Below are 252,229 nucleotides of genomic sequence, written 5' to 3'. Positions count from 1 at the left end.
GTGGCTGGAACGCCGAACAATAGACCACAGCACTATTTATTCCCTAAGCCTAACACGCAAGTCCCTCCCCTGTTTCTCCATTAGCTGGATACTCCAGAGGTTACAGCCTATCCAACAGGCCTAACTAACCATGCAAATTTAAAACAAGCAACCTACAAAACTTGAAACATTTGAAACAAGAAACATTTGAAACAAGTCTCCACCCCTGACTGTAACTGTTACCACCTTCTAAGGCACTGAACCACTCCTATGCTTGTGTAGCCTCTTTCCTTTGCTCCTTAACTGCAGAACCAGTTGGTAAGAAATTATGAGGCTATTTGAGGAGCCTCCACTCCTGAGTCTCCACCTTGCAGAGACAGTGGGCAGATAAACAGGAGGACCAGCCACTAAATACGGCTTGGTTCTTGGCTCTCGCCACCCCTGAGCTGCCCCGACCCAGTGTGAAAGCTAAACTTAACCTCTTCTCACAAATCTCCCCTTTATTTTAAACACTTTTTAGTTTTCACATTCAGTCTCTCAAACCTCGAAGAGCTTTCTCACATTCCTCATCATAGAGATCCTCCTCCTGATGGGGTACAGATTGTTTTGCTTCTATTGAACCAGCATTTGCTTGGTTAGGGCTGTCTCAATAAGTCTTTGAGTCAACCCCCCGGCACATGGGATGATGCAGCACCCGACTGCCATGAGTACTCCAGCTACATTGATAAGAGAGGTTAAGATGGACAACGCCACCCCTTTCCACCTTTCAAACCGGCTTCCAACCTCCCAGTGAGGGGTTATCAATACCTGAGTTCTCTCCTAATTCCTCAGATAAGGCCATCATGACCTTGTAAAGTTTTGGTGATGGTTCCATCAGGTGCTGTATTATTGGGGATGAATGTTGCAACAACTACTTCCAATCGTTACACGAACACCTCCTTTTTCAGCTAGCATCCTGTCTAGGGCTATTCTATTTTCCCAGGCCATTCAGCTAGTAGCATCTAGCTGCCTCTGATGCCCCTAACTGCATCCCTGGTATTATTGATAAATCTTTGTTGATTATAATATATGTAGTTAATGCAGTCCACATTACTAATCGTGACCCAACATAACAAGAATGACTCAAATCCTGCAGGTCCCTGATTTCTAGCCTTAAACTTGTTTGGGAATGCCTGTGAAACTTTTATACTGTCTAAATAGATTTGGTCATTGAAAGAACCAGGTAAGTTTCTTTTTCTTTCCCTTTCCTCCTGGGTTTTCACTTCCTCCCCTTTCTCAAATGCCAGGGTGAATGGGATGGCCGATTGAACCAGAGGACAGATCCCTTTGCACTTGTCAGGTAACACCGGTCAGAGGATGCCCTTTCCACAGCACCACCAAAGGTCTGCTTGGGGTGTGGTTAAACTGGAGAAGCTGCCAGTACTATCCTCAGTCACATTCCACACTTGGGTACACAAGGCCATGGTCCCGAGGTCCTGGAGCCCCTCTCCCCATCCACAGAGACGGGCAGAGTGGATTCCTGGACTGACGTGGGAAGCTGGTATGGCCTCGATGATTCCTCTCCTGACTGGAGGGAAAAGGGGGGACAACGTATTACACTTTTCACCAGGAGAAGCATTCTGAAAAAGGAGCACCATATACTTGAACTCCTTTTTGTGCTTTTTCATACCAAAGGGAAAGGGTACAATCTGAGCATTGGGTCAGCCTGTTGCACAAGTGAAGTGGTTGCTTTTGTTTAGGCTCTGGATCTTTATATTTAACCCATTCCACCCAGGCGTTTGCATCCCCACATCATGTTTCTATTTCTATGGTTTGCTCTAAGTTTTCTGCCTTGAGTATTCTAATTACCTTGGGATCATTCTGAACTGGGGAACTGGCCTCCAGCGAAGTTTCCTCAGGTGCCACTGAAGAGTTAACTGGAGAAGACATTGTTGGGGCGGTGGCTGATGTGGAGGGGAGGACCTGTATTCAGAACCTTCCCAGGGGGTCTTTTTCAGTGACATCTGCCCCCATTCCATATATTCTGTCAACTACTTGATCCCTGCTACTGCCCCTAGGGACTAGTCTATCTGCCTTTTTAATAGTTATTATTACTGGGTTGCACTGGAGGTTTTGGCAATCTGGTGGGATATTGCCTTTATAGAAGGTTATCTTACTCTGGAATAGAGTGTGCTGTCAGTCCATCCTGATATTGGGTAGTCCACCACACAAAGGACCAGGAGGGGCAAGGCCCATGTGCCCAAGGGGGGTATTGGGGATTACTTCCAGCTAGTTCTGGGCATAGATATTTATCTTCCCCTCTCAACCACTGCTGATGTTTGAAATTTCCACAGTTTATTACTTGGCAGTCATTGAACTGCACAGTTTCAGAGTCTAGGCCTAAGGTCACATTTACTATTAATGTAACAGGGTACCACACCTGTTGGGTGGCTTGTTGTACTATCGCCAATGCAATTAAGACTATTTCTAGGCTAAGCTTCAAACTGCCCATTTTTCAGTTTTCTAAGGCACTAGACCAGGTGGTTTGGAGACAAAGGGTTGATCCACCCCTCCCTTTTTCTGACATTCCCTCCCAGCTATGGTCTTTTTAGTAGTGATCCTTAAGGGGATCTGAGGTTGGTGATATTCTTCAGGATTTGGACGGAGTTGCTGGGTACTTATCATCCAGTTCAGGTACTGGTCCCTTTACTTGGATGTAGTGAGTACAGCCTTTTTCTGACGTCTGGACTGCAGTTTCAGTTGTCAACAAAACTTGATAACGTCCCTCCCAAGCCAGTTGAAGTTTAGATTCCTTCCACAACTTGATTAGGTCCCAACTGCTGGGTTGGTGTTGATGGACGGGAAATTCAAGAGGCAAAGTCTGGGTCAGCAAACCGTGATGCCTGAGGGATGACAGAGTAGAAGGCAAAGCCAGTACGTAATTCTTAAGGAAGAGGTCCTTTGAATCTAAGGAAGGGAGATCTCTAGTTTTCCTTGGAAAAGGTAATCCAAAGAGTATTTCAAAGGGGAGGTCCCTAGTTCTTTCCTAGGGGCAGTTCTAATTCTTAGCAGAGCTACAGGTAAATAGTTAGTCCAAGGTAACCTGGTTTCTAAGACCTGTTTGGAAAGATGTTTCTTTAAGGTTTGATTCAGTCTCTCCACTTTTCCTGAGGATGGCGGGTGCCAGGGGGTGTGGAAACCCCATGCAATACCCAAGCCTTGCATAACATTCTGCAGCATATGGGAGGTGAAGTGGCTACCATTGTCTGAATCTATAATTTCTACTAACCCTTAGGGGGGAATGATTTGTTCAAGGATAATTTTGGAAGTTCCTGATGCTGTAGCTGAGGTGAGAGGATACGTCTCCAGCCAACCTGTCAGATGGTCTACAAGAACCACAGGGAATTTCATCTGCTAACTTATTGCCTTTTAGCCGCCCCCACTGGGAGCATTTCAGTGTAATCAACTGGAATACTCTGAAATGGCCTGAGATCTGGTTCCCTTCCCCATTGTACTTGTTTCCTTAGGAGTTTCTTATTAACCCTTTGGCAAATTATGCATCATTCACATATTTGTTTAGCTACAGTATAAAGGCCCACACATCCAAACTGCTTAAGAACCAGATCACACATGGCCTATACTCCCCAATGACTCCCCTGGTGTAAAACTGCTAATACCTCCCTCATTATTTGTTTATTCAACATTTGTCTGCCATCCAGGAGGAGCCATCTCCCTTGATCATCTAGGGTCTCTCCTAACTGCTCCAGCTCTTTCATTTCTTTTGCAGGAATGTAGGGAACCCAAACTCTTCAGGAATGGAAGGTATCAGAGCCAATACCTTTAAAGGGGGACAGAGGGAGGCTTCCTCAGCTTTTTCATCTGCTAACTTATTGCTTTTTGCCTCAAAAGTATGACCTTTCTGTTTTCCATTTATATGCACCACTGATATCTCTCTAGATGAGGGTAGATTACTATCACTTGTTTTACCAATTTCCTGTGGACCAATTCTTTCCCTTTGCTGTTAATTAATCCCCTTTCTTCACAGATCTTTCCAAAGGTGTGGACTACCCAAAAGGCATACGTAGAGTCAGTATAAACTGTACCATCCTTTCCCTCTAACAATTTGAGGGCTTGACTTAATGCATCAACTCACAAGTTTGAGCTGAGCACTCATTGGGCAATCGGCTAGCTTCCCTTACTTCACAAGTTAGCCCATCCACAATTCAATAACCATTGTGCCTTTTTCCCTCAAGGACCCTAGAGGACCCATCTATGAACAATTTTTCCCCTGAATGCAAGGGAACATCCCCTAGATCATGCTGAACTTGCGTTTGACACTCAATTAAATCTAAACAATCATGTTTAGGAGTTCCTGCTTGGTCAGGGCCCTTTCCAAAGGAAGGAGGCTGTGTTTAAGCTATGATCTGTGGTTAAGACAAAGTTATCTTTTTCCCTTAGAATTGCCTGATACTTCAGGATTTGGGAATCAGTCAGCCATCTCCCTGCCCTTTGAGATAAAATAGTCCTGAGTTGATGAGGGGTGCTGACCACTAACTCCCCTCCAAAGGTTAATTTCCTACTTTCTTCCAACTGGAGAGAAGTCACCACAACAGCTTGAAAACACCCAAGCCATCCCCTAGAGACAGGGTCCAAACTTTTAGAAAGGAAGGCTACGGATCTCTTCTGGCCTCCCCAAGTTTGGGTCAGTACCCCTAAGGCTATTCCTTCATCCACTGTAACAAACAGGTGGAAAGGTTTCTCGAGGGAGGGGGGCTGGAACACGAGCTTGCACCAGTGCTCCTTTGAGCTCCTCTAAGGACATTACCTCCCCCCTCTTTTCATTCTAATTCATCTGGCTCCTCCTCCAACAGTTTCTGGTATAGCCTCTTAGCTCGAGATGCATAAGAGTCTATCCGTAATCTACAGTACCCCACCAATCCCAGGAATTTCTTTAGTTCCCTTTTTGTCCAGGGAAGAGGTAAGTCAATTACGGCCTGAAATCTTTCTGGATTGATCTTCCTTTTACCCTCACTGACGAGATGGCCTAAGTACCTGACTTCCTTTTCCACAAACTGCCGTTTACTTTTTGACACCCTTAGCCCTTGATCTCCAAAAAGTTTAATAGATTCTTTGTAACTTGGGCCACTGCCTGCTTTTCTTTACCCAATATTAACAGATCATCTACATACTGTAAAAGGGTGATTTCAAATGGGATTGAAATTTTTCCAGGACTTTTTCTAATTCCTGTTCAAAGTGGTTAGGGGATTCCATGAAGCTCTGGGGGAGGACAGTCCACTTGTATTGCCGACTCCACCCTTGAAGGGATTCTCCCACTCGAAGACAAACAGGTCTCTACTCTCTGGACCAAGGGGACAGGCCCAAAAGGCATCCTTCAGATCTACTACATTAAACCATTTATGATGTAGGGGATCTTACTGAGGAGAGTGTAAGGATTAGGAACCACAGGGTGTCGAACCCGGACAATTTGATTAATGGTCCTTAGTTCCTGTACCATCCTCCAACTACTGTCCAGTTTCTGGATGGGTAGGAGTATTGTAAGGGGACATACTGGTCTCCTTGATGATGGGTTGAAGTTCCTCTCTTCCCCTTTAGTGGGATGGGGTACTGTTTCTGACAAACAACTTCCCCTTCTTTCTTCAATTTGATTTTAATAGGGGGAACTCGCAACTCCCCCCATTTCCTTCCTTTACCCAGACTTCCTCCTTATGTCCCTTTCATCTTCTACAGTGAGTAGGACTAAAACAACCCCTATCTGCCCATCCCTTACTTCCAAATCCAGCCTCATGGGTATTATCAGATCTCTTCCCAGCAAATTACTCCCAGATTCTGGGATGTACAACAAGGGGGTCACAATTTGGTTATCCTCCCAACAAATACTAGTAGGCTCAAGAATGGGGACTTTAAATCCCTCCCATTTTACCCCTGAGACCATGAGGGAACCACCAGAGAGCTCGATCCCCTTTGGGAGATGGTTTACAGATTGAGCTGCTCTGGTGTCCACCCAAAGTGTCATTTCCTCTTGATATGCGCCCACCTTTAGATTTACTAAAGGCTTCTGGTGGGCTTTTGGGGTAAGGTGCCTCTGACACCCCTAGTTCTCAGAATTCATTGGTGGTATCACCCGACCTTCTTTCTTTGAACTCAGGCACTCCCTTTGGAAGTGACCAGGTTTCTCACGGTGATAACACCCTGCAGAGTTCTGTGCCCTCCTCCCCACGTCTTTCCAACTGGTCCCGACTACTTCTCTATCTTGTCTCTGCCTGTCTCCTCCCTGCCTCATCCTTAATCTTTTTTTGACCATGTGGTCACCCTTGCTCATTATGACATTGGCTTTCTGCTTCTGCTTTTCCTCTTCCCTTCTCACAAACACTTTCTGAGACTCAATAACTCCTTCAATCACTCACTTATCCAGCCATCTGTCCGTTTTCTGGGTCTTTTTCTGAATAGCAGGCCAAGATCCCTTTATGAAGCTGACTTTTAGCATTCCCTAGGCTACAGGATCACAAGGGTCCATTCCTGAGTATTTCCTCATCTGGTCCCTCAATGTTTGCAGGTAGGCTGAGGGGGTCTCATCTTTTTCCTGATTTACCTCAAAGGCCTTCTGGGATTTGGGTATGGCCAATTTTATTCCCAGTATATTGAGTTCTCTAAGATCTTTCATTTGTGTTCTATGCCCCTGATCATTATTATCCCAGTTGGGGTCCACATTGGGGAACTTTTGCTCTGCTGCCATTACCTCTTGTCCAGGCAGGTGCTGCCTCTCCCATTCTCTCATAGCCCCCTGCTCACCATTCCCCTTTCTTCTCCCATAAAGAGGATACTCAGTATGGACATAAGTTTGGACCAGGTGTATAAACTGGGGTCTAAGAATTGATCTAATTGTTCAGCTAGCCCCACTGGCTCTTCCGCTAATGATTTCATTACCCTTTTGAAATTTCTTACTTCTGTACTTGTCAATGGGGCATTTATATAACCAACTTCTCCTGGTCTAATAGTTACTTCTGTTAGAGGGTACAGAGACTCAGCAGGTTTATGTTCTCTCACCCTCCTTTCCTCAGGGGCCTCTGGAAATGGAAAATTCTGTATATCTTCCTTACGCTGTTCCAATTCTTTTCTCAATTGTTGGTGGGTTGTAACCAGTGGATCAGTTGGCACCAATTGATTCCCTGCCTGGGGGCTTGGACTGGTTCCATTGGATCTTTAGGGTCCAACATCCCAGCCCTGGGTTGGGGGGGGACAAAAGGTGGGGGAATACTTAAGGCATCCCAGGCTTTAGTTTCTAAAGATTCAGTCTCTGGGTCTGGAGTTTTAACTTTCATGGGGTAAAAACTGGTCTCTTTTCCCTTCAGCCAGCAAATGGCACAGTCAGATTCCTCCTTGGAAACAGGTTTCTTTTCATTAACATGAAGTACAAGGGTGGAAGCGAGACAATCCTTATCTGCCCTATATTTTGGCCAGAATACATCAGGTGGCAAAATGCTTTCTTTGGTCCAAATGTAACAGCAATATTTAATCATTTTCTTTTTGTCCTTTCCCTTGGTCCAATCACTAACAGCCTGATGTTTTAACATGTTCCCTAATGGACTATCCAGAGGAATGTCCCTGGGGGACCCCACAGGTACCTCCTTCCCTTTATCCCCAGCCTGTCAAATGCCTCTATTACCCATTCTGAGTCTTGTTTATGTTTCTCTACACACTCAACCTCAGACTCATCAGAATTTCCTAACCACCAAGGCAATACTTAATAGTCCATTTTTATACCTTGGTCTGTGCACAGAGTTGGCTGGTTGCTGTGAGGCAGGTTTTTTTTCTTCCCTTCCCCTTTTCTTGTCCACAAATGACAGACCTAAGCATTTGATTGCAGGTCTCACCAGCAGTCAGAAGCAGGCCCCCAGCAATGGAGTCCAAGACCATTCAAACATCACGGTGCCCTGTTTGGAACCACACTCAATGCCCCTTGGATGACTTCACATGTGCACAAGTCCTGTCAGAATTGTCCAACTTCAGGCTCCCTTTAATCCACCAGCAGTCACGGACCCACATTCAGTGATCCTTTGACAATCTCCTGCCTACAGAACCCCTTTCCCAACTATCCATCCTCAAGCAACCATTGATCAACCAGAAATCATGGACCCACACTCAATGCCCCTTGGAATATTTCTGGTGTACACAAGTACTGTCAGAACTGCCCACATTCAAGCTGATGCCAATCCACTGGCAACCTTAGACCTTCACTCAGTGTCCCTTGGACCACCTCATGCCCGTGGAACCCATGACCCAAATGCACAACTACAAGCCCCTTTTGATCAAACAGAAGTCATTGACCTAAACTCAATGCCCCTTGGATGACTTCCAGTGTGCCCCAGTCCTGTCATGACTGTCAGTCTTTGAGCCACCACCAATCACTGGCAGCCATGGACATGATCCCAGTGATGCTTCCACTGCCTCCCACCTGCAGAACCCCTGTCCCAACCATCCACATTCAACCCTCACTGATGGGCCAACAGTCACGAACCACACATACTGCCCCTTGGATGAACTCCAATTGACAAAACTCTTCTCAGAACTGCCCTCTTTCAAGACCCCACTGACATATGGAAGGCTGTGGACCATTGGACCACCACCTGCATGTGGAACCCCTGTCCCAACTGTCCAAATTCAGGCCCCCACTGATTAAAAAGTAGTCATGGATCCACATGCAATGCCCCTTGGATGACCTCCAGTGTGCACAAGTCTTGTCGCAATTCTCCACCTTTGAGCTCCTGCCAATCATCTAGCAGTCATGGACCTGCCCTCAGTGAACATTGCACCACTTCCCACCAGCAGAATCTGTCTCCCAAATACCCTCCTTCAAGCCCCCACTGATCCACCAGAATTCATGGAACAAAAACTATGCCACTTGGATGACCTCTGGTGTGCACAACTTTGGTTAGATCTGTCCACTTTCAAAGGTCAGCAGATACACCAGTGGCTGCAGACATGCATTTCCCGACCCTTCAACAACCTCTCGACTGCAGAACCCATTTCCCAGCCATCCACTTTCAAGCAACTGCCGATCAACCAGAATTCCTGGACCCACACTCAATGCCCCTTCGATGACTTCTGGTATGCACAAGTCCTCTCAAAGCTGTCCACCTTCAAGACCCTTCTGATTCACCTGCAGCCTTGGACCCACACTCAGTGACCCTTGGAGCACCTTATCCATGCAGAAGCTATGTCCTAGCCACACACCTATAAGTCCCCATTTATCAACAAGAAGTCGTGGACCTACACTCAATGCCCCTTGGATGACTTCCAGTGTGCAAAAGTTCTGTCAGGACTGTTCACTTTTGAGCCACCACTGATCAACTGGCAGCCACATACATGCACATGGGGATGCATTTACTGCCTCCCACCTGCAGAACCCCTGTCCCATCCATCCACATTCCAGCCTGTACTGCTTGACCAACACTGATGGAGCAACACATACTGCCCCTTGGATGCCCCTTGGATGATCACATCTCCTGTCAGAACTTTCCTTTTTCATGACCCAACGATACATGGTCAGCTGTGTACTTTGGACCACCACCTGCTTGTGGAACCCCTGACCCAACTATCCAAATTCATGCCCAGCTGATCAAAAAGAAATTGTGGATCCACACTCAATCCCCTTGGATGACCTGCAGTGTGCACAAGTCGTGTCAGGACTGTCCACCTTAGAGCCCCTGCCAATCATCTAACAGTCATGGACCTGCCCTCAGTGACCATTGCACCACCTCCCACCTGCAAAACCAGTCTCCCAGCCACCCTCCTTCAATCCCCCACTGATCCACCTGAAGTCATGGAACAAAACACTCTGCTGCTTGAATGACCTCGGTGTGCACAACTTTGGTTTGATCTGTCCACTTTCAAAGCCCTGCAGATCCACCAGCAGCTGTGGATACACATTCACTGACCCTTTGACAGCCTCCCATTTGTAGAACCCATTTCCCAGCCATCCTCTTCCAAGCCCCTGCTGATCAACCAGAAGTCCTGTACCCACACTCAATGCCCTTTGGATGACTTATGGTATGCACAAGTCCTGTCAAAACTGTCCACCTTCAAGCCCCTTCTGATCCACCAGCAGCCTTGGACCCATGCTCAGTGACCCTTGGAGAACCTCACCCCTGCAGAACCCATGTCCCAACTGCACACCAGAAGCCTTCGTTTATAAACCAGAAGTTGTGGACCTACACTCAATGCCCCTTGGGTGACATCCATTGTTCCAAAACCTGTGAGGGCTGTCCACCTTTGAGCCACTTCCAATCAGCTGGCCATCATGGACATGCACATGGTGATGCTTTGACCACCTCCCACCTGCAGAACCCCTGTCCCTACCATCCATGTTCAAGCCTGCACTGAGTGACCAACTGTCATGGAACACGTACTGCTCCTTGATGACCTCTGATTGACACAACTCCTGTCAGGACTGTGCTCTTTTGAGACCCCACTGATATATGTCCAGCTGTTGCCCCTTGGACCACCACCTGCATGTGGAACCCTTGTCCCAATGGTCCAAATTCAAGCCCCTGCTGATCAAGAAGTCATATACCCACACTCAGTGCCCCTTGGATGACCTCCAGTTTACACAAAGCATGTCAGAATGATCTACCTTTAAGCCCCTGCCAATGAACTGGCAGTCATGGACCTGTACTCAGTGAACATTGGACCACCTCCTGCCTGCAGAACCAGTCTCCCAAGCATCCTCCTTGAAGCCCCCTCTGATCCACCAGAAGTCATGGAACCAAACACTCGGCCACTTGGATGACCTCTGGTGTGCAAAACTTAGGTTAGATCTGTCCACTTTCAAAGCCCCGCAGATCCGCCAGCAGCCACAGACATGCATTGGCTGACCCTTTGACAACCTCCCACTGGCAGAACCCATTTTCCAGCCATCCACATTCAAGACCCTGCTGATCCATCAGAAGTCGTGGACCCAAACTCAATGATTCATGGATGACTTCTGGTGCGCACAGTCCTGTCAGAACTGTCCACCTTTGAGCCTACACTGATCCACCTGCAGCCATGGGCCCACAGTCTGCATTGTACCACCTCCCACCTGCCACAGCCCTGTCCCAACCATCCACCTTCCAGCCTGTGCTGATGTACCAGCAGTCATGGAACAACAGATACTGCTCCTTGGATGACCTCCAGTTTGTAAAACTACTGTCAGAGCTGTCCAGTTTTGAGATCCCACTGATCCACTGGCAACTGTGGAAACACTCTGCAACCCTTTGAACACCTCCTGCCAGTGGAACTCCTGTCACCTGTCCCAACCGTCCACCTTTATGACCCTGCTGAACAACCATAAGTTGTGGACTCACACTCAATGCCCCTTGAATGACCTGTGGTGTGTGCATGCAGCTCCTGTCAGAACTGTCCGTATTCCAGTCCTTGTTGATCTACTTGCACCCATGAACCTGCACTCAGAGTCATTTTGACCATATCCTGGCTGCAGTACCCCCATTCCATCCATCCACCTTCAAGGCCCCACTGATAAACCAGCAGCCGTGGAAAAAAAAACACACTGCCCCTTGGATGACCTCGAGTGTGCACAACTACAGTCAGAACTGTCCACTTTCAAGTCTGCCAATCCACCAGCAGCCATGTACCCAGAATTGGTGACCCTTGGACTTCCTCCAGCCGGCAGAACCCCTGTCCCAGCCGTGCAAGTTCAACCCCCCACGGATCAACCAGAAATCATGGACCCACACTCAGTGCCCCTTGAATGACCACTGGTGTGCCCAAGTAGTCTCAGAACTGTCCACCTTGGAGCCACTTCCAATACACCAGCAGTTGCAAACCCACACTCAGCGACCATTGGACCACCCCCTGCTTGCAGAACCCCTGTCCCAAGCATCCAATTTTGAGCCACCACTGATACACAATCAGTCGTTGACCCATATTCAATGCACTTTTGATGACCTCCCACCTGCAGGAGCCCAACTGTCCACCATCAATCCCCCACTGATCCAGTGGCAGCAACGGACCTGTACTTGGCAATCCTCTGACCACCTCCTGCCTGCAGAACCCCTGTCCCAACTGTCCACTTTCAAGCCCCCTGTTCTAGTTTGCTAATGCTGCAGAATGCAAAACACCAGAGATGGATAGGCTTTTATAAAATGGGGGTTTATTTCGCTACACAGTTACAGTCTTAAGGCCACAAAGCATCCAAGGTAACACCTCAGCAATTGGGTACCTTCACCGGAGGATGGCCAATGGTGTCCAGAAAACCTCTGTTAGCTGAGAAGGCAGCCAGTGTCTGCTCCAAAGCTACGGCCTCAAAACGGCTTTCTCCCAGGACGTTCCTCTCGAGCAAGCTTGCTCCTCTTCAAAACATCACTCCCAGCTGCAATCCATGAGTTCCCTCTCTCTGAGTCAGCTCATTTATATGGCTCCACTGATCAAGGCCCACCCTGAATGGGCGGGGCCATGCCTCCATGGGAATGTCTCATCAAAATCATCACCCACAGCTGAGTGGGGCACATTCCAAACAAATCTAACCAGCACCAAAAACTTCTGGCCCACAAGACCACAAAGATAATGGCATTTGGGGGACACAATACATTCAAACCGGCACACCCCCGCCGATCCACCAGCAGTTGTGCACCCACACTCGTTGCTCCTTGGATGACCTCCCATGAGCACAAATAAAAATTTTCCACTTTTGAACCCCCGCTGATCCACCAGCAGCTGCAGACCTGCACTTGGTGACCATTGGACCACCTCCTGCCTGCAGAACAGTTTTCCCAACCATCTACCTTCAAGCCCTTGCTGATCCACCAGGAGTCATGGGCCCACACTCACTGTGTCATTGATGACATTCAGTGTGCACAACTCCTGTCAGAACTGTCCACCATCAATCCCCCGCTGACCCACCAGCAGTCATGGACCCATGCTTGGCAACCCTTGGATCACTTCCTGCCTGAGGACCCTATGCACCAACTGTCCATTTTTGAGACCACACTTATTCACCGGCAGCTGCTCACCTGCACATGGTGAACTTGGACCACCTCCCACCTGCAGAACTCCTGCCTCAACCATTCATCTTAGAGCTCCCAGTGATCCACCAGCAGGTGTGGACCCACACTCGGAGACCCTTGGTTGACATCCCATGTGCAGAACACTTGTCCCAACTGTCCATCTTTGAGCCCCCGCTGATTAACCGGCAGCCTCAGACCCACATTCAGAGACCCTTGGACCACTTTCCACCTGCAGAACCCCTGCCCCAAGAGCCTTTGACCCACCAGCAGCCTTGGACCCACCCTCAATGGCCCCTGGACCCCCTCCTGCATGTGGAATCCCTATCTCAGCTGTCAACCTTCAAGCCCCCACTGATCCAACAGCAGTTATTGACCTACATTTCATGCCCCTTGGATGACCTCTCTCCAGCCCAACTCCTGTCACAACTGTCCACCTTTGAGCATGAAGCCTGTGGACTCTGAACAAGGCAGCCAGGATCCAAAACCCAAGTCCACACCGTCTCAACTGTGTGCCCGTGGGCAACTGACTCACCCTCTCTGCTTCTTCACGTATGAAAATGTATAATAATAATAATAAAATAATAAAATTTCTTCTGGTGTTATGGTGATTGAATGAATGTTTGCAAAGCTTTTGGTACCTGGTCAGTCACAGGGAAAGGGTGGTCTAAGTGTTAAGTCTGTTTCCAGAGTCAAATATCTCCTCCAAGGGGAAGCCGTGGCTCCTGGGGGAAGAGCCCTGTTGCAGCTGGTTGTTTTCCTAGCAACTCCATTTTTCAGCCTGCGTTTGAAAGGGCAAAGGAGGAGTTAGGGGCAGGGTGGCCCACACAGCCTGCATGGTGTCTCACGGCCACCGGCTGGATGGATGTGGCCCAGGACACAGGCGTGGCAGTGAGCCAGAACCAAAGGAGCCACTGGAGGCCTTTGAGGCAAAAATAGCCAGTGCAGCTGGACCGAGCTCGTGAGAGCTGTGCTGAGGAGAGATCTGTCTGCACTGGCCCATGGCCCTGCCTGCCATGCTGGCTGCCTCAGCCTTGAAGGCAAGCACCTGTTGTAGCCCTCCTCCCACTGGACACTGCTGTCTGCTGGTCCTCAGTGCCCCTCCTTGCTTCACTCCTTCTTCATTGCTCCAGTTCTTTGCTGACACCATGGTTTCCCCCTGTCCCCCAATGCTGTCTACACAGGCTTCCATTTCAGCCCTCCCACTCTGGGGTCTCCTTAGCAGTTATTCACATTTAAAGCTACATATGGTTTTCTGGGAGTACCGGGAAAATTGGAAATAAGTCATGTGATATAATTTTTACATCAAACAGAAAAATGTGGCCTTCAATCCACAGAACTGCAGGCTCCGGTTGTGGAAAAGGCCTTATGGGTCTGACCCTCCTGCCCCCGATGGTGTCTCAGCACCCGCAACCCCAGGCTGCTCACCACCTCCCTGGAAGATGGCACATTTGGCAACCATCCAAGAGCAGACCCCTGCCTCCCACAACTTCCACCCGGTCATCTTTGTTCTGCCCACTTTATTCTGGGTCACTCAAAATGAAGCTATATCTATATGTTTTTATTAGAGAACTTAAAAGATCACAGAGAAATCATGCAGGAAATACAAAGTTACTGTCCACCACTCTAGCACTGTTTTCCCTATTATCCACACTTTGCATTACTGTGGTATCTTTGCTACCACTGATGAAACAGTAACTTATGTTTATACTATCAACTCTAGGCCATTGTTTACATGAGGGTTTACTGTTTCTCTTGTACAGCCCAATGATATTTAAAACATTTTAATTCAAATAACCTGTCATTCAGTCTTTTTTAAAATTATGCTTCATAACTTTGGATGCTGAATGTTATGGATGAAAATTTGTGAAGGCTTTGGATAATATTCTCCTCATACCAAGGGGACAATGAGGGCAAAAGGGGTCTGGGTGGCCACAGCACCCACCCCAATTCCAACTTGGGAAACTGGGATTATCCCCTTAGTAAAGTCTAATAGTCGAGGGAGGGGGATTCTGTTGGGGAACTCACCTGGAAGCCCCAAAGGCCAGTCTCCCCTCCCTGCATCAGCCAGGAGCAGGCCTGTGGCTCTCTCACCTGCTTGGGACTCTCAGGGACTGAAGCCCTAGTTGGTCCCTCCAGGAGAGCAGGGTCGCCTCAGGGATTCTCCATCCAGGCAGCAATTGCAGACCATTCCCAGGGCTGGCCCCATCCTTCCCAGTCTTGCAAGACCCAGGCAATCTTCAGATGAGTTCCCCTTTACCAAGGTCAGCCAAGGTCATCTTTTCTGATCCCCCTGAGGCCCCCAAGTGAAACGGTACTGCTGAAAGAAGGAGACTTGCTTGTGTCACTGCAGGGCTATGTCCCGCCATCCTCCCCCAGCACACATGGATCAGACATCTCAGCCTGGGTCTGTCTACATACCAGATGCTTCCCCATATGGCCTGCATCACCGGTCCATGGACAGATGATTCCCAGGAATCCCAGCATCTCAGGACTCCTGCTTGGAAAGGCCTCCCCAGCCCCTGTGAACCCTGTGGACCACCCACCCCTCTCCATGCCAGTGAGTTTCCTTTCTCCTTCCCGCACTGCTCACCCCTGGTTGTTCACATCCTACAGCCTCCCGCACCCCTCCCTCAGCAATCACTGCCCAGGTGGGGGCACACCCCTCCCACACCCCAGACCACTGCTCTGCCTCCAGGCCCCCCAATGTCCTATCCCTCATTCCCTGATTCCCAGGCCCAACTGCCCTTGTCCCCGAGCCCACTCGCAGCATCTCCCACCTCACCTGGGCCAAGTGTTCATGGAACTCAAAGGATCTGTGGGAACCACCCAAGGGAGCCAATTCCCTGTTCCTGAAAGGGGAAGAGAAAAACTAGAGGAGCGATGACCTGGACAAGGGAAACCACCCCATGGGGCAGTTGCTGTCTGGTGTGTGCAGCTGCAAAGGCTGCTGGACCGGCTGTTCATACGGCACAGTGTGAATTCACAACCGCAGCATGGTGCTGTGCACAGCTGACTGTACACTGTGGATGATTGTACGGTATGTGAATACATCTCAATAAAACTAAATTTTATAAGAAGGATGACAAAGATTTCAGACTTCAATTAGAGACATGATTGAAATGGACTAGGTTGAAACTGAGGTAAATGAGAGTAAAGAGTAAAGGACGATATTCATTGTGTTTTAAAACTTCGACTTCTATGTGAGAACAAAGGAAGAGATATTGATTTGTTGCAAAATCTATATTTTCTGTAGCAGACTATATTATTTAACTTGTATTGTCAGCTTATTCAAACACCACAGCTATATGGAACCTTGAATAGGGGATGAGATCTGTTTGGTTTTTACAGGTTAGTGTGAAGCCCTGATAAATCCCAGAGTAATTTGGGCAGAGAATAAAATCCCCCTTGAGGGTCTGGGGGGAAACATGTTAATATTAAACTTCCCTGCCTGGGGAATTCCTGATATTCTTGGAAGCATTGGGGACCACTAGTTGGGTAGGCTGAGCCCTTGATTTTTGGGCTTGCCTTATGAAGCTTGTTACTGCAGAGGAGAGCCTAAGTCTATTTACAGTTAGGCCTAAGACACCCCCAGAAAACCTTTTTTCTTGCTCAGATGTGGCTTCTCTCTCTAAGCCAACTCTGCAGGTAAACTCACTGCCCCCACCCTGCCAAATGGGACAAGACTCCCAGGTGTGTAAATCTCTCTGGCAACATGGGACATGACTCCCAGGGTTGAGCCTGGCCCTGGCATCATCAGATTAAGAAAGCCTTCTGAACCAGTAGGGGGAAAAGAAATGAAACAAAACAGGGATTCCGTGGCTGCGAGATTTCAAATGGGGTTGAGAGGTCATTCTGGAGGTTATTCTTATGCATTATATAGATATCCCTTTTTAGATTTAGTGTAATAGAATAATTAGAAGGAAATACCTGAAACCATTGAACAGCAACCCAGTATCCTTGCTTCTTGAGTATGATTATATAACTATATAGCTTACATGATTTGACAACGTAAGGGGGCAGTGAGATCACCTGCCAAGGTGGCTTACTTAGAGAGCGAGGGCCACATCTGAGCAACAAAGAGGCATTCAGCAGGAGACTCTTAGGCACAATTATAGGCAGGCCTAGCCTCTCCTTTGCAGCAACAGTCTTCCCAAGGGCAAGTCCCCTGGTAGAGGGCTCAGCACATCAAGCCGTCAGTCCCCAATGTTTGTGAGAACATCAGCAATAATCGAGGTAAGGACGTCCAACCCCTCCACATTCTCACCCAGCTCCTCAGGGAGGCCCCCTAATATATATTTTTATTCCCCGCCTGTGTGTCCTTTTTAAGGAATTTAAGATATTCCAGCTATGTTTTCTTCTAAAAGTTTTACTATCTAACTTTTTACATTTAGCTTTATGATCTATCTCAAATTGATTTTTTGTTTAATGTGTGAGAAAGTAAGACAGCAAGGTTAATATATCCCCATACGCACATCCAAATTAGCCAGCACAATTTACTAAAAAGACCACTCTTTCCTCCATTGTATTACAGAAAAGCTTTGTGTGAGCCAGGTAAATGACTATGTATGTATTCCTGGATTTTATTCTATTCTGTTTGTCCAGTTCTCTATCTTTATGTTATTCCACCCTATCTTACTTATTGTAGCTTTATAGAAGTCTGTGTATCTGAGAGTGTAAGTTCTGCAGCTTTGGCCTTCAATTTTTTGGCTATTGCAGATGCCTTGTTTACTTGAGGTGGTTATAGTGGACATCTGTGCGGTCGTAGTTGACTCGTCTAGTGGGGGGGGGAGTGGCGGCCGGTTGCTAAATCCTAGGCTCTCAGGATTGCTCGGAAGGTACCGGCGGCGGGGGCTCTTTCCCGGAGGCGAGGGCGAGGCGGGGGACTGGGCCCGGTCCCCGGCGGAGGCGTGCAAAGTATGGAGGGCGGCGAGAAAGGAACAGGCGGGACACCTTTCTTTTAGGATGAAGAAGCCAAGAGAGTTTATTAGGGGAGAGTACAAGCTTATATCGAGCGGTTTAGAGGGCGGGGTAGCTGTAGGGGTTAAAGGCTTGGATTGGTTCTGAGAGGGCGTGGAGGTTGATTGAAAAGGTGCGGGAGTTGCTCCGGTAACGAGGAGGGTGGAGGGTGCGGGTAAGGCATGGGGGTGGGGTTTTTCTCCGGCAAGCCCTCCCCAACGATTGTACTTTGGGGTGAGGAAATGGGGCCTGCCTCCGGCCTCACTTTCTCAGGCCTGGGGGGCTGTGGAGGGCGCTGTCGCCCGTGCCCACCACCCTCCCCAGGGGCTGATCAGGTCCCCCAGCCCAGGCCCGCCAAGTTGAAGCACGTAATCAGTGTCCCGCACATCTGCATCTTGTTTTCAAAGTCATGTTCAATAGTTCATCATTAATTATGATATTACTTGTAGGGCTTGTTGCAGGTACGCATGACAGTAGTGGAATTAAACTAGAAATCGCAATAAGATATACTGGAAAAACAAACAAACAATAGTTTTGGAAATTAAGGAATACATTTTTTCCAATTTTATTGAGATGTATTCACATACCATGCAGTCATACAAAGCGTACATTCAGTTGTTCACAGTACCATTATATAATTGTGCATTCATCAACAAAGTTAATTTTTGAACATTTTCATTATCGCACACACAAAAATCATAAGAATGAAAATTAAAGTGTAAAAGAACAATTAAAGTAAAAAAGAATACCAGGTGCCTATTTTTTTTTTTGCCCCCATTTTTCTACTCATCCATCTCTACATTGGACAAAAGGGAAGGTGGCCTGTATGGCTTTCCCAATCCCCTTGTCACCCCTCATAAGCTACATTATTATACAACCATCCTCAAGATTCAAGGGTTCTATGTTGTAGTTTGATAGTTTCAGGTATTTACTGCTACTATTCCAAGTCATTAGAAACTAAAGAAGGTTGTCTATACTGTGTGTAAGAGTGCCCACCAGAGTGACCTCTTGGCTCCTTTTGGAATCTCTCTGCCACTGAAGCTTATTTCATTCCCTTTCACACCATCCTTTTGGTCAAGAAGATGTTCTACATCCTAGGAAGCCAGGTCTAGATTCCTCCCCGGGAGCATAGTCCACATTGTCAGGGAGATTTACTCCCCTGGGTATCAGATCCCATGTAGGGGGCAGGGCAGTGATTTCACCTGCCAAATTGGCTCACTAGAGAGAGAGGGCCACATATGAGCAACAGAGAGGCACTCAGGAGGAGGCTCTTAGGCACAATCATAGGCAGGCCTAGCCTGTCCTTTGCAGCCACAGTCTTCCCAAGGGCAAGTCCCATGGTAGAGGGCTCAGCCCATCAAACCACCACTGGTGCTGTTAACCAATTCATTTTTAAACAGAGCTGGGAATAGGGTGAGGCAACAAGGAGACTAAGGTGCAAAGTGCCATTTGTCCTTTTACTTTCACAGACCTGAGAGTGGGTTGCTCCTTCATTTTGTGTTTGAGAATCTTTGTTTTCCCTATTCTAGTCCTGTACCTGGTTATAAATAATCCATAGATCCCTATTTTGGAAATGAAAACATTTATGGAAATAAGTTAAAGCAGTTTTTTGAAATTTATTTTTTAATGCATATGTTTGAAATGAAGAAAGATGGACAAATCAAGTCACTGCTTTCCAGAAAAATATCTGATGATGGACATGTTCTGTATTTGAACTGTCCAATATAATAGCCACTAAACACGTGTGACTTGATCTCTTGTTCTGTGACTAGCGTGTTTTATGTATTGAGTTTTTAATTTAACTCTGATCTTCATTACCGAAGAATCCCAAATAAGTTATGTAGATTCGCTCCCCCTATGAGGTGGAATTTAACTCTCCTCCTCCCCTACTTCCAACCCCCCTCCATTACCTGAGTGTAGTTTTGGACTTAGGTACTTGCTTCCAATTAACAGTGGATGAAAAGGGGAAAATAACTTTACAGTGGAGAAACTTCTCACAGAATCCTTCAGCAGCTGTTCAAGGCTAACTCCCCAGTGATAAGTCAGGTTGAAAGCAGGTATCCCTGCTACGATGTGATGAGAAGGGCTCATCCCTTTTGTGGTTTTCCAAAAAACCCATAACCCTAGTGTGATGGTGAGAAAAACAGCAGAGAAACCCAAATTGAGGGACAATCTACAAAACACCTGATCATTAGTTATTCCTTAAAATTGCCAAGGTCATGAAAAACTAGGAGTCTGACAAACTGTTCAGAGACCTGAGGAAGCGAAGGGATGTGATGACTAAATGTGCTGTGGTACCTGGATGGAATTCTGGAACAAAGGACATTATTTGAAAAACCAGTGAAACCCAAGTAAAGACTAGAGTTTATTTCATAGTAAAATACAAACACTGGCAGTTACTGTTAGGCCTAAGGATGCCATTTCTCATGTATAAATTTTAGACATTCCATATGTCTTTAAATCTGTGATGTCTTAATTTTGACTATGAACAGAAATCCTCAAGCTCAGAGTATCAATCATGTTTAGCTGTTGTGGTCTTGATACCATTAGAAAACATGGTTCTAAATAGTCAGGCCCGCCTGAGCCCACATCAAATAGAGAAACAAGTCTCCTTGCTTTGGTGAGAAGGTGAATTTATTGAACATGCATCACCAGGCAACTGGAGGAAAAAAAATCTTTCCAAGACCAGTTCAGTGTGAGAAGAGTGTTCTGTGCTTTTAGAACCCAAAACAGACAAAGAAATGGCCAGAATCCAGAAGAAAGCAGAAGGTAAGAATCAAAGAGAGAAAGCTGTTTGTGATGAAACATCTTCTATTGTCTTTATGTCCTCCCCTCATTCAGGCTTGTTTTTCAAGAAAAAGGCAGCAGCCAGCAGACTAGCTGGTGATATCCCTTGCATTTTCCTGCAGGCGATTCTGGCAAAGTTCCTGGGAACAAAGAGTAAGGTTTTTGTTGTTGAGATTAGAGCAATAGCAAATTATTTTAAGTAGGGCTTTTTATGCTTAGAATAACTCAAGGCTGCTTGAGTGAAGTGATCTTAATAAACACTTTTTTCCCCTTTTATAGGAGATGCTCACAAGATACCATTTCATAAGAATAAGAAAATGTCTCATAAAAAGGGGGGATTTATTTGATAGCTGGACAAGAGAAAATATTCAATAGAATTCGTTAGCTGGAAAATGGTTAGTATAGTCTTCAATAGCCAATAGAAGAACAAAAGCTGTTTATTAAGATCACCTCACTCAAGCAGCTTGAAGTTACTCTGACCATGAAAAGCCCTTGTTAACTAACTTGCTGTTGCTCTAATCTCAACAACAAAAACTTCTTCTCTGCTCCCAGGAACGTTCCCAGCATTGCCTGCAGTAAGATATGAGGGATGTAACCATATCGTCTCATAATCAGGACCTAGAAAAACAAGCCTGAATGAGGGGAAACCTGAAGATAACAAGAAGATGCTGACCAAACAGCTTTCTCTCTTCTATTTTTTTTTTTTTCCTTTCTGCTTTCTTCTGGCTTCTGACCATTTATTTGTCTGCTTGAGTTTATAAAAGCCCAAATAAGTCTTCTCACTCTGAACTCGTCTTGGAAAGCTTTTCTTCCCCTCCAGTTCCTTGCTGATGGATCTTCAATAAACCCACGTTCTCACCAAAGCAAAGAGACTTGTTTCTCTGTTTCATGTGGGATCAGGTGGGCCTAAATATTTAGAACTGTGTTTTCTAATGGTAACAGTGTTAATTATGTTTTTAGGTTTCAACCACATCATGCTGGCAAGTACAGCTCTGGGAGGTATGTTCTTTGTACAGTTGATTTAGTGCAGCATCGTTGGTCCTCTGGGAACAGGTCGGTGGACTTCGGGGATCCATGGGACTGTCTCATGCGCCCTCCGGCACCAGGCAACAGAGCCCGCCTGGAGGCAGTGCCCACTGAAGGGCCAAAGTGACCGACTCTTTCCTGGCAGGCAGAGCAAAGGTGTCTGTAGTAAAAGGTGTTTTCCGGAACAGCACGTTCCCATCTGCTCCTGGAGCATGTCCATGTGATGTGGGTGACACCTTCATAGTTCTAGGGGCCACAGAAAAGGCTCTCGGCAGTAACTCCGACAGGGAGAGAGCAGGCAGGCACAGTACTAGGAGCCTGTGTAAACATGCAAGCTCTTCAATTACAACACAGGGCTGTTTCTTTCTTTACATTTTAATAGGGTTGTATTAGATAATGGGTACAACATAATTTATATACTTGCCTCTTTTAAAAAGTCTGTCTTTGTTATTGTTGAAGATGGAGCTCTGCCTTGTAGCTAACTGCAAGCACTTTCAGAGAAGTATCAGAGCAAAACAATGTAACTGAGAAGGAAATTTGGCTGTTTCTGTAACATATAACATTTTAAAAAACAAGTAAAACCATAACTAGCAGTACTATATTGTTGTTTACTCTTATGCAGATCAGTAACCAAAAGAAGATTAGAAAAATTTTAATTTTTATAATATTGTCTAATCATTTCTTGTGCAGCTTGTGATATTAACCATTTTTACCACTTCACTTTTTTTTCAAGGTGAAAGAACAAATTATTTGAACTGTTGAGAATAAAAAGATATTTTTTAGGGCTTGACCTTGAGAAAATAAAATGTTAAAAGTTGTTAGGTTTGAATCTGACCGTAATACCACAAATTTAGAAACTGATGAAGAAATAGCTCTTAAAAAACTCCCACATTTTTGGAAAATAATAAAATATGACCACATAACCATTGTGATAAAAGAGAAGCACTAGGGAAATTAGGGAATACATGGAATTGAATGATAATGAACATATTACAGTCAAAAATTGTGAAACAAAGCTAAATGAGTATGAAAGCCAAATTTTTAGCCTTAAACATATGGGAGGAGGTTATAAACAATGAGGTAAACTTCTAAAAAGTTGCAAAGAGTAGCAACAGAGCAAACCCACAGGATCAAGAATGAAGAAATTATAAAGAATAGGGAAAGTAGAAATGAAATCGAGAAGAAAATAGTTTTACAGAAGATTACCAAAAAAAAAAAGTTGGTACTTCACAAGATTATTAAGACAAACTTCTGGCAGAACTGGTCAATAAATTAAAGATGTCTAATCATTTCTTGTGCAGCTTGTGATATTAACCATTTTTACTTGTAAACACAAGACCTGCAAACTTCCCCCTTTCCCTATAAAGACCCAGGTAGTAACCATGTTAGGCTTTGAGTGCAGTGAGCCTAGTCTCTGTTGCAATCAACTCTGGTGATGTAGCAGGAAAGCAGCCAGAGACAATACCGCAGGGAACGGACAGGTCTGTGTTCCAACGAAAAAGTTACTTATGGATACAAATGTGACTTTCATGTCAATTTCACACCACCAAAATAACATTCTCCTTTTAACCTCCTCCTCCAACCACTTAAAATTAAAACCACCATTCTTAGCTAGCTGCAAGTTGTGCAAAACCAGGTGGGGGGATGGATTGGATTTGCTCCCAGATGCAAACTGAAGGGAGGGGGATCAAGGCCCAGATGCGTTGTCAAGCTCCATAACCGTGGAGCATGCACGACTGCTTTTTTGGAAAAGGTGAGACACCTGAGCTTATGAGAGTTGCATTCTAGGAAGGGAAACATATTCCTGGAGGGACCGAACCTCTGCTACCCAAGCCCTTCCAGAGACACCAGGTCTTGGCCACTCTCTCTGCTCCCCGCCGCTAGTCTGCGCAGCACCGGGTGGCCGCCAGGGGCGCCAGAGCGCGCACACACGGGTGACTAGCACCTGCCTCTGGAAGGCTCCTGGCGGGCAATCAGACCCCAGCGGGCTCCTGGAGGTGTTGGCAGCGCCCCAGGCCTGAGGAGGCTTCCTTGTCCTGGGCTTAGCCTGGGGCTAAACTCGGGCCTGGTGCCTTGGCCAAAAGGAACTGAGCACAAACCATGCGTCGCTTCTCAATTGTATGTATTTTTCACTTGGTGAAACGCCCTACAGCTTAGAAATCACTCATGCCAAGCAAGCAGAGCTGGCTCTTGGCTGTCCTGGGGGCTGCTGGTCAGCAGACAGCCCTTCCCTTTGGGAGTTTCTTCTCCTTCTCCGCCCTAAGCGAGTGCATGGACGCACACACAGGCACTACCACCCCCAAACCTTAGGGCCACATCACCAGCAGGACCAGCCTTAGCCCCATCTTTTTTCTTTAGGAATTTGCTCTGCTTTCAGGCGAGTGACCTGAACTTGGCCTTGAAGCTCTGAGGCAGGCCTGGGGCGGGGATGGTAGGAAGACACCCTTCCTCAACTAAAGAAAGGGCAGAATGGAAGTGCCGGCTCCCACCGCTGGCCAGGTCAGGAAGTGGGACTAAGCCAGCAGGGGCTCCGCATCCAAAGGGGTGCTTGGGTTTGGGGGCAGTGCCCTCACTTCTCCCCGGTAGCCCGCTCCCCGTTTGGCCCCGGGAAGCAGAGTGACCTCTGAGTCTTTGGCCCCAGGCGGGCTCCTCTCGCCCCGCGGTGATTCAAGCGAGGCGGGGCGTAGGGGAAGGCGCGGGGTTGGGGCGCGGGGAGCCGGCCGCCGCCCATTTGAGGCCCGCCTCAGGAGGAGGGAGAGCAGGGGTCGGGCGCGGGGCGGTGCCTCGGCGGGGCGGCCGCGCGGCTTCATCTGCCGCTGGGATCCCGCGCAACCAAGGAGCCGGCGGTTGCGAGGCCGACGGACGCACAGGCTGGAGGGAGCGCGCCGCAGTCCCCACTTGGCCTGGCTCCGGGGAGCACGGGCGGTGAGCGCGGAGGACGCAGCCAGGCTAGAGGCGCCGGGCAGGCGCGGGGGAGCGGCGGCGGCGGCAGGGAGTGGGCTCCGGGCACTCGTCGGGCGCCTGGACACGGCGCGGCGGGGAAGATGACCGCCGGCTCCTGCGCGCTCCTGCGGCTCTCGCTCTCCAGCTAGCTCCGGGTAAGTTGCGGCCCCCGGCCTCTTGGGAGTCGGGGCCAACGAGGGGCCGGCCCCGGAGCCTGTGGGGCGCGAATACGCGGTGCGAGAGTCTTCTCAGCTTCCCAGGCTGTGCCAGTAACCCCGCCGCGTGCTCCGTGGTACCCAGTCCGGCACCCGAGTTCTTCGAAGCTGCCAGCCGTGGGCAGGAGTGGGAGGGCCCCGGGTCGGCGTGGAGCGGCGGAGCGGGGCGAGAGTGTGGACGGGTGGCCGGGGTACGGTCGCAAGCCCAGCCGGGAGCGGGACCCGCCGGGCATCCCTCGCCGCCTGGTGCCCGCGGCAGCTACCCGGAGCTCGTGTCGCAGGCGCTGGCATAGGCTGCCTGCTGGCGGAGCCGGCGCGCCCTCCACTGCCCGGGAGCCGCGCGCCTCCGGAGTTATTAGCGCGCCAGCAGGGCTCAGGGCTGAGGGCTAGGGGATCCTTGCTGGGGCCGGCCGGGGTACAGGGGACCATCAGGTCCGGCCGCTTCTGCGCTTGGATTGGGGATCCGCGGTCCCAGCACCTCCCCGCTTTTGTTCCGGGTGTCGGCCAAGACCGTCTCTGCGACTGGGTGGCGGATGTGGACCGGGGGACACCCCTGCCGCGGAGCCCTGCCGCGGCGCGGGGTGCAGCAGGAGTCCTGGCGGGGCCCGCATGGCTGGGAGCGGGACGGGGTGGCGGGTTCCGGGTCCGCTCGGGCGGGGAGGGCGCTCTGGGGTCGCAAGCTGGACGCACGTTTCTTCCTGGGGAGACGCGCGGGCCTTCTCCCCAGCTTGTGCTCTGCATTTCGCAATGTGTAGTGCCTGGGTGGCGGGGGGAGGTTCTGAGAAGCTGGTGTTTGGGGTGTGGGGAGGTCTAGGTGAGGCCTGGGCGGAGGCAGAGGGGCCGCGGGAGTTGCAGGCATCCCCTTTCGTGACCCATAGGCCTCGCTGCCTCCTCCCGGACCGCGCTGTTGTAACCTTGGCAATAAACAAGTGCGAGCGGACAAGGCCGGCTCCGAGGCTGCAGGGCGGCCCAGGGTGTCCTTGGCGCATGACCCTGGATGGGGGGAAAGTTGCATGGACAAGTTTAGCCTTCTGCGGGGATGTGAGTGCTATTGGAGCTGCGTTCCGGAGGAACGGAGGGGTGACTTGGAGCTTTACCCCAGCAATGAGGGCCGGACCCTCTCTGCCTCCTTCTTGGGGCATTTGGGTGGAGGTGTGCCTGTGTCCCGTCCTGGGTGCCCCGGAGCTCCAGGCTTGGAAGCCTGGGCGTGCGGGTTTGGAGGCGGCGTTGGGCGGGGAGGCGAGTTGTGCTCTGGCAGCAGGGTGAAGCTGCAGGCTGCGCTCCGAGTTCCCTGTGCTCTTTCCCCTGTGGTGGGCTGGCTTCCCAATTACACAGGCAACTGCCTCTCCCTGCAGCCCTGAAGCCCCAGAGCTTGCCTGTGGCGCTTGTTCCCCGCAGCCAGGGAGGGGCCCTTTCACCCATCCCCATCCTCCTCTGTCCTCTAGGTGCCATGCAGACGTGAGTCCTCGTTGGGCAGGAAAGCTGAGCAAGTGTCCTAGGACAGGACGATGCCCACCCTTTCTGTCCTGGATGGGCTGGAGGTGGGGGCAAAGGACGAGGGGAGGGGAAGGAGCTGGGCCCCTCATCCACCCCCTCGGTGTACCCCGGCCTCCTCACAACCGCTTTCAGAGCTGGTTGCTTTGCCCAGTTCTTGGTTGATCCTCAGGACTCCTCTTTATTGGTTTCTCTCCCCCTCCTCACTTCTGGGTTGAACTTGCCCAGAGGAGACTTCAGGAGGTGGCTGATTCTCCTCCTCTAAAGCACAAAGCATGGGGCCCACAGGGAAAATGGCTCTGCAAAGGGCAGGCCTGGACTCTGCCTGCCCCCAGCTGCTGGCCCCACCTGGAGTCCCCCCTCTCTTCAGGGGCTTCCTTGGCTGACACTGGACTCCTGCTCTGCCCTGCGAACCCCACAGGGCCCCCAAACTTGCTGTCAGCTTGCCCTGCACTCCCTGTGGCACGCCCTCCCAGTTGCTTGGGAGAGAGGCTTCCAGTCCCCACCAGTGCTCCAGTAAATCCCCAGAGGCCAGAGAGGCAGGGACAGGCCAGCCCAGCCTGGAGGAGACAGGTCATCGGCATTTCTGTGGCAGTGGAGACCTTGCCCACAACAGATCCTCCATAAAACATCACATTAGATTTCTTTGGATTGCCTTTTTTTATTTTTGCAAAAAAAAGAAAAAATTATTTTCCTTTGAAATAAAATGTACAACCAAAAGAGCTCAGGGCGTGGGGCAGTAAGGAGGATTGGGGGGGGACAGCATTTTGGGGTAGGACTCCTGTGCTTCTCATCCCTCCACCCCATGCCTTTGCAAAAGGAGAAATTTCGGAAGGAAAGGGAAATACATGCTGTGCCGGGTGCTTTTTCTGGAGCACGTTATCCCTTGGGTACACCAAGTAACATCAGAACCATCAGATCGGCAGAGCCCTTGGAAATCATAGCCCACCCCCAACCCCTAATGTTCGCATGGGCACACGGACTCAAAAAGAATATGCCTGAGGGCACATACCAGATCAAAGACGTGAAGTTAGGACTAGGAACATCTGGGCCACCTGAGCACTGGACTCAGTGTTAGGCGAATGAGCCCATGTAGTGAAAAGGTTTTCTGCTGGCAGCCCCTGCTCAGTGGTCCCTGCCCTCAGCCTAAGAGGTGGCTCTGTAAGGACCAAGAAACCCGCGGTGGTTATGAACCTCAGGAGTATTTTTTAGCACCAGATTGGGGCGCTCTCCTGCCAACCCAGTTTCTTGGAGCCTCTCAGGCAGGGGCGATGCTGCTTGAAGGCCCCTGTAGCCATGTGGGAGGTGGGGAAAGAAGCCAGCAGGGCTGGGGAAAGCCTCGTCCTAGGGCTTTCCACTCCTCCCCTCCTCCCCGACTTCAGTGGGGCCCAGAGAGGACACGGTGGGGAAGGCCAGGGTGTCACCTTGTTTCTTGTTTCTGGGCAGGGCGCCACCTCCTCCCCAGCAGGAGAGAAGGTTCAGAATCGCTTTTCTCAGGCTGGGAGGTAATGAGCAGCTTCTTGCTCCCAAAATCCCACCAGGCTGCTGTGTGGAACGCGACGTTGGTCATGACGACGGTGCACTCCAGGATGGCCAAGATGGTGTTCACTCCAGCTTCACAGTACATGTTGTGCCGAAAGTAGACAGCCAGCGCCGTGAAGAAGGAGACGAAGTTGACGATGAAGAGCCTCTGTTTCCAGCTGTAGGACTTGCGATCTGTGAGTTTCTGGGTCAGTCTCCAGAGAATGCAGGTGAGGAGCACGTGACTGAGGGATGTGAGGTCCTCGGACGGGGAGACGTAGGTGAGCACTAGCAGCACAAGGTTCTCCACGACCTTGAGGCCGAAGTTGAGGCAGGAAAGTGGGCGGCAGCCAGGGCACGGGCATGGGCAGCTGAGGGAGTGGCTGCAGTAGGCAAAGGCCACCAAGAAGCGGGGCGCCGAGTGCAGGCCGATGCAGAAGCGCCACTCGTAGCACTGGGCACCTCCCCGCCGATGGCTGAGCTCACTGACGGCAGGCGATTGGGCACCTTTCAGTTTCGTTCCATCACCTCTTTCTTGGCCAGCGCAGGGTTTTCTTACAGGCTTCTGTGGGTCTTGATGCTCAGGACGGGGTGCGGCTAGCAAGCTTTTGTGAACATGCCCCAAATTGCTTGTCTTTAGAATGGAAGAAGGACAGTTGGAAAGGGTGCTGTGAGAATTAGGCAGAGTAGGAGTGTGTGTTCCTAGGATGCTCTGGATCCCCAAAGAAGTCCTCTCCCAGGCGGAGGTCCTGTGCCATCCTGGAGCCTTCCTTCTGTAAACAGCACACTGGTTTCAGAGGCTGGAGGGCTTGCTTCCTTCTGGGGTCAGTGTGTCCTGGCCGGCTGCCAATCCTTGGTTCCTTTGCTTTTCTGTCATGTGGAGATGTCTTCCCCTTTGGTTCCTTTTCTGAAATGTTTTTGCTTGAACCTTTCTGCTTTCTGTTCGTAGGCCCATATGGGGGATCTTCGGTCGAGACAGAACTGTAAGGCTGGGTTCTCAGGAGGAGTTTACACAGCATTAATCTCCGAAAATATTCTGGAAGGAGAAAAGCTACTCAAAGGTAGGGACAGGGGTGTGACAGGTGGAAGAGAATTAAAACCATGCTCTTGATTGGGGAGAACTTTTAGATTGAAAAGACAAGTTTTGGTTGCTCTTAGATCTGTGCTGTCAGCAAAACTATAGTTGTGAGTTCAGCAGTGACATGAAAGGCATTTGAATCACAGGGGGTGATTAAGAGTCCCTGCCATTTTTGAGTGAGGTGAATCATTTTCTTGGCAGCAAATTAGGATTTGGATGTAATGTCACTCAAACAATGCACAGAGAGACTTTCTTACCAAGTATTTTTATGTATGAGATTCTGTATTTTTAAATTATCTCAGCTCCAAAATGCATGATAAAGCAGATGATGTTTTTGGAAACATGGTAAATAAGCCCACAGCCATGACGTTAACAAACGTGGCATTCATTTTCATCACTGCCCCATTGACAACACAGAAACACACATGCAGGAGGGAATGACCAATTAGCTCCTATATTTTCCTTACACCAGAAAGAATCAGAGTAAGATTAAAAAATTAAAAGTATAAAAGAACAGCCAAATCATTCCCCCCCATCCTACCTTATTTTTCATTTAGTTTTTGTCCCCATTTTTATACTCATCTATCCATATGCTGGATAAAGGGAGTGCAATTCACAAGGTTTTCACAATCACTCCATCACCCCTTATAAGCTACATTGGTATACAATCATCTTCAAGAGGCTACTGGGCTGGAGTTTGGTAGTTTCAGGTATTTACTTCTAGCTATTGCAATACATTAAATCCTAAAAAGAGTTACTTATACAGTGGGTAACAATGTCCACCAGAGTGACCTGCTGACTCCTTTTGGAATCTCTCAGCCACTGAAACTATTTCATTTCATTTTGCATCCCCCTTTTCATCAAGAAGATGTTCTCAATCCCATGCTGCCGGGTCCAGATTCATTCCTGGGAGTCATATCCTGTGTTGCCAGGGAGATTTACACCCCTGGGAGTCAGGTTCCAAGTAGTGGGGAGGACAGTGAGTTCACCTGCCAAGAGAGAGGGCCACATCTTAGTAACATGTTGGTATTCAGGGGGAGATTCTTAAGCAGAATTACAAGAAGGGGCTGTGGCCCGGATCAGAACCCATATATGTGAGGTATAGACTGGTGGAAGTTGGGGCCCATCTTGAAAGCCATATACCTGTGGGCCCCAGATCAGAGCCCATTAGACCGCAGTGTAGATGGGTGGATGCTGATGCCCGGCTTTGAACCCATATGCCCACAGTGTAGAAAGTTGGAGGCCTGGGGCCAGCTTTGTGTCTAAATACCGGTGGTGTAGACAGAGGTTGAAGCCCAGTTTCAGCCTTTATAGCTATGGGGTATATATGTGGAGGCTGGGGACTGGCTCAGAGCCCAAATGCCCACAGTGTCTATGATTGGAGGCTGGGTCCCAAGTTGGATCCAGTATAGCTGTGGGGTAACAGGTGAGACAACAGCCCTTCTCGGAGCCCATATCCAGACACTTAGATGGGTGGAGGCTAGGGCCCAGCTTGCAGCCCATATACCTGAGGGGTAGATGAGTGGAGGTTTGGGCCCAACTCAGAACCCGTATCCTCAGAGTGTAGACAGGTCGAGACTGGGGCCTGTCTTGGAGCTCATGTCCCCACAGTGTAGACAGTTGGAGGCTGGGGCACGACTTGGATCCCATGTAACTCTGGAGTGGACAGGAGGAGCCTGGAGTTCCACTTAGTGCACATTTACCTCTGGGGGAGATGAGTGGGGGCTTGGGCAGAGCTCAGAGCCTGTCTGCCCACAGTGTATACAGGTGGAGGTGTGGGACCCAGCTTGGGGCCTATGAACCTGTGGGGTCCACCAGTGGAAGCTGGGGCCCGGCTCAGAGCCAAAAATATGTGGTATAGACAGGTGAAAGCCTGGGGACAAACTTGGAGCCCATATATCTGGGGGTAACTGGGTGGAGGCTGGGGTTGGGCTCAGAGCCAAGATACCTGTGGGGTAGATGGGTGGAAGATGGGGCATTGCTCAGAGCCCAAATGCCCACAAAGAAGAGGGGAGAAGGTTGGGGCCAAGCTTGGTGTCCACGTACCTATGGGGTAGACAGGTGGAGGTGACGGCCCGCCTCAGACCCCATATCCCCACAGTGTAAGTGGTTGGAGGCTAGGGCCCAGCTCAGAGCACATACCCCCACAGTGCAGGCGTGGGGCCCAGCTTGGAGCCCATATCCCCACAGTGTTTATGGGTGGAGGCTGGGCCTGGCTCCGAAGCTATATTCCCTCAAAGTAGACGAGTAGCAGGCTTGGGGCCCAGCTTGGAGTCTGTAAAACTGTGGTATAGACAGGTGGAGGCTTGGGCCCAACTCGGATCCCATATAGCTGTGCAGTAGATTGGTGGAGGTTTGGCTCCAACTCAGAGCTTATGTCCATACAGTGTAGACAGATGTAGGTTTGGGCCCATTTTGGAGCACATTTATCCAGGTGTAAGCAGGTGGACACTGTGGCTGAGCCTTGAACCCATGTTCCTGTGGGGTAGATAGGTGAAGGCTGTGGCCTGGGTCGGTGCTCATTTCCATTGAATGCAGACAAGGGGAAGTGTGGGGCTGTGCTTGCAGCCCATATACCTGGTGTGTAGACAGCTGAAGGCTGGGGCCCAACTAAGAACCCAAATCCCCACAGTGTAGACAGGTAGAAAATGGGGCCCAGCTTGGAGCCTATATACCATGGGTATATGGGTGGATGTTGGAGCCTGGCTCCAAGCCCCAATCCCCACCATGTAGACGGGGGTAAGACAGATCCCAGCTTGAAGCCCATATTACTACAGTATAGACTGGTAGAGGCTGGGGCCTGGCAGGATGCCCATATTCCCACAAGGTAGTTGGGTGAAGTTTGGGACCCAGCTTGGAGCCCATATACCGGTGGTATAGACAGTTGGATGCTGGGATCCAGCTTGGAGCCCATATTACCTGTGGGGTAGACAGGTGGAGGCAGGGGCCTGGCTTGGTTCCCATACCCTGAAAGTCATTATGGGTGGAGGCTGGAACTCCGCTTGGAGCCCATATCCCCACAGTGTAGATTGGTGTAGGCTGGAAAAGTTTGGAGCCCGTATAACTGGTGTCCAGAGGTCGAGGCTGGGGCCTGGCTCGGGGCCCAAATAACTGTGGTGTAGACCAGTGGAGGCTGAGACCCAGCAGGAGCCCATAAACCTGTGGAGTAGGTGGCTGAAGACTGGGCAAGGTTCAGAACCCATATTCCCACAGTGTAGATGGGTGCAGGCTGGTGCCTGTCTCAGAGTCCATATCCACACAGTGTAGACAGGTGGAGGTTTCAGGTGAAGCTTGGAACGCAAATAGCTGTGGTGTAGACAGATGCATGCTGAGGCCCAGCTTGGAGCCCATATACCTGTGGGGTAGATGGCTGGAAGCCGGGGCACAGCTCAGAGCCCATATTCGCACAATGTAGATGGTTGCAGGCTGGATCCTTGCTCGAGTCCGTATCCCGACTGTGAAGACGTGTGGAGGATCTGGCCCAGCTTTGAGTGCATATTCCCACAGAGTAGACGTGGAGGCATGGCTCGCCGCTTGGAACTCATATACCTGGGGTGTAGAGAGACGGAGGCTATGTCCTGCCTTGGAGCCCATATAGTCACAGTGTAGACAGCTAGACTAGGGCTCAACTTGGAGCCCATATCATATGACTGTTGGATAGAAAGTTGAGGCTGGGGTCCAGTTCTTGCTCATATTTCTGCACTGAAGATGGTTTGAGGCTGGTGCCCCCATTGTAACTCATATACCCGTGGGGCTAACAGGTGAAGGCTAGAGAGCAGCTAAGAACTTATATCCCCAGAGTGCAGATGGGGGAAGGTGTGGGGCCTGGCTTGGAGCCCATATGTGTGTGGTGTAGACAGGTAGAAGCTAGGGCTAAGCTTGGGGCCCAGATGACTATGGTGTAGACAGGTGGAGGCTGGGGACCAGCTCCGAGCCAGTATCCCAAGCATGTAGATAGTGGAGGCGTGGGGCCTTCCTGGAGCCATACACCTGTGATGTAGACAGGTGGAGGCTGGGCCCTGCACTGAGCCCATATCCATCTAGTTTAGCCTTGTTGTGGCATGGGGCTGAGCTTGGAGCCCATATAAATGTGGTGTAGACGAGAGGAGGCTGGGGCCTCGATCGGAGCCCATAACCCCACAGTGTAGACAGGTAGAGGCTTCAGCCCACGATCGAGCCCAGCTAACTGTGTGGTAGACAGGAGGAGGCTGTGCCCAGTAACAAGCCCATATCCCCACAGTGTAGATGGGTGTAGCTTGAGTCCAGCTTGGAGCCCATATCCCCATAGTGTACTTGATTGGAGGTGTGGGGCCCACCTTGGACAAGCCCATATACCTGTGGTGTAGACTGGTGGAAGTTAGGGCCTGGCTCAGAGCTCAAATGTCTGTGGTGTAGACAGGTATATGCTGGGTACCAGCTGGGAGTCCACATCCCCACAGTGTAGCCTGGTTGTGGCACGGGCTCTGAGCTGGGTCCCAGCCTGCACCTGCCTATACTGTGGGAATATGGGCTCTGAGCTGCGCCCCAGGCTTCAACCTGTTTAAAACACAGATACCTGGGCACTGAACCAGGAAGCCTCCATCTGTCTAGACCAGAGGTGTATGAATCCAAGCTCAGCCTCAGTCTACACCTGTCCTCTTAGTGGGAATGTGGGCTCCATTTCTGGCCCCAGCCTCTACTTGTCTACCCCATAGGTATATGGTCTTCAAGTTGGACCTCATGCTCCATGCGTCTACACTGTATGGATATGGGCTCTGAGCCAGGTCAAAGCTTCCACCCATCTCCACTGTGGGAATATGGGCCCCAAGCTTGGCCCTACCCTCCACCTATCTACCCCAAGGTATATGGGCTCTAAGTGGAACCCCAGGCTCCTCTTGTCTACACTACTGGTATATGGGCTCCATGCCAGGTACTGGCCTCCACCCATCTACTCTGTGGTGATACGGGCTCTGAGATTATCCCAAGCATCCACACATCTACCCCACAGGTATATGGGCTCCTAGTTGGGCCCCACACCTCCACCTGTCTATACAACATTTATTTGTGCCCCAAGGCGGGCTCCAGCCTTGACCTGTCTACACCCATATATAAAAGTTCCAAACTAGGCCCAACCTCCATCTCTCTACCCCTTAGGTATATGTGCTGCAAGCCGGACCCCAGCCTAAAACAATCTACAGTGTGGGCATAGGGAATCCAAACTGGGTCTGTTTTCCACCTGTCTACACCAGACTTATCTGGGCTCCAAGCTGGGCCCCACACGACCACCTGTCTACACCACAGTTATTTGGGCTCTGAGCCAGGCTGTAGCCTCAACCTGTCAACACCACAGCTATATGGGCTCTGAAACAATCCCCAGCCTCCACCTATTAATCCATCACTATATGGGTCCCAAGCTGAGCCCCAGCCTCAACACATCTACACTGTGGGAATATTGGCTCTGAGTCGGGCCCCAGCATCCACCAGTGTACCCTACAGGTATGTGTACTCCAAGCTGGGTCCCCCATCACCTGTGTACCCCACATTAATTTGGGCTCCTAGCCAGATCTAACCTCCACCTGTGTACTCCACAGCTATATGGGCACTGAGCTAGGCCACAGGTTTCCACCCATCTTCATTGTGGGGATATGGACTCCAAGCTGGGCATCATGCCTCCTCTGTCTATACCACAGTTATTTGGGCTCTGAGCCAGACCCCAGCCTCTACCTGTCAACACCACAGGTATATGGGCTCCAAGCTGGACCCAAGCCTCCATGTGTCTACACCGTAGGTATATGGGCTCCAAGCACTGCTTCATGCCTCCCCCCATCTACACTTTGAGGATATGTGCTCCAAGTTAGTCCACAGCCTCCACCTGCCTATATTAAGGTAATATGGGCTCCAATCCACACTGTAGCCTCCACCTCTATACCCCACAAGTCTATGGGCTCCAAGCTGGACCCCAGCCTCCATACATCTACACTGTGGGGATATGTGCTCCGACACAGGCCCTTGCCTCCATCTCTCTACCCAACAAGTATATGGGCTCCACCCCAGGATCCACGTGTCTTCACTGTGGGGCAATGGGCCGCGAGCCTCCATCTGTCTCCACTACAGGTGTGTGGGCTCCAAGCTGGGCTTCAGCCTCCACCTGTCTACCACACAGGAATACTGTTTCTGAGTCAGACCCCAGCCTCCACCTATCCACCCCACAGATGTATGGGCACCAAGATGGGCCCCAGCCTCCACCTGTGTGCGCAATAGGTATATGAGCTCCAAGCTGCACCTTAGCCTACACACATCTACACAGTCGGGATATGGGCTCCGAGCGGAGTTACAGCCTACGGCCATAAACACTGTGGGGATATGTGCCCCAAGCTGGGGACCCAGGCTACACCTGTCTACACCACAGGAAGTTGGGCTACAGGCTTGGCCCTAAGCCTCATTCCATCTACACTGTAGGGATATGGGTTCTGATCCAGGTCCCATCGTGCACTTGTCTACACCACATTTATATGGCTCCAAGCTGGGCCTCGTGCTACACTGTGAGGATGTGGGCTCCGAACCGGTCCTTAGCCTGAACCCATCCACAGTGTGGGAATATGGGCTCTGAGCTGGGCCCTGGCCTCCAGCCATCTACCCACGGGTATATAGGCTCCAGACTGGGCTCCAAGTCTTCACCATTTTACACTGTGGGGATCTGGGCTCCAAGCTGGGCCCCAGCCTATAGCAATCTGTGCTGTGGTGATGTGGGCTCTGAGCTGGGCCATAACCTCCACCAATCTACCCCACAGTTATATGGACTCCAAGCCTGGCCCCAGCATCCACCTGTCTTCATTGAGGAAACTGGGCCCCGAGCTGTCTACACCAGAGGTGTGTGGGCACCAAGCTGGGCTTCAACCTCCATCTGTGAATCCTACAGGTATATGGGCTCGAAGCTGGTCCCTACCTCTACTTGTCTATACCACAGGTATATGTGCCCTAAGTGGAACCCAAGGCTCTTCCTGTCTACTCCATAGGTCCATGGGCTCCGAGCCCGGCTCTAGGCTCCACCTGTCTGCACTGTGGGTATATGTGCTCTAAGCTGGCTCCAGCCTCCACATGTCTACCCCACAGGTTCATGGGCTCCAAACTGGGCCCCAGCCTCAAACAATCTACAAAGTGGTCCTAGGGGCTCTGCACCGGGCCTCCCTTCCACCTGTCTGCACCTTAGTTATATGGGCCCCAACCTTGGCCCTAGCCTTCTATGTCTACATTGCGGGACCATGGTCTCCAACCTGGGCCCCAACCTCCACCTGTCTGCACAATAGATATATGAGCTCAAAGCTGGGTCCCAGTGTATATATCCATCTACACTGTGGGGATATCGACTCTGTGCCAGGCCCAAGCCTCTACCCATCAACCCCACAAATGTTTGTACTCCAAGCTGGGCCCCATGCTTCCTGCTGTCTACACAGCAGTTATTTGGGCTCTGAGCCCGTCCCCAGCCTCCACATGTCTATACCATAGGTATATCTGGTCCAAAACAGGTCCCACGCCATCACTGGTCTACACTGTGGGGATAGGGACTCTGAGCCACACCCTAGCCTCCACATCTCTACCCCGCATGTATATGGGCCCAATGCTGGATCCTATCCTGCACTGGTCTTCAGTGCATGAAATGGGCTCCAAGCTGAAATCCAGACTATACCTGTCCACACCACAGGTATATGAGCTTGAAGATGGGCCCCAGCCAATGCCTGTCTACACTTTGGGGCTATGTTCTCTGAGCCAGGTCCCAGCCCCCACCCATCATCACTACATGTATTTGGGCCACAAGCTGGTCCCCAGCCTCCACAGGTATGTGGGCTCTGAGCCTTCATCTGTCTACACCACAGTTATATGGGTTCCGAGCTGTGTCCCATCCTCTACCGGCTACATTGTGGGAATATGGGCTCCATGCCAGCCCCATCCTCCACCCATCTATACTCTGGTGATAAGGACTCTGATCTGGACCCCAGCCTCTACCTGTCTACCCCACAGAGACATGGACTCCAAGCTGGACCTCAAACTCCACCTGTCCACACCAGAGGTTTATGGTTTCTGAGCCTGGCCCAGCCTCCACCATCTACACTGTGTGAATATGGGCACCCTGCTGTGCCCCAGTCTCCACCAGTCTACATTGTGGTGATATGGGCTTTAAGCTGTGCCCCGTTTTCCACCAGTCTACACAGTGGGGATTTGGACTCTGAATCGTGCCCCAGTCTTCACCTGTCTATACTCAAGTTATATGGGCATGAAGTGAAGCCCCATGCCACCACCTGTCAACATTGTGTGGATAAGGGCACTGAGCCAGGCCCCAGCCTTCACCTTTATAGGCCACAGGTACATGGGTGAAAGCTGATCTACAGTGTCCACATGTCTAGACCACATTTATATGGGGAATGAGCCCACCCCATTTCCCCATCCATCTACATTGTTTGGATAGGGGCTCCAAACTGTGCCCAGCCTCCACCTGTCTACCGTGTGAGCTTATGGGCTCCGAGCCAGGCTCCAGCCTCTACCTGTCTGTACTGTAGTTATGTGGGCTCTGAGCTGGGCACCTGGTTCCACCTCTCTGTCCCAGAGGGATAAGGGCTCCAATTTGGGTCTCAGGCTCCAACTGTCTACCCCACATGTAAATGGGTTCCCAGCTGACCCACATGCCTCCACTCATCTACAAAGTCTGAATTAGGATCAGAGCTGGGCCTGAGCTTGAACCATCTCCACTGTGGGAATATAAGCTCTGAGCTGGGCCCCAGTCTCAAGCCATCTACTGCACATGTATATGGGCTCCAATTTGGGCCCAGCCTCTACCTGTCTACACTGTGGGGGAGTGGATCCAAGCCTGGCCCCAGCCTCCACTTGTTTGTGCTCCAAGCTGGATCCCGGCCTCCCTCTCTCTACCCCACAGTTACGCAGGCTACAACACGGTCCCCAGCCTCCACCTGTCTAAGCACAGGTATAAGGGCTCCAAGACGGGCTCCCTGCAGGACAGGGGAGTTTCCCACATGGCCAGTGCAGCCCAGGGCGCTGCGCTCTCAGAGTCCTTTCCAGCCTGCAGCATGGGCTGGGGCCTCTCCCCCGCTGAACGACTCTGTCACCTTATGTGTCCTCTTTCAGGGTGACTCTGATGTGTCTCCACATTTCTACCAGAGCCGAAAACTCCAGCAAAAATCAAACAGCAGAGGACACGTGGGCTGCACATGTCTACTCCTGGCACCCTCTGTGGCATGGTCCTGTGGTCATCAGGAAACCCCATGGGGAGGGTGGTGTGTGCTGGGGAGTCGGCTGCACCCTTTGCAGAGGCCATGTTCCATTCTGTCCCTGGCAGCCACGCGTGGGCCTGTCCTCTTTGATGGTGAGGAGACCACAGGAGAGCAGGCAGGGCCAGGGTGAAACCCCAGCCTCTGTCTCGGGCAGGAGCAGCAGCTTGGGTGGGGTGTTCAGGGTGGGGCCTGCTGCCCGCTTGGAGGGTGTGCAGGGATCCTGTGCCAGCCCCTGTGCCCACATCTGCAAAGGCCTAGTTTAGTCTTGTTTTTCACCTTCTAAAGGTGTGTGTGTGGGTGTGTGTGTGGGTGTGATTGAGTGTAGTGTATACTGCTTGATGCCCCCACACACAGCCCCCAATGTTTAGGAGTACCCCCACGTGTGGACATGGGTGAGACAGTCTTGAAGCCCAGGGGGCCATTGTGAGCACCACCTGGATCAGGGAAGCTTCTGGCCATTGAGTTTTGCTGGACAGAAGCTGCCTCGTCGCAGGAAACAGAAGGAAAAGGCAGAGATTCAGGTGACTGTTCAGTGCCGAGCGTGGGAGGTAAAGGGGTTCCCCTGCTCTGTGCAGTCCCTTGGCCATGACTGGGTGGCCACGGAGCCCTTGACGTGTGGCACCTCCCAACTGAGGTGGGTGGAGAGTGTAAAACGTGTGGGGTTCCCAAGAGTTACTGTGAAAAAAACGAAACTAGAATGACATGGATGGGGAGAAACTCTGCCGTGAGTGGTCAGACCCAGGCTTTATCGGGGTGTCATCTGCTGACGTGGAATGTCTCAGCCCCACAGGAGCAGGGTCATGTAAGGTGGGGGGCAGGGACGTGCTTGAGCACCTGCCTGTGCTGCTGCCGTGCTCAGGAGCGGGGCCCAGAGAACCCAGATCAAGGCAGGGGGACTGTGTGCCCCTCATGGGGAAGGGCAGGCAGGAATCTGACGAGCACACACAGGCATCACTGCGGGGGTGATGAGGACAAAGAGGAGGAAGCCATGGGTGTGGGTCCCAGCGCTGGGGCCAGGGAGGTGACGACAGAGACACGAATGACAGCAGGACTGCCCAGGGGGTGGGAACACCCAGTTCCCACAACTGGAAACATGTCCCAGTGGCTGAAGAGGAGGGACCTTGGCAGGTGTGAGGGGCTGAGGAGCCCCTTCCTGGGAGCCCAGCGGCTCATCAGGGGGAGAGGCCAGCAGAGCTTTCCCTGGAACAGCAGTGATGGGGCTGCTGCTCCCTGTCAGACCTTCTGTGGAAACCCTGCAGAGCTCCTCTGCTAAGGGTTCAGTCACATGATCACCCCGAGGGGTCAGGGAGCCGGGGACGCCTTACTCCATTAGGCAGGACCTGTGGACCCCAGTGAACTGCTGTTGGGGGAAGCACTGAGATCCAGAGCCGCTTTCACACCCCCGAAGTGCTCCCGGCCTAGCCCAGGAGGGGCGAGGGGGACTGGCCCAGACATGCATTTCCTGAGCTCAAGGCCCTCCTGGTGTGGGAGCCTCCCCTGCACCCACCTCTCCCTAGGGTCTCCCCTCCCCTGCACTGGGGTCTCCCCTCCCCTGAAGTTCTCAGTCCACAGACCCAGTGTCAGAGCCCAAAGCTCCACCAGCAAAGGGAGTGGCTGCAGCACTGGCAGGTGAGGGGTGTGCACGTTCCCCTGGGGACCCCAGACCCACCTGCAGTGAGTTGGTCACGGCTTTGGGCCGGGGCAGGACTCTGGGCTAAACCGCACCATGTTCCTGGAAGTCGCCCTCACTGCCCCATCCCAGAGTCCTCCGGGTCCCTGAGGAAACGTGGTGGCAGCTCCCCAGGCTGCCCACAGTTAGTTCAGGGAAGGCCGAGTGCTGGTCACCACCCCCGACCCAATGGCCACATCCAGGACAGACTGAGGGAGGTGGGGGCTGCACGGAGGGAGGACGGTCGTGGGGAAGGTCCCCTGGGCAGGGAGTCAGCAGGGCACGACTAGGGGGCCGGTGGGGGGTGGAGGGTGGTGACGTCATGGGGGAGGGGAAGGTGACCTCACCGGGAGGGAAGGCGGTGATGTCACAAGAAGCAAGCTGAGTCCTGCCAGCTGATTGGTGGGTGGGTTTGGGGGTGGGGCCTGGATACCAGGCAGTTGCCAAGGTCTGAGGCTGAGCAGAAAGCCTGAGTGAGCCGAGATGGCGCCGCTGCTGCTGCTGCTGCTCCTTCTGGCCGACCTGCTCAGGTCAGGTGAGGGGTCCTCCCTCACACACACATCCCGTACCAGGAACCCCGTCCAAACAATGGGGTCTCCCTGGATTGCGTCCCGCGTCACTTCCTGTTGTGGGCCAGGGAATCCCTGGACCTGCACTCGACACCCGACATTCCCCCTCCTGCCTGGGGAAACCCGGTTCCTACCATCCACCGCTGAGTCCTCGATGATCCACCGACATCTGTGGACCCACAATCGAGGTCCCTGGGGAGACCAACCACCTGCACAACCCCTGACCCAACCGCCCGGCTTCCAGCCCCCGTGGATCCACCAGCAGTGCTGGGACAACACACACCGGTCCTCGGAAGACAGCCTGTGTGCACCACGGCTATCAATACTGTGCACTCTCAAGACGCCAATACATCGGCAGCTGCAGACCAACAATCGGCGAGGCTTGGACCACACACTCCCTGTGGAACCAATGTGTCAACCACACGACTTCAAGCCGCCACTGATCATCCTGAAGACATGGACTGACGATCAGTGTCCTTTGGGTGACTTTCACTGTGCTCAGGTTTTCTCACAATTTAACACCTTTCATCCACCACCAATCCACCGGCAGCCTCGCACCCGCACACGTCAACGCTTGGACGCCCTCCCACCTGAAGAACCTCTGGTCCAAGCCTCCATCCCCACCATGTCTGAGGACCCGTTGTCCACACCAGCCATCATCAAGACCCCGCAGATCAAGTGGCAGCTGCTGACCTGCATTTCACACCCAGTGGGCAATCTCCTGCCTCTGGACCCCTTGACCCAGGTTTCTGCCTTCCAGCCCCTGATAATCTACCATCAGGCACGGATCTCCACTCGATACCCCTTGTACCCCTTCCTGTGGTCAGAACCCCTGTCCCAAGCCTCCATCACTGAGCCCCAACAGATCCACCAGCAGCCGTTGTTCCACACCCAATTCCCCTTGGACCCCCTCCTCCTTCCAGAACCCCTGTCCCAAGAGTCCTTTGAGCCCACAGAGATCCACTGGCAGCCAGAGACCTGTGATCGATGCCCCATGGAACTCCTCCCACCTCTGGAACCCTCATCACAATCCTCCATCTTCCTGCCACTGCTGCTCCAATGGAAAAAGGATACCCAGATTTCTGGGGACACCTGCCTGCTGAAGAACCCAGGACAAGGTGACCTAGTTAATATTGATGGTTTAGGGACCAGGTTGGAGGCACTGGCAGTAGCCAGAAGTGTTCACAGTGCAGTTCTGCCTCTGAGTCACCCTGCACAGGGGATGGCATTCCCATGGCCAGAAGACCTTGGCCTGGGGACTGAGTCCAAGCTGCTGTCCTTGCCCTGGACCTTCTGCGGAGCCCTTTTATTCATCGGCGTTCTCTTGTCTAAAGCATGGAAAGGATGGCGAGGTCATGAACATCAGATGGACCTAGAGTTGCGAGAGATCTGCAAAACCAGAAAGCTTGTAGGAAAGTCATTGTTGGACTGTGAGGAAGCACTTGATCACCTGGAGTTGAACGCTAGAGTAACCATGAGCGTTATTGCCAATCTGTTGGAGGAAGTCTCTGAGTTAAATGATGCACTCAGAGTGTGTGAGCTGGAACACTTAAGGATTTAAAGGTCTCCCTCACTCAGCGTGACCATCCTCAAGCCCTGGGATTCCTCTGGAACTTGTTCCCAATTCTTACCACCTGCTAATGGGCTGAAGGAGAACTGCACCTCGAGGATGTTGTTTAAATCCTGTCCTTCCTGGGTCACCAAGCTGAGAAGGGAAATTGGCAGCAACCATTTGTTTTCTTGCTCACACACTCTGCATCTTTTAGCTCAGAGACCTCCTTCCAAAGATTGCTAGTAACACTCATGGTTCCTTTAGAATTTGTCTTTTTGTTTTCAAGTGCTTCCTCACAGTTAAAAATGACTGACGTACAAGCTTTCTGGTTTGGGATAACTCTTGCAACTCCAAGTCCATCTGCTTTTCATGAACTCACAATCCTTTATACTCTGAAGAAGACAACTGGGTCAGAGTATGGACTCTGCTCTGACAGTTCTGGGTATTCTTCGGGCCTCAAAACTGAGTGATAGACCATCAATGCCCCTTGTCCAGTGTCAACACCCTCAACCTTCATGGCCAAATCCAAATCTGGCCCTTCCATTGGAAGTTGCATTCCATCCTGAGCTAGTGGTTTGGATTTATCCTGTGTGGGCAGAAGAGAAAAGACCCATGGGGGAGGATTAAATTGTGTTATAACCATCTCTATGTTGTGACCACCATGAGAAGGATCATCATCAGGACCCTGAAAAACAAGCCTGAATGAGGGGGGAACCTGAAGATAACAAGAAGATGCTGACCAAACAGCTTTCTGTCTTCTATTTTTTTTTTTCCTTTCTGCTTTCTTCTGGCTTCTGGCCATTTATTTGTCTGCTTGAGTTTATAAAAGCCCAAATAAGTCTTCTCACTCTGAACTCGTCTTGGAAAGCTTTTTTTCTCCTCTGGTTGCTTGTTGGTGGATCTTCAATAAACCCACATTCTCAAGAAAGCAAAGAGACTTGTTTCTTTGTTTCATGTGGGATCAGGTGGGCCTAAGTATTGAGAACCGTGTTTTCTAATGGTAACAGTGTTAATTATGTTTTTAGGTTTCAACCACATCACTCTGGCAAGTACAGCTCTGGGAGGTATGTTCTTTGTACAGTTGATTTAGTGCAGCATCGTTGGTCCTCTGGGAACAGGTCGGTGGACTTCAGGGATCCATGGGACTGTCTCATGCGCCCTCCGGCACCAGGCAACAGAGCCCGTCTGGAGGCAGTGCCCGCTGAAGGGCCAAAGTCACCGAGTCTTTCCTGGCAGGCAGAGCAAAGGTGTCTGTAGTAAAAGGTGTTTTCCGGAACAGCACGTTCCCATCTGCTTCTGGAGCATGTCCATGTGATGTGGGTGACGCGTTTATAGTTCTAGGGGCCACAGAAAAGGGTCTTGGCAGTAACCTCGACGGGGAGAGAGCAGGCAGGCACAGTACTAGGAGCCTGTGTAAACATGCAAGCACTTCAATTACAACAGAGGGCTGTTTCTTTCTTTACATTTTAATAGGGTTGTATTAGATAATGGGTACAACATAATTCATATACTTGCTTTGCCTCTTTTAAAAAGTCTTTCTTTGTTGTTGTTGAAGATGGAGCTCTGACTTGTAGCTAACTGCAAGCACTTTCAGAGAAGTATCAGAGCAAAACAATGTAACCGAGAAGGAAACTTGGCTGTTTCTGTGACATAAAACATTTTGAAAAATAACTGAAACCATAGCTAGCAGCACTATGTTGTTGTTTACTCTTATGCAGATCAGTAACCAAAAGAAGTTTAGAAAACTTCTATAATGTTATAATATTTCCTAATCATTTCTTATGCACCTTATAACATATTAACCATCTTTACCACTTCATTTTTTTTTCAAATTTTTTTTCTCTGGCTTCCTTTCCTTTCAGTTCTCAATTCCCCACTGCCCTCCTGGTACTCTGTGGGATCACTACCAAATAAATTCTTTCAACTTGAATCTTTGTCTTAATGTTTGCTTCTGGGGGAGTCCAATCCAAGACATAGGTTAAGTCTCGTATACCTATATTCTAAGAAGTGTGAAAATATCTCTCCATTTCTCACTGAAACAAAGGCATTGCAAGACTTCAGGTTGGACATAATAGCTCGTATGCTTCTGGAGTGGCCCCCTTGCAGTTCTAGGGCCATTAGGGATATGGTGGTGTGTCTGATGCTAGCTCTCCCCTTAGATCTGTTTTGTTACAAACCTTCCCCAAATGTTCCCCGAGCCCTTCCAGACTTAGTCCTTTCCTGGTATTCAAAGAATCAGTAGGTGTCACTTAACTCAATCCCCAGAAACCAGGGATATTCCCATTTGTAACAAAGACCCCATAGATTTGACTCTTTTTCATTTGTTTTATTAGCATCAATATATACAAAGTGGAAAATGTCATAATTTCATTATTCTAGCTTAGAAAGTTTGCTTTGCTTTTTTTCTGTTTGGGGATAAAATGAAAATGAAAATTTCCCAAGAGAAAGCCTAGCTTTGGGGATCACTGAACACTTCCACAATCCCTGACCTCAGATGGCCCCATCACACCTTATTCAAGGGCGTAGAAAAGTCATAGCCTTTGGAATGATCCCAAGGAAAGGTCATTTTTGCCCAAGGCTCATGCCTCAGCCTAAATTGTCCCACATACTTGCCATATCACTTCCTCTTAAACAACCCCTCTGATTGTGTAGCTCCTTGCTTCCTTGGGTGCTATCGGTCAGTTACCAAAATTATGGGCCTGAAGTTCCCTAGGCTTTCCAAGGAGCTGCCTTCAAAAGATCATATTTAAAGCACATCTGTGGAACTAAGCAAGAATGGCCACCAAATAGCCATCAGAATAGTTATGTTGGCTAATAATTCTACCAAAAAAAAAAAAAAAAAAAGCAGAAGGGTGAGCCCCAAGCTGAAAAGGGTAGAGTGTGTGCAATTTTAAAGCACAGGGCAGTAGCTGACAGATACAGCTTATATGTATTAGCATGTAATACAGGGTATATCACATGCATTCTCTGAAGCTCACAATCTCTGTAAACATTATTTCCCTCCCCCAGTTTTAAAAACATAGAGTGGCTCATGTGAAGGTTGAGTCCATTCTCAAGTTTCTCAGGAGTGTATCCTGTTCAAAAATATTTAATCCCAATGGTTTTTTTTAATATTGATCTTATAAAAACAGACATAGATGAACTGAAATGAGATGCTTGGTACATTTTTTTTTTTGGCATGATTATTATTTTCTTTTACCTTAACATATTACAAACACACATTCAGATATTTCAAAAAGAAAAATAAGACATCAACCTGTCTTTTCAATCACACTACATTGTCAAGCGCACGTGGTCAATCCCTAGGCTAAAACAAACTTTCAAAACATCGCCGTGGTTACGGATGCTGTACTACTGAGACAGAACTAATTCATTGGTATCCTGAAAAAACAAACAAACAATCAACACCTTTTCTGTCCCTCTAATAGTCAATAAGACTTCCTGGTCCATAGCCTAGCCAACTTTAGGGAACAAGGTTAGAATAAAGATTTTACATTTTATACAAAAGGCAAATGTTTCATTTTCCCATAACCATAGTATGCAGTAAAGTCAAATATCATTAATAGAGATCTTCCTTCCTGATGACCCAGGACTAGGGTTAGAGTGAGACTCAAATAGAAATAAATGTAAGGACTGGATTCTTCCTTAAAAAAAAAAAGTTACATTATTTGATTTGTTGGTCTTTCTGCAAATATGACATGTTCATGTTCGTGGAATGCAACATTTCTCCTCTGATTCTTTTATAAAATGGGGTGGGCTTTGGGTGACTGGGAAGTAGCCTTAAGGAGCAAACATGCAGGACTCTCTTTCTGGCAGAAGGAAAATATCCCATACTCAGACCCCCAAGATCAAAGTCCGAGCTCCTGGTGGGGAGGACAGTACCCACGGAAAGTCAATTCCCTATTCTGCTTCAGAAGGTGTTTCTGAGACAGCTACCAAATCATGGACTCCTAGCCATGCTCCAAAGGGCACGGCAGTCAGAAAGTCCTTTTCTTGTTTGAAAACCGGTACATTTAAAGCAAATTGAGAAAGCACTGGAAGGTGCCAAAGAGGACCCCAAGATTTGCTAAGCCTGTGTGCCTCTCTGAGCCATTGGCTGTCTCCACGTGGTTCCAGGGTTCCACGACATACCTGCATTTTCTTTATACCTGTACTTAAGAGTCACACACTCACCAAACCTAATGGACCCTGGTAAGATACAAGGATGCTCCTGTGATGCAGTGTGGTTCTGTAAATTCCCTTCTGGCCTGAAATTGCTCTCTGTCTCCTCTTTGATGTTCAGATCACAGGATGCAGACTCCCATCTGCAGTTTCTCCTCTTCTCCAGGGCACTTCTCGGTCCCACTCTGCCGCCACCCAGCATTTGGACAGAGCTTCAGAGAACAGAAAACTTGTTTCTTCTCCTAGGGCCCTCCCACCCCTCAAAATACTTGATTACAAGTGCCTTCTGAATGTGATACCTTTTAGAGAAACAGTGCATGTGGAGCTCCCGTACTTTGAAGGCCAAGGCATCCCAGCACCCAGGAGAAAAACAGAGCTCACTCTTGGATTTCGGGATATGTCACGCCACTCCCTCAACACAAATCCTCCTAACTGTATGGGTGAGGCCACCCAGGCTCCCCAGGCCCATGGATTTATTACCACCGCTTGGGGGTGACCCGCTGAGCCAGGTGACCCGCTCTGACACGGGTAGCATACACGACCTGCTCTTCATTGTTGAAGGAGTGTCAAAGGCAGAAAGATTTTATTAACTCAATTTCCTCATCCAACTGCCCGCCTCACCCAGTTCTTCATTGGAACTCTCACATCTCTCATCCTCCCTGACAATTTTCCTTCATCATCTGTCACCTTTTTAGAAAGAAAACATTTCCATATTTTGCCAGCATTCAAGCGAGGCCAGGGTGGTAGAAGAAAATGTTTGTCTAACAACCTTCAAAAGGATGTGGCTAGACTTTTAGATGCTAGTATATTTGGGAGAGAGGACACAGAATTTGCTTTGGAGCAGACCTGTTTAAGTACCCATGCTAAATTCCAACCCAAGTAAATCCAACAAGAAACAGCCTTCCCAAATGAGTCTTGGGGTATAGATCTGTACTAAAAACACCACTGGCATAGATGCATGCAATTTGATGCAGCCTTAGCATGGCATTGCTGACTGGAGAAACTTAATCTGCTTTTTTTTTTTAATTCCTTCTTCATCTTTTTTCTGTTGCTTTGCTTGTCATTTTGCAACATCTTCCTCCTGTCCTCAGAATTGAGGCTGCAACATGAATTTGGCTGCAACCCCAATACAGCCTACCACGCCTATCTCAATTTTAAATATAATAAATACAATGAAGAAAACAGTAAATTTTCAATAAAGAGTCTAAAGAAAAGACAGTCGACACTCTGGGGTTTCAATTAAATGCCACATGGTCTCTGGATGAATTTCTTGAGGAGGTCATAGTTGAGTTCATCTCTGTAAGCTCCCTTTTCAAGTGCAACTCTCTTTAGATGGAAACTTCATATTCTCTGGTTTCCTGAAGAGAGAGAAACAGAGTTTTTTAAACCCTTGTGTGGCTCTGTTTTTTCACCCCTCCCTCTTTCTACATATTTGGCCCTGTGGTTTTGCTGTGCCTTCTGCACCAGCTCTTGCCAGTGTGCTTTTGCCAGTGGTTTCTAAGGAAATGTGTCACAATGGGGCTTCAAATGGGCTTGTGTGTCTCCACTTGTGTCCTGCCCTTGTGCCATCATCCTGAGCTGTTAGTCCAGCAGGAGGAGGGACACGGGGAACAGGTCTGAGTCACCCACCTGACAATCAGCCAATCCCAGATGTGTGAGTGAGTGCAGCCAAACCAGGATTACCACCCAGCTGAAACTAGCTTAGAACACCAAACCACAGACTGGTGAGCAAATTAACGTTTGTTGTTTTAAGCCATCGAGTTTTGGGATTGTTTGTTACTCAGCATTATTATAGCACTAGGTAGCTGATACATCTTACTTATAAGTATTAATAAGGTGCAGTCTCTAAAATGCTGTTCTTTATCAGCCTGACCTTCCTCCAGGATTTGGAAGCAAGCTACATAGAATGTAGAATAACAGACAACCTGTACTTACCAGTGCCATATCAAAAATGACTACAACAGGTGGGTAGCAACCAATTCAATTTCTCCACTATTCATGGAGTGTGTGTAATGTATTCCAGGCCCCAGGGGCAAGCAGAGAGAGATAAGAAGTCATAGGCCTCACCCTGGAAGACATCACTGTCACATGCTTTAATGAATGCCTGCAGTCCATGCTGGGCCAACACAGCAGAGATGCTCAGTCACTTCTAGGCTTCCCAGCAGCAGGGAGGTGTGGCAGGCAGACTCTAATATAGCCCATGAACCCCATGTCCTGGTGTTTGTGTCCTTGTGTAGACCATTCCCCTTAAGGGTAGACAGGACCAATGGCATGATTTGAAGCAACAGAATACAGCCAAGGTGACTGGACATCACTTCTGTGATTATGTAGCATGGGATTGTCATTTCCATCTTCTAGGGCACTCTCTCCCTTGCTGACACTGAAGACGCAAGCTGCCAGGTTGTGAGCTGCTCTGTGCAGAAGGCCACAGGGCAAGGAGCTGAGGTTGCCTCTAGAAGACAGTCAGCAAGAAACCGACACTGTACAAGGAACTGAATGCTGTCAGCAACCGCAGGAGCTTGGAAAAGGACCTTTCCCCGAGTCAAGCCCCAGATAGGACTGAAGCCTTGGCTGGCCCCGGCTAAGCCAGGCCAGACTCCTGACCCACAGAAACCATGAAATAATAAATGCGTATTGTTGTTTTTTTTTTTTAAACTTTATCAAAAAATTTAGAAAAATCATTTCAAACTAAACAAAACAAAGGAATAAGAAAAAAAAAACCTAAATTAACTACATTGCTTCCAACATGTTCCTACCCTACCTCAAGAAAATCAACAAACCATAGTCATTCCTGAGCATTCCCATATCATTAAGATGACCCTCAATAGCTTATCTGTTTTATTAGATTATCGTTCCCCCTTCACTAGTTGCTGTCTATCTCTAGGTCCCCTACATTCTACAATATAAGAAACTTATTTTACATTTTTCACAGAGTTCACATTAGTGGCAACATGCAATATCTCTCTTTTTGTGCCTGGCTTATTTCACTCAGCATTATGTCTTCAGGTTTCATCCATGCTGTCATATGTTTTGCGACCTCATTCCTTTTCACTGTCGTGTAGTATTCCATTGTGTGTATATACCACATTTTGTTTATCCACTCATCTGTTGAAGGACATTTGGATTGTTTACATCTCTTGGCAACTGTGAATAATGCCACTATGAGCATCAGTGTGAAAATATCTGTTTGTGTCACTGTTTTCAGTTCTTCTGGTTATACACCAAGTGAAATTGCTGGGTTGAAGCATAACTCTATATCTAGTTTTCTAAGGAACCACCATACTGTCCTCCAGAGTGGCTGTACCATTATACAGTCCCAGAGAAATGAATAAGAGTTCCAATTTCTCCACATCCTCTCCAGGATTTGTAGTTTCCTGTTTGTTTAATGGTAGCCATTCTTATTGGTGTGAGATGACGTCTCATTGTGGTCTTAATGTGCATTTCCCTAATGGCTAGTGAAGCTGAACATTTCTTCATGTGTTTTTTCTTCAGAGAAATGTCTTCTCATATCTTTTGCCCGTTTTATAATTGGGTTGTTTGTACTATTGTCCTTGATAACCGTGTATTGTTTTAAGCCCCTAAGTTTGCAGAGATCTCGTTGTGCAGTAATAGATAACTAAAACAGGAGGCTGGAGGAGGCGGAGGTGAGGGAGAGTTAGCAGGGATAAGGAACGAGTGGAGTCTCTGCTCTCCACACTCTGGGAGAGGACGGCACATCATCACACAGTGAATTTGCAGGGTTGCGGTTTTGCAAAATCGTGACCAGCCTTTTGGTTCTTCACCTGAGCCTCTGGACCTTTGCACGTGCTCTCCTTCTCCCTGGCCCACCCACCAGCTAACTACCACCCCCCATACCTGCCTCAGCTTCACTGTCACTTCCTCAGAGAGGCTGTGTCCAACCCTCTCCCAGGGATCCCCCAACAGGCACTCTGAGAGCACCTTGTCCAATTTCTTTCATAGCTCTTAAAAACTATGATTTATCATTATCAGGATATTCACCGGCACATTCGATTGCTTGAGGTTTGGTGAGAGGCAGCCTAGGATAGCGCTTAACAGCATCAGGTTGACTTTGCACACTGGCTTCATCATTTCTTAACTGTGTGACTTTGGCCAAAGTGTTCTGGCCTCTCTTTGAACCTCAGTGTCGTCATCGGTCAGTCGGAGATAACCAGAGTACGGTACGGATCAGAAAGAGTTGCAAGGATTCAAGGAGAATATGCACTGAGTGTGTCTGTCACATGGTATGGATTGTTATGACTAGTCTCTGACTCCTTGGCCAGACTGTAAGTTCCTCAACAGCAGGATCTGTATCTATTCAGTTCATAACTGTGTCCCAAGTGCCCAGCACGGGGTCTGCCATTCCAATGCGTAGGGCTGCTGCACCTTGCCACTTTGTAGGCATTTGATAAGGTGCATGGGAATGTGGCACTGTGCCCCCAGCCCCTGGCAGGCGCTGACCCTTCTCAGCTATCTCTTTGTGGCTTTTTGGTGCAGTCCCTTCTTTCCATGTGTGTCCCATCAAAAGTGAACAGCCTTGTAAGATCATCAGCAGCTGTCACCGCTTGCAAAGGGAGCATTGTTCTCCCGGCAGTTCTCTCTGACGGTCTATAGCGGGATGGAGGTAGGCCCATTGGCCTTAAGCAAAAGGAAATTAAGCCTCCAGTTTCATTGTGGGTTATTCGGGGCAGGCAAAGAGCCAGGCACTGGGGAAAGACCAACTCACCCCTGTCTCGTAGATGGGGTTGTCAAACTCGGTTTCCACGGTGATCTGGCTGTAGGGGTGGGAGTACATCAGGGGCAGGCGGAGATTGGAGTAATAGCGACATCTGGAAAAGAGACCAGAAAGGAGAGGGATGTCACCCCTCCCTGCCTAGGAGATTCTTGACAATACTGAAGGGGAACAGTTTGTGCCACTTCCTGAACTCTGCCACTCCACTAATGGCAATGAGGATGGGTGGAAACGGCCTGTTGCAGGTGAGAATCTGAGTGCGGTGGAAGCCAGAATCAATTGCTCTCAACTTCTAACCCAGTGAGTGATACTCAAAGCCCTGGTACCTCCCCTTATTGTGGAGGGGGTGGGGTGTGATTTGATTCCACCCAGAAGGTGATTCGAGTCCCTCTTTAATGCAAAGGGCAACCTCAACAACAATGAGCATTTACTGAGCACCTACTATATGCTGTGTCACCTCCACAGAGTAGTCCTCCGTGATTGCCCTATTCAAAGGTGGTTTCTCTGTTACACACCACAGCCTATCTATTTCACTGTGTTTATCCTTTCCTTGTGTTATAATTTGTGTTCTGACCCACTCCACCCCACCCCCATTAGACTATGCACTCCATGAGGGCAGAACAATTTATATTAGGAGCATCCCAGGCTCAGGGCCTTTGCATGTGCTACTCTGTGGCCTGGAACTCTCCTCTCCCAGGTATCTGCATGGTTTACTGATTTTTCACTTTGAAGTCCTTTGCTCAAATATCATCTCATAGTGGGGCCTCCTCTACCTATCCCATTTAAATGCAACTACCACCCCGGCCTCGGAGCTCTCTATGTCCCTTCACAGCTTTGTGTTTCTCCCTGCATTTATCACCTTCTAACAAACTCCACGATCTTCTTATACTTTGCTTATTTTCTATCCTCCTGCCTTAGAACCCGAGCCCCATGAGGACAGAGCCCCATAAGGACAGAGATTTCCGTTGTGTAAGAATTTGGCTAACCTTTGTCCCTGGTTCCTGGGAGAGCCCTCTAAAGCTCTGGAATTTCCTGTGATCTGAGTGCCCCTCCCACCACACCTGACAGTTCTTGTTAAGGAGATGACGCGGGTGGGGCAGCCAGCAGGTGATCTTAAACAGTGGGGGCTGGTCAGGGCAGGAAGCTCAACCCTGTGACTAGAGGCTTGGGCTTTGAGCCACATCCTTTTGGCCCTACTTCAGGGCAGGCTGGAGACTGAGTTTGACCACATGGGCATCGATTCAATCAACCATGCCTATGCAGTGAAACCCCATAATAACTCCGGACTGAAGCTCACGGGAGCTTCCCTGCTTGGTGATACAAATGGACATGCCAGGAAGGGGCTACTTCAGGACTCCATGGAGAGGACGCAGATGTTTTGTGTTTGAGACCCTCCTAGATCTTGCCCTACGGGTCCCTTCTTTTTGGCTGGTCCTGATCTGTATCCTTTTTGCTATAATAAAACCGTAATACATGTAGCACTCTCCTGAGTTCTGTGAGACGTTCTAGTGAATTATTGAACCTGGAGGGGTGCTGGGAACCCCGCAAGCTTTAGCTGGTTGTTCAGAAGCATGAGTGGCCTGGTAACCCCCAAACTTGTGGTCGGTGTCTGAAGTCAGGGTGGTCTTGTGGCAACTGTGCCCTTAACTTGCAGAGTCTGATTTCACTTCGGGTATTAGTGTCAGAATCGCATTAAAGTTGGTATCAGAAGTTATTGCAACTTCCCTCTGTTTTTTCAGTGATGCCCCCAGACCTCAGAAAAGTACCCGGCAAGTGTTCAAAAACTGTACATTTGAATGAATCGGTGACTATCCTAGGCACGGTTTAATATCTCCGTTCCTCATTAAATGCAAGATCTATGACCCTCAACACCTGGGACATTGGATCCATATTTGATTGTTTAAAAATTCTTGTTGGAAAAGGGGGGTGTGAAATGAAACAAAATAAAGTTTCAGTGGCTGAGAGATTCCAAATGGAGTCGAGAGGTCACTCTGGTGGACATTCTTACACACTATATAAATAACACTTTTTAGGTTTTAATGCATTGGAATAGCTAGAAATAAGTACCTGAAACTATCAAACTGCAACCCAGTAGCCTTGACTCTTGAAGATGATTGTACAGCAGTGCAGCTTACAAGGGGTGACAGTGTGATTGTGAAAACCTTGTGGATCACACTCCCTTTATCCAGTATACGGATGGATGAGTAGAAAAATGGGGACAAAAGCTAAATGAAAGATAGGGTGGGAGGGGGGGATGATTTGGGTGTTCTTTTTTACTTTTATTTTTTTATTCTTATTTTCACTTTTTCTGGTACAAGGAAAATGTTCAAAAAATAGATTGGGGTGATGAATGCACAACTATATGATGGTACTGTGAACAACTGATTGTATACTTTGGATGATTGTATGGTATGTGACTGTATGTCAATAAAACTGAATTTTTTAAAAAAAATTCATGTTGAATAAATGAATGCATGAGCAAGTGAATAGTGGAATGGATGAATCGGTGGGCATGGCAGTGGGCAACATCTCCCCCACTAAACTGTAAGCTCCTTGAGGTCAGGGACACGGTCGGTCTTGTCCATCATTGCATCCTCAGCCCTCTCACCATGGAGGCTCATTAGGGGCTGGGTATAAATATTTTTCTCACTGAGTTGAACGGAATCACACCATCCTGCCATCAAACCCATGCCCTATCCCCAAGCTAAAACGGACACCGTGAAGCTCCGAGAGGTGAAACGCCCAGTCCCCCAGCACAGGGGTGGCTGCATAGGTGGCAGCCCCCACCCCAGCGCCCCGATGCCCCTACCTGGTGATGTAAATGTAGGCTCCTCCCAGGAGTAAGGAGATGATGAGGACAGGGATGAAGACAGCCAGTGCCATGCTTCCCCCTTCCAGGGACGTCTCCGCTGCCGCTTCTGCTACTGAACACACCAGCCAGTGAGACCCTCATTTCTCCCACACTCAACCACGCAGGTACCTGGCTCACGGGGGGCACCTGGCACTGCTTCCAATTCTGACCCCACGCAGAGAGCTGACATTACAGAGTCTTAGGCATTGAACGACCATCTCCAGAGTGGAGAAGAGGCAGAGACCAGAGGAAACTATACTGGTCAGGTCCTTGGAAACCTTCGCAACGGAGCCCAGACCCAGCCTTGGGTGGGGTGGACATAGGGCTACCGAGAATCACCCCATTTTCACACTGATCATACTACACCTATTTTTTTTTTAAATACAGTTGAAATATTAAAATCAAATTCAAGGCCAGTCTTGGAGAAAATTCCAAATATAGTAACTGGGAAGGCAGGATTGCCGGACACTTTATTTGCCATTCTGGGGGGACAGGAGAGGAGGAATGGGTGTGGAACTGAGATGCCGGCATGGTGGGCAAGTATGGGCAGGTGTGTGTCGGAGAGTTGGATGGTGCTGGGGCCACGCTGTAGGGTTTCTAAGCAGGTGCCCCACACCTGCCTGCTCACCTGGGGAGGGTGGGAATTTGTTGCTTCAAGGCTCGTGGGCCCCTCCCAGGGTTACTCAACCAGAATCTCCAGGAAGGGGCTCTGGGCAGCTATCACATCCCCAGCGACAGCCCAACCGTGGGTCTCAACTGCAGTTCTCAGAGACCACCACTGCACGTTCTCACATAGCTGCCCCGAGTCTCACCTGGAGGTCCCACTCTCTCTCAATGTTTGTGGCAATTGCAAGAACTCTGAGAGCTGCTGTGGGGGGCAGTGGTGGTGTTCCAGGATGGCTTGAAGAGAGACCACAAGCGTCTTCCAGAACTTAACCTCCAGATTTCCTTTGCCATTCTTATGGCCACAACTAAAAGAGCTTGGCTGTATGCCAATCTATCATCCATTAACCACCACTCCACAGGGTCTGAAAAAATCAATCCTAACACCCACGATAAATGCATGAGCACAAAATGTGCTCATAATTTTCAAGCAACCCCAGACCTTTGAGATGTTCTCATGGTTCATTGGATGGCAAAAGGCAGAAGAGGGATGGCCTGAATAGAGAATAACTCCACACAATGCCCTCTATTTCCCAAATGGAGTGACTAATACAGGCTTCTCCCCCACACCTATATTTAAGCCGTGGCTTGAGGAATCAGGAACAAATGCAGAACAGTGACTAATAAAATGTAATTCACACAGCCCCAGATTCCGAGCAAACTAATTATTGTCAGATAGCTAAAGATGGCTCCATAAATAATAATAAAAACTGCTTAATTGATTGAAAGGGATTTTTTTTTTTTTTACTTTCTTGACTCCAGAGCCCAGGTGAGTGTTTTATACCAAATTTAATGGAAGTTACACAGAATGCAGAATGTTTTTATATATGAGAGGAGTTGGAAAGGGAAGGACCACCCCCCACCCCCCTGCCCCCGTCAAGTGGAAAAACAGAAACAAAATTATGGATAACTTTTAGCATTTTGCACATTAATAAATTTCCCTTGGGAATTCCTAATAAAAGGAGAACATAAACCAAGGGGCAGGGAGCAAGGATGGGTGTGTTGGAGAAGAAAAGACCAAGGGGAAACAGACCATTGAGCATCCCCAGGACAGATTTTCCCTCCCAAACCACTGAGATGCTCAGCATGGAAGACCGAGCCTCACTAGATTTCTTTCCCCAAAATCACACCACGTGGTTTAAAAAATTTTACAACCGGGTTATGCCCTTTGTAGACATACGGATTAGCAGATTTTCTTACCTCATTGCCAAGTACAGAATTTTCAGGTAAATTCATCCTAAATTGAAAATCTCCTTAATTTTTCTTTATAATACCATTTGTTTTGAAATGACTTTCAGCAGGGTGAAGGCAGTTTTTTTTTTTTTTTTAATTTTTTAAACAGTTGGATAAAGCTATCCAACTGTCTTCCCGTGTGTTCTACTATTAGCTTGATTTATTGGATTTGTTTTTCATTATGGAACTCACCTTCCAAAGCATGTTCAAAGCTGTCTTGATTAACTGAAAGAGAAATCAGGAAGCATTGGTCAATGTAAAATGAATTCACTCTGCTTGCATGAAATGAAACCGAAAGAAGTAAGAGCCAAAGGCCCATTCCATGCTTTTCTGAAGCTAGGGTTATGTTTTTATTTATCTCAGGCTGCTATCATCAATGGAAATGCCTGAATAGATCCCCTTCCTGAGTACCTAAAAATGAGATACATAAAAAACAGTAACAACAATAGCTAATATTTACTAACATTCATCATGTGTCAGATACTGTACCAAGAAATTTATTTGCTCATTTAACTCTCCCAATGCTGTTAAGTAGCTACCATTTTAACCTCATTTTATGGATGAGCAAAAAGAGGTTCAGAAGAGTGGAGTGACTTGTCTGAGATCACACAGCTTCTAAGTGTTGGAGGCAGGATTTAACCCAGGACTTTTCGACTTTCTCTAGCCTCTGCCCTTATCTACATGGTTATGGTAGTTTCATTGTTTTTATGTAGAACAAAGCACTGATGAATGGTGAGACTCAAGACTTTTATACAAAATCCAGCCAGAGGTGAAACTAAACAGCTTTCCTGCTTTGAAATACACATTTCTGTGAACCTTTCTCATTTCAATTTTATCTATATTCTTTTTTTTAAAACTAGAATTTGTATTCCTTGTGAAAACTATTTTCATTCACTTGTATCCCCTGCAAAAACGTCTTTGGAAGTTTGAAATGATGGGGGTTGGCATTGCCATGCTCTGGCATCACAGTCATCATGCTAACTGAGCACAAAAGTTCAGCAAGCAGGATGGGTGCTTCTTCCGAAGATGCAAAGTGCCAGCCAGGAGGCTTAGATGAAAAGATTTGCATCTCTAGGAGGTGGGAGGGTGATGGCTATCAACCTCGAGCTATATTTGCATTTTACCTAAACCCAAGCCTTCCTAATTTAGTGTCTTGGTCAAATTCACTCTCTGACAGAGGACCATGCAATGACAGCAAAACCAGTTGAAAAGCCAAATAAACTAATAAGTAAGTAAATAAACAAATAAATATAGATACTTCTGGGGCTTTGGCATCAGGAAAATGGGAACACGGAGACACGTTTCCCACTCTAGACATGAGTTGGACCTTGGGGCAGGGGCTGGGCGTCCATGAACTTTCACGGAATCTTAGACCTGAAGGGGAGCACTGGGCTTTGCGTGTCTCAGAGTGTGGTCAGCGGCCCCCTGGGGTGCATGTCGTGATGCAGATTCCTAGGCCCTGCTGGTCTCATAAACTCCCCAGTAATCCTGATGCAGCCGTTGGGTACACTGACTTCCTCTTTAGAAACACTGATCGGAACTAACCCAGTGATTTCTCAAAAAGGGAGACTCCAGTCAGAGAGGAAAAGTGGGTGAGGCCACGTCAGCCCGGAGCCCGGGGCCCCTGAGCCCCAACTCCAGACCACAAAGCCATAACCCCCCACATTTCTTTTGAAGAGGGGTGATTGATCATTTCCTCACAGAGTTGGGGGATCTCATGAGTGGAAATGGAAAGAGGAGGAAAGTGCAAAAGCCACTCAGGTGACTTTCCTGCTAGAAATGCTACCACACCGGTGGAAGAAAGGGGAGGCAGGGGAAGCTATTCACACGCTGGGGTTTCAAGGGCTGCTTAGATGGCATCGCTGCTTTCTTACTTTCCTCACCTCTTCAAAAGGACCTCTTGTCCATTTATTAAGAACTGCTTGTTATTCATAGGACAATTGCCTGCTTGATGACAGGTGAATGAAGCGTATTCCTTAGGGTTTCCCACACATGCCAGATATAAGAACCACCAGTGGTTAGTAACTAGTTAAACAGGTTTCCTGGGTCCTGCCCTCAACCCAGTGAATCAGAATCTCCAGGGAAGGGGACCAGGAATCTATTTACAACAGGTACCCCACATCTGGAAACCACTGCCTTAAGTGGTGCACAAATTTAACGTGCATTTGCACGACCAAGAGCTTGTTAAAAATGCTTATTCCAGGGCTCTGCCCAACAGCGACTCTGATTTAGTAACTCTGGGGTAGATGCAGCAATATATCTATAATAAACACCCCAGATGATTCTGATGCTGGAGTGATGGGTTGGTTGGGGGCGTTTTTAACAGCCCCGAACAGTCCTGAAGTTCACCCAATGGGCAGCAAGCTGTGGAAGTCAAACGTGGGTTCAAGTCCTAGCATTTTCTCTGACCAGCTGTGTGGCTTTGGGAAAGTCACTTGACTTCTCTGAATCTCTCGTTCCACATCTGTAGATAGGTAGCTGGCTGATCATTCTTAGAGTGTGGTCAGGAAGCTCGAATGAAGTGATTTGGGGAAAGTATCTTTTTTTACTGAGGTAAAATTCACATAATATAAAATTCACCATTTTAAAGGAAAAATTCACTGGCATTTAGTACATTCAAAATGTTGTGCAACAATCACCTTTACCTAGTTCCAAAACATTGTCGTCCGTCATCCTAGAAGAAAACCTGTACCCCATTCTTCCCTTTCGCAAGCCCCTGGCAACCAATTATCTCCTTTCTGTCTGGATTTACCTATTCTGGATATTTCATATATATGGAGTTGTACAATATGTGACCTTTTGTATCTGGCTTATTTCACCCAGCATAATGTCTTCAACGTTCATCCATGTTGTAGCACTTATCAGAACTTCATTCATTTTTATGTCCGAATAACCTCCCATTGTTTGGAAATACTGCGTTTAGTGTATACATACATCAGTTTGGGTTGTTTCCACCTTTTGGCTATCGTGAGTAATGCTGCTATGAACATTATGTGCTAGAATTTGAATACCTGTGCAATTGCAGGGTGGGGAAAGTATTTTTAAGCCTTAACACTGGGATTTACCAATAAGGCATTTGCGGATCCACTGAAGTTATGGAAATGCAGAGATCTAAAGCAGAAATGTAAAACTGCGTGCTTCCCCCCCACCCTTGTCCTGGAGAGAGAGTTTAGAGCTTTTTGTCTGATTCTCGATGCGGTATACAACTCCCCCAAAGGCTAAGATCCATTGGCCTAATGTATTGAACACATTTAGGATGTGTTAATGAACTGTATACCTCAAAGACCCAGATAAACGGATCCAAATCACACTTGGCATGTCACAACCTAATTTCAATGATGACTATTTCATTGATTCTAGGATGCACAGTTTCTCCCTTTTTATCAGCTCTGAGATGGGAGTCTCAAATCAATGGTTGTTATATTCACCGCCACTAGGGGGGCGCTCACGAATCCCCGTGCACAGACACGGAGAGTGGGAACATCTACATCGGCAGAATGGGTGCAGGTGCCTTGTGAGAACACCCCACAGCAGTGGTCAACTCTCAACCCTTGGGAACCAAGTGGTTTCGAGAAGGGGATGCAGGAGGTGGAGAGTATTTAAGACATAATGTCAAAGAAGAAGTCAAAAGCAAGGTGGTTCTCAGGACCAGCTAGGGCAATGAAGAAGTATCGGGGGCAAAATTTAAGGAGGCACACCTTAATTTAAGAAATATCTAAGAGCTTCTCCTTAAAATTTTCACCTCAGGCTCCTCTCTGGCTCCACACTTTTTGGGCCCTGCCTCTGGGATACTGCAAAAGTTCAGCATCCCAGACTTAGATCTTTTGTGGATTATCTCAGGGAATTCTGCTTCGCTGATGCTGTGATTGCCACAGGGGCAACTGAGTGGAAAAATAGGACACTGAAGACTCTGAGTCAAAAAAGAATTCAAAAGTGTCAGATTCTAAAGGTGGGGAAATTTAAGGGATAATGGGACCAGTTATTGTTTTTCTGGAACCAATTAATTTTGTTTATGTTTTCCTTTTACTGTTTTCTTAAGAGTGACGTATGATAAAAAATCTGTGTGTGACAGAACTCTTTGTAGTAAGTAAATCAAAATGGTAAACAATGAGAAAGCTTATCAGTTTAATTGCAGCATTTTTTTTTTCTTCTGCAGTGGTGCATAAAAATAACGGTGGCATCTTAGATTTAACAAAATGTGGTCAGCCCAGCTTTTTCGAGCACGTTCGGAATCCCCATAAGCCAATCCTGAGATCTCCCAGCCCCCGGTCCCTGAGTGGCCAGGAGGTTTCTTTACCTTTGCAAACGGGCAGCGGCCCGTTCCAGTGGGATGGCTGCCCCAGGATGCACCGAATGGTTACTTCTCCCATGAGCTCGAAGCCTTCGTAGCACATGAAGGTGAGAGACTCCCCAGGCAGGTACAGTCGCTTGTACAGGATTTGGTACCCGTTTTCAGGCAACCCTGGGTTGTCACATGCCAGGGACTCCTCCGCTGGAATGAAAGCCAAAAGGAGCTGCGATAAGATGATACTGATCCTTGGGTGCTGCTTCTCAGATCCCTGAGAGTCGCTACGGTGACACCCCAATGCTCGTGCCATCTGGCTTTGGCCAGTCTCTCCAGCATCCTCTCTCGCTTTTTGCACCTCATAGTGAATGGTTTCCCCTTCCTCAAACTCACCTTGTTCTCTCCCACTTCTGGGAATGGGTTACACCTGGGCATGGGTAGCATGAATTGGGCTGTGGAGACTAGTGTTTGGGGGTAAAACCAGGGTTCTGCTACTTATCAGCTGTGTGGCCTCCAGCAAGTGACACAACCTCTCTGAGCTTCAGTTTTCTCATCGGTAAAATGGGAATACTAGTAGTACCTACATCATGGAGATCTGGAGGATTAAATAAGATAATGGATATAAAATTAGCATGCTCTTGGCACATACAGGTTCAGTAAAAGGTGGTGGTGGTGTTAAATTATGAAATATTCTTCTCTCCTCACCTTTATACACCTCACCTGCCCACCCAACCTGTCTAGGTCTTATTTGTCTTTCAATACTCAGGCTTCAGTTCTCTTCCTCCTCCTCCAGGAAGCCTTCCCTGATACTCCTCACCCCCAACTGGGTCACCAGTCTTTTCAGTTCTTCCTCAACCCCAGTGCTGCACACATTATATTTAATTATTTAATACCTCTTTCCCTCACTGGAGATGAGCCCACTAAGGCAAGCTTGAAGCTCATGGGGTGGGATCCAGAAGGTGTCCCATAAATGACCCCAGTTAGTAAGTCCACACTGCCACCTGGTGACTGCTCTCCCCAGCTGCAGACACTAAGTCCCTGGTAGGCTAAGACTTACTGGAGAGCTGACTTTGCAGGTTTAACACATGCCAGGCCCACCACCTGACCCTGTTCCCTTCCAGCGCCTCCTGGGAATGGACAGCCAGCACCCACCACCTTGCACACAGGACGACAGCTCTTAAAATGATCTATCCTTTCCTTCTTGACCTTGCTTTTTTTTTTAAATCAAATTCAGTTTTCTTGCAATATATTCACATACCGTACAATCATCCACGGTGTACACATCAACTGTTCACAGTAGCATCATATAGTTTTGCGCTCATCACCCCAATCTATTTTTGAACACTTTCCTTACACCAGAAAGAATCAGAATAAGAACAAAAAATAAAAGTAAAAAGAACACTCAAATCATCCCACCCTATTTTTCATTTAGTTTTTGTCCCCATTTTCCCACCCATCCATCCATACACTAGATAAAGGGAGTGTGAGCCACAAGGTTTTCACAATCACACTGTCACCCCTTGTAAGCTACATTGCTATACAATTGTCATCAAGAGTCCAGGCTACTGGGTTGGAGTTTGATAGTTTCAGGTATTTACTTCTAGCTATTCCAATACACTAAAACCTAAAAGTGTTATCTATATAGTGTATAAGAATGACCTCCAGAGCAACCTCTCGACTCCATTTGGAATCTCTCAGCCACTGAAACTTTATTTCGTTTCATTTTGCTTCCCCCTTCTTGACCTTGCTTTTACTTAAGAAGATCCAACTCCTCAAACATCAAACCCTGTACCTGCCATCAGTGTTTCAGAGAAAAAAAGATGGAAAACGCTTCCCTCGATAGCTTCTGTTACTCAATTAGTGAAACTCTCCAACAAGATGAGATGCCGTTTCTTTTACCCAAAGTATCCCTATAATGTTTGAGTGATTTTTTGCAACTCACTAGTGTAATTCCTCAGCTCGTCATCTTCTATGAAATTCTGCAGCTTCTCAGTTCAGAACATGGAGCAGGTGGGCTGTTTCCAACTTACCTGATGATTTTGGTGAACTGGGAGGGGAGGCAGTTTCTCCATCTGTGGCTTTTGAGGCCCTGTCTTGCCTGGTTCCCGCCTCCTTCTCTGACCATTCCTTACCCTGTAGTGAGCTAGTTGCATTTTGCCAGACGGCTCACACTATTTCACCCGTGGGGTTCTTTGTCCTGCTTTTCCCTTTTCCTCCTGTGAATGGTGGAGTTGGGTGGTGATGCTGGAGAAACTCTAAAATGGCCCTTAATGCTCCCCTCCTCCTTGTAGGCATGGTTTTTGAGTATGGGCAGGACCGATACCTTGCTTCTAACCAATAGAGTGATGGGCTATCACTTCTTGGGTTATGTTACATAAGATTGTAATTTCCATCTTTTTGGCAGCCTCTCTCCCTTGTTGTCATTTTGTCAGCTGTCTGAAGGACAGGCTCATGTGGCAAAGACCCGAGGGTCACCTCTGGCTGGCAACCTGCAAAGCACTGAATATGCTGTCAACAACCACAGGGGCATGGAAGCGGGTCCTTCCCCACTCGAAACTTTAGATGAGACCCCAGCCTCAGAAGACATCTTGGGAGACCTCGAACCAGGGTACCCAGTTAAGCTGTGTGCAGACTCCAGGACCACAGAAACTGTGAGATAATAAATGTGTGTTGTTTTCAGCTTCTAAGAGGTAATTTATTATGCAGCAATAGATAACTAACATAGAGGGGCATCTTATTTTGCAGGACAAATCTTGAGACTCCCCAGAACAATCCAGGTCTTTCCCAAACAGCGTGGACCCTCCTGACCTTACAGCCCTCTTCTCTAATGTGCACAGACCTCCTTCATAACCTCAGACCCCGTTACGTCACTGTTTGCTTCTGCACAGCTCTCCCAGATAGGGAGCTTGGGTTATGTTTATGCCAGGAATCCCAAAGCCTGGGTCACAGGAAGCATTCATTCATTCAACAAATGTTTACTGAGCACCTATTATGTGCCAGCACATAGGCAAGCATGCAGAATCTTAGAAGCCCCAGCTGGGACCTCATTTTCAATTTGACCTACCCACAGCCTCTATTTAGCTCATGCAATATAAATTAAAATCTAGTTACTGAGCTTTCACAAATCAGGATATTCCATGAAATAATGTAGATTTCTGGCCCCTATAGTCACACGGCAATGTCTGGCTGGACTTGAGTTCCCCTTTGACCAGGAACGTGTTTCCCAGTTGACCACAACTCCTACCTAGGATCTGTCTGGCCCTGAGCTAGGTTTGGCTCTTACTCACTGGTTTATCATCTGCAGCCAGAACAGGGCCCAGCACACAGTAGGTATACAAGTAATGATGTAAGAGGTTTCAAAACCTTATAACAATTCAATAGAAGGAAGGTTGCAGAGTAGACGTGCTTAGGCTTGTGTGTCCTAGAACTGCCAAGGACTCAGATCCCACTTGTACATCTCCTAGCTTCAGTTTTCTCACCTGTAAAATGGGATGACCTCTAAGATCGTTTTGAGGATTATATGAGCTCATGCACGTAAGGTGACCAGCATATAACAGGCTCCCATTATGGTTTCGTTATTTTTATGACCTTTGCCATTTTTGTCATATTTTCTTACCAATGGTACTATATAATTCAGCCTCACTTAACTAATAATAATCCCATGACCACAGGTTTCAAATGTCAGTTTTATCTTTTCTGGTCCATGTGGGCACTGTCTAAAACCATGTTGGTACCATCAGTGCATATAATGCTCCTTAGGAAATGCAGCCCAGTGCACTGCACTTTACAGTTTATGAACTCCTGGTGTCCAGAATTTGCTCTCTGGCTCTTTTGAGTCCAGTGGACGTTTACTCTGCATCTCCTATATGGCAGGTCTGGGCTGGAAGCTGGGTACAGAGTGCTGAACAGGAGAAACGTGGCTTCTAGACTCCCCAAAGTCAGTTTGGTGAGGGAAAGAGAACAGCTCTCAGTAATCACCACCCTGTGCGCTAACAGCCAGCCACAATGGGGGCAGCACAGTGGGGAAATCTCACCTGACCCAGTCATGGGTGGGAAAGGTCAGAGAAGGTTTCCAGAGGACATGCCGCCTGGAAACCCAGGCTCTGGTGAAATGCTGATCTGATTGCTGCTGCTCCCTCTTTCCACTTGGGGCAGGGGATACTCCCTCTCGTCCATGCTGGTGGTTGGGGAGAGACCCTTAAGGGAACTCAAGTTGCAAGGGTATTACCTGCAGTGCACCAAAGTGACCAGCAGGTGGCAACAGCAACCCAGAAAGATTTCCCCAAAACCTTTTCCTGGAATTTTCTTTCATGAATGAACAGATTAATACAACAAATATTTCCTGAGCACCTTCTACGTGCCAGGAGCTGTCCTTGGCCCTGGAGAATACAATGATGGGTAAGATAAACATAGCCCCTGCCCTCATGTAATTTAACAATTTGTTCATGTTTTACATAAATATTTTCTGGGTGCCAATCCTGTTCCAAGAAATGTCCTGGCCCTGGGGAGACATGGAGTGGGCAAAGGATAAATTCTTAAGACCTGGAGGTAAAGGAGGATATTGACAGGTTTAGGAAGAGGTGAGGGAGAGGGGTCTCCAGCTGTTGTCACCCTGGCTATACGTTAGAATCACACTGGTTTATCCAGTGCCCTGGCTCTCTAACCCTATCAGCTATTTAAATTTAATTAGCCACCCAGAGTATTCATTTTAAATCTCCCCAGAGGATTCGAAAATTCAGCTAGGGCTCAGAATTGTTGGTTTGGTGTCTTAGCGTGGTTAAGAAATTAATTCATTATTTAATGAATTCATTTCAAAAGATATCTGAGCACCTATGCTGGACCAGATGATTTGCATATATTGTTTCTAACCTTCCCCAAATCCTGAAAGGTAGTAAGAAGAATGACCAGAATAGTCAATATTTACCGGGCGTACCCTATGTCCCATGCACTATTTTAAGAATTTCATATCTATTAACTCATGTAATTATCACAACAATCCCCCAAAACAGATTTTATCATCATCATCCCATCTTATATCTGAGGCAAACGAGGCACAGAAGTCATGGAAAGTGACTTGAATTTGAATCTGGAGACCTGCTGTGTGACCTTGGGCAAATCACTTTATGTCTCTGGACTTGATATTCCCTGCCTGTTAAGCAAATGGACTGGACCAAGACCCCATCCTTAACCACCTGATCAGTGGACACATGACTGGGCAATGACACACTGAGGATACAACCGTATTTTCAAGTAAGATCGTCTAAGGCAGGGTCTCCCAACCTCACCACTATGGACATTTCGGGCCAGAGCTTCTCTGCTGTGGGGTCATCTTGTGCATAGCAGGATATTCAGTGGCATCCTTGGCCTCTACCCACTAGATGCCAGTGCACAGCTCCCCCCTCCCCCTGTCTCATTGGGACACCCAAAAATGTCCCCAGACATTGCCACATGTCCCCTGGGGACAAAGTTCCCCCACTTGAGGACCACTGGTCTAAGGTTTTAAAGAATTCTGGGTGCAATTGACGTGATGCCCATCCCTTTTCCTCCAGGAGTGCATCACTCAGACTGATGGTCTTACACACATAACCATAAAGCGACTCACTTCTATTTTTGAGTCCCCCCCACCTCTTTAATTAGGAAAATTATGCTCAGTGATCAAATTCAGATTCCCTAGTTATTGCTGCAAATGCTAATTGAGCACATACTACATGCCAGACACACTGCTAATGAGCTTCTATAGTTACGATTGATATGACCATTTTTCTGGTTGCTTTGATGAGAAGCCGCTTTCCAAAGTCACACAGCCGGCAGGTGCAGAGCTGGCGCACAAACCCAGATCCATGAATTGAGTAGTCTGGCTATAATGCAGGGCCCTTTATGTGCCCCTATCCCCTGGGTTATCATGACTTTCTCTGAGACGTTGCTTTCTCAGCCACAGAAATTTCTAGATGCAGACAGGCGCCCAGCTAGAACCAGGCAGGCTGGTGGAGGCGAGGCCACTGGGCACAGCTCAAAAATGGAGGCTTTTCCTACGGCCACAGTCTGGCACACACACATTTGTGGGCTTTGAGCAGACCGGGAAATCTCCATGTGCCCCATCATATCCGAGGAGCTCCAGGGGCAGGGCGGGGAAGGGCCAGGACCTCTGGGGAATCACTGTCTCTTAGCCAGCTAAGCGCCTCCCTGGAGAGCCGCCCATAAAACCCTCGCTGGATTTTGTCAGCTCCTCATCACTTTTGGTGTGGTTTGTGTCTTGTAGCGGAGAACCTCAGGACTCATCTCCTATATGCTCCATCAAAGATGGAAAGGTACAAGAAAGCCACAAGGTATAGTAAAGACCGTATCAGTGTTGCCAACAGTGACTGTAATAGTAACAAATATTGCATTTGTTGAGCTGACCCAGCCAGGGGGGATAAAAGGATCGAATGGATGCAATCTTGGCAGGAGACTTACTTATTTGATTCTGTGAACATAAAGACACATCATTTTAATAAGCTACAGTAAGTGCTGTTGATAGATAGAACCGAAGGTGCCATGGGAGCTCAGAGGAGAGAAATACAGCCCAGCCCAGGGAGTCAGGGAGGACTTCCTGGAGGAGGTGATGTTCAAAATTAATTCTTTCCTTCATAGCTCTGTGTCTCCTCTCCCATCCCCGATAGACCCCAGACTCCATGAGAATGTGTACTGTGTCTGTTTATACATTGCCATACAAACAATATATAAACATTGTTTTTGGCCCACTTATGGCCTCGCATTAAGGTTCTCAAATGTTTATCAAGGCACTCTGGGGCATGACTGTGAACTCATAGGAATGCTGTGGGATATTTTAAAATTTTGAGGAAACACAGGGACATCTGTCAGTCCTGTGTGAACTACTAGCTCAAGGCAATTCTTTTCTGTGATGTCACATCTTTGCACAGCTCGGTTTTCAGTGGTTGGTGTGCTTAAAAGCAAGAGCTGTGACAAAATCAATGTGGACCAGGAAACCAGGGTGGCAGAATCCCACCTGATCTCACTGTTTGAGAAGTTTTTTGGTGTCCAACAGTCACACATATGCCTTTAGTAGTAACTGGCTGCTTAAGGATGAAACCAAATTTTTTTCTTTTAATTTATGTGCATTATTTTGTCAATGGGTACTAAGTTGCAAGGATATAATTACTTAAGTTGTTTGGATCTAACTACTTAATAAATGGGACTGTTGGGAATTTTGGCTTATGGGAGCCATGAAAAAAGACTCCCTGAGACACTAAACGTTCCATGAGTTGAGAAAGTTTGGGAACTTCTGGTCTAGCATGTATCTGCATATAGAAGGCATTTGTAGAATGAATGAATTAGTTTCTCCCAAGAACCCTGCCTGGTAGGGAACCCTGGAGTGTTAAGTTAGTCCCTTTTCACAGTTAGGGGCTCTGAGGCCCAGAGAGGGCAAGATACTTGCCCAAGGTCACCCAGTGTCTGCAAATTCTAGATCTTTCCTCTACCTTTGCTGCACCTGTCTTTCCTTGAAATGCCCTGGGGTAAAAAAATTAGGAGTGAAAAGACATGGCTTTGAGTCCTAGCTGAACCAAACTATGGCCTTGGGGGAAAGCAGCTATGAATAGAGGCTGCAGAAAACAATTTGCCCCATCTGCTTCATGAGCTTGGTGGAAGGTCCTTGTCAACAGGAAAGCATCATAACTTCACCCAGAACCTGGGACTGCAGAGGGGTGAGGTGGGGTCAATCAGGCTTAGATTGGAATCCTGGTTTTGCCTCTTCCCAGCTGTGTGACTTCAGGAAAGCTACTCCCTGTCTCTGGGCCTCCTCTGCCTACCTTTACTCAGACACATGACCACCCATGCAGTGTCCGAGGGTGTATTAGTTTCCTGTGGTGGCTGTAACACATTACTTCAAACTTGGTGGCTTAAAACAGCAGAAACTCATACTCTCACAGTTCTGGAGGCCAGACATCCAAAATCAAGGTGTTGGCAGGGCCATGCTCCCTCTTAAGGTTTAGGGAAGGATCCTTTCTTGCCTCTTCCAGCTTCCAGTGGTGCCAGGTGTCCTCAGCTTGTGGCCACTTCACTCTCATCTCTACCTCCGTCTTTGTATGACCTTCCCCTCTGGGTCTGATTGTGTCTCTTCTCTTCTTATAAGGATACAGACATTGGGTTTGGGGCCACCCTAATCCACTATTGTGCCGGTTTGGATGTATTATGTCCCCCCAAATGCCATGTTCTTTGATGCAATCTTTTGGGGGCAGATGTATTTGTGTTGATTAGGTTGGAACCTATTGATTGATTGTTTCCATGGAGATGAGACTCAATCAACTGTGGGTAAGATTTTGATTGGATAACTTACATGGAGGTGTTACCCCACTCATTCAGGGTGGGTCTGAATTAAATCACTGGAGTCATATAAAAGAGCTGACAAACAGAAGGAACTCAGAGCAGCTTAGAGAAGCATAATGAAGACGGCCGTTGAAAGCTGACACCGACATTTTGGAGAATGCCATTTGAAACACAACCTGGGAGCAAGCAGATGCCAGCCATGTGCCTTCCCAGCTAACAGGTTTTCTGGATGCCAATGGCCTTTCTCCACTAAAGGTACATGATTGTTGAAGCCTTACCTTGGACACTTTATGGCCTTAAGACTGTAACTTAGTAACCAAATAAACCCCCTTTATAAAAGCCAATCCATTTCTGGTGTTTTGCAAAATGGCAGCTTTAGCAAACCGGAACGACTACGATCTCATCTTAATTCAACTACATCTACAATGACCCTATTTCCAAATATGGCCACATTCACAGGTACTTGGGGTCAGGACTTCAACACATCTTTTTGGGGGACACGATTCCACGTGCTACAGAGGCTTTAATGCAACCTTGTTAGGGAAACGCTTGGCACCCCAAAGGGGCTCACCAAGTCGGAGATGTTCTCTCTACTCAGTAGATGGAACATTTTAAAGTTGTTTTATGTCCAACAACCTCATGCTTAAAGATACCCATGGGACCCTGACTGTGCTCCCTGTCTTGCTCCTGGAGACCCTCTTTTGATCCCCGTTGCTGGAACTTGACATCCTCTTGCCCCGTGCTCTCTCCTCGCCTGCCGGTAAAGGGTGCCGGAACCACAGGCTGGCTGCCTCTCCAGGCTCCTCCTGACACCCTGGTTGGCTTGTGAACTCATTAGCACGGGTGTCAGGGAAGCCATCTGCACTCAGCACTGCAGTCCCCGACGCTGAGATTTCAGGGAGAGGCAGCCCCAAAGGCAGGAGGGCGGGGTGGCCCGCTTCTCAGAAAACCAGCAGACGCCGCAGCTCGGAGGGTCTTCGGAGGCCGGGCCTCATTAGTGAAGTGCCTTCTTGTTTTTAATGATACCTCCACCTTTTGGGATTTTCAATGAGCTTTTATTTTTAGCTTTTCATCTCTGGGTCTCTGCAGCTTGACTGACTCAAGCCGCTTGTTGATCACTCATATAGCCGCTAGAAGGAAACCAAAGCAACTGGCGTGAACGTGGCCCAGAGCTTCTGGGGGCTGGGGAGAAGTGGTTGTGGTTCAGGGATTAGGGCCACGCACTAAAATTCCATGGGGTGGTGCCTGTGTGCGTTTGAACCCTGCCAATCGGGGTGAGAGAATGGAGGGCGCACGGCGGGAAGGGGGAGCACTGCACGAGAGATGGAGCCCTGAGTTGGAATCCTAGCTCTGTCCATGAAGAAGTGTTTTGACCTTAGATTGTATTTCCCTCTGAGCCTGTTTCCTGTGTGCATGTGTGTGTGTGTGATGTGTGTAGCCACACACATATATACCTTCACAAATACATATAATGTTCTTAGCAACACGCCTTACACACTCAAGAGGTCGTAGCCAGCGTTATCTATGGTGATCTGTGAAATGGGGCTGTTGTGTTCTATCTCTAAGCTATCCTTCAGTTCTATCTACAAGATTCCCTTCAGCTTGGGAATATGAAACAGAATACTTAAATCTCCCATTTTCAAAAGAGGAAATAGGAAGTCAGAAAAATAAATCTTCTTTTAATAAAGGAATCAGCTTTTAATTAATGGAAATCTATGAAGCAAGTGATGTGGATCTAGAGGTTTTCTTTATTTGGGCGTGTGGGCTGAATTTATGAACTAGCAAATGGAATCCAGGCCTTGGGTGACTCACAAATAAAGCAGAATGGAAGGTCCCTGTAAATTTGAACTTAGCTGTGCTGTATTTTCTAGCAGAAATGACAGGCTTTCCCATTTTATTTTCCTGCCTGGATGAAACGAATTCTTGTTTGTGACGTGATTGCAAGTGTCTGGCCACACAGTAAGTGCTCAATAAATGCCAGCTTATTCAACAGAAAAGGAAAAGGACTTCTTTGCTTTCCAACTGTTTTACTACAGTGACTGCTTTGCCCATCTAAATTACAAGGGTGTTGGCTTGTATAGTCATCAAGGTTTCTAAAACCTGTTTTTGACAGGTATGAGAAGTCAAAAAATGTAATTAGTGTAAGAGAGAGCAAACTCCATGCATTGTGTTCAGTGTTAATCGTATTTGATGTAAGTGAATGTGCAATAAACTTACTGGGCTTCTAGAAAAATGTGTTTTTTGGGCCTACAGTTAAACTTTTGGTTTACAAGCACTATTAAAGGCTAGTGCAACTTCTGGAGTTGGAGCTGGCTGAATGAATTTCTAACACTCTCATCTAACATATTCCTGCCGTCAACAGTTTCTGATCCCCAATAAATACTCTGTGAAGCTTTGTTTCTCCCGTATATCTTTGTACTCTCTTTGAGCAATGGGTCTCTTGGACACACATAAGATAACCTGGGGAGCACATGTGATAACTTGGGGATCTCTTAAAAATCCCAGTGCCCAGGCTGCACACCAGATTAGTTACACCAGAATCTGCAGGGGTGGTGCCACCCCCTGTCCCAGGTGATTCTGATGTGCAGCCAAGTCTGAAGCCTCCCGGGTCTCTGCTCTAGACCTCTCTGTCTGGTGAGAGCACTAACACCTCCATTTTCTGAGTGATCTTGGAAGCAATTTTGAATTTCTATGTTAAGGAAACCCAAAGTGTTTTTTAACTGAACATTTCCTTTGGTGGCTCCAGGTAAACGAGGCCAGAAAACCTATTCCCACCACGTTTATACCCTGTGCTCTGCTCAGTTTTGAGGCAGTTAAAGGGTCAGGAAGGTCTGGGCTTGGATCTGGGCTCCATTCCCCAAGCTGCCCAGCCACTCTTAAGAAAATTATTGTGGCAAAATATACACATAACAGAAAATTTGCCGTCTTAACCATTTATAAGTGTTCGATTTAGTGTCATTAATTACACTCTCCAGGTTGTGCACCTATCACCACTATCTTTTTCCAAAATGTTTCATCACGCTGAACAGAAACTCTGTCCCCATTAAGTAATAACTCCCCATTCCCCCCATCCCCAGCCTCTGGACACCTCTACTCTACTTTCTGTCTCTAAGAATATGCCTATTCTAGATATTTCATTCAAGTGGAATCATATATTTGTCCTTCTCTGTCTAGCTTATTTCACTTAACATAATGATTTCAAGATTGTTCTATGTGGTCGCATGTATCAGAACTTCATTCATTTTTATGGTCGAATAACATTCCACTGTATGGATAGACCACATTTTGTTTATCCATTCATCCAAGGATGGACACTTGGGTGCCTTCTACATTTTGGCTGCTGGGCGGCTCCATTATTAACCAGCTGTGTGATGTGGGGCAGTGATTTAACTTCTCTGAACCTTAACTTCTACATCTAAAAAATGGAGACAATAACACCATTCTCACAGGGCAACTTGAGGAAGTAAAGAGGAAAATTTGGTAAAGGACTTAGTGCAATGCCTGATATAGATCCCATAAATGTAATTGTACAAATGCCCTCGGTGAGTGTTAGCTATCGTTGTGCAGGGTAATAATAATAAAAGCTCCCGAAGGGTGGCGTGCTTCTCCCAGGCCAGCTCTCCCTTATGAGAAAGAGGCTCCCAACTTGGGGCCCCAGTTAATAAGCGAGACTCACAGACGCAGTGGGGCAGCCGGGACGTCCAGATGGGAGTGCCTGTTTCGCGGCTGTAGCAGGTCAGCAGAGAACTGCCTTCGAGCACAAACCCGGGGTTGCAGGTGTATTGGATGGTGGTGCCCACCAGCAAAACAGGGTCTGAGATCAGGCGGGTTGAGTGATCCACTTCTCCGGGGTCAGTGCAGTACATAACTACACAAGGCGGGAGACAAACCAAGTGGGCGTTAAAACTCTCGAAGGTCATGAAACACAAGTCAGAGGCGCAAAAACCAAAGTTTGACAAAGAGAAGTATGAGTCTCTGGGATTCAGGAAGACTTTATAGAGATAGTGTGCTGAGAATTACATAATTATCTGGAACATTACCCAACTTGGTTCTTTTCCATTTTGGACAATAAGGCATCTTGCTGCTTTCTTTGCAAAACAGAATAAAACAAGCATGCATTGCTTTTGAAATTAAAAAAAAAAAAAAAAATCCAACAAAAGTAGCTGGAGAATAGACCAGAAGGAAGGAAACTTGAGCTTAATTCCACTTCTAGGAATTTACCCAAAGATACTCTTGCACTGCGGCCCAAAGCACTTGGGTGAGATTGCATACCGCAGCATTATTTGTGATGGCGAAAATGATGGGAAACAATGCAAATCCGTTGAGGGAAGAGTTAGACAAGGTTAGATATTTCATTCCATGAAATCCTGAGGGGCCACTCAGAAGAACAAAGTGGGGAGGGGTGTTTGCTGCTTTCTTTGCAGAACAGAGTAAAACAAGCATGCATTGCTTTTGAAATTAAAAAAGAAAAATCCATACAGATAAAAGGAAAACAACAAACCAATTTAAAAAGAACAAAGTACATGATATGTGTGATATGAAAAAAATCCATATTTCTGAGTGAGAAAAAAAGCAGTTGTAGAGCACTATGTATAATTTGATCCCTTTATGGTAAAATATCTATATCTACAGATTTTTCTACATGTATATCTAAATATGTCTAAATATATACACACATATATACACATATGCATATATACGTAAAATATGTGACGTATGCATGCACACACGTGCATACACGGTGGTATCATTTCCAGAGAGTAAGCTCATAAGATTTTACACTTTCTACTTCATAGGGTTATTTTATTGCTTGGGTACTATATGTAAGCATTTGTTACTCTTGCAATTTTAAGATATGATAATATCCGTCTCTTAAAGTGAATGCTGCAATGTCACCAATGAAAGACATTAGCAATATCCAACGATTTTGGGGGGCATCATTCCAAGGGGTTCTGCTGACCTCCTTTTACCAGAAGAGGAAGCAGCCGAGGCAGTTTGGGGGCCCCCAGCTTGGCAACACGAACGTCCAGCCACAGAAGGAGCCAATTACAAATTTATGTGCTCTAATTTGGGCTTTTCTTGGCAAAAATTGAGGGGAAGATACTTTTCCATAGAGAATGAGTTTATCTTCCCTCCAAGCCTTCACACTGTTTTCAACAACGAGGCAGATCACATAAATGAATCGGTGATGGGTCTCTCCACTGCGTCACGCCTTGTGGTTTTTATTTTCTATCATGACGCACACGTAAACACAGATTGCTGTGGATCAGGCAGAACTGTCTTTGTAGCTGATTTCATGGCTCGTGGGCAATTTCTTTCATGTTTCCCACAATTATAATTCTTTTTCTTGGATGTTGAAATTTTTGTGATAGGAATTATATTGGAATCCTGATGCTCCTTCTCTGGCACCCCCTTTCTCTGCTCACACTTAATATCTCTTATTGTACACTTGGTGATTCAAGTCATGTTGAACAGGTCTGGCAAAGTGTCACCAAGGATTCCCAGCAAAAGGGTTGGGACTAGAGCTTTATGTAGGGAGTGGGAAGCAAATGGCTAGGAGGAGAGGTCACTTCCAAGTTTAGGTCCTTCCCTTACTACTAGAGCATCAGTGTAGAAACCAGAAGCACTTCCTTTTTTTTACCCCTTTCCAAGATACCACTTGGTTATCACTATTCGTACCTGACCTGATTCCTGAGGAGAGCAGCAGCAGGTGAGCAGGCAGGAGAAGGAATGGGGAGACTGGACAGATGCTCCCCAAGATGAAGTCAGCTACCTACTATATGGGTTAAGAACTGGGGCTCCCAGGGTCGACCTAGACTTGTTTGGGTTTACCTTGGCTACAGCTGATATGTTTAAAACCTCAATTTGAATGATGTTTTTATATAGGCTAGGTACATTTCCTTTTACCGCAGTCCGCACCACTCCCTATTGTCTCACACCCAGCCTATTTTACTCTGAAGGCATCTTAAGGCATCCGAGAGTCTCAGATCCTTGCCACAGGGCTATGAAGTGACATTTGCAAGCAATGCTAATGAGTTGGTAGAGTAGAGGAAAGAGGCCAGATTCTGCCTTAAACAAATTCCGTCGCATCCACACAAAAAATTCCCGACGGAGGGATTTACCGCACGCTGACCTTGAGGGGAAAAAAACAAGACTATTCTTACTTTTCTCACAAAATGGGGGGTCGCTGCTCCAGCTGAGGTCCCACTGGCAGGTGAGGGTGTCACTTCCCACGATGTCATAGCCGGGGTCACACTGGTAGGTGATTCTAGCTCCCCTCACCAGCTCCGTGTGAGAAGTGGTTTTCCAGCCATTCTGGATCTCAGGCAAATCTGAGCAGGAGTCATTCCTTGACACCTCTTTAAAACAAAAACACCATCCTCAGCTTGGGGAGGTGGCCATTTTGCGGGCTTCTCTTTATGAATGTCAGGGAAAAGAGCAAACAGAAGGAAAAGCATCCGGAAACAAGTAACACTTCCAAAACCCCTTTTGTAGTGAGACTTTATAATTAGCTGTTCCCACGGGCCACTAAACTTACCAAAAGTTCTCTCGGCTTGATAAAACTGGTTTAGGATTTACAGTTAGACAAGATCCTAGTTCTGCAACTTACTAGCAGTGAGACCTTGGGAAAATCACCTCTCTCTGTGCCTCAGTTTCCTTATCTTTCACGAGGGCATAATCAAGCCAGTTTCTAAGATGTGCCCCACTGATTCTCACCCTTGTGCAGTCACCACTCAAACTGGAAAGGGCTAACTTGTGTAAACAATAGCTTACTGCGGAAGTGGCCATCTCTCCTGGATCACCTGCTCTGGAGGAAGTAGCTGCCAGATTGTGAGGATACTCAAAGCAACCCTCCGGAGAGACCCATGTGGAGAGAACAGAGGTCTCCTGTCAACAGTTGGCATTGATTTGCCAGCCACATAGTGTGCCATCTTGGAGATGGACCCTATGGCCACTGGCAAGCCATTCGTTGACTCCAGCCCTGCTCAACTCACTTACTACAACCTCATGAAAGACCTTGGGTCAGAATCACCCAGCTAATGCTGCTCCTGGATTCCAGATCCACAGAAACCGAGGAGATCATAAATGCTTATTGTGTGTGTGTGGTGATGGTGCAATTTGTTACACAGCAACAGGCAACTAGTACATTCAGCCTATCTTAAGAATATCTGTAAATCCACAGGTCTGGAGAATTTGTAATATATATATATTTATTTGTAATACACATTAAAATAAATACTTAACTAGTAAGTAAAAATAATTGTTGGTATAGTCTTTAAACTATATTGCATATCATCAAGAACATTCCAGAAAATGTTACACACATTTTGTTATCAAACATGCAGTTTATTCTCACAAAGTCTTCCTCTGGAACAATTCTGTTTCCCTCCTACAAACCCTCATTACTAAGGTAGCAATCCAAAGGCCCACTATTACTATTCTTGCTTCCAAGTGCCCACAGTACAGATTTTGAGAAGAGAGCTAATTATGTCACATAATTAATTTGCAGTTCTTATGTGCTTCTGGGGAAAGCAAAGCACCTCCATTGTCTGCTGGAAAGTCATTCTGAGAAACAGGCAATGGCTTTTCCCGGGATTTTATCACGACTTTATTTGGGGAAGGGAGATCTCATGGGTGTCTGCGAGAAGAAGGGGATAGGGAAATGGCTTCTAGAATTGCTTGATGGGGAACAGGAGCTTCTATTTTTAGGACTTTGAAAAATCAGCCAAGCCTTGGATTTGGGTCACAGCTGCAAACGCTCAGACTGTGGATGGAACGGGGGAAAATGGGGGTAAACACTAGATGTATAATCTGCCTTGTGCCAAATGCTTTGACGGCGAGAAATATTTGCTTGTCTGGCTTTTTGGTATGAGCCGCCATGGTTACACACTCCGTGGGATCGACGGTCCCCTTTGTGACGTTCATCACCTTTGTAATTTCTCAGTTGCTGCCACCATGAGCAGAGTCTTGATTCAAATCTCAGCCCCACTGCTTATTAACTGGGTGTCCTTGGCTAAGCCCCTTAACTTTCCTGTTCTTCAGTTCCCAGACCCCATCCCTGGAGACCCTGATTCAGGAATCTGCATGCTCACCAAGCACCCTAGGTGGTTCTGGAATTATCTGTCACCACACCCCTGGGTCCTTGCTGGCTTTGATAAGAACTGGAAAACTGGTCTAGGAGTCAAAAGAGTTCAGTTCTAGTCCTCTTGCTTTCTTTAAGAAGCTGTGTGACTCCAGCATGTCAATGGAGTTTTTTTGGGCCTTAATGTCCTCATCTGTGGAGTGGGGATGATAATCATATCCCTATCAATCTCAAAGGGCAATGTAAAAGCGAATTAATAGGCTGGAAGGTGACAGTATTGTGTGAATACTAAGATCCAATATATGGTTATATTTATTTGTTTGACCAAGATTTTGTGAGCACCAACTACATGCCAGGCTCCAGAAATATAGGGATCCAAAGTCATGGTTCCAGCCTCACGGTCAACTTTAGCACCATGGTACAATTTCTGGGCAAAAGAAATGCCCCAAAGCCCTGGAGGCACAGCACCAGTCCCAGGGCTCATGCTTATGGCAGACATCACTGATCCATCACAGCACTCTCTTTCTTTGAACGAAGCTGAAACCCCCCAAGCCATCTCTGCCTAGCAGCCCAGAGAGCCAGCGTCACTTGATTGGAGTTGACCTGCGATATGGAGCCTTGTCACCGTACTAGGATTAGAGGAACAAACACACAAGTGGCCAACATCTCCTTGAAAAAACTGCTGACCTATCTCTCCCTTTTTCTTTCCTTTATCCCCTGCACTTGGCCACAGACGTTGGACAAAGAACAGGAAGTAGTAAGGAGAATGGGTCTTTGCTTCTCTCTCTGTGCTTCATGGAGTTCTGGGAGTTTGGAATCATGTAGGCTCAGACTAAAGGAGGGGCAGACAGTGACCAGGGCAGATAAGCCTTGACCACCTTACAGAGCTGGGTTGAGGCCTTTAAGTCAGAATTGAGCTTCAGAGTTCTCCAGGTGACCACAGAAACCCATCTGCTCCCTCCGCTGAATGGAAGTTGCATTGATGTCTGGTTCAGATCAGACCCAGGAGGCCAGATGGCTTGCCCGCATCCCTGGCAGACATCACTAATCAATCGCAGCACTCTTCCACTGACTTCAGGCTTGGCTTCCCCCGAGTTCTCTCCAACATGATCGGGGGCATAGGTAGGCAGGCACTGGCAACTGATTGGCATCTGGGATCCCTGAAATTAGCTCCGTGTTTATTTGACAGAAATAACAACAAACAGAAATGTTCTCTCTCTCTCTCTTTTTTTTTCTTTTTTTTGTTGCCCAGATTAGCTAGGCAGTGAAGCCCTGGGACGCATTCTCTAAAATCCTGTGCCTTCCACAGCGTCAGCATATAATCTTGACATTGTCTGTCAGTGGAACCACCCCTCCTATTTTCAGGAGTTGGCTCAAGAGCAGTAGTCCCTGTATTTCTGGAGGCTGACACATAATCTATTCATTTTCATGTCTCTGGTGCCTAGCATGGAGCTTTGTACTTAGGAGATGCCAAGAATTTGTGTGAACCCGGCTCTCTGAGAAAATGGACATAAAATCTTTGAAGGTGAAGTAAAATAATGTATGTAAAATTGCCTGCCAACTGTGAATTGCTACAAAAATCTAAATTTCAAAATCAATTAACAAGAACACCTTCTCTTCAAGACGTTGCCGAATTGAACATGGGCCAGACTTTCTGGCTAACCTTGATCAGCCTTGGATAGTGTCAGACTTTTGCCATCAATCTAAACGCAGTTTTAGAAGCCTGACTCAGGCGCTAGAGGAGACAAATGAGCAAAACTATGATCTCATCTTTCAGCGAGGTGGGAGGGGAAGTCTAAGGAGACAGACTAAAGCCAGAAAAGCAGCTAACTTTGGAGGGCATCTGGGCTGGTATCTGACATAAACCATCCCTACAACACACCAGGGTGCTGCCCACTAAAGAATGAGGAACCCATCGAAAGCAGTAGCAATAACAGTCAGAAAATATTTAGCAGCACAATCAAGGGGTAAAAAGGCCCCTGAGAAACATAAAAAAGAAAATCAATATTTGTGTTAGCCTCTCTAAGAGGAGATGCACAACAGACAGGGAAGAAAAATGCTCACTGGCTGGAAATAAAAGCAAGGGACTTATTTTAGCACGTATAAGGCTCCTCAGCACAGCCAATGGTCAGGGGAACGGCTTGTATTTTAGAGGCAGGTGGTGGCACAGAGGGGGCAAGTTGTATCAGAGAGGGGCAGTTCTAGCCAAGAAGAAGAAAGAACCAAAGAGAAGGACTCTTGCCCCAGTCAGAGGGTATTTGGTGGTGGTGGTTAGGGGCAAGGCATGGCTGAGTGAAGCTCCCCTTTTTCTGCTTCATCCTGGAAATCAGGATGTCAACCAAGTTCCCGGGAGGTGTAAGTACATCCCCTAATCGCTGGCTGAATCCTGACCCCTGAAATCCTCAGGGCACAGCCACCTGCCATTCTGGATGTCAGAAGAAGTTATGTCTTAACTACCAGCCTTTGTCTCCAGGTTCTCAGCTGCAGCCAAGCATCCAGGGTGGAGAAACCCAGAGCTGGAATGAGGAAGCCTGGGGGTGAGTCTCCGCTCTGCCCCCCATGAGCATGTCCCTTGACCTCATGGGTCTGGAGCTGCTTCTGTGACCCAACAGTATTGGATGAGATGCTCTGTCAGTTCAAGTCCTTCCACCGTCCCGACTGCTGTGTGAGGACAGCTCACAGGCGGGTTGGTGAGAATTGACATGGGGAGGCCAGCGAGGGGCCTGCTTTCTAGGAATTTGATGATGGCAGCTTGGACTAGGATGGTGGCCTTGGAAAGACAGTGGAGGGAAGTGCTTGCCTTCAAGATGTGGAAGTAGAGCTGGCAGGATGGACTGGATATGGAGACGGGGAAATAGCAAGTGGCAATGAGTGCTAGGATTCGGCCCAGGAACCATGAGCACTGTGGTTCTGTTTGCTGGGATGTGCAGAGAGCAGGAGAAGCAGTTTGGTGGTGCTGGTGGGATAGAGAGAGGCATGGTTCTGTCTGGGCCAGGTTAAATCTGAGGCGCCTATTAGATATACAGGAGGGTAGTTGGCAGGTGGCTGGTTATAGGATCTGGAGTTCAGGGGAGAGGCCAGGGTTGGAAGTAAAATCCAGGGGCCAATGGGATTCAGCTATTGTTTAGAACCATGGGACTGGATGAGGGCACTCGGGGGTGAGTGTAGACAAAGAGGGCAGCGTGCAGGATGGAGCCTGAGACCCTACAGGGTTTAGAGGTTGGGCAGAGGATGGTGGTGGCACCAGTAACAACTGAAGGGGAGTGAGGACGGAAAGGCATTGGTGGATGAAACCAACAAGGAGGGGTCAAGTGCGAACTGAACTTGACCTGAACAGGAGGTGAGTTTTCTTAAGATAGGACAGAGAGAAATGGTTTGGAGCCACGATGAGGATTGAGGAAGACCTCTCTTGCATCAATAGGTCCTCAAGTACGTGGTGTTGGAGAGAAAGAGCTGTCTCCCTGTCTCCCTCCATCCAACAGGGCTGTAGAGGAAGCAGGGTCCTCAGGGGAGAACTGGGTGAAGACTATGCTTCAAGAAGATGATGCAAACATAGGGGAGTGTGTTCATGATATAAAATCTCAGTAGACTACAGTTGAAATGTGATGAGGCATTATTTCACTAAATCCCGCTATCAGTCTTGTGGACAGGGATCATTAGTTCCATTTTACAATAACAGAAAGAAGGCCCAGAGAGGTTGAGTGATTTGCTCAAGGTCACACAGCTATTGATGACAAGACTTCAGGGCTCAAATCCTGGTCCTTCTGACCAGGGAGCCCAAAATCTTAAAAACGACACATATCTACTGTACTAATGTAGTAAAGGACCCGTGTAGCACAAAATCCCCAAACAGACATATCCAGAGGAAACCATCTTAACCTGTATTTAAACATAAAGGAAAAGTGGGCTGAATGAGACACCTACCTATGTAGTTCATGATAAATCCCTGTCCCTTCCCAAAGATGAGGCCGGCAGGGTCCGAGTGGAACTGGATGGTCAGGTCGGGCGTGGAGGAGTACAGCTTCTGGGGGCCACTGTTCCCCAGGTACTGGCCCAGGACGTGAGGCATAGCCTCGTCACCGTCGTAAACAGTCAGGATGTCACTACTGCTGAGGTTCAGGCTGGGAGGGCAGAAAGAAGAGGGGGAGTCTTGTGAGGCCAGAGGGTTAAGCGAAGTTACAGGCAATCACTAAGCCTTCCATTAGTTTTTCAGACAACACATATTTTCTGAAGACATGCTGTGGGTAAGGCCCAGGCTAGGAGCTGGAGGAGAAGTAGGCAGAGACTACAGATGGGATCAAAGCCCCTGGGTCCCCTCCTGCCAGCAGGGCACATGCAGATTTGTGGACGGATTGGGTTTCTGAAGACACGTTTATGAAATGATCTTTCCTGCTTGCTGGGACTCATTGCAAAATCAAATGATGCATGCAGGAAGAATTGTCTTCAACACCCCTATCGCTCCCAGCATCAACCACCATTTAATGAGTGACAGGCATGTGCCAGGCACTAGTCACCAGCTGGGGTCTGACATGGGCCTTTCATTCTTCTTTGATGGTGAACTTGCTAGTTGCTTGCTAATTATAACTTGCATTTACAAGTACGGTGAATCAATCTTTCCATTTATCATGTGGCAAAACCCTTAAAATCATTATGTTTTGGGGGGTGGGCAGTGAGAGCAGTGGGATGGAGGTACCTTATTCATCAAATATGTTCAGAACCTGCCATCACTATTCAGGATGACACCTTTTTCAAAGACGCAGAATGCAATACCTTGACACTAAATATTTGGGTGACAATGGATGGTTAATAATCCAGAAAACACTTCACCAGGCCATAGAAACTTGTGCCGTGTTAGTTGTGCTGGGTTTTAAAATTGATCTCTATTTGAAAGAGATCGCTATGCCAATAATTCAGCCTTGGCTGCATCAACCGTGAACAGATATTAACTCATGCCCCCTTCCTTTCCTTTCCCCTTCCTCCCCTTTCTCTTTCTTCCCTGCCTCTCTTGTGTCTTCCTCCTCTTCTTGTCCCCCTTTCCCTAATATTTTTTGAGGACTTTGAGCACAGGTACTTAGCTGTGCTCAGAGGGCAAATAAGACACAAGGAGTCACATGCCAATGGTGTATTTAGACCCATCAACCAGGGATCCCAATACAGTTGTGGTAGGAGCTATGGATCAAGGTAGTATGGAGGAGGGCATTGAACTCAGATTGGGGGCATCATGGAGGCCTCCCTGGAAGAGGTGATGCCCACTCTGAATCCTCAAGAGTAGGAAACGGTGAGGCAGAGTAGCAAGGGGTTGGGGAAAAGGCAAAGCTGGAGGCAGAGGGAAGAGGGGAGAGAGATCACGGCTCCTTTAGGAACTTGCCAGGTGGTCGATGTATCTGGGCATGAGAGGCTGAGGCTGGACAGTTCCACAGGGGCCAGGCCTCGAAGGGTGCAGAGAGGCCAACTAAGGCGTTTAGATGCCACCTTGCTGAGGATGGGGAGACATTGGTGGGTTTTAAGCAGGGCAGTGGCATGACTGAGCAATTCACTGCCAGAGGACAGACGTTCCCGGAAACAGCCCCGCGTGGACTTCCGGGAGCTGATGCAGGCAGACAACCACAGCTCTCCCACCAACAGCTTCGTCCCATGTCCTCGAGAGGTCCACTATCGTGCTCCTTCTCCCACCCACAACCCCAAAGCTGGTCTTTGCTGCCAGTCCCCCACTGGATGGGAGGTGGAAACTATCCCATGTTGGTGCTTCAAGCGGTAAGAATCAGAATGAAACAGAGCCGAAATGCAAAGGACACTGTTGAAGGTTTGCTTCTGGAGGGCAGGGATGTATTTCATTCATCAAAGTATCTCCTATGGCACCTCACATGGCTCCTTGTGTCAAGCTTCCCCAGGGGTTGCTTAGGGAGATTTTCATTGCCCCTATGATCTCCATCAGTTTTCCCCAAACTGTACCCCACTTCCTGCGCAACATCCTTTCTAAATAAAAGCTGTCTGCTTGGCTTGCACACCTGGTTCAGGACAAAACCCCTAGACTCCTCCCGCTCCTGCCAGTTTCCAACTCGACTGCAGCCCCTAAACCCCTACTATACTGAAATTTTGGAGTTACCACTTTCCCTTGCACATAGAAGGTGCTCAATAAATGTTATAGTATAAAGGAGGCCGTCTATTTGATAACAGGAAGAGTGGGCCGATGTCGGCTCTTGATCTATGGTAAGGAAAAGCCTCTTCAAATGTGAGTACCACAAAAACATCGATCGCTCATGAAAGTGGTGAATTAGGCTAGTGGGAGACACAGGAACGGCAGATATTTATTCCTTAAGCCGACTTCACAGCCGAGTCACTGGTGACAGTGGGCTCCAGACAGTGAACAACTTGGCTTCATTTAATCCTCCATTTCCATGATCTAAATGCAGTAGAAGCATCTTCAAGGGTGCAAATGGCTTCCATATTAAAAACCTAGCATTACTCGCTGTTCTCCGTAAAATAGGAAGGAGCAGCATGCTGGAAAGAGCACGGTGGCTTGGAGATTCTCAGCATTGCCACTTTCACGAAGAACGTGTGGGTTTTCTGAAGTTCTTTGCCTATGAATTGGGCTTCATATTTCCTGTCCAGGTCATGGGCATTGGGGATTAGGTAAGGGATGCAGAAGATCTAGGCTCAAATCCCAGGTCCACCTTTAGCATCCGAGCAAAGCTGCTTTAGTCATTTGAACACCATATTCCAATTTCTTTATCTGTAAAATGAGCACCACCATCACCATCATCATCGTCCCTCTCTCTTTGGATTGCTGTTTATGCCAAATAACATCAGATGACTACTTAAAGCAGTGGTTCTCAACCGGGGGCGATTTGCACCCCCCCCCCTTTCCCCAGGAGACATTTAGCAATGTCTGGAGATGTTTCCTGATGGTTGTAACTGGGGGGTGCTACTGACATCTAATGGGAGAGGTCAGGGATGCTACTAAATGCCCTAAAATGCACAGGACAGCCCCACCCCCATCCCAACAAATAATGTTCTGATCCAAAATGCCAGGAGTTGCCCAAGTTGAGAAGCCCTAACTTTTCTGAATGCACTTTGTAAACAGAGCATTAGAAACTATTAAATGCAACTCCTGTCGTCCTGAAGTTTCATCAGGGGCTGCCTAAGCTGAGAAGAAGATAAGAGGTGCTCGGCATTTCCACTTTCTAAAGGGAGATCCTTGAGCGCTGACTGCGAGTGGCTTCCCTAGAAGCAGAGTCTGAGCAGGGATGGGAGTGCAAGTGGCACCGGTGAGGGAGTGAGATAACGGAGGGAAGGAGCCACCGGAGGGGCCATCAGCGAGCAGGCTCCACGGTGGGCTCAGCCCTGTGGAAACTCGGAGATTCAGTGCAAAACACACCTCAGGGGAGAGGGAGCTGGGGCATTTACTCTCCAGCTCCCATCCTTCATTGACTCAGTACTGAACCTCCAGCACTGCTGGCCCAAATGGCCCCAGCCTTTGGTTGGAGACTCACAGGGCCATGCACAGTGGCACACAGTGGCGAGGGCCATGGGGGGTTGGAGAGGGCACCAATGTCATCTGCTCCACCCTCTCGATGCAGCTCTTCCGGTTTGAGGTCTTCCCCCACCTCCAGCTTATGTAAGAGAAGACAAAGGATTCCCTCGGCCATTGAAGGGGCTGATGGGAGGGCTGCCAGGGGGGAGCTAACACTGTGGGGGGAGTATTGTGGGAAGGGGGAAGGGGCATCACTCTCTCCCTAAGCCTGCGAGAGTGGCTTGGCAGGCGTCCGTTGGTGTTTGGGGAGCAGTGGCTGGATTCGATGCTCGCCAAGACAAGAAGAATGGTGGAAATTTTTGGAGCTGCCTGCCTGCCCAGAGGCAGAGCCTGGAGAGAAAAGAGGGTGTTGGGAGTGAGCTTCCCATCACCGAAGGATGCTTCCCAGGGTTTGGACGTGTACTCTGCAGAAAACCTCCAGCTCAGACGGTGCCTGAAAGGGTGGCAGGACCCCAGACAGTGGGAAGTAAAAAACAGCCAGGTTCAGGAGGCTTTGTCCATCACGTACCCCAAAGGAGAGTACAAGAAATCCACCTTTTCTATCTTCTAGAACACAACAGGGCTCTGAAGTTAGGCTTTCCTGTATCTTTTCTATGAGAAAGCAACAGCCCTTTTCCATTGCAGATTTTCCAGCCTGAGAAGCCCCTGCTGAGGGAGGGGTGAAGTTTTAATATGAATAAGGTTTAAAGTTATGTAGTAGTTAGAGCGAACTGGACTTGTTTTGACCGGAAGACCCATGAACACTAAGATCTCACCCCGAGAAGTGAAATAACAGAGAATGTGTGTGAAGGAGCAATGGGAGAAAGAAAAAAAGTTATTCTCTGCTGCGTCCTTCTGAATCCACCTTTTTGGACAGACTGGTTCCAAGCAGCTACACAAACGTTAGTGATTTAGTTTTGTCCTCCTCCAAATCAAAGACAGGCCTGCCTCTCTGTTTTGCTCCTGCAGGTGCATTTGCCATGCCCAGTGCACCCAGGGCCCCTGGGGCTGGGCTGTCCTCAACAACTGAGGGGGGAAGGGCAGGGAATTAACAGCAGGGAGACGGGCCACAGGGCAGAGCAGAGCTTTCTGCTGAGTCTGAAGCTAGATGTCAGCCAGATACAATCCAAGTTGGTTGGTATTGAGAAATCTCCAGGGCAAATGGGAGATGGAGAGATGATGGCAGGCAGGTGGGTTTGATCAGACTGGAAGTGGGGGTAGCTGGATCCCCCTTGGGGGAGAATCCCAGAGAAAAACAGAGCTTCCCAAGGCTGGCCCTTCTGAGTTGCTAGAGTAAAGGCTTCCATGTGCAAAGTCCTAACCCTAACCCTAAACCCTAACCCTAACCCAAACCCTAAACGCTAACCCTAAACCCTAAACCCTAACCCTAAACCCTAAACCCTAACCCCAAATCCTAAACCCTAACCCTAACCCCAAGACCTGGTGTCTTGAGCTCCCCACAGAAGACCTCAGCTCCTGGGCCTCCCTATACAGTCCACCCCTTTTTCCCTGGTCTGCTCTGGGGTCACCACGGCTGTCAGCTGGACTGCTGGGTCAGCCCCAACTGCCTTCCTGTTTGGCCTCAGTCCTTCCTCCCTGGGGCAGCCAGGTGAACCGTCCCCAAACATTAATTCCCTCCACTTCCTGGTCTCAGTTCATCTTGGTAAGGTGCAAGATTTTGAACCTGGCTTCACCGCCCTGCATATCTATCATCTGCTTGCCCTCCCACCCCCCTGCCCCATCCCTGCACCCTCAATTCTCACCACCCCTCCCATCCTGCTAGTCTCCACTCCAGCCTGATTGAATTACTTGTCCATCCCCCCAAAGTATGGGGCTCTTAGCAGCTTCCTTCCTCCTCTCTCTCTAGACCTCAGTAACTCCTGTCCACCCTTCCTTGATTCACTCATCCCCAAAGTCCCCATTGTCCCCTCCGAGTCTGGGCTGGGAGTGACCTCCGTCTCGTCCAGCACTCAGTGCCCCACTGGTGTGTGGACATGTGTGTGCTGGGTCAGGGGTGCCCTGAGGCCAGAGAACACGCCTGCCCGGCTCTCTGCCTTGTCCCCAGCACTCAGCACGGAGCTGGGCACGTGTCAGGTGAATGAGTGCCAGCTTGTGGCACAAACCCAGGTCTCCGCCTCAGTGTGGCCCTGGCCTTGTCCTCTGCCCAGAGTCCTGACCCTGACTGGACACTCACCTGCTCCAGCCTTGGGAGGGCAACTCCTCTTACCCGACCCCCTGGCTGCTTTCAGCACTGGAGGTGGCCCCAAGTGATTTCTGCCCTACCTGCCTCCTGGGCTCCTGTTGCCCACCCCCTCCATTCTTTGGGGTTTGCCAGGTCCCCAGAATCAAGCCTGAAGCCACCCGACACTCCTGCAGGCTCGAGAAGCCACTCCAAAGCTAACCTGTGGCCTTGTCCAGCTGGGTTCCAGCTGCTTCTCCCTCTCCACCTTGGCCCCACCGAGCAGCCATTTGCGGGCACACACCTACCCACCGCTTCCACTTCTGGCTTCCTTTTACACCCCTCTGTGTCTCAGGGTCCACCTGACATCTGAGGAAAGGGCTCTTCAGACCCTCCTTTAACCCCTGCATAACAACAACACTGCCTACTAAGTATTAAGCATTCAAACAACTCCACGAAATAAGACTAGCTATTGTCTCCGTTTCACAGCTAAGGAAGCTAGGATCCACCAGGAGAAGCCACTTGCTCAAGGTCACATAAGAATCGGACCCAGGACTCAAACCTACATCCCCTGCATGCCAAGCCCAGAACCACTATTATAAACCTCCCGTGAAAGCCGTGCATACAAATCTCCAAGAAGTGTGCCCACGTTCAGTGCTGTATTGGAAAACGTGAATAAAAAGCCTCAAGTAACATGTTCAGGATGAGGATGACCCACCTTATGCTTTCCAGATCCTGGTAGGTCTGCTATTGTCAGGACAACATTGTTAAATGTATTTCATTAGACCTGAGATTTCCAACTTTTTATTTCCTACCAAGGTGACATTCCTTCTCTCTGTGGACTCCCAGTTTTAAACAGATGTCTCTAAAATATTTTACATTTTACGTTCTCCTGGTAATGATGAAATTGATCATTTTTTTGGGGGAGGGGGTTGTTGATCATATATAGCAACATGTGACAAAATCATCGTTAAACTTGTTACTTATTCTGGATGGCTTTATTTTGGTAGATATTAGATTTCTGTTATCGTTGTTGAAATATTTAAAAAGAGTCATGGAAGGATACACGAGAGACCAGCTACAATGTACCAGCTACAGGGAGTACAAACTAGTCTATGGAAGGGAAATGGAATGGGGTGGGACTGTTTGTGGGGGAAAGGTGAGAAACTTAATTTTCACAGTATACCCTCTGTCCTTTTGAATGTTGAATCCTGTGAATGTATTACCTCTTCAAAAAAGGATAAAAACAGCCTGAGGGAACTTCATTATTGCTTTCACTGGGGTCTGGAGAGTGGGAGAAGTGAGGGTAGAATTCAAATTTGAATTTGACACTCTGCTGAGGTAGTTCTTCTCCTCGCCAGCAGAGGGCAGTGAAGACCGAAGCATGGCATGGGCTGTCCACCCCTGCAGCAGAAGCCCCCCCCCATCCTCACGCCAACCAATCAGGAGCCTGGATGGAGGGTGGGGGGATGGGGGGAGGTTTGGAACAGTTGAGATGGGGTTAATATTCCCAGAAGGCATGACAAGAAATGATTACCAAACCACCTTGCTTTTCTTCATTCCTTTCTAAATAAGCATTTGACCCTATCCCAGCCTTGCTTAGAACCTTTCCTTTAAAAGGTGTTCCCATGGGGTTCACAGGAAGATCTTAGGTAGACAAGCGTATTTTTAAATATTTAAGATTTATGTATTTCTTTAAATATGAATTAGAAAAATATATAAATATATGGTCTGCACATCAAACTTCTAATTTCATGGACATAATGTTCCTGAGAGGAAGCCAGGTGAAAAAAGGCAAACCAATTTATATGTGGTTTAGGGAGAAAATAAAGAAGTAGCTGGTAATAGAACTGGATCGTGGAAAGAGCAAAAATCAGTCCGGAGAAGAAAGTCCAGTTTCTTAGCCTGTCCACGGTCTGGCCCCTGCCCACCTCTGCTGCCTCGAAGATCCTGAACCCCAAATTCTTTGTAGCTTTTACACCTGCGGGTCCCTCTCCCAATGCCCTCTCCTCACTTCTCACCTTGAGGACATTTTGCTAATTCTTCAAGGCCTCTCTGTGCTCCCTACCCAACTCTGCATTGACATCACTAGCGGGGTGGGCTGAACAGTGTCCCCCTCCACCCTAATTCACATCCACTCAGAACCTCAGAACGTGACCTTATTTGCAAGTTGGGGTCTTTGCAGATATAAGTAGTTAAGGCTCTTGAGATGAAATCTTCCTGGATTTAGGGTGGGCCCTAAATCCAATAAATGAATGAATGGTGTCCTTATAAGAAGAAGAGAGGACATGGGGGGGGCACACACAGAGAAGGTGACGGAAAGCTGGAGGCAGAAGCTGGAGTGATGCATCGATAAGCCAAGAAACACCAAGGATGGCCAGCAGCCAGCAGAAGCTGGGAGAGAGGTGTGAGGTGGGTTCTCTCTCAAAGCCTCCAGAAGGAACCAGCCCTGCCAACATCTTGATTTCTGACTTCTAGCCTCCAGAACTGTGAGAGAATAAATTTCTGTGGTTTTAAGCCACCCAGTGTGTGGTCTTTTGTTATAGCAATTCTAGAAAACCACAGATATCTATCTGAACACTAGCCAAGATTGTCACGAGGCTTCCCGTAGGCAGGAGCTTTTCCATGCTCACATGGACCATTTGATTTTATTCTCAGACTAACCCTAACTTCTCACCCATTTCACAGATGCAGAAATGGAGGCACTGAGAAGTGAAGTAACATGCTTGAGGTCACACAGCTGGTCATATAGGAAACCCAGAATCCAAACTCTCGCAGGTGGAAGGCAGAACCTGAGCTCGGAGCCACTGTTGTCCACCTGTCTGTGCCGCTCCCGTGCTGGGCTGCGGTCTCCCACAAGGCACATGCCATTCACCCCTGCATTCCTGGAGCCCTGCATGGGGCCCGGCACAAGTGAAATAAATGTCTTTAAAATGAATGAATCATGGAAACATTGTCTCCATTTTCCTGAAGAGGAACTGGATGCTCAGAGGGTTTAAATGACTTCCCTGAGTTTGAGTTCCTCAAAGAGTTAAACATAGAATGACCATATGACCCAGCAACCCTCCCCCCCCAGTTATATAATCAAAAGGATTGAACACAGAGACTCGAACAGATACTTGTACACCCAATGTTCATAGTGGCATTATTCATAATTGTCAAAAAGAGGAGGCAACCCAAATGTCCATCAACAGATGGATGGATAAACAAAATGTGGTCTATCCACATAATGGAATATTATTCAGCTGTAAAAAGGGATGAAGTTCTGATCATGATGCAACATGGATGAACCTCGAAGACATTATACAAAGTGAAATAAACCAGACACAAAAGCCCAAATATTGTATGATTCCACTACATGAAATACCCAGAATAAGCAGATTTGTAGAGACAGGAAGTAAATTAGAGGTGACCAGGAGCTGGGGGGGAGGGGAAATGGGGAGTTATTGCTTAATGGGTACAGGGTTTCTGCTTTGGGTGATAAAAAATTTTGGTAATGGATGGTGGTGATGGTAGCACCACACTGTAAATGTAATTAATGCCACTGCATTGTTTAAAACAGGAAATTTTATGTTACATATATATGTATATGTGTGTGTGTGTGTGTGTGTGTGTGTATGTTACCACAATAGAAAAAAGGAGAGCAAAAAAACACAATTACTTTCCTAAACAAACACCATTTTGCACCTAAGGCAAGGACTCCCATGGGATAAACCAAATATGGTAAAGAGGATGACTAAATAAACCTTAGGATTTAAAGTAATGGGAGGGAGAAGAATCAAAACCTATAAATGCAGATGTGGATGCAGAAAAACTTCCGTATCTTCTATATTTTTATGTGGAAGGCTTTAAAAAAAGACCTGTTCAGAATTCCTTTATATCCATTCTCTTATTTGATCCCTGGTGAGGTAGACATAGAGTGTTATTATTCCCATTTTACAGAAGAGCAAACTGAGTCCAGGATGGTTTGCCTCTGCGGACACAGGGAACCATATTTAGGGCTGAGCAGGACCCAGATCCCAAGACCTCCCCCTTCTTTCCACCACACCACCCAGTGCACGCCAGACACTCCTTAGCTCTGTGGAATTGCCAAGGGGGGTATGTGGCCCAGTGCTGACTTGGTTTCAATTTAATTTCATAAAATGGCAGACAGGACAAGAAGCCATGCCAGCTCCAGGGAGGACTCGACAACCGTTCATTCTCTGTGGCTCCCTCGGAGGACACCTGACGCATAAAAACGAGCCGCTTTCTTGTATCCTCTTTGTCCTCTCCTTCTTCCTTCCCTCCCCCAAACTGTCAGCAAGAGCTTGTCCACGGCAGCCTCAGAACCTGGAGCTGACTCAGAGGTTCTCAGCCCTGGCTGCACATCGGGAGTCCTGGGGGAGATTTTAAAACTCCCGAAGCCCAGGTTGCAGCGGAGACCAATTGCATCAGAATGTCTGGGAGCCGGCCTGGGGCATCCGGGATTTTTAAAGCTCCCCAGGTGGTTCCCTCCAGCAGCCCTTGAGTTTTCAATTAGGGGAAACCCAGGCCCGACTTCAGAGGCGCTCTCAGTTCTCTGCCTTCTTTCTTCTTTTTCCCTTTTTCCCTTTGTTGTTTGTCCTCCACCTTTCTCCCTTTCTCAATCAATTCCCTTCTAATCCCCAAAGAGAAACAGATTCAGAAAGAGACTCCTGCAATGGAGGAGCCGTTTCCTCTGGGACCACCTCAAGGGCTGAGCTGCGGGGCTGCACAGGGGACGATACTTTGATCAGATCAAGGACAAGATATTTGACAGCCGGCACTGGGACCAGGGGAACTCCCACCAGCTCCCTGCTGCTCTGCCTAGCAAGAGGGGGCCATAGCAGCAACCACCTAGGGCTTTCCCTCCCTCTTGAGGCAGCCTCAGGAGGCTAGGCTCTGGGATCAAATCCCGCATGTGTTAGTTTTCAGCTGGGGGGCCTTGAGAAAGTGGCTTCCCCTCTCTGAGCCTCAGTTTTCCTCACCTGTAAAATGGGGATAATATTGACACCCATAGAGTTTTGTCGAGAGGTGTAAATGGCATAACGGGTGCCAGGAATTCAATTAAAAGAGCATCTTTTATCTTTTAAAAAACCTTTTATGTATGATGAACCACACACCCTCCTGAGGGGTGGGGGTGGGGTGGAGGTAGGGCGTGGCTCCTGCTGAAGACAGTGGCAGCAGAACCTGGGGGTCCGGGGACCCTGGTGACAGGCTCCACCTTTGCCTCCTTTCTGTGACTGTGGACAAATTGCTAGCCCAGTTCAGGCCTCAGTCTCCCCAGATGAAAATCCTAGAATCCACACATTGTATGAATGAATGAATGAATGAATGAATGAATAAATAAAGGCTGCTGCCAAACCACTTCAGGATTTTCTTCTATTCAGAAGGTTTTGGACCCTGCATTCCCCCTACATCTTCATTTAATATCAATGAAGGGATTGATTTGGGAGTACAAGGATTCAGGAATGAGTTGATTTAAGCCTGGGTTTCCCAGAGCCACAGGTGACCATAGAGAATCTGGGGCCCTTCCATGAATTTCTTAGGTGGCGATGTCCACAGCACTTCCCCTATCTGGGTAGAAGTTTCTCCAAATTTGTAAAATTAATGGGTGGCACCCAAGGCCTTCTACAGTCTATGACCTCTAAGTTGGGGTGCAAGAGCTAACCTTGAGAGAAGCATAATCAAAGGGAAAAGCCGGATTTGTGTGCGTGTGTGCAGTGTGTGTATGTATGTGTGTTGTGTGTGCGTGTGTGGTATGCATGGTGTGCGTGTGTGCAGTGTGTGTATGTGTGTGTGTGTTGTGTGTGCATGTGTGGTATGCATGGTGTGTGTGTGTGCAGCATATGTAGTGTGTGCACGTGTGTGTGTGTGTTCAAAGGGAGGTGGGTCCAAGGGGTCTGCATGGCTACAGATGTTCTAGATCTTTTCCCAGACAGTTGCTGGAATACGTTTCCCATTGCCCAAATCCCCGTCATGATGTATGCTCTTGAAGACATCACCTTGTAAAGCCTGTCCCAGGAAACACAGCCCAGGAGTCCACCCCACGTGGCTGCCAGGGAGCCCCGGCTCTGGGTGGGAATATCCTCCAGGAAAGACGGAACCCTTTAAAACCTTCAGGGCTTTCTCCAAGATCTCCCCAGGAGGCACCAAAGGAGGATCCCAGGGATTCCCCAGGCCCTGACCACCACGCGGACAGTGGTCAGGGCATCTGTCCCACCTCCCGCCTCCTGCCTTGCTTCCCGACTCCCCCACCCCACACTCTTTCTTCTTGCCGGAGTGCTCCGTCTAAACCGCAGAGCTGACTGTGCTACACATCTGTTGGGAATGCTCATGGGAGGCTGACTGCCCCGGGATAAATTCAGTTCTACTTTGTGAGGCAGGGTGGAGAGGTGATGGAGGCCCTGGGCTCGGCATCAGGCTGCCAGCATCCGAACCCTGGCACTTATGTCCACATGGTGAGCTGTGTGACCAACCCCTCTGGACATCAGTTTCCTCCTCTGTTGCATGGGGAAAATAATAGCGCAAATCCAATAGGGCAGTTTTGAGGATGTAGAGTGCTTAGAAGATAGTAAGGCTCCATTCCTGTGAGTTATGACCAATATTTCCAGAGCTCTGATAATCTAATGCAATATTAGCCTCACGGTCAGCCCTCAATAAATACTTGTTGAACAGTAAATGCACGAGGCTGGAGCATGTCAGGGGTTCATAAAACAAGCTGTCGTGGCTCCCTGAGATGTTGGATCTAATTGCATTTGAATGCCATCAGCTTGCAGGTATGCCCCGGCAGAGCAGTGTCCCAGCCGGAGATGGGAGCAGATCCTGCTCACCGCTGCTCGCCGCTGCTCCTGCACTCACCGAGGCTGGGAAGAACATGGCATGTTGGGGAAGGACATATCCTAGGGCTTCTATTCAAGTTACCATGGCAATCCCATACATGTTGGGCAGGGGGAGGTAATCGATCAGGTGGGACACCTGTTTAGTACCTGTGGATGAACCTTCTTCATTACTGACTTACACCCAAACCTCAAATGATGGCTCAGGGGCAATCCTCCTTCAGGGAGGGGTTGTTTAATGGAACTCAGTCTGTGCATCAGCTGTGGAGTGGGTTAAGCATTATTGTCATCCTAGCTGCTAATTAAATTACTGAATGCCAAGTGCTTCTGCACCCTGGGTCATCTCATCCTCTCAGGAACTCTAAAAGGTGACTACCATTATTATCCTAATTTTAAGAAGGGGAAATAGGATCAGAGAAGCCAAGTGGCTTATCCAAGCTCACATAGCTGATAAGTGGAAGAGCTGGGACTTGAACCCAAGATTTCCAACCATACGCAAAGGCCTTTTCTCTCCCTGAGTAAACGCAGGATCTTCCCACAGTGTTTCCCACATGCTGAAAGCATCAAATGGAAAAGGAACATTTTCTGAGCTTCCTATATACCAGGCACAAAACTCTAAGAAAGATTTAGGTGCAAATTCTGTCTCCTTCACTTCCCAGTTGTGGGACCTTAGGCAAATTACTTTATCTCTCTGAGCCTCGGTTTCCTCACCTATAAAATGGGGATAATGATCCCCACCTGAGCAGGTGCCATGAGAAGTAGCCTGAGCTAGCTGTTGCAGGAGGAGAGAAGCATGGAGTGGAGGTGAGACATCCCAGTTTAAGTCTGCCTAGACCAGGTGAAAACCAGCTCTCCTCCAAGTCCAGCAGGTACACCCACTCACCCTGTAACTGCCTATAGATATCTGAGTGAACCCAGGTAAGAGCAGAATGGTTTTGCTGACCTGTTGACTCATGAGCAATGATATGAGCTTGTTGTTTAATGACACTGAGTTGGGGGTCGTTTGTTATGCAGCAATAGCTGACTGATAGAGAGGTCTTGTGGCAATCTCTTCCCATCCCCAGGCCTCAGTTTCCCCATCTGTAACATGATGGAATTTGGGCTCCTTGAAGTTTACTGTTCCTTCCATGACTCCTTAGAACCTTTGGCTCCAGGCACATCCGTCTCCTGCTAATGGCTTGGAAGTTCTGGGTGCAGCCAGCTTTATTTTTATGGTACCCATTTCTCCCACGATTTCTGTTGGTGTCTGGAAATCTATCCTCCTGGGGCCGATGCTGCCGTCAACTGTTGACTCTCTCTTCTCCTCCGTCAGGCTCTCAGGCTGAATTCACGTAGCTGAAAGCAGCTATATCTCTGCTTGAAGGACTGAAGTGCCTTTGGACAAGGCACTTAATTTTTAGGGCCTGGAATTAACTTAGCACAGAACAGGTTGGCAGAAGCCAAAGAGAAATTTTCTGCAGATATCAATCATGCGGTTACTGGGGTTTGTTATTAGGTCCTTTTATTTCCTGGTTCAAGCACTATGTTGGGGCCCATAAACAGTGAGAGATATTGGGGATGAGCTCAGCTGTGGAGCCAAGGGAGGCAAGCTGGAGCTTGGTTGAAAGTTTTTCTTCCAGAAATATATGTACATAGGTAGTAAAGGACCCAGGAAATGGGGAACAGAGGGCCTCTCTGAGCCTCAGTTTCTTTTTCTGGAAGATGGGGCTAAGCATTTCTACTTCATAGACTGCCTCTCTGTCATTTACTTTGTGATTATAATACAAGCTTTGCCCCCAGAGACCTGGGTTCAAATCCAGACTTGGCTACTTCTTTGCTGTGTGTCCTTGGGCAAAAGACTTCATCTTTCTTAGTCTCAGTTTCTTCATCTGTTAAAAGGGGGCAGTCATAGTGATATCACTTGAGGTTCTTGGTGAGAGTTAAATGAGTTAATATAGGTCAAGCGCTCAGTGCCTGCACATAGTAAGCACTCAATGAATGTTAGACCTTGATTTTTATGATGATAATTATCATCAATGAGATAATGCATGCCAAGTACTTAGCACAATATCTGATATATAGTAGGGCTGAAAATAATATTAGTTATGGTTTTCATTTGCCTATTTTATGCCAGAAACTTTACCAGGAACTTTCTAAGTTATTGCATTCATTTACAGACTAAACCATATCTCTTTTCTATATTCAACAGATATTTATTGAGCACTTACTGTGTACTAGGCACTGGGGATGAAGTGGACAAAATACCCCATCGTGAAGCAGAGCACCATCTCCAAATCCTGCCCGAGGCCACAGAGACAGTGATCCATGGGGTCAGGAGTTAAAGGCGGCTCTTTTTGACTCTAGAAGCTTTTGTTGTTTCCTGTTATATCACGGTTGAGGTCCCTGTGCATGCTCCTGCAGCCACACCCAGGTTGTATTTCTGGTCCTAACTACTTGCTGTGTGATGCTAGGCAAGTTACCTACCCTCTCTGGGCCCTTCCCATGCTTCCATTCTGTGCTGCCTTCCCCAATAAGTCCTTAGTTCCCTTATTCTCCTTTCCACTCTATTCTGAGAGAGAAACACATGCATACACACTCACGCACACAGAGGGAGGGAGGGAGAAAGAAGATTTAAGAAAATTCTCCAGCATTTCAAAGTTCATGTTTAGCTATGTTTTTAGGGTAAGAGGCAGGTTCTGGACAAAACTGGGAGGCACACAACGGGCCGGGAACAGTCACTCAGGGCATGAAGGAGACTGAGCCTGGGAGCTCCTGACATTTCTAAATTATGGCCCCCTGCCCCTCCCAGCATCAGGCAGGCAAGCCAGAAGAACTATGCAATGCCGCAACTTTGGACACCTGTTGCATGCCTCGCAGCCACTGTTCGCATTGCTTGAGAACTTTCCTTTCCAGCAGTGCCCACCCCCATTGTGGTCAGACCAGCCTCCATTTATCCTCAAGATACTGCTTGGATGCCATCCTCTTCGGGACAATTCCACAACAGCCAGAGATAAGGCCAGGCCCTCTGCCCCACCATCCCCAAGCTGCAGCACTTTGCCGACATTGCACCAGGCTGTCTATGGTTCTATTTCTCCCCCTGAACTTTGGGTTCCTGGGGGCCTGGGAACCTCCTTACCTCATTGCTGATCCATAGAGCAGACCCTCAGAAAGGCTGTTCAAGCCAATGAAAGTGGAGGCCACGGGGTACACACAAATCCAGACTCTGTCTGCCCTTTACTAGCTGTGTGACCTGAGGCAGCCACTTAACCTCTCTGTGCCTCCATTTCCAAATTCATAAAGTGGAGACGATAATACCTGCCTGATGAGAGATTCCTGATCATCACAATCTCCATTCATGAAGCGCCAACCACGTGGCAGATACCACGTGATGCGCTTTGCATACATGATCCTACTTTGGGTAATTACCCCTCTGTAATTATCTCGACTCACATTAGCTCTAATTGAAGTAATTATTATCTCTACATAATAAGGTTTGCATTCGTCATTGCTGATGGATGTAAACTCCACAGCACAGGGCCCAGCACACAGTAGGGCTCTAACAAATAGTGACTCATTGCAGTTAATACCCTGGTGTCCAAATCATCCAACAGACCTGCCCAGTGGGCGAGAAGGGGGAACACGCCCCCACTCAGCTGGCACACGTAGCCTCTCTCATGTCCCGAGGACTCAGCAAGCACTTGCCCCAGCACCTGCTATGGACTACCTACTCAGTTCAGTCCGCAGCGTATATTTCTTCCCCTTCGCTGATGTGATAAATAACAATTGCAAACACTTAGGCAGTGCTGAGGGGCCCCGAGGATGGAATTATTTTTACTATCAAATCCAAATTGGTTTACTAAAACTGTCAGCGGAAACCAAGCAAGATAAATTAAACCCAGCAGCTCTTGGGCCTCACGTAACCCTGGCTGGTGAGATGTTATTTTCATTCCCTCTGTGGGAGGGAGGAGGTGCCAAATCCACATGTCATTGTGCCAAGCGAGTGCCAGAATTTGCCGGAGAGAGCCTGAGGCTGGTGACCGAAGACTCAGCTCCCTACTGCAAAGCCTTAATCCCTTTGACTGCTTAAAGCCCTTCTCCTGCTGCCCAGTGTGGACAAGTCCATCTCCCTAAAGCGACCACTGAGGTTCTGCTTGACATCCCCGCGGCCCGCCTGTCCCTGCATCACTGAGCCCCAGACACAGTCGTCCTCTGGCTCATTTCAAATGTTTTGGGAAGGGGGAGGATCTTAAGCCCTGGAGACAAGCAAGCGAGGTTCAAATCCCAACTTTGCCATTTCCTGGCCGTGTGATTGGAGCCACTTTTTATTTTTTATTTTTTTTTATTTTACCTCTCAGAGCTGCAATGTACTACTCGTCTGTATAATGGAGAATGGAGAGGAACTGGGAAGCTAATTTATATCGGGGTCAGAAGAGGTGTGATATGTGAGCTGAGACCCAGAGGGAGCAAGGTTGTGAGCTGTGCAGGGATTTAGGGCAGAATATTCCAGGTTGAAGAGGGAGAACCCATGCAAAGGCCCTGAGGTGTGTTTATGGAATAGCAAGGAGGCCAGAGTGCCACGTGGAGAGAGTCAGGAGAGAGCAGAAAGAAGTCACGTAGGAGACGTAATGGAGGCCAGGTCACAAAACCCTGTGGGCTTCTGTAAGAACTTTGGCTTTTACTCTGAATAAAACGTGGTGCTGTTGCAGAATTTGGAGCAGAGGATGATGCGATCGGACCTAGGTTTTGTTTTTTTTTAATTTAAATTCATAGATTTTAACAATTATACATAACTTGAACATAAAGATAGCGAAATTTCAAGGCTAAGGAAGCTATATATATGGCCTCTTCTATTCATTCTTCAGGATGGAAGGAAATTTCCAAGGGGTACAAAGTGTGAGGTTTAACACTGGAAAAACACGTATGAAACTCGTTTAACTGGCTCCACTTAGGACCAGGCACAACACAATAAATATAGAATTGCATCACCTTTTAAAAAGATTGTTGTGGATTTAACATCTTCTCACTAAAGAAATAGGATCAGGGTGACCTAATCTGAAATTCTGTAACATATAAGAGAAGGGACTGACTAAGGTTTTCACGAGATTACTCAGGTGCTGACAATAATCTAAAGGACGTGATCAGGGAGATCAGTGAGGGAGCGCTGTAATAAATCCTGGTAAGAGATGTTGGTGGCTTGGGCCATGTAGTATTGGTGGAGGGGTGAGAAGTGCTTGGCTTCTGAGTATGTCTCGAAAGTAGAAGCAACAGGATTTACTGAGGGTTTGGACATGGGGGTGTAAAAGAAAGAGAGAGATTCAGTTCTCAGATTGCATGCCGGAGCCAGCTCACATTGGTTGGCGAGAGCCGACTGTCAAATTTCCAGGAATTTTACAACCCTGTTGTGGTCATGTCAGTAGCTTGAAATTAGCCACGGGAAAAGTATTTGCACCATGGAAATTGGCAAATGCTACAGATCAAGGCGTGTTCTTCTCTCCCACTCACTGAACACACCCCCCTCCTCCCGAGAGAGCCAGTTGTTGAACATTCACCAGCACACCACTGGCCCAGAACGACTCCAAGCGGTTTTGCCCGAGCAGCTGGAAGACTGGCTTACTCCTTAATGAGGCCGAGAGGATGGGGTGAAACTGACTGAGGGAAGAAAAGCCAAGAGTTTAATCTTGAGTAAGTTTTTTTTTGAGGTACGTCTTAGACAGAAATGAAGACGTGAGAAGGCAGGTGGATATAAGTTGAATATAATAGTTGTATCTATTTTTGGATTACTCTGAGCAACAAATGAATGAATGGAAAGAACCCGGAAAATCCCAAGTGCTCAATAATGCAAATCGATTTTTCTTCTCTAGAATGAGAAAGGACCTTAAACTTGATATATACCAGAGGTTGCAAACTGGATGCCCTCCGTCTGAATCCAGCCAACAGGCACTGTTTCCATATCAGCTCACACCAGCCCAATTCCCAGTTTATGTTACTTGCTTGATCTGCAGAAGTTTGATTTTGCACCTGCCTAGGTACGAGACAATCTGTCATTTTGCAGAGGACGAATGTGAAGCCCAGAGAGGCTAGGTGATGGGTTCGGGGTTGCACAGGGATTCGTGGCAGTGCATGGAGGAGAGGAGCCAGGGGTCCTATCTCCCAACTGGTGCTTGCATCAGCATTGCCAAAACGATCGGGAGACAGAAACTCTTCCAAGGCCCCCACCCCACTCTTCCTGACGCTACTGCAGGTTGCCTGGCTTTGAGGAAGGATTTCTCCTTTAACCGCATGAGGCTCCCACACTGACCGCCCCATCATGTGCTTAGTGACAGAAATAAAATCCAATCCAGTGTCAGGCAGAAGGTTAATTGAATATTTGACATCTAGAGGGGGATGCAAGCAGGGTTTTCATTTTCATGTTTCCCCATCCAGGCCTCTGATACCAAGAGAAGATGTGGGTGAGTCTTATTTAAGCAAAGCCACCTGCCTGGAGGTTCCCTGGGAGCAGCAGGGAAGGGATCTGAGACAATTCTTTGGGGCCTGGGGCTGGGTAGGATGGATCCTCTGTAGAGGAGCCAGGAACCCAGGAGCTGATTTCATTTGGCTGAAGATGGAGGCAATTTTCCCAGTAACTTTTTGGGGGTGGGGGTGGGGGTGGGAGAGTAGTGGCTCATGAGCCAGAACCATAAATTTATATTTATCCCAAGGGGCAATGGGGAGCCACAGAAGGCTTCCTAGAGGAAGCAGCTTTAGAATGGAGCTTTCTATTTGAATCTTCAGCCAGGAAGACCTCAGAGACTTCTTTTGACCCTTTCTTCCTGTAACCCCCAACCAACCGCTATGCTCCAGCCACATAAATGTCCTTTAAGTCACTAAAGGGGCCCCATTTCTCTCATTTCCAGGCTTTGCACATGTCTGGGTCACTCTTCCTTTCCCCTCCTCACCTGCCTCCCTTCTCTTTCATTGTGTCTTAGGAGTCACTTCCTCCCAGAAGTCCTCCCTGATTTCACTCAGGCGGTCACGTCCTTCCTCAACATTCCTTCAGCTGCCTGTCCTACCCCATCACTGCTCCTATCAAACCAGTATCATTTCTTGTCTGCCCCACCATCTAGACAGCAAAGACAGAAGCTGTTTTGCTTTTCTCATGACTGTACTCCAGCACCTAGCTCAGGGCTGGCTCACAGTAGGTGCACAGCCGTTTTGTTTTCAGAGTGAAGAGAGATGATCCAGTCTAGTCTTTTCTAATATAAACTTTACTGCTGAAGGGAAAACGATCAGAACATTTCTAGTGTTTAAAACTGCTTGGCTTAAAGGAGGCACACAAAAAGATGTTTTGAAGGAAGGAATGAGCACTCTATTCTGGGAGAGAAGAGAACGGGGAAAAGGGCAAGGGCTCTAATCGAGGAGTGAGTGAGTGACACAGTGGGCAACAGGTACTTAACTCCAGGGGTGGTAAAGCCCTAACATTCCAAGACCCTCATTACAGAGGAGAAAAACCGAGGCCCAGAGAGAGGCCAACGTCACACAGCTGAGAAATGGCGGGGTTGGGATTCTGACTCAGGTTGGCCTGGCCCCAAGTTCACAAAGACCATCTTTTTAAGTTCTTCAAATCTTCAGCACAGCTGGAGTAGGATGTCCTGAGATAGCCTCTGAGGACGCGTCCAAGGCCTCCCAGGAACAACCTCCAAGGACTGTCACTAATAATTTTGCAAATAATTTCCCTCTTCTCTTGTAAAGTTCCTCTGAAGTGTCAGGCAGCCCTGAGCCCCACTTCCCAGCCTGCTGGGTTCCCATCTCATGCTCGAGGGTCTGCACCCAGAAAGGCTCTTTGGAACCTGGCAAGCCCCCCATATAGTCATGGTCTCTGGGTGTACAGGGAAGTTCTTTCCTCCAGCTTTCTCCAGGCACCACTGTCTTTGTCCACTTCCTACCACCGTCTCACATGGGGCAAAGCAAAGAGCAGGGCTGAGAAGCCACAAGTTGGATTCAAATTTCAGCCCTGCCACTCTCTAGCTGGCGGCTTCCCCAAGCCTCGGTTTCTCAGTTCTTCGGGAGCACCACCTGAGACACAATTTTTCTCAGCAATCGCTGTTGCATGTGACACAGACTAAGTACTTCCTGCTCCCTGGGAGTGCGACCCTCCTGGGAATTTAGGGCGGAAAGTTCTGGATGGAGCACCCAATAGTTTCACCCCCATTCTCACAAAGTACAGGCATCACAGCCACACAGCCCAGTCATTAAAGCGTTTCTTCATTCAACAACCATTTCCCGAGCACCTACTATGTGTCATGCTCCATGACAGACCCTGGAAACGGTCTGGTTGAGAGAGAGTCACCCAGAAGAATTAATTACAGCGGTACAGAGAGTACATGTAACAACGGCCTCTCAGCCCTCTGAAAATGAAACGCCTGCTCTCGCCACAGGGATTTGCATATTCTGTTCCCTTTGGATGCATTCCCTCCAACTCATCCTTTAGCTCTTAGCTTTAGTATCAAACCTCAGGGGAATCTTCTCTGACCTTCTTTATCTCCCATTGTAGCAACTCCTAGCACCATGTACCTTTCCCTGCATCATTTATCAAAGTTACAGTATTACAATTATTCGTGCATTTAACAACTATTTCCTTAGTAGAATGAATTTCCTGAGGCTAGGAACTGTGTGTATACATGCCCATGTGTATGTTTTTCTCCCCCCTCACTATTTTGTCCCAGGTACTTTCACAGTCCCTGACACATAGTAGATGCTTAATTAATATTGGTTGAAAGAATTTTAAAAAAAGGAGCAATTTCTTTCCCAACCTAACTAGATTGGGGATTCTCCCAGTCGTAAACACTCACAGCTGGATATCTAAGAAGATCCGTTTCTCCTCCCCGACATGGATCTTCCAGATGCAATCTTCACCTTCCACGTAGGGCTCTGGCCAGTTTGGAGACAGCACCACCCCGGCCACGGCAGAGAGCTCCCCACCACACATGGCTGTAAGAAACAAGGGCAGATTTTATTCGTAAGGAAGCTGATAGGGCAGGGTGGTTCAGAGCGGGGGCTGTGAAGTCAGGCAGCCACGGCTCACTGTGTATGAGGACAGGAGCCTTCACTGCAGGCAGGCAAACGTGCGTGTGAGTCAAACGTGCGTGTGAAATGGTTACACCAGGGCTGGCGACCTGCCTCCTTCTTTAGCGGAGCTTTGGCTAAGGGACAATAGTTCTTTCAGGACCAAGGACAAAGCCGGAGGATCCAAATGAATCCTCAACAGCCACACCCCTTGTGCAGGGTAAGAAGGAGCTAAGAGATGGTACACTCAGGTCAGATGGACCCGGGTTCAAATCTTGCCTCTGCTACCAACACCCTCTGTCTATGGACAAGGCATGTAACTTCTCGGTGCCTCAGTTCCCTTCCTCTATAAAGTGGAGGAATTACTACTACTGACCTCCTTGGGTTAATTGAGCTCATGGATGTCAAACTTACAGCACAGCACCTGACACATGGTAAGTGCTCAGTAATTCTCCTTTAATGTTATCATAAAAGGCCCCAGCCTTGAACTGGAAGCAGGGATGTGGCACCTGGCCCTTTAAATTCCACTCTGTGTTTATAGCTTTGGAAAGTCCTCGATGTGGCAGAGGCCAAAGCACCAATAAATTCTGCTCTGTTAAACCAGCACATTTAATATAGGGATCAATTCCTCACCAAGACGGGGCTGTGATTTCATGCTGACTGGCTTCCGGGCAGCGGCTGCCAGGAGCAGGGGCCCCTTCCTTCATTGTTCCACATGCCATCAGGAGAGCTTGGTTCAGGGGGGCTCAGTGGCCTTGGATGTGGGGAAGCAGAGAAGGCAGGGCACAGAGAGCATGTGTGGATGAGGGCTTTTGCACAGCCAATACTGCCTAGAGGGGCTCAGAGAACAGGACTCTGAAAATAGAGACACCTGTGTGCCAATCCCCCTCCTGCCAATTACCCTCATCATGCTCTTAGGCACATCATTTCATTGCCTCAGTTTCCTCATTTGTAAACAAAACCAATAATAATACATACTTCATAGAGTTGTAGTGAGGATTAAATTTGATAATATACATACTGCACTTAGTTACTGAATACTTCCTGGCAACTATTATTATCATTATCATCATTATTATTAATTAGACCCAGGGCTGCCATGTATTGTTGAGCAGGTTGTGCACTGCACAAGGGTGCATAGCAGAGGGGTAAGAGCTGAAGTTCATGCAGTGATCTGCTCACCAAATTATGTGCTGTGGAGGCTATGCACGGAGGAAGGGAAACCTCTAAAATAATTTATTCATTTTGTACTTTGCCAAGGTCCAGGAGCTACCCTGATCCAAAGGACAGTGAGCCCTGCAAAGGGTGCTAATCCTAAAATCGGTTACGTACATCTCGAAGCTGGAATGGCATGCCTCCAAGCTGGAGATGTGGTGTTCTCATTTGAGGGGCGGAGGTCCCTGGGGGTCTTGGGAGGAGGGCAGTGGGCCCGCTCACCTCTGCACAGGGGCTCCGTGTCATTCCAGTACGGGTCCCGGACATTGATGCACTCGATGATGGCCGGGCCCTGGTCTAGGGAGTGGCCGGGGTCACAGGTGAACTCCACTACGGTCCCGATGTTATAGGTCGGGTCGGACGTGGTGAAGTTGCCGTTCTGAATGTAGGGCTCATAGCAGTGACCTTTCTCAAAGGCTGGGGGGTGGAGGTTGATAAAAAAGAACAGCAGAGCCTTGAATGAGCCAGGGGACATCCCATGGTGGTACAACTCAGAAGATGGGCCCCCTCTTGTCTAGAGAAGCTCCAAGGAAACACAGGAACAGACCCGGCATTCCAGTCCCAGCTGAACTGCCGAGGGCCCTTGGACCATTCACTTGGCTTCTGGGGGCCTCGGTTTTCCTCATCTCTAAAGTAGGAATAAGAGCTGTGGTGTGCCCATTTCCTCTCCACATCAAAATGTACCCTTCCCATGTCCCATAACCTGATTTCTTGATTCCTCATTTCCTGATGCCATAACTTTTTCTATGAGAAGGGCCAACTCTTTATGGGGCAGCCAGAGCAGAAAATTCTCCCAAGGCACATGAAATACCCAGGAGCACCCTTTTTAAAGGGTCAGGGAGTTGAGCAGGAGAGGCCCTCAACAAATCTTTTGGGAGGAAGAGATGGCTGGGCCCTAAGAAGTTTCACTGGGTAGAGTACAGCAGAGCTCAGTGGAAGGGTCTCTGGGGCTGGACCTGAATCTTAGTTCCGTTCCTACTAGCTGGTGGCCTTGGGCAAGTGATCCAAGTCCTCTAAGCCTTGGTTTCTTCATTTAAAAGTGGAGATAATAACAGTTCTTGCCCTGCAGTGTGGATCATGCATGAAGGCACTTGGCACATAGTAAGTGCTCAATAAACAACAGGCACTGTTGTTGAGAAAGCCACGTCTGTCTCAGGTAGACCAAAGATCACTGTGGCCACTGGGTCTCACACATCACTACCGGTCCAGATTTCCATCTGGACCCCACCACAGACCCTCCATGGTTCCCTTGCCACCACCCCCAAGGAGAGGGGGTGGGCCCCAGGGCCCCTCACCCTCAAATCGGATGTTGAAGGTTGAGGCCGCTCGGCCTTGCTCTGACGTGAACTCGATGCAGATGGTGTTGTTATCACTCAGCACACCCTCGAAGGGGACGCTCTCGGTTTGAAGGGAGTCGTACAGGAGAGTTGAGGCGTTGGTTCGCCCGCTGTAGACTGTCATCCTGGTGGGTGGGAAAGGAGAGGAGGGGAATTGAGAGGTCTTGCTTGGATCAGTCACACACAGAGCAGCAGAGCAGAGACGCAACGAGGGCCACTTCTGGGTCATTCCTGGGTTCAAATCCTGCTTCTGCCCCTTCCTTGCCTGGACAAGTTGCTTCACCTTATTGAACCTCTTTCCGCTTCTGCAGAATGGGGTTAAACGGTGGCCCTGGATTTCTTCTGAGGTTGTACAGCAAGTGAGAGTGATGTGGACAATATGATGAGCTGGACTAATTAAACGATGCTGATTATTATTATTATTATTGAGAAGTTGGGATTAATGGGCTAATAGCACTCCTGAAACAGTGGTGTATATATAGTCAGATGAACCTGGGTTTGAGTCCCCACTCTGCAATTTCTGAGCTGCTTGACTTGGGCTAAGAACACATAACCTCTCTGTTTTTTCATTTATAAAATGGGTATAATCATACCTACATTAAAGTATGGAGATTAGAGACCATTTGCATAAAGAATCCAGCACAGGGTATGTACGTAAGTCAAATTTATTAAGCATTTAAGTCCAAACAGGCTCTGTCTCTGATTCTCATTTCTTAAGAGTGCTATGTGGGGAGTCAGGGGTCCTCATTTCCAGTCCCCAAGTCTCCTTTGACTGAGTTTATGTAAATCTCAAAGCATCTTTGGGTCTCAGTTTCCACAAGGGATTGTAACGTTTTCCTTACATATCTTACAGGCTGATTTTGAGAATATGACAAAGTTAAGTGCTCTGAAAGGTGAATGTGCTGACAAATGTTGGATATTCATTTTTATTGTTATTAAAGCCATTTGATACCTGGCTCTTTCCTGCCCCCAGTATTTTTAAAGAAATTATGCAAAAGAGGAGGGGAAAAAAAGAGTACACAAATTGGATAAGTTTCTTTTATGGGGTCATAAACAGGCACTTTTAATCCTTTGAGTTTTTTACTGTGATACATAAAAAGGGTTTATTTTCTATTGCCCAGATGAATTTCTAATGTCACCAAGACACTAAACTTCAGAGCCACAGTTTGTTCATTTCACCAACTGTCCAGCATAGTTGGATGGTGGGTGGGGGGCAGGATTGGGGGTAGAGGGGAAGTCCACCCCAGGATGGGGGGGACAGGCATCTCCACAGTCCTCTGATCCCTGCTCCGTCTGTTGGGGGCTGTGTGCCGGGACTCTTCTTTCAAGGAACTGAAGCCCTTGCCAAAGCAAGAGGACTCACTCCGGAGGAAAACATCAAGATCTCAAAATCTCTGTAGCCTATTAATCTTCTAAAATCAAAATTTTCTGGCTATGTTCCCCGCTGGAAAATCTGCAATAGTAATAAGTCTTATTTCAAATCTATATATAGTCTGTGTTCAAATGAGTTTGGGAAATTCTGGGCCAAACAAAAATTAAATGGGGTTTTCTCTGCAGGACTTGTCAGTGCCTTTGCTGCTTTAATGTACATTAGGGTCTTCCAAGATGGGGATAGGGTGTTCAGTGTCTCCCAAACAGGTTTGGCAAAATAATCCACCTTTAATGGTGACTATAAGGAGACTGGAGTTCATATAGACTTCATTTAGGGGGAAATCATCTTACAATTTTCCTTCATTCTGTCATTACTTTACTCTAAACCCTTTTGCGGTCCCCTATTTCCTATAGAAGCAGAGCCTGGCAATCAAAACCCTTCAGGATATGGCCCCAATTTACCTTTTCAGCTGTAATTTTTCCTGCTCCTCATGAGAACCTCTGCCTCAGCCTCCCAATGGGCTTGTTAATTCCTTCCTCTCTCTGTCCCCCTCCCCCATACCCCTCACACTGTATTTTTTGGTTCCCTTTTCCACTCTCTTCTCAAAGTTCAGATCAAAGCTTAATTTCTTATGTGGGATCTTTTCCAGGTCTGAGATCTTGTGACTGACATATTGTGGGTTTTAGCTGATTATTTTTCAAAGTGCGTGGGACAGATAAAATTAATTTATCCTTTCTTCTGAGCACGGCGAGTGTCTTCATTTGGTTTTTCATTGACTTTTCACCTTGACAAACTATTTTGCAAGTCTCTTTTCCTACTAACACACCTGAGAAATCATTTACTCTGGTGACTGTCAACTCATACCTTTCTTAGGCCTTCGAAGGACCTCTGGAACCCATCAGTGAGGATTGTGCCTGCTTGACCCATTTATTAGGATTTAAATAACCTCTGAGAAGTACCTATTTTGATGAACTGTTTTTCATGCTGCTCATTGCTGTCTGGCATAGATTTAAACTTGGTTCCTCCCCAGAACAATTCAGAAGAGGAAGGCCCAAGGAATAATTTCAGAAAGTTTCCTGCACCAAGGCTTGGCAGACCTGGCTGCTCAATCTGGATCTCTGGGAGGAAAGACTGGGAACTTGTTTTTTGAAAAACAAGTTTTCCAGGCCATTCTGATGCTCCCAAGAAGCCATGTTTTGGAACTCCTGGTCTATACCTCATATCTTAAAGCAGCAATGTATTGGTATGACGTTGTTCAGGATAAAGCTGGACAACTCAGATGGAAGTGGACTCAAGTTTTGGGTGAATGAGTCAATGCTCTGATGTCTTCTGTAATAATCCTTTCCCAACCTAAAGAGTTAATATTCTACATTTGAAGCTGCAAAGAAGCCAGGACACTCAAACTCTGTTAGATTCCAGAATTCTAAGATTCTGAGATTCCGGAAGTGTAGAGGCTGCTATGTGGGCACTCCCATATATCCTTGGCACTTGTGGTTCCCACATCTGCTCACGGTTTCCTATCCAAGCTCTGAGAATCTCTGCCTGGGGGCTTTCCCTGGCCAACATGGAAAGGACAGTGGAAAAGTCGAGGGAGTTAGGGTGTCCAGGAGCGGCCTTCATCCAATGTTGGATATCCCAGCTCCCAGGCATGTTCAACAGTCTTCCTGAGGTCCCCAGTGGGACTGAACCCCAGTTGCCCCTAGCAAGCAAGAGTTCCTCAATGTATCCTGTAATGATTTCCATCCCTTCTCTACCTCCCCTTTATCTGCCCACACCGATGCTCTCTAGGATCAGCTCCTAAATAAATGACTCGACCTCACATCCTTATCTCCACATCTGTTTCCAGAGGAACCCAACCTAAGTCAGAGAATCCGAGCATTTAGGTACAAGTTTTCTAGAATATTAAAGTTGTAAGATTCTGGATTCTATGTGTATTATTTAGAGTCCACAGACATGCTCTTGCTTGGATGTTGCCTTGTAACATCTCCCTGGTTCTTTCATGCACATAAGTCTATTTTTTCCATCTCAACTTTCTATTACATCAGCAATGCACTCTCCTCTCCTGTTCTCCACAGAGCCTCGTATGTGGCTGGGCAGAGAGAGGTACTCAATATGTACCTCCCTCTTTGTTCAACGGCTGTGCCGGTTTGAATGTATTATGTCCCCCCAAACGCCATTATCTTTGATGCAATCTTGTGGGGGCAGATGTATTAGAGTTGATTAGGTTGGAACCTTTTGATTGTTTCCATGGAGATGTGACCCACCCAACTGTGAGTGACGTCTTTGGTTAGGGTGTGACCTCTGACTGAATGTTTCCATGGAGATGTGGCCCCGCCCATTCAGCATGGGCCTTGATTAGTTCAGTGAAGGCCTATAAAAGCTCTGACAGCAGGAACTCATAGCTAGCTGCAGCTGAGAGACACATTTTGAAGATGGCCATTGGAAGCTCACACTGACATTTTGGAGAACGCCATTTTGAAACGCAACCTGGGAGCCAGCAGATGCCAGCCACGTGCCTTCCCAGCTAACAGAGGTTTATGGACACTATCGGCCATCCTTCGGTGAAGGTACCCTGTTGCCTTGGACTACTTTATGGCCTTAAGACTGTAACTTTGCAATCAAATAAACCCCTTTTATAAAAGCCAATCCATTTCTGGTGTTTTGCATTCCAGCAGCATTAGCAAACTGTAACAACGGCCAAAAGGGATGTGCTGGAGAGGGAGTGAGGCAATGCAGACAGGGCAACCTCAATTTCCTTTTTGCCTCTTCCCTTCCCTAATGTGTGACCCGGGGCAAGTCTGTGGGCTCCCAGCCTCCTCATCTGTAAAAAGGAGGAGACTGGAGCTGACGGTCTCTAAAATCCTTCCCGTCTTTCCCGGCTCTTCCTTTCTTGACTCCCATGAACCGAAGTTTCATTTGTTTCAAGACTAAATCTCCAGCCACATTTGAACTCTCTGGGCGGGAAGGGGGCTGGGCGGGGACCCGCTGAGGTTTACCTGTCCTTATCATTCAGCGACAGCCTCTCAAAGTGCAGATGTAGTTTCTGACCCTTGGGGGCTTCAATCGTCCACACGCAGAACTGGCTCCCGTTGCCGTTTCCAGGGTAACTCGGGGAGAGGACCCGGCCGATGGTGGCGTTGTGCACTGCTCCGCCGCAAGGCGCTGGGTCCAGGAAGTGGGGGTGAGTGGGTGATGACAGGGGAGCAAGAGAGACAGAGAGAGAGAGAGTAAGTGTTTCATCCTCCCTGATCCCCGCCCCTACACCTTAGCTAGGGTGAAACATCAGAGACCTGGTGCGGGTGAAAACAGGGTGGGGAGAGGGAGATGATGGAAGGGAGCTATTCTCCCGGGGAGGGGTTCTTCCTATTTGATGGGAAATCGCATCCATAAAAGAAACTGTCAACATGTGTGTTTCATGGTAGGGAATGACTGTGATTTAAGAACTCTCCTTGGTGCTGGCTGGACCTTGATTCTTACTTATGAAATGGTAATCGAAGAAGGACACATATAGGCAGTTCACCAAAGAAGAACTATACATACTTATTAAGCACTACAATTTCAGCCTTGCTGGTAATAAAAGAAATGCAAATCCAAATTATAGGCTATTTTCATCTACCTAACAGGTCAAGATGAAAAGCAACAATAAAATCCAGAGATGGAAGAGGTGATGGGAAGTGGCCACTCGCATTCATGATGAGTTAGAGCGCAAATCACTATGACCCTTCAGGAGGACAATTTAGTGAAAGTCTAGAAAATATGCTGAAACCCTTTGACTCAGTAATTACAGTTCTGGGAATTTATCCTGCAGAAAGATTTTGAGCTTCACCCAAAGATTGATGAATGTGGATGCTTACTGCAACACTGTCTCTAAAAGTGAAAAATGAGAAAATCACAAATGTCCACTCACAGGTGTTTGGTGAAATAAATTATGTTCCATCCATACAGTTATCAAAAAAACATGTTTTCAAAGAATACTTAAGAATAGAGGAAAATGCTCCCTATCTTCTAAGTGAAAAAAAAGCAAGTTAGAAAATGGTCTGCCAAACCTATATCAATGAGCTATTTGCAAGGATCAGCTGAGACCATGAATATAAAAGTGATTTGCTTCTATCTGTTACACTTCTGTATCTCTTGAATTATTTTTTACAAGAACCATATGTTGCTTTTATCATAAAAATCCAATAAAGAAATCTTAAGAAGTGATTTGTGAAGTGAGAAGAGTTATACAGATGTGAGGGGGTATTCTCATTATTATTCTCAGGAGATATTCAGTTCTTAGAAAATAGTTTTCTAGTACATTGTTTAGGAGAGTTATTCTGAATTTTCCAAACCAAGGAGAGCTGGTGGGCAGCAGGTGCCTCTCACAGAGCTTGGCTGCAAGTCTAGGAGGAGGGGATATAGAATTGAGTTCAAGGTCATGGTTAGGCAAAGCCCATATCAGAACCAGGATTGCAAGCCTGGGAGCCATCCACATTTCTTTAGACGATTAAAGAAGCCTGAAAAATTTTCCTTCAGGTCCCCGGACTCCTCTCCCATCTTTGGAGCAACAGAGGGGCAGGAAGCAAAAGTTCAACTGGCCAGTTGGAACAAGATCACAGGGAGCTAAAGAGCTTGAACCCTCCTTTGTGGACAACATGTCATTATCCTCCTGGCTCACTCTCTCCCCTCCATCACCATCATCATCTTGATTTCATTCAGTCTTTCTTCATAGTAGTACCACCAATTAGAAATAAAACATACATCTCTGTTTATTTGCTTTGGTATGTATTTCCCCCTCTGATGCAGTACGTGACTTCTCACTTATTAACACCATAATGTTAGCAGATATTACCTGTGTGTTCTATTACGAAAGCACAGGTAACAATTTGAAGGCATTTTGGCATTAAGATCTTCACCTTCCAAGCTTAAAACAGAAATAAAATGTTAAAGTTGGCTTATAAATTGTGTTGATAAGTTCATTTTCAACTTTAAAAATAGAATGTTAAAAAAAAAAATGGGCTCCACAAGGGCTGAGGCATTTTTATTTTTTGTTTTCTCTTCACCACCACCATCTAGAAGGGTTTTTGGTATGTAGCATTTGCTCAGTGAATATTTGTTGAATATTCCTCATTTTGCGGGAAAAAGAGGCAGTTCAGAGATGTTAAGCCACTTGTTCAAGGACACCCAGCTAACAAGTGGAGGAGCTGGGACTTGAGCTCAGGCCGCCCCCCTCTAAGGCCTGTTATTGCAGCCACTGCTCCATCCTGGCTGTACTTATTCATGATGACAGTCTTCTGACCCAGAAAGGTGCATGGAACACAGTAGATGCTTGATAAGTATTTGTTGAATGAAATATTTTTTTTCCATTTTGAACCTGTAGCACCAGCACAAGGCTTGACACCTAGTGAGTAGTCATTCATTAAGTGTTTGTTGAATGACTGTATGACTGAATGGGGTTTGTGGCAGGAGAAAAAGGAGAGTGGCCATTCCTTCTGCTGTGGTCAACTGCAAAGACATCGCCAAGGGGCTCTGTGCCTCTTTCAGGACCACGGACAAAGCACTGGGTTCCTTTTCCTCTCTCCTGGCTGCTCTCCTGTCCTGTAAGGGGGAGGCTGTTCTCTCAGTCCTCTCAAGGAAGCCAGACCTAGGTTCAAACCAGGGCCACTTACTTATCTGCTACGGATCTAAGACAAGTCACTTAAGCTCCCTGAACCTCAAGTTTGAGCATTGTAAAATGCAGATAATAATTCCACCCTCTTTTAGAGGATCGTGGTGAGCCATCAATGAGATGATGCGTGAATATGGCTTGGCACAGTGTCTGGTACAGAGTAGGTGCCCAAAACGTAGCCAAAGTTATTGCCCCGGGGCTCAGGAGCTGAGGAGACGGAGGACGCTCTCTCCGGTGGAGGGGCGCTGGCCATCTGTTCTCCCCAAGCTGCTGCTCGTTTGCTGCCTCTCTGCTCCTCTTCCTTGCCTTATTAAGCCGACTGATAGCTCTGTTGGCTTCAGTTTACCAGCCATGGCTCCCCATCCATCTTTCTTAGCACAAACTTGGGTTTAATTCCTGTCTGATTTCACACATAGATAAAAATTAACGTGTGAGAGGCGTGGAGACCAACTGTCTTATGGTTTGGGTTTTTTTTTTTCCCTTTATAAAGAAAAGAAAAGAAAAATTCCGAAGGGCCTTGGAGGAACATACTGTAACAAAACTAAATCTCAGAATTTATCATCAGTTCTTGTTTGCTTTTAGGATTCCACTTGACTGTGAACTCCTGGAGGGCAGAGACTGTGTCTTCTTATTCCCAGCATTCTCTTGTACATGGTTCATAGCCTCATAAAGAGCAGGTGCTCTGAAATTGGGCAGCCAACACCTCCCTAGTCACCACCAGGACTTTTAAGAATCTAATAGGATTTTGCTTTCCTGATGGCTGAAGATGGTCAAGGTTGTGCCAACTGGAGCTGGGAATTGCGGTATGGCCCTGTGCTTCTCAAACTATAATATGCACATGAATCAGGATAAAATGCAGATTCTGATTTAGTCGGTCTGGGGTGGGGCCCAGGATTGTATATTTCTAACAAGCTCTCTGGTCCGTGAACCATACTTTGAGCTGTGGGAATGTAGGGGAAGAGCTCAGAAGAGAGGGTTGAGATGATGCATTTTCTGTGTCAAACTGGAGAGGCTATGGTGTCCAGTTGTTTGGTCAAACACTGGCCTAGTTGTTACTCACAGGTATTACGTAGATGGAATGAGCATCTACAATCAGTTGCTCTTAAGTAAAGTAGATGACGCTTTATCCTAGAGTTGGGCCTCATCCGATCAGTTGGAAGGCTTAACAGCAAGAACTGAAGTGTTCAGAGATCAGAAGAGTTTCTACCACAAGATGTCAACATCAGCTCTTACCAGAATTTCCAGCCTGACAACTTCCCCTAAGGAATTTGGACTCAAGACATTAATGTTACCTTTCCTGGAATTCCCATCCTGCAGTCTGCCTTATGGAATGGAATTCAGACATGCCAGCCCCCACAACTGTGTGAGCTAATTCCTTATAATAAATCTCTTCACACACACACACATACATACACACACACACACATGTATATCCGTCTCCGGTTTGTTCCGTTTCTTTGGAGAACCCTGACTGATTCAAGCGTTTTGTACTCAGTCCTGTCACCATAAGCAAGCTACTTTCCCTCCTAAAGCCTTAATTCTCTTCGTCAGCGAAGGATTAATCCTACATGTTAGTTATGAACTCCCATGAAATAGTGGCTGCTGTCCTAATTGGTCTCCTTGGGTCCACTCTGACCACCCAATCATCTGTTTGCCGCATAGAAGGCAGAGTGATCTCCCTGAAGGCAGAGTGATCTCCCTGAAATGCAAATCTGAGCATGTTCACTCCTTGCAGATCCAGTAGATTCCCGTTATTCATGCTAGTTAAGTTCTATAAAGTTGCCATAAACTCTGAACCATTGCTCCCAGGGGAATACAGGGTTAGGTTCCTACAAGCCTCTGTTACAACATTTCTGTTCACCAATCAATGCATAGCTTGTTTTATGTGTGTTTCGGCTTAAAGACACCACAGAAGCACACATAAAACACGCTATGTATTGAACATATATTGAGCATATCGAACATATATTGTTGATTCATTAACATTGAACTTACAGTCACAAACAGCACTATATAACTCACTCCTCAATGAAGCTTATCTAACACATGCATAGTCTCCTTAAGGCACATCTCAGCCTTCGTACCCTTAGGAACACTAAACAGCCCTTCAGCACTATGTTGGGGGGGGGGCTGCATTTTAAACAGCAAAATCGTCACCAGAAAGCACAAAAATGCAAAAAACATGGTGTTAAATATGCCGTTGAAAGGGCACTTGTGTTTACAGTATCAGAGTTGAAACGAGAAGGCAGAGCATCGCCTCATTTGATCTCAGCTGGGGACAGATGCGCCTGGTAACTTGGCACAAGTCAGCGAATGACTGCAAAAGCACCACGACTACTGATGTGGGGGTTACAAATAAATTGTAGTGAGCAGGCAAATTCGCAAACACAGAGTATGTGAACAATAAGGAGGGACCACATCTCCTGCCTGGTCCACATATTTTCTCATGGCTTGGAGACCTCGAACAATTGGGTTGCTGACTGATACCCCAGCCTCAGACCCTGCAGTTTTCTCTGCACTTCAGCCAGATTGGTCCTTTTTCACTTCCTCAAACTCATCAATTTCATTCCCATGTCTGATTCTTTGCATAAGCTGGTTCCTCTGCCTGAACAATCCTCTTTCCACCTTCAGTCTACTTCTCTCCAATGCAACCTTCAGATACCAATTCAGGAGTCTTGCCCTCAGGAAATCCTTCCCTGACTCCTCTCCCAACTCCAGTCTCCCAGGTCAGCCTCCTTGTCTATTCCATCTTTGCTCTGCATCCTTTTTCTCCATTGCAACATCTCTCCTAACTATAATTAATGTACCTCTTCTCTCCCATTCACTCTGTATCACCCTACCTGTTGACTTCCATCCTCATCCTTAATACAGTCTTTCACCCTCTAGTTGGCTCATTTGTTTACCTGTTCACACTCTGCATCTTGCACTAGACTAGAAACTGTGAGGCAGGGATTGTGTCAGGGTCCCTGCAGTAGTCCCAGCACCAGGTACAGTGCCTTGCACACACATGGGGTACTCAGTGATGCTTGTCGTATGATTGCATAAATAGCACAGGCTCCTGATGGCATAAAGAACCATACCCATGGGCTTACATTCTTTCTGACCTTTATGTTTCAGATTCTATCTGCAGCCCTGGAAGGCCCAATTCCCCTTCCTAGAGGGAGTCAGACAGGATTAGCAGGCTGCCTTCAACAATTCCTGTCTGGTGACTTTGGGCAAGTGACTTCACCTCCACGAGCCTCAGTTTCCTCACCTGTAAAATAGGGATAGTGGCTCCCTCCATATAGGATTGCTGTGAGGATTAAATGCCTCCCCCAGTGTGGAGCTCTGGGCCTATTGACTGAGCTTGAAATATGGCAGCAGTCATACCAAAAGCACAAACAACACACAAAAAATTAACTGGACTTCATCAAAATGAAAAACTTCTGTGCCCAAAGGATACTATAAAGAAAGCAAAAAGACAATCCATAGAATCACAGAAAATATTTGCAAATCATGTATCTGATAAAGATCTAGTATCCAGAATATATAAAGAACTGCTGCAACTCAACAACAAAAAGACAAACAATTCAATCAAAAAATGGGCAAAGGGTTGAAAGACAAATACAAATGGACAATAAGCACATGAAAAGATGATCAACATCATTAGCCATTAGGGAAATGCAAATCAAAACCACAATAAGAAAACACCTCACACCCACAGGGAAAGTTGTAATAAAAAAAGAGGAAAATAATAAGCATTGGTAAGAATGTGGAGAAATTGGGATCCTCATACATTGCTGGTGGGAATGTAAAATGGTGCAGCCACTATGGAAAATAGTTTGGCTGTTACTCAGAAAGTTAAAAATAGAATTACTATATGACCAGGCAATTCTACTCCTGGGTATATTCCAAAAGAATTGAAAACAGGTGTTCAAGATATTTGCACACCGATGTTCATAGCGGCATTATCCACAATTGTCAAGAGATGTAAACAATCCAAATGTCCTTCAACAGATGAGTGGATAAACAAAATGTGGTACATACATGTTATGGAATCCTATTTGGTGGTAAGAAGGAATGAGGTTGTGAAACATATGACAACATGGATGAACCTTGAAGACATAATGCTGAGCAAAATAACCAGACACAAAAGGAGAGGTATTGTATGTTAACACTAATGTGAACTCTGTGAAAAATGTACAGTAAATGTTTTATCTTGTAGAATGTAGGGACATAGAGATAGACAGCAACTAGTGAAGGGAGAACAATCATCTGATAAGAACAGATAAGCTATTGAGGGTAATCTCAATGTTATAAGAATGCTCAGGAATGATAATGGTTTGTAAATTTTGTTGGATATGGTAGAAACATGCTGGAGGCAATGTATTCATTTTAAGTTATCTGTTTTTCTTATTCCTTTGTTTTGCTATGGTTTGTTAATTTTCTTGGGGTATGGTAGGAACATGTTAGAAACAATGTAGTTATTTTAGGTTGTTTTTCTTATTCCTTTGGTTTTGTTTGAAATTTTTTTTTTAATTTTTTGATAGATAAAGATAAAAAAAGAAAACAGGTGTTAAAAAAAAACAAAAATAAAAACAAAAACTTGCACATAAATGTGCATAGCAGCGTTATTCTACCAAAAGGTGAAACAATCCAAATGTCCATTAACTGATTAATGGATAAACAATATGTGGTCTATTCATACAGTGAAATATTATTTAGCCATAGAGAGGAATGAAGTAGTGATCCATGCTACAAGTGGATGAACACTGAAAACATTTTGCTAAGTGAAAGAAGCCAGGCACAGAACATCATATATCGTATGCGTCCACTCATTTGAAATATCCAGAACAAGCAAGTCCACAGAGACAGAAAGTAGATTGTATGTTGCCGGGGGCTAGAGTAAGGGGAATGGGAAGTCACTTCTTAATGGGGATGAGGTTTCCCTTCGAGGTGATGAAAATGTTCTGGAGCTAGACAGTGGCGATGGTCGCATAACATTGTGAATGTACTAGACATCGCTAATGGTAAATTTTATGTTATGTGTATTTTACCTCAACAAAAAATAAAAAATTTAAAAAAATGGCAGCAGTCAACTGTATTTGGAGCAATCTCTTCCCCTGGGCTGAGAGCCATTCCTGAGGTGACCCCTTATGCCTGGGGAGTTTGGTCTCTTGGTCTCTCCCCTCTGAGTGTGGCCATCTGGGTTTGGCCAGGCTGAGGCTGGAGCATACCTGAGCAGATGGGCTCCTGGCTGCTCCAGTGGGGCTTGGAGGCATTGATGCAGGTTAGTGTCTTGGCGCCCTGGAGCTCGTAGCCCAGGTGGCAGTGGAAGTGGGCCACCCCACCCGAGTGCAGGTCCATCACCGTGACATCCCCAAAGTCTGGCCGGCGGGGAAAGTTGCAGCTCAGCATGAAGGCTGCAAAGAAATGCAAAGGCAGACACAGTCACCCCCCAGAGGGCGAGATAAAGAACGTGATGCACATCCTGGGAGCTGATGTGGGGAGGAAAAGCAACAAGGACCCTGGGGACTATGGAGTCACCAGAGGTGGGTATTTTTGTGACTTTTTTTTGATCATCTAGTGCTGAGAGTGCCAGATTAGCACTTTCCCTAGGACAAAAACTCCTTGTCCTGCCTAACTACAGATAGCAGGTTTGGAATAAAAATGAGGTTCCTATATATCATTTGAGTCTCTTTCCACGTGGACACAGAATAGCCTTCTCCTTGGGTACCGGAAGGGCAGTATCACCCAGGTAAGGTTATTCTCACCTGTTGCACATCTTAGGTGTTTGTTAAGAATGCAAACTCTTTGACCAGAATTAGAACAGCCAGCTTTTCAGAAAATGCCAAAGGATAAGAAAGCTTGGAAACTGGCCTGGGAGTTAAGGGCTTGGACTTGGGTGGGAGTCCAGTATGAGTTTATGTCCCGCTGTGCGACTTTGGTGAAGGGGCTTAGCACCCTGAACTGATTCAATTCCCTCATCTTCCCAGTGGAGTTGGTAAGAGTTCAGACCCCACAGGTGGTGGCAAGGATTCAATGAGATAATGCAGAGAGAGAGCCTCCTTAGAACAGTGCCTGGCACATAGTTAGCACTCACTAGATCGGAACACGAAAGAATGCACACGGCTATGCTCAGCTCCTCAGTTTTCACATGAGTGTGCAGAATCCATCCTAGCTCCTGCGTCACACACATGTATTCCCTTCCACAACATCCCCAGTACCAATTTAGAGGAAATATTTCAAGTTTGTGTCTCAAAAAGCTATTTTTTTCCTTTTTTAATTAACAAAGACACAAAGGGTAGCCTCAATATTGAGAAATTTGTAAGGAAATGGACAATCCCATTAATAGTTGACAAACTGTTTCAGAAACATGAAGGGAAAAGTTACAAATGAATCGTTTTTCCAGGTGTCTGGTCAATTTACATACAAGCGAATGGTCCTCAATTCCCAGATGTGGGGTAAACGACTCCATGATCCATGTTTTGTGCAGCAGGGAAGCTCCTGGTTAAGGAAAGGAAGACCTGATGTCATGGAATTCCTCAGGAGTTAGGGAAATGTCTAATGAAGGAGAGGGTAGGGGGGAAGGAAGGAAAATAAGAAAGGAGAGAAAGAAGGAAGAAGTGAGGATGGAGGGTGAGAAAGAGAGGGAAGGGAGGCAAGAAGAAATAAAAGAAGCAAGAAAAGTGGGAGATAAAGAGGAGGAAAGAGAAAGGAAGAAAGGAGAGAAGAGAGTGGTGAACTGAAAGCAAGAGAGGAGCCTTAGAAACAGAAAAAAAGAAAAAAAAATTGTAGAGGAAGGAAAAAGAGAGTGAGAACCCTGAAGCAAGGGGCCCTTTACCAGGAATCCCTGGCTCTTAAGGAGTCCATGCATCGAATTCAGGGGACCGTGAACTTGGATGGGAAAACGTGGCTCGCTTATTTTCATTAACTCTCGCTAAACTGTGGTGTTTCCTTCAACCACAAATGGAAGCAACAAACTGCAGTGTATTGGTAGAACCCATGACTTCATCACCAAAAGAAATTACAGATATTGTCATACCATAATGGTTATCTTGACATATTTTTATGTTCCCCAGTACTTTGAAATCACAGTAATTATCAGATCCTCCACCAGATCTTATTATTTAATACGCTAATAAAGAAATACACAATTAGCATATCATAGATTAAAATATTTTGACAACTGCAATTCAATATAACCAGTTTCCTTTTTTATTGAATATATTCTATTTTATGCTTTTAAAAACATTAATCTGAGATGGAGTCCATAGGTTTTATCAAAACTGCCAGAGGGATCCCTGGCACAAAAAGTTTGAGAACTGAGGGAAACTGAGGTAAAAGTCTGCATGTCGTCGGCCCTGCCCTGACCCTACCCTGGTAGTGCAGCTGGAAGGTGCCAAGGCCGTCGTCCTGGAAGGTCCGGAAGTAGACGGAGATGGTATTGGTGGGGCTGCGGATCACCTGCCCCTCCACCAGGAGCGTCTGGTTGGCCAGGACGGTCAGGGTGGGGCCGTCCACCCCACGGATGGACAGCAGCTCCCCCTCGGATAGGTTCACGCTCTTCACCTGGGGACAGGCAGGGGCAGACAGAGGATGTGAGTCATGTTTCAGACAGCCCCTCACCCAGCCTGGGAGGGTGCCCATGCAGCAACCCCAACCAGCTCCAGGCATTGCCAGTGGGGCACCCCCAAACTGGTCCAAGTAATCTTATTGCCACACCTCCAATGGTTTTCCAGCAATGGGACACACAGCACCCAACCCCAGCCCAAAGGAGCTCCAGGAACTTATGGGTCCCTCTTCTCTCCTCAAAGACTGAAGGAACAGACTGAAACCAAGCTGCAGGGTCAGAGGCATTTCAAAAGGCCTGAGCTCTGTGAGACCCACAGAGTGGGACCCCGTATCTCCCGTTGGCTGAGATACATTCTCCTGCAGCTGGTGGGTGCGGGCAGCTTGTGCTTGAGGTCCCAACTCCAGGCAGACAGGAGAAGGCATTCCACCAGGATGAGGGTAGGGATTTTCCCATGTTCAGTGTTCCTAGCACCTAGAACAGTGCCTGGCACTACTTTTTAGAATAATTTGATAGAATAATTGAATACATTCTTCCTTCTCCTGCATGAACCAGAGAGGAGGCAGGGGGGTTCTCCTTTATAGGGCATTCTCAGGCCCACTCTCCTATGTTCCCAAATGATGACCCCCAACTCCATAGCACTCAACCCTTTCCTCAAAGAACTGCATGCTTGCTTTGCCAGGTCCACTTTCCAGGCTTGGAGGAGACAGATGGGACTGTGAATAAACGGAGGGGGTGCTTTAGATGGTTCCCAGTGCCCATTTTGAAAAGATGACCCCAGGCTCTCTGTCCCTCATCTAAGCAGGGCAGGCCTCACCCACAAGTCCTTTCTTCTTCTGGCCATACGCCTTAGGCTCTTTTCTCTTTGGTGAACTCCTATTCATTCGCCAAAGTCCAACTCAAATGGCCCCCCTCTGTGAAATCTTCCCTGACTGCCAAGGAGTTTGCCCATCCCTCCACTGTGATTCCACAACGTCCCCTATAAACATCTACTAGAGTCCTTAACACACAGCATTCTAATGTCCTCTATATACGTCTTTTTCAATCCAAGACCATGAACTCCTCTAGGGCAGGCACCGCATCAGTTCTGTTCATCACGATATCCCCCCGTGTCCACAGCTGTGCCTGGCACATATCAGGAACCTGATGGAAAGCTCCATTCAGTACTAGACACACAGTGCTGTGGGAGAAAGGGTCCATCAGGCTGCAGAATCAGATGGGCCCCAACTCTTCTCCGGTTTATTTTAATCCCACAAACATTTATTAAGCACCTATTCTGTGCCACATACTGTGCAAAGCTCTGGGGCTGCAAAGAGGGGCTTACCTTTTATCCTTCCTGTACAAGTCAGAAACATCTTCCTAAAGTAAAGGTCTGATAAGTTCATGGAACCAACCCAGCTCAAAAACTTTCAATGGCTTTTTATTGCCCGTCAGAGAAAGGAAAATATGCAGAACTCTAACCTTGGCTAGAGGGCCTGCCTCTATGTCGTACCAGCCTCTTTTTTTAGTTTCACCACCCCCACCAACTTTTCCCCTATGGGATAGTAAACTGGACAGCTCACCACTCCCAGACAGCTCTCCTTGGTCCACTTTCAAAAGGGCTTCTAAAGATCGGGCAGGCCATTGGGCAAGGCCTGGCACTAGGGTGGTTAGCATGCTGAAGATAATTGCTGACATGCACAGAGCTCTCTCTCCTGGGCACTTGCCAACAACTCTATGCATTGCTGCATTCACTCCTCCCCCAAAACTCTGCAAAGTACCATCATTATTATCCCTATTTTACTGATGGGTAAACTGAGGCTCAGAGGAGTGAAGTCCCCCAAAGTCATACAGCTTTAACTGGCAGAGGTGAGATTTAAAACCGGATGTCTATCCCAGAACTCAAGCTCCAAAGCACTGCATCACCTTACCTCCCCATTCTTAGTTTACAGGCCAATGGTTAAGAATCAAATGAATCAGGCAGGGCTTCCCTGAGTGTGTGTGCACATGTGCGGGTGCTTGTATGTTTGATAAGCAGGGCATCAGGGGACAGTGCTGACAATTTATCAACACATCCCCTCCATCTGCTTCCAGCAGTTGCAGTTGGGCACTAGACAGAAACAGATTGGTTAGAAGCATAACAGTGAGTCTGACTCAGACAATCTTCCGGAGGCTTCCTGCTGGACAACATGGCCAGGGCAGGTCACCTTCTGGGTTACCTGGAGCTCCACCCCGTAGCCAGTGTAGACTGTTACATTGTATGTGCACTCCAGGAAGTTGTTCAGGGGCAGAGGTGGGAAGTCGCTGGAGTCGATGTACCCCTCGGGGTCGGAGAAGCTCACGCTGCAGAAAGCTGGAGGAAAACACTTTAATTAGGGGGACCAAGGAGAGCTCAAATGTGAGTTCTCTGATGGACCATGGGGGGAACCTGGCCTCTGGAGACACCTCCGTTCTCCTGTCCTGTCCCTGTGCAAACACCCCCCCACCCCCACCCCATACACACACACTGCTATTAACTCTCCTTTGGCTCCAGAATCAACATGAAAATAAAAGTAACAACATGTGCTAACCCGTCCACAGGGGTAACCCCATTTCATCCTCCTAGGGGCCAAGATTTCACCCCCATTTTAGAGATGAGGAAACTAAAGCCCAGAGAGGGGCAGTGCCTGGGCCAAACTCGCACAGCATGCAGGTTGCGGAGCCAGGATTCAAACCCAGCGCTCTCGCTTCTTAATGACTGGCTACATTAGGTTTGTCCAAAATTGATGTATGGTTGACACTTCCCCGTTCGAAGACGGAAGAGAAGATAGCTGAAGGAAGACTGAACGCTGCAAGTGCATTTTATAATCAGGTCTGGGAAAGGCTGGGGATGATTCAGGTAAACATGCTTTGAAGAGGCCAGCACCCTCTAGACATGTTAACAATTCTGGTTCCAGAATGAAAAGGTTTTAAACCCAGCTAGTATTAGCTTGATGACCTTGAGCAGGTCCCTTGAAGTCTCAGGGTCTCTGCCGCCTCTTCTTTAAAACGGGGATAGCAATTGTGAGCTTGCAAAATCAAGCTCCCAGGCAGTGTTCAATCGGTGGTGACTGACTTCTGGGTCTGGGACTTCCTGGTCTGGGGTCCCCTGGAACCCCCCTCCCTGGGGCCCTGCAAACATGAGCCCCTCACCTGGGGCCTGCTCCGTGGTGATGATGGTGGTGGTGATAATGGTGGACGTCGTGGTCTCCTGGCTCTCCTCGGAGGCTGACCCAGTCAGCTCGTTCTCTCCTCCCTTGTCCATCAGGGTCAGGGGACTGGCCTCCTCAGGGGGAGCCTCAGGGGCCTCCTCCAGCGCAGGGGTCTCCCCGGGACCCGGCCTCTGCGGGAGCGTGAGGGCCACATAGGGCTGCGAGGTGAAGGGGGCGATCTGCAGGGGCGCGGGCGTCGTGGGGGCTGCGCCTTCCTGCAGGTCCGGCCAGCTGGGCATCTCCGACGGCGGACGGCGGGTCTCGGCCGAGGGCACCAGGTCCGGGTCGCCTGGAGAGCGGGGGCGCTTCTCCGCGGACGGGAAGCCACCCAGGCCCGAGGAGGCTGCAGGGGACGCCACCTCCTGCAGGGCCGCCGCCGGGGTCGCCTTGGGCCTCAGCTGCCTCCGGGCCGAGTTCACCTGCTGGAGCGAAGGCAGCGTCTTCCTGGGCGGGAGGGTGTGCTTGGCGCCCCCCGTCCCCGGGAGCGGCACCGACGGGGCGGGCGCGCCGGGATGCGCGGAGGGCGCTGTGCCCGCGAGCTCCAGCTCCAGAAACCCTTCCTCCAAGCGGGCTGGACTCGCAGGGGCCGTTGTCACTCTCTCCTCCCGGCTCTCTCTGCTCAGACTGCTGCTCCCCAGTGCTCCTGAGGGCAGAGGGTAAGTAGCCGAGGGGCTAGCATCTGGGGGAGAGGAGAACAGACTCCAGTCAGCTTGGGGTGAAGGGGGTTCAGGTATTCTACCCTCTTATGTGTCAGACAGTGAGGGTGAGCCTCCTAAAGTGGGACCCGAGGCTTACCCGGAAGCTGGCACGGCTTGATGGACAGACATCTAGTGCTGCTCTCTAAATCACTACTTTCCCTTTCTTTCCTTCCTTCCTCTCTTCCCGTTTACCTCTTTCCCTCTTCCTCCTTCCTTTCCCTTTCTTCTTCCTCCCTCCCTCCCTCTCTTCCTTTTCCTGGCCATGGAGACTTGTGGTTGACAGTGCCTTGGCTATAGAAGCAAAGGGCACAAATGTCTCAAATCTAGTGTATATGTTCTGGGAGGGGAAGGGAGGTAGATAGGAAAGTGGAAATAATTATATTTGATGTGATAAATGTTTAATAAGACAGAAACTTTGCATATGCCCAGGACAGAGAATGAGGGGCCCCTAATCCAGTTTCTGGGGCAGGACTGCCATGTATAGTTGGGCAGGTTGTTCACTGCACAAGGGTTCCTGGCTGAGAGAACAAATGGGGCTGAAAACCAGCTTGCACTCTCTCCAAGCTGCACGCTCTGGTTCAGGGCTGTATCTTTCTGGGCTTAGGGGATATCTTTTACCAATTCATTTAAAAGCAAGACCTTGAAGGAGACACAGAAAGCTTTGAGGATTCAGAATCTGAGGCTGTTTCAGAACAGGGGAATGGGTGAACTCATGTGCAGGGCTAGCCAAGGCAGGAAAAAGAATTGCAAGGAGCAGGGGGCAAAGGTGGAGGACAGTTAGGGATAAAGCTTATGAGGTAGGGGATAGGGGCTGGGCCCTGGCAGGTTCTATGCACCCTACTAAGTCACTGTGATTTATTTTTGTCTTGAAAGTGAAATTGAAGAATTTTAAATAAGGGCTTGACCCAGACAGCTGTCTGGCAGAATTGTGCCTGAAATTAGCTTCGTTTAACTTATTTAAGAACCAGTGTGCCAAATGCAAGCTGGCAAATGCTTTTACCTCTCCAAACCTCAGTTCCCTCAGCTGTAAAATGGGATGTCTATTTGCTATTTCTTTGGGTTGCTATTCAGTAAGCCGAGGTATCCAGTGCCTCCCACATAGTAAATACTTCATAAATGCCAGCTGCTGCCTTTGTATTTACTATTGTCACAGTAAGTAGAACCCTTCAGCAGGAAGTTGATGGGGTTCTGGAAGCTGGTGGGGTGATCTCCAGATGGAGAGGAATTACATCATGGGGACAGAAGACCCATGGATTGATAGCTATCGTTGTCGATTTTCTGCAGAGAGACACTCAGTCAGCCACAGTCTCTGAGCCTTTCAGTGCTGTCACTTAAATTTATTTCAGCAGCCGTCAGAAAGGCTCATTTATTTTCATGAAGTCGGCGGCAGTAGCTTAATCTATATAGACTGCAATGGTTTGCAAGTGGTACCAACAAATGTTCCTGTTGTATAACATTGATTACCAGCCCATGTGCATTCCAGAGTGCTGGGAGCAACGGGGCAGAAGGAAGCTAGCTGGGCATCGGGTAGGAGAGGAGGCCCGGGCATATGTGGATGACCTGAGGGCAAGTCAAGATCGTTTAGGGGTCATGCTGGTTTCCTGATCCAAGGTGAGAAGCATTGAGGCTTTGGAGTTAGCCCTGGGTTCAAATCCCGCCTCTTATAATTCCTCGTTATATGAGTCTGGACACGTCAGTTAACCTGTCTGAAGCTCAGCAATCTTCTTTTGTAGGAAAGAGACACTCCCATCCACCTCAAAAGCTTTTATGCTCAGTGTTGCTTTTATTGAGTGATTGATATTGACCATTTTTGTAGAGTGAGAAGAGGGTGAGGGGACAGAAAAGAATACGGGGAAGCGGTCATGACGGACACCCAGCTCCTGAGACTCAGCTGTGGTTCGATCCAAAGACCTTGGCCCAGGAGTTGGGAGACGTGGATGGAGGTCCCGGCTCTCACTCACTAGCTTAGCTTTGCCTGGGTTTCCTCTTTTCTCCATCTTCTCCCCCTAGCTGTCGAATGGGCATCCAGACTAGATGACGTCTAAGGGCCTTCCAATCTGACATTGTTGGCTTTTGAAAAGATCACGTAATTGACAATTATATGTAGAGACAATTTTTTAAGGACCAAGTGACAGTCTTGACATAGACACTGGCCTGTGAGTTCCGTCGGATTCTCTGACTACATTAGTCCCAGGCAGCTCCTTCACAAACGTGTCTTCTTGATTATTGCAAGGGGTGATGAGAGAGAAAGAATGATTTGGAAAACAGATTTTCTCATCTTCACACCAGGAGGGTGACAAACAGATTACAAATGACCTAAAGCATATCAATGCATCTTGGCCATAATAGTAGTGATATTAATAACATTGTATCTTTGATTGTTTTATTGAGTGCTAAATATGTGCAAGGCATGTGCTAAACTCTTTGTCTGCATTATTTCATTTAATTCTTACTCAACTTTATTAGGTAGGAATTATCATTCTGATTTTACAGATGAGGAAACTGAGGCTTAGGGATATTAAGTAAACTTCCAGGGTCACACAGCAAAACCGGGTCTCAAGCCTAGGTTTTTCTGACCCCAAAGCACATGGTATTAGCACTCTTAAAAAATAGGAGGTGTCATTATCACTTGGCATCCTGTTCCTCAGATTGAAACAGCCTCTCCCCCCTCTTCTCCCCCTTTTCTCTTGACTCCTATTTTTATGTGTTACAACTGGGTGGGCTTGAGTGTTTTTTAAATCTCCTTAATAGCAACCCCCTCTGTGTTCCTTGTTAAAATACAAATTATTGGCCCCCTTTCAGGCCCCTGGAATCTGAATCTCCAGGGGTGGGGTTTGGACAGCTGCAGATTCAAAAGCTCCAGAATGCTTCTCATTATCAGGGTTATCGGAGATGTTCAGGAACCTGAGACCTAGTTTGACTTCCTACATGTTCCTCATTAATTTTGCCTTCTGGGTGCCTGTAGTTGCAGGTGACGGGAAACAAGGTGTATCTGCAGCAGGAGTGACCCTTTCCAAGGCCTGTGACCCCACCCCCCCGGTGACCCCAGTCCATCAAGACTCAAATTCATCCAACATGAGCATATGGACACACAAGAGAAAGGATTCTGTAACATAGCTTTCTCCTTCAACTGCCGCTCCTGCTGCTCTGGTTGCCTAACCCCAGAAGCCGTGAAGCATTTCAGGGAGTAAATCCACCTGGCCCAGGAGTGAGTCTTTTCCCATGAAATACCTGGCACCAAGGAGCATTAGTCCCCACCATGTAAATGCACCTCCCTGCCCCCAAAAGAGCACGCACACACTCTGGGACCTTGCTGGCTCCAAACTGAAGGCCCTGTTTAAGAGAGATGAGCTGCTCAAAACCAAGTCCCACTGGGAACTGGTCAAAATTGGATTCCTGGGCCTCAGAGATCTGGTGGTATGGGTTGAATTGTGGGGAGAAGGCCACGTGGCGATGGATGCAGCGATCCGAGAGATGCTGCTGCAAACCAAGGACTGCTGGTCACTGCCGGAAGCCAGGAGAGAGGCAGAACAGATCCTTCCCTACAGCCTTAAAGGGAGCCCCTGATTTTGGACTTTTGACCTCCATCACTGTGAGACAATGAATTTCTGTTGTTCGCAGTCACCTAGTTTGTGATACTTTCTTTAAATTTTATCAAAAAATTAAAACAAACAAACAACAACAACAAAACACAACATTTCCAACAAAACAAAGCAAAGGATTAAGGAAAACAAATAGTCAAAAATAACTACTTTGCTTCCAACACATTCCTACCATACCCCAAGAAAATTAATAAACCATATCCAAGCAAAGGAATAAGAAAAGCCAATAATTTAAAATAACTATATTGTTTCCAACATGTTCCTACCATACCCCAAGAAAATTAACAAACCGTAATCAAACAAAGGTATAAGAAAAAACAAATAACCTAAAATAACTACATTGAAGCTAATTTTTTTAATGCAATAGCTTTTTTCACTTTATCAAAAACTTAAAAACACACCATTCAAACAAAACAAAATGAAGGAATAAGAAAAACAAATACCCTAAAATAATTACATTGCTTCCAACATGATCCTACCATATCCAAGAAAGTTTGCAGACCATAATCATTCCTGAGCATTCCCGTAACACTGAGATTACCCTCAGTAGCTTATCTGTTCTTATCAGATGATCGTTCCCCCTTCACTGTCAATCTCTATGTCCCTTACATTCTACAATACAAAATATTTATTTTACATTTTTTACAGAGTTATGATACTTTGTGAACGCTACGCTAAGAAACTAAGACAGCAATGACTTAATAACTTGCTCTAATAGGCTGGCTTTTCCAGGGGCTCCAATGACCACAAGTTAAATTAACTCCTTATTCTCAGAGCACATCACAATCTCAACCATAGTAGTTCTATTTGGCTGAAACGTCCTTCTCTATCATGGGTATTCAGTGCCCCACTCACATGCTGTCAGTCAATGAATGAATGAATGAAAGTGCTGAGTGCCTTCTGTCTTTTCTGGGTGACATTAAGCATGAAGGAATCAATGCCCTAAGATGTGGCTCCTGCGGTCAAAGAGTTAGGGAGACAGACACCCACCGACAGCCAAGGGCAGAGGCCAAACAGAAGAGAAGGAGGTTTAATTACACACGTACGGATGTTGCTGTTCTCCATAGGGAGAGTCAAGCAACCTAGAAGGCAACTGAGCAACCATCCTGCCATCCAGACTGGGGAGGGAGATCATCTGTCTCTCCCTCTCTTTTTCTAACTTTGAAGGGGAGATGGGAGCATAGGCTGGAAAGCATCACATTAAAGAGGAAAAAGCACAAGTTCTGAAGCTGAAGGTTTTCACCTTAAATGCCTGGCCACAGGGAATGGGCTAGGAAAGGCATGGAATTCCGGGCCACAGCATATCGTCACGCAGACACAAAGGGAAGTGAGTGGAGAAACAAGGGCTGGGAAATGCTTCTATCGTGTTCAGTGAAAAGAGCAAGATACAAAATTCTATGCAGTGCACGAAAACTACTAGAAACAGCTAAGTAAAAGAGATTGCAATGCAGAGTAGTTTTTTGACTCGGAAGGAATGACTCCAAAATTGCAGTCCTGGTTGCCTCTGGGTGGTGGCACTGCCAGTGATGTGTTTCCTTCCTTCTATTTTTGGTATTTTCCAAAATGTGTATAATAAGCATTTAATACTTTATGAAATGAAAAATAATATTTACAAAAAGAGCTGGGGTTAAATGCTGGCTTTAGCATTTAGCAGTCAAAAGGACTTCAGAAGGCAGATATATTTGTAATTAAGATAGGGTTTCATTCCCTAACTCACTAAACCTCGCTGGAATGGTTTCCTGGTGGCGACGATAAGGATTCCTCCCTTCTAGCACTGTTCACACAGTGGATCCCTTTAGGAAGTAGAATTGGCGGGTGGATCTGGTGAGATATTTTTTGTAAAGATACTCTAAGAATATTAGTCTCTATTCTAATCATCATTATTAATACATTGATACAGTGGTTTCTTGTACTTTGAGAATCCACAATGAGGACTCGCCCAACCTGTCCTAGTTAGTTTGTTTGGCTGCAAGAGGGACAAAACCAAAAAGCAAAGATTGCATCTTAAAGAACCACAGGCTCTTCAAGATCATGGTTACAACTTGGCCAGATAAAGAACCTGAGGTGCAGAAAGGTAAAATGGGCTGCCCAGTACCACACAGCAAGTTAGCAGCAGTAACAAAATAAAGCTATTTGAGGCTTGAGAAAACACACCAAAACAAATCACCATAAATAAAACCAGAAACATCTAGTGAGTATTTTGGGGACCATCTGGAGATGTCTGTTAATTCTCCTATGCCATCTACACTGGGCTGGATAATTCTTTGTTGGGGGGCAGGGGGCTGTTCTGTGCATGGTAAGATGTTGGGCAGCACCCCTGGCCTCTACTCATTAGATGCCAGTAACAGTCCCCTTCCCCCAGTTGTAACAATCAAACGTGTCTCCAGACACTGCCACATGTCTCCTGGCGGGGGGGGGGGGGGCGCAAATCATCTGCCAGTTGAGAACTACTGGGTTAACCCAGACAACAAAACACAGACAAGCTGGCTCTGCCCTCGAGAACTAAGCAGACCGTCCCCTTTCATTCCTGGAGCTCTGATGAGCTTTTTTCTTTTTGCTTCAATCACTGAATTTTACGGTTGGAGAAAATCTTTAGCATCAATCTCCGTTTTGTAGATAAGGAAGTTGGATTGAGTGATGTCTGAGTTTCCTTTTGCATTCACATTTGATGATTGCTTCATTCATTTGCTCATTCATTCATTCATTCAGTGAGCACCTACTACATAACAGCCACCGAGCCAGGAATTCTGCCTAGGATAGAGAACGACTGGAGCCAATCAACACAATCCACTCCTTTCAACCAGAGAGGACCCGGCTCCCTGGTGGATTCCTGGTGCTGATCCATCTGAACTTGGAGAAGACTTTCCAGGGCCAAGGTCAGAAGTCAAAGGACAGGGTGGGCTCGGGGGCCATGGGGCTCTAACCTACTCACCCCAGCCCTCCACCAGAATGCCCACGCTAATACTACTGATACGGAGATGGTGACTTACAATCTGTAAAGTGCTTCCCCAGCCTTGGCCTCACGAGAGCCTCCCAATACCACCATGAGGCTGGCGTTTGGTTTTTCCCATTTTATAGATGAAAAAAAAATCAAGGCTCAGAGAAGTGAGATGGCTTTGCCCAAGAACATAGAGCAAATTGGGATAGACCTGGACATTTTCTGACACTATTTCCGTGTTTTTCCCCACACCTTCAAATATATATATTTTTCCTATAAGATAGCTAATTTGGAAAAGGCAAGAATATCCAAAAGGTATGAAATTGAAAGTATGAGCCCTGCCCCCAGCCCTGCTCACCAATCCTGCCTTTTAAAGGGAATCACTGTTAAACAGGATATTGCTTAAACTCCAAATAAGAGAGGGTGACAGCATTTAGGAGCGTGCAATTGGGAGTCAGAATTGCTTGTGTTCATGTCTAGTGAGATTCTGGGGCAGATCCGTCCCTTCTCTGGGCCTCACTATTCTCATATGTAATGTGGGCTTACACCAGCCTTTTCTCTTAGAGCTGTCAGACAGTAAAATGAAATAACGTCTGTAAAGCCCAGCACCAGCAACCCTTCAGCCATCACGAGGGCCATGGTTATTTTCTGTCTATCTGAACATTCACAAATACATCACATTTTATGTATATTGTTCTCCCACTTTTTAAGAACTTTATTTTGACACATTTCAGTCATTCAAAAAGAGTTAAAGACTAAGAGAACAAATACTCCCGTCTTCAGTCTAAGAAATGGAATATAAGCAATGCATTTGGAGCCCCTGCGGGTTTTGACTATATTCTCTTCTTCCTCCCCATTCAACCCCACCTACTGCCCTGAATTTGGTGTTTAGTGTCCTTATGCATTTACTCATTGCACATGTCTTTATCCCTGAACAACTGTGTCATTTTAAAAAATTTTATAGAAATGCCCTCATCCTGTATGAATCCTCCAGCAATTTGCTTTTTCATTCTTGCTCAACAATTTGTGGAATTCATCCACCTTGATAAGTGTAGCACTGATGGATTCACTTTTCACTGCCGTATAGTATTCCACTACCTTAGTGTTCCACCACCAAATGTTTATTTAACATCCATCATGGCTATCATGGATATCTTTTCATGTTAGATATCTTTGTTAGATGTATTACTTACTTTGCAAGTAATTCTTTAGGAGGCTGTCCCAGAAGTTGCATTGCTTGGACAAAAGATTTACATCTTTAAAATATTGATTGACACTGAAAGATCACCCTTTCCACAATAATCCCTACCTATTTACCCTCCCACCAACTCTATATGAGAGGGCTACTCCCCTCCAGCTTTGTCAACACTTCACTTCTGGTGACTCGTAACTAGACTGTCTATATTGAAATCGGGGACAGTCAGACTCAAGCATAGTGTGTTTCTAAAAAGCTCCCCAGGTGATTCTGAGGTGCTCTCTGCCTTTTCTCGAGTCACTGCTTCCTACCTGAAGCTGTGGCACAGTAAGTGCCAACCTGTCACCTGCATCACCACATTTTTACTCAAGACCAGCCAGAGAGTCAGGGCATATTAGGATGCTTTGCAAGTCCACCCTGCATCAGCCAGTTATGTACAGAGCAGGTCAGCAATCTGAGGCCGTTGAGGGCTAGGAAAACAGTGTGGATGTAATAGCCCAAGAGCAAAAGAGACCCCATTTACACAGCAGTAGGTTTCTAGGCAAATGCACTGATTAGTCGTGGCCCATCTACAGCCCTCAGTATCCACAAACATGTTACAAAATGTTCAAAGTACTAAGTATTGTTTATATAAGTGAAGATCTGGAAACAACTTACATGTCCATCTATAGGGCATGGTCCAATGACTGTAGAAACACACAATGGAACACATACAGTGTTTAAAGGAATGAGACAAGGTAAATAATAGGAAGAATGACATGGCAATAAATTTCAACATTACAAGACTACCCCCTCTTTGGCTCAGCAAGTCCACTTCTGGGAATTTGTCCTGCAGAGATGTTTGCACATGTGCAAAATCACAAACATGCAAGGTTAAGCCATACAGGAAATGCTAGTGACAAACCCAGTATCCATCAATAATGTGAAATCAATTATGGAGCACCCACACTGGAATGCTGTGCTGCTGTAAGGAAAGAATGATGAAGCTCTCCAGGGACCCAAGCGGAAAGATGGTTAAAATTTCCTTTTAAGTCAAAAAGTAAGGTGCAGAATGGTTTGCAGAGCTTGGTACCTTTTGGGTAAAAAAAAAAGAGAGAGAGCAAATAAGATATATATGCTTGCATTTGCTTATATGTGCATAAAGAAACTTTGAAAGGAAACAAAGAAATAATTATGCTGGTTACAGAGGTGATGGGTGATTGGAAATAGGAGAATGGGGGAAAAGAGGTGAGAGGGAGACTTTTCACCTTAAACCGTTTCACATATACACATATATGGTGTGTGTGTACATAATATCACCTATTCAAAAGTATGCCATGATTTAAAATTTTTTTTAAAAATGACAGCTATGTGCCAACACAATTCAGTATTGAGTGAAGAAATCAAGGCAAAGTGCTCTCATGTGTGTAAAGGGGATACATTTGAACACAGTAATGGGGTTGCCTTAGCAGAGCAGCACTGAGGTTTGGGTGGGAGGGAGCCTCACTTTTCATTGTGTATCTTTTTATATGGTTTGATTATTTTGGCATGTGCATGTCACCATAATTTCAGAGCAGGGCAGCAAACAAACCCCAGAAGAAGTGGCCTTTCTCAGGGTGTCTAACTGTTCTCACATTTCCATGGGAAGAGGGAAATTCTGCTCCTCTCTGGCTGGGAGTCACCAGGAAATCGACACTTCTGCTCCATCTTTCCATTTTCCCATGCTCTTCTGGGGAGAGGAGGAATTATCTCATTGAAAGTATTAGGGACTCGCTGGTATCTAACCACTGCTGGCATCTAACAACTGGCTCCTGTTTCCAGGGCTGGGCCACTGTGTTGAAAAGCTGCCCAAGTGGCACTTTCTCTTTCTTTCTGCTCAGGCTTTCCTGCATGTGCCCAGCTATCCAAGTTGTAGTCACTTGAAGTGGACACTGTGTGGGAAAGCCCAGTTGGTCCTCAGGTCTGCAGCCCAGCTTGACTAGTGATAAAGGTGATCCCACCTGGCTTCTTGTGTCTGTTTTCCAGTTGGTAAGGTGAGTTACGACTTCCTCAACCCCTTTGCTCACCAGTTAGTGCTCAGAGTCTCCAGAGAACCTTCTACTGCCTCTCATTCATTGTCTTGTTTCTTATACTTAGGTTAAGCATAAGGAGCCTTGTTCCATCTAACATACCATTCAATTCCAGGGTAAATTATTGGCTTTGCAGTTATCAAATGACCCCAGTGGTCCTCTACCTTCTGCAAGACAGATGGGAATATTCATATGTAGGTAGGCCATCAGACACTGCAGATTTCCCACCCGATCTCAGAAACCGATCTCCAATCAGGATTTTACAAGGTGAGTGCTTGGAAATGATCAAATGATCATATCCTATATTTTAAGTTGGGTAAAAAAATCATCAGAAGTGGTAGTCCTTTTCTGACATAAAAAGATCATACGACCTCCTTGCTTCAAACCCAGCAGTGGCTTCCCATCACATTGAGAATAAGATCAAAATTCCTTTTCATGTCCTACAAAGCCTTTTGCTTTCTATCCTTGGGCCTCCCTCTCTTCAGCATGGCCACACTCAGGTTTTTTTTTCTGCTCCTTAAACCTTCCAAATTCATTCTGCACCCTGGGGCCTTTGCACATATGGTTGCCTCTTCCTTTCCATCTTTGCTTGGCTGCCTCTGCCTTCTCATTCAGCTCTCACCTCACCTTCTTCAAGATCTCCCTTATCACAATCTTTCTCATCCCCCAGTTAAATTTCCTTCACAGTGCTTATTGCAATCTGAGTTTGTTTTCTTGTTCATTGTCTGTCTCCATGAGATGATTCACACCCACACAGTGTTGCCTCTCCTGACCCCAGCGCAGTGTCTGGGACATTCAGAAGCTGTCTGGGAACCACAGGACCCCTGTCTGCTCTCGTCCTGCATGCTGGGTTGTGGTCTGCCCTTCATCCTTTCTTAAAGTTAAGTTAACTTAGATGTTCTGGGTGAAAAATAGAAAGTAAATGCAGACAAACTTTCTTTGTTTTGTTTACCATTATATCCCCCACCATCTACAACAGTATCTTCCATGTATAAGAAATCCAATTTGTTAGAAGGAAGGAAATCAGAAGAGCCAGAAGATGGGGAAAGGATGGGGAGAGATGGGAGGAAGGAAGGGAAGGGGACTCGCCATTTGTCTTTTAGATTTTCCACAATGCCCAGACATTCAATGACTGTTAAGGGAGAAGGAAGAGGAAAGGGTGCTATAGGATTTTAGCAAATGCTTAGAAGCCAGTGAGGGTTCTTTCTAATCCAGAAATTCTAGAATCCTGGATGTGTATGTGCATGGGTGGCAGGGAGCAGGATGTCAACATCACATGGTTGTGAAAGCCGCTACCATCTTGACCTCAGGCTTCTCATGGGTCAATTGTTTTAACTTCCTCCCTTTTCACTCAATTTACATTCCACCGTCTCCATCCACTGCCGGGAGATGAGTTACTTGGCAGGGAAATGGGTGTCAGAAAAGAAGAGGGGAGGAGGCTGGGATCGTTGATTGATATCTATGATTCAACTCCAGCATCGCGAGGGCATAGGAAAAGCCCACGGCTCCCAGCCTTCCCCCCACTCTCAGGAGCAGCGACTGCAAAGGAAACTGTGGCCCCAAGTAAAGCTCATCGCATTCTCCCGCAGGCAGTTCACCTTCTGTGGGAAGAGAGACAGGAAGCTCCCCTCAATACAGGGTCAGCCTCAACCAGAACATCCAGCGATCATCTCCACTAGGCTCCGTTGCTCTGAACCAAACTGTCAAAGGTGATTATTTATGGTGACATCGTCGTGCAGTCACAGACATCACAGGGAATGTCCAGGGCAGGCCAGGCTCCTTGGGAAGTTGAGGACCAGGTTCTATTTGACACTGTGCAGGGAGTTGGATGAACTCGACTTTTCATTTTCTCAAAGGACTTGGTCCCACCAGAGAGAGGCAAAGTGAGCAAGTTTTATCTTAAAAAGACATTTTTAGACCTTCTGTTATTCCCATAGCAATTGTTTTGAAAACTCTGCTGCTTGCCTAGTCTTCAGTCTGTAACTCCCTGCTGACGGTTCTGATCTGACCTGTAGCAGCCTCCTCACTGGCCTCGCTGCCTCCACTCTTGCCCCCACAGTCCACTCCACCCCCAGCAGCCAGAGAGAGCTATCTAAACCACTGTCCTTCAGTGGCCAGTGGTCCTTTCTGGGTAGAGTCCTAACTCCTAACCTTTCTCCGAAAGGCTCCTGGGGATCTGCCCCAGTGATCTTTCCCATCCTAGTTTCTTGCTGTCTGCCACATTGCAACCAAATCATTTCAGGTCTCCTAAGTGTGTCCACTCAATCCATCTCAGTCCCTTTCCCTCCCCTCTAATATCTCCAACATTGTGCACATGCTCTTTCCTCCACCTGGATCTCACTTCTCTTCTCCTAACTCCTAACACCACCAAAGAGATAAGTCACGGCACTGATCACACTGTCTTATAATTGTCTGGTTTCTGCGCTGTCTTTCCTACTAGAAATGTTTCCTGAAGGCAAGGATCTTGTCTGTCCTTTTCATCACAGAACCCATCCCATGGCCATGGGCTTGAAACATAGTAGCCCCCTCATAAATATGTATTTAAGGAATTATGAATATATCTGTACTCATCAAGAGCAAGACTCGGTGTATTGGACGAAGTCAACCCTTTAAATAAGAATTGTAGGCTAGTAGGCGGCTTATGCTACTGGTCATCATACAGGTTAATCTTTGGTAAAGCTTAATCCTAGATAAACATGCTTTGGTTTATGATATCATGGATGGAGAGATACCTTAGGTGAAGATGCAAACCCACTTGTTCTAATGGCGCAACTTAACTGCATCACGGTGCAAGCAGAGAGCACAAAGGCAGCCCATCCACAAACATTGCATGGTTTGCTTTGGCATCAGGAAAACAAACGGAAGCTCAGTTGGTGAATTTGCTAGCTGGTCTCTAGTTTTCTGGCACCCTGCAACATGCCACCGTCATGTGGGTGGAGGGGAAGTTTCAGTATGATGCACGCAACGCCCAAAGCAGCCCACCCAATTGCACACGTGAGCTTACCCCCAGACCCCCTTCCAAGGCTGCTGCAGAAACCCAGGGGACCCGCTCTGGGCTTGTAGCAGGTGTTAAGTGGGCAAGCTTGTACAGGCGAAAAAAGACTCTCTCAGTGTCTCAGCTACAAGAGTAATTATGCGATAATTGTCCTCTGTGAGTTGGCTTCTCCCCCACGAACGGGCCTCCTTTGTCATTCATGTTGAGTTCAGAAAGCCTTGAACATTCTTTTATACCCAGTTACGTCTCATCAGAGCGGCGGCTGGGCGGCACATCCATCTTCCCCACGAATGAGCCCAGATAGCTGTTGGCACCGGGGTGTGCTCTTGCCCTTGTAGCTTTAACAATCTGATTAACTGTGGCTGACATCAGTGCCAGCTGATTAGCATTTAAACACCCCTCTCCCTTCCCACCTCCATCTCCACCACCCCCCGCCCACCTCCACTCCATTCATATCTGACGATGTGACTTTGTGACTTCTTGCCGGTAGTGGTAGCGAGGGGGAGAGGAACACAGTGTGATTTGTGTACACAGAATTCAGTGAGTCATTGAGGGAGGGCTGGAGAGGGAGATACCAGAAGCTCAGGAGAAGGAGCCCAGGATGGGAAATCTATCTAGATTAAATTACCTGTATACTCATGTAGACAACGAGAATGCTTGGGGAGGAGAGAGTTTAAAAGACATCAGTAGTTAATTTATCTTCTATTTGCTGAGATTCACAGACAAGAAGAAAGAGCAGACCAGCATCCCAGAATGCTTGTAAGGACGTGCTCAGAAATGGAGAAAATCCAGGAAACCAGGAGACCTGGGTTTGAGTCCTGACTTTGCCAACAAACTGCCATATGACTTTGCGCAAACTGCATTTCTTGAAGTCTCGGTTTCCTGCTTTGTAAAGTTAGGACAGCAATCTTTGCCTGCTCAAATTCAGAGCCACAAATATTGAGGCCAAGGGTGGGAGGGTTATATGTATGACTGTGTTTTAAGATGTTCAAAACAGTTTTACAAATGCAAGGCTTAATTTGTTTCCTTTGAGACGAGAGCAGTCCTCTCTTCAAACATTAAATGGATAACAGTGGCTTTATTTGCTGTGGACATACAGCTTATTCTCATACCTTACCTGAAGACATTGAGATGTTTTGTTTTGTTTTTCTGAGAAGCAGTTATTTTTAACCTCATTTTAATGATGAGAAAACCGAGGTTCAGAGAGGACCCACAGTGGGTAAGTGACAAAGTCAGGATCTGAACCCAGGGCTGTCAGACCCCCAAACCCTAACCCCAACGAGATGAGGGAATGGACTATATTTGCTCCCTGTTTCTCTCCAGCTGGCTCTGGAAGCCTGGCCTGTCTGCTTCTGTGCCATCTACTGCAAACAGCGCGCAGGACCTGCCCAGGTAAAATGTCCCCCAAGACCCCCTTGGGGCAGAAACCCTGGGGATGAAGGCAAATATTTGATGCATCCAAAGATTAGCAGAGAACCAGATGCTCCTCACCGGGACTGGACTGCAGAGAAAAGCAAGGAAACACCAGCTTCTACAAAGGCAGAGCGCAAAGGCACCCTAGAGTGGGGGGAGCTGGCCCAGCACCCTTATTTTATAAAGTGAGGCCTGTGGTGAGAAGGAGACAGCTCTGGGTTAAGATAGCAGGATGCCTCATTAACTCACCCTGTGGCCTTTGGTAAAAGTCTACTCTCATCTCTTGGACTCAATTTTACCACCTGTATAATGGAATAGTTTCTTCAAATAAAACTCTAAGAGGAATGACATCTATAATCAGTTAAAATCAGAACCACATGGAGTCAGGGCAGGAGTCTGAGAATTGTACCCTAAGTTTTCCCCTTACCTAAGTCACTTTGGATGATCATAATGGTGATGATGATGATGATGATGATGGAGAAGATGGTGATGATGATGATGGAGAAGATGGTGATGATGGTGGCTAATGGTGATAAGTGCTTACTATATCCAGGTCCCGTAGCAAATTATTATTATCCCTATTTCATAGATGAGGAAACAGAGGCTCAGAGAAGTTTAGTCATTTGCTCCAAGACACACAGCCAGTAAGTGGTGGGGCTGAGCTTTGAACATAATTTGAAAAACACTAGACAAGATGGACTCTAATATCCCTTCCAGATCTTATATATTATGGATAGGTGATTCTAAGAGACAATTCTTTTGGGGTGATGGTTGAGAATTCTGGGTCTTGGGGGCAGATGTAATTTCTGCTGATCCCCACCTCTCCCCTGTTGTCTCAGGGACTTTGTCCATGTCAAGTCTACACCTTTCACCTTCTATGTCAACTTCGAGGGTTATTTGGGCCCCAAGTAGGAGAAGTAAAAGTCCTGAGTCATTACATTCCACCCTATCTCATTCTACCTCATCCCAGCCCATCCCATCTGATCCCATTCTATCCCACCCATCTCATCTCATTCCATCCCATCCCATTTGACACCGTCCTACCCCATCCCATCCTATTCCATTCCATCCTATTCTATCCCACCCCATCCCATCTCATTCCATCCCACCCCATTCCATCCCATCCCATTCTACACCATCCTACCCCATCCCATCCCATTCCATGCCACCCAATCCCATTCTATCCCACCATCTCATCTCATTCCACCCCATCCCATTCCATCCCACCTGATCCCATTCTGTCCTACCCATCTCATCCCCTTCCATCCCACCCCATTCCATTCATCCCATTCTATACCATCCTACCCCATCCCATCCCATCCCTTCCGACCCTATCCTATCCTATCCCATTCCATCCCACCTGATCCAATTCTATCCCCTCTCATTCCACCCTATCCCAGTCCATTCCATCCCATCCACCCCATTCCACCCAACCCTATTCCACCCTATTCCATTCCATAACCCTGTATTGAGTTCCCACTGTGCTGGGGGTGGGGGTGGGGGTGCATGGATGTATAACACACCGTCTCTCCTCCCAGCCTCCATAGTCAGGGTTCTCAATAGGCAGATGAGCCCTGGTGCATGCTGGGTAGTGGGCTGGCACCGTCTAATGCCAAGCCCCAAGCTCCACCATTCTCTGACTCCTGGGCCTCCTGGAGTCCAGCCAGCATCTCCCCAGAGCCTAGTGAGCTCTCCCAGCCAACAAGAACAACACCTCGGATGTGTGTGGGCCTGAGGCCAAGGCGATGCACAGAGCCTCCCTTCACTGGGGCCTGGCCTGTGGGGCGGGCAGGTGGTGGGTGTGGGACTGGGGGAAGCTCTGGAGGGACAGATTTAACAGTCCTCAGAGCGGCCATTGTCAGCCCCTTGACCCAGCAGGGACTACACAGAAAGCCTCAGTGCCCTGGCACCCACCTGGCTCCCTTCAGAAGCACTGGGCCATCTCCCTGGAATGGGGGAAGGATGTCAGGGTTGACCCAGAACACAGGGGGGTGGGTCTTGTTGCACAGGCAGAGAAAGACAGAGAGACAGAGGGATGGAAAAGAAATGACACGGTCTCCCTTTCTCACACATTACCATAGTTTCATTCACAATGCTAATAATTTTTAAAAGAATGACAAAGGCTGCCATGTTTTAAACCTTATTGCAAAGTGTTTTACATGCAGTGTCTCCTTTAATCCTCAGAGCTACCCTGTGATGTAGAAAGTGTTACTTTCCCCATTTTGTAGCTGAGGAAACTGAGGCTCGGAGAAGGAAATGCACTAAAAACACACTGGGAGAAGGTGATAGAGCTGGGGTTCAAACCCAGGTCTGTCTGATATATTGTTAACCACTAGCTCTACTCCATCTCAGGTGTTGTTCAAAGCACTCTGAAGACTATCTCATTTAGTCTTCACAACTGCAATTCATTCATTCATCCATCTATACCCTCATACAGTCATTCAACAAACACCTACTGAGTATATACCTCCTGAGTGCCAGGCACTGGGCTAAGCAATGTGGTATGAGGTTTAAAACATATTGGAGACAGTCCCTGTTCCAGAGGGAGGGAGGTGAAGGGGAAGCGAGCTAACTCCAGGGCTCCTCCTTTTCCCACCAGGCAATGCTGCCTCTAAGGTCCCTATGCCCGTCCAAGAACTGGGAGCAAGAGCGCCCTGAGGTTTGTCCTTCACCCCTGCCTGGATAGTCTTGGGTTTTCCACTTGCCATTAGATAACCAGATCTGACCAAGTGAAAAGAGCACTGGGTGAGAACATGAGTCTCCTGGGTCCAATACCCAAAGTGAGGCACCTGTTGAAGACCATATTTAAAGTCTCTTGGTCCCAAACATGCCTTTTAAGGTTGTCCATAAACTTTTATTGAAGGGTAATGTACACATACAAACATATACTCAATTCTAAGAGTATCTCTTGATGCACTTTCCCAAACAGGACACTCCTGGATGACTGGCAATCAGATCAAGAAGCAAACCATTACCAGCATACATTCCATCTTCCACTCACACCCTCCTCCAAGGGGAACCCTTATTTTGCTTCTCTGACTCAGGACTAGTTTTGCCTGCTCATGAATTCATTGGATAACTGGAAATATACAATTTTTGCATGTGGCTTCTTTCACTTAACATTATGTTGGTGAAACTGAACCATGTTATGTGTAGTAGTAGTTCATTATTTTTTTTTATTGTTGCATGGCATTCCTCTTTATGATAATACCACCATTTATTTTACTCATTCTACTGCTGATGCACATTTGAGTTGCTTCTGCTTTTTGGCTATTAGGTCTAATACAACTGTAAACATTCTATTACATGTTTTTGGTGCATGTGTATACCCATTTCTGTTGTATATATTCCAAACACACTGCTGGTTTCAGGGTATTGGAGTGTTCATTTATAGTAGATATTTTCAAAGATTCAGTAAAATCTTCCAATTTCAATGAAAACTCTAGCCAGCTGCATTCTGTGATGCAATAACTAACAAACCAACAGAAACCAAAGGCTGTTTATATAAATACTAATAGTAATTCTTATTTTTCATTGCTGCTCCATGGTGCTTGTCCTCCAGGGACATGGGGGTGAAGGCACATGCTACGTGCCAACATCCAAACATTATTCCAACACAAATGTCCATTTTCCAAGGGTCGGCTGGCCACGCTTCATCCTCATTTTTGGCATTGGAATCATTAGTGGACACCTCATTACGTCCTTGAATGGGGATTGCTTCTCGCAGCAACCTCTCTAACTAAGCATGAAATGAACCCAGGGGCTAGACTCGCCGAGATGAGGTTTCAAGGTGGCCGCCCACCTACGGGGGAGGAAGGCAAACAGACGGGGCGTCCAGGCAGGGGGAGGGAAGGCAAGGGTCCCAGGATATACCAGGAAGGGCTTTCCCACGGGAGCCAGCCTCGGGCAACCATGCTTTAAGCTGGAGGCAACGCATGCACCACCCCAACCTCCTCCTGGATGAGGAAGAGATGAAGGAAGGGAATAAAGATGAAATGGGCAATTCTGGGATGGTCCAGAATTACATCTCCAAGAGATCTGAAACCACACCTCTCTCTGCAGTTGCTCCTATGTTGCCAAAATGCCTTTTCGCTTTTTTGCCACCATGTGTTTCCTTAGGCTGTTTTTTTAATTAGGGGTACTTAACTCCCTGAACACACATACACACACACACACACACACACACACACACACACACACACACACACACACACACACACCACAGCTATCAGCACCAGCATCTCTTATGTCCAAAATCTTTGATGATTCTGTTATTACAACTTGAACCCTCTTGCTTTTTTTTTTTTCTTTTTTTTTAAGAGACGCAAAGGAATTCTCATTTTACAATTGGGGAAATTGAAGCTCAAGGAGGGAAAATGACTTTTCCAATGTCACCCAGGAAGATGACAACTAAACAGCAAAAACAAGAATAATACTGCATTTAGTGTGCCCTTACTGTGTACCAGGAAGTAAGCTAAGGGCTCTACCATACATCATGGTATTTAATTCTTACAGTGATCTTCTGTGTCAATGCTGATTGTTTGCCCACTTTGTAGATAGGAAAGCAGAGGCTCAGAACAATGAAATTATTATCTTAAAGCTTCTGAGAGCAGATTGAGTGCTGTCACAATGTTGGTCCAACACCGGGGCACGTGTGCTTAAACATTTTTTCTGTCTTTGGTCCACCATTCTTCTCTTTCCCTCTTGGCCAGCTTCTTTTCCCTCTTTTTTCCCTGTCTGCTCACTTTGTGCTCTAGGCTTGTAACACAAGAATGGCAATTCCTTGGCTACAGCTGGAACGACAGTGGTGGGCGAGATAATACAATATTGATCTCCCGTGGCAGACTCTATTCCTTGTAGCAGAGTGGAAGGGAGAGTAATTCAGGGTTCTGGCTTCTGGGCAAACAGCATCTGTGAAACGGCTTCTGTGACAGGCAGGATAACATGCTTTATTAGCTTCATGACAAGACAATGTTTTACCATAATTTTTGATCAGAGACTGGGGGATGTTAGCAACAAAATATGTTTGGGAGGCGGTCACATTGCATAAGTAGCAAATGAGAAATAAAGACAATGGTGGTTGCTGGCAGGTTGGAGATTGGGGTTAGCCTCAATTTTCCAAATGTACACAGAAAATGCAACGATGCTCGGATCCCCAAACAATGAGGCCGGGTTCCAGTGTTGACTCTGGGACAGCATTGGTGATACCCTTTCCTTTCCATGTGCAAAGTTTATGCATCTATTTTTAAGTTCCAGATCCTCTGGCAGATAGACAGGGGGTGTGCAAGAGCAGAATCTGGGGAATTCAGACCTTCCCCCAGACCAGTGTTTCTCAGAAGACCATTTATAAAATGCAGATTCCTGGGCTCCATTCCAGACCCACTGAATTAGAATTTCTGGTGGGGGGGTGGGGTGGGACAAGGAATCTGCATTTTTGCCAAGTATCCCAGGTGACATATACACCCATTGATGTTTGACAACCATTGCCTTGGGGAATTCTGGGATTGAAGAAAATTATGTCCCATAATATCTCCATAACCATACTATTATACCAATAAAGTTGCATTGAACTGCATATAATTACGTAATATTTTTATAGCACTTTTTCAGGCACAGTGTACAGTAATAACCTTTTCCCTATTTGATCCTGGAATAAACAATCCTATGGACAAGAAATTACCCTTCCTTCTCATCTTCTAGATCAGGAAACTGAGGCTCAGAGAGGGAAAGGACCCTTGCTTTTAAAGCCCTCACATCCAGTAAGCAAAACAGCCAGCATTTATTCCTCAACCTTCTTTCAAATGCATCTTGCTCCCCAGGCCTTTCCCCAGGTCAGTGGTTCTCAACTGGGGACAATTTTACCCCCCAGAGGACATCTGGCAATGTCTGGAGGCGTTTTGGGTTGTCACAACTGGCTCCTGGTGGGTCGAGATCAGAGATGCTGGTCAACATCCAACAATGCACAGCACAGCCTTCTCCCCTCAAAGAAATATCCAGCCCAAATAGTGCTGAGATTGAGACAGCCAGTGCTAGGTGCACCCTGCTCCACCCCACCCAGATTTTATTTTTAAGTTTAATGGGTGACTCTGGAGAGATTTTAGCACAAGGGATGATAGGATCAGGTAAAGGCATTGGATGCCTCTGGCTGCTGAATCGAGAATGGACTGTGCAATGCAAAAAGAGTCAAAGCAGGGAGACCCATCCAGGAAACTAATTTAATGCTGTGTGACCTTGGGCACCCCTCCTTCTGGAGCCTCAGTTTCCTCTTACGTAAAACAGGGTGGAGGGATTAGGCTAAACGAGGTTCCTGCCATTGCTAACATTTTTTCTATGATCTAATTCGATCTAATTTTCTGTTAACAGTGGGTGACCTCCTTTGGAAGGGGAGACGAGATCTGAGAGGCTGGCCCTGGTGGAAAGCAAAGTCATTGTGCATTTTGGCTGATCCATCTTCCTGCCTCATCAGCCAGATTTGCTCCATGTTAAAAGGAACTCCCAAGGCAGAGAAAGCTTTGGAAGGAAATTGGATTGGAATTTAATTGATGGCCTGGGCGATATGCCACCGTCATTAAATTGCCCTGAAAAGCCAGCCCATTGTTCTGTACAGAAGCAACAAGGCTTTGTTTGGATAATACTGTGTGTCTGAATTCAGCTTCTCCCCCACTGGGCCCGCCATGAGTAGAAGCCTCTGTTTGATGCCAATGGGCCAGATGCAAGCCAGCTCCGCCAATGACCTTCACACGCATCCTGGCAGGGAGGGCCTTGAATTCAGCAGAGCCTGCAAACTCTAACTCCTGCCTCTTAGTCTCTCCAGCCCACCATCTATCCTGCAGTCATGTGACCCCTCTTTTCTACCTTAACACCCCTCCCTGGCTCTCCATCATCTGTGCCAGCAATCCCCAAACCCACTATTCCATGGGCTTTTGAGAGGAGGGCCACAAAAGGAAGTTTAAAGATGCTTTCTCCTCTTCTTGGACAATTGCAGTGCCCACCTTCATGGTAAAGGCTGTGACAAGTCCTGCAGCAAAAAGAAAATGTGTTCAATTTGTTTTAAAGTGTTTCCCTAATCATTTGCACATGAGTTCCCTTCTCTTTTCCCCTTGTCCCAAATCTCACACATTTACATCTTGGAAAACAAGGTTCCAAAGAATTCCAGCTTGGGAAACACTGACCTATCAATGAAAGTACAAAATCTTTAGCCTGGTATTCAAGGTTCTCTATGGAAAAGTCCTTGTCTACACCATGGTCTCATGTCCGATCTTCTAGAACTCCCTTACAGCCATATCAAATTTCTTGACATTTTCCAGTCCCTAAGTTTTGGCAGCCAGGCAATAAATTCCAGTGGTTAAAAATGAGCCTGGACAGTTTGATGTGCCCTCCATCATGGGACTTGTCCTTATGAAGCTTGTTACTGCAAAGGAGAGGCTAAACTTGCATATAATTGTGCCTAAGAGTCTCCCCCTGAGTACCTCTTTGTTGCTCAGATGTGGCTCTCTCTCTCTCTCTCTAACTGAGCCACCTAAACAGGTGAACTCACTGCCCTCCCCACTACGTGGGACCCGACTCCCAGGGGTGTAAATCTCCCTGGCAATGCAGAATATGACTCCCGGGGATGAATCTGGACCTGGCATTGTGGGACTGAGAGTATCTTCTTGACCAAAAGGGGGATGCAAAATGAGATGAAATAGTTTCAGTGGCTGACAGATTTCAAATGGAGTCAAGAGGTCACTCTGGTGGACATTCTTATGCACTATATAGATAACACGTCTTAGGTTTTAATGTATTGGAATAGCTAGAAGTAAATATCTGAAACTATCAAACTCCAACCCAGTAGTCTGGACTCCTGAAGACAATTATATAATAATGCAGATTACAAGGGGTGACAGTGTGATTGTGAAGATCTTGTGGATCACACCCCTTTATCTAGTGTATGGATGAGTAGAAAAATGGGGATTAAAACTAAAGGACAAATGGGGTGGGATGGGGGGATGATTTGGGTGTTCTTTTTTCACTTTTATTTTTTATTCTTGTTCTGGTTCTTTCTGATGTAAGGAAAATGTTCAGAGATAGATTGTGGTGATGAACGCATAACTATGTTATCATACTGTGGACAGTGGATTGTACACCATGGATGATTGTATGGTGTGTGAATGTATTTCAATAAAACTGAATTTAATAAATAAATAAATAAATAAATAAATAAAATGAGCCTGGAGTCACTGAATCACTGAATCACACTTTTGCCACTTCCTAGCGATATGAGCCTGGGAGTTAACCTCCAGGACCTCAGTCTCCTCATCTGTGAAATGGGCATAAGAGCACCACTCCTTAGGGTTGTTGAGAATTAAATGAGCAGATGCATATAAAGAGCCTAGCACGCAGTAAATCCTCACTAAATGTTAGTTCTTGTTTTAATTACACAACTATGACTTTGCATATACTATTTCCTCTACTGGCGATACCTTCCCTTTTGTTGGCCATTTGGTAAACCTCTACTCATCCTAATGTCCCCACCGTGATATCATCTCTCTGTAGCGCTTTCTTCACATGCCTTGGGCAGAGATAGGTACTACCTTCCCTGTGCTCCTGAGGTACCTTGCAGTCATTCATTCATTCATTCATTCATTAGTTCCCTCCTTTATACACTCAATTTTTAATGAGTCTCCTCTCTGTGCCTGCCACTCTTCTAGGTATTGGGGAACGCAGTGGGAATAGCAGTGACCTGGTCTCACCCTCCTGGGGCTGGCAGTCTAGAAGGGGAGGCAGACGTGAAACAAAGTATGACACAGATAATTAACTGCAACTGCAATGAGAGTTATGGGAACCCTTACTGGGGGCCCTGGTTTCTATTCTTGCTCTGAGTATGCTGCATTTAATGACTTGTTTTCAGACATATCTCCCCAGCCAGACTGGAAGCCCCTTCAGGGAGTCAGAGTGAGTGCTAGGGGCCTAGAAGATGCACATGAAACATTTACCCAACAGGGGAAGGGGAAGGCCCTGGGAGCAGCAAAGGCTGGGAAGGACCCACGTCCCTCTGGCACCTTTACCCAGACAGAACCAGCCAGCTTCTGAGACCTCAAGGACAGTGCCCGCCACTTGCCACCAATTGCAAACCCAAGCCCTTCAAGAGAAGCAGAGAGAATGATCTGGTTTATTCTATTTGAAGAACTCAGAGTCCCCAGTGCCCTAGGTGCCTCTCAAAGCTCCATTTTTATTTCTTAAAGAAAAAAGAACAAACCAGATTAGCACTAAAGGAGATGAAAAGGAATGGAGGCAGGCTAACTGGCAGTCTGCAGCTCTCAGAGGTGCTTTCCTTGTCAGTTCCAGCAAGATGGAGAGAGAAAAGACACGATTCTTCAAATAGCTCTTCTCTTTTTGTGGGGGTGGAGTATGTAATTGTCTCAATTAAAACACAGACCAGAATATTTAATGGCACGGAAATTGATTTTGATGCTATTTAAATAATTTCCCCCTAGAGAAAATGGGTATTACTTGGCCTAATTTGGTGGAAACATTCATTTCCTTTCCAGCTCAGAACTTGCAGGCATGAAGTTCTGTTCACGCAAGGAAGACTGGAATTCATAACAGGCTTAGAGGACTCTTGCAGGTTACTGGAAGGAAAAGGGGCCTAAGTTCGAGAGATGCATATAGTGGTTTAAGGAAATGTGCCCCAGTTACCCTGTCCTCACTTCATTTCAGGATAAATTTCTGCAAGGCCCAGTCATGTGGAGGAGCTTTTAGGGGATGGGAATTTGGGGCCCTGTGGCTTTGTCCACAATGTCATTGAGAGTGAGGCTAAGACAGAGAGAGGGTCACTGATGGGTGATCCTGCTTATACGTTCCCTCTGTTCCTAAAACACATCTGGTGCAATTTGAACACAGATGATTGGCAGGATATCTATACATCAGTTCTCTCTAACTTGCCTTTCTTGGAAGAGAAGATATGAAGAAGGAAAGTGATGAACATGTATTTGCTGCTAGCCAGGCACCACGCTAGGCACTTGCAGCTCTTCTATGAGAATTCCACATCAGAAACATTTCCCCTTCATTGTGACAAAGGTTTAAAGCAGGAGTTGGCAAACTGTAGTCTACGAGCCAAATCTGGCCCTTCACCTGCTTTTGTAAATAAAGTTTTATTGGCACACAGCCATGCTCTTTATTTTATGTGGCCCTACAATGGCCATGATGAATGGTTGCAACAGAGACAGTATGGCCTGCAAAGTCTAAAATATCTACTATATGCCCCTTTATAGAAAAAGTTTGCCAACTCCTGTTTGGAAGTGTAAACATATGAAATTACCATTTCAATAGGTTAAAAAAAGTATCTGGAATTTCACATGGTTCAATCTAATGCCCCATTTTGGTGTTAAGCCCTATAGTTTGTACAGCTCATTTCATCGATCGTTCTCATTTGTATAGTGAACAGAATTGAGGCTCAGAGAGGTTAAGTGACTTACCTGATGTCACACAGCTGGGAAGTAGCAGGCTCAGGGCAAAACTCAGGGGCCTGACTCCAAGGTAACTGTTCCTCCTGCTCCCTGCAAGCCTTGACAAAGGCTGTGCTCTATTATCAACCCCTGTGCCCTCACAGTCACCAAATATTAACATCCTCCCCTGCAGTACTTGCCTTACTATGCAAATGAAGCTTCAGAGTGTGCCAAGAATCCAGGATTGGAACGACCCCAAGTTTATTCTTTGTGTTCCTAGCACTACATTTTGGGATTGGAATCCTTGATCTGAGAGATGACCGAAGGTCACCTCAGCAGCCCACATTGAAAAGTTCAGACATTAGCCTAAGAGCAATGGGGTATCACTGACGCATTTTAAGCATGGAAGTGAAGGTGACATACCAGATTAGCAAAGATCACTCTGCTTTCTGGCTGGACCTCCCAGGGGTGGAAGCTAAAGACCAGTCCAGGTGAGAGATGAGGAGGCTTGGCCAGGAGTGGAGACTGAAAGGTGAATAAAATTTAGCAGAGATCTGTTTAGAGTCAGGAAGTCTTGGGATTGTATCAGAAATGTTTCAGGGGAGTGGCTGAAAGAGAAGTTGTCAAGGATGACAGCCAGGTTTCTGCATGAGCAACCATGTGGAGAGTGATGACTTTCCTGAGAAGGGAAATGCAGAGCACAGATCAATTTTGGGAGGAAGAAAAGATGTGTCATGCAGGTCACTGCAGAAAGGGAAAACTGTCTATCTCAGATGGTTGTTGGGAAGATTAAATGAGATCATGTTTGTGCAAAGCTGGGCATATTGTCTGTGTTTCTTGAAGGCATGGCGCAAAACCATGAAAGGCTATCGACCAAGCCATTGTGGTAGGATGGAAAGAACTTGGACTCTGGAGTCAGAGAGGCTTGAGTTCAAATCCAGTATCTGTCACTAATTGATCACATGACCTTGGATACCTTATTTCATCTATCTGGGTCTTGGTTCCTCATCTGGAGATGTGAAGATGGATTGAGCTGGCACTGTGATCCAGGTAGTATGCTAAGTGATTGACATGACTGTCTGCAGTAACCCTCACACCCATACTGAGAGCTACCACTACCAGCCCAGTTTTATAGATGAGACTCAGATTAGTGAATATACCTGTCCTAGCTTAGACAGTAAGCAAAGCAGTGGAATCTAGGACTGTGAGGCTGCAGAACTCCAAGTCCTCCACCTCCATGCTAGACTGCCACTATGGCGATGGTGGCATTGGGGTAAAAACATCTGCCTCATGGGTGGTGTGGGAATGAGAGCTGTGGGAAGGCAATGTGATATCTAAAGCCCAGTACTGTGTGGTACAACAGTCCTTCCCATAGGAGTTCAGAGGAAGAAGAGCTGAGTGCTCAGGGAGGTTCCTTGGAGCTGGTGGCACTAGAACTGGTTCTGAATGGTAGTCAACCTACCTGGCAAGTCCATGGGAAGACTCAGACAGATATGTGTACACCAATGTTCATAGCAGCACTGTTCACAAAAGCCAAATGGGGGAAGTAACCCAAATGTCCATCAGCAGATGAATGGATAAGTGGATATACATACAGTGTAATATTATTCAACCATAACAAGGAATGAAGCTCTACTACAGGGATGAACCTTGAAGACATCAGGTTGAGTGAAATAAGTCAGACACCAGGGGATATATATTGTATGGTTCCACTTATGGAATAGCTAGAACATGCGAATTTACGGAGACAGAAAGAAGAGTACAGGTTACAGGGGGCAAGGAGTGGGGAGCTAATATGTAATGGGTAAAGTGTTTTTGTTTGGGGTGATGGGAAAAAGTTCTGGTGATGGATGGTGGTGAGGGTAGTATAATGTGAAAGTGATTAAGCCCTCTGAATGGTAGGCTTGGAAGTGGCTGAGATAGGAAAATTTATGTTGTATATATGTGTGCTGGTTTGGATGTATTATGTCCCCCAAAACGTCATGCTCTTTGATGCAGTCTTGTAGGGGTAGATGTATTAAGTGTTGATTAGATTGGAATTCTTTGATTGAGTGTTTCCATGGGATGTGACTCAATCAACTGTGAGTGAAATGCTGATTGGATAATTTCCATGGAGGTGTTACCCCAGCCATTCAGGGTAGGTGTTAATTGGATCACAACAATCGTATAAAGGAATTTACAGACAGAAGGACCAGAGAGCAAATGAGAGTGACATTTTGGAAGAGCTGCAGCTAAGAGAGGACAAAACACCCCAAGAGCAACATTTTGGAGAATGCCGTTTTGAAACGCAACCTGGGAGCAAGCAGATGCCAGCCACGTGCCTTCCCAGCTAACAGAGGTTTTCCAGACGCTAATGGTCATCCTCCAGTGAAGTTACCCTATTGATGCCTTACCTTGGACACTTTATGGCCTTAAGACTGAAACTTTGTAATGAAATAAACCCTCTTTTATAAAAGCCAATCCATTTCTGTTATTTTGCATTAAGGCAGCATTAGCAAACCTGAAAAATATGATTCCATAGTTTTTAAAAAAAGAGCAAAAAAATTCAACACTTACTTGAAAGACAAAAAACAAAATATAGGAAGACAGGAAGGTGGATATGGCAACTCTAAAATATGAGACTAGTCATTTTGTGGATTGAAATGGAATCAAAGTTCTCAAACTATTCCCTCTTCCTTTTGATTTGAGATTCTAGAGACCTCACGCTGGTCTCTCTTTGAACCCTTAGCTCTCTCATGAGAAAACATTAGGGCTTCATGTCAGGCTTTTCACAGTCCCCTATCAACCTATTCACATGCTGCTCCTTTCTGTCTCCACTGCTTGCCATTTATTGCTTAGATTTTCAGGCTCTCTGCTTACACATCACTTCTGCAGCTTTCTAAACTATGATAGTTTCCCATTACCTGCTTCCTGAGCTACCTGTGATTCTAATTCCCTGCTCAACACCTGTCCTTCCCACTAGGAAGTAATCCTGAGCATGGGAACAACATCTGTTTTTACAAAACTTTTACCAGCAGCTCTGTGATGGGCACAGCCTTGAGGTTAGCTCTGAGAAGACGCTCAATAAATATTTGAATGAATAAATGAATGAATTAATGAGTCTTTACATATTGCATCATGGTTCCTTACCATGTCTGGTTAATTTCTTCCTCCTCCTTCCCTGAGGGATCTCTGTAGATTGACATGAGGAGATGTGTGCCTGGGTTTCACACCTACCACACATGTCCCTCCCCTCACACAGAAGGAGCTGTGAATTTCTCTTTTTTTCCAGTTCCCCATTCTGTCCCTGGCACAAGATCACTGTTCCTAGAATTTCTCTTTCATCTTAGTACAACTCACCTTCCCACCCTGGAAACAAGAGAAAACCCAAATGGTTTCACTTGGCTTTCAAGACCCTCCAGGACTGTAGCAAACAAACCTCCCCAACGTTATTTCCTCTGATTCCTAATTCATCCAGGATCCTCTCTTCCCCATCCCTGAAACATTTACCTGACTCTTGCTCCATGGTTCCCTCTTCTCCTGTTTGATCAATCCCACCTCCTCTTCAAACCCATCTCCAGTCATTCCAGTCCAAATCACCTTCTCTGAAATCCCTGCATCCTTTTCGTCTGAGCCATTCTTTTTGTTTTATCCCTGTTCTATTTGTGCCCTACTCCACCCTCCCAAATATACTGCTTTATAGCAGAGACCTTATCTGGGCAAACTTTGTATGCTTACAGAACCTGTGTCTTAGGCTTAATAGGTACACACTACTTATCATTGTAACTACTTGTTCAATGCCTGTCCTCCCTATTAGTTTGTAAGTTTCATGAAGGCAGGGACAATGACTCATTTCCACACCCCCGCCTCCCAATTCCTTGCAGTATAGTAAGTGTCTGATAAATGTTGGATGAACGCACCAAATACATGACTCAAACTAATGTTTGCCTTTGAACTGTCTATATTTTATTCCCCCATTAGATCCCCAAGAACTTTAAGCATGCCAAATCAGGACATTGGGGTGGGGTGGGATAGGTTCCCTACCCAAAACCATGTCAAATCAAGGTATGAGGGGATGAGATCCCCATCCAAGTTCCCAGAGGGGAAGAAAGCATTATGTAATTGTTGGAAACATAATCAAATGTTCATAAAATTAGATATCTACACACAAATAGGTCAAGGCCCAGTTTTTTTTTCCTCATTAGCACAGAAATCACAAACTTTTCATCAAGAAATTAAAAATAACTATGAGCACTGGGAGAGATATGACAGAGGTGATCAACATTCAGGATTAGAAGAAGACATTGTATGGGAGCATAATAATATTTCAGGACAACGGACAGCAGCCTACATGGGTACTTCTTCCACAAACTTGAGTATTCCTGTGATAGATACTGTCCCAAAAGGGATTGTGCCGTTAAGAGCTCCTACATCTGTGGTAAGACCTTGGGGGCATCTTTCCAAGTTAAAGCTCCTCCTTGCCCTCCTGACTCTTATTCTGCGATGCTCTCTCTGGCTATCTCCTTACTCTGTTCTCAGGTTTTACCTCTTCCTGATCCCTTTGGGTCTCAGATTTCCCTCTTTCCCAGCAGGCTTTCCCAGTTGAATTAAGAAGAAAGGTTACTTAGAGCAGAGTAAGTCTTGCAGCTGTGCACCCTTGTGATCCTCACCTCTACCTGCTCCTCAGATTGTCCTTCAAGGCAAAGCTGTAGTTTGACCTCCATTACTATATGAACAGGATATTTGTCCCCCACTTCTTTCCAATATTGTCAGGGATGGATGGAGATATCAACAGTTAGTTCCCTACCTCCCTTGGTGCAAACCATTTCATCCTCACACTCCAGCCCTAACCCTAACCCAAACCTCTTTATATTCTCTCATTTGGAATGAAAAAAATATTTTTCTTCTCACTTCAGCTATTGTGGTAGTGCTATAAGAAACCAGAAATCTGGACTTCTTCCATTTCCTCTCCCTCTATATCCAGGCAATCACAAAGTCTTGCTCATTCTCTCAAATACACAACTTCCTCCCTTCCCACTAGTCAAGCCACCAACATCTCCTGCCTGGATGACTCCATCAGCCTCCTCACCAGTTGCCCTGGCTCCAAAAACTCCCTCCAAAAGATCCTCCATCCATGGACATTTTTCTGCAATTCATATATGATCAATTTATTCCCCCACTTATAACCCTCAGGATAAGGTCTGACTCCTTCAAACATTGGGTATAAGGTCCTTCAGTCCTGGCCCAGCCTGCATTTGTAGCCTCAACTCCCCCCACTCCTCTCCTTACCCCATACGCATTATAACTCAATTATCCAATTACATAGAATTATCAATAACTTTCCAAATAGATGTAGTACAAGCATAGTGGTTAGAAATGTGAGTTCAATAGTAAACTACCTGGGTTGGAATCTAGTTCTGCAATTTACTAGCTGTATATAATATCTTTGTACCCAAATGCCCTCATTTAAAAATAGGAAAAACAACATAGTCTACTTCAGAAGGTTGTTGGAGTGCAAAGGAGATAATCCAATAAAGGTATTAACACAGCACCTATTTTATTATCATTCAATCTGCCTGGTTATCTGTGTTTTGGTTCATGCTGATGCTTGGGCCCTCTCTTCTCTGCCTGGCTTGTTCACTGCTAACTCCTCACTTTCAATTCTCGATTCAGGTATCACCTCTTCCAGGAAGCCTCCTTGGACTCTTGGGCTGGGTTAATGATGCTCTGCTCCCTGCTTACTTCTCACACTGCACATGTCTGACACATCAGATTGGAGCCCATGTGAGGGGTCTGCGTCTTTTCTTTTCCCTTCCTCAGTGCCCAGCCCAGTGCCTGGCATAGGGAGCTAGACTCAGCTTGCATCTGTTGAATGAATGGATATATAAGAATCTTACTCTCTTATGAACATGGGTACCTTTCGAAGGCAGAGGCTGTGCCTTAATTCCTGTCCCCCCAGAGCTCTCCACCCACATTTGTGCAGAATCAATGCTCACGAAAGACTTTTTAGCTCAACTGAATTGGAAATGACAGTCTTGTTCCAGGAGTCCTTGCGTGGCCATTTTGATGGGGTAGAGAGCGGCTGGCTGGCAGGAGCACACAGATAAAGCAGGTCAGAGTTAGTATAAGCCATTTATTCTCCTGAAAGAACTAAAGCTAATCTTTCACGAGCAGTCTGGTCGGATTCTTGTTTCTAATACAGATGCTATCAGGGTCTTAGATGTGATAAACTCCCTGGGGTTTCTATAAGACTCTGAATGCCGGCTGGAGTTAAATGTCTCTTCTCCCACAAGCTCCTGCAACTCCCTCCAGATCAGCAAGTGACAGACACCTGACTGCAGGGAAATGCCATATTCTCCTTGCAGGCTGGAGTAACTTGAAATGGGGGAACCTCTGCACCCCCTACTCCTTCCCATGGTTGACACCCCTCACTCTTCAGAGCTCAGCATAAATGTCACATCTTCAGCAGGGCCTTCTGTGGCCAACTTACATTAAGAAGTCTTTATGATGTTATCCATGTCCTGGTTTACTCTGAGCTCATGGGGACAGGACTCATCCCTCTCCAATCCACCAGGTGCATCTTTCCTTCGTGTCATCATAGTGTTTGGCACACAGTACATCCTCAGGAAATACTTAGGGAATGAATGAATGCACAGGAATTGGGAGTTCTGCAGAAACCTAGCAAATCCTTTCCTTTCTCTGACCTGTTTCCTCTCCTATAAAGTGAGGGAGTTTAATGGGATTTTGTAGCATTCCTTCCCCAGCTCAATTGTCTATGAACTTACAGCATTTCGTATCAGTTTCTTCTCTTCTAGGCCCTAGAAACTTGCTAGATGAATTCCTCAAATCAGGGTTTCTCGACCTCAGCACCACTGGAATTTTGGATTGGGTGATTCTTTATGGTCCTGTTCATTGTAGGATGTTTAGCAGCATCCCTGGCCTCTACCCAGCCCCCATCCCAGTTGTGACAACCAAAGATGTCTCTAGACATTGACAAATGTCACCTGGGGAGCAAATTCATCCCTGTTAATCATGGTGGCCCTGATAATCATGTTGAGGAGTCTGGGCTTTGCCCCAATGGCAGTGAACACTTTGTCCTTCTTTGCATCCAGCCTGCACCTGCCCTGGTGAAACGGGAGTATATCTCCTCTTGAAGGACTCAAGGGAAGAAGGAGAGAGGCTGCTCAGATGACAACTTCCCTCCAGGGCAGTGGATCTCAGTCCTCATCCCTCAGATGGCCGGGCCCGCCCCTAGAGTCTTCTGTTTCAGCAGGTTTGGGGAGGGGTCCAAGAATTTGCATTTCTAATAAGATTCCAGGTGATGTTGAAGCTGCTGGCCCAGGGACCCCACTTTGAGAACCAGTGCCCTGGAGCAGTGGTTCTCAGCTCTGGTAGCAGCACATGAGCGTCTCCTGGGTGGGGGTGAGGGTGGGCGGCTTTCACCAGCCCTTGTGTCCAGGCCACTCCATCGGCATCTCTGGGGGTGGCACCGAGGCCCCTGCATTTTTATTTATGCCCCCCAAGTGATTCCAGTGTTTCAGACCAGGCTGAGAACCTCTATCCTATGGTACGGAGTGAGCCATGAGCATCCTCCTCTGCGTTTTCTACGTTCTGTCGATTCAAAAATGGCCCTCTGGCCGTTGTGGCCACCGGGAAGTGCCGAAATGGGGGAAACCTGCTTTTCATTCATGTATTGGGGTCCTCCTTCCCCAGGTGACCGCTTAGCCACTTGCTTTCTTCACCTGATAGCTCATATCCGTTCCCCACTCCCCTCTTCAAGTTTATTCCTTCACACGCACCTCCCTTTCATCAATACCCCATCTGCTTATCTATCTCTCACTCTTCACCTAGTTGCTTATTCCTTTCCTCCTTTCTCCATCTGTTTGCCCTTTCTCCTCCCTATTTTGATCTCTGATCATTTATTTCCCTGTCTTCTTTGTGAGCAGGGCGGGTGGCAGAAGGCTAAGACAACAGGCCTTTGCACATGCAACTCTCTCCCCTCTCCCCCTGCCTTCCTTCCACCTCTCCCGTCCTCTCACTCCCCTCCTAATCCTTTAGACTTCAGCTTAATCATGACTTCCTTATCTCCCAGACTAGTTCAAACGTGTGCTCTTGTAATGCTACAGATCTCACCAGTGCAACTTTCCAACAGTTTTTAAAACGGCATGATTACTATTTGCGTGTCCCACTTGACTGTGTGCCCCCCAAAGGGCAGGGGCTGTGTCTATTTGGCCCACGTTGGCTGCTCAGTGTCCAGTGTAGGTGCTGATGACGTATGCGGTGGCTGAGCACCACGTGGGTGCCTGGGTGCCTACTGCAGATCCCCTCCCCTGACTGTCTCTGGCAAAGACCTTTGAGCTGGGGAGTGGTGGATGTGGAGGCCACAGCCCCACACTCATTTCCCCCAGTTACTGTGGGCTCAGATGGGTTAGGAGTTTACCTAGAAAAGACAGGGACAGACCAATCCCTGATATCTTGGCAAACATGATCCTCAGTGGTCAAGAGAGATTTCCCAGGCTTGCCTCAACTGCTGGCACTTTGTCTGAGATCTCTGTACTCCACTGAAGGTCCTTCTCTTCAATGTATTGGGGAACCTGAGTTTTGTGTTTGCCATCTTTTTTGGGGGTGTGGCTCAGACTTTGAAAGCTCCCTTTGTCTAACATTTACACATCAGAGGGGATTTACATCTCCCCAGGGGAAAGCTATGGAAGATTAGCAGAGACCTCCCACGAGCATTATGCAAGTTTTTAAATGCAGATGCCTGGGCCTTCCAAAGCGAATGCCTTGAGATGCTGTCACATCCCTAGGCCAGAGGAAAATGGGCACTGGAAAGAATTCAAAAGTGCCCATATCTGTCTGCACCATGCACCTCCGGTGGACCCCATCGGAGGCCTCTCTCACCAACACAAGTTAACTTGAGAAACTGAACACTGGCTTCCTCACTGGCAATGAACTAGAACTAGGTAATAGAATTCGGAGGATGGGAAACAGCCCTCAAATTCATGCCTGGAGACATCCGCCCACTGATAAAGAGATCGGGGTCAGAATGACCCCCTGACTCAGTAGCTGTCTGCTATTCTAACTTGTTGCGGTTGCATTCCAGGCCTTATACCCAATTTGACCCCTGGGCCTTCGGTCTAAGGTCTCCAGACAGAACTGATGCTCAATTCTCCAGACCTTACGCTATTTGTGGGGTGGTGCGGTAGTTAATGGGGACCCTACTGTCTCTGGAGCAGTTATTATGTGCTCAGCACTCTGCTTTACAGAAGTGAATTTTATTGGACAACCCCCCTCCCTCTCCTTCTTCCTTCCTTCGTCTTCTCCTTTTTTCTCCCCCAATTAGCTACAGCTAATGAGCAGCTTTATGCACAGGCCTTTTGCTACCACTGAATCAAATACCCTGGAACAAAATTCTTCGGTCAAAGGCCATGAACATTTTCACCGCTCTAGCCAAACAAAATTGCCATAGTGCTTTCCTAAGGGGTCTTTCAAATTACAAAACACCTGAGTTTACCAATGTTCCAATAACCTTGCCAGCTCTGGCTGTTATTGGTTTAAATATTTTAATCTAATTTAGTAGCAGTAAGTGGTCCCTGCGGGGCACTTTAAGGTGCATTTATTTGACCTCTATGAAGGATGAACATTCCCCGCGAGTTCTCCACTTGTGTCTCTTCCTTGGTGAATTATTTAATTACACACTCGATTTGACTTTTGTGGTCTGGATTTTAAAAATTATAACTTTGAATGAATTACACCATACGGCAGTGCTTATAAACCTTTTCTCTTTCATTATAACCCATTCCCCAGAAGCCTTTATAGATATTTTTACCATGAAAATTTAATACCGCAGAAATACTCTCTGTTTATGTACTGTGTAGACAAGAAGACAAGAATCAATTTCTGTCCCCTTGGGGGCAATAGTGCTCTCGTTGAGACTGTATCCAATAAAGTCAACTAAATAATAATTTAGTCAACTAAATTATAATATTCAATAATATAATGAATTAAATAATAACTCGACTGAATAAATACGCTAAATTTAACGAACATGTCCTGGGCACAAGAGGTGAGCTAGTCACTGTGGATTCCAAAATGAAGATGTCAAGGGCCCGGATATCTTGTCCTCTGCCACTTAAATGCAAATGGATGAACAAGTAGAAAAAGGTCATTGCCAAGTGGGAGGGAGGGAGATCAGCCTGGGGAGCCGTCCAGAGATGGTCAAAACCAACAAACGACAGCTACGACAAAGCAGGGTGAGAGTTTTGTGTGCAGATGTATTTCACCCTGGAGCTGAGAGTTGCAGCCAAGGACTGTACTTTAGATGTTCTCCTGGTACTTCAGGATGGGCAGCTTCCTGGTCAAAAAGGGACCCAGGCACCAGAAAGACTTGGTTCAAAGCCCAGCTTGTAATTTACTTGCCATGCAATTTAGATGCAATTTACCTGGGCTAGTCGCTTGACTTCAGATTCCAGATCTATAAAATAGGGAGAATAATAACATCCACCCCTCCAGGCAGGTGGGAGGTCAAATGAGGTCAAGCTTCCTAAGCTTTCAGCACAGCACCTGGTCCAGAGTTGGGGCTCAGAGTCTGTTCAAACCAGCCAGGCATTTGGGGGTGAGGGAGGGTTCTGCCAAATGTTCTCTTCTCCAAGGGTCTCAGAGAGAGTGTGATTTTCAGATGTGAAACCAAAATAAGCACATACATAATTTAAAAACTTACATTACCCCTTTCCCAGGGGACTTTTCTCCTGCACCAAACCGTTTCCTTTTTCATGCGCGCTAGCCCAGGGCTTCTCAAATGTCATTGTAAACACGAGTGATCTGGGATCTCGTTAAAATGAAGATTCTGATTCAGTACATCTGGGATAAGGTCCAAGATTTTGCATTTCTAACCAGCTCCCGGGAGACACTGCTCCTGGGCTGCAGACCACCCTTGGAGCTGTGGATTTAGATGGGGTGGGGATAATATCGTGACTCTAAAGCATCCAGGGAGATGACTGGGGAGTGGAAGCAGATCCCCAATTACTGCCAGGGCATGAGTGGCCACACACAGACCTGTCCTCTGCTTTAACAGGCAAGTTCTGAATGTATGTTTGGAGCCAGATGTCTGCCCCAGCTGAGGTCCAGGTCCTGGGGTGTGGCTTTTGATTCCACAAACATCATCGAGCCACCCTTGAAATTATAGCCACTATTCGGGGAGCCCCTGCTACATGCCAGGCATTTTGCTGCCTTGGTGCTGCTCCATCCAGCAGCCCTGAGATGTGTTGGCAGTTGTCATAACCCCCGTTCTACAATGGAGGGAACTGAGGCTTAGGAAGATGAAAAATGTGGACCCAAAGTCTAACTGTAAGAGGAGGCAGAGATGAGATTTTAAAGTAGAGCTGACTCCAAGCCTCCCTTTCCCAACCTCCAACATTCAACCCCTCACCCCCACCCCACCCCCATACCTAATCCCTTTCTAGACTTCCCAGGCCTTGAGTTAGTCTCTGGGGACACAGAGCTGAATGAGCAAAGCATGGGCTGCAGGCTGAATTCACAACCCACTAGGGAGGGAGCCTTGCATAGCCACTTCCGCCACCAGGCAGCTTGTGCCAAGTCTGGGGCAGAATCCACCACGTGGGGTTCTTGGCTCTGGGGCCAGATTCCTTTCCCACTTGCCCCCCAGTGCCAAGAAAATGGGGTTGGTGTTTTATGCCATAGCAACCTAACCTTTGGTTTCCCACTCTGACCATCCCTCCATCCCACCTCCAGCCCTAACCACCCCATTTCCTTGCTAGGAGCGGGAGGCAAGTTGCTTCTCCAGAGAGAGCCGAAGACACATGAAGTCAGAACCAGAAATCTGCACCCAAGTCCTGGATCAACTGCTGGATGGCTGTGCAACCTTACTCAAGTTACTTTACCTCTCTGCACCTCAGTTTCTCACTGTGAAAAACAGGCATAGTAGTTCCCATGAATTTAGTACATATATGCAAGGCATTGTTTTTGCTTAGTTAATCCTTATCACAAATTATGCGGTAGGCATGTCATCATTCCCACTTACAGATGAGGGTGTTGTGGCCTAGGGAGGTGGTAACAGTTACTTAGACACTGGACAGCATCCCGAGTATTCAGTGCAACAGTGGGTACGAAGTGCCGGGCACACAGTAGGTCTAACTGCTAGGCGGCCACCAGGGCCTCTGTGCAGCCACTGCAGTTTCACTCTTTCTCTCTCCTGCGACCCCCCAAATGCGCAGTGAACTCTTTGTCCAGGGTGGCGCTCCACGATGGAGTTCTGGCTGCTTGGTCAGTCACCCACTCCCCTGGGGTCGATAGAGGTGGGCAGGGACGTCGATGAGAGATGCCCGAGTCAGCCTGGAACCTGCCCCAATGACGGCTCAAGGCGTGAGCCTCTCAGACCCCTGTGTGCCTGCACTTTTCTAAGAGCTTTGCATGGATCATCTCACGGAATCCTCTGGACCTGTGTGAGGTTTGGAGTATATCGTCCCCATTTTATAGGAAACCGAGGTCAAAAGAGGAGAAGTGACTTGTCCAAGGAAGTGGCAAAGTGCAGAGTTAAACTTTCTGTGAAACCCAAGTCTCTGTTCTGAGCTATTTCCCTGAATCTCTCCACCTCACAAATGTCCCTTGTTTACTTAGACCTCATGCAATGCCTGATTTAGGCCAAAAGACCAGCTGGGCAGTCAATTTACACCATGAGGAGAGAATCTGGGGTCTTCCTAACAGGAATGTCAGAAAAATCCCTACCTCTGCATCAGACAACAACCAAAACCCATTCCCCATGCTTGCGAGACCCTTCAGGGTCTGCAAAGTGCATTGACGCAGCACTGGGTGAACAGCCCCCCAACAATTTCACGTGGTTCACATCGTCACCCCCATTTCTCTGAAGCGGAAATTGAGACCCAGATGGCATCACGAGGAAATGCATTTGAAAGTGGATTGGAAGTTCCTGAGCACTGTTCTAATGAAGGGAGTTATTAATAACCCTAATTAAGAAAAGCAACAACAACGCTAATAGTCGCTCCCCATTACGGATTCAATTCTGTGCAATAAACACTTCCAGGCGTGGTGCTAAGTGCTCAACAAATATTATCTCATTTAATTCAATTAACGGCGGCAACCCAAGAGAAATGTGGTGGGATTAATGGACTTTGCTAGCGGGTTTGAAACCTGGGCAGATACTCTCAAATCTTAGAAATGTGGCTTTTTTTTTCCTTTCATTCCTTTGGGGGTTAGTGAGAAAAAGAGAAAAGAGGGGTTGGAGGGTGAAAATAGCTTTTCCACTGATAGGGATCAGAAAGCGTCTGCTTTTACCTTCTTTTCCAGATTAAACAGCTGATGGGCATTGAGTTCAGAAAGCAAGATGTCCCACACTCCTCTCTTCCCTCTCTACTCCATCCATCCCCACCTCCCTTCTAGCCTTTCCTTTCTAACCTTTCTTCCTTCCAGCATGTCTTCTACATGCTAAATACTCTGGTGGGCCTGGGTTAGGTACACAGTGGTGAGCTAGACCTGGTGCAGGTGAATACACGTCCCTACAGGAGGCGGGGCCTTGTGTCATAAGGACCTGAACTTGGGACCCTCAATAGAATTTAGGGCCATCTAGGACAGAAACAAACATGCACCTCAGACCTAATGTGGGAACCTTGGGAAAGGAGATTTGGGTCAATTCTTAAGATGGCAATCAATAGACACTTAAGGATTAGCTTGCCCGATAAGTCTCAACAGCCACAGGCCATCCTATCTTGACATCTGTATAATATGATATTTAATTTCCATGAACTCTTTTCATATAACTATGTCTCAAAAAGGGGAGGATGTTGTATTGCATTGTCTGGTTTGGTGTAATCGTTTCGCATTATTGACTAAGTGGAATATTTACAGGATTCACCATCTTTGGCCTTTGCAGCAGCCAACAAAAGTATAATAGATGGAATAATAACAGTCACATCAATAGCAATAATAAATCCAACGACAATGGTGGCAATGGAAGCAGCAATAACAATGATAATCAGGCAGAGTCCCAGGTGAGTTTAGGGATGGGGCCAGCACCCTACATGGCAGGTAAGGCCAGAGAGAAGGAGAAGGCAAGGGACTCTCCCAAGGTCACACCCAGTCAGTTGTCCATCTGAGAGGAGGACCCGGATGTCCCGATGGCCAGGCCAACATTCTCTAATAACAATGCCAAAGACAGCAATATCTACTGGCATTTTGACCTGTTCTCCCTGCACCTGGCATTCTGCAGGGAGCTTTGCATACATAGTTTGGAGTCATCACAATGACCTTGAAAGGAGGCACTGTTAGCCCATTTTCCAGATAGCCTAAACCAACACGGTGTAGGATGTGAGCCAAAGGAAAAGGAAAAGGACAGGCTTGGGAGAGGAGTGGGAGCTACCGGGAAGGATGGGTAGCTTTCAGCAGGAGGAGTTGTTGAGGGGTGCTGGGTGGGGTGGTGCAGAGTGGGATAGGGGAGTTGCAAGGACCAGCTGGGACCCTGCATCCTGTTTCTAGCAGAGTGGCTTCGTCTCTCCCCTCTCTCCCTCTCCCCTTTGAATTCTACCGCATCCTATTCTTTCTAAAGGCAGGCTTTCAGCTGCCAGGGATGCCTGCTTCAAGGTCCACAGAAATGGTGCTTGGGGAATTTGCATAGCTACCTTGGCTACAGGCAAGCAACAGTTGCCATGGAAACCCTTCATCCCTTCCCAGACTTGCAGCCTGTTCCCTCTCCCCTGATACCCACCCCCACCTCCCCACCGCACAGGGGCAGGGGAGACCAGAGAGCCCCAGGAAAAGGCACGGTGCATTGCAGCTCTGCTCTTGGGTGCAAACTCACTTCCCCACTTCTGGTCTCCATCAAATCCATCCTGTGCATGCTGGCCGATGACTTATCTCATGTCCAGCTCAAATCATGTCATTCCCCTGCTCAATACCCTCCATGGCTCCTCACTGTCTGAAGCAGCAAGCATAAATTTCCTGTCTTGGTATTTAAATTCCTCTCCCCTCAATAATCTAGCTGCACATAAGCATTAAAATCCCTCTTGTCAGTGGGATCCAAGAGGGACCAGACTGAATTGTTCATCATTGCCTCCCCGTTGCCTAGCTCCTGGCTCACAGTAGGAAGGAACAAAAGGCAGGGAGGAATGAAAAGTGCCAACTTCTCCTACCCTCTGAATTGGAGTTCAACATCCTTCCTCAAGGTTCTTCCTCCAAGCCTAGCCACGTATCTACCCCTCCCAACTCCTCCTGCCAAAATCCTACCCATGCTTAGTAGGACCACCTCAAATACCACCTCCTCCAGGAAGCCTGACCAGATGCTTCATTTAGAACAAATGCCTCTCGATTCTAGAGCTCGCTGTGGCTGAGCCTTCTGTGCACAGAGCATTTTTGCAAGTCCTTTGAGTTTAGGAAGCATGCACTCATCATTCCTGGGGCGTCAGCAGCTAGAACGTAACACCTGGAGGTGCTTAGGAGACAAACGTGTTTTGAAATCATTTGCATCAAAGGCCCTTGCGATTCTCCATCATTCCAGGGCTTCTTAATTGGGCTCATCCTATCTCAAGGTTCACAGCTTCAACACACATGCAAATTGAACGATCCGTAAGCCCTTTGATTTTTCTTCTCTAGGGGTTTATAATAGGTTAATCTGAATCACCAGTTAGGAGCTCATCAAGCCATTTGATGAACTGGTCCCTTCCGGGTGCCCTGCTTCCGTCCTTGGTCCCTTTACAATCTGTTCTCCACGCATCAGCTGGAGTGATCCTTTTAAAAGGTCAACCACAACAAGGTCATTCTATAGCTCAAGACCCTCCAATGGCCCCCCCTTTGGTTCAGAGTATGAGCTGGAGCCCTTGGTCTCTAAGATGACAGGATTGCCCAGCTCACCGATTTCATTTGATCCTTCCCCTCACACGCTTTGCTCCGGCCTCCTTGTTGCCCCTCAAACACCCCAGCACTGTTCTGCCTCAGGACCTTTGTACTTGCTGATCTCGCAACCTGAGTGCTGTCCCCACGTTTATCTGCATGGCTCGTGGCCTCATTCATTCCGGTTTCCCTGCTCAGTACCACCTCCTTACAGAATCCTTTCCCACTCATCCATTGCTTGATGTCCTCCTTTCCAGCTTTAATTTTCTACACGGCACCTACCACCCTCTGACATATTGTATATGTGTTTCTTCTATCTCTTGCACTAGAATATCAATTCCATGAGGACAGAGACCAGTTGTTTTGTCCCCTGCTGCATCCCTAGCACACTTGCACCAGTGTCTGGTAGGAATAGCATTCTATCAGGATATTTTTTAGAGGAATGAGTGGATTCCTTTTGCAAGCCTTCACTGAGAACCTAAGAAGTGCCCAGCACTGTGCTAAGCCCTGAAGACATTTCACATTAGCCTGAGACTGTGTCCCCAGCATCTCCTCCAAGAAGCAACCAACCCCAGGATAACAGTCATGATTCCTAAAGCTCTTTTCCAGTCCCTCAAACACTTTCAGTCCATGATGGTGCAGGGACCTCATTAACAAGTCTGAGCTGAACTTACTATCATTACCCTAATTTTCTAAACCAGGACGTGAAGGCTCAGAGAGGTGAAGGAATTTGCCCAAGATCGCCCAGCTGTAGAGAGGCTTGAACTCAGGGCAATCCACAAAATGAGACAGATCCCAGGCCCTGGAGGAGATCAGTGGAGGAAGCAGCACGGTGTCAGCATTAGGACGTCATTATTAAGTGCCTACTGTGTGCAGTCACTTGTGATGCTTGGGCAGGGCAAATGGTACCAGCAGCCAGCTTACAGCAGCACATCCAAACGTCAGCTTCAGGAGAGCTGTGGGGCTGGGGCAAGTGGCTCCCCCTCTCTGAGTCCCGGGGACACCTGTGAAGGTGTCTGCCCCCCACCCTTCCACCACAAAGTCATTCTTCCACAGCCTGGGTAGGATAGTTCTCATCTGCATTGGCCAAATCCCTCCACATACAATTAACCGCAGCATATCCCCCAGGAAGCCTAGTCACCCTCCAGTCCTCCCTCGTTCAAGCATTCAGGCCTGCAGCATCCACGGAAAGCAACGCCCACGTGGGGCGTGAGTCTATGCAAAGGGACTCCTCTTAAAATAAAATAGGAGACCGAAAAGCCCAAAAGCTATTTTTAAGGGACTTCTAGAAGTGTTTGTTTTTAAAGTATCATGAAATGGTTATTACCAACTTTTTTATTCCCCACTGCCTTCTTCCCAAACAGGTGCAGTGAGATTAGTGGTAATTTAAAAAGCAGGATTGCCTCTGTGTCAATTTCCTGCTAATGAGCAAAACACGCCATGTAATTGCTATGTATTGAAGGAGGCAACAATACATTTTCGGCGGCTGTTTAATATGCCGGGGCTTGGTTTAGCAGATGTTCTGAGACTCCCTTTCTAGGATGCAGGAGGCAAACCCAGACCAAGACGGCGATGCTGCTCCTACGTTTGCCTCTGTCCAGTGCTGGGCCCCTCGGAAAGCTTTAGGCAAAGCATGAGAAACAATCGGTGCTGGATTCCTGGAGGCAGAGCTGATGGAGGCCTGGCCACTGGTGGTCTCTACCGCCTGAGGCACCAACCCCCCGGATTATAACAAAGACTTGTATTTTACCTGGACTTGCAAGCAGCTAGGGCTGTCCCTTGCTGGCTCTGGGACCCTCGCACATGACTTTCACCCAGTCCCAGCTTCATCATCTCTAGAATGGGGTCAGTAACACCCAACACATCTCATGAGGATGAATGAATGAATGAATGAATGAATGAACAAGTTGTACCCCTGCTTGGATGCTCTTCTCTAAACTGTCCACATGGCTCACTCCCCCTCCATTTTCAAGTCTTTGCTCCAACATCACTATCTTAATCAGGCCTTCCCTGAGCACCTTGTGGCCAGCTCTCTCCCTTAACATGCTCCGTGTTTTCCCATAACACCTAAGGAAACATTCCAACATTCTTGGTAATTTACTTATTTTTTATATTTATCATCTGTGCCCGTTTGAATATATTGTCCCCCAAATGCCATTATCTTTGATGTAATCTTGTGTGGGGAGACATTATCAGTGTTGATTAGATTGTAATTCTTTGAGTGTTTCTTTGGAATGTGCCCCACCCAGCTGTGGGTGATGACTCTGATTGGATAATTTCCATGGAGGTGTTGCTCCGCCCATTCAGGGTGGGTCTAAGTTGATCAGTGGAGCCACATAAATGAGCTGACATAATGGAAGGAACTCAGTGCAGCTGAAAGTGAACATTTGAAGAGGAGCTACAGCCAAGAGGGACACTTTGAAGAAAGCACAGGAGCTGCAGATGAGAGACAGTTTGAAGATGGCCGTTGAAAGCAGACTCTTGCTCCAGAGAAGCTGAGAGAGGACAAATATCCCAAGTGCAACTAAGAGTGACAGTTTTGAGGAACTGCAGCCGAGAGAGGAACGTCTTGGGAGAAAGCCATTATGAAACCAGAACTTTGGAGCAGATGCCAGCCATGTGCCTTCCCAGCTAACAGAGGTTTTCTGGACACCATTGGCCATCCTCCAGTGAAGGTACCCGATTGCTGATGTGTTACCTTGGACACTTTATGGCCTTAAGACTGTAACTTTGTAACCAAATAAACCCCTTTTATAAAAGCCAATCCATTGCTGGTGTTTTGCATTCTGACAGCATTAGCAAACTAGAACATCATCTGTGTCTCCTTATTAGAATGGGAGCTCCATGAGGGCAAGAATTTTATGGCCTTTTTTTTTTTGCTTTCACTGATGATCCCAAGTGCTTAGAACAGAGTTTGGCACACAGTAAGTGCTCAATTAATGTTGAATGAATGATGCATGTGAAACTTTTAGCCCAGTGGCCACAGCCCAGCAGTGGCTCAATAAATGATAACGTATTAGTTATTACTGAAATTGTCCCAAGCAAAACATTTTCCCATTGAATTAGTTTTCTGTCTTCTAGGCATGGGGCCAGAGGCTTTTAAATGAATTACCTTTTCAGCCCTTCCAGCAATCAAATGAGGTAGGGACTATTGTCCTTTGCTGACTGGGGCAAACGAGGTGACTTGCCCACATCCACATGGCTGACAAGAGGCGGGCTGGTTCCATGTCACCTCTGCCTGAGTTCCAAGGCCCCTCTTCCCAGCCAGCTCTGTCCACTTGGTGCTGACAGGCAGAAGGCATTTGATGAAAGGGACTTCTCTTCCAACCAGGACAAGGTGTCATTAGGTTTGAGTCTTTGCCAGAGAGAGTCAAACTTGAGAGAAGAGGAGAAAGGCACAGGCAGAGGGAACAGAGAGCCAAGGTGAGGGGCTCAGCCAGGAACGTGTTTCTTGTGCATATACTTTGTGCCCAGTTCAAGCAAGGCGAGGTGCAATGGAGAATACACACAAGGAGCCCCATCTCTACCTGAGGGAGAAACAGCACCCACGAAACACCAGTGAACAATGAAAGAAGGAGGAAAATGAATTCCATGATTGAATGAATATTTGCAGCTCAAGAAGCCCCAGACCCAGGCTGGTTGGGGAACCTGAACTCCTTGAATTAAGCAGAGATGGGGTTTGGGGGATTGTCAAGAGGGTGATAAATGAAATGAATGGCTTCCTGCTTGGGTCCCCACCCAGCAGCTCAAGGTCACGCCAGCAGGTTCAGGGTGCATTTTTTCCAGCATGGAAAGGGAAAGGAGAGGATGCTTTACAACTCCAGTGGATCTGGAAGCTGAAAACCCAGAATGTTCTATGTTGATAAGGCACCAGAGCAAGATAAATTGCCCCTCGGAGTCTGAGGAAAAGGCAGCATGTGGAACTGGAAGGATTTGGAGTCTGGGGTCACATCTTGAATCAGTCCCCTGGGTGGCTCCAAGGCCAACAGGGAAGGACTTGAACTTGGCATCCTGGAAGAGTCCTGGGTTCAAGTCTGAACTCCGCCTCTCCCCATCTTCAGAATGGAATTGCCCTAATTCCGTTTCATGGGCTTGATGGATAAAATGATATTTTGTGAATGGCATTAAAGAAGGAGGCCAAAATCCTACCTGAGGGTGCTTGGAAGGGCTTCAAAAGACCTTGTTGGCCAATTCGTAGGTGCTTATTGACCACCTACTATGTGCAAGATGCTAAGATGCATGCAAGGGATGGGAGCTTTACAGTCATGGCCAACGGCCCCACTCACCCTCAGCTGGGTGGGTGCTCCCACTTCTAGGAGTCCCACTGGGCTTCCTGTTGATCCTATTTAGAAGTTAAAACTTAGTGTTCCAGCTAGCTTGAGAGGCAGGGTGGCTTAGTGGTTACCAGCAGGAGTCTGGGGCAGATCAAATAGGTCTGAATCTTGGCTCTGTTCCCAAAAGCTCCTGAACCTCAGTCAAAAGATTAACCCTTTTTGGGTCTCAGGCTCGCCATCTGCAAGCCGAGGGTAAAAATAAGACTGGTCTCTTTGAGCTATTGTGAGAATTAAATGAAATAACTTATGGGAAGCCTGGCTCACCGTCAGGGCTCAATAAACAGCAGGTATTACTATTTTTTTATATTGTTGTTGTTCTTCTTACTTTCTTTATCTTGCCTCTTACATGGCGGCCTCCTGGAAAGCACAGCCTACATTTTACTCTTGTTTGGCATCAGCAAGTGATCAGAAGCACGCCTGGCTCATGGTAAGTGCTAATAAACAGTTGTGAAGCAAATGAAGGAGTGATTGAATGAATGCCATCTTGTCATGGGGCCATCTTGGTAAACACAATTCCCCAACTTTTAGCTTCTTCCAGAAGGAACTCGGAGGTTTAGCTCTTCCACTCCCCTCTGTGCTCCCCCTCCTGAGTGCTCTGCCCAATGGAAGCTCATAGTAGATGCTCATGAAACTCCAACTGCGTGCCTGGGTGTGGTTTCAGGCTAAATTGTGTTAAGCATGCAACTCTGACCTCAACAGCATGGAGCTCGGAGCCACTCTTTAGCCACCTTAGTCCCGCCTGCCTCCCCGACCAATGTCCTGCTTCCTGAATTGATATGGTGACCTGATCTGCTCACAGCCCCACTTCTGTCCGTCTACTGCTCTGAGATACCAGTGTCCAAGACAAGCCCTCCCTGTAGCTGATCCTGGGCAGGGCCGAGTTGGAAGACCCCTATCCCCTTCCTCCTCCTCCTCCCAGGCACTCCTCCACTGAGAACAATCCAGAGCCACAGGCCTGATGGTGGAAAATGAATATTCTAGTGGCTTTTCAATTTCCAGATTGATTGGGGACAAACGGGAACTTGGCCCCCTCAACCAATCATCCAAGGCAGTCAGCTATAACCAGGTATACACTTAAACAGCCGGTGTGTGAAATAGGCGCCCCTCCTCTACTGATTAAAAAAAATACAAACGACAAAACCCCAATCATTTTTCCTAACAGTCACGGGCTTGGGGGCCTAGGGGAGGGGAGTGGGGGGCTGGGGCGGAAGGGCTGCCTCAGTAGCCACAACCATTTCATCATCCATAGCCCCCTCACCCACAAGCACTGCACATTGAAATGTGCTCTGTCTACCACACTGCCTTGGCAAAGTAATAAATAATTCAGTTCTATTAATCCATTAGAGTCACACCGAAGTAGTGTTTACTCTGTGCCAATTGCCTTGTGTATTGGCTCATTTCATCTTCCCGACAACCTGCAAGGTAGGCACTCTCATGGTTTCCATTTTACAGATGGGGAAACTGAGTCTCAGAGCGGTGATGTCACACTTTGAGTAAGTGGCAGAGCTGGGATTTGAGCCCAGGGCTGTGTGACTGAAGCGCTCACTACCTAAATGGCCCCTGGGAGCACAAGTCAGGGGGCAGCCAGCCCAGCGTGGATGGTCCTTGGAGGCTTCTGGGAGGGTGTGTGCCAAGCTGAGTCCTGCGTTAGGCAGAAGACGAAATGGGGCACAGAGAAGGGCTCTGGGTAGGAGGAGAGGGTTTCGCCTGGATGTCCAAGAGGCTGGTGTGTGGGGAAGGCTTCCACACAGCCAGAGGAGAGTGGATGGGGGAGCTGGAAAGAAAAGTGGGTCCAGCAAGTGCTCAGAGACTGGCAGTGGCCATACACACTGGGCTTCGGGGGCCAAGAGTTAGGATGTCAACCTGTAAGCAGAATGAAGCCATTGGCACATTTTAAGCTAGAAAAACCTGACCTTTTAGCTAGTGCATTCAGCCTTAGCTTTGCTAAATATAGAAAACTCATTCAGGTTTTCAAAACCCTTAGCTAGCTCTAGGACCCTCCCCTATTACTCCCTTCATGGATCATTAGGAAACCCCGGATTGGATCATTAGGAAACCCCGGATTGGGAACTGAAGGGTTAGCTCATAACTACCTTCCTGATGGGCCCTTTTGAAATAAATGTCACTACCAGAATTAAGCTCATGGGCTCAAAAGGTTGTGACCACCTGTCACTCCCATTCCTTAAAATTTAATGAATTTCCTTTCTCAAGCAGACCAACCAAATACATAAATAAATGGAACAAAACATAAAAAGTCATTGATTTGGAGAGCCCTTGGCAACCCCTGAGCCCTACCATGAGGATAATACATCACTCAGATGTAGGGAACTTTCAGTGACACCCAAGTCCTGAAGCAGTAAAAGGGTCGGCCCCTCTCCATTCAGCTCAGAGAACCTAATGGACTGGCAGTTCCCTCTTTCTGGAGGTGAGCTGCATGCTGAACCCCAGTCTGTCTTCAAACTCCAAACATAACCAGGGGCTCAGTGACAGTTGTAGCCGGATGTCAACCTGCAGGGGCTGTGGCTGCTGGGAAACAGCTGGACGGGAAGCAGGCTTTTGTGGAAGGTGGCAGGGATGAGACAGAGAAGGAGCTGCCCACAAACGGGGCGAGACCTCATCCACAATGGGAACCTGGAGGGTAGAGCTGAGCAGGTCCAGGCCTCTGGGCTGCCTCAAGCCAAGAAGTCATCTTCCCAGGCCGCAGCCCATGGACTCACTCATGCAGCTTCATTGAACCTCTCTGCTCCTCTGCTGCAAGAGAGTTTCTTTTACTTAAATATGATCACGTCCCTACTTTCCCAACTTTAAGACCACCAATGGCTCCCCCGTGGTCCTCAGGATAAAGCACAGACTGTCCTTGATGACATGCAAAGCAAGCCTTCTGGGCACTCCTGAGAGATATATGCTACAGGCAGCCAGAATTGCTTGTACTCCCCCAAAAGGGCAGGCTCGTTCAAGCCTCCAGGCCTTTGCTTCGTGTGCTAGTTTGGATGTATTGTGTCCCCCAAAACACCATGTTCTTTGAAGCAATCTTGCGGGGGCAGACGCATTAGTGTTGATTAGGTTGGAATCCTTTGATTGAGTGTTTCCATGGAGATGTGACTCAATCAACAGTGGGCAAGGCCTTTGACTGGATAATTTCCATGGAGGTGCTGCCCCACCGATTCAGCGTGGGTCTAAATTGAATCACTCGAGTCCTATAAAAGTGGTCACAGACAGAAGGAGGTGCTGTGGCCAAGAGAGACACTTTGGAGAATGCACAGGAGTTGAGAGTGGAGCTGGAACACAACCTGGAATCAGCAGATGCCAGCCACGTGCCTTCCCAGCTAACAGAGGTTTTCTAGATGCCATTGGCCTTCCTTTGATGAAAGTATATTTGTGTTGATGCCTTCATTTGGACATTTTCATGGCCTTCAGACTGTATCTTTGTAACCAAACAACCCCCCTTTATAAAAGCCAATCCATTTCTGGTATTTTGCATAAGGGCAGCATTAGCAAACCAGAACACTTGGCTTAGAGTGTCTTTCACCCTTTCACCTGGCCCATTTCCATGTATCTTTAAAAGTCAGTATAGATGCCATCTCCTCCAGGAAGCCTTCCTGAATTCTATCCATCTATTAACTGCCCCTTCTTGCCCCTACAGCCCCTGTGCTTTCTCCCTTTAGTCTGGGACCTCCCTGAGGACAGGAGCCATGGCTGCACCTTCTCTGTGTTCCCAATGTCCAGCAAGGAGCCTGGCCCTGGGTGAGCATTCGGTAAATGTCTGTCAAATGTGAGAATGAACAGTAAAATGAATGAAGGAATGAATACATGGATATTCTCAACAACAGTTCTCAACCGGGTGTGATTTTGCCCCCAGGAGACATTTGACAATTTCTGGAAACCTGTTTGATTGTCATGACTGTGGGGTGCATCTCATGGGTAGAGTCCAGGAATGCTGCAGAACACCCTACCATGCACAGGACATTTCCCCCAAAGAATTATCCAGCTTAAAATATCAATAGTGCTGAAGTTGAGAAACTGTGACTATGTCCTGTGTTCAGTGCTGTAGGGGATAGAAGAGCAGGGAAAGGCAAAATTCCTCCACTCAAGCTTATATTCTAGCAAAGCACCCAAGAGTAACATCTGAGAAACCACTAGAAAACAGAATAGGACACTAATATTGTTTGAGACCCCCATTACTAGGTGCTGGGGATACCTCTTCCCTGTTGAACTTCTACTCACCCTTCAAGACCCAGCTTAAACATCACCTCCTCCAGGTAGCCTTCCCTGATCTCCATCCCAGGGTCAGTCTCCCCTTCTCTGCTGCTGCTGCAATTTCCATCACACTGCCCTGTGATTATTTGTATATGTGACTGTCTCCCCTCCAGTCTGAGGACAGAGGCTGTGTCTTCTTTGCCTCTGTTTCTCCAGTGCCTGGAGAATAGTAAGTGGTTTACTAAATGTTTTGGTGAAATGAACACCAGAAATGGGCCTCTTGTGGTCGTTAAGCTGACAGTTGGGTTCTCCCTCCTTCCGGAACCTGGGGAACACCTGTATAAGGACCACCGCTGCTGAGAGATGCCCAGGGATGAAGCTGAGCTCCCGCCCCCATCGTGACCAGAGAAATGCTGCTCTGGGCTGTCAGTACTTTGTCATTGACTTTGCTGCCAAGCCGGAGAGCAAGAAGTTCTACCAATGAGCCCGTCATCTAATGAGCTATAAATTAAAAAGGAAAAAAAAAAGGTCTGCTAATTCTGACCCACTCTATTTTTTACTTGCAGCTGCTTGCAAGGGAATGCACTGTGACTTTCAGATGGAACATTTCCTTGGCTTAAGTTCCCCTCTCTCTGCTGGCCGGGTCACTTCATTTCCCTCCTCTAGGGTCTAGCTTGGTTGGAGCAGAGGGAGCATGGGTTTGGGGGTCAGAGACCCGGCTTCAAATCCTTAAGTCTGCCTTTCTGAGCCTCAGTTTCCTCACCTGTAAAATCCCACCTTCTGAGCAGTTTGGGGAAGCACTCTGGCCTTCAGCATGAAAGAGGATCCCCAAAAAAGGAGAAGTGGGCTTCTCACCCTTGGCAAAGAGCTGCCTCATCTTCTTTCCCCCAGTCCCCAATTCTTTTCCCTCAATGCAGCCTCCAGTGAATATTAATGCTTGAACCTGTCCAAAATAAAGGGTCCTCAGACATCACTTAGCCATGGAACTCCCACTGCACACATAAGGAAACTGAGGCCCAGAGAGGGGAAGAGTCCTCTGCTGGGTGCAGAGACCCGGGGCCTCCGGCTCCTTGTTTAGCGTGCTGCATTTTCTCCTTCATAGTAATGACAACGGGATTTGCCATTTAGTAAGTGCTCACTAATGTGCCAGGCACAGAGTTATCTTAACATTCCATGAGGCATAAAAGGAAAAATTGATAAACTGGACTTCATTAAAATTAACAACTTCTGCTCTTTGAAAGATGCTGTTAAGAAAATGAAAAGACAAGCCAAAGATTGGGAGAAAATATTTGCCAATCACATATCTGATCGATCTGTTTATTTATCTGCCTATCTATCTATCTATCTATCATCTATCTGATGTAAATTCAATGAGAAAAGAAGCAACCCCCAAAATGGAAAAAGTATTTGAACAGATACTGCACCCAAATGATATATGGATGGCAAATAGGCACGTGAAAAAAAAATGCTCAACATCATTAGTCATTAGGGAAATGCAAATTAAACCACAGTGGGATAGCCTGCCACACCTATCAGAATGGCTAAAGTTAAAAAGACAGACAATAGCAAGTGTTGGCAGAGATGAGAACAAAGTGGAGCTGTCGTACATTTCTGGTAAGAATGTAAAACAGTACAGCCGCTTTGGAAAACAATTTGAAAAATGTTAAACCTATATCCATCATATGACCCAGTCATTGCCTCACTAGGTATTTACCCAGAAGGAAAGATTGCACATGTCCATAAGAAGGCTTTTACCCAAATGCTCATTGCAGCTTTATTTGTAGTAGCCCACAAACTGGAAACAACCCAGTGCCAATCAATATGTGAATGGATAAACAAATTGTGGTGCATCCATGCAATGGGATACTACTCAGCAATGAAGCAGAATGAGCCAAGATACCCACGACAACAGGGATGAATCTCAAAACCATTATGCTGAGTGAAACAAGCCAGAACAAAAAAGATCATACTTTTATATGATAAAAGATCAAATTTTATGTGATTTCATTTATAGAAAATTGTAGAAAATGCAAACTAATCTACATTGACAGTTGCAGATCAGCAGTAGCCTGGGGCTGATGGGGCAGTAAGAAGGGTGAAAGGAAGGGATTACAAATTGGCATGAAAACTTTTCAGGGTGATGGATATGTTCATTACCTTGACTGTGGGGATGGTTTCATGGGTGTATATCTAAATCTATATCTATCTATCTATCTATCTATCTATCTATCTATCTATCTATCTATCTATCATCTACTCTATCTCAAAACTTATCAAGTTGTACATTTTAGAAATGTGCTGTATATTGAATGCCAATTTTATTTTGACCAAGCTGCTTTAAAACCCTATGAGGTTACTCCTCTTTTACAGAAGGATAAACTGAGGCTCAGGAAGGTCAGTCACTTGCACAGGGCCATGGAGCGAGTAAATGGTGGAAGTGGGATTCCAACCCAGGAGGTGGTGATCACTAAGCTCTGCCTCTCAATTGGTGGGCTACTCTGCCCCCAGCTCCCCAACGTTCGATGCTACCCGTCATCATCTGTAAGGCCTGCTTCAGTGTGAGAGAGGGAGAGAGAGAGACAGAGAGAAGGGGAGAGAGAAGGAGAGAAGGAGAGAGAGGAAGAGGGAGAAAGGGCGAAAGGAAGGGAGGGAGGGAGTAAAATTGAGAGAGGGAAGGAGGAAAGGAGGGGGAGAGAGAGAGAGAGTATCTGACTTGGACTCATCTGCAGCCCAAGGTGACAGGGTAGACTGTTCTCTGACATTCCCTGCTCCCTGCCCCCCTCCTGCCACCACTCCTGAGTCCTCTCTATGCCACCCACTCTTCTCAGTGCTTCCTTCCAAGGCACGGCTGCTAGAAGCCTTCGCCTCTCTCCTAGCTGATGAGTGAGGAGCAGAGCTTCCCAGCGCCTAGGCTGATGGATATGAAGGCTGACCTCCCTAAGCTCCCCAGGGCACTCAGAACACCATCCACCTCTGCTAAGACCCTCAAGTGCCTCCCGGGGCCAGTAAGTCCCGGATGACCTGACCCCCCGCCCTCCCGTCCCACCTCCTCTCTCTCCACCGTTCCCCACCCTCCCTCACTACCACCAACCTGCCTTTCCTCGGTGCTTCCCAAGCTGCAGAAGGGAACTAGCCTGATGCTTTCTGGGTTCTTCCCTGCTCCCACTCTCACATCCCGACACTCCAGTCTGCACAAAGCAGCCTGAGGGGTCCCCTAAAATGTCAAGTGGCTCATGCATGTCCCTCCCTTCCCCCAAACTTTCTTGTGGCTTCTAGTTGCATTGAGAATCAGATCCAACTCCTTGCCTGGGCCTACAGAGCCCTGGGGGGGGGGGGTCTGACCCCCTCAGCAGCCCCCAGCCTTGCCCCCTGCACCCCAGTCTTCGTTCCTAATGTCCAGCGACAGCTGCCAGGTAAGTCTGTTCCTCCCACAGATGCTCCCCTTGCCTGGAACCCTTTTATCCTAGATCTTCATGTGCCCACCCCTTCCCACTGCCCAGGTCTCAGCTCCAATGTCACCTCCTAACAGGGACCCCGGACCACCTTGCCAAAGAATCACATCCACTCTGCACCCTGACACCCCCTTGCCCAGCTCTGTCACAGCCTGAAATGACCTCACTTACTATGGGTTCACTTGTTTGCCATCCATATCCCATATTTAAATCAGAGCCTGGTATGTACTAAACACTCAAGCATGTAGAACGAGGGACTGGGTGTCTGGACACCTGATGGGGCACATCCATGCCGAGCTTCAGCGGCAGGGGCTGGAGAAAGGCTGGCTGGTCTTGCTCCAAGCACTTAGCGTCTCTGAGCCTCAGCTTTCTCATCTGTAAAATGGGCATAAAAGACTTCCCTACCTTGGGGCCATCGTAAGGATTAAAGAGAATGATAAATGTTTGCTAAATGTTTGGTGTGCACCCTTCATCCACGAGAACCTCCTTTACCAGTTATCACCTCTTCTTTGGATGTAAAGATTTAGAGAGGGGACTCAGCAAGCTCCTACAGAGCCCTCTCAGCCCCCTACCTGGACACACAGCTACCTGGGGTCTGCAGAGGTGTGCCGGGGAAAGCCACTCAACCCAACACACGGCTTTCCATTGGGAAGCTGCCAGAAGAGGCCCCGCATGAGGCGAGAGAGCCCACAGCCCCGACGAGGCCCTGTGAGAGGCGAGGGAGGCTTCAGACAACAGCTAATTTGTATTCTCTAAGCGATGCAAAAGGACATCGCATCTCTGGAAAAAGAAGCAGTCGGAGATTAGGGAAGATTGCTGTGAGAGAAAACCTTGTTTAAATCTATTACCCAACAAAAATGGTCTGTGCGTTTTGAATGGAAAATTTGTGTTTCTACCCGGCTCCTGTCTTAACCGCGGCAGAGTGCGCCTGGGTACACAAGGGGACGTGGGGGCAGTCTGTTGATGATTATGCAGTGTTTCTAAAACCGGTGCTGAATGCTTACTTGCAGGATCCCTCCGAAGCCCTGGAGCAGTCTCTGAGGGGGGCACTGTGGCTGTCCCCATCTTACAAATAAGACTGAGGCTCAGAGAGGTTAAGTAGCTTGTACAGAGTCACACAGCTGGGTGGGTGGGGGTAAGTTTGAGATTTGAACTCATGTCCTGTTTCCAGAATCCTTGCTCTTAGCATATGCTTGTGTGCATGTGACTTGATGAATTTTCAGGGCTGGGGGGAACCTCAGAGGTCAGCTCATATGGCCACTTCCTTTCATAGATGGGGAAACTGAGGCTCAGTTGGGAAAAGGCAATTTCCTGGGGCCATACCTAACTGCAACTAGAAGGAGAAAGAGAATTCCAATTTAATGAGCTCTTACCAGGTGTCAGGCTCTGTGCTAAGCCTTCACACTTGCCTCCTCACTTAATCAGTACCTATACCGGAGGCACCTTAAACCCCACTTCATAGCTGAGGAAAGTGAGGCTCAGAGAGGCTAAGTAATTTCACAGGGTAGCAGAGCAAGTAGGTGGTAGAGCTGGGATTTGAAAGGTCTGTCAAGGTGGCTTTGGGGAGCCCCTGGCACGTAGCCTTTCTCTCCTCCCTTGCACATTCTGAGGTGCCCCATAGCCCCCATGTCATGGGACCACCAACCCCTCTGGCTCACCAGGGCTTCTGTCTCCCCCGCAGTCACCCCTCCAGCCTCTGCCCAGGCGAGGGCTAAGGTTGGAATTGAGTCTTAGCAGCGGCCACTGGCTTCACCAGGAACGGTTTCTCTCTCTGCCAAGATGCAGAGCGAGATGCCGAGCCAATGCATCTCCTGAGCCTCCACAAGGAGGCTTTAGTATTCAGGCAGCATTGGAGAGTGAATTGGGGGCAACAAGTTTATTTCCAGGGGACTTCTTTAGTGGAGCAGAAACTGTGTCCCCACCTGGACAACGAGTCCTGGTCTCTCTAGAGTCCAAATAGATGGATCCCTGAAAAACATAATTTCCTGCCAAGGCTTCCTTTAATGCAGAGAAAAATGCCATCTCCTACCTTGTCTTGCAAGGATAGCCCTGGGCTCTCACCCTGCTGCCTTGTCCATGACTTCTCTCTCCCTGGCTCACTGAGCTGTAGCTGTGCTGGCCGCCTTCTGGTTCCTTGAACAGACACCGTCTGTTCTACTTTGCTAATGCTGCCGGGATGCAAAACACCAGAAATGGATCGGCTTTTATAAAGGGGGTTTATTTGGTTACACAGTTACAGTCTTAAGGCCATAAAGTGTCCAAGGTAACACATCAGCAATTGGGTACCTTTGCTGGAGGATGGCCAATGGTGTCCGGAAACCTCTGTTAGCTGGGAAGGCACGTGGCTGGTGTCTGCTCCGAAATTCTGGCTTGAAAATGGCTTTCTCCCAGGAAGCTCCTCCCTAGGCTGTAGTTCTTCAAAAATGTCACTCTCAGTTGCTCTTGGGACATTTGTCCTCTCTTAGCTTCTCTGGAGCAAGTCTGCTTTCAATGGCTGTCTTCAAACTGTCTCTCATCTGCAGCTCCTCTCTCAGCTCCTGGATGTTCTTCAAAGTGTCCCTCTTGGCTGTAGCTCCTCTTCAGAATGTCACTCTCAGCTGCACCGAGTTCCTTCTGTTTGTCAGCTCACTTATATGGCTCCACTGATCAAGGCCCACCCTGAATGGGTGGGGCCACACCTCCATGGAAATATCTCATCAGAGTCATCACCCACAGCTGGGTGGGGTGCATCTCCACAGACACACTCAAAGAATTACAATCTAATCAACACTGATAGGTCTGCCCACACAAGATTACATCAAAGATAATGGCGTTTGGGGGGACATAATACATTCAGACTGGCACATCATCCCTCTTCAGGACCTTTGCATGTGCATTTCCCTTCCCTGGAACATCCTCCCCAATTCCTCCCATGTCCCCTCCTTCCCTTGACTCGGGTCTCTGCTTAATGTCCCCTTAAGTGCTGGGTCACTGCATTTCCTCTTCATCCCACTCCCCTGAAGGATTGTCTTCTAAGTCCTCGTCTCTGGCTGCATCATCTAGGCCTCTAGCTGTGTATTTCACATTTCTTATATGAGTTGTCCCATTTAGAGTTCAAGGACCGCAAGGACTTTGCTCATTGCCGGAATCCCTGCCCTCGGCCCTGTGCCGAGCACAGAGTTGGTGCTCCATCAGTATTTGTTGAATAAATGAACAACCTTCCCAATATCCCACAGCACATGCGTGGTGGTGCAATCAAGGTGGGCTGCCTGTGGGAGAAGTCCTTTGCTGTCTCTTCTACCTTTATGATCCAGACATAGAACCCACCAGTGGTTACCTTTCTCCTCCCTCAGTTTCTCCAATTGGAAAGCAGGGGTTTGATGGGGGCTTGTCTCATGGTCCTGCCAGCTCTGACTCTATATTCAATGGAACAACAGCAGACCCCCTTATCTCTGTCATCCTTGGCTCTGCAGCTCATGAGCAGAGCTGGAGGATGGCTTGTTTGGGGGATGCTGATGTCAGGGCCACAGCTATGCCTAACTCCCACATGGCAGAGGGCTTCATGGCAGCCGGGGTACTGCACCCAGCAATCATTGCCAAATGCAATGCCGTGTACATTAAGAACAATTTCAGGAGAGAAAGAGAGGGCTTGAATTAGCAAGAGTGTTTGGGCATTTGTCTTCTGGAACATCTGTGGGGCCTGACTTGCCTCCCCTGGCTGAGCAGGGGCCATTTGTTACCATCTGCACCTGGCTGGGCGCAGCCCCCTCCCAGAGTGGCTGAAAGGGCTTTTTAATAGCTCGGTGGTTGTCAAACCTGGCTGCACATATGAATCACCTGGGGGAACTTAAAACAAAAAATACCTGTTTCCCAGCCCCATTTCCAGACAGTCGGTTTCAACAGATCTAGGGTGGCAACCAGACATACATATTTTTAAAAAGATCCCCAGATGATGACAAGATGCAGCTAGGGTTAAGAGCCACAGGTAACATAACAGGGCCAACTGACTTGGAATCACCTGGAGGATGTTTGCTAAATCACAGGTAACTGGGCCCCACTCCAGACTTGCTGGATCAAAATCTCTATGGCAAGTGGGTGGGGTCCAAGACGACAAACCTTGAAGCCTGGGTGATTTTTATGCACATTAACTTTTTGCTAGCTTTTCAAAAAAATGGCTTTCTTGACATATAATAAACAACACAGATTTAAAGAGTACAATTTGATAAGGTTTGACATATGCTCATCCAATGAACCATTAGCACAATCAAGATAGTGGGCATATCCAGCACCCCCAAAGTCTCCTTGTGTGCACGTGAAACTTTGAGCCTCCCTGGCTGAGAATCAAAGCTCAAATCGGTGAGCACAGTAATGGTGTCTCCCAGACTTTGAAGTCAGGAAGACTTGGGCCCCATATACTGGCTTTGGAACTCTGGGGAAGTTGCTTCACCACTTTGAGCCTCAGTTTCATCATCTGTACACTGGGGATAAGGATCTTGAACTCATAATGTTATCAGGAGCATTAAATAAGATATTTGGAAAGCACCTGGTTCAAAGAAAGCCCCCAGCCAGTGGCAACTGCTCTTCTCAGGGGATTCACCATCATCCCCACCCTATCATGGCTGGCTGAGAGGAGCTTGCAGACTGGGACAGACAGGGATGCTTGGGAAGCGTGAGGAGGTGCCAAGAGTTGGGTGGCCTTGCCTTCTTCCCCACCAGTTACCTGCTGCCCAGCATCACACTGAGAGCACTCGGCTTTCAGCAAAAATATGTGGAATGACGTAAGAGTCTCCCCCTGAGTGCCTCTTTGTTGCTCAGATGTGGCCCTCTCTCTCTAGCTAAGCCAACTTGGCAGGTGATCTCATTGCCCTCCTCCCTATGTGGGACCTGACTCCCAGGGGTGTAAATCTCCCCAGCAATGCAGGATATAACTCCTGGGGATGAATCTGGACCCAGCATCATGGGATTGAGAACATCTTCTTGACCAAAAGGGGGATGCAAAATGAAACAAAATAAAGTTTCAGTGGCTGAGAGATTCCAAATGGAGTCGAGAGGTTACTCAAGTGGACATTCTTATGCACTATATAGATAACCCTTTTTAGGTTATAATGTACTGAAATAGCTAGAAGTAAATACTTGAAACTATCAAACTCCAACCCAGTAGCCTTGACTCTTGAAGACGATTGTATAACAATGTAGCTTACAAGGGATGACGGTGTGATTGTGAAAACCTTGTGGCTCACACTCCCTTTATCCAGTGTATGGATGAATGAGTAGAAAAATGGGGACAAAAACTGAATGAAAAATAGGGTAGGATGGAGGGGATGATTTGGGTGTTGTTTTTTACTTTTATTTTTTATTCTGATTCTGATTCTTTCTGATGTAAGGAAAATGTTCAAAAATAGATTGGGGTGATGAATGCACAACTATATGATGGTACTGTGAACAGCTGATTGTACACCATGGATGATTGTATGGTATGTGAAAATATTTCAATAAAACTGAATTTAATTAAAAAAAAAGAAAGTTGGGATGGGAGAAATAAATTAACAATGTCTATTACTGAGAAAAAAAAATACGTGGAGTGACAAATGGCATTTTTGCCCAGCACATACAGGACACAGGGCAGAGGTGACTGATGTAAAAGCCTTCTCTTCCCACCCTGACCCCCACCCGCCTCCTTGGCCATCTCTCCTGGCCATGGTCCCTCCTCCGATTAGGGTTACGAGCTAACTGCTCAGCCCTCCATTCTCCCAGACTGTCCATTTTTCAGAGCACGGGTATTTCTCAGTAACACCTCTGTTTATTTTCTCCCTCATTCATTTCTCTTCAGAAGTTCATTTGTTCGCACATTTGCCCATTTATTCCATTGTTAGGGTGGGCAAATGTAGTCACTGAATCGTTTATGGCTGTCCGTCGGAGTGCACCCATGTTATCCTAGCACCAGCCCCCAGGTAGGTGAACTGGGAAGTGTGCTCGTTAGTTAGCAAGCGGGAGGGAAGCTGACTCCCTGTCTCTGTGCTGTCCACGGGACAACTTCATCCGAACCCACAATTCCACCCTTTTATCCGCTCCCACTGAGAGCTGGGGTCTACGTGCCTCCTTTGACGATTAGCACATTTTGACTGAAAAGCACTCTGAGTTTTCTCTGCACGTGTGCACATCCTCTCACCCACTAAACTGCCTCATCCTGGAGGGGAGAGGTCACTCTGCAGACCTTTGACCCCTGAGTGACTAGGGTAGAGCCTTGTACAGAGTCTGTGCTCTGAGTGGCAGTTGGAGGTGACAGGGCCAATCACTCATGATGAGACCCACAGCTACCATTTCCTAAAATTCTAGTCAAGGTCTGGTATTTTCCTTGTATCACATCATTAGACCCTCAGAATAACCCCCTGAGGATGATATTGTCAGCCTGTTTTTACGGTCAAGGAAACTGGGCTCAGAGAGGTTGAGGCCACACCGCCACAAGGGATAGACTTGGTGCTCCCTCCATCCACTCATTCAACAGATGTTTACTGAGCACATACTATGTTCCAGGCACTATGCTGGGATGCTGTGGGGAGCAAAAACTAGACAGGCCTGCACCCCTGTGTCACTTGTTATCAGAACTTAGCTCAACTGCGAGTAAAAGAAAACCCAATCCCTGGGAAAGTAAGAGGTCAGTGGTAAATGGACCAGGACACAGCCACACAACAGCGGCAACAACAACTCAGCTCCTTCCCTTCTGCTCTGCCTTCCTTACTGTCTACTGTTCTTCGTGGTTGAGAGATGGCCGCCGCACAGATCCAAATTCCAGTACGGAATAAGGGGAAGGTGCAAAAGAGATCTAAATCAAGTCTGTCCTCTTTTGAAAATCTTTCCTAGAAGCCTCACCAGCCCCTGCTGCTGACGTCTCATTGGCCAGGCAGTGTCACATACATTCCTAGCTGCAAGGAAGGCTGGGAAACTCAACAAGAGTAGAGAAAAGCTAGAGAGGGAGGGAGTGGGTAGGGAGTTCATTTAACCCACCCACCGTTTCAGCCTTAGAGCCCACGGGGGGATAGATTTTCACCAAATAATCACACGAAGAATGAAGGCATGATTACGAATGGAGGAAAGGATTCTGAAAAGAAGGAACATGATTTTCTGAGGATAGTTAAGCATCTGATCTCAAATGCAATGGAGGGTGTGGGCAAAGGAGACCTCCTCTGCATAACTGATGCTTGAGCTGGAATTTAAGGGATGACTAAGAGTGAACTTGGTGAGGGTTGGAGGGACGTATGTTCTGGGCAGATGGAACAGCTCAAGCAGTGGTAAGAGGTGGGCAGAGGACCAGACTGTGCTGGGAATGGTGGATCACAGGAAGGCTTTTGGTCTTTATCCCAAGAGCCATGGAGAGTGACAGGAGGGCTTTGAAACGGGGAAGTGGTGTTGGCAGACCTGTGTTTTGGAAAGATCACTGTGGCAGCAGTGTGGAGAAGGGATTAAAAGGAGGTGAAGTTGGAAGCCAGTTGTCTGGTAAGAGATGATGGAGGCTTAGAGTATGGCGTTAGCAGCAGAGAAGGAGAAAAGCGAGCCACTCTGAGAAATATTTAGGAGGAAAATTGAACGGGACTCAGAGATGGATTGCAGATGGGGGGTGAGGGAGAGCAAGGGGTGATGGACGACACCCAGGTTTGTGTCCTGCTGAAACTGCACATATGGTGGCACTGTTCACCAAGCCAGCTCTGGACGGGGTCTGCGGCATGGGGGGATTCATGAGTTGAGGAGTGCGAGTCAAGTGGCGGTTTGCTGCTATGTGGAATCAGAAGCCATCCTTTCTTTGCAAAGCCCTTGACCTCCCAGACACAGACAGCCACAGACAGCCCCATGTGTTCCTAAATGCAACTGCTTCACCTCCTGTCCAGATTGCAAATTGCCATTTGGGATGGCACCAGTTTTCCTCAAACACCTCTCTAATCTCTCTTTCCCCACAGGAGACCCGATGCATTGTTCCAATGTGGCTAAAAGTGCTGCTTTGTTGTCTATCTTCTTTCTTTCAGCCAGGAAATTGACACTGGGCTAGGGACACTGTTTATTTTCCCTCTGTGTGTTTGGATTGTCCTTGAGAAGACCCTCATCCTCCTCCTCAAAGTCAGCCAGCCCCGAAGTCTAATCGCTTCTGACAGGCTGAGTGATCCCGCTGCTTGAAACTAGTAATGGAGGAGCAGGGACTGGCTTGGCAGCGATTGTAATTCTTAGTGTTATGTAGAGGCATCAATTAGGGGGAAGCAAGCCAATCTCTCTGAGTCGGTTTCCTGACCAGTGATGGGCCTGTCCTGTGTTTGGCATGACAAGCACTATGCCCAAAACGGTTCCTGTTAGCTGCCCAAATGAACCAGTAAACTGAAATTGCTTGAGCCTGGGAGACATCAGAGACCTCCCCACACACACCACCTCTCTTGAGTTGCAGGATGGTTGGGGCAAAGTTTTCAAGTGGCTTTAGAATCCTATCTCCGTAGATTCTTCAAAGTATTGATTTTTTTCCCCTTTGCTTTAGAGTAGCTTATTTTCTAATAACTTTTTTAAAAGATACTAAAGTAAAACATATTCACTGTAGAGCTTTTGTAATAATAGATAATGACAGGTCTAAAACAGACTTCTTAATTTGAACCCAGCTGAATCACAGATGACCGCAGATGCATACAGGTGCCGTTAGAAGTCCCTGAGTTGGGGGCGTGGTTGTTATACAGCATTATCATGGAAATAGCTGACTGATGCAGGAATTAATATCTACCTAGCTCTTCAGCCCCTAACCTCGGGGAGGCATCCTGGATTGCCTCTTTTCTCCCTTGACCTCCACATCCAATCCATCAGCATCTCTTACTAACTTGACCTCCAAAATCATCCTGAATCTGCTGTACTTTTCTCTACCCCCGCTGCCACTACCCTAGTTCATGCCTCCTTAAACTTTCAGCCAGACAACTTCAATAGCTTCCTACTGGTCTCCAATGCTTTCTTCAGTCTATTCTCCAGACAGTGGCTGGAATGATTTTTAAGCAATTTAAAGATTAAATCACCCCTTGCTCTAAACCCAACAGTGATTTCCCATCATGCTTTGAATAACTCAAGCTCTTTGCCATGGTCTCAAAGGCACTATATGATCTTGTTACAGGCAATAGAAACTGGGCCAGGGTCTGCCATGTTGACTTCCAAATCAATTCTCCTTCTGCTACATAGCAAGACCCCATCCTTGGGGTAACACATGCCCTCAAATCTCCCTCACTCCTTGGTTACAGAATCACCCATTTAGAAACCTCGGAGACAGCCACGAGGAGTTGAATTCTTCCTCATTTCTCCCCCCACCTTAGTTTCTGCTCCAAAGCTGTCTCATGATTTAAAGCCTCCTCAGATTAATTGTCAACAGCCCCCAGTGTTTAGTAGGGATTTTTCAATTGGATCCAGGATGGTGCATTAATTCAGCTTTTTTTTTTCTTAAGGCATTTTACTCAATGATGATAACCCACTGAGTCTGCCACGGATCCCTTGATGCTTAATAACAAGGCCACTTTAATAGTAATTAATTCCAATATTGAATATATTTTCATTAAAAGCCAAAATGACAGATGAGATTTAGCGAGCTATGAATTACCAGTCCTGGACCATAACTGCTTTGCTTTACAAATGCCAACCACTCCCCAAGCTCTCAATTTCCTACCTTCTTCCTTTCCTGGAGCCTTAACTACGACAACTATGACTGTGATAATTATTTTTATGATTGCCAATATTCATTGTACATTCATGTATGAATTCATTCATTCATTCCACATACTAGGCACTAAGCATTATCTGAGTTAAAGCTCACAATAATCCCTGTGGGTGGATTCCATTATTATCCCCATGTTACAGATGAGGAAACTGAGTCCCAGAGAAATGAATGGGCTTTCCCACGGTCATGCAGTCAAAAATCAGCAGAGCCAAGTTTCCCACCCAGGCTGATACACAAAAATCTGCATTCTTAACCCCCCAAGCACTACGGCCTCCCACCAACGGGGAGACTGAGAAACAGATATTCTCCATCACAGGTTATGCTTGACAGTAAACTTGGGGAACTCAGTGTACTGTACAATGTAATTATCAATAGGTTTCCATTCTAGGGAATTTACTGGCTTCTGTTGCAAAATCTTGGTTTATAGAGGTTTCACAGTGCATGTGAAATGTTAACTTTGGAATCAGACCAGGATTTGAAGTATAACTCTATCTCTCAGCAGGTGCCCAATATCTTATAAAAGACTTTGTCCATGTATAACCTATTCTCGCTTCTCCCACCCAGATCCCACACCACCCTATTGTACCCATTTGCAGCTGGAAGATGGGTAAGCCAAGGGGAGGGTCATGTGACTATCCTGGCTGCTTACACTGCCTCGTAGTGGTGGAGATGGCTCCATGAGATGTTGCAACAAAATTAAGAGCTTAAACATCTCAACTTTGGCCCTTACTGACAGTTTGGGCCAGAAAATTCTCTGTTTCAGTGTCTTTCCTGTGCATGGTAGGATATTTAACAGCATCCCTGGCCTCTCCACCCCAGTTATGACAACCGAAAATATCTCCAGACATTGCCAGATGACTCCTGGGGGGTAAAATCAACCCTAGAAGAGAACCACTGCTGTAGATAAAATCCTAAAAGCTATCATAAGTCATGGGCCAGTGGTTTATTTCCTATGGGCTCCGGTGTACACTGAACTCTGTTTATATTAAATTACATTCATAGTAAACAATTTCAAGATCATTTTCACCACATGTATGATGAAAGGGCTCCCCCCCAATTTTTCCCTGTGATATTAGGATTTATCTTATATACCACCAGGATTTGTTTTTCAGCAAATAGGATGTTTTATTTTCTCCAATGCTCAACTTCCTCCACTAGAATGGTGGGTATCAGAATAGCCAGCCCTTAGGATTTCTGGAAGGTGCTATGTCAAGGGCCTAGTACACAGTAAATGGTCAAAAGTGCTGATCTCCTTTTTCCCTTTGTAGAGCAATCAAAGATTCTCTTCAGAGGAAGAGGTAAGGGGTGCAACGGAGAAAACCAAGCAGGGCAGTGAGGCTGGGTCCTTTGGTCTGTGTCCCAGCCCTGTCAATGCCTTTCTGTGTGACCTTGTACAAGTCACTTACCTTCTCTGGGCCTTACTTGTCCTGCCTGTAAAGTGAGAAAGTTGGACAAGAAACTCTCAAAGGCCTGCCGGGTAGCGCTCTAGGTTTCTGCAAGACTACGTTGGTAGCCCTTCCCTGACTGTGTGTGTACCAGAATCACCCAAAGAGCTGATTAAAATGCAGATCCCCATGCTCCAACCTCTGGAGTTTCTGATTCAGTAAGCCTCGGCTGTATCTCAGGGATCTTAATTATTAACTGGCGCCTCTGCCCCTCACGATGACTCTGATGCAGGGAATCCTGGGCCCATGTCCTGGAGATGTCACCATTACCTATTGCTCCCAGCAGAGAAACAGGATTGGAAGTCCCATGAGCTAGTCAAGGACGATGCACCCAGATCACTATTTCATTTTTTTCTGGTCCCCTGCAATGAACCCGTTTCTGAAAAGTTGGCCTGAATAAAACCTCTAGCAAATTGAATGTTACCTAACACAGATCTTTAGAAATGAAACTTGCTGGGCTTGGGTCCAAGCAGGCACCAACCAATAAGCAGTGTGTGTGTGTGTGTGTGTGTGTGTATGTGTGTGTATGTGTGTGTATGCCAGGAAGGAGAGCCGGTGTCTGTCTCTGAGAACTTTGCAATGTTTTTGGGTAGAAGACATTTGCAGGTCAAAGAGCAACAACAAAGACAGTGCAGCAACGAATAGTGAGCAAGCATAGGTGCCGGGTCCCCCACGAATTCTCACAAGCAGTCTTCTAACACCTCCGTGGAATATTGACTATATCTCAGTTTCACACATGGGGCAACTGAGGCTCTGGGAGTGGGGAGTAAGTTCCTTGAGTCACTCTTTTAGTAAGTGGCAGAGCCCAAATCCCCCCAGCCAGTCTTGCTCCCACAGAGCTGTGATTTTAACCACTCCCCGATGCTAACAAGTGCTTTGGTTGGTCTCAATTAGGGGAAGTGAGAGTGAGTAACCACGATGCTAATTGGCAATTAGGCAATAGGAAGCCTACAAGTTTAGAAACAAGACCACAGTCTCTGTGGGCTGGAACAGATAGCAGAGGTAAGATTTAATTGAGCTTTGAAGGATGAGGGGAGAGTCAGATGGGCACGGGTAGGGAGTAGCTGTGGGAGCCAAAGAAGGGATGTAAGTTGCATTTTGTTCTCTACTTGTTCAACATTTATTGGCTTTTTCAAAGGAAGTTTGCCTAGTCCTCCTTCTCTCCAATCCTCCTTTCTTCTCTCTCTTTTTCCATGTCTCCTTTTATCCATCCTTTCATCCATCCATCCATTGATCCAACCACCCTCCCATTCATTCATCCATTTAGTTACCCATCCATCCATCCATCCAATATTTACTGTGTGACATAATCCAGACATTTTGCCTCCTTCTTCCATCCTTCCTTTCTTCCCTCCCCCTCTCTCTCTTCCTTCTTTCCTAATTCATTTATTCTTTAATTCGACATGTATACCCAGAGTGCTTCCTGAGTGCTGAATCCTGTGCTAAACTCACAGTCTAACAGGGGAGCAATAGTGGATAATGGGACCATATGGCAATTGCCATGACAGTTTCTGCAGACACTGCATGTGTTGGCTTCCTGGGAAAGAGTTCCACAGTGAGGACAGAGCCTGTGCAGTACCTGCCTCCTGGTCTCACCTGGTAATAAGATCAGGTTCACCCAAGGCAGCTGAAAGAAGAAAGAGCCCAGAGTCAGTAGCCCTGGAACTTTACGCTGGGTGTGCTCCTGGGTCCCAGTCTCTTCATCTGTCCCATGGGCATCCAACAGCCATTCTGCCAGCCTCAGAGGGATGCAGGGGCATTGAGGAGGAGAGGGTTGGTGATGTGTTAATTATTATCACTGCTGCTGTCAGTATTCCGTGCAAATGTCAGCTCCACTGGGTGGACGTCACCTGGCTCCAGGGTCTAGAACAGTGCCCGGCACATAGCAAGTTCTCAGTAAATAAGTGTTGAGTGCATGAATGCATGGATGATTTGATTTTGCAGGTTTGGCTTCTGACGCCCTGAAAGATGGAGCCACTTGCCCATGGTCCCACAGTGAGCAGGCAGCTATTGGACTCCAGCCTCCCTGCTCTTTCCATCTCTGGTGCAGCTTAAGTCCACCATCAGAGCTCACCAGCACCATCTTCACCTACCTGGCACGTTGCTCTCTTTATTCTAACTGCCATCACCAGACACTGCACATCCCTTGGCTGAGGCCAAGTTTGTCCCACTCACACTGCCAAAAGTTCTAGTGACTCCTCCCTGTTCTTACTGGTTGTCCTCATGGCATGAGATTAAGAAAAATGCCCTTAGAAAGTGGTGAATTTACTGGCGTAAGTAGATTCCGTAGACTCCAAAGATAGATTCACATCAAAAAAAGGTTCTCCGAGTCGGAGACAAGAGTCCATAAGGAAAATAAAGCAGTGAGTCATTTGCTCAATGACAACTTCTAAATTTATTCATTCTTCCAAACAGTCCAGATGTCAAATGGATTTTGTAAAAAAGGCACAGAGGGCTCAGCCTTAGCTGATCTTGTTTATGTTTCCATTGTGGAGACTGGTTTCTGCAGAGGGATTCGCATCCTACCTGCTTTCCTACGGATGTTTGCCAGGTAGAGGGGAAAAACTTGTGTTTCTTGAGCCTCTTCAAAGGAAAGGAATCAGGAATGTCCACAGGATTTGTTTAATAAACATTAAACCCACGCTGTGAGGAAGACAATGCTAACTCTACCAGCTGAGGGAACAGAGGCTTAGAAAAATCACAAGTTAAATAGGGTCACAGGTAGGATTTCAACCCAGGACATTCCAAGCTCACAAGCACACTGCCTACTTCAACACACAGGTGAGAAGGCTGCCTGTGGCCGGGGGAAGAGCCAAGCCCCCGACTCTTCATGGGAACTGGGTGCATACTTCACCTCCTTAAGCCTCATCTGTCGCATCTGTGAAATGGGGATATTACTAGCACTTTGGAGGGCTCTGATTGAGGATGAAAAGGATAATAAAATTATTTATAAAGTGCTTGGCCCTGGCCTAGCACATGATATGCCATCAATAAATGGCAGACATTTGAGTGATGGTTATTAACTTTCTTGCTGTCCGCCTTACGGCTATTTACAGGGTATATCTGTTTACTGTCTTGATTGGTGTGCAAGTCAAAAGGCAGGGAGTAGGTCCAATTTATCTCTGCTCCCCAGCACCCAGGACAGAGCAGGGCCCTCAGGAACTGTTTGCTGAAGGAGTGAAAGTCTATGCTCCTTTCCTGGCACCAGCCTCAAAAGTGCCTTCTGTGTTAAGAATTCAGTTCACCCCTTAGGAGGGAAAGCCAGGCTCCTCACCTTCCATCTCAGAGCATGTGCAAGGCAAGGGGATTCTGGAACCTGTTCTGCCACAGACCATGCGGCATCTGCCGTCCTGGAAGAGCCCCTGGAGTCTTTTCATTCATTTTATAGATTAAGGGAGTGAGGCCGGAAGAGGGAAGAGGACCTGCTCATGGCCACACAGATAGGATGTTGCTGAGCAGGGACTTAAATAAGTACATAATTAAATAATCACATGGTTACCATGAAATCACAAATGGATGGATACCCCAGAGGAAGGGATAGCTCTTCTGTGAGAGGCACCTGTGGAAATGCCAGGTAGGCTAAGATCTGAAGGACAAGTAGAAGTTAACTGGGATAAAGGATCTATGCAGAGGATGTATGGGAAGAGGAAACAGCAGGTGCAAAGGCCCTGTGGTGAGGGGCTGCAAGAAGGGCCAGTGTGGCTGAAGCAAGGACAATGAAGGGGATATGTTAGGGATACAGAGAAGTAGGCAGGGGCCACAACATGCACATCTTGTAGGCCCCAAGGTGGAGTATGGGTTTGGTTTTAAGAGTGGGAGGGTTTTAGCAGGGGGCTGATGATCAGGCTGGGGTTTGGAATATCACTGGGGTGGCTGGGAAGGGAAGGATGGGGAGTTTTGGAGTCCCAGCTCTGCTCCTTGTCCGCAGGGTGACAAGGGTGGGTCATCAACCAGTTCATAAGCCTGTTGAGCAGAGTAAATGAGAATTAATGAGTTACTATTGTCCTCATTAGTCAAAAGAGCACGGGCTAAGAGTCAGAAGTCCTGGGTTCAAATCCCAGTTCTGCCTCTTTACTGCTCTGGGGAGGGAGGAGAGCCTAGCAGTTAAGAGCTCTGGCTCTGACACCGGACATGTGGGAGCCAGGCCACACTCTACCACTTACCTCCCCACCTCAGCTATGTGGATTTGAGCAAGTGACTCTTCCTCTCTAAGCCTCAGTTTCCCCCATTTGCAAACTGGGGACAATAATGGGATCGACCTCATGAAGTAGTTGTTTGGATTGAATGAGAATCAAGAGCATGTCATCCAATAAATTATGGCCACTATTGGTATTACTCTTATGGCCAAACTGGTTTCATCCACTCTAAGGACAATGTCTACCTGCTGGATGATTTCTTAGAGCAATAAACCAAACATCCACACCCTTGGTGTGCTGGTTCGAATCTGTTTGGTACCCCAGAAAAGCTTATGTTCTTTTAACCCATCCCTGTGGGTGCAGATCTGTTGTTGGGTGAGGTCTTTGGATTAGGTTGCTTCCATGAAGATGTGACCCCGCCCACTCAAGGTGGGTCTTAATCCCCTTGCTGGAGTCCTCTCTGAGAGGATAAAAGACAGATGAAACTCAGAGAGCTCAGAGAAGCTAAGAGAGAAGCTCAGAGACATTTTGGAGAAAGCCATTGAAACCAGAACCCAGGAAAGAAGGACCAGCAGATGTTGCCATGTGCCTTCCCATGTGACAGAGGAATCCCGGATGCCAGCAGCCTTTCCTCAAAGAAAGTATCTACCCCTTGATGCCTTAATTTGGACATTTTCATGGCCTTAGAACCACAAATTTGCAAACTAAAAAATCCCCATTGGAAAAGCCAACCCATTTCTGGTATATTGCATTCCGGTAGCTTTAGCAAACTGAAACACTTGGGAACCCATCAGCTGACCCTCAGGGGTAGAAAAAAATTCTAAGCAACCTAATAGAAAGACAGACATGGCAGAAAGAACTGGATTCCATTTCCAATCCCTCCACCAACTGACCATGCGGCCTGGGGCAGGCATCAGCTGTCTCTGGTTCTCTGTTTCCTCCTCTCTGGGCCTTCCTCTCGATAGGAGCTGTCCCTTTAAGCTCACTGGATGATCAAAATGCTCTAGGCTGGGGGCAGGGAGAGAGGAGGACAGCAATCACTCAAATCCAATTTCCGTGGCTTCACCAAGTGCGCCTGTCACGATAAGGAGCGGCCGGGACCTCCGCTTTGCTTCCATCAGCGAGAAGTCAGGATGGTCCAGTGCTTTGCAAAGCTCGCTCATCGCATTAGGCTATTAACTCTGCTCTGAAGATAAGGCCCCCTAATCAGATGCCCTGCACCATTCCTGGGATCCCAGCTCACTGGCACCTGAACAGCCCTTCTTTCCAGAGGTGAACGTGTTTGAAATGATCCCTGACAAGTAACAGGAATTGAAAATTTATTCTGAAACCTACTCCAGGCTGCTGGGGGCACAGTCTTCAAGCTATGACATGGAGGCCCAAGGAATTCTTTTTATTCATTCATTTCTCTCTTGCTCCTTTTTTCTCCCTACGTCTCATGGCTTTGGACTCCAATCTCCCTGTGGATCATGTATCTTCTTCTCTTCCTTTCTTTCATTCCTTCCCGTGTCTCCATTAGGGATCATTTTCCCTTTTATTTTTTTTTAATTTTCCTTTGAATTATTTTTTTAATTCAGTTTTATTGAGATATATTCACATACCATGCAATCATCCGTGGTGTACAATCAACTGTTCACAGTACCATCATAGAGCTGTGCATTTATCACCCCAATCTATTTTTGAACATTTTCCTTTCAACAGAAAGAATCAGAATAAGAATAAAAAATAAAAATAAAAAAGAACACCCAAATCACCCCCCCATCTCACCCTATTTTTCATTTAAGTTTTGTCCCCATTTTTCTACCCATCCATCCATACACTGGATAAAGGGAGTGCAATCCACAAGGTTTTAACAATCACACTGTCACCCCTTGTAAGTTACATTGTTTTACAATCAACTTCAAGAATCAAGGCTACTGGGTTGGAGTTTGTAGTTTCAGGTATTTACTTCTAGATATTCCAATATATTAAAACTTAAAAAGTGTTATCTATATAGTGTGTAAGAATGTCCACCAGAGTGACCTCTCGACTCCATTTGAAATCTCTCAGCCACTGAAACTTTATTTCATTTCATTTTGCATCCCCCTCTTGATCAAGAAGATGCTCTCAATCCCGTGATGCCGGGTCCAGATTCATCCCTGGGAGTCATATCCTGCGTTGCCAGGGATCATTTTCTTTTGAATGTAAGAGGACTTAGCCATTTGGGTTGCACATTCCAATATGGTGCCCTGGGGCTGGGTGTGAGGTCACCGAGATGATGGGGAGTAATCCATCCAGAAAGTTCTCTCAGACACTGGGGCAAATATGTCCAGTCACCAAGCGAAGGAAGAGAAAAACCAGGGCCTCACCAAAGGAACTTAAAATTATAGCTTAGGCCAAAGTGAGCTGCACAATTATCATCTCATTTATCATCATAATTTTAAAAATCAGTTACTAAAGATATTTTATTACGCCCCATGTAATAACCAAATACAACCCATGTGAAAAATGATGGCAGTTCTGAGAAACATTTTTCTTGAACCATTTTGCTCTCTTCCTTTAAAAAACATGTGCCGCCTTCTGACCATTTCTTTAGTTCAAGAAACATTTATTAAGTACCCGCCCTGTTAATACCCAGTAACTAACATTTATGGAGCCCTTGTTATATTCCAGGCACTCTAAATACATTATCTCTTTTAGTCACCAACACCTTCTCTGAAGCAGGCATTACTGTGTTTCCTTGATTCTCAGATACCCATTGATTTACACTTTAATGTCTCTGAAATTTGGTTGTACCTTACAATTGACAATGAGTCATGGTATAATTGGCAGCACCATTTTCTTCCTTAGTGGCCCATAAAATACAAGGGCATCTTATATTCAGTGGTGTCTTAGAGCTGAAATATTTTACAGGTGAGGAAACTGAGGCTCAGAGGGTGAAGCCACTTGCCCAACACCACGCAGCCAGCAAGTGGCATGGCCAGGATTTGGGTGTAGGTCCTCTTACTGGAGAGCCCGGGCTCATAGCCACTCTCTCCGTCATCCCTCTACTCAGTGCTCATCCACAGGACATGGGAGTCAACTGACAGCCCTGTCCAGATTGTTCAATCTATAGGAATCTAACAAAGGAAACTTGTAGGTGATCTAACATAAACTCTTTCTCTTCCAACTGAGGCCCAGAGAGGGATATGACTGATCAAAAGTCACACAGCAATGGACTGAGCGAAAACAGGAACCAGGGCCCAGGCTTCCAGGCATATGTTTTGGTTCATCAATGTCAAAAGTTCTTTTACTCCCCATTCCTCCCCCCAAAAAAACTGTGTATTCCCCAAATCATAATTCTATGTTCTACTTTTTTGTCTCCTTTCAGTCTCTTTCTAGCTGTTGAAACTGCTCACTTTTTTCCTCCCTCCTTTCCAAATCTGTATCACTTAGCTCCAAATTTCTTTTGTTAAGGCTTGTTAAAAACACAAGGTGTTGCTATATGTTCACACCTTTCTTCTGCGCAAGCAGCCTTCTTCCTGAAATTCTGCATGAGCTTCGGCCAGCAAATTCTCATATATAATACTCGACAAAATAGTTCTGCTTTGTATAGTTCTGGCTCCTGCAGGACTTTAAAATTTTTATTCCCCTCTTCTTCTCCATCAGGGAATCTACAACCTTTAAACCACAATCCTGGGGAAATGGGTGTAGAATGTGAATCGCTAAGAATAAGTCACATTTATTGGTCCATTACCATGTGCCAGGTAAGTATATCACATGCATCAGCCCATTTGGTCTTTACAATGGTGTGGTGGATTGAAGCTGGATGTGCCTCAGAAAGGGATGATCTTAAATTTAATCCATTCCTGTGGGTGTGGACCTGTTGTAAGTAGGATCTTTTGATGAGGCTACTTCAGTTAAGGTGTGACCCACTCCATTCAGGATGGGTCTTAAAACTCTTACTGGAGTCTTTTATAAATGGAATGAATACAGAGGGAGAGAGAGAAAGCCATGGAAGCAAGAATCTGAAAGCAACAAAACCCAGAAGAGAAGGAAAAGACCAGTGGATGCCGCCATGTCCCTTAGCCAAGTGGCAAAGGACCCAAAGATTGCCGGCAGCCAGTCTTGGGGAAGAAAGCATCTCCTTGATGATGCTCTAATTTGAACATTTTTCTCAGCCTCAAAACTATAAGCTAATAAGTCCCCATTTTTGAGCCAACCCATTTCGTGGTATCTGCTTTCAGCACCCTAGGAAACTAAAACTAAGAGCTCTGTGAGGTTGGTGCCTTCTCTATTTCTAGATAGCCCAGAAGAAACTGGGTTCAGAGAGGTGAAGTGACCTCCCCAAGGCCACACAGCTAGGTTTAAAACAAAGTTTACTCCAAAACTTCATTTTTCACCACCAGACTTTACAACTTCTCCTCCCCTAGATAATCTAAGTGGTCAATGGACCTCGAGAGGCATTTGTTTCTCTTGTGGGGGTAGACCTCTTTTAGGCCTCAAAATACTGCTGTGATCTCAACTGCATTACAAGCAATTTGGGGCACAGACCATCCTGGAGCCCCGTGTAATGCTTTTGTGCATTGCAAAATGCTGGGCTTGTCCGATGGGGCCAATTCATGCTTGTTGTCAAAGTAATTCTATTCTCCTCCAATTCAGGAACTTGACTGAGTCCAGTGCTGCTGGGGGTGGGGGAGTGAGGGTAGCGGGTGCTAGGGAGAGAAGAGAAATTCAAGCCTTTGCCCTCAAGGAATAAAATACATTAAAAAAATAAGCAGGGGTTTTTATCCTGGAATGCAGGGATAGGTTTTGGGGATGTGGTCTCTGCCCAATGGTGCTTTGGGGCATTTGGGGGCAATAGCATCCACTGCTTTCCATTGGTTAAGAGACACCAAACAGATATGGGCTATGACAGCTCCCAGGGTAGAGGTGACGTTCAAGACAAAGTGGGAGGCATCCCTGTTTCCTCTCTACAGACTGGAAAACCCAGTGTGGTAAAGGGACGTGCCCAAGGTCATTGAGAGCTGGTCTCTGCAGCTAAGAACTGAATCCATTTCCTTGCTGCCTTGTGTTAGGTTTCTGATGCTCTCGTTTGGAATTGTAATATTCCAGTGATAAGTGAAAGATGATTTCCCCCACAATGAAGCAGCTGTTTTGCCTAAGGAAAAAAACTGGGGGTCAGGGAGAAGGTTATGTGGATAAATGACTCCTCATCTCAGCCAGCCATCTAATTCATTAGGAGAAATTCTGGCTCTTGGTGGGAGGGATTGAAGGAGACTCAACCTACCAACCCTCTGGGATTAGGACCCCGCCCTCTTGCTGCTCAAGTGCCTTTGACCTTGGGCTTCAATTCTGATAACTGGGTTTCTGCCTCAGTCCCGAGTCTCAGTTTATGCCTTGTTAATTCTACTTTATTCTTGCCAATCCTCGTCTCAAGGCCTGGAGTGCTGACCCCAAGCCTGAGGTCTGGCTTTTTGCTTTAATCCCACCCTGATGCTTGGATGCCATTTACAGTCTTACCCTAAGTACCATATTCTGCCTCTCCTCTCATCTTCTGCTGCTGGTTTTGTTCCTTGCCTGCCACCTCTCCTTCTCCAGGGACAGGGTATGTTTTAAGGCCCTTTGTCTTCTCCATCTGTGTTGGGATGTGGTCCACTCTGGACCTCAGTTTCCTCATCTTTAAAAGCAGTGGGCTGGAGCACTGGTTTTCTGTTTTCAGACACAGGGTCCTTTATTTCAAAAAGGACATATCAGAAATCTCAGCATAAAAAGAAAACAAAATTGGAGTTTTCTGACTGACTCCAGGGAGCTATAAAACCTTTACATTTTTCTTAGGATAAAGACCAGGTCCCATCTCATGATCTACAAGGCTCTGCGTGGCCTGAAACCTCCCCCATTTCCCTGTCTTATCTCAGCCCACTGACCTGCTTCCAATTCCTGAAATTCCCCCACGTTCCCTCCTATCTCGGAGCTCTTAAATCTGCTGTCCTCTTTCTCTGGGGCACTTTCTACCTGCTCCTCCCAGTCACCTAATTAGTTTCCTCTTGTCCTTCAGAGTTTTTCACTTCACAGGGATGTCTTTCCCAGCCACCCAAACTAGGTTGAAATCCTTGTTATACAAATACATGGCCCCATGACCCTCTCCTGTCATTTGACCTCCTTTATAAGGTCATCCATTGCCTGCCTCTCACAAACCGGGCTATTGAGAAATATTTGGTGAATGCCTGAACAGGATGAGAGGCCCAGATGCCCCCCCCTGGACTGACCATCTATTTCCCCGGTTCCCCTGATGGAAAACCACCCAACTGAGTCACTTGTAAGGTTTCTTTTAAGTCTAAAGTTCTATGGAACTATGGCTGCAGCTCCAGTGCATGTAAAATGAGAAGGAGTAGGATGGGCAGGTGGGAAGAGGTGGGTCTAGCTGCTTCTTGACTTTTTCTTCTCGGCTCAGGCTCTGGGGGTTGGGTTACATTCTTGTCCACGACCTTTTCTCCAGCTGACATTGCTTTTTGGTGAAATGACAAGGAGTTTGGCCAACACCATTAGCAGCCCAATCTCATTCCAACAGACTCTATAGACCAATTGCCTTGGCAGGACTAAAAGTCACCTGTTGCAAAACCTCTTGCAAGAAAGGTATCTTGAACTTGTCCTTGCTTCCTTGGAGTGGAAATTTCCATTGCAACACTACAGGTGGGAATATTCGGACCTGGTTGGGTTCCATGGTTCTTCTCCAAGAAATGAAGCAATACAGCAGGTCTATGGAGTAGACCAAGACTTAGGGGATTGCAAGGCTTAGGGGCAGGGTTGGCAAGCTCAGATGCACACAGAGGCTTGCAGGAAATGCAAATGAGTGAGGTGGACCAGGTGGGGCCAGGGCATTTTAGAAGACCCTTGTTCCAGCGAAGGGGCACGCTACTGCTGTTCGACCCCAGCCACCTGTTGTAGTGCAATGCGTCCCTTGTTTCTAACGCTTCCACTTTTTTGAGGGATGCCTGAAATTGGGGTTTCCATGCAAAATCCCCAATTTTAAATGTTGGACTAACTCGTTTGAAATGTTGTAAAATATTTCCAGGACAATCCCAAAATAAATGTGCAGACTCGATTTGGCTTGTGAATGCTCTCCTCTGATTAGGAGTTTGGAGAAACTTCCGACTTCTTTTGTCTCCTCAGGAGTCCTTTGGATTGGAATCCGAAAACCAAGCATGGAGATGGAAGAGAGGAAATGCACTTGAGGGTGGCGGATTGTGCCTGAGTGCAGGGGCCCTCAGTCCTTCAGGCAAAACACAAAGGAAACTGCCTCCAGGTCAGCTGACCAGCCCATCAAGGCAAGTTACTGACATCGGAATTACATCAAATTATCCCCACACGAGTGCCTTCCACTGTTGTTATTTGTGTTCCAAAATGTCCCAATGAATTCTAAAAGCAGCGTTATGTTCCCTTAAAGAGAAAAACATAATGTTCTGTCCTTTATCAAAAGGCACTCAGGAAAATGAGCTCTCTGGGCACGAGCCCTCCCTCCTCCTCTCTGGGGACAGAGAGGGCAACACAAGAATTGATTAAGGCTTTTGATTAGCTCACTGAAAAGTTTTCTTTTGCTTTTCATTGTTGCTTCGTCTTTCCTCCAACAGAAATTGGCGTGGTAGTTCTCGGTGTGGTGTGTGTGTTGGGGTGGAGGGTAGAAGGTTTATGTCTATTGAGATGCTTGCCACGTGGGAGTAAATGTCATCCTCCTAGTTTTTCACCTTGGATAACAGACAAATGGTATCTTTTGCTAACGTAAGTGTGTGGTAATTGCAGCTTCACAGAACATGTTTTTCTATTGACTCACATCCTTCCTTCCTGCAACATCATCATCATCAACATCATCATCATCCATCCATCCAAACATCTATCCATCCATCCATTCCTTTATTCAGTAAACATTTACTGAGCATCATTTACCTGCCAGGCAGAATGGATAAGGTGCACCTAATTGGCTCATGTCGGATGCATATTTAAATTTACATGAATTCATCTACATAAGCTCAAAAAAAAAAGTTAAGTGATTTGGGCAATTAGGTTCAACATGGTGAGTATTTACCAAGAGTTAGCATGCAATAGGCAATGAATATCTGTTGCCTTCTCAGTCAGTCCCAGTCCCCTCATACTCTTCAAAAGTGTGAGCATCTTGCCCCACTGAGTGGTTTTAGATCACAACATAGCCCACCAAAGCCCATTTCATTTTCCTCCTGGGCACAAAACTAGACTACATCTCCCTGCCTCCCTTACAGTGAGCTATGGCCGGGTACCTGTGTTCTGTCTATGGATTGAGGATTGACATAGTTGTGCCATCTCCAGGCCTGGTCCATTAAAAACTCTTATGTGATCTTCCACATTCTCTCTTTCCTTGTCCACCAGCTGGATGCAGAGAACCCAGCAAAGGACTCCAACGCCCAAGAGATGGTGGAGCCTCAAGACAGAAGGAATCTGCCTGCTGGAATGACCAGGAGGAAGGTTTTCTGCTGACTTGAAATGTTTGCAAAAGACTTTTTATAAGCAAGAGATAAATTTACTGACCTGAGTCACTGAAGTTTGGGGGTTAGTTGTCATAGCACCTACCATTACTTACTCTAACTAGTATATCAGCTATTTCATCAAATGAAGAAGTGATAATCTGACATAAGGCTGGATGAAAAACTGGCCATGCTGGATTGATAGGAAGTGTGTATTTCTCCAGTATGGCTCCATGCTATGTGATATGTGTTGGAAAATTCCACTCCAAATGCAGGCTATCACAAACAGCACATTAGACAAGCCTTTAGTGCTAAACTTCCTGGTAGCCAGAATAACATACTGCAGCCACTGCATCCTGCTCCAAACCCCCTTCCCCAGCTATATACAGTCTGATCCTTGAAGGGCACAAAGCCCACTACTCACTTACTCATTGGCTCCATGCCATTCCTTCTTAAATTCCCACCCCAGCAGACCCCCAGGCCCAGTCACCACTTGGCTCATCAGCTAATCCCCCGTCCATCTTGATCAACTGACTACCCCCAAAAGCAAAGCATAAATACAGCTCCCCCTTTGTCTCAGGCAAGCTGAAGCTTTACTTCAGACACCCCGCCATGCTGACATGCAAATAAAACGTTCCTGCCTGAAATCGATTAGTCTCCGTGCTCTCTGTGACTGTGTGCTGAAATTTCTAACAATATGTACCTTATGAGCCAACTTTAGTGTCTCAACCATGGATCTAAGATGTGACTTGTCCATATGGAACATCCTCCTGTGGTTCTCCATAGATAAGGCAATTCGGACTAAGGCGATAATTCGGTCAATTAAGGAAAGAACACTTCACTTCCCTCCCTCCCCAACACATATGATCCACGACAATTTCAGTCACCTGGGCTATTTCTGTATAAGTGGGATGTTTGCTTGGCCTTTACTGACCAAGTAAGGACCATATCACGGAATGCCTAAGCACTGCTTTGGAACCCACTCAGTCCTGTCGTGGAACAAGCTGGAACTCAGTGCACCCACATTTCCAAACCAGGTGGTTTTCCTAATCTTTAAATCAAGACAAAAATACCAACCTCAAAGACTGTTGATTTTAAATGAGCCCCTCCCCCAACACATAAAACCTGCTTCTGTGCCTGATGCATAGTAGTACCCTTTTTAAAATCCCATAAAACCTGATTCAGTTTCCAAGAATGCTTCTTAAAAGACCAGATGTTAGAAACCTTTCAAAAATGCAATAATTTGATGATGATGGATGGCTGAATTAGACCCAATCATCCCACGGATAATAGTTATAAACTCTGAAGGCATTGGAAGGTGAACGAAAATAGTTAGACTCTATAAAGGACTCAAAACTTGGAAATGAATTAATTGTTTATGTGGCTTTTACCTTGAGATCAGATGGTAAATCAGGGCTTCTCAGGGCAGCTAAAACTCCAAGAAAAATTTATAGTCTTTCTGGAGTGAAGAACCAGAATATAGAGTTTGAGGCAACCATAGCCGATGGAAAGAGAGGGTGGAATCCCCAAATAGAGATAGTTAGACCAAAAGCCTCAATACTCTCCATAGGAATATAAGAAAATTCAATGTTTCCACAGCATCTATAATCTGTGGATGTCAAGAACCCAAAATCTCTTGACATACGAAGAACTAGGAAAATGTGACACAAGCTCAGGAAAAAGACAATTAAATGAGACCTAGCTTCAGATGTTGAAATTAGAAGACAAGGATTTCAAGGAAGCTATTATAACTAAAGTCGATAAAGTAAAAGAAATATGCTTGAAATCAATGAAAAGATAGGAAACATCAGTAAAGGAACAGAAAATATTTTTTTAAAAATGAATGGAAATTTTAGAATAGAAAAATTTATCTGAAATTAAAAATTCAATGCATGACTTTTTTTTTAATGCATGACTTTTAAAAGCAGAATGGAGATGACAGAGGAAAGAGTCAGTAAGCTTGAAGATAGATCAACAGAAATTATCCACTATGAAAAGAAGAAAGAAAAAAAGATTTTAAAATAATAGCACCTCAGGGATTTGTGGGTCAATATCAAAGAGTCTAATAAACATGTAGTTGTAGTCACAGAATTAGAGAGCAGAGAGAATGAGGCAGAAAATGTGAAATATGATAACTAAAAATCCCCAAATTTGGTGAAAAACATAAATTTACAGATTCAAGGAGCTCAGCAAACTCCAAACAGGATAAATATGAAAAAAATTATGCCTAGGCACATCACAGCCAAACTGCTGAAAATCAAAGATAACGAGAAAATTTTGAAAGCATCTGAAGAAAACAAATACATCATGCACAGAAATACAATAATTTGAATTTTCATGGATTTCTCATCATAAACTATGGAAGCCGAATGATAATGGGCCGATATCTTTAAAATGCTATAAAACAAAAGCCTTCCAACCCAGAATTCTATATCCAGCTAAAATATCCCTCAAGAAAGAAGGTGAAATAGTTCTTCAGCCTGAAGGAAAATGACATCAGATTTAAACTCAGATTTTCAGGAAGAAATCAACAGCATTATAAACATTCAATATCTGAATAAATATAAACAACTAGCATTTTTCTCTTTAAAACATATACGAATATTTCAAGCAAAAATGATAACATTGTCTGGTGGGTTTTATGTAGATGCATGCCACCTGACAACAATAGCACAAAGGATGGTGGTTTCAAAGTTTCTATATTTTATGTGAAGTGGTACAATATGAACTCTCAGTAGACTGTGAAAAGTTAAGGATGTACATCATAATCACTAGAACAATCACCCCAAAAATGCGAAGAGGTATAGCTAAAAAGCCAACAGATAGACTAAAATGTAATTCTAAAAAAATTCAAATAATTCAAAGAAGGCTGGAAAGAAGGAACAGAGGAACAAAAATCATAGGGACAAACAGGGAAAATAATATGGAAGATTTGAATTCAACCATAGCAATAAATACACTAAATGTTAATACGATGATAGCTAGCATTTAATGAAGATCTACTATGTTCCAGGTCCTCTACCTGCATTATTTCATCTGATACTGATAACAAACTTGCAAGATAAATATTTAAATTCCATTTTATTGATGAATGAATGTTAAGTGTCTTACCTAAGGTGATGAAGGTAATTGCTAAACCAAGATTTAGATCTGACTACAAAGCTAATAATAATTCTATAGCATCCTACCTCTAAAGTGGTTACCAAGTTTTGTGATATCAGAGCAAAAAGAATATGGCAGTGCTGTGCCCCCTCCTTCCCACTATTTCAGAACAGTTATGGTAGGTGGGAATGAAATGAGAAAACAACAGACAAGAGCACCATAAGAGAAAAATACCTGTCCCAGGGTCTACCTTTGGCAAATGTGATTTCATTCACCAACCCCTAGTAGAGTCAATATTGAAGTGTATGCTTTTGGCTTTAAACAAAAATTTAGATGAATCAAGAAGGAAATAAAGACTGTCAGGGTTCAAAAGACCCTAGATTATTCCAAAGATGCCTTTTAGGAATAAATGATCCCTGGAGCTTTCAAAGTAAATTACCGAGGCTTCATCAGGCATAGAAGATTAGCTTTAAGTCCAATGCTTCAATGCCATTTTCAATTTTCTGTTGGAAAAAAAAAAAAAAAAAGATGGCTCAGTTCCTCTGGGTTCTTTCATCTTCCTCTGAATATTTAATTTGAAACGAGTTTCTCTAGATTTTGTTACAGTGCCTCAAATGGCTGCTGTAGCCTATTTTCTAGAATACTCTTATTGTCCCCATTCACCCCAGAGAGGATGCAATTTGCAGTCAAATGTTCTACCCCTGAGCTACATTCCCAGAGTCTCACTGTTTTGACATAGACAAGGGTCAGTCTGTGCTCTCTGGGTGTTTGAGATTTTGCAAGTTATTGGTCACAGGCTAGTGTTAGATGGCTGTGAGTTTCAATCTCGTTTCCTCATCTTATTACCTGCATAATTTTGGACAAGTGACTTTCCCTTTCTGGGTTTTAGTTTCCTAATTTTCAAAACAGGGATAATAATAGTATCCACTACATAGGATTTTCTGGAAAGTTAAGTAAGATAATGTATGTAAAGGACATAATAAAGTAGCAGGCATATAGTAAACACTCAAATGTTTAAAAAATTATATAGTATGCAGAACTCTGGGACCACAGAGGAAGAAGCAACCATCTCTGCCCTGGGGTAGGAATAAGGGAGTAAAGGAGGCAGTTCTGGTCAATTTGGGCAGGATTCTAATGGGTGAATAGGAGTTTTATACTAAGGAGGAAGGAGGCAATGAGATTATTCCAGATGGTAGTAATGGCATTTGCAAAGACTTACATGGTGGAGCCTTGGCTGGAGTGGTGAGAATAAGGTTGGAAATTTAAGACACGTCTAGGTTGTAAGGAGTCATATTTATGGAGTGGAGGGATTTGAGCATTCATTCTATAGGAGAAGTCACAGAGGTTTTGAAGACAGAGAATGACATATCTGTGTTATTTTGGGGAAAGAACACTCTTGCAGGAGGGTGGAGGATGGATTCTAGAAACAGACGTTGGAGGCCTGAAGGAGTTATGGGGTTACGGTTCCCATGAGTGTGGATGGTGGCCTGGAGAGGGTACTGGTTGTGGGGGTTTAGCAGAGGGTGCTAGCCAGTCACCAGGAAATGCTTGAGAAGGAAGCAAGCTTGACTCATTCTCTTGAGGAAGAAAAGATTCTGCTAAATTGAGTCTCCAAAGGACTTTGAAGAGATTTAAAAGTAATTCAGGAAATAAGCAATTTTCTTAGATGCCAGTGTGATTTGGATTGGAGGAGTTGCTAAAAGGCCAGTCCCGGGTTCCTCTCACCCAGAGGTTCTCGTGCAGAGAGTCTAGGATGGGGAACCAGATTTTCAACAGGTTCCCTGGGAGATTCTGACGCAAGCGGTCCAGGAGTCACACTTCGAGAACCAGTTGCTTAGGGAACAAAGACTTGCAGACATGGTATAGTTAGAAGGCCATGCAAGACTGAACTGAAGCAAGGGCTTTGTAGGATGAACCTTGTCAGAAAGAAGGTCAGGTGTGAGTTAAATCCTAAAGGATGAGAAGAGGAGCGGGGAGCACGTTTCAGTTTGAGAAGTTCAGCAAAGGCAGTGAATGATGTCTGTTCACTGGCAACGAGACCACCCTGGTGCAGGGAAGTCATGGAAGATAACCTTGGAGAGCACAAAGAAACCAGACTTGAAAGGGCCTCGAATGCCAGGTAAGAGGTGGGGGTGGGGTGGTGTTTAAGTTGATGGGATGTGCCAAAGTGAGCAGCACATACATCTGAACAAAGAGGCAGGGAAATACCCCAAATAATTGGCATTCCACCTCCCTTAGATCTGACTTTGATATTTCTTCGCCACATGCATCTATGAAAAGAAATAATCAGGAGAGAAACAAGGGTGAAAGGGGACCTGGAGTGATAGCTCAGATATTTCTTGGTGAAAAATTTTGGTTTAGATATGATATGGGTCTGTTCCCTTGGCATAGTGGGGTGCTGGCTGTCACATGTCATGTTGGTCTGAAATGAGGCTTGTGCCAGTTTGGATATATTATGTTCCCCAGAAAAGCCATATTCTTTAATGCAATCTTGTGGGGGGGGCAGACTGATTAGTTTGTTGATTAGGGTGGAAGCTTTGATTGAATTATTTCCATGGAGGTTTGGACCCCACCCATTCAGGGTGAGTCTTGATTAGCTCACTGGAGTATTTAAGAGAGAAACTAAGAGCTGATACAGACCCAGATGCTGACACTGATGCTTAGACATGCTTAGGGATGCTTGGTGTTGTGGACAGAAGGACATTGGGAGATGCTAAGCTAAGGACGCACAGGAGGTGAGAGAGGAGCTGAAACACAACCCAGAACCAGCGGACACCAGACACATGCCTTCCCAGCTGACAGGTATTCTGGATGTCATCGACCTTTCTTCAGTGAAGGTATCCTCTTGTTGATGCCTTAGTTTGGACATTTTTATGGCTGTAGAACTGTAACCAAATAAACCCCCTTTTAAGCCAATCCATTTCTGGTATTTTATTTAATGGCAACATTAGCAAACCAGAACAAGGCCCTTCACCAGATAATGAGAGACTGAGCTGGGCACAGGGAGTACACAGAGCCATAGCGCATGTATCTGTGGAATTTCTCCAAATAGCTGTCAGAAGGTCCAGAAAATGGATCCAGAAGCTAGGATTCTGGAGCCACAGCTCATTAGAACATCTCCGTTCCAGTCTCTGGCAAACTTAATGAGTCTAACCTGCCTGGAGGCTTCTCACATACCATTCCCTCTGGCAGAATGTTTGTCCCCCTGCTCCCTGCCTAGTAAACTCCTTCACATCCTTCCACTCTCAGCAAAAACACACTTCCTAAGTGGAACCTTTCTCAATCCCCAGCCCAGATTAGATGCATTCTAGATGTTCTCAAAGCAATAGATCTTGGTGCTTAAGAACACGGCTTTCTGGAGCCAGGGTACTTGGACTTGGTTATACCATTTAGCCCCTGTGCAACCTCATGGAAAGTGCTTAACCTCCCTGAAGCCTCAGTTTCCCCATCTGTAAAATGGGGATATATTAATAGCATCTCCTTTGTAACTCAATGTGATTGTTAACTGAGTTAATGCATGGAAAGAACTCAGAAGAGTGATTAGCACATAGGAAGCACCGTATTTGTGCAACTGTTATTATTAGACCCTGCTGTGCTTTTCTTCCTATCACAATGGCAACTTATTATTATGTGGGTGATCATCTGTGTCAGTGATGACTCCCCATGTAGACTTGAAGTCCCAAGAGGGACTATGTCTGTATCAGTCTCTGCTGCAACTCCAGTATCTGACACATTGTAGACCCCTAATAAATATATGTTGAATGACTGTATCTAATCAAATCCTCATGTTATAGATGGGAAAACAATGAGCTGTATGGGCAGAAAGGCAGTTTACCAAGGCCATACAGGGAATGGGTACTAGGATCACAGAATTAAGGTGTCTTAAGATTTGAAACACTCAGGGAGGTACTCTGAAATTTTTTAATTTCCCCATTAAAATCCATAGCAGCATCACTCCTCTCCTCCTCATAAGACACAGGGTAGTAAGTGATCAGAAAGAGAAGGTGAAGCATTGACTTATACTCTGTACTCCTACTCCCTGTCACCTCCTCGGGTGTCTTTATCGTGCAGGATGCTTTAGGGTAACCCAGTCTGACACTCCCTGGGTGGTAGGCAGGTGATTGTGCAGGTCTGGAAGTCTTGAGCTCTTTGAGTGCAACACACCTGAGTTCCAATCCTGGCTACCTGTGGGAATTGGGCAAGTTCCCACACCTCTCGGAACCTCAGTTTCCTCATTGCAACACGGGGTAGGAAAGTGCCTGTATCCTAGAGTTGTTACAAGCTTTAGGTGACAAAGTGGTGTTTGCCATATGGTACGTGCTCAGCAACTGTCCTTGCAGTTATTGCACCTTCATTTTACATAGGGAGATTAGTCCTTGAGAGGAAAGGGAGGTGACAAAGGACATGACTCATTCACTCAAGAAGTTTGTACCAACACCTCCTATTTGCCAGTCCTAGTGCTTGTTAAAGAGATGGACAAGAAGCAGCCCTGACCTCGGGGGGCTTAGAGACTAGCGGTAGAGAGAGAGATGTAAATTAGCAATCACAACATGTATAGCTGCTGCTATGCATGGAGAGAAATATCTGGGATTGAGGGAGCTCAAAGGTTGCCCCTAACCCAATCTAGAATGTGCCAGGGAAGTCTTCACAGAGGAAATGTAAGGACTGGCCAGCCTGGTGGAGGTAAGATGTCTGCAAGGACTTTCCAGGCAAAGGTCAGAGCATGGAGATGACAATGAGGAAGTGGTAACTGCCAGCTTCATTTCTTCTTTCAACAAATATCTATGGTAGGATACTGATGTACCCCACAGTGTTCTAGAACCTAGACAGGGGCACAAAAGGTCTCACCCATTTCCAGACACAGACACCCTGACTAGTCATTAAAAAACAAAACAAAACAAAATCTCAAGGATGGAGACTACAAGTTGCAGACACAGATCTGCACTTGAGCATCTCATCTGGGCAACTCTAGAAATTGCTCCACCAGGGGGCGCTGCAGGGATCATCTGTCCACAGCTCTGGTTGCAAACACTGAAGTGGTAGGTAAAGAAACTTTATTACAAACTTGGAATTTAAATAATGCTGCATCAAGTATTACAATTAAGGAAAATTATTGCAGCATGGTGTGAATTTTTTTTTACTATTTCTATTAAGCTTTAGTTAATGATGATTAACGATGTGTCACATGCAAGCTCTATAGTACCGTTAGTGGAGAATATTCTAAATCATCCAGGATCTCGTCATTTTTTCTAAAGGTCTGCTCCATTTTTGTGTGATTGAATAGCAGATCGGCCCTGCCGCCCACATCATTACACCCTCCTCCTCTGACGCCGTTAACCTCACCCAAAAAGAGTATGACGGAAACTTGATGAACTGTTTACTGGGAGAAGAATGTCACAGTTGACCCCTGTCAGCTCCCTGTCCCTCTAGTTCAGAATTCAAGGGAGAGTTTGGGGGAGGAGGCTGAGCGGCCTTTTCATCCATCATCCTCAAAGGTTAGGGCCATTCCTTAGACAGGAATGTGCCTCCTTCCCTGTCCGTTGGAGAAGGTGCTGTCACGAATTCCTGGAAATGGGTGAGGACTTTCGTGTCCCTTCGGCTGCACCCTACTGTGGGTAAGGCAGTTGGGGAAGTGAACTTTCCTTTTTCTTATTGGGCTTATCTAGCAGTAGATTCTGCTTTTACGTGAACCAGAAATTTAACTATTTGTTTGAAAGGGCACATATAGAACTGGAAAGGCTGTGACAGGCACAGAGGGGGAAAGAAAGTCTGACTCCCCAGCTTTTGTCTTCTTTTCAGACATAATAATAAAGACGATGATGGCAGTGGTGGTGGTGGTTGTAGCAGTTACTATTTATTGAGCTCCGACTCTGGGCCAGACAGAGCTGGGGAAATGCTGTGGATGTATTAGCTCATGTAATCATTGCCAACAAACCTGCAACTCAGATATTGTTAACTTAATTTTAAAGATGAGGAAACTGAGCTCAGAGATGAAGATCTATTTTGTGAACTTTTACTGAGTGTCTGGTGCACGCCAGGCACGCTGCCAGGGGCTTGGGCTTGGAGTTGTACAAAGCACGCTGTCGTCTTGGGAAGAGCTTACAGTTGAGCAAAGAGAAAAGACACCCCAAACAAGAGGTGAAAAGAGGTGCAAGGTTACATGGAGCTTCAAGAAGGAGGCCCCCCACCCTGTTGGGACATAAGAAGGGGCCTGGAAGTATTTAAATTGGGCCAGGGGTTCTGGGTGGGGTTTGGACGAAAGAAGTAGGCCAGGCTGAGGGTAACTTGCAAAAGGCTGAGAGGTAGGAAACGCGTTTGGGAGACAGTGAGCCATTCAGCTGGATTCATGCAGAGTGGTTGTAAGAAAGCCTTCTCCATCTGTGTCCAAAGGCTGGGTGTGCCTCTGGCGCAATGCTCCCTTCCTTATCTCCTGCCCTTCTCAGATAGAAGGCATGCGATTCTCCAGACACAATGAGATCGTGGCTGAGGATGGTGACACTGGGAACGCAATGGCCAGCAGGGAGTCCGAGTCCATGTGACCCAGCTACTTATCTAATGGAACCAGAGGAAGAGGGAGGACTGCTTGTTAGCATGAGCCCCAAGAAGGCAGGAGCTTGCTGTCCACTGTATCTCAAGCACCCAGCGCTGGGCTTGGCACATAATCAGTGCTCAAAGAAAATAATTGAAAGGATGACTAGTACACATACTCACACATACACACCCACAGGGATAGATATATACATGCATACACATCCCCACATCCCTGCACATGTGTACACACATATATGCGTGGACACTCACACATACGCACACCCATATCTCCCCTGCACACACATGCACACATTCCAAAGAAAGTAGGGTTCTTAAAAGGAATCAGGTATGTTAGGAGGATGAGTTGTTTTGAGGCAGATGGAAGGAAGGAAGGAGAGGGACTCAGGAAGTCTTGGCAATCAGCTGCATTCCAATCCCAGCTCCATCATTTCCCAACAGTCTGATGTTAGCTAAGTAATTTGATCTCTGAGTCTCAGTTCCTCATCTGAAAAATGGAAACAATAATAGTACCAACTTCTCAGGGCTGCTGGGTGATTTAAAGGCATCAATCCATGGGGAGTGCTTGGCCCTGCACCTGGCTCACGATGGGCACAGATTAAATGTGGCAAAATATGTGAAGTGGCAACTCCATCTGGAATGTGGTAGATGCTTTATAGACGTTGCGCCCATTTCATTCTCTTCATATGTTTAGTTAGGTCCGAAGGCAGGTGGGGCTGAAGCTAAAACAATTTCCAACATTGGCCTGCTGAAAGAAGAGTCTACCCATTTGCTCAGAGTACATGTTAGCAGAAGGGAGTTCACCAAACTGCTAAAAAGCTGCTTTGACAGTCTGGAATTAATCCTTGCCTCAGGCCCTGGATGTACCTCTCTGTGCTTAAGTTTTGCCGCATAAATATGTTTTGGAAACATCCAGAGGAAACGTAACTTCACATATGAGAGAATCAATTAAATTAACTTCCCCAAAATGCTTCAGGTAGACAAATCTAACCAATGTAATTAAAGAGACTGCTTTTGCCTCTCCTTCAAGTTATCATTTTGTATAAAGCAGCTCCTGATGTCACCAAACTGTGGGTTTCCTCTCAGAAGAATAGACAGGAAGTTAAATCAGTTTCCAAGTATCTCCCTCCCTCCCAGGCTCCAAGCTTCTAGATTTTCTATTCTGGAGAGAGTATTTTGAGATTAGCCTACAGAGTGGACAATAGCTAGGAGTGAGAGCTCAGTACCTTCTGGGCCCCAGGCCCTGGGCTCCTGGAGAGCTGGATGTGCTGCTTCCACATCTTCATTTTTGCATCACAGACCCTAACCATGCCTGGGGCTAAAGGTAAGTCAGGGATTGTCTATGGGCTGCTTTTCTCCATTGCTAATTTGCAAGAGACCTTGGGCCACTCTTTCCATTCTCTGGGCCTCAATTTCACCATCTTCCCAATGGTAGAAGAGCTATTAGCTCAAAGGACATGCTCAGAGCTGATAATTTCTAATTGGTTTTTGGTAGTCCAGACTTGCCCTGAAATTCCCAGTAACTTTCTGATCAACCCATTGTCACACCAATTTCTTAAGAATAGCTCTCCTGGGACCCGTGAAGGTTTTAATTGCTCCCAATTGCCTTTCTCCCCTTCTTCCTTTAATAACAAAATCTCCACATTTTAGCTGGAGACATCACCACCTAGAATAGACTACCATTACCAGCCTCTCATGCGGTTATGTAGGGCCATGTGGCTATGTCTGGCTAGTGGGAAGTGAGTGGGAGTGATGGGTATGATTCCCAGTAAGTGCCTACCACTTTTTCCTTACCCATTTTGGAAGGTGGGTGTGATGGCTGGAGCTGGGACAGCCATCTTTGAGGATGTGAAGGAACCTGCATACTAAGGACAGCACAGCCAAGAGTTGGAAGGAGTCTGGATCCCTGATGATTCGAGATCTGCCTTCCTAGCTCTGGACTGCTTACACTGACATGACAGATAAACAGACATATTTTGGTATGCCACAATTATATTTTGATCTCTCTGTCACAGCAGTTGACCTAAAATTCTAACTAATACAACCTGCAAAGTGAGTCTTGCTTTGCAAAATAGATAAGATACTGGGAAAGTATGAGTAATGAAATTATGGTATCTCAAGTCACATTTTCAATGTGCCTCGTGAAGCGGTATCTTGGGATAGTTAAGAGTAGGACTTTTGGTGTTAGAATCAAGTCCCAGTTGTACTACTTGCTGTGTAGCCTTGGACAAGTTACTTGGTGTCTCTGTGTCTTCATTTTCTTCAGTTGTAAAGTGGAAGTGATTGCACTTATCTCATAGGATTCCTGTGAATATTAATTGAGACTGTGAATGTAAAGTCCAAGCACTATCTATCCATATTGGGTGGGATCATCTGGGAAGTAAAAAATAAAAAAGCCCCAGTTCTACCATCAGAGAATCTGATTCCCTGCTATGGGGCAGGGGGAGCAGGGATCTGGGCATCCATGTACTTTAAAGCTTTCCTGGTTCCTTGAGTAGTTGAGAACTACTGAAGTAAGGGAATCTAGTGGGAGGGCTTTCTGTAAATCACCCCCTGATTTACCTCTAATGTAAATCAGGTTTAAATTCACAATCATACCTTCCAGATGAGTTGTCCTAACCTTGTGGTCCCTTCCAGTTTTTATTTGATTTCCCCCCATTATCTTTTATACATATGTACACCTGCCACCACTGTCCATCCTCTGAGCTTCTGGGGGGAACCCCTGAATCAAAGTCACACTCTTGGCATAATTCTAATGGCAACCAGTATCTTATAGCTCAATGGACTTTATGAAGCACTTTCATATATATTATCCTACTGGATCTTGGCCACAGGCCTGCAAAGCACTTAAGACTGGTTTTATCATCATCAGCAGCAGCAGCAGCAGTAATTATTATCACCTCCATTTTACAGACAAGGAAACTGAGGCTCAGAGTGGTTATATAATTTGCCTGAGAGATGCTGAAATTTGAACTAAGTTTTATCTGATTTCAAAACTCATGATCCATCCCTGAAACCCTCTGCTTCTCTAATAGCACACTGTGATTGCTTAATGAGTCATTTATTCAATTCATGCATATAGTCCCAAAGGCCAAAGAAATGGATAATTGCATGAGCTTAAGAAACCTTGGGCAGGCCAGTAGCTTCTCCCCATTTCCCCAAATCCAGTGTAATTTTGGTCAAATTCTTAGGAAGAGCTGATGCCTAGAGAATCCACAGAGGGAGACTGGAGAAGATTGCCCTTCAACCCCTCTCCCTAAATTCGTCCCTTAGTGGATGGAGCCATCCTCTTTGGTCATGTCCACTTGAAGACCACCCCATGACCACTCTCACGTCTAAGTCACTCAAGTCAACTTGAAGATCAGAAACATCAAGGTGAAAACCCCTGTCACTTAGGAAGCCCGTATTTCATTCGGAAAATAAAAAAGTGTTTCTCTTACATATTATATAACTCTGGGGAGCCCGTTGCTTAGCAACTGAGCCCTGATGGCTGGGCTGGGAGTGGATATTAACTCTTCCTGCCATCAGTCCACATAGTGGAGTCTTCCTGAAAGGTCACCAACCACCCCTTGTCCATATGAGAAAACTCACTCCTTTCCTTCTTCCCTGCAGCACACCCCTCCTGGCTCTCTCCTGGCCGGAACTGCAACACTCTCCGCCTAGTAAGGAGGAAAGCACCCGGGGTGGTGAGAGAAGCTCAGTCTACCAGGGAGAAAGAAAATAAGCAACAAATGAATACATAATTGCAAATACGGACAAGTTCTAGGAGACGTCAACCAGGTTACTGGGAGTAGGAGGAGACGTCTATTGCGCTGGTAGTCAGGGAGGGCTTCCTGGAGGAGGTGACCTCTTCACCATGGAGAGAGCCTATTGAGAATACATTTGGCCATCCTGGTGATAAGAAACAGAACACCTCTCAAGCAATGGAAGTTAAGTGCACACATGGGCATGTCAACATATATACTTTTGTTTTCACCAGGAATTTACGAAGCACCCACTAGGTGCCAGGCCCCTGTGCCTGGGGATCAAGGGTATACATGAGTCAGTGGCACCTGCCCTCACGGACCTTACTTTCTAGTGTGAGAGAAAGATGATACCTACGAAAAGAAATAAGATAATTCTGCTTGCCATAAGTATTTTGAAGGAAGTAAAATAATGTAAGGCAATAGAAAGGAACTGTATGTATCTGCCAGAAGGGGTATCTATATCTAGAGCCTATATGGACCTCTGTAAATACTTCCATATGCAAGATGTGTCCATATGCTGTACATGCTGTGTTGCTGCAGATAAATATTTTCCATTCCATCAACTGCAAGCGTCCTAGAGTTGAACCTGTTCAATCTTAAAGTCTTTCCCATCCCAGCAACTGTCCCACAAGTAGTAACCTAAGAGACACCTTGGTTCTGTTTTCTCCCTTTCCCTCACATTTTATCCATCAGCAAGTCTATTGACTTTACCTTCAAAATAGACCTTGAACCTGGCACATCTCTCTACATCCATAGCTACAGTTCAAGTCCAAGCTGCTGGGCTGACCGTAATAGATTCCCAAATGGCCTTTCCTTGCTCTTCGTCCTCTACAGAGCAATGTGAGCTTTCAAAATGTAACTCAGACCCCGCCACTCACTCCTCTGCTTAACATCCCTAGGTGGCTTCCTTTCCACTATCTTAGGTTACCTCCACACACTGACTCAAGCCACAGTAGCCTTGGTTCTCACTCAAACAAGATAAGCTCACTCCTTCCCACCAACATCAGGGCCTTTGCATATGCTGTTTCCTTTGCTCTTGGCCTGATGAACCCCTATTCATCCATCAAATCTTAGTTTAAAGGTCACCTCCTCCAGGAGGCCCTCCCTGACTATCAGCTCAACAGAAGTCTCCTCCGACTCCCAGCAACCTGTTGATGTCTCCTAGAACTTGTCCCTATTTGCAATGAAGTATTTCTTTTTTGTTTATTTTCTTTCTCTGCTGATAGACTGAGCTTCACAAAGTCAGGGGCCATGTCTATTAGTCAATTTCATTTGTAACTTCTTCAATATCTATCCCATGGTCTGGCACATAAAGACACTGTTTGGACATTTTTTTTTTTTTTTCCTGCTAAATAAATGAATAAATATAACATAATAAAATAGCTAGAATTTATTGAGTGCTTTCGACTTCCCAGGCACAGTACCAAACACTTTTACATATTATGATCCTGTTTAATCCTTGTGATAATGCAATGAGGCAGGTATTATTTTTCCCATTTTACAAATGAGTAAACTGAGGTTCAGAGAGAGGAAGTGATAAGACCAAGGTCAAATAGCTAGGCAGTGGCTGGGCTGAAACTGGAACTAAGTTTAATCTGACTGTTGAACCGGTGCTTTCAGCCATTCTACTTCCAATACCATGAAGAGTTTTACAGGACTTTTGTTAGCCCCTGTGTGCTGGGAAGTTCACTCCTTTCTTTACCGTAAAAGGAATATTCCACTCGTAGGCAGCAGGCAGCATCAAAGACAGCCTGAGCATTTCTGGTGCAACTCCAGGGTTGCTCACTCTGGCTGCTCTTGCAAAGTCAGGCAAAATCCAGTTATCTGCACAACCAGAGCAAAAGCAGACAAAGAGTAGACCAAAATAACTCCCCATACTGAGTCATTGCCGATTGTGCCTGGGAGGCTTTCCAGGGCATGTGGGGATGCTCTGCAGTAGAGAGTCTCCCTCTCTCTTTATGTCCAGCACAAACCATTATTAAATGGAATATATCAGTGGAGGAAGCTGGCCCCAAACAATTCTGGAGGCTGAGGGAGATTGGTTTGGATTAAAACAAGATAATGTGAACAGCTACCGTTTGTTGGGCACTTAGGACATGCTGGGCGTTCAACCAAGATCACTGCATGCATTTGCACCCTCCAGGTGGGAACCATTCCTGCTCCATTTTACAGGAGTCTGAGAGATGCAGTTACTTGCTCCAGGTTGCACAGCTTGTAAGTGGTGGAGTTGGGATTCAAATCTGAGTAGGTAAAGGTCCAGAGTGCAAGCTCTTAACAATTGCATTTTGTTTCCAGTACCACCAGGGGCACTGCCTACCCCACCCCACTTCCCATCAGCCCCCAACCCTTTCCTAAGAACCTGTTGCATATATGACCAAGGGTCGATGCATACGCAGATTCCCAAATACCATCAGCTTGGGTGGGATGAAAGAGTTATGCGGATCACAGGTTGTTGATATGCAGTCCCTCCTTGTCAACCAGTGAGTGTAGGGTGAGGCTTTCTGAGTTCAGGGGTAGGGCCTCATGCACATGTTGAATCCACAGGATGCAACAGTTATAACAAAGACCTGCAGGATAATTGTCCTAGACAGTATCTTCTGCTTCTGTAAAGACCAAGAAGGACAACAGAACCAGCTAGCTGTATGATAGCACCATGGGCCTCAAAAGGTCCTTGATTTCCCCACCTGTGAAAGGAATTGGGGAGCTCGGTCTAGTTGCATGTAAGGTCACTCCCACCCCTAAAGTTGTTGCCTCCAAGCTCTAAGCTTGCTCTTCCCTGAGCCTGCAATGTCCTTCTCTCTCTCATTTTTACCTTGCTATAACTCTTATTCATCCTTTAGGACCCTGCTTTGTTATCACCTTCTCCAGGAAGCCTTCCTTGAAACCCAGGCTGGATCAGATGCCTCCCTGGACTTCTGGGGCTTACCCCTATCACAGGACACATGGCTCTTTGTCATAATTTTCTGCTTACACATCCAACATTCCCACCAGCCTCTGAGCCTCTTGGGGAAATGGATTCTGTCTTAGTCTCCTTTCCCTCAGCAACAAGCACAGCTCCTGGCACCCAGGAGATACTCCTCATCAGTGTGGTGGACGCACACCGTAAATGCCAGCTGGTAATTATCCCTGGAAGAATCCGACCCAACCAGCCCCAGGGAATTGAGCAGAATTGAATGTCACGGAAAGTCCAAACATCATAAAGACTCCATAAACATGTGGAAACATAAAGGAGAAATTGCTTTTTAAAATTGTAACAAAGGGAAAAAAAGATCTGCACAAGCATGAACACAGGCTTCCTTGGTGGGTGGGTGGGGGTGGTGACTGAATGATTAACTTTCTCTACACATCTTCCAAATATTCAAAAAACGTCAAATAAAGAAAAAACATGAAATTATAAAAAAGAGCACCTTTTTCATTCATGCATTTCCCATTATTTTAGGGAGACGTGACACAATGTGATAGAAAACAACATCAGACCACGTTCAGCTCTTGGTCTCGACACAAACTTGCTCTGTGATCTTGGCTAAGTTATGTTCCGTCTCTGAGTCGTACAGGCTTCATCAGTTAAATAAGGGAGGCAGATACTCGCCAAGGGCCCTGATTCTTATGACTTCCTCAGGCATCAAGCCATATTTTTCTCACATGGGTTTTCTGGTGATAAACTGGGTTTTTTTTCCTCCCTGGGGAATTCTGTCATTTTTTTCCATGTTCCAAGACACACAAACCGTTCACAATTCCCTGCTGTTGTACGAGCGATTTGCCTTCATTATCCTAAACCTTTCAGCATTTCTCAAAACCTCTTTTTATATGGAAAAACGTTCCTGATGTGATCGCAGGCGATAAATCTGCTATTTCACATTTCAAAAAGTAATCAAAATGCTTCCTAGTAGAGGAGGTACTCATTACAATTTATGACAAACTCTTGAAACCACCTTTATCTTCCCGTCTCATCTGTCCAGAATTCTTGTTTCTACTTAGGACAAGAATGCCGAAAGGGGTGGGTAGTGGACATGGAGCAATTTCCCTGCTATGAGGTTTATGCTTCGTATCATGTTTCTTTCATGTAGCAAAATCATCTTGGTGTGACCAGAAAGCTTGTTTGCATGACCTCCCTCCCATCACTCAATTAGGAGGCAGAAGATGCAGAAAAGATAGTGAAGGACTTGGAAAATGGGCCTATTTTACCCATTAGGACCTGATGACTACGAGCTTTTGAAGGGCCCATGAAAACATCTGAGAGCTGAAAACAATATATTGGCTGCAAAATAGTAAAAGAAAATTGTGAAAGCAAAATTAATAAAGGCTTAAATTAAGTGCCTCCATAACATACCATTATGTCAACCTCAGTATTTTTTTAAATTTAGTGTTCATAAAAGTCTCATTTTATTTGAAAGGAGTTGATGGTTTAGAGTCTCATTTCACAAGAATTTCTGAGTTTGAATGATGATATTCAAGAAATCACAGAAACATGTAAATTAAGAAAGTTACTGGTAGAAAAATTATCTCAAAACTGTAACTTTAACATTTCTTTTAAAATGCTACAATAAAAATGCATTTAGTCTGTATTATATGATGCGAGTGTAAGGCTCTGAAACAAGATTGCATAAGGCCATCTGAGCTCTTAACATGCCCTTGCAAAGGACAGGTTGATAGATGGACAGGTGGATGGATGGATGGACAGATGGATGGATTGATCAGCAGGTGGATACATGGACAAATGGATGGATAATTGGACGGATGGGTGGATGGATGGACAGATAAATGAATGGACTGATGAAAAGATGGAAAAGTGGGTAAATGGACAGATGGATGGATGGATGGATGGATGGACGGACGGACAGATGGATGGATGAAGTGAATTGCCCATCACTTAGTGAGTTAATGGATGTGCCCTGACTCCTCACTTTCAAGATGTCACTAAAGACATTTAAATTTAGTCACAATTCTTAGACTACCAGGACTGGAAGGATCCTAGGACACCACCTAATACAATTTGCTCATTTTACAGATGAAGAAACTGAGGCTCAGAGAAAGGAAGGCACTTACATGATGGCACACCTTCTTTATTCTTAACAGGCAAGTGTTGCTTAAATGTTTTTCTCTTGGAAAGACTCAGCACATGCCTATTTCTCAGGTACCCTACATATTTATAGGACAGTATTTCACAACTGATGACAATTCACTGCTAAACTGACAGGCCGCCATCTTGCCCAGCCCCAGGATCTTTCCTGGACACTTCTCTGCTGTCTCCTGCAGAAGATGGGGTGGTGAAGGGTGGTGCTGGGTCTGGGCCCAAGCTCCTTTGTAGACCTGCTGAGGAGGAGCATTTCTGCCTGCACACTCATGTCATCTTGTCCTCATACTCAAGCCTTCCCTGAGTCCTTTGGCTATTGATTGACACCTGGCAGAATAAAAAAAGCCTTGGGTTCCCTAACACACAGGACTTCTGCAGCTTTTCTCTTGGTGGCAGCATTCTGATTTTCCTTTTGGAAGCCCTCAACCACCACTCTCAGTCCTTGAGTTGGGGGAGCCCAGGGCTGGGTAACTAGGACCCTACATCACTCCCACCTCAGTGATTGATTCCAAGCTGAGCACGTGAACCAAGTCTGACCATATTAGTGCATATGTTGTGTGAAGTAAGTACTATTAAAAAAAAAATCCCTTTTACAGACAAGGAAACAGGCACAGAGAGATTGCATAACTTGTCTGAGGGTACATGGCTGATAAGGGCAGAGATGGGATTTGAACCCACATCTCCTAATTTCCAATCTGCATCCTGAACTCTGTACTATCCCACCTTAAAAATACCTCCTTCCAAAATACCAGTTGATGGATTTTATCACAGATGTTGAAAAAATATATGTTTAATCCCACCAAGTGCTGAACTCACAACTTCAAAGTAACTTAATCCCTGGGAGAACTGCACTCAATGACCTCACATAACTTCATGCATATGACAACTTGCTTAGAATTTACTTCCTGACAACTCAGCTATGTGGAAGCCACCAGAAACTACAGAACAGTTTTTGGTGACGAATCAAAGCTTCCAAGTCGTCAGAAATGCTGCAAAGTGTGAGCTCTAAGGTTGGCAGGAGTTATTTATAGAGGTGCCCCTCACTCTGATTTTGTGCACTATTGAAATATGAATGTTATCAGTTTTCTCTGCCCAAGGCATTTTAGTAAATGGTCACCTGGGAGGAAGCAAATGTATCCTTGTGGAGAGTCACTGAGACTTAAGAGTGGACCCAGAAGTTAATCTCAGCCTCAAAGCTGACCTGTAAAAGATTTCACCATTCTGAGCCTCAGTTTCCCCATCTGTAAAATGGTGGCAATAATAGGACCGACCTCACAGCTTTGCTGCAAGAAGTAAATTAAACAGTTCTTATTAAGTGCCTGGCACACAGCAGGTCCTAAATCAATTATATCCATTGTGATTGACCATGAACAAGTTTTTCATTCCTTCTTAACCTAGGTTTCCTTGTTTATAAACTACAGACAATCACAAAAAGTTTTCCTTGAGCATTTTACAAGGCTGTCGGATGGAGTCGTATGATAACAGAAATAAATGTGCTTTGTAAATGGCCAGATGCTGCCTATGTGTAAGGCAGTCTTACAGTTATTGACTCTAGATGCTATTATTAGTATTAGTATTAGTATTAACCATCCTTATTATCACTGCTGCTACTATAATAAAATATTAATATCGGCCCTTGGGCTCTGGCGATATTTCACAATGATTTCCTGGGTTAAGACTGACCACGCTTGCAAAGAACACCCAGGATTGTGGCCTCTTCATCGAACCTGGACCAACAGTCCCTCCTTTGGGCTAGAAGAGAATTAGCAAAGAGTCCCTTTGGTCCAAGAGACAAATCTGTAAACCACAACTTGATATAGAGTGGTCAGTACCTAGTGTAGGGCCTTCCCAGCACGTGGCAGTAACTCAATCAATTCTATATCATGAATAGGTAAGAGGGAGGTAGAGTAAAGATGGCTGCAAAGTCTCTGCTTCTCCTCCCATTGACACATGGTCTGGCTCCCCTCCTCCTGGAACTGAGCCAGCCTTGTGACTTGTTTTGCCCAGTAGAATGAGGTATGAAACTTCTGACCCTCAAGAGATCTTTGGCTTTCACGTCCGCTCTTGGAACACTCCCCCTTTGAATCCAGCTTCCATGCTGGAAGACACCCAAGCCACATGGAGAGGCCACGTGGAGGAAAACTGAGGTACCCAAGCAATAAGCAACTCCAAGTGCCAGACATATGGGTGAGCCCCATGGAAGTTCCAGCCCATTCAATTCTCCAGATGACTTTGGCTCTGTCCAGCTCCACAGGGAGCAGAAACATCTTCAAGCTGAGCCCAGTCAAACCACAGAATCTTGTGAGATGCTTGCTACTGCAGCTGTTATTTTAAACCACTAAGTTTGGGGGGTGCTTTGTTATGCAGCAGTAGCCAACTGAAACAAATTGGATGTCAGTGCTCCAATGAGATGATTCTAACCCAGCTTAGAGGGGCAGGGAAGGCTTCCTGGAAGACGGGGCATGTGGAAATCATCGATGGGGTCTGTGGGTTATGCAGGTGAAGAAAGGTCCTAGCTCTCAATCATGGGTTGGTTCCATCTACACACGATGCTTTTGAGTCCAAGGAAGGTCAGCGATAAGGACCAGAATTTTAAGATCTTCCTCTCACCCAGGTAATTGTTTCTTCTCTTTAAGGAACAGCCCCACTCCTTCGGCTCTAAATCAAAATGACAGGGACTCCAAATTGGTTCAGGTGCTCATGCATTTATAAAAATGTCTTTTGCTAGGAAAGGCTTGGTATGTCTAATTTCTGCCCCAAGCACATTTTTATAGTTAAGCTATATTATAAATGTCGTTTAATTTACCCAGCAATGTCGGGCTTACATTAAACCAAGAGCCGGTGATAATGTCTAAGATCCTTTTTTGTACTGTCTGATCGGGGTTTGCGAGGAGGAGAGGGGTAGATTTAATCCTCGTTTGCCCAAATGTATATTCTTTTCCTCTCCTCTCTGCTACTTTTTTCTGTGTTCTAGCCACGATGGGGAGGAAGAAAGAAAGCCTTTCAAAGAATCACGCCAGGTTTGAGATGGGAAGTCCAGGGACGTGTTGGAGATTTCAAAACCCATGAAGAGGCAAGGGCTGGCTCCTGTGGACTTTTGAACAGGCTTGGGCCATTGCAGTTGGAGAGAGACCATGCTAGGAGGGATGGGCTAGCCCGAATGCGACTCAGATGAACCTTAGCAGGGAGGGATGAGCCTGTCTCGTGGTGGGGAGAAGTGGGGAGGTGAGGGGTGGGATTAGCAACCCCAAGTCCTGCAAGAACCCCCTAAAGCACCCCCCTTCTCTAATCTCCATTTCATAGACAGCCTTTTCAATCCAGAACTGGCCACACCCCTGCTTACTGGAGCTTCCAAGCACAGGGGCTTCCCACGGTACTTAGAATAAACTCCCCAACCCTCCTCACAGCCCCCCGGCCCCTCCAGGGTGGGGCCCCAATCACCTTTTCACTTCATTAACCCTCTTCCTTCTCTGCTCTTGTTTTTCTTGGGCCACACTGACTTCAAATGCCCCAACCTCTGGCAACTTCTCCCTGGCCAAGCTGGGAGTCGAATCCTGCGTGTTCACACGCCCCTGCTCAGCCTCCCCGCTGCAGGTGCAGACACAGGAGAGCAAGGGCTGCCGGCAGCCGTAACTCATGTTCCAGAGGCTGCTTCTGGTGCACGGCCAGACCTGGGCTTGGTTCACGTGAAGCAGGGGTATGATCCATCCCACACTCCACGGGCACATTTATGTGGCTCATTTAAAGAGTTAACTAGATTTTCAGGGAAGAGAGGAGCAGATGACCAGGCCTGCCTCTGGGGAGGGAGGGGGGTGGGCTAAGAATAGACTCCCACTCCCATCCACACTCTAGGGAGGCGGGAAATTCTTTTAAAGCCCCCCAAACATGGATATGAATCCCAGGTCTGGGTCTTCTGAGCTGTGTGACCTTCAGCAAGTCACTTACATTTTCCCTGGCCTCAGTGGCTACTGCTGTAAAATGGGGATGATATTTCCTACCCCACTGGACTATAATGTGGCTTCAATGAGATAACGTGAGTAAAAGGCTCAGCTCGTGCCTGGCACCTAGAGATTGCTTAATGAATGGTGAGCATAATTATTATGCCCAAAAGAATTATAAAAGGTCATGACTTAGGGCTCTTCCAATCCAGTCAAAGTTTATTAATGCATCAGATGTACCTAGGGACCCAGATACAGTCAGCAGAACTCCCTGTGGAGCTTCCGAGGCAGGAGGCAGGGGTGCAGCCTGCACCCCTGTGTCTATAACTAGCAACCCAGGCAATGCTGACTCATGGCCCAGTTTAGAAACTGCTGATTCAGCTCAGACCACTAAATTTAGAGATGGAAAAGCTGAGGCCCTGAGAGGGAAGAGACAGGCCCAAGGTCACACAGCACACTCAGCTGTTGTGTCTTTGATCTTCTGGGCTGGTGGCCTTTCTGCTATTCTGTGCTAAGGACTTATATTTGGTCAGACTGAGGCACCTAGCTCTGGCTGTTCCCCAAGGGTGGTGGGAGGGGATCCCAGCTCAGCTTATGCTCTTTGAAGTTTTAGATGCTCTCAGATTCCCCCAGCTCTCTTTGCAACTCCTTCATGTACACACTGCTGATGAGACTGTCTGAAGTTCTCTGCAAACTCTTTATCTTGTTTACTAGCACATATTAACAAGCCTAACCCTCTCTTTCTCATCACAGGGGTAGGCAGTTATTTCCACCCCCTTATGCAAACACTGAGTGACGAGCACGCTGTGGGGGATACAATCTAGCACATGGACCATTAATGAATATTTGTTGAATAAATGAATGAGTGTGTTGAATCAGTGAATGAATTAATGAAATGAATGTATGGATGAATGAATGAATGAATGAATGATCCCAGGGAGTGTAAGTTCCTTGAGGGCAGCCACTGTCTGTTTTTGTTCCGGTGCCTAGAGCAGTTCAAGCACAGCAGATACTCATTCAATATTTACTGTTTGTGGTTGAATCCATGAGGCAGCCCTTGAATTTCCCGTGGCCTAGTGAGAAAGAAGGATGCGTAAGCAAATACTAAGAACAGAGGAGGTTAGTGTGGCAGGGTGGTGGGTTCGTGGCAGAGGGTGAGGAGGGGAGAAAGGGAGGCATCTGGAAAGGCATCCCACACTGGGTACCCTTGCTCTGTTCTGCAAACCAGGGAGGAAGCAAGTCGGGGAAGAAAGTCTGACCACGGGGAAGCCGGGGCCTTGCTGCAGCCGCAGGAAAGAGGTCCGTGGTGCAGTGAAGAGGGAGAAAAGCAAATTGCAGACCAATATGGGCAGCATGGCGCCATTTTTGTAGGAAAGGAAAGTGCATATGGCCAAGTTGAGGGTCATTCTACAAAATAGTGGGCCTGTATTCTTGAGAGGTGTCGCTGTCAGAAAAATACAAAGACCAAAGGACTATTCTGGCTTAAAGAAGACTAAAGTGATATGACAACTAAGTGAGACCTGGGATGCTGGACTTTTTTTTTTTTTTTTTTTATCTTTTTTTTTTAACTCTATAAAAAAATTAAAAAACAAACAACATTCTGGACTTTCTTTTGCTATCAAGGACATCATTGGGACCCCTGGGGGCATCTGAAAGGCCTGTGGATTTGATAACAGTATTATCTGTGTTAGTTAATGTTCTAGTTTGCTAATGCTGCCGGAATGCAAAACACCAGAGATGGATTGGCTTTTATAAAAGGGGGTTTATCTGGTTACACAGCTACAGTCTTAAGGCCATAAAGCGTCCAAGGTAACACATCAGCAATCGGGTTCCTTCACTGGAGGATGGCCAATGGTGTCCGGAAAACCTCTGTTAGCTGGGAGGGCACGTGGCTGGTGTCTGCTCCAAAGTTCTGGTTTCAAAATGGCTTTCTCCCAGGGTGTCCCTCTCTAGGCTGCAGTTCCTCAAAAATGCCACTCTTAGTTGCACTTGGGGTATTTGTCCTCTCTTAGCTTTTCCAGAGCAAGAGTCTGCTTCCAACGGCCGTCTTCAAAATGTCTCTCATCTGCAGCTCCTGTGCTTTCTTCAAAGTGTCCCTCTTGGCTGTAGCTCCTCTTCAAAACATCACTCACAGCTGCACTGAGTTCCCTCTACCCCTCAGCTCATTTATATGGCTCCAGTGATCAAGACCCACCCAATGGGCGGGCCAACACTCCTTGGAAATTATCCAATTAGAGTCATCACCCACAGCTGGGTGGGGCACATCTCCAAAGAAACACTTAAAGAAATCTAATCAAAACTGATAACACTGCCCACACAAGATTACATCAAAGATAATGGCGTTTGGGGGACACAATATATTCAAACTGGCACAGTTAATAATCAATGTTAATTTCCTGACTTAGATGATGGTGCGGAGGTTATATAAGAAAATGCCCTTGTTTTTAGGAAACACACAGCAAAGTATTTAGGGGCAAAGGGGCATCGTGTCTTCTACTCACTCTCATGATTCAGAACAAAAATAATACGTAGGTATATCGAGAGAGACAATAGGAAAAAGTAAATATGATAAAAAGCTAACACTCGTGGTGATGGGTATATACATGGCATGGGGTTGGCAAAGTATGGGCCTTTGGGCCAACTCTGAAGCCTGTTTTTGCCTGGCCAGTGAGCCAAGAATGTTTTTCATATTTTTAAAGGGTCGTTAAAAAACAATAAAGCAAATAAAGCAAAACAAAATAAAAAAAGAAGAATATGCAACAGAGAACTTACATGGCCTCAAAGCCTAAAATATTTACCATCTGGCTTTTCACAGAAAAAGTTGCTGACCCCTGGTATGTGGAAATACTTTGCACTCATTTTGCAACTTTTCTGTTAGTACAAAATTAGATCAAGACACATAGTTAAAAGAAAATAAAATTTCATATAGTTACCTCTACTTGAAGAGAGAAATGAGTTTAAGAGGAGGGAAATGTCTATTGTTATCAGTGGGGATTTGTGAAGTGGCAACTTTCCCTTTTTAACATATTAATCCTAATTTTTCTGGAATAGAATGAACAGAAATCCTGAGTCAGATGAGCTGGGTGAAGCCAAGGCATCTGCATTTTAACCCAAACCCCCGGTTGATCTGAATTCAGGTTGACTATAAGCCACATTTTTAAAGAAGCACTGACATAAATATTTCAGTGGTGTGACTATGAGTGTTCTATCACAAGGGGCAAGTCCATCTCCCCTAATCCATCCATCCCCAAAATAAATTTTGTAATCAAATGAGAGTGTAATGAACACCAAGGACTGGAGAGAGGATAGAATTCATTGATGGGCAATACAAAGCCTCAGGCGAGAAACCATCTTCCTCCTCTTCATCTTTTGAAAGAAGGGAGCAAGGAGAGAGAATTTAAGTGCCATTGAGCTGTCTCTGTGTATATTAGCCCCAGACCTAGCAAGGCATCTCCCATTTTTCTTTCTCTACTTGGCTAATAAAGTTATGACCTAAGAATGGACTTCTGGGACTTTCAAAGTAGGGTGCCAATCCTGAACTTGGAGTTGGGAATCCTATATTCAAGTTCCATTTCTGCTGCTTGGAGTTTGAAAAACAAAAATCCCCTGAGCCTCTCTGACCCTCAGTTTCTCATCTGAAAAAATAGAACTAGTTATCCCTACCACTCGAGTCCTCAAAGTTGTTTGCAACAATCTAATTCAATAACGGGTGTTCTTTGTCCTCTGTCACAAGTAAATGACTATTTTTATTACTACTTAGAATAAAACTACCTCAGGATCTGAAAGATTTAATTTGTTTTCGGCCAAACCTCATTAACTGATTGTCCAAGTTTGTGCTTTATGGAAATAGTATGCATATTATTTATGTACACACACACACACTCAGCTACGTCTATGTGATTCTCTGCAATTCTCAGGATATATTTTCCTATGTGAGCAAGAGAACGAAATGGCAACATATTGTTGTGATAATTGAAGTCAGTTACTTCACTCTCAGCAGGCCCTGTTGGAGTTCTTTTCTGTCCCTGTGAAGTGGGAGATGGTTATTGAAGCTTCTCTTAAAATGATACATTTATTTGGCCCATTAAAAAACATCAACTAGATATTTTTTTTCTAGAAACGAGGCTAAGCAAGACCAACCCATCTTGCTGTGTTTAGATTCCAACCAGGGCTATAGACAGCAGCTCTGGGAATTCACCTCCCAGCCCCAACCCTTTGAGAGAGCTGCCCCCTGCCTGGAAGTTATCAGGACAACACAGAAGGAGGAGGGGAGAGGAGAAAAGCACTTGCACTTATGAGTCAGACTGGAGTTTGAAGAATATTTAGATGTTAAGTTCTTTGAGGACAAGGACATGTTTTGTTATCTCTGTATCCTCAACATCTACTAAGTGCCTGGTGCAGAAGAATAAACATGAATGAATGAATGAATGAATGCATGCATGCATGCTAGCTCCTCTATCATTTATCTAACTCCATCTAAGCCTTAGCTTCTTTATATTTAATCAAATGGCTATTATAATATCCACCCATGCCAGTTTGAATGTATTATGTCTCCCAAAATGCCATTATCTTTGATGTAATCTTGTGTGGGCAGGCATATCAGTGTTGATTAGATTGTGATTCTTTGAGTGTTTCTGTGGAGATGCACCCCTCCCAACTGTGGGTGATGACTCTGATTGGATAATTTCTATGGAGGTGTTACCCTACCCATTGAGGGTCGGTCTAAATTAAATCACTGGAGCCATATAAATAAGCTGACAAACAGAAGGAACTCAGTGCAGCTGAGAGTGACATTTTGAAGAGGAGCTACAGCCAAGAGGGACACTTTGAAGAACGCACTGGAACTGAGAGAGGAACTACACATGAGAGATAGTTTGAAGGCGGCCAGTAAAGCAGACTTTTGCTTCAGAGAAGCCAAGAGAGGAAAAACGCCCCAAGAGCAACTGAGAGTGACATTTTTGAGGAACTGCAGCCTAGAGAGGAACGTCCTGGGAGAAAGCCATTTTGAAACCAGAACTTTGGAGCAGACGCCAGTCACGTGCCTTCCCAGCTAACAGATGTTTCCCAGACACCACTGGCCATCCTCCAGTGAAGGTACCTGATTATTGATGCATTACCTTGGACACTCTATGGCCTTAAGACTGTAACTGTGTAACCAAATAAACCCTCTTTTATAAAAGCCAATCCATCTCTGGTGTTTTGCATTCCAGCAGCATTAGCAAACTAGAACACCACCTTAGAAGGTTATGGTGACAATGACGTGAGATTCTGTAATTGAAGTCAGAGGTCTGAGCATTATAAGAGTTGATTTCTTTCTCAGCCTTCCCAGGGGTCCACCGTCTTTGGAAACAGGAAGGGGCAGGGTGGAGAGACAGGCAGATAAGACACAGACACTGCCCTCTAGGAGCTCCTCACCAAAAGGCTGCCCGACAACATTCTTTGACAGGCAAGAGAACTCACAGAGGGCCAGGGTGTGCCCATGTGGTTTCCTGCCTAGGGTTTTGCGGCTGATCTCAGATGAGCCTTGGCCACTCACCTGGACCCCTGCCTTCTGCTTGGAACCTCAGATGCATCATCTTGCAGTAGATACTCTCTGAATTCCCGCAGAAAGTTTTATCTCTGGGGCTCATGGATTTGTGTAATCTCTTTTAGCTGGTTACTGTATACCACATCCTTCTATCAAGAGGCTTAGGGAAGGTCATTCTTCTGCTTATCCATGGTAGTATATATATTGAGTACTGACTTTGTGTGTCAGGCCCTGTGCTAAACTCTTGGCAGGAAATGCCACATCTGTGTCTCATGCTAACTCTATGAAGAAGGTGCACTTACTTCCCCTCTATCACAAAGCAGACAACTGAGGCACAGAAGGTAAACAATTTGCCCAAGTTTCTGCAGCTAGTAAGTGATAGAGCTGGGATTCCAAAGCAGGCCTGGGTGACCCTTAATTCAGTGATCTTGGCCACTGCCATACCTCACCCCCCAGTGAAGCCCTGCTGACCTCTGTCATGCCTTCCTCCAAGCTAGATGTTGGTGACACTTCTTGAGATTTCCCAGTGCAGGAAGAAGACAAGCACGTATCACCATGCATGCTAATAATAAGCACTCCCTGCATACTAATTAAGAATGATCCCATGTCAGCATTCATTTATTCAACAACTCAGTATTTCTTGAACTTCTATTATTGGGGGTGGTGGGATGGGGTGGTGGTGAGAGGTGGAGATTGCTAGAATAATAAGACATAGTCCTTGCCTTTGAGTGCCTCAGAGACTAGAAGGGGAGAAAGGTTTTCAAACATCTGCATCTGTGGGGCTGTGATGAATGAGGATCACAATCCATTTGCTTATGGATCCTGTGTCACTCGGTCCTGATATGTTCTAGCACAATTCTAGGTTCCGGGCTTAAAATAACTCCATGTGGGTCCAGAGTAATACTGAACCCTTCTGTATTTTCTATTATATCAAGTATAGGCCTAGGTAAATTGTTTAATCAATATTATACAATATGGTTAATATCATATACGATTATATGATATTATCTGTATTGTATATGCTACTATGATAATTGAATTCCTACTCTGTACCAACCACTATTCTATGAGTTTTACAGGGTCAAATCATTGACTCTTCACCACAACCCTATTATGTGAGTCCAGAGTTGAGGAAATCGAGGCCTAGAAAGGTTAAGTAACTTGCCCAAGCTCACACTTTTGGATGAACAAGAAAACACTGAGGCTTTCTTTTAAAAAAAAATACAAACAAAAACACCCGACTTTGTTTTTAACTCCAATTGAAATTAAGGCATGCAAATTAGTCTGAGCACATTTTTTATTTATGCCATAAATTAGGCAAATTTTTCTTCCCCAAGCCCCTGATTCCACATATTTTGCATTCATTTCCAAGGTGGTTGGCCCCAAATTAGTTTTACAACTTGGTAAAACTGCTTTAAAGGTGGGGATGGGGGGGGGGTTGCTTGGCAGGTGGAGGCCTGATCAGAAGTCTTTCGGGAATGAGAAGTCAAAAGAGCTCTGCCCCTCTCCCTTTGTAAATCATTTTACAGTTTAGTGATGCCCTTCCATATCCAGAGGTGTCACGTACCGCTGCATAGGCTGTGCACTGCTCAACTCTAGGGGGCACCATTTACATCCACCATAGGATGAAATGGCTCCCCCTGGAGTTGTGCAGGGAGGTAGCATGTACATTACATTCTCACAACCTACCCTGTGGCGGGAGTCAGGGGAAGTTTTATATTCTTATTTTGCAGATGGGAAACTGAGGCTTAGAGCGATAAAGTGTCTTTCCCAGCATCACAAACATAAATACCAGGGTTGGGATCCCCATCCAGACCTGTCTTGGTCCTAATCTAGTATAAAGTCCACTATTCTCAGCAAGCTCACTGAGTACATTCTTCTAAACATCCCTTCCCATCAACTCCGTAATATTAAAGCTTTGGAGATATTATTACATTATAGAATAGCTACTAAAACCATGCATGGAATCACATGTTTGAAAAGCACATCCCATTTTCCCACTGATCCCCATTATTGCTTCTGAATGTATCATTGTCATTCCAGATGAACACTTCATAGGGAGAGGAAGGGCTCCTGGGACTCTAAATTGAAGCTTCCCTTCACTTTGCACCCAAGCCTGGCTTTAAAGGAGGGTGGATCACCTTTAAATTCCTAATACACCAGGCTATGAGGAGCCCCATCTTCTTGCCCTCTGCCACTCCAACTCCTATCCTAAGTTCTCTTTATCCTAAGTCCAGTTTGCCCAAAAGATTTAAAGATTTTATATTTTCTGCAAATGCCTTTGTGCCTTATGTTCCAAACCCATGGGTCAGGGCTGAAGAATGTTTCATTCATTCATTCACTCACTCACTCATTCATTCATTCAACAGAAAAGCTGAGAACAGAGATAATAAACTCAACCCCTGGCTTCAAGCATCTCATTGTCCAGTGGAGGAGGAAGACAGTCAGTAAATGGTGGCAATACGCTGTGATTCTTTCCAGCTCTCTTGGGTATGTTTATCAGTGAGAGCATAGCTGAGCAGTTATGGATGTACTTCAAAAGAGTTCCAGAGCCACCTCCAAACAATTGGAAGGGACAAGGAAGCAACTATGCAGGCCAGCAGAGCAAGGGTGCGAGAGGTCATTAGTGGTACTTGCACTACCCAAGGGGCAGGCCTGGGTTGGCATGCATCTCGCATCAGCCATAGATGACTGGATTAGGAGCAAACAAACAACCTATCACCTGATGTAAGCAACTGAGCAGGACAAGCCATATGCCCCCTAGGAATCTGACCCAGGAAATACTAAGAGGCTGAGTATTACAGGCTATAACTAGGGCAGCACGGTACAATAGAACTTTCTACAATGATGGAAAGGTCTCTAACCACGTTGTCCAATATGGTAGCCATTGGCCACACACGGCTACTGATCACTTGAAATGTGACTCGTGTGACTGAGGAACTCAAATTTTAATTTACTCTAATTTAAATGAATTAAAGTTTAAATAGACTCATGTGGCTAGTGGTTACCATTTTAGATAGCGCTGATTTAGAGTTTGAGCTGGAGAAGCCACAGTGGTATATGTGTAAATGGAGGTGAGTGGAAGGAAAATCCATGTGTGAGTAAGTGGAGTCAGACAACAGAGAGGCAGCCAGAACCAACAGATGCAGAGAGAGAGCTGATGCCATGAGAGAGAGAAATGGAGAGAGTAACCAGTCCCTGGAGCATCCTTGGCCAAGGGTATCCTTATATATATTATATCCAAATCTTTAATATAATTTAATATAATATCTGAATATTTGGGTATCCTTACAGCAAGCCTTCTCATAGTTGAGCTTGCTGAGTGGGTCTTTGTTCTATGCAATCAAAATAATCAAATCAGAGGATAATGCTTCTTCTTTTGGAAGCCAGCAGTGATATGAAAATCTGAGAATCAGCTCAGAGTAACAAAAAATACAACAACAAAACAACAACAAATCATTATCACACCACCAGCAGCATCATCATCACCACTCCCCACCCTTCCATCATCTCAGAGTTAAGGGATTTGTCCACAATCACACAATTGGGTTAGAACCCATATCTTTCTGACTCCAAAATCTGAGCTCTTACCTATGCTATCCTGCTTTGCCCAGCTAGGACCCTGGTAGCATGCCAATGCTCCATTTCAGCATTCGGAACATGCTGATGTATGACGCTAAGCATGGGCATATGTCCAGCCCCAGTTGGGAATGGGTGAGACCAGTCTATGACCAAGAGGCTCATACTCATCCCCTCTAAGACTTGATCCAAGCTCAGATCCCATGCATTCAACTACATTCATCTACCTTATTGTCACCTCCAGCCCCCTGGATCATCCTGGGTGTCCAGGTACTTGCCCAAGTTGGGGCACTGACCCCATGTTCTGTGCCTCATTCAACCCTTTCCTGGTTCTCCACACCCCAGACCTCAGTTGGGTTTCTCAATCAACCACTATCCACAATCCATGATGAGAGTGAGGATGCACAGGGCAAGTACCTGGCCTGAGAACCTAAGAACCCTCGGTTCACTCTTGCCTGATGGACTCATGCCATCTGCTTGGATGGCACCATTCCCAGGTGCAAGCTGGTCTGCTGGTGCCTCAAAGATTCAGGTGCCAAGTCAGCAGCGGGGAGAGCTATGGCGTGATTTCAGCTTCTCCTAAAGCTTCTTTCATGAAGTCACTCTGCCATAGCTACATAATGTAAATGCTTGATTTGAGTAATGGATGCCACTGGTTTAATGGAAACAGAAGTCTTTCAGGTTTGTGTCCCACATCTCCTCATGTCTCAGAACATAGACCTGGGGAGACCAGGGATTCCACTTTTCTTGGGCAATCCCCATTAGTATGGTAGTCAGGAGACAGGGGTCAAGGGTTTGAGTTTTGAATATACCACTTGTTTGCAATGGGAACTTAAGTAAGTTCCTTCTTGACTCTAGGTCTCCTTCCTCCGTAAAAAGAAAATATAACGGGGAGGATTAAGGGAGATGGGGAGCCTGAAGAACTGCTATAATCTGATCAGTATTACAGACACAAGAAAAGATTCTTTGTTAATTTTTTTTCCGGGCAACCCCCATCACATTATCCCTGAAGTCTGTGCAGAGCATAGACCATCACCCCTGCACAAAGTCTCGTGCCAACTCAGAGTGACAAAATGGCTTGTCCAAGGTCATGCATCTAACAAGTGAGCAACACATTTAAACCCAGGCTTCTCTGACCCTACAGCCTGGTTTTTATTTAGCTTGCTTTACTTTCTCAGTTTTCAGCTGGGCATTTGCTGCTTTCGCAGCTGCCAGCGATCCAAGAAAGGCAGCTTCTGCAACAACCAATGTTCTGTCTGGAAAATTTCCATTTTGAAATTAGCAAAGCCACAGGGTGAACAATTGCAGCGAATATTCCTTTTGGAAGGAAGCTGGCTTTAGCAGGGACCGATGGAACGGGCCACCTGTGGTTCTGTTTTCACAAAGGGATTATTTTCCGCTTTACAAAGTGTATTTCTCTCCTTGTTTATCTTATTTTTTTTCTTCTCCTCCCTCCTTTTTTGCAGGTTTCTTCAGTGATTTCACATCTATTGCCTCACTGAGTTTCCTCACAGCCTCCCCATGCAGTAGGGCAGTGTTATTATTCCCATTTTTCAGATGAGGAACTGAGGCTCCAAGAGTTTCCCTCAGACCACCAAGATATAGGAAAAAGAGCCAGGAATTAAATTTCAGGTCTTGGGACTCCAACTCCTCCACCTCACAACTAAGATAAAGATGAAAGGTAATTCAACATAGCTTTAAAGATGGGTTGAACACTTTTCCAAGGTTTGATACAGGCTAAGGAAGATGTAAGTAAGTAGGATTCCATTGTGGCTTTCGAAGAGTTCATTGTCTAGTGGGAGAGAAGCATGTAAACTGCTAACTCATGCATTATCAGTGCCGTAATAGAGGGATAAAATGCTGTGGGGAGCCCAGAGGATCATTCACAGCTGGCATAAAGAGGAGGAAAACAAGGGTAGATTTCACATAAAAAGAGAATTGGGGACTGGGTTTTGAAGAATGAATAGGAGTTCACCAAGTGACTAATAGTTTCAGTAATGGAAAATTTTTATTGAGTGCTTACTATGAGCTAGATCCATTGACTATTCTTAACAGCCTTGAAAGGTAGATATGATCCTCTCATTTTACATATCAGGTCAGAACATGTAGCCTAAGATTCGACTGCTAAAATCAGCCAGCTGGGAATTTAATCTAGTCCTCTCTGAACCCTTTAAGATATACAACTTCCTAGGATGGCAGTCCAGGCAAAAGTAACACAAGAACAAATGCCTCACCCAGAAGCTATTAGAGGAGGCATGGAAGAAGTTCAGATGTACCATTTTCTCCCTTGGCAAGCTGACTTCAGACACTTGACAGTTGCCACCAGGCAAGAAAACACCTCCCCTCCCAGAGTCCAGTCAAACCACCCTGACTTCCAGGCTTGCATCAGCTCTCCATGTTGTGACGTGCTACGTGATATGCACAGCCTCATACCACAGCGTCTAGAACAAGCCTGATCTTTGGAATCAAACAATCTCGGGTTTGAAACCTGACTTTAGTACTTATTGCCCGTGAGACCTTGAGCCAAGTGCCTATAGCTTTCTGAGACTCAGTTTCCTCATCTGCTGATAGATCATATTCTAATTAATTGTATGACCAAGATAGGGTTGGGTAAAGATCAAATGAGAACATGTACAATCCCCTGGCACACAGTAGGCCCGCAGTAAATGGAAAATAGCAGCATTATATTTTTCCTTATTCTCTTATAACAAGCCCGGAAAGAAACACATGGAGGTATTTGGGTCTTTAGCCTTCTGTACCTTCACCCCACCCCACCCCACCCCTAGGCTTCATTTTCTTATCTGTACAAAGCATTTAAATTCTTTGTCTCATCCCAACCCTGTAAAGACAGCTTTGGGTATATTAAAGTTATGGTGATCCATTTCAGAGATGGAAAAATTGGGACTCAGACAGGAAATAGAGAAGAGCTTGGATCTTGAACTTTGGGAGTTACAGAAACCAATTTCCTACAATGTGAGTTCTCCATTAATAGTGGGTGAACTAGGAACACAGGAGAATTATAAACAAACAGCTGGAAAACCAAAGCCAAACAATGATCTAGCCACATGGCTCACCCTCTTTCTGGAACTGTACTTCTTTCCTTGGCTAGGAAGAACATTTTTATGCTTGTCTTTTTGAGTAAGGGCTTAGGGAAATCTTCGTAATTTTTGTATCTGCGTGGTCAGTCTTTGGAGTTTCCCAAGCTGGGGTTTGGACCCACCCAGCCTGTCTGCATGTTAATGGAGAACACATCTCTTGCTCCTGAAATACAGAGGAACCCAGCAGTCAAGCTCAGGTTCAGCAGTCAGACTACCTGGATTCAAACCTCACCCCTGCCACCTCCTAGCTGACAACCATGGTCATATAATTCAGCTTCTCTAAGCCTTGGTTTCCTAATCTATAAAATGAGGGGAAATTGTGAATATTGAATAAAATAATCAATGCAGGTGCCTAGTACATATTGAGTGCCCATTGGCTATAATGATTATGAATGAATTACCTGCAAATAAAATTGTAACCTCCCTCACTTCATGACACACTTTGATTTGAACAGCTTTACTCGAGTGCTGACTATGTGCCAAGAACTGTGTAAAGCATTGGGTACATGTTCAACATGCATCTGAATATGATCTATCAGCCATTTCATGTACCATCGGCATCTGTACAATGAGCTGGGGGGTAAGAGGTGGGATGAAGGATATAAGAGGCAGTTGTTGGGCACGATATTAAGAGGTTTTAACTAAGGTCTGGGTTTGAAGCCGTCCTGCAACCACATCTTGGCTTGAATGCTCGGCATATTGCTTAACCTCTCTGTTCCTCAATTTCCCCAAACCATAAAATGGGGTTTATAACTGCATCTATCTCATGGGGTTGTTGCGAGGATTCTCTGAACGTTATCTAAATAAAGCACTTCTCACGAGGCTCGGAACAAAATCAACCCTCAGTAAGTGTTGTTTTCATTAAGTCACAGTCCCTGCCATGCAATAGTAAATTATGTCACTTGGGTTCAGTAACATTCTCCGAACTCACCATCCTCAAAGGAGCCCTGTTCCCTGCCCCACCCCCTACATCCCAACCAGCAAAGGGCTGCTTCTAAGGAACTACAGTAACCAGAGGATTATGCAAATATGCAAATCCAGGGAGCACTGTTTACCCAGGCTGTGTGGTGTTTGTTGTCTGCATTCAGCAGCGGGGCACTGCTGCCTTCAGAGAAGATTCCTTTGGTGCATCACAACCCCTAGTGGACAACAGTGAGCAGCGCGGCTCACGGTCCTTTGTTCCAGGTCTAATCTACTATGCCTGTGAAAGCAGAAGAAAAGCAAGGAGCACAGTAGGAACAATTATCTTTTTTATGTGTGTGCCTGTGCAGCTGCCCACCTACCCCTCCCACTCTCTCCTCTGGTTCCCTCTCTCTAATTTCACATGTGTGTGGTGGGTTCCAAGAGTGGAGCCTTCTTCGGGATCTTCACTGTCCCACTGTCAAAATCTCTCCGCTGGCTGCAGATACCTGGCACATCCCTTCAGGGACAGCTCAAACGTCACCTCACTGATCACTCTGTGGAGAATTAAACATGCCCTCCCATGGGCTCCCATAGCACTCTGCTATCCTCTACTGAAGTCGCTATCACATGGCATTGACATTGGAGGTTTCCTTGCATATTTATCTTGCTAGGTTGCCATAATTGAAACACATATCACTCTGTGTCTCCAGTGCCCAACATGAGTCCTGCCACATGGATAGGAAGTGCTCAGTAAGTGTTAAATGAATGAAAGAATACAGTGAATGAATGAGGAAGTGCCCTTTTCCAAAAGACCTTTCCTTTTGTCTTCTTTCCAACCATTCACCTGCCTTCCTACATCTCCTATATCTCTGGAAGGATGAACTCTACTTTCCTGGTGGTGATACTGAAGTCCAACGAGTGTAAGAATTTGGAGAGGAAGGGAGCCTGCCCCAGGCAATGTAAAATCTCATTAGGCAACTGGGCTACTCGCTACCCCCATCTCCACCTCCTCCACTCTGGCCTGAATTATCCAAATACTTATGCCAACATCTGCTTCAAACCAACTTCAGAGATTTTACTTTCTTCATTTCTACTGAGAGGAAAGGGACAGTTTGCTCTTTGGAAAGCACCTACTATGTGTTCACATGTCTTATGCTTGCACGCATTATTTCACGTAGTCGTTGCAATTACCCTTCCAGGCTGCTACCATCAACCCTCTCCCCATTCCACACATGATGAAATGGAAGCTCAGAGAAGATGGTCTTCTTGAAAGTCACCTACTAATAAACAATGGAGCTGGGCCCTGACTTGGGCTGCTCTGATTCCAAAGCCACAATACTTCTCTCTCTGAACCCCATAAATCTAATTCCAGTGCCTGGCTCAGTCGGGCTCCCCAGAAGAGCTTGCTGTGGCCTCTCTGGTGTTTTGCAATTTAGCTCTAAGATGGAAGCCACAAACTGGTTTAAAAAGGGCAGTTGAGCTTTTTATTCAAACAGTGCCTTTCTTGGAGCATCTTCCTGCCCTCTTTTTACCGTTTCGCTTCTCCTTTTCACTGCCTGAGTCAAGTGCCATCAATGATTTCTCTCTGAGAAATATGAATCAAGTGTAGCAAGCAGAAAGATGGATGCTGGAGGCGAAGGTGAGGCCATTTCCAGGCTGACCAGATGCTCCATTCTGCCAACCTTTCACATCTCCACACACCTGGGGTGTCTGCAGGTAAGGATTCACCTCTCTTCTGCCCTCCATCTCCAGCTACAGCCTTGAGCGCCCCTAGTGGACGTCTGTATGTGTGTGTTGGAGAAATTGTCAGTGGAACAAACATGAGGACCAATAAATCAAGCCCTTTTGAATAGCTTCAAGTAATGGATTTGTTAGCAAAATGAAAAAGAAAAGGATATCAGGAAGCATAGATTTGTCTTGGAAACAGAATAAAGGAATGAACCATTCATTAGCTTCCTAATGTCCAACTGAGACATGAGAACAAGAAGACTCCCTTAACCTTAGGTAAGGTGGCCCCTGGCAGGGGCAGACAAAACTCCATGGGAAAGAATCCAAATCCATAATGAAAATAGTCTTTAAGTGAATGCAATGCACGTTAGAGACTGGAGGAAGCAGCAAAATTCGAGTCTTATTGAGCAATATTGAATTTGCCTTATTAATTCAAGAGAAAAAGAAAAGAAATTACACTCAAGCTCTGCAGTTTTAGCACGTAGTTGCAATTATTCCCCATGTGCATATCTTAGACAATAAAGAGCCTCTTCAAAAACAAGTTATACTTTATACTTATTCATGCCTTAAAGTAAAATGGCCCAGAGAGTCACATGACCTGCATGAGAATGTAGCAACAAGTCTCTTTCAGGTATTTACAAATCCCCTCACTCCACCCCCACAGCAAACAGCAGGACTGGTTTGCAACACTGAATTAGCAAAGTGGTTCTCCCACTGATTTTAGTGGAAGTTGGGCTCCATGTTAAAAATAGAATTTATGGTGGAAGGTCAATGGCTTCCAGAGGTACCATCAGAACTGTCAAAGCTTATTGGCTACCCTTGCCCCCTTCTCTATGATTCAGTCTGGGAGTCAGAACCACACTGTTATTAATGAGCCAACTCAAAGAATACAGCAGTTGACTTTAATTTGGCAGAGACCTGAAGTTAATTAAAAATATTTGCTTGCTAGCCATAATGTTGAGCAGTTGGAAAAATATGAAACGTCTTAAAAATTAACATGTGCACACACACACACACACACACACACACACACACACACACATATTCACGGTGTGTTCAAAGCCAGCAAAGGAAGCTGGGGTATGACATCCTTGTCTTGGATGACAATTCAATACGTGCCATTAAGACATTTTCCCAGGAGGTGGGTGTATTGGGGAGTGTGGTCGCAGAGGGGGAATCACTTTAGAAAAGCCAGTTAGTCACTGGGTAGCTCTGGGTCCTTTTCCCTGTGTGTCAGTTACAACACAGATACAAAAGGAGGTGGGGAAGGGAGATCTGCGCTCTGTTCAAGGCCAGTGGAAAGAGGCAGCTAATTAAGAAAGGGCAGGCTGTGGTGGAAACGATTTATTTAAACCAAATCTCCTCCCCCTTCTAGATAAATTGTCCAGACCTGGTGTAAATTGTGAATATTATTGCCTCATAAAAGAGGGGTTCTTTAATGATATGCTTTGTTAAACAAAAGGTGATGAATTATTTCCTTCGCTCTGCATTCGGGACTCCACATTTAAAAGAAAGGAGGAGGGGGTAGATAAAATGCCTGATTTATGCGGAGGAGGGCACTCACGGCCCTTGGGAAGAGTTAAGGGAAAGCGACCCCAGGGCTGAAGTCCACCGGGCTGGGAGCTGTCCGCGGCCCTGGGTGCTGAAAGCAGGTGTGCGCGCCGGGGTTTCCAGAACTCCTTGGAGAGAAGGGGCACTGCCTGTCCCTATACTCCGGATTAAGACTGCCCCAACGAGATACGGGGCTCCGGACGCGTGCGCCCTCAGGCTGCCTTCAGCCTGGGCAGACCCTGCAACTGTGTGCTTTTTCCCACTTGAGTAGCGCGTGTCTGGGAATCCGCTTTGGGCCTTACCGGAAGGCGGAGTGGGATAGTCTAACAACGTTCTTCCGGACTCTTGGGTCTCCTAGTGCCCTGGTCAAACCCCCGACGCTCTTGGGGTTAGTGTTGGGTGAATTAGGCATTACACTCCACTCTCCTCCCAATCACCCGCCACAACTTTTCCTGGGGGACCTCGGCGGGGTGCAGAGGGTGCGGCTCCAGGTTCAGAAAGGAGAAGCATCCATTCTCTGCTAAACTTGCACCACCCCAACACCCAGCAAGCACGTGGTGGGGGAAGTCAGCAATTCCCCCCCCCCCCAAATCCCCCGACTTCCGAACTGCGCTTAGAGATGCGAGGCTGTCAGGGAACGAGAGACAAGGGGGAGAGTCCGATCAGGTTCCCGACTCCACCTAATATCTCCTCCCCCTCCCCCGCTAAGTTCTGAGAGCCCCGTGCCCCCTCCACCGGCCTCAAGGCGAAAGCCACACCCAAGTCCTGCTTCCTGATGCTTGGAATCAATCCAACGACCTGGCCCTTCAGGACAACTTGAACCAGAGGAGGCAAGGGGTTCTAGGGTGGGAGGGAGAGGTTCTAAGACGCCCCCCGGATGAGCTGTTTGGGTCTAGTCCTCAGTTGTAGGGCGGGTCAGCTGTCCCCTTCCTGTCCTCTCCCTAAAAGGGAGAGAATCATCTGGCACTCAGTCCTGGGTGCGGTTGCACGGAACTCCGAGAATCTGGGGTTGGAGGAGACCCCACTCCAAGGAGATCCTTTGAGGCTGCAATAGGGAGTCAGCTCCACAGCGCAGGAGGACTGAAGCGGAGCCCGCAGCCAAACCAGGGAAGCGAAGGCTCCTCCAGACACATCTCCGCCTCCACACTCCCAGCAGCCGGGGCCAAGGGGACACGGTTCCTAGCCCCGAATTTAGGCAGTCGCCCCGCTCCCTATCCTGGGGGTTGGTGCGAGATTTGCCAGGGTCAGCCACGACCCCCAGCCGCCCCGGCGTGCGCGGCAACTTTGCCCCCTCCCCTGCCCCGCCCCTCCGGGCGCTTACCTCGCGCTAGAGCCGCCGCGGGGCTCCCCAGGAGCAGAGCCAGGAACAGCGCGATCCCGCCGCGTCCCGCGCCGGGCGGCCGGGCCGCGGGCATCGTGGCTGCGGGGAGCGCGGCCGCCGCGGGCTGCCGGGCGGGCGGACGGCGCGGGAGCCGGAGAAGGAAGGAAGGGTGCGAGCGAGGACAGGAAGACGCGCGAGAGGGAGGCGGCCGCGGGCCAGGGCAGCCGCCGGAGCTCCCCGGACGGACGTGCGCTCAGCCCCGCGATCGCGCTGGCCGAGCTGCGCCGGGCGCGGGCGGGTGAGTGAGGAGGAGCCGGAGAGCGAGCGAGCGCAGAGCGCGCGGGGGGAGTGAGCGGGCTGGGGCCGAGTCTGTGCCGAGCGAGTGCGGCGAGGGAGGGAGGGAGGGAGGGGGCGGGCAGCGAGGGAGAGGGGTCGCCGCGCGTAGGGTGCCTGCTCCTTCTCTGGCTGCCGGCCCGCCGGCCCTGCAAAGTTTCACGCGGATTCCCCTTCCGTCCTGCGGGCCGAGCGTTTCCTGCCGGCGGATGCTCACAGCCACCCCGTACTGGGGAGGCGAGGCCGGGGAACGTCCCGACCGACCATTTTCCAGACGGTGCAATGGAGGCCGCAAAAGCGAGGGCAGCGTTCCGCCTGGAGCAGGCAGCTGAGCTTTCTCTTGCCAGCCTTAAGATCGAGCCTTATTCCGATACACTCCGCCTTATTTCAGCCCACCGCCTCCCCAGTCTCCCCGACCAAGCCCTCTTCCCCACCAGTCCTTGGGTGTTTCCAACGCGAATCTCCTTAACCTAGAAAGCGCAAACTCTGTGGATCTGATGAGAGCTGTGACTCTCCTTAGGCAATACACAAAATTGTGCAGCCAATGCCAAGGGCTTCTGGACCCCCCTAAGTTAAGATTTATCCCTGTTCTAACCGGAGCTCCTCTCCTTCATCCCCAATGTAGACAGCACCCCCGCTCCCCCAGCGATGGCCCTCTCAGCTTAACCCCTTCCCCTGTTAGTCCCCACTCCCCCATCTGAGCTGGAGTTCAAGGCTGTGCTCTGGCCCAGGCCTGATTTGCAGCTCCACCACCTTGTCTTTCCTCTCCAAACAGAGGTGATGGGGACAATGGAGGGGGGGCCTGAAGAGATGCTAGGGAACAGGCATTGGCCAAAGGGGAAGGTGGGGGGTGGGCTTGTACACATTACCTGAGACAGACAACTGTGGCCTGGAGAGCTTTTGCAGCCCCAGCCAGTTTCCCAGGCCTCTCACCCCAATTTGGAAGTACCACCCACCCCTCCCCCAACACATACTCCACCTTGCCAGAGTCTCTACACATTGCAGCCTGAGCAGGCAGAGGAGCAGATGGAGAGAGGGTTGCAGGCAGCAACGGGGAGGAATATGGGAATATGTCTTAGCAGAGTGGTGGAGCTGGAGTCCTTGTAAAGAAAGGGTGGGGGAGGTGAGTACTGGGTAGAGGGGCAGAGGAGAGGAGTGGGAGAATCCTGGCTCCAGGGGGGCCTGAAGACCTTCTAAACCTAGAACTTCCCCATTCACTCATTCATTTAGTGCTCTTTCACAGGGCATCCACTGTAAGCCCAGACCTGCGCCAGGCTCTTGGGAACAGAGAGCCCCAAAATAGCCCAATCCTTGTCTGCAAGGAGTTTCCCTCCTTCGCAGAAAAGCCAAGTGGTCTTTATACCAGGGAGGCTGAGCAGCGGGTGCAGAAGGACTGATTTCTTCTACCACCACGTGCTCAGGGTCTGCACAGAGCTAGCCTGCAGTAGGCATTCAATGAGGTCTGTTGAATGCAACATAAATAAACAAGGAAGATGGGGAGGGGGGAGAAAGTGAGTGAGAAAAACAAAGAGATCGGCCAGCTCCACACTTGAAGGCAAGGAAACTAACATTTACAAGCATCTACCATTTGCCAAGGGCTATATCACGTAGGGCACGTTTTCTCATTTCATTTTCCCAGTGATCCTGATGGGGGTGTGTGGTTATCTCCAGCTGAGCCCTGTTGATGATCACAGCCTGCCTGAGATCACTCAGGCAGGAAGTGGTGGGATGCAGATTCAAAGCCAGTTCTATCTGACTCCAGAGCAGGAACCCATTCCGCCTCCTGCTACTTCCCAGGAATTTGGTGACCACCCCTACAATAAAATTTGGTGGCATTGCCAGTAGCACAAGATGACTAAAATTCCACCATTAGAGTCACTTCTTTGGGTTAAAGTGTTGAACCTCCAAAAGATCATCACCAGCAAATGAGTGTCTTATGTGGGTTAAATGGCATCCTAAACCATTAACCCCTTGAGTGCACAGGCAGGGATTTATTGTTCCATTTGCCAGCTGAAACATGGCACAAAGAAAGGTCCTGAGAAAACTGGACACAGACCAGGCAAATTTTGAAATTGCGATGGTGGGAAAGTAAGATAATTATCCAAGTATTTTCAAGACTTTTTTCTTCCAAGAAAAAATACCATGATAGAAATAAAATTCTGCAAGAGACTAGAGCAGCTTGCAGATGAAAATCTTTCCCCATCACAATTTTGATACCCATTATATAGATAAGGAAAGTGAGGGCTGGGGAGGAAAAGTGACTTGCTCAATATCATACATTTGGTCTACCTTTTGCCCAAGCTTGTGCTTACTCTGCTACTACAGGACACTTCTGGTGTCAGGGTGGATTCCCTGCCACCCACTGCTGCCTCGGGAGAGAATCCTAGCTTCTCTGTGAAGCAGATGATGTGTGTTCACAGGTCTGTCCAGCCTATTTGTTGATTAAATGCAAATCAGGTCTTTTGCCATTAAAATTAGTCCAGTGGAGACCATGGGTCCTGGCCTCACCTCTTCTTTGCTGGATAACAAAGGCAAATTACTTTATCTCTCAGAGTCTTGTTTTCTTCTGAGGAGGAGTAGGGATAAAAATAATGCTTATCATGTAGGGTGATTGACACAAGTGGATAATAACATCCCTGTGACAGGAGGGGATAGCAGTAGCACTTATTTCATAGGGCTATTGAGAGGATGTCATGAGCATTTAGCCCAGGTCTTGGCACACATTTGGAGCAATCATCATCACCATTTTCATAACTACCCAGGAAAGTACTCAATTTCATTCTCAAATGTTTTGGTTTGAGAGAAAGACGGAGAAGGAGAGACAGAGAGAAGCACTGGGATAGGAGGCCTGAGTTCTGATCTCTCCTTGGCTGACTTGATGTTTGATCTTAGGTGAGTCTCCATCTCTCTGGGCCTGTCTCCTTATCCATCCATCCATCCATCCATCCATTCATCCATTCATCTATTCACCCATCCATTCACCCAGTTATCATCCACCCATTTCTACATTTATCCACCATCAATCATCAATTCATTTATCCATCCGTCCGTCTATCCATCCACCCACTCAGCCATTCATCCATCTGTCCATCCATCTATCTACAAATACTGTTTGAATGTCTACTATTTATTGACTACTAGGTGCTGAGCTCTGTGCTACGTGTTGAGGATGCTGCAAACTCCATCTCTTGCTCTCCAAGACTGATGGTCTAGTGAAGTTTGGCCATGTGAGGACCCAAATCCTTTCCAGGATTAATATTCTACAAGGGGGAGGCAGTTTAGCAGTATAGTTAAAAGCCCAAGTTTTGAAACCTGATAGACCTGAATTTGTGTTTTCTCTCCTCCTAACAGCTTGAACAAGTGATTCAGCCTCTCTGAGTTTTCAATGAAAGGCTGCAATTAAGATTAAAGGAGAGGCAATTATTGTAAAGCACTTAGGATAGTGCATGCAACATAGTAAGTTTTCCATCCATCCATCCATCCATCCATCCATCCATCCTTTCAACAAATATGTTTTGAGCACTTACTATGTGCCAGGAGCTCTTCTGGTCACTGGGGATACAGCAATGAACAAGACAGACAAAGTCCCTACTCTCTGGTGCTTACCTTTTAGAAGTGAGAGATAGAATTTAATAAATAAGACTTTCCAAGAGGTATAAGTGCTGTGCAGAAGATAAAACAAGATGATTTGAGAGCAAAGGAGGCAAGTTCTTTTTGAATGGTCAGGGACTGCTCCTCGAAGTAGGAGACATTTAAGCTGAGAGCTGAATGGTGAGAAGAAGGCAACCAGGTTGGGATCTGGCAAAGAGCATGTTCTGGGCAGAGGACAGAGCAAGTGCAAGACCATGAGGCTGAATCAGGGTTGTTTCAATAAATGGTAGCTATTGTTATTACGCATTTGTGAGGCCATTTCTCTGTCTACGCAGACTCTAATAATTGGGGGCTATGGTGCCGCTTGATTTTGAGTTCATCAGACAGTCCACACTCAGTATCTCCTCTCTCCATCAACACACCACATTGGAAGTTTCCATTCTGACTCCCACACCTGCCCTGCCCAAAGCAAGCATCACATTTCTCCTCCAGGAACATCTGGTGTTGGGAAGGTCTTAGTCACTGGAGAAAAACAAAAGAAAAAATCTTTTGTCTTGGAGACAAAATGAAATACAAAAGGAGATATCTTAAAAGAGAGGGAGAGAGTGAAAAGGAAAAAAGTAGTCCCAGCTATATTGTAGCACAGGAGCCAAACCCACCCTGCGTCTTTGAAATGAAGGCGGAGTGTCTGATCAGTGAATCCATTATGTTTTCAGTCTGGTCTTCAAACCTGCAGGTGAGCCTGTGCAATCTCTGCAGGGAGCCCTGGGGCAGATGCTAACAAGGGAATGATCAACTGGGACGCAGCCACCCCCACCCAGTGCGTCCACACCACCTGGAAAGCAGCAACTCGGCACCTTTGGTTTCCTGGATCTTGAGAAATTCCCATGCAAGGCAGAGATTCAACGGAAGACAATGCCTTTATTTCCAAACTGAAAGTTTACAGGCAGGATACAAAGTAAGCCTGCAAGATGGATTTGCATTCTCCAGAGGCTTGCCTGGGCAGGCAGGAAGGAGAACCAGGGCACTGTCAAGTACCAGAGGGAGCCAAAGAGGGGGGAAAAACTGGATAGGGACTCCCGACCAAGTTCCCACAAACCTAGGAGTTATGTTCTTGGGTCTTAAAAGTGAAAAAAAACAATTAAAGCCACTGTACATATTTATATGTCCAGTTGGCATTATAAAATGCAACATGGGTGTTTTTCAGACCCCTAAGAACTCCCTGTGCCGGCAGAGAACACACCTATGGGTTATTCCGAGACTTTCATGTTTGGCGACCCTGTGAACACCTGTGTCCTTTGGAAGCAGCAGGTTTATTTGGAGTCAGACATGCCTCACTTGGAGTCCCAGCTCCCTCCTGATGTGTACCCTTTAAACCTATGTTTCCTTGTCTGTACATTGCGAGGAATGTTAGTAAGTGCTTCATAGGTTTATTGTGAGGACAAAAGAGGGCAGGTATATGTAATTCTCTCCATCCCTTAGTAGGTGCTCAATAAATAGTCACAATTATAATGTATTGTAAAGTAGTTTGGTTCATAATACGGGCAACGAAGCCAAATGGGCAAGTAACAAAGAGAAGTTTTATTTGAGAGAAGCCTCAGGGAGGCCCCCACCGGTAGAAAGGCTGCTCAGAGGGGAAAACACACAGACAGGTAGTGGGATTTCTTTTTATAGGGCTTTTTGCCAATCAGGAGGTTACGCGGTGTAAGGTATGTGAACTTTGGCCAATAGGGGGTTACACATAGTTTATCTTGTAACTTTGGCAATGCCTGGTTTGTGCATTTGAACAGGAGAGGTGGGGGGGGGGTATAAATTTGTGAGGGAAAGGGAGGGGGGCAGTGATGAGTGAGAACAAAGAAAGTGGCGGGAAAATGGGGGAGGTGGGCAGCAACGTGAGGCCCTGTAGGATCTGCAGCCTGGTTTTGCAAAACAGGGAGATGAGGGAAGGGCCCAGGGCCCAGACCTAACAGTTATACATAATCTAAGTGAAAAACAGCACAAACGCTATGAAATCTCTACATTAAGAGGGTTTATAAAATGTGCTTATGAATATCAAGATCCAGGAGGAAGCCCAGCTGGGGTTAAGGGTACGGAATACATAAAACTCCCCGGTCCGCTGGGGAGCCAGCCTATCTAACCCATTTCCACGTGGTTCGCCCCACCAGCCCTGTTCTGCTCAATTCCAGGAATATACTTTAACCCTTAGCTTTCCTCTCAAACCTCATCTCTCTCTTTGATATGGAATACTGAAAAGGCCAGGCTGGGTCAAGTCCCTGTCAATCAATAGCACGTCCTTCCTCCCAGTTCCCCAGCCAACGCCCAGCCCTGTCCACAGGGGAGCAAGGGGGGATGGGGAGAAGAGGGCTAATGTTTGTGGACCCTCAGAGCCTCCCTGGGGGGGGGTCCCACAAAGGAGGAAACTGAGGCTCAGAGAGTAAAGCCATCTACTCAGGAGCACCAGGTCTTTGTGCATTTTCACCACCCCACTCTGTTCTCCAGAAGAAAGCATCACCAGCATCAGCAGGAAGGGAGGCGGAGGAATTTCACCTTAGGGATCATAGGATGGTCTTGAGTTCAACAGCACAAGGACAGTGTGTGAAGTGGGAGAGCTCAGAGGCTCCCCCACTACCTCCTGTGTGACTTTATTTAAGTCCCTTGCCCTCTCTGATCCTCAATTTCTCCATTATGAGACAGGAGAATAATTAAGAAAAATGATCTCTAAAAGCCCTCCCACTTCTTTTTTTTAAGAGAGCATTTCAAGTCTTTTATTTAAACTTGTGTACACTACTTAGAACAGTTACTTCTAAATTTACAACTCAAGCTTCTATGTGTTGGAGATCTCAAGCAATCACATCTCCTTATAACCTCATCCCCCATTCAAAACTGCATAAACATTCCTTTGAAATTGCAGAACTGTTACTTGGATCATGTCCATCCTCATCAATGGCCTCCCGCTTCTGAAATTTGACGGTTCTACGGTGTCAGCATCCATGTCCCTAAGATGATGATTCTACTAACAGCGAGCCCAGCGAGAATGAAAGCTATGATTTTTAAGCAGCTGCTCAGAGTTTACCCTTTTAACATCTCATTTGAGCCACACAAGCACTGTATGAAGTTGGTATTATTGTAACCCAAACTCCTACTCGCATCTACAGCGCTCTCTCTGACCTAATCTTCTACCACTCTTCACAAAGCTCCAGCTGCAAATATTCCAAACTCACATCTGCCTCAGGGAGCTCTCCCTTGCTGTTCCCTGTGCCTGGAAGATCCTTCCTCCTGGTACACACACAGCTGGCTCTTTCTCAGCCTTTTGTTTCCAGCTAGGATGGTGTCTCTTCAGAGAAGACTCCCTGATGGCACAGCTGAAGCACTACCCTTCTCCCCAAACCCCAACAAGTTGCTGTTCTATATCTGTTTTAAATCCTCCTTAGCACTTATCACCATCTAAAATCATCTTTCTTATTTCTTTATGTGTCCACAAGTGTATTATCTGTGTTCTCCCACTAGGTTCTAAGCTCCATGAGTGCAGGGACCCTTTCCAGCACAAAGTACATAGGAGATTTTTCAATGAAGTCTTGTTAAACATTGAATGAATGAATGAATGAATCAACACAGGCTCAGAGTGGGTGATGACATTTGCCAAGTCACCGAGCAGTAAACATGGCAGAATTGGGGCTCAAACCTAGGGCTGCCTGACCTCTGGCTCACGTTTCCAGCCACTTGGCCACACTGCCTTTTGGATTCAGGAACAGGTGATGGTTCCCGGCAGCCTGCGAGCTGCTAAACCAGCGGGAGTTCCCAGCCAGAGACATGATGTAAGTGCAAATGTCTGAATGTCTGCGAGCATTTCAAGTCATTTCAAGAAAAGGCGACACTAGCGGCACCATTAGAGCCTGCAGTTCCCCAGCCCATCACTGCCATCCCAACCTATTAAAATAATGGCATGAAAAATAAACAGCCTTTATGTACAATTTTATACAGTGCATGCATTGTTTGTTTCTCTTACCGTTACCATGGCAGTGATGTTCTCCCGATAACTTCAGGTTTCTACATGATGGAAGGGAATGGAATACAAGTGTGTGGGGGGAAATCACCAAACAAAGGCTTTTCTTTCTCCAGATGGCCCCCTCCCTCCTCCCTAGCACTCAAAACCAGCTAGGCCCTGAAGTCTTATATGCAGGATAAAGGCTGCCCTTATCCTGGAGCCTTCTATGGCTCCCCACTGCCCATAATCATGGAAGCTTGGCAGTAAGGCTCCACCATCTGGCTTTCTCTCCATCTTGCCTTTATCCCCGCTGCCTGAAAGTGATGCCCCCCCTCCAGTCTGTCCCTGTCATCTCATGATGTTTCATATAGCCACACATTTGCTCATGACGTTCTGTCCCCCCTGCCCTCTCCTGCCACCTCCCGCCCCAGGCCACGCTCTTTCCCCTCACTTCTTTGTCCAGCCAATGCTACTCATTTTTCAAGAGGTAGCTTAGTTGGGACCCTCCACCCCTCTCCTTGCCCATGCTGTGCCCATGGCCCCTGGAGCACAGCAGTTACCCATTGGTTGGTCCCAACCCTGAGCTACTAGAGGGCAGAGCTAGCACCTTATTCAGTGCCAAGAACACAGAAAATGCTCATAAAATTCTTGTCACACTAAATGAGAGGAAAATAAAACTGGACAGTCTGAGAGACTGCCTAAGGACATGGAGTCTGAGTTTACCCTCTCCCATGGAGGGAGAGGTTAAATCAAAGCCCCAGCCCAAGCAGTGGTTCTCAACCTTGGCTGCACCTTGACATCACCCAGGGAGGTTTAGAGATTCCAGTGCCTAGGCGGCACCCTGATTTAATTACATGGGAATCTCTGGACGTGGGAGCCAGGTATCGGTAACCAAGTGATTCCAATGTGATGCTGCCAGAGCTGAGACTCAAGGTTCGAGTTCTGAAGCCCTAATCATAGCTCTGCCTGAATGTGCCCCAGGCCCCTAATTAGAGCTGCCTGGAGGGGTGGGTGGGGGTGGTCTAGTGACTGCAAACTGCCCTCTGAGGCAGGAGCCTCAGCAGTTTCCAGGGCGAGGAGGAGGGGCTTTGCCTGGAGCTGCAGGGATGCGGCAGCCCCTGGCCATGGTTCAGGATTGGAGGGTGAGTGCAGTGCTCTCCTCTCCATGCACGCCAGGGCTGACTGGGCATCCAACAGCAGCTCCTCCACACTTGTTCTCAAGCTAATGTTTACTGTGCACTTATCAAGTGTCAGGTCCTGTCCTCCCAGCAACCCTACAAACCAAGTCACCTACAAAATGGAATTTGGAAACAAGAACAAGAGAATGCACGACTCTGTTAGCCCAATTTTGCTCAAACCTTAGTGATGCTTTCTCTGACCAATGGATTTAAAATTGCAACCTCCCCTCTGTCCCGCCCCCATTGCCGCATGCTCCCCATGCTCCTGTCCTGCTTTATTTCTTCCCAGAGGTGAGAATACTCAGCATCAGAACACTTTACATTTTGACTTTACTTGTGCTCTCAATGTCTGTCTTCCCCAACTAGAATGTCAGTCTCACGAGGGAGGGAATTTTTGCCTGTTTTGTTTGTTGCCGTTTCCCCAGCACATTTGTCTTGTGGTTGGCACTCATTAGTCCTTCAATCATAAAATTCATTCCAAACTAGAATAATGGGACAAAAGAGCCCAGCACGGCACCCCCCAAACAAATAGGGGCTTGCCAATATTGGATGAAATTCATTACTATGTGGAAAGGAGCTGGTGCTGGCTCAATTCAGCCAGAAAAAGGTGGGAGGGCTTTGTTAGAAGGTGAGGAGTATTGCACAGACCAAAGTAGAGTAGGAAAAACAGGCCTGGAGACAGCACGGGAGCAGTTCTAGAGATCTAGGAAACACGAGCCATCCTCAGTCCTTGGAATGCTGCATTTGGTATGAGTCACCACTAAGACTGGGTTATGTACCCATCTCCTGAGCAGAGGAAGTTGAGTCTCTTGATTGACAAGATTCTCTAGGCCTGCATCCAATGAGTGGATTTCTAAAAAAGAGGCACTAATACCAAAATAAAGATGGGTATGGATTCTAGTCAGGGAGAAACAATAGATGTCCATGGTATTCGACACATCAATTCCATTGGGCACCCCAGTAAGTGCAGGGGGCCATATGGCTGTGAACGAGCCCTGCAAGGCCCCAGATGTTTGGGGTTTTCTATGCTCCTTCCTCCCAGGCATCTGACTTGAGGGACCAGTGGCAGGTTGCACTGAGGGGCATGTGTATCACGGCAAATCTCTGGACTCAGAAGTCCTGGTTCCCCTCCAGCCTACCCAAAGTCTGGAAGATGGTTCATCAGTCTAGGAATGGCCAACAGCCAACAAGCCCAGTAGTCCATTCAGACCAAGAGGCATAAACAGAAAGGTGGAGCTAATTACAGAGAGCTGTCACTGTATTAGTCAGTATACGGTAGACTCTGCTGTTGTAACAAATAAACTTCAAAACTTCAGGGGCTTAATACAGCAAAGGTTTATTTTTCACTCAACAAATATCCTGTGGGTGTCCAGCTGTCCTCTCTGCAGTGATTTGATGATCTATGTCACCTCCATCCTACAGTTTTGCCATCTCTACATGTGGCTTCCTGGCTACTGCTCTTTAACTCCCTCTGAATGGAAGCAACAAATTTCTGCTCACCATCTATTGGTCAGAAGTAGTCACATGGCCCCAGCTCTAATTAAAAAAGCAGATGGGAAATGCAGGGGAGCCCAGAGAATATTTGATGAGCTCTATAGTCTCTTCCACACCTACAGATAACAGAAATTCTCCCCAGCAATTAAGGGCGTGGCTGTGGAAAAGCCAACAGCGTGGCTCTGAGTGAATGCTGGTGCTTTAGAAATCTGGAGACTGTGGGTGTGATATTCTACACGTGCCTGAAATATAACACCACCAAAGCAATTTCTCAAGGTGACAGGGGTGGATATTGGAGACGTTGAGTCAAAATCATTTGAATAGCTATTTCTGTGTTGGACGTGATCCATAATCCCTCATTGCAGCCCCAACACTACCTTGAAAATTGCACACATTTTACAAATGAAGGAACTGACATGGAGCAAAATAGAATGACTTGGCCTGAGGTGAAACACCTTATGAGTGGCACAGATTGAAGGGCTACCTGAATCCAAAACTGTGGTGTTTCCACTGCTCCATGAAGCTTGCTAGAGCCATGAAGAGAGTCTGATTGTCACTGGATGAAAATAATAATGATGTTAATGATGATGAGGATGATGGTGGTGGTGATGAAGATGAGGATAAGATGATAGAAACTCCTAATTACTGACATATTGCTACATGCTGGCAAATATGTAACCTCATTTAATCCTCCCAATTGCCCCATGAGGTAGGTTGTTCTATTCTCCCCAATTCACAGATGAAGAAACTGAGGCTCAGAGAGGTTAAAAAAAAAATTCACCCAGCTTGTGAATTACAGGGCTAAGATTCAAACTCAAGGTTGTCTGGTTTCAGTGCCACTCCACTGCACAGAAAAGAGAACAGTTCAAGTTTTATCTACATGCCTCCAATCCTGAGGTTTTACTGACTGTTTTCTTTAAATCAACTTCTTCTCTTTCTTCAGTGTAGCCTGCCCCACCTAGGATCTAGACTAAAAGCATATGAATGGCCTGATTATGTTCCCGTAAAAATATACATCCCCATCTTGCTATCCTTAACAAAAGACAGATGCTAATTAGAATTTTCACTAGCATTTATAGGCTCAGTTTTAATTACACCAGATCTATCTGAATTTACTATAGCCCTCTGATTAACAGGGGAAGAAAATCAATAAGCATACCGAAAAATTTGGATGTGTTATACTGCTAATCTAATTTTATGTTATAATCATGTTTTAATGTGGGTCTTAATTACCATAATTAAGCTGCCTATGACAGCCCTGGCTGGGGCAGAAGCTGTTCCTATTCTAAAAAGACTTATTGAAGGCTTTTCCCAGATTTTGGGTTCATTTCTCCATTTGGCTGGTATGGGGTGCTGCGGGGGTGGGAAGAGAATGTGGTTGGGGGTGATGGTTTCTGGAAGCCTAGCTCTGCTCAGAAGGCCTTGGTTCTAAGTTTAAGCTAGGCCAGGCACCATGCCCATGTCATTCATGTGAGCTGTTGTCAAATATTTATTGAGCACTTATTACGTGCCAGGTCTTGCTATGGGCCCTGGAACACAGATGAGGAATTTCCATTCTGCTGGGGGAGTCAGCCATGGAATAGCTAATTACATAAGCAAGAAATACCAGGTGATATGAGAGTAATTATTGGGACACCCAGCATGATGGAGAGGCCTAGAAGGGGTTCCCCAAGGAAGCAAATTCTTAGCTAAGGCTTAAGAGAAAGTAGGAGTTAAATAGGCACACAGCTTAAGAGGTGAGCATTCCTGGCCAAGGAATCAGTGTTTGTGGAGACCTGGAGCCCAAAGGCGGCTGATGTGGAGTGTTATGAAAAAGGGGGTGAATGTTACAGGGTGAAGCTGGGGCCTGAGCAGGGACCAGACTCGTGGGTCTTATAGATCCCTTCTGAATGCTAGATGCCCGGCCACTTCAGCCTCCAGACTTCTAAACCTCTTCCCTCCACTTTCTCCCTCTCTCCTTCCTTTTTCTCTCCCTTTCATGTGAAAAGCATTTATTAAACACTGACTATGCATCAGGACACAGACCTCTAGCCCTTGAACGTCAATTCATTCATTCATTCACTCTTTCCAAAAGCATTTATTGAGAACCTTCAAGTAATTTTGTAGGAGTTTGTAGAGGTCCACCTTGAACTCCATCCATTTATCGAATGCTATTCATTTGGCAACCCTGCACAAAGGCTTACTGTTTTAAACATGCAGTATTCCAGCCCTTCAGCTGTATTTATTGGATATGTAGTCATTCATCCATTCAACAGCCATCCTAGTGTACGCTCCCCCAGAAGTGGCCCCCGAGGCGTGGACTTGATGCAAGTAGTTGATTCAGGTGGCAATCTTGGAATTATCAGTAGAACAGTGGAGAAGTGAGACAGGGAAGGGGAAGGAAGCCAAGAAAAGG

At 46.7% G+C, this 252,229-nt stretch overlaps 1 protein-coding gene and 1 pseudogene across 3 annotated transcripts; both read right to left on the bottom strand.

The window, feature by feature from the left end:
* Positions 1-27,609: 27,609 nt before the first annotated feature.
* Positions 27,610-32,400, bottom strand: LOC119519294 (annotated as a pseudogene).
* A 12,479-nt stretch (positions 32,401-44,879) lies between these two features.
* Positions 44,880-239,536, bottom strand: LOC119519474 (seizure 6-like protein). 3 transcript variants are annotated; one of them, XM_037817133.1, is made up of 17 exons: positions 239,254-239,536; positions 122,206-122,943; positions 121,254-121,387; positions 118,862-119,054; positions 116,720-116,905; positions 108,853-109,018; positions 104,443-104,609; positions 103,370-103,564; positions 101,719-101,857; positions 80,308-80,504; positions 74,465-74,659; positions 71,977-72,168; positions 59,988-60,182; positions 55,883-55,915; positions 53,753-53,867; positions 50,938-51,040; positions 44,880-47,572 (listed from the first exon to the last, which is right to left on the bottom strand). In XM_037817133.1, the coding sequence occupies exons 1-17, from the start codon at positions 239,345-239,347 to the stop codon at positions 47,543-47,545; spliced, it is 3,072 nt and encodes a 1,023-aa protein (XP_037673061.1). In that variant the 5' UTR covers positions 239,348-239,536; the 3' UTR covers positions 44,880-47,542. The 3 variants fall into 3 exon arrangements, with proteins under 3 accessions (XP_037673061.1, XP_037673063.1, XP_037673064.1); XM_037817135.1 differs by having other exon boundaries at positions 53,753-53,864; XM_037817136.1 differs by having other exon boundaries at positions 53,753-53,861.
* Positions 239,537-252,229: the final 12,693 nt, after the last annotated feature.

The sequence above is a fragment of the Choloepus didactylus genome, chromosome 23 (genome assembly GCF_015220235.1).
Source record: "Choloepus didactylus isolate mChoDid1 chromosome 23, mChoDid1.pri, whole genome shotgun sequence".
NCBI lineage: Eukaryota > Metazoa > Chordata > Mammalia > Pilosa > Megalonychidae > Choloepus > Choloepus didactylus.
The sequence above is the reverse complement of the archived record's forward strand: the minus strand, read 5'-3'. Positions and strand labels throughout refer to the sequence as shown.

Coding starts and splice junctions, on each gene's coding strand:
- LOC119519474 (XM_037817133.1), bottom strand. CDS start 239,347: ATGCCCGCGGCCCGGCCGCCCGGCGCGGGACGCGGCGGGATCGCGCTG. Junction 122,944..239,253: donor CGCGGCGGCTCTAGCGCGAG/GTAAGCGCCCGG, acceptor CCTCTCCCCCAG/ATGCTAGCCCCTCGGCTACT. Junction 51,041..53,752: donor GCCTACATTTACATCACCAG/GTAGGGGCATCG, acceptor TCTCTTTTCCAG/ATGTCGCTATTACTCCAATC.